Source organism: Molothrus ater, chromosome 23 (assembly GCF_012460135.2).
Source record: "Molothrus ater isolate BHLD 08-10-18 breed brown headed cowbird chromosome 23, BPBGC_Mater_1.1, whole genome shotgun sequence".
Classification (NCBI taxonomy): domain Eukaryota; kingdom Metazoa; phylum Chordata; class Aves; order Passeriformes; family Icteridae; genus Molothrus; species Molothrus ater.
Genome location: NC_050500.2, coordinates 682,891 through 961,508, shown reverse-complemented (window position 1 = coordinate 961,508; position 278,618 = coordinate 682,891). Strand labels below are relative to the sequence as shown.

Below are 278,618 nucleotides of genomic sequence, written 5' to 3'. Positions count from 1 at the left end.
AAATCTTACTTGCCCCAAATTATGAGACGTTACAGCTCCTTAATGAAACAGCTGAGATATTTTTAACATGGTCAAAAAACCTATTTTATAATCTGACCTTCAGCTCAGAAATAGCTGCACTATATTTTTTTTTTAGTTAAAAAAAAAAAAGACTGCATAAAGCAAACCACCCCTACAGTTTCAGCCTCAATATTTAAAGTTTGGCATCACATAACTAGCTGAAAACACAGGTCTCTCAACAGAGGATATTAAATGACTGCTACTCCCAATTTGCAGCTCTGTCTATAATAATAACAAACTTGAGTGACCAGAGGCTGTTTTGTCATTGCAGTGGAAATCTGTTGTTTAGGAATGGGGAAAAGGATGCACAGGAGTGAGTTTGCTACCGTGGGGCTTCATTTCCCTTTGGTGCTGCCGGTGGCACTGAGCTGGGGAGGGGTTTGCACTGCTCTGAACAGGCAAAGGGAGCTCCAGCAGGGCGAGACTTTGGTGAGGCAGCCTGGGAGGAAACTTGCCTGCTACCTGCCAAATTGATCAGCCTCTGCAAAGGGGTTTAGTGCCAAAGAACTGGAGATGTGGCTGTAAATGACAGAGTAATTTCTGGGATGCTTTAACTCCTCGGTTCTCTGGTGTTCTGTGAGCTGGGAGCCCTGTGTGCTGCTGCTGCAGAGCTGCTGGAGCTGGGCAGGGGCTGGGCTGGGGATCAGCTTCCAGGAAAGCTCTCCAGTCCTGGGCTATCAAGTTCACAGGGCTTTGGGTAAGGCTGCAAACTTCTGCTGTGGAGCAATAAAGAACAGCTGGACAGCAGCTGGGGTTCTTAGAAAATAGAATTACTGTCTTGTGGCTTCTCCAGAAGCAGGCTGCAGAAATGGGGGCAGCAGCTCCTGAGCTGGTGTGGGGCAGGGTAAGAAAGAGGGGCTTTGTTATGGCTCTGGGGCAGGTGAAGGACTCACCTGCTGAACAGGTTCTGGTTCGTGCTCAGCCTGACAGACAGAAACCTCCAGTCCAGTTGAGGAAGTTTAGATTTAAATACTTTGGCCTGTTTGGTGTTAAGCAATGCCGCTTCTGTGCATCCAAACTCCACGCAGGAGCAGCCTTCCCCAGACCCCTGCTCTGTGCTTCTGCTGGCCAGCTGAGCTCTTAAAGAGCTTAGCATCCAAGTACAGCTGAGACACTCCAAGGTGAGAGAGCATTAGAGTAATGCTGCCTCTTAGCAGCTTTTGTTTCTATTGTCTATTGGCCTTCCTCTCCCGACTGTGGCTTTTAAACGACAAAATCCTTGCCCAGGGAATGCCTCTGGGTGTGCAGCTGGGCTGGGCGGTGAACACCGTGCCCTGCTGTGAGGATGGCATGGCTGGCTCCTGCCAGCCCCTCTCTGCTGCTTCCCCAGCACTGCTGGCACTAAAGCAGGGCTGGGTGGCCAGGCAGAGCCCTGGCACAGGGACAGGTGACCCTGCAGCACCCAGTGCAGCTGGAAACCCCCTAAAAACAGGGCAGGGGAAGAGGAGCTGGGGAGGAGGAGAGCTCATCTTCACCCTGCTCTGCTTGAGTCCAACAGAAGTGATCAGTCCAGTCAGCTGTGCCTGCATTCTGCCTCCTGCTCTGAGGAACTGATGCTCTCATCGGCTTGGTCAGCAGATTAAAGATTGAGTGCTGGCATCTTCCCCAGGTGTTCCTGCACTGGGACAAGCTGCCTCCTGGCTCTTCCTCAGTCTCGGACTAGAGGGGAGTGGAAATGGAGGTTATGGGCTAAACATGCTGCTTCTTCCTTGGAAAATGGGGAAACGTGAGGTCCTAGATCAATATTGACTGGTGAAGGATGGCACAGTGAGCCTTTGGGCTGCCAGCAGGCAGTGCTGTGCTGGTTATCAATTTGATCAGTTTGATCAGTTTGATCAGTTTGATCAGTTTGATCAGTTTATCAGTTTCCTGACCACTACTGCAACACAGCAGGGTTGCACTGCATGTCAGAGCTGCCCAGGCCAGGCTGCTGCACTCAGAGCACAAATGCAGCTGGGGACAGTCAGAGGTTTTCTCTGACATCTGACAGCTGAATGGGAAGGCAAAGTTGAGAAGATGTCCCTCTGCTCTTATCTCTCTGTCCTGTTAAGATTGGACTCTCTGATAAAGCCTGAAGCCAAAACCCTTCCCTGTATTCTCCTAGAGCAAAGTGAAATGCACCAAAATGCATGAGCATGTTTCTATAAATGGACTGTGGTGCAGCAGGGAATTGGTGCAGAGTTTGGGATGGTGCGCGGTGTGCGCTGCATCCCTGGCACCCTGCACACAGCCCTGGGGCTGCCAGGCTCTGCACTGGTGCCCTCCTCACCCTCCTGCAGCACAGGAGCTCTGGGGTTTTGTGGGCTCCGTGGCCTTGGAATGCTTCGTTAAATCAGGGTTTGCTGAGCCTTGGCAGAGATGGGGGAAATTGCAGTGAAATGTTTCTGCCTTTCAGGGGAGTCTCTCCTTGCTGCTGCTTTCAGCACACACCCAGGTGGGGTGGGCTGGGAATTCCTGCTGGGAATGCTCACTCTGCCATGCAGGAGCTGCAGCAGTGCAGTGCTGGCAGCAGGGCTCAAGGAACCACAAACACAATGCTGAGTACCAGCTTTGTCTCTCTCTGGGGTGCTGTAAAACCAGGATTATCAAGCATGTTACCTTAAGCAACAAGTATAGAGAAGTAAAAACCAAACCAGAGCTCTGCAGAGGGGGATGAGGGCAGTGCTGGGGGCAGATGTGAATCTCCATCTCTCCAGAGAGAAAGGGAGATTTCTCCATTTCTTCTCCAAAGAGGCAAAGAAGGGGCATCCTGTGCTTTGGGTTGTGCAGCTGAGGGGTGCAGGTGATCCACTCGAAAAACTAATCTCCAAATGGAAAAGCAATGACAGAGAAAGGGGAGAAAAAGGCTCCAGGGCAGCACCAGGACTCTCTCAGATGCAGATAATCAGCAGATCTGAAAACTTGATCTGAAAGCTTTCAAGGGGGGGTAGCAAAAGGCAGTAATGAATTGAGGTTGACCCTGAGGTACTCTTGGTGCTTTGCTGTGATGCATTGGAGTGTGTAGGTGAAAAACTAGCGCGTTTCAAAATTATCCCTTTGCAACTGTTGGTTCCAGAGCCAGCACGCTGCAGAGCTCTCGCCCAAATATTTAAAATGCTCTGTGCCCCTGGAAATGTCCTTCAATAACCTTGAGCTTAAAGTGCTTTCCCCTGCCTCAGTCCCACAGAAGACCAGAAGAGGAGAACCAGGAATCCCTGTGCTTGGTAATTGCAGGATGTAAAGTCAAATGTCTTCTTCTCTGGACACCTCCATGGATCAGAGAATGGGCTGGTGCCTGTTGTCCCTGTGCTCTGCCATGGAAATGGGCTGAGTCCCCCACGGAATGCAGGGTCTGCACAGCATCATTGGCTGCAGCCTTGCAGGGCCTGAAGCAATGGAATAGCTGGGGATGAACTGCGCATTTTGTCAAACCAGTAAGGGGCAGGAATTAAATTACACAGGGCAGAAAGCTTTTCTAGGCCTGAGCTGGTTTAAAACAAGGTAGTTTAGCTGAAGTTAGTGACAGGTCTTTGGATGAGGTGTTGCACTGTTCTCTATCAGGAAAAGAAATGTCAAATGCTTGGGGGATGTGTGAGCTTTTTGTTTGGGGTGTTTGTTTTATTTTTTTTCAAATTTATTATTTATACTTGCAGCTTCTGTCTGAATTCTTGATGTGGCTGAGACCTTTTAACAATGCCACGGAGGACAAGATTTGCCCTGTTCATTCTGTCACCCCCTGTCCTCCCTGGCACAGTTAAAGAACGCATTCCCTGCATCTCACACCAGAGAACACTGCTGGCTCCTCCAGCCTGCTCCCCACACTGAGACCAGCTCACGGGGGAGCAGGGTGCACTTCAGAGGCTTCTGCAGATGCCTGGGTTGCTTTTTGTTTTTGCTCTTGGAACAGCAGCGTGGCCAGGTGAGAAAAGCCGGCAGTGATGGAAGCTCTGAGTCCCCACCTCGCTGGGAAACCCGGCTGCACAGGAGCCGCGTTCCAGACCCGATCCTATAGGATCAGGCTTCTTGCAGTGTCAGGGATTTAAGACTTTTTAACTCCCCCTCCCCCGTTTTTCCTCCCCGGCTGTGTGAGCAGCTCCGGGCTCTCCCGGCATCACTCCAGTGCCAGCTGAAGCCCGTCTGACTCCGCTCCTGCCAGCTCTGCCTCCTCCCGCAGGAGCCGCCGCAACTTTTGCTGCTCCACACAGCGCTGCGTCCTCGGCAGAGCAGAGCTCCTCCGAGAGGATCTGGGGTAAGAAGAGACTCCTTGGGAGGGAGAGGAGCTTTCCGAGCCCGGTTTAATGGAAGCTCTTTCCTTTGCATGCTCTTTTAGGAAGGGAGGTATTTTAAAGACGCTGCGGTCCTTCCTCCTGCTGGGCTTTTATGATTGATAAAAGCTTAAAAAGTGCAACTTCTGCTGTGTGCTTGCTAATTAAACTTCATTCAGCTCGTTTCCTTTCTGCATTTTAAATTCTCCTTGGGACCGGTATGAGGGAAACTGAATCAGTGGAGGCTTTTTTTTTTTTCTGCTTTTTTTTAAAACAAGCCAACAAAACCAAATTAGAAAATAATAATAATAAAAACACCGGTCAGAAGCGAAGCCGGCGGAAGGACTAGCGAGGAGCTGTGTTTGTGCCTGCTGGCTGGCAGGCAGGTGGATTTTCCTGGTGCAGTTGTGCTGCAGTCCGAGCCCCGCGCCGGCTGCGGAGCTTTGCGGGAGCGCAGCGGGACCGCGCTGCCGCTGCTGCAGCGCCCGGGCACGGCAACTGCCCGCACTGCCCCCGAGTGGCACTGTCCCCTGTGTCCCCCGAGTGGCACTGCTCCCCCCGAGTGGCACTGTACCCCCGGGTGGCACTGTCCCCTGTGTCCCCCGAGTGGCACTGCCCCCGAGTGTCCCTGCCCCCCGTGTCCCCGCTGCCCCCCGTGTCCCCGCTGCCCCCCGAGTGTCCCTGCCCCCCGTGTCCCCGCTGTCCCCAGGGCAATGCGGCGCTGCCTCTTTAAGGTGCGGAGGTGCCCGGGCTCCGCTCCTCCGGGGCATCCGCAGAGCAGCATCCTCGGCCAGGGATTCCCTCCCGAGCCTCCTCCCGCGCTCGGCGCTTTGCAGCCCGGAATGGTTCCTTCCCTTTTACCCCGCATTTCCGAGCCACGGCTTTAAAATGTGTCTGGAAGCGTCCAGGCTGGGAGCTGAGCTCCGGCAGCCTCCTCCCAAAATCGCGTGTCCTTGTACCTGCGGAGCCGAGCTCGGGAAGTGCGCTGGTGAATCCCAGAGCAGCGGCTCATGACCTCCGGGCGCTGCTGCCTTCCTACAGTCGTCCCAAGTCGAATTTGCATGGGGATGTGTCAGCACAGCCTCCTACTGCAGAAGTTTAACTTGCATTTTCTGGAGGCATGTGCAGCCTGATTTATTAATGGCGCAAGGACTGGCTGGTTAATTTTAACTATAAAGTAAAAAAAAAAAAAAAAATCACTTTGACATAAATATCTGCTAGCAACTTGCATTTTCCTAGTGTAAAAATATCTATTAATTGAAATGTAGCTTCTTAGCAATTCCAGAGTCTTGGGGACTGTATGGGGCAAGGGGGGAAAAATGCAGTTTGAGCAATTATCAATTCTGTTGCAATAGCAGAGAAGTCAGCTGTGCTGAAATCCCTGCAGGTCTGGGTTTGATATTCCGTGTCTGGGGGAGGCTGCTCAGCAGTCAGTGCTCACAGCACATCCCGAGTCAGAGCCTGGCTGCAGCCTGCAGCTGATGCTGATGGCATTAGCAGCATCTAAAATGACCAAATATTTGACTTCCCCGTGCCAGTGATGTCTCCTGACACCAGGAAGGGTGTTCTGGTCCCCGCTGAGGCTGAGGCAATTACTGGTGTCTGCCACTCTGTTTGAGAGTAGTAGTGCATGTTTACACTGATTAGATCTGTAATTGGGGTGGGCTTTTATCCTGTGCTTGCACAAGGACTAAGAAAAGTCCCTGGGATCTGTAGGAAAGGTGAGTGCTATCCCCAGCACAGAGAGCTGGCTCTGGAGTGTGATCTCTCAAGGTCACAGAGCCAGCTGATGGCAGAGACAAGCCCTGGGCACCCTCAGCTGCTCCTTTACATTCACCAAAACTTTCAGATCCTCCTTCAGAGATGTCTCTGGCCCCTAGTCATGGGGGCACAAGGGGAGTCAGATGTAAGGCCAAAAGCCAGAATTTTGTGTGATTTAATGCAGACTTCATGCAGCACACTCACACCCTGCTACTTCTGTTCCTTACATCATCATCTTAATGAGCAAGGAGGCTCAAGCTCATTCGTACAGTGCTTATGCATTAGTTTGTGGCATTCATGGAGAACTCTCTAATTGTTAGAACAGGAGCAAAGTAAAAGTAACTGAGCTAAGAGCAGGCTTGGTGTAAATCACCGAGGGGCAATGAACACCAGGGTGCTCCTGCATCTGGGTGTGTGGAAAGGTTCTCAGCATAAATCAATATCAGTCTCTGCCTTAGGGAAAAATCACACAACTGCTGTAGAACTGAACAGAACAGACTCCCCAGAGGTGGTACAAGTGGGGCAAGCTGCTGATTCCCTGGGTTCTGCTCTCCAGAAGTGGGCACACAGCCTCTCATGTCTCCCCACAAACCTGGTGATGGCAGAGGGAAAATAAGAATGATTGTAGAGGGTGAGACTGAGACAAATCAGAGAACTGAGGGTTTCAGCTGTATTGAAATGCCTCTGGCCTGTTACAGGGTGATGTGTGACTGGTGCCCTGCTGCTGGAGGGAGGTTCATGGCACAGACCCCTTCAGTGCTGAGCTGTGGCAGGGAGAGTCCCAAAATACAAAACAACACCAGAGTGCAAAGGGAGGGAGGGTTCACTTCCTGCCGTTTCTCCTCTTACAGACTCTGCTGCTCCAGCAGTTCTTGCTTTGCACATCTGGGAAGGCGCCCTCAGAATTCCTAATAGGAATTCACAGCCCCTCCAGTGCCACCTGAAACTCCTGTGCTGTGCCTACAGCAGCCCAGAGAGATCCCAGGCAGTGTGAGCACATCCCCAGGCAGGTTCTGGGCATCCTGAGTGCCTCTGACACCTCCAGAGAGATCCCAGGCAGTGTGAGCACATCCCCAGGCAGGTTCTGGGCATCCTGAGTGCCTCTGACACCTCCAGAGAGATCCCAGGCAGGTTCTGAGCATCCTGAGCGCCTCTGACACCTCCAGAGAGATCCCAGGCAGTGTGAGCACACCCCAGGCAGGTTCTGAGCATCCTGAGTGCAGATTCAGTGCCTCTGACACCTCACTGTGCTGTGCCTGATGAAAGGCCATATTTCAGCTGAATTCTTCCTCCAATGCCAGACTGATCTGGGAAGCAGGGATCCTTTCCTGGCTGCCATAGTGAATTTTAGAGTGAGTTTTAGCATTTTGGGCTGCCTGGGGTATTTGCTCCTGCTGGAGTCTTTTCCTTTAATGAAAGTGTCCTGAGAAAGTAGTAGCTTTATAAAATGTGAGGAGTTTATTCCTGGGGCTGATGAGCTTGCACAGACAGATGCCATCTGAAACCCTCTGGTGACAGCAGCACTGCTGCCAGAGCCTCAGACAGCTCTGCTCCACCACATGTTTAAGGATGGCACTTAAATTGTGCTTTGCTTGGTGCTACTTGACTTTGGAGCTCTGTTTCCAGGGGCTGGTGCAGAAATGTTTCTGGAGGACTGGGTCAAGTGGCAGCATGCATTTTTGGAGAAGGTCATGGGTCCTGTGCCCCACTGCAAAGGGCAGAGAGCCATGAAATATCTGGGGTATTTGAGCTCTGTGGTGCTGCTCAGGCTCTGAGCTGGGCTGCAGGGATGGAGCTCCTTTCCAGGCTCATTTTGCTCCTTATTCCCTCCCTTAATTTACGACAGACTCTGTGGGTATTGAGCAGCACTGCAGCAAACCCACGTGCTCCAAGTTTCTTTCTTCCAGGAGCTCTGCTCTTATCAGGAGTGAGAAACACAGGAGTGCTGTGAGGAAGGGTCTGCTCTGCAAAGTGGGATTTCAAAATTGCTGCTGGACCCCGGTGCAGGGTCACTCTGCTCCTGTGAGGGATTGGGAAGATGCTCTTTTCCTTCCTTTTCAATGGAAATCTCACTTTCCTGCAGACCTGGAACCCTCAGGCTGGGGCAAGGAGAGGGGCTGCTTCTTGCAAAACCTCTGCAGGTTCTTCCAGCTGGCTTTTCCCTGCAGAACTGGAGTGATCAGGAGTGCAGGGGTGGGCAGCTCCTTGGCTCAGTGCTGTGATGCACCAAGGTATTGAAAACCCTCCCCAGCTGCTGAAAATTGCTTTCTGCCCATCCCTGTCTGACACGCGAACACAAGAATTCCCATGTGCTGGGAATCCTAATGCTTCCTTCTCCCACCTCTGTGCCTGGGTATAAATGTCCTTAGGATGTAATTTTTCCAGCTCAGCCTTCAGAATTTCTAATTATGCTGGGGGAGCTGAGCTGCAGTGGGGCTGCCATCCGTGGGGCTGCCCTTGTGCCTCTCCCTGCTGCCCAGGCAGCTGAGCTTTGGAGGAGGGACAGTCCCTGCTGCTGAGGGAGGCACAGCTACAATTTGGCAAACCTCAAAGAGTTTTCATTTGCCTCAATATTCTGCAGTAAATAACTTTGCACATTTGTAAACAGAGGGCAAACTCACCACGTTTTAAGAGCTTTCTTGGGGTGAATTGGAAGTCCTCTGCTCTTGTCTGACAGAACAAAATTCAGTGAGGGATGTGCTTGTCGAAGATGCCTTTCACTTGGCTTAGCAGCAGAAATTGTGTTGAATTCCTGTGGAAACAAAATAAGGTCCCTGCCCTAGAAAACTCACAGACAAGAGCTTATTCAAGAAAAGAGTGGAAATGGCCTTGGACTGTCTGCTGACCTTGAGCTGTTGGTGAGATTTTTGGAGGATTGTGACTGAGCATCACTCATGAGCCCTTTGCCAGTCGTGTCCTTCAGGCAGGCCTGGCTGGTTGGTACCATTCGATTAAAGATGGGAAGCGATGGGAGAGGCACTGTGCGCTCTGAAGGTCACTGGGCAGGGCAGGGAGGAGGCTGTGGCTGAGGTCAGGAGCTGAGTCTGGAGCCCCCAGGCCCTGGAATGCTCCCCCACAGCCCCACGTCCCAGGGGACACGCGAGTGCCTTCCCTCAGCAGTGAGCAGCTGCTCCTGGCAGCGCTCCCTGTGCCAATGCAGTGCCACAGCAGAGCAGGTGACTCCCCTGTGTGCCCTGCAGGGTCTGCAGAGGCGTTGGACACCCAGGAGCAGCCCTGAGCTGCTCAAGGCCAGCAGGGGCCTCAAGGAAAGGCCCAGGGCAGGAGAAAGTGGGCACAGGAGGCTGGGGAGCAGCCTGGACTGGAGGTGTGTGAGGAGCCACACCTGGGGCTGGGCACCAGGAGATGTCCTGGGGAGTGCTTGGGGCACAGGCAGGGTGGCACAGGGCAGGTGGCACAGGGCAGGTGGCACAGGGAGGGTGGCACACCCCCAGGCCAGGTTCTGGGCATCCTGAGTGCAGAGACTCAGTGCCCCTGACACCTCACTGTGCTGTGCCTGATGAAAGGCCATGTTTCAGCTGAATTCTTCCTCCAATGCCAGTCTCTGCTCTGGAAAGCAGGGATCCTTTCCTGGCTGCCATAGTGAATTTTAGAGTGAGTTCTAGCATTTTGGGAAGGGTGGCAGTGCCAGAGTGGCACAGGGAGGGTGGCACAGGGAGGGTGGCACAGGGAGGTGGCACAGGGAAGTGGCACAGGGAAGTGGCACAGGGAGGTGGCACAGGGAGGGTGGCACAGGGAGGTGACACAGGGAGGGTGGCACAGGGAGGGTGGCACAGGGAGGGGTGGCAGTGCCAGAGTGGCACAGGGAGGTGGCACAGGGAGGGTGGCACAGGGGGGTGGCACAGGGAGGGGTGGCAGTGCCAGAGTGGCACAGGGAGGGTGGCACTGCCAGAGTGGCACAGGGAAGTGGCACAGGGGGGTGGCACAGGGAAGTGGCACAGGGAGGGTGGCACTGCCAGAGTGGCACAGGGAGGGTGGCACAGGGAAGTGGCACAGGGAAGTGGCGCAGGGAGGTGGCACAGGGAGGGTGGCACAGGGAGGGTGGCACAGGGAAGTGGCACAGGGAAGTGGCACAGGGAGGTGGCACAGGGAGGGTGGCACAGGGAGGGTGGCACAGGGAAGTGGCACAGGGAGGGTGGCACTGCCAGAGTGGTACAGAGAGGTGGCACAGGGAGGGTGGCACAGGGAAGTGGCACAGGGAGGGGTGGCAGTGCCAGAGTGGCACAGGGAGGGTGGCACTGCCAGAGTGGTACAGAGAGGTGACACAGGGAGGGTGGCACAGGGAGGTGGCACAGGGAGGGTGGCACAGGGAGGGTGACACAGGGAGGGTGGCACTGCCAGAGTGGTACAGAGAGGTGGCACAGGGAGGGTGGCACAGGGAAGTGGCACAGGGAGGGTGGCACAGGGAGGGTGGCACAGGGAAGTGGCACAGGGAGGTGGCACAGGGAGGGTGGCAGTGCCAGAGTGGCACAGGGAAGTGGCACAGGGAGGTGGCACAGGGGGCAGAGCCCGGGCTGCCCCTGGAGCTCCGAGCAGGCTGGTGCAAACCGGAGCTGCTCCTCCTCGGAGGCTCGGTGCTGCCCGGCCCTGCCTCGGGGCTCGGTGTCCGCTTACCGAGCATCAGTGTCCGGTTACCGAGCATCATCAGCTGTGCCCGGGACAGGGCAGAGCAGGAGCACTCGCTGGTTTGCTGGCACGCCAGCCGCTCTGCGATGCACTGCAGCAGAGCCCTTCTGAAACCTCCTCAGCAAAAAGGACATTGCAGGGGAGGGAGGGGGACCATGCACGCCCAGGACGCAGAGATGCTGCTGCTGCTGCTGCTGCTGCTGCTGCAGGGCTGTGGCAGCCAAGGCTGGCCCGGGCTGCCTCCCTGCAGCCATTTACTGATTGAGTTGGCCAAGGCCATTGCCTCGTGCCGTGGGTGGATGCAGTGTCCTTCCCCTGGGTGTCCTTCAGGTGCAGCAGGGACAGGAGCGTGCTGGTGTGTCCCCAGGGCCCAGGGCAGCCATCCAGGGAGCTGCCAGGCCCAGGAGCAGCTCCAGGAGGTGCAGGAGCCCGGGTGAGGAGCCACCACTGCAGCTCTGCTCTGCAGTGGCCTCGGGCAGGCTGCTCCAGCCTGGGGGACGCGAGGGACAATGCAGCACCCCTGGAGCAGCAGGGACGGGGGCAAGGAGGCTGAGGAGAAGGAGAAGCCTGCTGCTGATGCAGTGCAGGGGATCCTTGGCTCGGTGCTGCAGCATGGGCAGGGCACCCTGCCTGTCCTGCAGGGCAAGGCTGAGATTAGGGCTGGTGCAGGCATTTATCTCCTGGGGGCTGGAGCTCTTCCCTTGGAATGGCCCCCAGCTGATTCCCTGTTGGAGCTGACAGCAAAAAGCTCAATTCCCTTCAACTGATCCACCAGAGACCCTCTGCTTCCAGCTCTCAGCCAGAGCTTCCCCAGGTGCCACTGAGGGGACTGTCCCACCTGTCCCCCTGTCACACCCCGGTGCCTGCAGGGCTGGGGTTGGGATGGAGGAGGCCAGGAGATGTCACTGCCAGGACAAGGGGTCCCCTCTGCCTGGCTCCCAGCAGAGGGAAGCAGCAGCTCACCAGCCTGCAGCCCTGAGCTGCACTGAGCTACCCTGAGCTCCTCCTTTGGAACAACCAAACAAACCCCACAGCACCTGCCCAGGTAAAGATCGACTTCTCTTGCCTCTGGACAGTCAAACTTTTAGCAGCAGGGAATTGCCCCCTGTAACTGCACCAGCTGATCCCACCTGCAGGCTCTGCCCTTCACCTCAGGTGCCGTTCTTGGTTCAGTCCCTGCTGGATTCCTGAGAGAGCAAATGCTGAGCCTTGGGCTGTGCCTTTGGACTGGTTAGTGGCATGAGTGAATTGGGAAGGATCTTCCATTGTGCAGGAGGATATGGAGACCCTGCTTTTCTGAGGGAAATGAGTCCAGGCTGGTGGAAATGCTCAGAAAGTGGTGGGAGTGCAGATGGATGAACTTGGTGAACTGTAGCTGGCCCTAACTCAGCCCGAGGGAGCAAACAGAAATGACTTCAGCTTCTTGTGACTCTTTGCTCTTGTGACCTTAGCCCCAAAGTCTCTCTTTGCTCCTTTTGCCTCTTTTTGATCTGAAACTGGGTCTCCAGCTGGCTGCTCTCCATTTTTTCCATCAGCTAATTGGCAGAATCCCCGTGCCAGGCAGGCCCTGCTCCTGTGGCTGAGTGTGACAGTGTGACCTGTGGGTGAGTGTGAGTGTGACAGGGTGACCCTGAGTGTGAGTGTGACAGTGTGACCTGTGGGTGAGTGTGAGTGTGACAGGGTGACCCTGTGGTGAGTGTGACAGTGTCATCCTGAGTGTGAGTGTGACAGGGTGACCCTGAGTGTGAGTGTGACAGTGTCATCCTGAGTGTGAGTGTGACAGGGTGACCCTGAGGGTGTGACACTGTGACCCTGTGGCTGAGTGTGACAGTGTGGCCCTGCAGAGGAGGGACACAGCCCAGCAGGACATCAGCAGCTGTGTGAGGGGAGTCTGTTTGCTACAGGACTCATGTGGCTGCCATGCCCTCAGCAGCATTTCCCCCCTGAGACTACAGGAACAGGTTTTTCCATTGCAGAAAAAAAGCAGAAAATACGTTTAAGTCCCTCTGCTTTGGGCTTTTGCAGCCCAGTGGAATTGAGCGTCTCAGTCCCTCAGTGCTCCAATCCTTCCTAACAGGGCAGCAGCAAGATGTGCCAGGTGTTGAGAGGTACCTGCGCCTGCCCACTGAGCCTTCCTGAGGAGCAAACCCCCTCCTCTTGCAGTGGTACATGGCTGAGCAGGACCAGAGCCCCAGGGGGAGGAGGGCACTCACAGGAGTGTGAGCAGCCTGATGTTTCACTGGGAGCCTGGAACATCATCCCTGCTCTGTGCTTGAGCTGGTTCGGGTCCTTGTGCTGACCCTTCTGTTTGCTGCTCCTGCACCAGGGGAAATGTCCACAGGCTCTTCTACCTGCAGCGCTCTGGGAAAGCTTTTGCAGAGATCCTGGGGCTCCCTGATCCTGTCACCCTGCTCTGTTCACACCTGTGCAGCTGCAGGTACGCTGTGCCCGTCTCATAATGCGTGATTTGCCTCTACAAGGCGTGTGTGCAGCCGTGCATGGCTGCAGCAGAGGTGCCAGAGGGATCTGCAGGGCAGCTGAGCAGGGCTGCACCTGCACCTGGGCTCTCCAGCCAGCAGGTTCCTGACAGCTGAGGACTGTCCTGTGCTGCTGCTCCAGTTCCAGCTGTAAATGTCCTCAGTCCCCAGCCCCTGTCCCCTCAATGCTGTCAGCAGAGCAGCAGGAGCCAGCTGCAGGGGAGGCAGTGCCAGGCTCAGGCTCCAGTGGGGTGGATCACTCTGGAGAGTGAACCAGGTGCCTTCCCCTCCCTCCACAGCCTGCACTTCTAACAGCCAGTGCTGGGGGAGAGGAGGAGCCTTTTGGGAGAGGGGCTCCATGGACGGGCAGAGGAAATCCTCCAGAGCCTGTGGGGGGAGTTTGGGGTGTGTGCTCCAGCCCTGGGTCCTGCACCCAGGGTGTTCTGCTGCAGGATGGATGGATGGATGGATGGATGGATGGATGGATGGATGGATGGATGGATGGATGGATCCCAGCTCCCAGCTCCTGGAGCCTCTGAGCGGATTGCACACTTGTGGGTGACATCCCTTTGCCAGGAATCCTCCATTCCTCATGTGGTCTTCCTCAGTGAAACACTGGATTCAGCCCTGGCACCGTGTGTGGCACTTCAGGGTGTCTGAGCTCCCCTGGCCCCGGAGCTGGGGCAGGAATCCCGAGCTGTGACAGGAATCAGGAGCTGGGGCAGGAATCCCGAGCTGTGACAGGAATCAGGAGCTGGGGCAGGAATCCCGGGCTGTGACAGGAATCAGGAGCTGTGACCGGATCCGCTCCCTGTCCATGCTCCGTGCTCCGTGTCCGTGTCCCCGCCGTCCCTGTTGTCCCCACGATCCCCGCAGTCCCCGCAATCCCCGCGGGGCTGGCGCTGCCTCCGGCCGGGCAGGGCTCAGGAAGAGCCTTCCCGGGGCTTGTCCGGGCTTGTCCGGGCCTGAGCCCGCCTCTGGCTCCGTGTGTGCGGCAGCCCCCGAGCCCCGGGACAGCCGCGGCGGAGGAGCCGAGCCCGGCGGAGGAGCCGAGCCCCGGTGCCTGCCCCGAGCCCCGGTAAGCTCCGAGTCCCGGTAAGCTCCGAGTCCCTGACAGTCGTTCGTGTCGGGGTAAAGAATGTCTCCTTCTCCTTTCTCTCCCCTTCATCCTCTGTCGCCTTTTTCTTTCCAGCCCCCCGTGCAGAATTGCAGGCTGAATTTGGGGATGCTGGTCTGGTTTTGGGAACACTGGTCTGGATTTGAGGATGCTGGTCCGGTTTTGGGGATGCTGCTCTGGATTTGGGGATGCTGGTCCAGATTTGGGGATGCTGGTCAGGTTTTGGGGATGCTGGTCCAGTTTTGGGGACACTGGTCTGGATTTGGGGATGCTGGTCCAGATTTGGGGATGCTGGTCCGTTTTTGGGGATGCTGGTCCGGTTTTGGGGATGCTGGTCCCATTTTGGGGATGCTGGTCCAGATTTGGGGATGCTGGTCCCGTTTTGGGGATGCTGGTCCAGATTTGGGGATGCTGGTCCGGTTTTGGGGACACTGCTCTGGATTTGGGGATGCTGGTCCGGTTTTGGGGATGCTGCTCTGGATTTGGGGATGCTGGTCCCGTTTTTGGGGATGCTGGTCCGTTTTTGGGGACCCCAGGAAGCAGCAGCAGCACCCAAAGAGCAGCAGTGTGCTCACACGTGGAGCTGCATAGGCTGGAGGCTCAGGGAGGGATCCCCAGGAGCTGGGCAGGAGCCTGGGGGAGCCCAGGCCCCCGGGTTTGGGTGGAATTGGGCTCTCTGTGGTGCATTGCCATGGCAGGTGTTCACAGGGGGAACATAAAGCTGCATGTTTCCTTCTTCCTGAGGAGCTGGCAGCTGTCCCCTCCCCTGCCACACTTGGCACAAGCTGTCCTGTCCATCCTGTCCCCAGAGCTGCTACCTGGCCCAGTGTGGTGCCTCCAGTCCCCTTTGTGCTGGTAAGGACAAATAACACAGCTCCAGTGCTCACCTGGGGGAGGAAAGCTCTGCTTTGCCTTTCTTCTAACAACAGGCCCACCCATGTTTTATATCTGATATAAAATGCATTCATTTGTAAGCAGCCTGCCTCTCATCTGCACAGTCAGTTTGATAATTTATTTGCTGTGTATATGCCAGGGCATTTTGGAGTTTCCAAAAGCAGTCAGTTTTGTAGGCAAGTCTGTGTTTCCTTGTGTTTTGAGGGTAAACCACCAGTAATCTTCTAGGAACTGGTACAGATCATTTCTTAATTCAAATGGAGAGAAGTTCACAACACATGAGCCATTGTTTTGTTTCCAAAGAGAGACTCAGCTGAAGGGGCTTATACAAGAGTGGGGATCTAATTCAGCTTTCAGGTTTATATATTTCTTTTTGTTTTCATTTGAATACATGGTGGGAGAAGTGACCAGGCATTCAACCTATGCCCAGCCTGCCTGGAGCAGCCTTCCCCCTGCAAAAAGAATCCTGCACCCAGTGGACCAGGGGAGGCTTTGGTGAGAGGAATTAGAGTTTAAAGATTCTATTCTACTGAAAATGGAGTTGGAATATTTTCTGTGGGGCCTTCCTGAAGATGTTCCCTGTGGTGATGTGAGTCTGCTGCTGCTGTACCTCCACAGCTGAGGTGCAGGATTCTCTCCTTGTCTGCAGTATTGCAGTGCACACCTGGGGAGCTGTAAATGCATCTCCCAGGGCTGATAAATGCACCTCCAGGGCTGCTAAATGCATCTCCCAGGTCCTTTCTGTTAGGGAGGTGTAGCCAGGGTCGGGCTGGGGGGAAGGTGTGGGAGCACCTGAGGGTGACAAAGGTGAAATTGGGTGGGTCTGGCCATGGAAGAAAGGAGAGAGGCATGTCCAGGGGGCTCTCCAGAGATCCCTCAGAGCCCTGATGAAGGAGGAGGCTGAGTCTAGCAAGGTAACAAAGGGTCTGTGGCAGTAAAATCTCTGCTGTGGATCAGCCTGGCAGCATCCTCTGTCCCAGCAGACTGATCTGGGGGCCAGGGCAGGAACATCTTGACTTGGATAAACTTGTTTTTCCAGGCCCACCTCGGGTGTAAGCCCCAGATTCCTGTTTGGGCTGACAGGCTGGAGCAGGGATGGGATGCTGAGAGCCCAGCCTGGCTGCTGAGATCATCCTGGCTCCTGAGCCCAGCCTAACCCAGCTCCTGAGCCCTCAGCCTGGCTCCTGAGCCCAGCCTAACCCAGCTCCTGAGAGCCCAGCCTGGCTCCTGAGCCCAGCCTAACCCGGCTCCTGAGCCCTCAGCCTGGCTGCTGAGCCCAGCCTAACCCAGCTCCTGAGCCCTCAGCCTGGCTCCTGAGCCCAGCCTAACCCGGCTGCTGAGCCCAGCCTGGCTGCTGAGCCCAGCCTAACCCAGCTCCTGAGAGCTCAGCCTGGCTGCTGAGCCCAGCCTAACCCGGCTCCTGGGCCCAGCCTGGCTGCTGAGCCCAGCCTAACCCGGCTCCTGAGCCCAGCCTGGCTGCTGAGCCCAGCCTAAGCTGCGCAGTGCTGGGTTAATGAGTCACGGCTCTCCCTGGCTGCAGCAGCCTGGACTCTGCCCAGGCTGTTTGAGCTCCTGAATCAGCAGAATCCCCCAGCCTGCTGTCCTCAGGCTGTCCTGGCTCTGCAGAGCAGGGCTGGCAGCAGCAGGGGCGGCTTTGCTTGCAGGAGCATCCCTGCAGCCGGGCTGGGCTGGGCTGGGCTGGGCTCTGCTCACAGCCCAGGCCTGCAGGGCCGTGCTGTCTGCGCCACAATGAACAGCTCTGGCAATGCACGGCTCTGCTCGGCTGCTGGTGGGGCTGAGAGCTCCTCAAGGACCCTCTCCAGGGCAGTGTGGGCAGCACTGGTGTCTCTGGTGCCTGGCAAGGGAGCACAGAGCAGCTCTGGCAGAACATTCTGGCTCCTGCTCCAACCTTTGGGCTCCGTCTGTTTTATCTGAGCTGGCTGAGATCCAGGGAGGGAGTGGTGTAAAGGGATCATGCACCAAGCCCGTGCACCAAGGTGTGAAACACATTCTGGGTATGTGAAATACATTCTGGGTGGCACAAAGGGGCCCTTGTGGCCCCTGGGCCAGGGCTGCTTTGAAAGCCCTGCAGTCAGAGCTTGGGATGTTGCTGCTGCACATCTCTGATCTCACCCGGGAGAGAAGAGGCTGGAAAAAAGTGAGGAAAGCTCTGTTACTCGTTGTTACTGCAAGGGGTAGAACAGAATTTCCTGGAATGTGGAAAGCAGAGTGTGGAGTTTCTGTTCTCAGCCACCTGTGGCTCAGGGCAAAGGTGTTGCCCCATTTCCCCAGGTGCTTCCCCATTGATTTCCAGCCTGGGAGTGGTGGCAGGGCTGGGAGGAGCCCCAGCCCCAGCAGAGGGTGGAGCTGCCCCGGAGTTCAGGTGCCTGCAGCTCCCGGATCAGCCTGGAGCAGGAGCCTGGCAGCACCTGGGAGCCAGGTGGGCTCACCTGGGCCTGCCCGTGGACCTCAGGGAGCTGGAGCAGCTCCTGGCACTGCCCTGCGGGGCCCTGGTAAATCTCTGTCCTCTCTGGGAGTTTCTGTGGTTGATTAAAGAAAGGGCAAAGGGAGGGGTTAAGCTGCTGTCTCGTATTTGGGGAGCTGTGGGGAGCTTGGAGGAGAAGAAAGCAATGGGAGAAACGCCACAATAGCAGGGCTCGATGGGCATTGCCAGGAGTCACAGCCCAGAGCCGTTTGCTGGGTGATTTGGTGGATATTGCAGGAGAAGGTGGGGTAATAGAGCACTAACCTGAGAGTAAAGTCAGAGCAAACTCCACTTGTTGACAGCAGGAGGAAGGCACAGTGCTGGGAACGAGCTGAAGCAAATGTGCTTGATGAAATGAGGCTTGTGGTGCCACGCATTTCTGCGCTGACAAAGGGAGTGCTGCAGATCTTACCTGGCAGGACCTTTTACCTTTCTTGGAATGCAGAATTTCTGTAACAGGAGAGGTTTGTCCACCTCCCACACCCCCCCAGCTTGTTGTTCTGTGGTGACAGTTTCTTCCTAGGCTAATTCACTGTTACGGGATCCACCAAACTGCTTTTCCTGCTGCCTTGTCACCCCCACAGTGAGGTTTAGCAGGGGCTTCCAGCCACCTTCCCCAGCAGGTGGGGGCAGTTGCTGTGATTTCTGCAGGCTGGGGGCCTCTCTCCAGGTAAAGCACCCCAACAGTCACTGGGAGGTGAAACAGGTCCTGTGTTCTCTTTTCCCTAGAGAGAAAAATCGGCATTTTGGGGCAAATGGAGCCCTTAAATGGAAAATTCAACAAATTGTAAACTTTGAGTGGCACCTCTTTAAATTGTGCTTGTGAATTTATTTGTTTTCTCCTTTCCTAAAACACCAGGGATTCTTATGGGTAGCAAGGAGCAGAGGGGAGCTAAAATAGTTTGAAAAATTAAAAGCAGGGTCATTATCTTGCTGCAAAGTTGTTCCCTAAAACATCTTTCCCTGGCCCTGTCATTTTTAGTGTTTTTTAGTGGCTCACAGGAAACTTTTACAGCTCCCAAAGCAGCAATTCTGCAGCCCTGTCTGTCCCCGGAGGAGGATGAGGGATGAAGCAGGACCTTCCTCTTCTGTACCAGACTGTTTTGCTCTCCTATGGCTGTGCTGGTCCCTGACCTGTACATTGCCTTTGGGATAGTCAGGGTTGTGCTGGTCCTGATGGGAAATGCTGGAGGGATGGTGAGGCCATTGTTTGACCAAGAAGCTCCTTCGGAGCGGGGCAGGACAGGCAGGTGGGTGCTCTTGTCAGGTCCTGATCTTTGAGAATTCTTTGCTTTTCTCCTCAGGGTGAGAGGGTCCCGGCCAAGAAGTGATTTTTGATTACCTGGTGCAGGGTCCTGGGGATGGAGCCCTGGTTGTGCCCTGGTGGGTGTCACTGGGGGGGTTGGATGGGCAGCCACAGCACCTGGTGTGAAAAACCCCAATCGCTTGTTTTGAAAATTTTCAAAGTTTCGTAGTAATAAAATGGCCACCTAAAAATAGTAATACAATTAGAGTAATAATAATTTGGACAATTTGAATTAGGACAATATGAAACAAATACAAAGAGTTACAGACAGTCTGGGTACCTTTTCTGGGCAGCACGAGCCGAAAAAGGACCCCTGTTAACAGAGGATTAACCCTTAAAAGCAACAGCCTGTTGCATATTCATAGACCTCATTAGTGATGCATAAACTCCATTCAAACACAGGATTCTGTCTGGTCATCATCAGCTTCTTCCTTCTAACCCTAACAGTGCCTTTGAGGTGGGAAGAAGTTCGTTTCTTCTGGTAAGAGGGCAATAAATTCTTTTCTCTGAAAGATTCAGGTGTCCTGTGGCTGCTACCTGGTGTGAGTGCCTCATTCCTTCCTTAAAAAAAAAACCCACTAGTTCTTATTTTAACTACAAGAGTTACCTTTTAATTACAAGACTACATTTATTATTAGAATGTTAATACAGCGCTACTAATCGATACATCAAAATACACATGGTAAATATGAGTTTGAAACTGGGTGCACTGGGAGGGGATGGAGGCTGTGGAGCCTGAGGGTCCCGGTGAGGTGTGCCAGGGGCTCCTCCTGAGCAGCACCTTTGCTCTCAGGTGTTGCACAAGAGGCCCTCGGGCAATCCCTCGCTGCTCCTGAGCCCGTGGGGAGAGGGGACGCAGCTCCTTTGTCCTGCAGGCTGTCTTCTCACGTGGTCCTGTGCTTCCAGGAGCTGAGGAATGCTGGATGAGCCCCAGAGCTTGTGCAGCCCAGGCTGCTGACACAGAGGCCCCTGGACAGGTGAGCGTTGGTGCCTCTCTCCTTGGTGTCCCAGTGAATTCTCCTTCTGCCCAGCCTGTGTGCCCGCTGTGCAGTGCACTGGGCACTCCAACACTTTAAACAGGTTTGTATCTTAAACTATTCAGCATTTGGAAATGCTTTCTACTTTATTGTCCCACTGTCTTGCCTGAATGGTGGTGTGGGAGACCTGGGAGCTCGCTGAGATAAATACAGATTACAGACAAGGCAGCTGTGTTTGTCTTGTTAATATTGGTAATTTTTAGAGGCTCTAGCCAAGGGCTGGGGGTAAGGGACAGGACAACTGTTGATTTATGAGTTTCTTCTCCCTTGAAAGCTTTTCCTTCAGTACTGCTGCAGCTGCTCCCCTGACTCTGTGTTTGTCCCCAGACCCTGACCCCGTGTGAGTGAGGAGAGAGGAGGATTCACCCACCTGCCCCAGCTCCCTGGTGCCAGCTGTGAGTGTTTCTTTGGCAGTGTCTTAGCTGGTTGTTGTGAGCAATGGTCAAGGAAGCAATCAGCAAGTATACTGCCCTAGAAGTGCTGCACATTGTTGGGCTTGGGCAGGAGTGCCACGGGATGCCACTGCCACGGAGGAGAGGAGGAGCAGGAAACTGCAGGTTTTGTTCTTTCTTTGTCCTTCCCCAATGCCTCTGGAGGGCTCTGCTGCACCTTTCCTGAGCAGAGCTGTCCCTTTGCTGCACCTTCCCTGTTCAGAGCTCTCCTTTTCCTACCCCTTCCCTGAGCAGAGCTCTCCTTTTCCTGCACCTTTCCCTGAGCAGAGCTCTCCTTTTCCTGCACCTTTTCCTATTCAGAGCTCTCCCTTTGCTGCCCCTTTCCTGAGCAGAGCTGTCCCTTTGCTGCACCTTTGCATGTTCAGAGCTCTCATTTTCCTGCCCCTTTCCCTGAGCAGAGCTCTCCTTTTGCTGCCCCTTTCCCTGTGCAGAGCTCTCCTTTTGCTGCCCTGTCCTTTTTCTGTTCCAAATCCCTTGCATGAAACACCTGGAGTGGTGCATCATGACCTTTCTCCAGCCTTTGGCTCTCATTCTCAGCTTTTCTGTCTCACCTGTGCTGAAACCACACCTGTGGGCAGCCCTGTCCCTTGCACAGGGGCTTGGATTGGCACTAAAAGCCACACCCCAAAATTCCTAACATTTGGCCTATTTTCTAACTGCTGAATAGAAGAGGTGCAATCCATACCTCGCTGTTGTAGATAATGAGAATGTTGGAGAAATATCACTGAAAACTGCACAAAGATCAGTGCAGGGGCACCTCTTTGCATTCTGTATAAAAGCCCTTTCCAGTGCCCCCTCCCAAAGTGCCACCCCTCCCTCCATGCTGGAGGGTCTCATGGTCAGGTCCTAAATGTAACTTTTGCTGTTTGTTGGTGGCGTGCTCTGTCTCATTATGGAATGTACAATATTAATATCTTTATTTTTCTCCGCACAGCCGCAGCATGAAGGAATATCCCATATTAATCCCCTAATTTAAATTTGAAATTAATAACTATCACAGCGCTTGGAGCATCCTTTAATCCATTGATTGCTGCTGGCTTGGTTCCAGCAGTGTCACTAATCACATTCTGCCTGCAAAAAAAAAAAAAAATTCTCCTTGCTGGTGCCTTTTCTTCTGAGGGCTGCTGGCTGGAATCCTTGAGCCACCTCTGCAGCCTGAGACACTTTCTGATGCTGATGGAATTGTTTGGAATGACTGAGCATCTCTGCTTGCTGGGGGGAGTGCTCTGTGTGTGGGGTGCAAACTCTCTGTTCTGGGGTCCCTCTGGGGAAGGGAATGACTCAGTCCCGACCCAGCAGCTTCTCCCAGGGTCCTGTTTGTTCCTCCATCCCCACCCTGGGCCTGCCAACAGCTGCAGGTTTGTGACTCCAGGAGCTGCCTCTTGTGTTGGTCGGGTTAAAGGGCATTTCCAGAGGACTGGGAGTAAATTAAAGTAGCTTTAATTCAACTTTTTTTTTTTTTTCAGTTAGTGTATCCAGAGGATGTGGAATAAACCAAAAGGAGCTGTAATTCCCTCATTTTCAGCTACTGTGATGACATGAGGGTGCCCTGGGTGGCACTGCCCCCAGGTTTTGGTGTGTGTGACACCTCTGGCTCCTGGAGGAGAGCGGGAGCTGTTGGAATTCGGGGTGGATGGAATGGCTGCTCCCCTTTCACTGCCTGCCTGCCTTGCTGCTCCTTTTCCTAGGGACACACACACACAGGGAATGTGTTTCCTTGGGGTTTTTTTACTTCAGTCTTCTGAATCTCCTCGAAGAGAGGCGTCTGGAGATGGTTCTGAAGGCTCTGAGTGATCATCCTGGAGTTTCTGAGCAGCCCCTGGTGTCTCAGCAGTGCTGTATCCAAACCTGTCAGTATCTATCCAAAATGGAAAAGAAGGGGTTAATCAAGCCAAGGATTAGGTCCTTAATCTGTGCAAGAAATGTAGATTTTTTTTTTAATTTTTTTTTTTTGTCACATGCTGGAAAAAGCCCCAAAGGACAAGCATGAGGGTTTTCTCTCTCTCAGGACCTTCTCTGAACAGCTCCCCTGGCTTTCCTTGCAGCCCATGCACTGACCCCGAGCATCAGGTGCTGACTTAGGAAAATGCTCCCATTCTCCTGGAGATGCAGAGCCCAGGTGCTGGTAAAATTCTTGGCTGTTTTTTTTTTGGTTTTTTTTTTCCCTGAATTGTTCCAACTCTGGGGTCAGGTCTGTGTTTCAGGTTTGTTCCCCCCCCTGGCTGGGTCTCACCCAAACCCTGCGTGGGCACAGCTGGGCTGTGCTGAGGGTTGGGGGAAGATGGATTTATGGAGATGGATTTATGGAGATGGATTTATGGAGATGGATTTATAGAAATGGATTTATGGAAAATTCCCTGTGCCAGGGAGGGTTTGCAGGATGGATTCCTCTGAGAAGGGTGGGACCTGTGTGTCTGGGGTGCTCTTGGGCTGAGCCCTGAGGAGCTGGGCAGTGTGGGAAGGAATCGTTCTGGCTCCCTTGGCTGGGACCAGCTGGGGGGTGTTTGAGACACTGGAGGGTTCTGGTTATTGCAGGGCTCAGCTGCTTTTTAACCTTTTTTCCATGGGTTCAGTGGAACTGGGCTGGTGCTGGGGCAGCAATCCCTGGGCCAGCAGTGACCTCTGCTGGGGCTGGGCTGCCTGGGGACGCTGCACGGGGAGCAGACGGTGTTCGTTTGCTCGTTTGTTCGTTTGTTCCTCCCTCTGTGGTGAAGGCTCAGGGAGAGCCCAGGCTCTCCTCCCTGGCCAGCCCTGAGCTGGGCTTTGAGCATTTCAGGGGAGTGAAACAGAGCCAGAGCAGAACCTTCTGCTCGTGTGCCTTTCCCGTGGGGTGTCTCCATCTCTGATCAGTGTCTCACTGCTGTGGCGCCACATCCAGGGCAGCAGCAGGCCTGTGGAGGCTCTGTCTGTGACATGCAGAGCTGCTGTGGGCTCTCAGCTCCTAATTTCACTGAAAAGCCCCCAGGCATATGACCAGGTTCCCACTTAATGGAGATCTCTGCCTCAGCCCAGCTTCCTACCCAGCTGCAAAGGCAAAGTAAAAACTTGTTTTAAAAAAAAATAAATTAAAAGGTTATATCAGTACATTCTGTCTCACAGAGGAGGTAAATTTATGTAGTTACAGCTCACCCAGTGCTTTATAAGATGCAGAGTGCAGCCTGTGTGTCAGAAAGCTCTTTTAGTAGTTGGTGGGGTGAATTCCAGTCATTAAAAAAGATTTTCTGTGTCTTTTCACCAAATACCATGTTGCTTCATCTCCCTATGCTGTAAAAAGCAAATGAAGGTGAAATTCTGAAAGGAGAATTTTCATTGTGTGCATTGCTGTGTGACAAACCACTTCCTTAGATTTTTGTTCCTGAGCTGCAGACAATGCTGCCTTTGAGCTGAGATGTGTCTTTGGGCACTTCCCAGATATTCCTGTTCCCTGGGCAGCTGCAGATTCCTTGGGGCTGGGGGAGGAATTAAAAGGAGGATTTGCTCAGGCAGAGGCAGCTGCTCCCCTGCCCTGCAGAGGGGAGGGGACAGCATCAGGTGCAGGAGTGCCACAGAGATGCTGCTGAGAGAATGGAAGGTGATGGGGATCTTTAGTGAGAATTCTTTGCCTTTTGTCGCTCAGTTTTGAAGCACAAACTCTGAGTGTGGCCTGCTGCTGAGTGGTGACTTCTGTGTGCAAACTTCCCATACTCCTATTTGAGAAAACAGGGAGAGACCCGGCAGAAAATCCTCTGCCTGTCCCATTTCTGATTGTTAAGGAAAGGATCCATTCCTCTGGGTTTTAGTGCAACAATTTATGATGACCTGACAAGCCATTTTTAAAGAATATTTTAGAAAATCTGAATCACAGCCACAAGTCAGTGGAAATGCAAGTTCTGGATTTATCTTGCTTCTCTATCTGGCAAGACTTAATTAAGCTGTGTTGTGGAGCCTCATCCATCACCCAAAATAAAAGCAGCACTCTCCAGGCAGGGTGTTTGCTGATGTGGTTTGTCTGGATGTCTGTGGTAGGTTGGGCTTGTGCTATAAAAGTGGGGAAAAGGGAAACCAGGGAACAAGGAGGAAGCCAAGAATGTGTGAGAGCAACAACTGGGAACGCAGCCCTGACAAAGCTTTGTGGGTTTGGTTTTTTTTGTTTTTTTTTTTGAGGGGTCAGATGGTAGCTAAAGAAAGCCTGCAATAGTGATAAAGTTAAAAAAGTTGTTGGTGTCAGATTGTGTGCAGGGCAAATGCAGCTTCCTTTTTCCATAAAGAACATGCAGGGGGCATCACGCTCCGAAATAAATTCCTAAAAGAGTAAAGGCTGCTTGACTGAAGTTTAACCGAGTGGTAATTGAGGGACGTTGGAAGAAGATCTTGTTTCCGAAGGCAGCAGTTTGTGTACAAGTCAGTGAATAAATCCCGGTGGCTCTGGCTCAGCAGGAGCAGAGCTGAGCGCTGTCCTTGGGGAGGAGGCGTCCGTAGCAAAGGAAGGGGACAGCAGCAGCCCAGGGCTTTGTTCCCTGTGCTCCCCGCGGCCGGGCGGGAGTTTTGATTGAAGGAAAAAAGGAAAAAAAAAAAACCAAAAAAAAAAAGGGTTTTCTGTGCTGCGGGGCGGTGGTGGGTGCGCCCCGTGCGCCCGGCGGGAGCGGCTCCCGGTCCCGGTCCCGGTGGTTGTTCCTATCCCGGTCCTTGTCCCGATCCATGTCCCAGTCCTTGTCCCGCTCCCGTTCTCGGTCCTTGTCCCGATCCATGTCCCGTTCTCGGTCCTTGTTCCGGTCCTTGTCCCGATCCCGATCCCGCTCCCGGTCCCTGCCCCGATCCCTGTCCTGTTCTCGGTCCTTGTCCCAGTCCTTGTCCCGATCCATGTCCCGTTCCCGATTCTTGTTCCGGTCCTTGTCCCGGTCCCGATCCTTGTCCCGATTTCCGTCCCGCTCCCGGTCCCCGTCCCGATCCCTGTCCTGGTCCTGGTCCCGGTCCCGGTCCCTGCGGGGATTCCCTCGGCACCGGAGGGGCCGGGCCGCTCTCACATGACGGCGGGGGCGGGCCGGGCCCCGCCGCTCCCGGGGCTCTCCTGCGGCTGCCGCGCTGCCTTCCCGGCCGGTGCCGGCTCCGGTCACCGCGGACACAGCGCTGCCTTCCCGGCCGGTGCCGGCTCCGGTCACCGCGGACACAGCGCTGCGGCCGGGCCGGGCCGGACACTCCGGCAGAGCGCGCCCGACCCGCGGGGCTGCTGAGCCCCCGCTGTCCCCTCGCTCCGTCCCGCTGTCCCCTTGTGCTCCTTTCGCGGTGCCCTCGCCCCATCCCGCTGTCCCCCCGCTCCTCTCCTCTGTCCCCCGCTGTCCCTCCCTCCATCCCTCTGTCTCCTTGCTCCCTTCGCGGTGCCCTCGCCCCATCCCGCTATCCCCTCGCTCGTCTCCTCTGTCCCCCGCTGTCCCCTCGCTCCTCTCCGCTGTCCCCGCTCTGTCCCCGCTGTCTCCCCGTTCTGTCCCCGCTCTGTCCCCCCGTTCTGTCCCCGTTCTGTCCCCGCTGTCTCCGTTCTGTCCCCGCTGTCTCCCCGTTCTGTCCCCGCTGTCTCCCCGCTCTGTCCCCGCTGTCCCCCCGTTCTGTCCCCGTTCTGTCCCCGCTGTCCCCCCGTTCTGTCCCCGCTCTGTCCCCCCGTTCTGTCCCCGTTCTGTCCCCGCCATGCCGTCCCCGCTGCCGCCCACGCCGGTGCTGCTGGCGGAGCGGGTGCCGGTGCTGCTGTCGTGCGCGCTGTCCTGCGCGGGCTCGGCGCTCCTGCTCTGCTCCCAGGCGCTCTGGCCGGAGCTGCGGACGCGCCCGCGGCAGCTGCTGCTGCACCTGAGCCTGGCCGACCTGCTCTCCGCCCTCTCCTACTTCTACGGCGTGCTAAGGGACTTCCAGGGCACCTCGTGGGACTGCGTCCTGCAGGGAGCCCTGTCCACCTTCGCCAACACCAGCTCCTTCTTCTGGACCATGGCCATCGCCCTCTACCTGTACCTGAGCATCGTCAGGGGCTCCCCCGCGGGCCAGGGCTTGCTCTGGGGCTTCCACGCCGTCAGGTGGGTGCTGTGGGCTGTGCTGGGACCCCCAGGCGCCCCCAGCCTGCGCTGGGTGTCCCTTGAGTTCTCTGCGCTTTCCCTCTCCTCCTCTTCCCCTCAGATTCCTTTTGAACAGGGATTTTGGTGCCTTTAAACTGACCAACCCTGCTTGTTCCCCCTTTCCCTTCCCAAGTGAGCAGTTGGAGACGTGGAAAAGTTGAAGTTTTTTTGTTCAAGGTCACTTAGAAAAATCTCTGGCAAGTTCCAGTGACTGGAAATCCTGGCTTTGCTTTCCCTGCAGTCTGCTCTGATGTTGTGGAAATAATATATAACAAACCTTGTGTCTGTGATACCTGCCCGCTGCTGCCCAAGCTTCTGTGTTTGGGATCTGTTTCCACAGGTCCCCAACTCCCCTGTCAGCCTGGTGTGTGGATCCTCCCCCTCTGCCCAGGCAGGCTGCTGTAATCCCACACTCACAGGAAAATGCTCCTCACAAGTGATGAAACTGCTAGGGAAGCGCTCCGAAGGTTGTTTTGGCATGTTTGATTGAAAGCAAGACAAACCAGTCCACAGTGTGGCTTTATGTCTCAGTTTCTGCTATTTAGGGCGCTGATTTTCCACATCATGTTTAGTAAAAGCTTTCATTATGCAATTGGAGCTTGTGGAATCATGTGCTACGTCCATGCTGAGCAAAACAGTGATCCCTTAGTCCCCTGTGCTGCCAAGCTTCTGCAATAAATTATAAGAGCAGTGATCTGCTTTAAAAGGGAATTAAAAAAAAAAAAAAGCCCTCAGGACAAGTAGAGAATTTTCTTTGGTTTCTTAGTCAAGTATTTGACACCTTTAGTTTCAAACAGCATCGTTTGGCAGATGGTTGCAGCAGAGCTGAGTCCAGGTGAGGATGGGCAGAGAGGCTTTGGGGCTGTGTGAGCCAGGGAGGAGCTCCAGCCCTGGAATTGCTGCTGCTGAGGGGCTGGGGGGCTGCACAGGGCCCTGGGCACCCCAGGCTGCTGCTGGAGCTGGGGGAAGGTGCACTGCAGCAGAATTTCTGTTTTCCCACCTCCAGCAAAGGAGAGTTGCACTCTGAGAGCTGTGGTGAGGACAGGGTGCTGCTAAAGAGCCACGTGTTGCTTAATGGATGTAAAACCCAAGTCTGGCTCCTTCCTGGGCATCCTGGCTCCATCAGGCACATCAAAGAGCTCAGGCAAATCTGGTCTTGTTGTGATTTTCCCATCTGCTAATTGCCTGCGTGGCTTTTGTCTGTGCTTCAGTTTCTCCATCTGGTTCAATGCTCCTCAGCCTTGTCAGCCACCAAGTGTGGAGAGAAACAGAGGCACTGAAACAGTGCTGGCTGCAGTCTGTGCACTGCCTGGAAACTAAAACTCCTGCGAGGGAGATTGCTCTACCCCCGGCACGGAGGGAGAGGTGCTCCGGGGGGGTTTGTTCAGTTTATTTTCAGTTCTTTACAATGAAAATGAAATGCCATCTTCGGTCCTTGCTATTGATCAGCACCATCTGCTCTATTTAAAGGCTGTTGAGCACCTGTGATCAGGTTCTGCTTGGCAAACCCCTCCTGCTCTGTGCAGAGCCAGTGTTTAAAGGTGTTTCTGCTTTATGATGTGTCTGAAAAGCCAGAGAAAACAAGTGGGGACGTGTTCTCTGCCCATCCCCTCGTGACACATCACCCTGCTTTCCTTCCCTGCACTTCGGTAGTTACCCGAGAAATTAAATTCTGGGCCCAGTGCTGGGTGATGGAGCTGACTAAACACATGTTGGAAGGGAGAACCTGGAATTTTCCTGAGGGAAGTCAGGATGTCACCGTGGCTCAAACCCGTCAGGCAGGTTTGTGCCACAGGGATTCCTGTGGGAACACATCCACCAATTCCAGGCTGCAGAGCTGCAGCAGCCTCTGCTTCGGTTCTAAACCTGTTGAGCTCAGATGAGCTTTGAAAACAAGGCTGCAGCCAGCTTTGGGAGCCCTTAGGTAGCTGCAGAATGTGAGTTCTGGCAGTGCCAATGGCCAGGCTGCCTCACTGCTGCTGAATTTCCCAGGGTCGGGTATCACCTGCTGGAAAACATCACCTTTGTTGTGAGAGAAGTTCATCCAAACTTGGGCTGAGGAATGGACCAGGCAGAGCCCACCTTGGGGTTGTTTCCTGCTTGGCTTTTGGTGCCAATGGCTGACAATATTTTGAAGGGTTTTCATTAAATGATCAGGCTGTGCAGATCATTTTAACCATAAATACACTTTAAAAAAATCTATATCATATGCATACTTGTATATTAAAACATATGAAATACATATATATACACACACATTTATAACCATGCATATCTATTCAAGTTATATATTAAAATGTATGTTTTATATATATATATATAAAATATTCATGTATATATAAAATATTCTATTCATGTTATATATTAAAATATATGTTTTATATATATATATAAAAATACACATTTATAACCATGCATATCTATTCATGTTATATATTAAAATATATGTTTTATATATATATATAAATACACATTTATAATCATGCATATCTATTCATGTTATATATTAAAATATATGTTTTATATATATATATATAAATACACATTTATAACCATGCATATCTATTCATGTCCATGGGGTGCCTGGGCTCCTTTCATGCCCTACTCCTCATCTCACTCCTTCCTGGGCTGCCTCCTGCAGGATTGGACTGGGGCAGATTTGGAGTTCTGGTTACAAAGTGTGCTCAGAGCTCCTTCCTGGACCTGCCTGGGATGCCCAGGATTTTTCCCTCCTTGCAAATTCCTGTCCCCAGAAGGAGCTGCCTGCCACAGGATGGCTCCTTGGCTAACCTGTGCAGGCAGGTGACAGCAAATCACCTGCTTGGAGAGCCCCCAGGGGGGAAAAGCAGTGCAGCACAAATCAAAATGTGCTCATTGGGCAATCTGACCCCAGAAAAGCAGGGCAAGCTGAGCTGAACGCTGCTGGATGAGAAGCGTCCTCACCTTGCCTTGTTTTGGTGTGGCTGTGCAAAGATCTGCTGGGTTGGAGGGTTTTTTTATTCATAAACCACCAGGAGCTGTGTTGGAGGAATAAATGCTGCTGTGTCTGCCTTGCAGGTTGGATTTCCAGCCTTTGTACAGGAAGGAGGATTCACCTTCCCTTCCCTCCCAGTGTTTGCATCCAGGTGTGCTGTGGAGAAGCCCAGCTACAGAATTGCTCTTTGGGATTTAGGGGGATATTTCTGCTCTCTGTTATCCCTTTTATTTCAGTGCTCACGCACACCTTGGGTGATGATCTGTCCTGATTCAGTTCCTCCACTCCTAGTTCAGTGAAAGCTCTGACATTTGGGAGCCCTCCTGAATCTGTCACTTTGGAGCTCCTGAGAACAACTGAATCTCCAGTCTCAGTTCTCCTTTCCAGCTGCTGAAATGGAGCTGAACTTCACAGAAACGTCTGATTCCTCCCTAGGTCCTCTCTGATTTCCCTCTCTTGGTAATCCTTTTGCCTGGTGTCAGTGGTAAATGTCCATCTGATCCCAGAGTGCTATTCCAGTGAGGATTAACTTCTGTTCATGCAGCAGTTTTGTTCTTCCTTTCCCCAGTTTTCTCCTGGAGGTTTTTAAGTCCCTTTCTCAGCGGTGAGTTGTTTCCTCCTGTGGCCTCTCTGTGTCTGTGCTCACTGTCCTGCCTTACATCCACACACCATCATTTCACCTGCTTTTATCATCATTCTTTTGCAGTTTCAGCTCACTGTTGAGATCATTATTTGTAAAATCCTGTAAAATTAGTTTCTCCATTCACTTCCTTTTTCTTGCTGCCTTTGTGCCTTTGCACGGTTTCTTTTAGGAAGTGCCATTTCTCTTGAATTCTTTACCTTAGTGCCCAGTCCTTGCAGCAGTGCTGAGGGTGGAATGTCTTTGCATTTGCAGTTGTTTTCTGAGAAATCCCCAGTTTCACCAAAAGGGCTCCTGAACTGTGTGGAAACTTTCGTGGTGGTGGTGACGTTTGGGATGTTTTTAGAAGTCTGCTCTGATAACAGAGTGGGGAGGGCTTCCTGCAGCACCACTGTCCTTAAATAACAGCCCTGGCTTGGAATAGCCTGTTCTGAGCTGAGCCCTGAGACAAAATGTTCCACACGGGCTGCACAGTTGACTCTAAAGTTTTTTACAGCCTTACATTTAGATTTGTTTATTTTGTCAGTAGGTGAATCCAGACATTATTTAAGAGTAGGAAATGGGGTATTTTTGAAATCTAATATCATGGGATTATCTCTGGTGCTACAGTTGGGCTGTGGGGTTCCAGACAATCTGCTCGAGGCAGCTGCTCTTTGCCTACCTGGTCTGGAGTCTGAGTTTTGGGGGCAAGATCCTCTCCATGCTCCCTGCAGCCGCTCCAGGCTGTCAGAGGAGGGCTGTATGAGAGGAAGGCGTCATGGATTTGTTTTCTGTGCACCTGGCAGAGAGGAGGGCAGTGCTGGAAGCCCAGCCTGGGCTGGGGTGGCCCTGGGGTGGCAGGTGCCACACTCAGCTGGATGCAGGGCACTCCTCTGGTGGAATTTCTGTTTGGGCCGGTGGGATTCCTCTGCTCTTCCTCATGGCTTCTTGTGGGCAGCCCAAGCTGCTGAGTGACTTCATTCAAGTGTGTCACCACAGTTATTTTTCTTCTAAATGCTTCCCTGTGTTTGCCTCTGCCATCAAGTGAGAAGCCAAAGTCACAGCTCCAAGTTTTATGGATGTGGCTCCTCTTTGCTTTCTCAGCTTTTTGCTGTTACTCCCAGTACTTTTCCCTGCCTCTTCACCCTTCAGAAATCATATTTTTGCTCCCAATATACTGACTACATCTCCACTTAAAAGCAAAGCAAACAAACACACCACCGACAGAATGAAGTTGTGGATTTCTTTGAGTGCAGAATTTCACTTTGGAATAGGAAGGTGGGACTTGGCTGCTTGTGCTCTGAAAGCTCAGGATCAGCTGGCTGTGTCCTGCAGGAAAATCACATTTTACAGTGCCCTGGCCCTGTGTAATCCCCCCTCCCTGTGTCCAGGGGGGAGTGGGGAAGGGCAGGAGGTGGGGATGGGTCCTGCTGCCCTGGGAGGGCCAGGAGTGCAGCAATCCCTGCCCCTCTGCCCTGGGGCTGGGCTCACACTCCCACAGGCTCCCCAGGAGTGGATTTGGATCATTCCCTGCCCAGGACCTGCTGGCACTTCCCTCTCTGCTGCTGGGCTGGGATAAGCACTGGGATCCTGCCTGGGGGACAGTCCCTGTGTGTTCACAGGGGTCTGAGGGAACAGACGAGGATCTGACTCCATGGTTCAGAAGGCTGATTTATTATTTTAAGATATATATATTATATTAAAACTATACTAAAAGAATAGAAGAAAGGATTTCATCAGAAAGCTGGCTAAGAATAGAAAAAGAAGGAATGATAACAAAGGTTTGTGTCTTGGACAGAGAGTCCGAGACAGCTGGGCTGTGATTGACCATTCATTAGAAACAACCACATGAGCCCAATCCCAGATGCACCTGTTGCATCCCACAGCAGCAGATAACCATTGTTTGCATTTTGTTCCTGAGCCTCTCAGCTCCTCAGGAGAAAGAATCCTAAGGGAAGGGTTTTCCATAGAAGGTGTCTGTGGGACAGAGCCCGGCTCTGCCACCATTTCCTGAGCTGTGGGGGCTCAGCTGGGGAGGTGCCCGGCTCAGCCCCCTCCCTGTGTGTCCCCCCAGCTGGGGTGTCCCCCTGGCCATCACGGTGGCTGCTGTGGCTCTCAGGAAGATCGGCTACGACGCCTCCAACGTCTCCGTGGGCTGGTGCTGGGTCAACCTGGACGCCGAGGATCGGCTGCTGTGGATGCTGCTGGCAGGAAAGCTCTGGGAGATCCTGGCCTATGTCACCCTGCCGGTGCTCTACCTCCTCATCAGGAAGCACATTAGCAGGGCTGTGAGTATTTGCTGGGTGGTTCTGTCCCTCCACACTCTGCACGTCTCGCTCCTTGTTCAGGCAGGAGGGGCCTCACAGCACTGAAATGTCCCTGGGAGCAGCAGTGCCCAGATCCAGCAGCACCATCACACAGGGACTCAGCACGAGCAGAAGGCAAAAGCCCTTTGAAAACGAGCAGGGGTTGTGGGATGCTCATGAGGGAAATGCTACAGTAAGAATTGAAACAGAATGTGAAGGACGAATTCAGCTTTAATCAGTTTTCTGCAGTTCCACTTGTACCAAGGTTGGAATTCTCAATCCCCAGTCCTTTTAGTGTCTCCAGTGATAGTTTGTGTTTGTGAATGTTATTTTGTGCTGCAGCTCAAAGCTGCATTTGGGAGTCCAGGCACTGGATGGCTCTGGGCTCCATACAGGAGACTCCCTGTCCTGGCAGGGTTTGGAATTCAGAGTTCAGTTGTTCTGTTCCTTGAGAACACACAGAATCCATGCATCTAGGGCAGCATTTGCATAGCACACAAATCCAGATCACAGTGGCAGAGGGAGCTGCACCCAGAGATTCTTTTTCTCTCGGCTGGGTTAGGGGAAAAAGCCCCATGTGTGGGTAGGTGTCCTTCTGGAAATTCTGCCTCTGCTTGGGGTGCAGCTGTGGTGGTGGTGGTGGGGATGAGCCCAGCCCTGGTTAGGGCAGGATCCTGCAGATGATTTGGAAGAACGAGGTGATTTTCAGCAGCCCTGAGGGAAGGGAAGGGAAGGGAAGGGAAGGGAAGGGAAGGGAAGGGAAGGGAAGGGAAGGGAAGGGAAGGGAAGGGAAGGGAAGGGAAGGGAAGGGAAGGGAAGGGAAGGGAAGCAGAGCTGGGGGGGTTTGCTGGTGCCTGTCAGCATCACCTGGCGTGCAGCAGGCAGGACACGGTGTCCCAGCCTGGGCACAGATAGCAGCGTGACCTGCTGGAAACCTGACCCGGCTCCTGCCTCTGCCAGGACTGCTGGGCACGCTGCTGTCCCTGAGCAGGGCTGGGGACAGGGCTGGGGACAGGGCTGGACACGCTGCTGTCCCTGAGCAGGGCTGGGGACAGGGCTGGGGACAGGGCTGGACACGCTGCTGTCCCTCCTGTCCCTCTCCAGGGCTGGGGGCAGTGCTGGGCACGCTGCTGTCCCTCCCCAGGGCTGGGGGCAGTGCTGGGGGTGGCTGGCCCCGTTGTCACCTCGGGATCAGAGCAGCACAGGGAGCTGTCCCTGCTTGCCTTCAGCAGCAATGTCACTGTCCCCAAAGGCAGAGAGTGGCTGCTGCTCTTCACTGCAGCCCTGCTCCCCTCCTGAGGGTTCCTTGGCTCTGGGCAGGGGCCCTGGGGCTGTGCCACGTCTGCAGGCTCCTGCTCACCCCTGTCCTGTCCCTGTCCCCGTCCCTGTCCCTGCAGCACGCTGCCCTCTCCGAGTACCGCCCCATCCTGCCCGCAGCCCCTGCCCTGCGGCCCCGCACCAGCGTGGCGGACAAGAAGCTGATCCTCATCCCCCTCATCTTCATCTTCCTCCGCATCTGGAGCACGGTGCGCTTCGTGCTGACCCTGTGCGACTCCCCAGCCGTGCAGAACCCCGTCCTGGTCGTGCTGCACGTGAGTGTTGGCTGGGAATGCATCCCTGGGCCGGGGCAGGGCAGGGCGGGTGCCCCCAGTGTGGCTCCTCTCGGTGGCACCGGGCGTTGCAGGAGCAGCTGCTGCCCCCAGGTGATGCCCGGGCAGCAGCAGCAGCGCTGCAGCAGAGGCAGCAATGCAGCAGGAGCCGCTCCAGCAGCATCTAGTGGCTGCGGAGGAAAGCTGCACTGCCAGGGATGGACAGCGGGAATGTTGGCTTGGCTGTGCTGTCTGTCCTCCAGCAGGGCTCAGCCTGTGCCTGCCCTACACCGGTGCCAGCACACAACAGCCTGTGCTCTGCCTTTGGGTGCTTTTTGGGAAAAAACCCCTCATTTTTCTGAATTGCTTGTCCTCAAAGCCTGCCCTACACCAGCGCCAGCACACAACAGCCTGTGCTCTGCCTTTGGGTAATTTTTGGGGAAAACCCCTCATTTCTCTGAGTCCCTCGTGCCCAGAGGCGGTGGCTGTGCCCCTGTGGCGTGGTGTGAGCTGTTCTCTGGGGCTGCCCTGGTGATTGCTGCGCTGCCCTCGCAGGGGATCGGGAACACCTTCCAAGGAGGAGCCAACTGCATCCTGTTCGTGCTGTGCACCCGGGCAGTGCGGGGCCGCCTGCTGGCCCTGCTCTGCTGCAGCCCCTCTGCAGGGCTGCCCTGGCCTGGCCAGGGCCCCCCCAGCTCCTGGCAGCACCCCCAGACCCACCGGGATGGGGACAAGGACGAGGACCTGGACGTGCCGAAGCCGCTGCTGCCCAGCACCTGAGCTGGCCCTGGCTGCTGCTGATTCCTCCTCCATGGTAATTCCAGTGTGAGCCTTTCCTCCTCCCATGGTAATTCCAGTGTGAGCCTTTCCTCCTCCCATGGTAATTCCAAAGCTTTTCCTCCTCCCATGGTAATTCCAGTGTGAGCCTTTCCTCCTCCCATGGTAATTCCAAAGCTTTTCCTCCTCCCATGGTAATTCCAAAGCTTTTCCTCCTCCCATGGTAATTCCAGAGCTTTTCCTCCTCCCATGGTAATTCCAAAGCTTTTCCTCCTCCCATGGTAATTCCAAAGCTTTTCCTCCTCCCATGGTAATTCCAGAGCTTTTCCTCCTCCCATGGTAATTCCAAAGCTTTTCCTCCTCCCATGGTAATTCCAAAGCTTTTCCTCCTCCCATGGTAATTCCAGAGCTTTTCCTCCTCCCATGGTAATTCCAAAGCTTTTCCTCCTCCCATGGTAATTCCAAAGCTTTTCCTCCTCCCATGGTAATTCCAGTGTGAGCCTTTCCTCCTCCCATGGTAATTCCAGTGTGAGCCTTTCCTCCTCCCATGGTAATTCCAGAGCTTTTCCTCCTCCCATGGTAATTCCAGAGCCTTTCCCCCTCCTGCCCTGCCCGTGCTCCCATGGGAGGGGTGGGAGCAGGGACAGGGCACAGGGAGCAGGGACAAGGGACAGGGAGCAGGGACAGGGCACAGGGACAGGTACAGGGAGCAGTCCCAGGGGGTTCTGCTGCTGCTGCTGCTCTGGGGTTCCTTGTCTGACTCTGCAGCCCCCAAACCCTTTACAGAGCTGCTCAGCTCCCTTCCCCCTGGGCTGCTCCCCGGGTCTGTGGAAGGAGGGTGGAAGGAGGAACGGAGCTGCAGGGAGGATGGAAGGAGGAACGGAGCTGCAGGGCTGTCTGGCCCACAGGAACGGGGCACCAGGCAGAGCTGGAGAGGAGTTGGGGGCTGTTTTTAATGGGAAATGCCACGTGCACACACATTCCATCAGATCAGATGTTTGGTGCCCCCAGTTCTCCCCACAAGGGGATGCCTCTGTGGGCAGAGGTGGCTCCTGCTCTCCCCTGAAGCCTTGGCATTCACTTCATAAATACATCAGTACATTGAAACCCTGATGGGCACAGGCTGTGTAAACACCCCTGAGCCTGTTTGATGGGGCTGCTGGATGGCTCTGCTCCTCAGCCTCCCTGGAGTCTCTGGGAGGCAGATGGAAGCTTCTCATCTGTGCCATAGATGACTCCAAGAGTTGTTTTTTCTCCTTTTAAAAACTTCTGAAAGCTAAATAGCAACCTTGATAGCTCAACCTCCTGCGAGTCCCACAAGGCTTGCAAAGAGGAGATGTGTTTCACTTCTTGCAGAAAGGTAGAAGTGTTTAAATTTTATGAGAACTTAGTATCGTGCTGTGTTCAGTTTTTTTGGAGCCAGCCCTGAAGAGAGAAAGAATTGTCACCAGCTTGGCTTAAGGGAAAACAAAACAGCAGAAAAAACAACACCAAAAAGAATCAAAACAGATTCCATGCCCTCAGTTTGCCTTTTTCCATTACAGAGCTCTGAGAAATGCTTTGGGAGGAATGGGCCAGGGTCACATTTCCAGCTGGGGGGTGTGACTGCCACTGTCCCTGCAGGATGGTGGCAGAGCCCCACAGAGTGACTGTCACTGTCCTGTCACTGTCCCTGGGGTGGTGGCACAGCCCTTCAGTGACTGTCACTGTCCCTGGGGTGACTGTCACTGTTCTGTCCCTGTCCCTGTTCCTGGGGTGGCTCTCACTGTTCTGTCACCGTCCTGTCCCTGTCCCTGCAGGTGCAGGGTGCTGGCACAGCCCTGCAGTGACTGTCACTGTTCTGTCCCTGTCCCTGCAGTGACTGTCCCTGTTCCTGGTGTGGCTGTCACTGTTCTGTCACTGTTCTGTCCCTGTCCCTGCAGTGACTGTCACTGTCCTGTCCCTGTCCCTGCAGTGACTGTCCCTGTTCCTGGTGTGGCTGTCACTGTTCTGTCCCTGTCCCTGGGGTGGCTCTCACTGTTCTGTCCCTGTCCTGTCCCTGTCCCTGCAGGTGCCCTGCAGTGACTGTCACTGTTCTGTCCCTGTTCCTGGGGTGGCTCTCACTGTTCTGTCCCTGTCCTGTCCCTGTCCCTGCAGGTGCAGGGTGCTGGCACAGCCCTGCAGTGACTGTCACTGTCACTGTTCTGTCCCTGTCCTGTCCCTGTCCCTGCAGGTGCCCTGCAGTGACTGTCACTGTTCTGTCCTTGTCCCTGGGGTGGCTCTCACTGTTCTGTCCCTGTCCTGTCCCTGTCCCTGCAGGTGCCGGCTGCTGTGACAGCCCCACAGAGGGAGCTGCAGCCCGGGGAAAGCGGCGCTGGAGAGGCTGAGCCCCGGGCAGGTCCCGGAGCTGCTGGGCTGTGTCGGGATCCCCTGGAACGCGCTGCGCTCCTGTTTGTCTCCCCTCCTTCCCTCCGGGAAGCTGAACCCTTGGTCGGGGTCTGTCGTTTGCTGCCTGCCCAGGCTGATGTGGTGAGTTCTGAGGTGGACAAACCCCAGCCAGGAGGCTCCAGGAGCTGCTGGAAGGACTGTCCTGGGCACGGCCCTCAGTGGAGGTGAGAGCCCCAGCCTGGCTCTGCTCTGCACTCGGACTGGGACAGGACAATGTTCACTTTGTGGTGCTGCTGGATGGTGCCTCTGGACGCTGATCCCTCCTCTCTGGTGTTTAGGGGCTGTCACCATTGGGGTTTTTGGGGTTTTTGGGGCTCTCCCGAGGGAATCAGAGCCCTGCAGGTCCCCAGGGATTGGGGATGTGCCCCAGGCTCCAGCAGGGCAGTGCCTGGCCCGGAGCTCAGCTCCTGGGCTTTGTCTGTGCCTTGGGACTGCTGGATCACACTGGGCAGGGGCTGGGGCTGTGTGTGCCATTTGCAGATAATGTTTTACCTCATTCACAGCTCTTTGCTTGTGTTTTTTTTAAGTATTTTCTCCGAGTTTTACAAAATAAAGGTCAGTTTCTTTACCAGGACACTGCCCAGCGTTGCATTTGTGCAGCACAACCAGGATCTGCTCTGGTTCTGGTTCCAGAGCCCAGCTCTGCTGCTGTTCCCTGCAGAGCCCTCCTGGATCCAGCCCTTTCCTCTTGCTGGGCATCAAATCTCCCTCTCCCTGTTGGACTGGAAGCCATTTGGACAGCTGGTAAAGCAGGGTCTGTGCATGACTTGTTTTCAGGCAGATCATGAATTTCTGAAATCCTTGTTTCGCCTAAGGTTGTAGCTCAGGGGCCCAGGATGTTGAATTATCCCTGCCTGAGCATGCAGTTCCTTCCCAAAATGCAGGTGAGGAGGTGTCACTGGTGGATGTATTCTGTGGGGTGTCTCCTCAGGGTGGGCATTGCAATGAGCACGCTGCAGCAGGGCTGGCTGCCAGCTCCTGCCCAAACATCACATCTTAGAGCCCACCACTGCCCTTCTCCAGCACATTTACTGTCCTGAAAACCAAGTTTGTCCTCTTAATCATTTTTTTTTCCCCCCCAAAGATATCAGAGTTTCATAGGACCCAGCCTCGAGCATGGATCATTAGGTGAGGGTAAATAAATTGTTAGGTGAGGGTAAATAAATCGTTAGGTGAGGGTAAATAAATCCCTGCACACCAGGAGCTGGGTGAGGGCAGGGGAGTCATGCAGTGCAGTGAACATCTCCAGGCACAGAGGCTCTGGGGTGGGGAGCAGATGTGAAACCTTGGGATGTGCTGCAGCTGAGATGGAAAACGTGCTTGTAAATGCCTGTAAAATCAGCTCCTTGCTCGTTCCTGGCCCTGTCCTTGCCAAGTCCAACAGGATCCCAGCTGCTGGAGATGCCACAGCCCTGCAGCTGCCTTGAAAACCCAAGGAGCTGATTTACTGTCCTGTCTCCCTTCACCAACCTCCTCCAGGATCATCCCCGTGCCAATTACAACCACAGAGATGTTGCTGCCACACTCCTGCTGTGTTCAGAAAATATTCCAACTGTTCTGCTGCCATAAGGAAATATTTACTCTGATGAAGGGGTTCTGATGACAAACATATGTGATCTCTTTGATTCCTGCATGTTTCAAGATTGTTTCTTCAAGTTCAGCAACAGAGTTTAAAGACCATGATAGAGAATTCTCCTTCCCTGTATTTACTGAGTATCAGAGCAGCTGCCAAGAGCTCCTAGGGGGTGATGCTGCCTTTGAAGGACTGGAAATTTGCCCTCTTTGCAGTTTCCCCAACTCTGGGGCAGAATTTTCCCTCCTGGCTGAAGATCTGTAAAGGTGAGGACAGCAGGAGCTGCTGAGTGAGCTGTGGGCTGGGACACCGGAGCCTGATCCCCACCAGGACACCTGGGAACAGCAACTTCGGGCTCTTCACTGAAAAGAAATGCAAGCAAAGAGAAAATGCAGCGAGTGTGGGGACGGAACTCGTCCAGACTGAGAGCAGCAGGGCTCTGCCCCTCTCCCTGCCCGGGCACGCTGCTGCCACGAGGAGCAGGGGATGCTGCAGCCAGCCAGGAGCTGTGCAGGGCACGTGGAACCGAGGAGGTGTTGCTCAAGAGATGCCTTTTCTGAGCTGGCCAATAAAAACAGACGGAGCAGTAAAACAGCAGGTTTTGTTCTGGTTTATCCTGCGGCTGGGGATGCCTGTGAACGTTTCTCTGATAAACTCTGGAGTTGTAGTGGATGATTAACCGGGCTCGGGGCTCTGAAGCCGTCCCACAACAGAGGAGAGCCAGCAGCACGGGGGCAGCTCCTGCCTGGAGAGGGAGAGGAGCTGCAGGGCTCTGGAGGACACAGCCACAGGCCCAGCTCTGGGAGGATGAGCCCCGGGGGCTGCGGGGGCGCCTGAGCCAGCTGGGCCCTGCAAGGTAGGACAGGGAGCAGCACTTTGGGGCAGATCTGAGCAGTCTGTCTGCAGGGGCTTGGCGGGGTTCAGCTGCAGTGCCGTGGCTCAGGACAGGCCCCCTGTGCTCCCTGATGCCACAATTGATGGGGAGCACCTCTGGCTGTGCCCCCCCAGCTGCCCAGCAGCTGCAGCTCCATGGACTCTGCTTGTCCATGTGCCTGGATATGGGGGCTCATGGTACCAGCTTTGGGGAAAGTCTGAGCCTGTGCCCCTCTCATTGGCACCACCTCTGTTTGAGGCAGCAGCTGGTGGAAGAACATCTGTCACTGGTGACAGAGCTGGGAGAAAATGGAATTGCAGCCATGGGAGAGTCAGGCAGGGGAAGGGGATGATCAACCACAGCCTTACCCTGGCTGGCAGAGCCTGGCAGTGCTTGGAAGTGTTTGGGAGAGTCACAGGAGGGGTTTCTCTGTGCAGGGCAGTCCTGTGCCCCCTGGGAGAAGCTGTGCTCAGCGTCTGTGATCCACACAGCAGCATGAAAGGAGGGAAGCAGGACAGCTCCGAGGGCACCCGGGGTGCCAGGGGGGTGAGTACGGTGCCTGCCTGCCTCCAGGGACCCACAGGACAGGCCCTGGGCACCCGGGGGGACCTGTGAAGAGAGGAAAGGATCATCTTTTGGGCTGAGAGGTTTGAGCAGTGTTGCACTGAGCGATTGTCTGCAGCTCTCCCACCCCATAACTTCTCAGGGACTTTTCCTCCTGGGGGAATTCCTCCTTCTGTGGGACTTTCCCCTTCTGTGTGTGAGTTTTCTTTCCTATTTTCCAATCAGTTTTAGGCTGCAGGTGCTTCTGGACGGGGCTGCCTTTCCCAGCAGTGTCTGGGGAGCCTTGCACAAAGCCCTGCTGGGGAATGCCAGAGGTTTTCTTGGAAGTGCTGGATGTCAATAATTTACACCAGTGGCTCTGGTGAGCTCCTGGGGTTTGGTTAATGAGAGCAAGGCAGCTGCTTTTCTTCACCAATGAGAGAATGTCAGCAGCCTCCTCCCAGAAAACGGACCTGGAAGCCTGAGCTTCCTTCCAGGCTGAGACAGACTCGGATTTTGATCTCCTGTGACACCTTAAACTCCGCAGGTCCCTGGAGCTGAGCTGCCAGGGATGCTGAGGAACAGAAGGAAGCACCAGCAGCTCTTTGGACAAATGTTCAATTAGGGAAGTGACAGAGAACTCGTGTGGGACCTGGGCTGAGTGCTGGGACAAAAAACCCTCGCAGCCATTAAGGCCATTAAGGCTGGTGAGGGTGGCAGCAAACGAGATTAAAATGAAAAATGCCTTTATTGATGTAGCAGCAGTGAAATGCATTAGTGAGCTATAAAACCCAGCCAAACAAAACCCCAACAGCCCAGCTCTGTCAACACAGCCCGGGGGCTGAACTGCAGCTAAACTGCTGGGAAAAGAGAATTGCTCTGGTTGTTTGTGAGCCTGGGGAATGTGTGCCCACAACGGGGGCTGATCCTGCTCCAGATGGCAATTCCCCCCTCTGTCCCAGTGCAAAGTGCAGCTCCTGTCCCCCTCAGCCAAGCCCTGGGTGCTGCCTGGCTGAGTTCTAATTGGCTTCATTGGCAAGCAGTGAGATCCATAAATAGCTCTATCCCAAAACGCAGGGGAAGAAAAAACGAACAGGAAAGGGATTTGGTCGCTTAATGCAAAAATCACTTCTTTTTAAAGCTTTCCTGTGCCAATATCCTGCGTTATTGCACTGCCCAATTTGCACATTGGAAAGAATAATTGCATACAACCTTTTTCCCTGCAGGGTGGTGTTTTAAGAATGGTAACTTGAAAAAAAAATTAATCATCTAAATGATTCATCAATACCAGCAAAGCAGAGTGAATTGCTCTAATGACTGTGGGCATATCAAGCAGAACAAAATGAGTTGTAATGGAAACAACCCATTGGGCTTTCAGATGCAGCAAAATGAAGGGGAAAACACAGAAAGCAAGACTTTGTGTATTTCTGTGTTTTTACTGAATGTTATTAATGCCTAAGAGCCAGACCCGCTCCCAGGGTGGTGTTGATGGTATTTTTCTCTCCCTCTGCAGAAAATGACACTTCCCCTGGCCCTGGTGGCTCTGATTTCTGCCTTTGGCTCTTCCTTCCAGTATGGCTACAACGTGTCTGTGATCAACTCTCCTGCCCCGGTGAGTGGGGTGAGGGCAGAGCCAGGCAGGGCTGGGGTTATGGCAATTAAATTCATTATTTCTGGGCGTTTCTGGGGGGGCTTGTCCTCTCTCTGTGCCTGGGACACAGCTCTGGGAACCAGGCACATCCCGAAGGGCAGGACAGCCTGCAGGAACACAGGCTCTTCATCCTCCTCCTCCTCCTCCTCCCCAGGCTCCTCCATCCCTCCCTGCATTCATTTCCCAGCCCAGCCATCCCATTTTTGCTCAGGACAGTTGTTTTATGGCCGAGTTTTATGGCAGAGCTTTATGGCTCTGAGCTGTTGTTATCTAACCCTTGCAGCACAGGAATTGTACCCCTGTGCCAAATCTGCTTTGTGCTTCCTTCCAGTACATGCAGGACTTCTACAACAGAACCTACCTGGAGAGGACAGGGGTGCCCATGGACAGGGGCTTCCAGACCCTGCTCTGGTCTCTCACTGTGTCCATGTTCCCTCTGGGTGGCCTCTTTGGGTCACTGCTGGTGTGGCCCATGGTCAATAACTGTGGCAGGTGGGTGAGAGGCCCTGCCCTCCTTTGGGAGCAGATAACATTGAGCTCGTGGGGACTCCACCTTGCCCAGCCCTTCAGCTGCCTGAAATTCCCTCCCACACCTTGGGGCTGAAGCAGGTGGGATGAGGGAGGGCAGCTGGGCCCAGCCCCAAGGGTTGTGTCCCCAGTGGGAAGGGATTTATGGGGTTCTGGTATGGGCTGGGCACTGAGCCACTGGGGAAAGAAAGTCCTGGGGTCTCAGATCAGGCCCAGGTTCTGCTGCTCAGGTTTCCTGAGAAACTTCACTTTGTTCTGGGAGCCTTCATTGCCTGCAGGGAAAATGTGGCAATTGCCATTTCCTCCTTGATCAGTGTTTGGCATGATGATTAATTTGAGTTTTGGACAGAGGGGATCTTTCTGCAACTTAGCAAAGCCCAGCTGAATCTTCTGTTCTGCTGTTCCTTTGCAGAAAGGGCACTTTGCTGATAAACAACCTCTTTTCCATCGCTGCTGCAATCCTCATGGGAACCTCAGAGCTGGCAAAAACCTTTGAAGTAATCATCCTTTCCCGTGTTCTCATGGGAATATTTGCTGGTAAGTGGATGGTAAAGGGAGAGCAATAAATATTTCCTTGGCTGTGTAAAGGTGCTTTATTCTCCCAGCAGGTGCTCTCACAGGTATCACGCTTTGGAATCTGCACGACAAGGCTGTGCTTTAGCCTGGTGCAGAACTACTGAAGATCTTTGGGAGATAATGGCCCTGGGACTGGGACTGAAGCTGCAGGGAGGAGATGTGTGTCTGTAAATGCAGCAATAAACATCTGCTGGGCACTGCAGCTCAAAGCCTGCTGAGGATAATCTGTTTTCCCAGACAACTTGAAGCAGATAGTCTGCTTCTTTCCTTTTTAACATAACCAGAATAATCCATCAAAAGCATTGCCAGATCCAATAATCCAGTCCTGGAACTGACTGTTCTTCCTGCAGCAGAAATGTTAAAAGGGAGAGCAAAGGGCTCAGAGCCACTGGATCTCCTGCAGAGGGAGAGGGAAGCCAAGGATATCTGTGTGTTCCTGCTGTGAGTGGCCGTGTTGGAGCTCAGGAACAGACCAGAACCATGCTGGGTACCCCGAGCTCAGCCAGGGCTATAAGGGTCCTAAGAGCATTTAGGCTCAATTAATTGGCTTTGGGCTGGTGAGACTGGCACACCCCATGGTTTGTTAATGAGCTGGGCTAGCTTGTGAAAACAAATTTCCTGCCTTAGCTGGCCAATTGCTGCATGTACACATCATGTTGCTTTCCTGAGCCAGTTTCTTGTTTTCCATTTTTTGTAACCCAATGGTTTTACCTTGGCTTTTGACTCCCTTAAACCTGGCAGCTGCCCTCAGCACTGGAGCTTGGGATAAATGCTAAGGGTCTTGTTAAATGTGATCCCTCCCTGCAGTTATTTATAACCCAAGCAAATCCAGCCTGGCTGCCCTGGCTTGTCCTTCTCAGGCTGGCCTGGCCTGAACTGGGGCTGCTGTGCCTGGGGAGGACCTGGGAGGATGCAGGGCTGGCACCCCCTGGCACTGGTGGCTCTGGTTTCTGTGCCTTTTAGGCCTTTCAGCTTTCAAATATCAGCCTGGCCACCTTTGGCTCCTGAAGCCCGGGGGCTCTAGAAATGTCAGATAAAGAGTTCCCTGTGGTCATTTGATTCCAGGAGCTTGGGAGCTGCCAGGATTGACAGCACAGGAGCTGGCAGCTCGCTGGGGTCACTGTGGGCAGCCCTAGAATGTTCCTAAAAATAACCTGTGTCCCTGCTGCCCTTATTAGAGCATAAATACCCATTCCAGCAAGCCACCTGCAAGACATCACAGGCCAGCACAGCCTCACCAAGCAGGGAAGTTCTAAAAGCCAACACAAAGTCATTTCCTTCCACTTTCACATCAGCGCGTTTGGATCCTGATTTCTCTTCTTGGTTTAGAGGAAGCAAAAAGTTCCTCTCTTGTATTTGGGGTTAGTTTCCAAACCTGGAGCAGCACAGTTTTTCTTTGTGTGTCTTGTGCTGTTCCTGGCGGAGCCTGCTGGGCAAAGCTGCATTCAGGGGGATGAACACTGAGCACTCAAAGCAAGACACCCCCAAATCATCTGCTGGCTCTGCAGGCAAGGCAGGCTCCAGCTAATCCTGGCAGACTCCAAAAGTGCTTTGCTGCCCAGAGCTGATAACCCAGACACTCAAGGCAGAAGGGTTTGGGTGTGAAGTTTCTGTGCACCCTGTGGTTCATCAGGAATCTCTTTTGTTGCCCATGGGCAATCAGCAGCTTGCTGAAGGCTGAGCTGCACGTCTAACACTGCTCTCTTAACTTCTAGGGCTGGCTTCCAATGTGGTTCCCATGTTCCTTGGAGAAATGTCCCCCAAAAACCTGAGAGGAGCTGTTGGGGTGGTGCCACAGCTCTTCATCACCATCGGCATCCTCGCAGCTCAGATCCTTGGGCTCCACAGCATCCTTGGGAATGCTGAAGGTAAAGCTGTGGCCCAGGGCCTGTCCAGGGCTGCCCAGGGGGAGGATTTCCCTCAGCTGACCCAGTGCTGTGACCTTGCTGCAGGGTGGCCTGTGCTGCTGGGGCTCACTGGGATCCCGTCCCTGCTGCAGCTCCTGACACTGCCCTTCTTCCCCGAGAGCCCCAGGCACCTGCTCATCCAAAAGGGCACCGAGGAGCAGGCACGGCGAGGTACGGCCCCATCCTGCCCCTCCTGCCCCGGCTCTGGCTGTGGGACAGGCTGGCAGCAGCTCGAGGGTGGGAAATTCTCCATGCTGTGCTCCTGAACTCTCAGGACACTGCTCCTTTCCCTGGGGGCGTGGATGCCCCGGTGCCCACCACGGCTGCCCAGGGCCACCCCCTGCTCTGTGCTGCTCTGCAGCAGGAGCAGCTCTGCTGTCCTGGGGCTCCCAGCTCCCTGTGCTCTCCCCACCAGCTCTGCAGAGGCTGAGGGGCCGGCAGGACGTGGATGATGAGATTCAGGAGATGTACCAGGAGAACCTCTCAGAGAAGGAGGAGGGGCAGTTCTCTGTGCTCAGCCTGTTCACCTTCAGGGGCCTCAGGTGGCAGCTCATCTCCATCATCGTCATGATGGCAGGGCAGCAGCTCTCGGGGGTCAACGGGGTGAGTGGGGGAGGCTGGGGGCACAAACAGGGGCTGGAACTCAGAGGGGCTGGGGGCACAAACAGGGGCTGGAACCTCAGAGGGGCTGGAACTCAGAGGGGCTGGGGACACAAACAGGGGCTGGGGACACAAACAGGGGCTGGAACCTCAGAGGGGCTGGGGGCACAAACAGGGGCTGGGGTCACAAACAGGGGCTGGAACTCAGAGGGGCTGGGGCAGTGCTGGCACAGGGCACACACCTGGGGGTGCCCCTTCAGCCAGGACATGCCCAGTGTCACACAGGGCTGGGTCAGGCCTGGCCAGTTCCAAATCCAAGGCGCAGGGTCAGTGCCCTGTTAATGATCCCTGGAGTGTTTCTAGAGCAAAGTGCTTGTGCCCAGATCCCAGCCAGTGTCTCCAGAGTTGGGCAGATTCCATCCTGGCGCTTCTGTGCACCAGTGCCAGGGTTTAAAGCAGCCCAGGGGGGATCCCCATGGGCCATGGAGTAACTGGGCTGTGGTTCTGCTGCAGGTTTTCTACTATGCAGACAGGATCTTCGAGTCAGCAGGGGTGCACAGCAGCAGCATCCAGTATGTCACTGTGTCAATAGGTGCCATCAACGTGGTCATGACTCTGCTGGCTGTAAGTTTGTGCTGGGGCTGTCTGAGCTCTCCCCTGGCCCTGTTTAAATTAGGTTGTGCTGGTGGAATCCTGCAGTCACAGAATGGTTTGGGTTGGAAGGGACCTTAGAGGTCATCTCATCCCACAAACCTTCCGCTAGAGTGTTATTTGCACACTCTGGGAGGTGTTTTCCATGACAGACGCCCTGTGGTGCCCCTTGGACAAAAACATCTGCAGCAATTGCTGAGCCCTTGGTGTCTGCCCCTCTCTCCTCTCCTGGCTCTTCCAGGTTTTCATCGTGGAATCCCTGGGGAGGAGGATCCTTCTCCTGGCTGGCTTCGTGCTGTGCTCTGCCTCCTGTGCACTCCTAACTCTGGCCCTCAACCTCCAGGTATGCATGAAAGGCTCAGCTGGTCCCTCCCATGGTTTCTGGACTTTCCAGGCCATTGGAATATTTTGGGGTTGCTTCCACACCCTGGGAGGAGGGGACAGCATGAAAGTCTCTGTGCTTGCCTGTCTGCCTTAAAGAAAGGCTGTGATGCTGCTTGCCTGGATGCTCCCCAGGATGTTCCCTGTTCCTGCTGCACCAGGGTCCCTGTGGCAGCAAGGGTCAGAGCCAGGCTGTGCCCTCTGTGCCTGATTGTGGCACTGAGGGGTGACACTGCCCTGGAATGCCCTCAGATCTCACTGTGAGCAGTGCTCTGAATGTGCAGGTGAGGTTCAGACACCCCTAACCTGTGCTTCAATCCTCCCAGAGCACTGTGTCCTGGATGTCCTACCTCAGCATAGTCTGTGTCATTGCCTACATCATTGGACATGCCATCGGACCCAGTAAGTGCCCACAGGTGCTGTCTTCATTTTCCAACCAAAACCTTTGTGGAGCTCATCCAGGGAGGCTGAATTTCATCTCTGTATGGCCATGCCCTGTGCAAGCCATTTAGTTGCCCCGTTTTTTCCTTTAAATTGCACTGTGTCCTGGATGTCCTACCTCACCATACCTCAATCCTTGTTTGATTTGCTGATACTTGAAACCACTGTCTGCCACTGAGATGAGCAGTCTAATCAGGAATTCAGGGCGAGGGGGGATTGCCTCTGGGGTTTGCTCAGCTGCAGCTGCCCTGCAGGTCCCATTCCTGCTGTGATGATCACGGAGATGTTCCTGCAGTCGTCCCGGCCCGCGGCGTTCATGGTGGGGGGCTCTGTGCACTGGCTCAGCAACTTCACCGTGGGGCTGCTGTTCCTCTACATGGAGGTAAGAACCCAGCCCAGGGCAGGACTTGGGCCTCTTCACCCCTGTGTTCTTGCAGAGAGGCTTTGAGGAGAGTGAATGCATTTGCTGGTTCCCAAATCCCCTGTGTGGGATGTGTCATGGGCAGGAGACTGATGTTTCTCAGCATTTTCTCATCACACCTGCCTGTTGCACAGGCTTTAAAAGAAAGCAGTTTGATTGCCAGGTCTCATCCTGAGCTCAGGAGCTTGGAAAAGATGGCAAATTCCCCATTTTCCACTGCAGGATGTGCCTTGAAGGGACAATTTTAGGTTCTGCAGTCTGGATGTCCAGTTAAAGAGCCCCCAGCAGCAGTGACCATAAACTGCTGCAGTCCCTGACTTTACCCTGGGCAGAGGCAGCTGCTGAGTTCTGTTTGAGTTACAGAGCAGGCTCTCAGCCTCCTTTCCCAGAAGTTTCCAATGAAGCCCTGGTGCTGGTTTGAGAAGCCAGAATCTAAAACGTCCCCAGCTTTGAGTGGTTCAGGTTAAAACACGAGCACCTCACCGTGGCAGCATTTCCACAGGCAGGGCAGGTGCAGCAGGGCCTGAGCAGGTATTCCCAGCTGGAATGTTCCCTGAGCCCTGCTCTCTCCTCTCACTGCCCTAGGCTGGGCTGGGGCCCTACAGCTTCCTCATCTTCTGTGCCATCTGCGTCGCCACCGTGCTTTACATCTTCTTCATCGTTCCTGAGACCAAGAATAAAACCTTCATGGAAATCAACAGGATCATGGCCAAGAGGAACAGAGTGGAGGTTCAGGAAAGCAAAGAGCTTAGAGACTCCTACCCCCTGAGCAGGCAGGAAGAGAAGAAATCGCTCTCCAGCAGTGAGATGTGACCCAGCTGTGTTTGGCCTGACAGGATCTGTTCAGCAGGAAAACAAATCCAGGGATTCCTCCTTTGATGCTGATCTGACAATCACAGAACTGTTAAGGCTGGAAAAGACGTTTAACGTCAAATCCAACTGCAAACCTAATGCTGCCAAGTCCTCCTGTTGTTCCAAGCAAAGGAAATGTCCTCAGCCAGCTCAGCCTGTGAGCAAGGAGCTGATGAGTGTCCCTGGTGTGCTGGTGGCACATGCAGGGGACACGAGCCAGCCCTTGGGCTGGGTGTGGGGCAGTCGTGTGCAAGGAGTGTGCAAGCTCCTCTGAGGAACTGTCACTTGTGTGTTTGAGGGTCCAGCAAGGGAAATTCAATTCCATTTGGTATGTCAGTGTGCTGCCCTCTGTTTTGACAAAAGCAGAATTGTTGAGCAGCTTGGCATGGATCTTGTGTAGTAGATGGAGAATCCTTCACGTGATTTACTTTAACCTTAGCAAATCAGTTTCTATCTACAATATACCTGTGCTCAAGTTTGTGATATACGAGTGTTGAAAAAGGAGCTGTTTCTATGCTCTGTCCCTACATCCACTACAGAAAAGAAGGCAAAGTTGTGCCACAGGCCAAGGCACAGGGATTGCACAGGACCTGTCCTAGGAGCTGCCACATCTGCTCTCCTGTGGGACACAACTGCAAGGGAAGGGGTGGTGAGTTGGTGGTGACAAACAGAAGGAGAGACAAGCAGGGAGGATGGTGAGAAACTGAGACTGGGCGAGGGATGGGAGAGAAATTTTATTTGAGAAAGCAGCTCCTTTGACCAGAGAGCAGCTCTTTGGCATGAAAAAAATCTGTGTATGGGGATCTAAATTAACCCCCTGGAGAGATGCAACAACCCAGGGTGCTGGACTGTGCCAGATTCTGCAGTTCATTGCTTTTATCTCACAGATGGAGGTTTTGTTCTCTTGGAAAAACACCCTGGAGCCCCAGGAGGTGCATAGTGAGCCTACAAAGCAGGAGGAGAAGCAAGCAAACCACCTCAGTTTTTCTGAGTTTTCCCAACCAACAGCTGGGACTCTCTGGATGCCTCGAGCCAGGGCTGTGCTCACTGGCAGCTGGTGTCAGGCTGCAGAAGCACCCCCCCGAGGAGGGCCATGGGCGTTTGTCCCCAGGCTATGACGTCCCCCGTGGGCTGCCCCGCTTTGCACAGCGCCAGCGCCCGAACCTCCGTGGCACTGAGCACTCTGCTCCACAGGTTCACCTGGCTCATCCAGCCCGCAAACCCGTTGGAGAACGTGCCCAGCAGAGTGTCCCTGGCCTTGCCAAGGAGCAGCGTGCCCCCAGCCCGGCTCACGTAGCCCTTCTGGACGCTCCTGGCTCTGCCAGCTGCCCCGTTGAGCCAGAGCGTGGCCGTTCCCTCTGGGGACGCCCAGCTCACGCAGTGGTGCAGCCAGCCCTGGGCCCCGTGCTGCAGGGGGAAGCTGAGGAAGTGCCCTCCGAGCCAGAGCCCCAGCTCTGAGCCCACGGTCACCTGCAGCTCGTGCTCGCTCTCCCCAGTGGAGTAGGACAGGATGGTCTGGCTGCCCAGGGGCTGGGCTCTGCTCCAGAAGCACAGCGTGAAGGCTTGCAGGGACACGGCACGGAGGGGATGCACCTCCACAAAGCTCTCAATGTTTTCCACAGGGAAGTAGAAAGCTGGAAAGGTGCTGGATTCTGTACCTGAAATAACCCAAAAGCCAGCAGTTACATTTCCTGTAAACAAGCCCAAATTCTGGAGGATGGCACCCACAGAGCTGGTAGGGCTGTGCAGTCTGAGTTCCCAGTTATGCCGTGGGTTGTGCCAGCAGGGAAGGGCTTTGGAATGATGAAAAGCTGAGCTGAGCTCCCCTATACAAATGTTTGGGCAAATCATGGTTTTCCCTCCTTCCTCCTCTTTCTCATGTTGTATAAAATAGAGGTGATGGTTATTTATCCTGGGGGAACTGAGCTGAGCATTTTTACTGTTTGTAAGAATGTGCTGCCATGGGGCAGGAGAGAGCTGCAGCTGCTGTGGGAGTAGCTGGCTTAGGGCTGGCCTTGATGATGGTGAAGGATTTCCATCAGTAGGCCCAGATATGGCACAGAATTCTACCTGTGTGTGCCAGTCCCAAACCTGTCAATGGTTTGGGCCACCAAGCTCAGCAGGGCTCTTCATCCTCAGAAGGTGAGCTGGACTCAACCTGGGTTTCTTACCTGTGTGGCTCAGTCCATTCAGCAACTCTCTCTTCATGTCCTGGAGCTGCATCTGGATTTGGTCCAGCCTGAGGGTGAATTCCTCTGGATCACACTGTGCTGGAGCAATCAGACAGCTGAACTTACAGAGGGCTGGCACCTGCACAAGCTACATTTTCTAACTGGAGCAAAAGCTGTGCTTCAAACTGCAGCTCCTCTCCTCGGTGTGGCTGCTCTGCCAGAGCTGTTCCCACACCCTCCACGCACCAGACACACCTGAGCTGAGGGTCCTGACGTGGTGCCAGGTGGCACCAGCTGCCCTGGAGGTGTGACACTCAAAGGGCAGGGCTGGCACACACCTTACACAAGGGGAGGCACAGGGACACTGCCCGCCCAGACAGGGGATTCCAGCCCGTCCACCCACAGGGACTGGCAGTGCCACACCCTCCCCAGGGCCGTGTGTCCCCCCCGTGTCCCCTGGCCCTACCCTGGCCCCGCTGGGCTCGGAAGGAGGCCTCCACCACGTGGCCCCGCAGCGGCTGCGCGTGCCGGTAATCGTTGCGCAGGGTGCGGTTGTGCCAGTCCAGCAGGGTGTTCTCCAGGAGCTGCACCTGCCACGGGGACGGGGACAGGGCACGGGGACAGGGCATGTCACCCAGGGCACAGTGGCATGGGGACATCCCTCAGGGCATGGGGACATCACTCAGGGACAGGGCACGGGGACAGGGCATGTCACCCAGGGCACAGTGGCATGGGGACATCACTCAGGGCATGGGGACATGACATGGGGCACAAGGACAACAGCTGTGCCCAGAGCTGCAGTGCAGAATGGGACAGGGACATCACACAGGGCATGGGGACATCACACAGGGCACAGGGACAGCAGCTGTGCCCAGCTGTGCCCAGACCTGCGGTGCAGAATGGGACAGGGACATGACAGAAGGCACAGGGACAGCAGCTGTGCACACCCTGCCGCTGGGGATTGCCCTGGGGATCAGACAGGAATCTCAGGGTCTCTTGCTGAGCAGCAGCTGGGGAAGGAACAGGACTGAGGGCCCTTATCAGCTAATTCATGATAAGGGCTGGGGGAGTTCTGAGCTCCTGCCTGATGATAGCAGGGATGGAGATCTTGCTGCTATTCTGTACTTTTCTCACAAGTGCCCTCCAGCCTTCCCCTGCCAAAAAGAGTGTTTCTTTTTCAAAGAGAGCACACTGTGATCCCCCACTACTGTGATCTCAATTTTATCTTTTTCTTCTCCTGGAAGAAAATGTTTCTGATGCTTCTTTATTATTTATTAACTTTAAAGCATTATTTTCAGTGTGAGTCTAGACACAGAAAAACCCTGAAATACCTTCTAAAACCTGCCAATTATTCTGTAATTGTTTTAATGTTATGAATGGCTCTTTTTTGGTGGGGTTTTTTTGGCTTGGTTTTTTTCAGGGGGACTCTCTTGCAGTAGTTTTTGCCTTGTTAATTCTCACTGGTCTGTTCCTTTTTTATAGTGCTTCAGGGTGGCTGAGCTTAGCTGAGCAGGGAGTTTTGCTATCAGTCACCAGACCTTGGCCCTGCTGCCATGCACGATGCCAGGCACCTGTAACTCCAGGAACCCACCCCAAATCCCTGTGGCAGAGGTGCCCTAAGAGCTCTCTGCTCCCCGGAGGGCAGAAAGGGAACACTCAGAGGGAGGAGGAGCTGGTGAGGGGCAGCACTGACCTGAGTGTGGGACAGCACAATGGGGGAGTGGAAGATGCTCCAGATGACGCTCTCGGAGCACGGGGGGGTGGTCAGGGAGCCCTGGTACCTGTAGAAGTGGGAGAGGTTTTCTGGCAGCATGGCTTGGATGTCCAGGGAGCTGAGAGTTGTGGACTGACCTCCAAAGGAAGCAGAGATGGTATCAGCAGTTAATGGGGAAGGGCTCTTGGAGCTGGGGCTGGCAAACCCCTCTGCCCAGAGCACTGGCCCATCAGGCCTTGGGTGGAACGGGGAGGAGATGGAGAGGCACGAGAGGCCCTTTCTGGGTCTGTGCTCTGTCAGTCAGACATGTCTGGGTCCTGGGCAGTGCTCTCAGTGCTCTGCCAGTGCCTGGGGTGCTCCAGGAGGCATCAGGGGCTGTGCAGGCTGCAGGAAGCTGACATTTGGTGCTGCACAGACCTCCAGGAGTGCATTTATTGCAGCCCTGAGCACCCTCCCCACAGCCCTGGGCTGGAGCTGTGCAGGGCTGAGGATGCTCTGCCAGCACAGCAGCAGGAAAGGGTCAGTTCCCAGAGGCAGAGTGTACACACAGGCTGGAGCATACCAGGGACAGAGGAAGGCACTGCCAGGTCTTACCTGCAAACCTGATCCTTGCCAGTTTGGAAATGAATTCGCTGTAGTAGGTGTTCTCAAAGTGCCCATCCTAAACACAGCACAGACACTTGATCAAAAGGTGTGACCTGCCTGTCCTTCTCACTGCTGGGCACTTGGGGGGAGACAAAGAGAGCAAACACCACCACAGGTCTGCTGATGGGCTGGACAATGGTCAGGTTTGTACAGCTTGGGCAGAACAGTGAACAGCATTCTTTTTTACTACTTTAAAATCCACACTGAATCAGGTGTTCCCACTGGCAAAGCACAGAAAGGCTTGGAGGCACAGCAGGGAAACCCCACCTCATATTCTTATATATACATATATATATATATATATATACAATACTACTTATGGGGCAGTTTTCTGGGGCTCCCAAGGGCTATTGGCTGGTGTTGTGTGAAGCCCAGATGGCACAGGGGAAGCAGCACAGCCCCTAAAGAGGTGCCAGACCCCATCTCCTGGGACAGCTGTACAAACCTCGTGTCTGAGGGAGGTTTTAGCCCAGCCTGTACCTACCGTGTACAGGAAGGCCAGCACAGCCAGCCCCTGGGGCTTGTCCTTGGCTTCTTCAAAGCTGGAGTAGTTGGCAGAGTTGTAGTGGACAATGTGCAGCTGCCAGGAAAGAGATGGGGTCATTCAGAAGAAGTGATGAGTGGCTCCTGCGTGTTTGGAGGGACAGTCACCACCCCAGTTTGTGCTGTTTGTGTCTCACAGCAGGCCAAAGGCACCTCTGGATTAACAGGTTTGTGCTGACAGTGGGGGAACACCTCTGAAGGACATGAGTGCTCCTGCCATGGCTTTTCTTGGAGTTTTCTGTGCCAGCACCATCAGACTCAGCCCTCCCATTGCCCTGTTTTCTGCTTTCCCCTTTCCCTCCCTGCAGGCTGTGTGGGGTGCATCCATCCCCCCCATTGCCCTGCTTTCCTCTGCAGGCTCTCTGGGGTGCAGCCCCCCTTTCCCAGTGAGCCCCAGAGCCCTGAGCCCCACGAACCTCAGCGAAGTAGCGCATGCCATCGATGGTGTGCTCCGAGCCACTGCTCTCCAGGTCCAGCCCTCCCCAGTGCAGGTGCATCTGGACAGCTGTGTACACACCTGGGAGCCCTCTGGAGATGTTCATGGTGGGTGGCAAATCGATCTGAACTGAAGAATGACAGGGTTGGAGGCAGCAGGGGGGGCAGCCTTGCCATCCCTGTGGTGGCACCTCCTGGAAGGAGCAGGCACCGTCACCGCCCCGGTGTGGGAGGGAAAACAGTGACATTTAAAACTTTGTGTGCTTAAAACCTTTCCTGGGCTCAGGCTGGTGCAGGCACAAGCAGGACTGGGCATCCCCAGCTGTGCCTGCAGACCCTTTCTCCCCCAGGCATTAATGAAAGCTTCAATGCTCAGCTCACCCCGCTCAGCACATCTGGCACAGGTCTGTTAACCACTTCCTTTCCAAGGCAGAAAAGGGGAATAGGAATCAGCTCAGGCAGTGGCCTCATGTGTTATCACAATTCCCAGTGAGGCCCAGCCATTCTGGGAATGCCCTGCAGGTTTGAAAAGGCTGTGTCATTGCTGAAGGATTTGTGGAGACAAACCTCTTTTCTTCTCCTTGCCAAGGAGAAGTCACAAACCCTTTGTCTTCCTGCTAATTCCCTGCCAGAAATCATAGATTATGTTAATATATCTAGGAGTGGAAGTGGAGAATTGCCTTGTCTAAATGAAAGCCCCCAGCATGTTATAAAAACTAGCAACTATCCTTGCAAAATGCAGCACAACATATTATTAATTAGTCATAGTTTGGGTTTCTGAGGAGTTTCTTTTGTTTGTGAACTGTTTATAGACAGACAAGACGAAAGCATGTTTCCTTTTAATATCCCAAAGGCTCTAGAGTGGGAGGGATAACATAATCTACCTTTTTCATAAGTTCCCTGCTGACTGCTTCCATAATGAAGGTTATTTACTTCAAGCACCTCACCAGGGTTTCCACTTTCTACAAAACACAGCCAGGGAATTGTGCTGTGAGTTTGTAACAAGCTTAAGGCTCCTCTAAGATATTCCAGGCAAATATTTGCTAAAAGCACAAGGTAGGGAGCAGCCTGGTTTGCTTCTGCTTTTCTCCCACGTGGAGCGTGAGTGGGGAGTGTGAGTGGGGAGTGTGAGTGTGAGTGTGAGTGTGAGTGTGAGTGTGAGTGTGAGTGTGAGTGCTCTGCCCTGGCTCTGCCAGGCGGTGGAGAATCAGCTGGGCTGAGCAGGGTGAGTGCAGCTGAGCCTGCCCCAGCACTGCTGCTCTGCAGCTTGGCCTCTGGCCATGCCTGCCTGCAGGGACAGCAGCACAGCCACCCCTGCCTGCCCAGCACAGCCATCCCTGCCTGCCCAGCACAGCCATCACTGCCTGCCCAGCACAGCCACCCCTGCCTGCAGGGACAGCAGCACAGCCACCCCTGCCTGCCCAGCACAGCCACCCCTGCCTGCCCAGCACATCCACCCCTGCCTGCCCAGCACAGCCATCCCTGCCTGCCCAGCACAGTCATCCCTGCCTGCCCAGCACAGCCATCCCTGCCTGCCCAGCACAGCCATCACTGCCTGCCCAGCACAGCCACCCCTGCCTGCAGGGACAGCAGCACAGCCACCCCTGCCTGCCCAGCACAGCCACCCCTGCCTGCCCAGCACATCCACCCCTGCCTGCCCAGCACAGCCATCCCTGCTTGTCCAGCACAGCCATCCCTGCTTGTCCAGCACAGCCATCCCTGCTTGTCCAGCACAGCCAACCCTGCCTGCCCAGCTCTGTCCATCCCTGCCTGAGCACAGCCATCCCTGCCTGCCCAGCACAGCCATCCCTGCCTGCCCAGCAGAGCCATCTCTGCCTGCCCAGCACAGCCATCCCTGCCTGCCCAGCTCTGGCCATCCCTGCTTGTCCAGCACAGCCATCCCTGCCTGCTTGCAGGGACAGCAGCACAGCCACCCCTGCCTGCCCAGCACAGCCACCCCTGCCTGCCCAGCCCTGGCCCTGGAGGCTGAGGTAATGGGGGCACTCAGGAGCTCCCAGTTAAATCTGCTCCTGGAGGAGGATGCACACATGGATGACATTTCAATTTTGCTTGTCCAGCTGGAGGACTGACCCTCTTTAAAACAAAAAGAAGGTGGAAATGCAAAAGGTTTTGTTAGCCCCAGGCTGTCTGTGGGAGCACTCACACCACAGCAAACAGGCATTTTCAGGTGGGATTCAGCCTGGTGCTAGCACACCTACAGAAAAAATGAACCTGGTTTCCTGGGTGAGACATTTGGGGTTTGGCTCTGAGAGCCTGTAAGGAGAGTCCTGCTGATAAATCCCTCTCCTGCCCCTTTCAGATCTGCTGAGTGCTTTCCCTGAGAGATTCTGCTGCCCTGTCCCATCTCACTGAAGCCAGTAGAAAAGCCCAGCCTGACTCACAGGAGCTGTGAATAGCACAGTTCGTTTGTCTTTGTGCTTTAGGAAACTGCCCCGCATCAGAAAAGCATTGTTGGGAAGTTAACAAAAGAACGGACAAATACACACATGCAGTCAAAAAAGCTAAACCTGCAAGAATTAATGTCTAGGCAGGCAGGGCAGTAGTGCTGACAGAGAGCTCCGGGCTGAACGCTGAGTTGGTGTGGCCACACAAAAGGAGTTTCAGTTTTCAGGGACACAATCACAGCAGCCTTCCTCTGCTGGCACTTTGTCCCTCAGCACTCCCCTGCCTGCCCTCACACCGGGTTTCTCTCTCTTTGTTGCAGGCAGGAAGAAAGAGCTGCTGTGCAGGACTCAGGAGCTGACAGCTTTATGTTCCCATCACCTTCCAAGCACTCATCCTCTCTGCCCTGCAGCCATTAGAAAATTCTCTCATTGCTCATCTGTAGTCCAAAGGCGTTATCCCAACAGCACCAGCTGATGAATTATTTAGGCAATGAATTACAGATTGCAGCAGGGGGATCTGGGATCTCCTAAATTATAAGCATTGCCCTGAAACTGGGTAGCCAAAGGCTGGGTTTTTAGCATGTGCTGTGCTTCAGTTTCCTTTCCTGAGCCCCAAAATACCAATCCTCTGGTGAGGGAGGGATCCTCCTCTGTCTTGTACTTAGGGTGACCTACATCCAACCAAACCTGGGATGCAAAGGTTCCATTCCTGTCACTTCTGATTCATGCCCAGGCCAAAGGATGCATTTTTCTGAATGCAGAAGAGTCGGTGGGCCCCAAATACCACTCACTGCTGCACACCTGTTGTCTTGCAGCACAGTAAAGGACAGGATCAATCTGGAATTCTCCAGCTGCATTTTATTCCCTTTTCATGTCCAACAGAGAAAATACCTTGCAGAAACCTATCTGCCTTTTATTTGCCTGATTTATTTATGTATTTCTGGAGAGCTTTCCTGCCTGACTGAGGAAAGCAGCAAACCTAAGGGAGCAGAATGAAGTGAGATGGCAAAGTAAGGTGAGTTCAAAACAAGGGCATCGTCTGGGAATGCATTTCCAAGCTGAAACAAAAGATCCGTTCCTGCAGCGCCCCAGCCTTACCAGAGTGGCCATTGTTGGTCATCCTGAGCTGCCCCTGCAGGGGCTCCTCGTAGCCACCGAGCTCCAGCTGCAGCAGGGGGTTGTACCTCACCTTCCTCCTCTGGATGTCAATGGGGGACTGCTGCTTGCCAGCACAGTCTGGGTAGTGCTGTGCCCAGTGCTCCTCATCCAGCTCTCCTTCTCCTGCAGGGGAGGAAGGCAGGTGACAGGGATGTGACAGGGATGTGCTGTCAGCAGCCGGAGCGCTCATCTGCCAGCAGGAAATGCCAAGCTAATTATTGGAACAGCCATTACAGGTTGCTTTGCCTTCCCCAGAGTGAAAATGCACATTATTGTGTCTGCAGGACGGCTGTGCTGCAAAGTAAGAAACCTGCATTGCAGCAGAGGCTCGGTGATGGCTGGGGGCTGAACCCACACCAAAGGAGGAGCAGCGTTCACATGGAAATGGGGATTTAAATGGGCCCCAGCTGCCAGAGGTGTGGAACTGGCTTCTTAACCAGTGCGAGTGAATAGGATCAGAGCAATAGGCAGGAAGGCTCAGCTTGGGATCAGGAACTGACAGCAATTAGCTATTTTTAACTGGGGAGAGAGCAATTGCAATATTGCAACTCTTCAACAATATCCTTTGTTTTAACTTAGCCCCCTGATCATAAAAGGATTAACACTTACTTCAGTGAGCTCTGCAAACAAACCCCTGACTCAAATGAAATTTAGATAAAATTTCATCAGAAAAATTATAAGTACCTAAATAAGTACTTAGTGCTCTGTACTGCCCGGGATATGACAATAAAACAAGAAGCAGGCAGTATTTAAAGCTTTTCCTTGCAGGATCATCCAAAGGGCAGCTTTTCTTCTAACACATTCTAAAGATTTCCCCCATTGTTTGAACCTGGTTGTGCTGCCAACCCCGACAATGTGTCCTAACCACACAAAGGAGTAAAAGGAGGTGACATTGAGGAGAATCACTTTCAAGACACGGAGGCATCACTGAAGTGGAATAAATTAGCTGCTCTGTGATCTCTCACTAGGGGACAGCCAGCAAGGGAAGGGAGCCTGTTGAGCAGCAGCAGCTCCAAAGCAGCCCCGTTTTTACCTTTGTACGTCCAGGACACCTCGTGGCAGTGGCTGAGGGGCACCAGGAGCAGGGGGAGCAGGAGTGCTGCCATCAGCATGTCTGTGTTGTACCTGCAGCACAGCCGAGGGAAGGACTGGTTAAAAACCCCTCAGAAACCCCAAATGCTGGTTTTTCTCCAGGCCTGGCCTTTCCAGCACCCCTCCTGCCCTTCTCCTCACCCCCCCAGCAGGATAATGGCTTTGGCCAGTCAGCTCTGCTGGCCTTTGGCTGAGCTGTCCCCACAGAGGGGACAGGTCCCCCGATGGCCAGAGCTGATGGCCCCGGGTCTGTCTGACCCCTGCACAGCTTTTCCTGTCCATTCATTGCTGATGAATGGGTTGAAAAGCTTCTCGCTGCAAGTACGGGCACAACAGAGCTTTGTAAGCAGAAACAGCCAGCCCAGACCTCAGAGCTGCTCCCCTTTACAGAGCAAGGACCAAGGCACAAGGCATTCACTGGATTTCAAAAGTGCACAGCATTCACAATCCTGCCAGAAATCAAAACTGCAGACACTTAGCCCCTCTGAAAATTAGAGACTGGGTTTAAAAGCACTCCACAGCCCTGAGCCTTAGCATTCAAAGCATTTTGCTTTCAACACCTTCCCTCATCACTGGAAATCTAGTTTTGAATGGGAGAGATTTGAAACCTTTGAAAAATTCAGAGCTCTCAAAAACTACTTAGAGTTGAAAGGTGCAGGAGACTGCAACCCTGATGGCTTTTCAAAAAACATGCAGGAATTCAAATAAAAACTAGCAGGTGACAGGTGTCTAAATGCTTTTGTGGACTCCTCTGTCTCTTCAGACACTTGATTCCCTCAAAAATGTGTCCCAAGCAAACACTTGTGTATGGTCCAGTAAAAGTCATTTGGCAGAACAGGGAACAGACCATGGATTCTCTCTCTGCCTTTTTGTGTCCTGTCACCAGGCAAATGCCATTCCCTTTGAAAATCCTCCTCCCTCAGGAATGACACACTGCTGGCAGCCCTTTCTTCCCAGCCGTGGTCTCCAGCTCCTAAACCCGTGGTTTCAAAACAAAAGGGGAGCAGAAATCTCCCCAGGAGTGGAATTTTTACCTTCTATGGAAAAGAACTAGAGATTCCAACAAAAGCAGCATAGCTGGGCTGTTGGTTTTAGGTGACAGGCAGCAATATTAAACACGAGGCAAGAAAACTCAGATCAGTGAAATCTCAGCACTGTTCCCAGCGTCCCTGCCACTTGTGATAAAATTGGCAATTATTTTCAGGAACGAGGTGATTTTCAGCCACTCAGCAAGGTGGCAGCAGATGAGGTGAGTCTGGGGGTGAGGGTCAGGCTGAGCTGCACAGAGGCAAGACCCAGTGTGGCAGTTTGAGGCAGTTTGGGGCAGTCTGGGTGGCAGTTTGAGGCAGTTTGGGTGGCAGTTTGGGTGGCAGTTTGAGGCAGTTTGGGGCAGTTTGGGTGGCAGTTTGGGGCAGTTTGAGGCAGTTTGGGTGGCAATTTGAGGCAGTTTGGGGCAGTTTGGGTGGCAGTTTGGGGCAGTTTGAGGCAGTTTGGGTGGCAGTTTGGGTGGCAGTTTGGGCAGGACAGGCCCCAGGATTCTGCAGCCCAGGTAGTCTTGCTCATTCTGTGATTCTATGAATAATACCAGCAATTCACCAGTAAGAGGCACAGGTGAGCCACAGGTGCCATGGGAACTCAGGTTTCTGTGCTGAAGAAGATACAGGTATTTGACTCAAAATCTTACTCTTTGCAAGTGAATTGTTGATGTAAAATGGCCTTTCCTGGGTTGCTGGTTTGTGCAGTGCATATTTAATCTTTGGGAACTGCTGTAATATTGAGCTGATTAACCAAATGTGTTTTTTCCCTCTCTCCTCTGAAGAAGTCATTTATTCTGACGGTTGCACTGAACTGTGTAAGGACCAAACCAAGCAAACCTGCCCTGCAATGCACTTCTTAATCCTTGTGTATCCACTTGTGTAAATAGGCTTTGAAATTAGCTGAAGGCGAAATTTTGGGGGTTTATACCTCTCTGCACTTCAGGATTCCACACAGCAGCTCAGGAGGGTGTGAAGAAGAGTCAGGCACAGGGGGTCACCTCTGCACTGGAGAGCTGCACTGGAATTCATTTTTAATGGAACTTTTGCAACATTTGTGACATTTCACTTGACATCAGCAGGGGCTGTGGGTGCTCAGCACACCCAAAACCCACATCTGTGTTAGGTCAAATTCTTGCTTCAAGGTCCCTTCTAACCCAAACCATTCTGTGATTCTATGAAGACAGAGCAATCCATGGAAAGGATTTACTAAGGGCACAAAGCATGAATTTCTTTTGGGGTTAGGACAGAACAATAATTTCAATTAAGTTCTTTAAATGTATTTGGATATTGAGCTTCTAACTAGGAGCTGAATGTTATGGAAGTCCTCCTGTGTAAGTACTGCCCACATCAACCAATGGTTACTGGTTCTTGGGGCTTTTTTACTGTATGTGGTATTAAACCTGGCTGGCCTGAGGCTTGTCTTGGTCAGCTCTTTTGCTACCTGGATGTAATTTCTGGAGAATAATTTTCTCCAGAATAATTTTCGGGAGAGAAGAATGGCCATAGTGCCTGGGCACAGCAGCACTGTGCCTGAGGTGAGCTGGGGGTTTACAGGTGGAGACTGGAGCAGGGCTCATCTCTGCCCCGAGATTCAGCCGGTGAGAAAATCTGATGTTGTGTGTGTCAGCCATGAATATTCTTGGCATGATTTCTTCCCAGCAGCGGGGAAGTTTCACACAGACCTCGGCCTTCCCCCTCCTGCCTCCACTGCAGTAGGAAATAAGCCTTTTATCCCACATCGTTGGCTTCCATGCTCTTCGCTTTTATCTCTACAGTTTCCCCTGACTCTTTGCCATCTTTCAAATCCTGCTTCTCCCAGGCTATTCTCTCTGTCCTCGCTGGCCTAAAGCTCAGCTCAAGTCTGACATTCTGAGAATTGGTGGCCACATTAAAACCTTGATGTGGCATTGAAGTGGCTGCCTCAAACCTCAGTGCTCCTTTGACCCAGAACTTGAAAGGGTTAACTCCTCTGCCTCTGAATCAGCAGGAATTCCATCAGGGCTTGCAGGAAGAGCTGCATCACTCCCCAGCCCAGCAAACATTTGACCAGGAACAGGCTGTTTGAAATGAGATGGACAGAGTGCCTTCAATCAGGCCATTCAGGTTTTTCTGAGTGAGTCTAAAACCTCTTCAAACAGAGCTCTCTCTGCTGAGGTTGTGCTGGATGAGTGAAGGCATCCAGAGCCTGCACAAGCTTTATGAAAGGCAAAGATCAGCCAGTGCTGGCAGGCCCAGACCCACGAGGAAAGCTGACAATAGCTGTGCGGATTGAAACACGAGATTCTTTTATTCAACAATTCCTGTAATGTTTCTACTTCTTATTTCCAAAACTGGCCCTCTTTTCTTTGATATTTTGCCCAGGCCCCTTTTTTTTTGTTCCCTTTTTGCCCCTGGTTTTCAAGTACACACAGAGATCACAGAGGCAGAAGAGCGCTGGAATTCATTTCTCCAGTTCACACAATCCCTTTAGACTTCCTTCATCTTATACAATATTTTGATGTATTTGACTAAATTTAATCATAGAATCAGAATGGTTTGGTTTGGAAGGGACCTTAAAGAATATCTAGTCCAACCCTCTGCCATGGGCAGGGACACCTTCTTCCCTTCTTCTGATATAAATTCAGACACCTTTATGATTCTGCTGAAGCTTTGTGGAAGAAATGGGCTTTGAGGCAGTCAGAGACAGACACCAGAGATCTACACCAGTGCTCCTAAAGGCAGGATTTGCCCATTTGAAAGCAGAGAGGTTTCCTCTGCGAATTCCATTTCACGGTCTAACAGATCTCAGCATTAGCTACCTGCACTTCATTGTCAACCTAAATTTTCTTTTGCTCAGTTTCAGCCAATTACTCTTAGTTATAGCTGTAACCCTTGGATTATCTTAAAATAGTTTTTCCTTTTTAATGTTCACATCACTTCTGGGGTGGTTATCACCTCGCTGCACCATGGGCAGGAGCAGCCTTTCACTGCCATTTCCCCAAGGTGGAGAAAAGGACAATGAGATGCTATAAAAAGGAGAGAACATGGTCAAATAATCCCTCTTCATTTTCATTTCCAGGAAATGTCATTACAGCCCTTGTAATGTCTCTTTAGGGCTGCTCTACAGACTTTGCTGAAAGGGGATTTCACGTTCTGGATCTCTGCTTGAGATTTTGGAAGAAAGCAAAGCGTGAAGGCAGGATTAGGAAGGGGGAGGCCAGACTTGCCACTGCATTGTGTGTGAGGGGCACTGCAAAGTGTGAGTGTGGGGATGGAAGGAGCTGTGTGAGAGAGAGCCTTGGAGAAAGGTTTCCATCATGCCAGGGCTCTGTGCTGTGCACTGACACAGAGAAGGAATGACTGGGTGACAAGGCAGCCTGGCAGCATGTGCCAAGTCCTGTTCATGGTGGAATTAGTGCTTTGTAGGTATCTGCACTGCTCCCCTAAAAGTGTTCAGTTTGCTCCTCATGTCCCAGGGTTATGGCAGGCAGGGGAAGCACAACTGCTGCTCCATCTCTCTGAAAATGGACATTAGCAGTGCACAAACAAAGGAGAAGACCCCAAGGCCCTTAGCAAGCAAACAAACCCGGTGCACAGAACAAGTAAGGGCTCTGGAAAGCGCTGCTGCTCACTGCTGGGTAAGCACTTTTCCTTTCTGCATTGTGTGTTGAGCAGCTGTGACATCCAGTGGCCAAACACAATACGGTTGGGTCTGGTACAGACCTCTTCATACGGGGTAACAATAACAGAGCCCTTCCACGGCACTTTTCGTCTTCAAAAAGCTGCACAAGCACGAATCCATTAACCCCTGCACAGCTCCCGGGGCAGAGCAATGCAGCCATCCCAGAAGCAGCCACGGGAGGGGACAGCACTCTCCAAAGGCATGGCAATCAGCTCTCCAGGCACGTGGAGAACCTGCTGCAGGACCTTCAGCCCCAAGGCAAGGAGCTGAGAGATAAGGGATCAGAAAGGTGCAGCTCACCCAGCACCCGATGACGAGGCCACACCTGAGGGATGGGTTGTGCTTGTTTTCCCAAGAGCAAAAAAGTCCATGGAAAAAGAGAGGAAAAGATGGGGAAAGCTGAGAGATCCCAGCAGGACCAGAGCTGCTTTGGAAGAGATCCTTTGTCAGAGGCCTGGCCTGAGGAAAAAGCTTCAGCAGAGAACTTCTGAAAACATCAGAGGACATTGCTGATAGATGTGGAAGGTAGGGAAGGCAGCACAGATGTGGATTTGGATTAAGAAATGCAGCGGTGGAATGGAAGAAAGGCGACTACACGGAGATGCCACCTAAAACTTCATCAGTGCCCAGTGTTTGCTTGCTCAGGCCTGCAGTGGTTTTGTCTGCAGGCAAGGTCACTGCAGGGACCTTCAGAAGGAGCAAAGTGCCCACAGTCCCCCTCTCCCAGCAGCTCATCACCACTGCTCTCTGAGTGTAAGAGTGATGATGGGAGCTGAGAGTGTTTCCCATGAGAATGAGGTTGATTTTTAAGGCAGGAAGACAACATGAAGGAAATTTAAATCCTACTGTCTGTGTTGTACCTGTTCTGTGGCAAGAGGATCCTGCTTGATAACTCTTATGCTTTACATAACTATTTTGCACCCATTAAGGAAACAAATTAGTTGGTTTTGGACTACTCTTTTTTTTCCAGGTTATCATTCAAAAAACCCCAATCTTAAACTCCAAAAATCAATTCCTAGCTTTCTTTCCCCTTTATAGTGGAATATATTTCAAAGAGAGGGGGAAGGCCCTGCTCAGCAAGGAGCCTCAGACACCCTGAGAGAGGCAGTGCAGGACTTGCACTCTGGCCTCCACAGAGAGGATTACTGCATGGTTTCAGCATGGTTTCAGCATGGTTTCAGCATGGTTTCAGCAAGCAGCTGTGGCCTTTGGATCCACTACTCCTGGCAATTAATGTCCAGCTGGTTCTTTCAGTCTCCCTGCAAATCACCATATCAGATCATCAGCTCCTGGGCAATGTTCTGTTGGTATCAGCACGCTGATTCATGCGTTGGTTCCCTTCCAAATGGCCATTCCCCGTGCCCTGAGAATGGATGTGGCACTTGTAAATGTAGGTTAGCATTTCCAGTAGTAAAGAATATCCTGCCTGGTCCTGAGTTCTCCCACAGTCCTGGAGTACTCAGGGAGGCTGATGATGGAGCCACACTGCACAGACCCACACTAACCAGCATGGACTAACCAGCCCTTCCCCACAGTCCTGGAGAAGACAGCATAATGAAGACTGGAAGTTAAGAGCATTAAGCAAGCTGGAAGTGGTGGGAGTTAAGAGCATTAAGAAAGCCATGAGGTCTGTCACCTCCAGCCATTTCACTATTCATGTGCCTAAAGGTGCCTCACTGCAGGGTGAAGCTGGGACACAAAGGCACGGCAGAAAATGGGATGAAAAGTGAGGGAGAAGGATGTAAAGTCAGAGGAGGCTCTGAATGCCTGGAAGAAAACATCTTGAACAGTCATTCCACAATGTAATAGGTACCCAGAAAGAACATTAGTCAGACTCTGCCATTACCTTTTCAATGAACGTTCCTTAAAAACACCAGGCTCTGCAGGGTCGATGAAGAGCAGAGATCTGAGTGACAGAGTGCTCACGTCTGCATCCAGTGGCTTCCCTCTGGAGATCCCAGCTGGACTGGAGTGAGGTGCAAAGCTCCCTGAGATGCAGAGCTGCCCTCCCCAAGGAACCTGCTCAGAACACAGGCAGGCTGGCACTGGCTGCAGTGGAAGGAGCAGGGGAGGGAGGTGCCCACGCAGCCACCCAGGCACATCTTCAGGTGTTCTGGGAGGCACTGGGGGGAAAGAGAAGTCCCAGAGCGTGCAGGAAGTGCTTTCAAGGTGCTCAGAAAGCTCACGCCCTGGAATGTGCCCTGCACTGCTGATGGTTATTAGCACTTGAATGCATCGCAAACAAGTCCTGATCTGTGGTGGTTCTGCTCTGCCTTGGCACCCTCAGCTGCCTGGAGCAGCGATTTCACTCTCTGCAGAGCTCACAGGGCTCCTGTCCGACTGCTCTGAACAGGGCAGGGAAAGGCTGCCCTGGCTGGCTTCTCTGCTCATCAGCCTGTTGCAAGCCACCAAAAAATGAACTTTTATCACGCTTCCAATTTTACCTGCAAAGCACAAGGAATGTGAGGCCTCGCAGTGGAGGGATTTTGCTCCTGAGGGTCCTTCTCCATTTCTGGCTGGTGGATGGGTGCCTGTGAGCCAGGTCTGTGCCGTGGCTTTTCTCCTCTGCTGTGTTAGTGTTCCTGCTGGGAACACTGGCTTTATGTATCCCCAAACACTCTGTACTGAAACTCTCTGTCCCCAGCGTCCACCCCATTAACCATACAGGCCCCTTCCAAACTGTGAACTATTTTAAGGGTGAACTGAGTATTTGATAAACTGGTAACAAGCTTGGATTCCTAAAGAAACTTACGCTTCCTAGAAACCTCACAGCCTTGGGGATGCTCTTTAAAGCAAGACAAAAAAAGAAAAATCAGGCAGGATACACGACTGAACAGCAGCACTTTTAATACTAGCTCTGAGTTTAATTTTAACATGCATGCCACAGTGCGAGTTTAAATCTGCTGATCCAGGAAAAAATTATACCAACACCTGAACAGTGCCAGGCTTGTGCTCATGGATGCCTGAGCACTGCTGCCTGCAACCCCAGGGTCCTATGTGTGCCTCCTGGGGGTCCTGCTGGGATGGGGAATGCAGGCTCCAGCCCAGGAAATCTGCTTTGTGCTGCCTCTGTGCCCACAAAGGAAAAGAGGGTGAGGCAGGGGACAAGTCCTAAACCCCTCCTGAGGAGTTCTGAGGGAGAGCTCAGTGCTCCAGGCAGGGGGGTTTGCTTTAAACCCCACCTCTGTCCCCCACCAGGCCAATTATGACCTTTCAGAAAACGTTTTGTCCCCAAAGAGCACCCTGCTGTACATCAGCCTTTGCTGGCTACTACAGTGTTTAATTTCCCTCAGCCTCAGGCTTTCTTGTGCTCCATTTTCTTTAGCTCATTATGAGACTCGACACCTCTGTGTGATTTTCCTGCATGGCAATAAAGGCACAGATAGTGAAGCATCTCTAATCCAGCAGTTAAAATGCAGCATAAAAATGCAGCTTTAGGATTTCCAGCATCTGGAATGTGTTTTTACAGGGAATGTGTCCTCACACCAGGAAGGGTGAGGCTGCAGGACAAGCCAGTGCTGCCAAGGGGTACAATAGTGCTATAAGGGGTACAATGTGCAGTTTTGGGGGGGGGGGGGGCTGGCACTCCAAAAAATTATCTACCAGTTTAATTCCAAGGGCTTTAATTCCAAGGGCTTTTCCTGCCCAATGGTGCCTTATCTCAGCTGGGGAGGACCCAGCAGCATTCCGCCCTGACTGGTGGCTGTGCAGCCACAGGGATGTGCAGGGAAGGCACAAACCCCTCACACAGCGGGCACAGGGGACACAGGGCACTGCCACAAACCAGCCTGGCTGGCACAGGGCTTGTCCCTCCGCTGTCCCAGCCGGGGTCACAGCGGGTCTGAGGGCACTTGCAATGCCTGGGGAAGCTCAGTCCAGCTGACTTCCTTTGCTCTTTATTAGACTTTAAGCTTGTCCCGAGGGGATGTTCTCAGGAAGGAAAGAAAAATGTGCCCAGAAGGTACATCAGGCACAGGCTGGCAGGGCAGGGCGAGGCAGGGCTGAGGAGCACAAACTTCACTGATCTGTGAGCAATAAAAACTTCACTGATCTGTGAGCAATAAAACGGCTTTGTTGGGGCAGTCAGGGTGAACTGGGCACTGTCACATCCTCACGGATGGAACACAGAATGGTTTGGCTTGCTGGGACCTGAAAGCTCAACCCATCCCAGTCCTGCCGTGGGCAGGGATACGTTCCACTATCGCAGAACACTGGGCAAAGTTTGTGTTCCTGCTGGCACACTGCTGTGGGGTGTCACAGTCACCATCAGGGCTCCTTCTCCCCCATGCCCCAGGAAATGTGATGGTTATTCACTTCAAAATCAGAGTGAGTATTTATTACGTTTGTAATTAGCCTTTCCCTGGAACTATTACGAACACACACAACCGTTCCAGCCTTCCTCTTTCCAGGTTTACTCGTTATTCCCACACCCTCTCAGTCTCCCTGGGACGACCCAGGCCCAGCCCTGCCATCTCTCCTCAGCAGGGAGATGCTCCAGCCCCAACTTTGTGGCCTCCATCGGACCCTCTCCAGTAGCTCCTTGCCTTTCTTGCACTGAAGAGCTCAGAACTGGGCACAATTGTGGGGCAAGGCTGAGGGAATTAGGATTGTTCTGCCTGGAGAGAAGCTCTGGGCAGCCTCCTCACAGCCTTCAATGCCTGAGGGGGACTCAGAGGAGAGGTGGGGAGGGACTGCCTACAAGGCGAGTAGTGACAGCACAAGGGGAATGGGTTCAACCTGACAAGAGGGCAGGTTTAGATTGGATATTAGGAACAAATTCCCTGTGAGGGTGCTGAGGCTCTGGCACAGGGCACTCTGGATGGAGGATAACTCTGAAAGCGTGCAGGGCCAGGATGGAGGGGGCTTGGAGCAAGCTGGGGCAGTGGCAGATGTGGCTGCCCACGGCAGGGTTTCGAACCCGGCTGATGCCCAGCGTCCAGTGTCCATCCCCAGCCCGGCCGCCCCTCACGCCACGCCTGCCCCTCACGGCTCCCCCCGCGCCCCGCTCCACATGGTCCCGCCCGCTCCCCCCGCCCGCATGCGCCGCGCCGGCCCCGCCCCCTCGCACGGGGATTTTCCACGAGGCCCCGGCCCGGCCGCACGTAGCGCACGCACGCGAGCCCGCCGCTGGCGCGAGGCGGCCGCAGCCAATCGGAACGCGGCCGGGGACGGCGCTGGCCAATGGGCGCGGCCGGGGGGCGGACCCTGTGCGCGAGGGCGGCTATAGGCGGGCGGGCGCGGAGCCGTTGGGTCTCAGTCAGAGCCGGGGCGGCGACAGCGGAGCGCTTGCGGAGCGGGACTGCCGGCACAGCGGTGAGTGCGGCGGCCGCAGCGCCCCGCGGGCCCGGAGGCCGCGCCTCCCTTCTCCGGGTAGAGGCCGCGGAGCCCCGGTCGTCCCCTTGGCGAAGGGCCGGGCCGAGGCTCGGTGGTCCCCGGGGTGTGCAGGCCGCTGTGTTCCCGCAGCAGTGGTGGGGAAGGGAGGGCCTGAACCCCGGCAGTGTGCGGGGGTGAGGGTTAAAAAGTGGGGATGTGGTGGGTCAGGGCGGGGGCAGAATCGAGGGGATGTGGTGGGTCAAGGCATCCTCAAACGCAGAATTTAACCTTTTTCTTTTAATCATTAACAGTCGCTCTCGGATTGCGTGTGGTGATTTGGACCTTCCTCTCTTTAGTGGATGTCCTTCAGCTTCCCATCTCAAATATTTAACGTTTGCTAGCAATGCGTCTGTGCCTGAGGTCTCTTAGTGGGTATTTAGGTGCCGGTTATCCCAAGGCGGCGCTGGTGGGGAGATGGATGTGCAGGTGTGGATAAGGAGCTGCTGTTATAACCATCTTGCCTCGTGTAGGGCTGCCAGAGAGGATCCTGGGCTCTCTCCTGCTCCGTTACTCGCCTGCTGAGTCACAGGGTAGGGCCATGGCTCGCCGAGCCTGGCAGGAAGTACTGAAGTTTGTCATGCAAACCCACGGGAGATGAGCCAACGCAGTTTCAGGCCTCCATCTTACTAAACACAGAGAGAGAAAGTGGTTGAACGTGTCTGTGATTTGCTCCCTGCCAGGCATCCTTTAGAACCCGTTGGATCATGTTGTAGAGGTGCATTAATACCCCATGGAGTGCAGAGGAGCAGCGATGGAATGTGCCCATTTGTCCAGTTTCTAGGAGTGCTTTGGCAGGGGAATTAATACGTTGGGATCTGATAGAGTGCACTGAAAGGTCTCGGCTTTTTTCAGAGCACTGGTGGTATGAGAGTTAGGGTCATGAGGACCTTTAAGTGTCAGGAGAGGCTTCCACTGATAAATGTGGCAGGCCTGTAATAGGACACTCACTAGGGCAGTTATTTCTATGGCTAAACTTTAGTGTTGCTTTTTAAGTCTCCATTCAGATGCTTGCAGTGCTCAGCCTTAACCCGATATTGATTTTAGAGAAGTGTGGCTGCAAGATAGCTCACAAGGACAGGGTTTGGTGGTAGGGTTGGCTATAAAAAAAAAATCTTTTGATTTAATTGAAATAATTTTCAGTTGGAGTAATCTCCAGTTGAGAGTACTACATTACTACATTCCCTGTGCAGGGTCAGGTGAGGAATAAGTGGTGATTTCTTAGACTTGAGCTGGTAGTGAGGAAGCTCCTCAGAGCTGGCAGGGGTTGTAACTTACCCTTGGAGTAGGCCAGGCAAGCTGGAGTATGTGGCTTCCCCTGAAGGGAGACAGTGACCTTGTCAGCAGATTATGCTGCAAAAAAAGGTTTAAGGCAGTGTGCTCGTTAAATACCACCGGGGTGTTTGTGTGCTTGGAGAGGACAAAGGTCTGGGCAGGCAGTGCTCCTGTGACCTCTCTGCCTGCAGTCAGCATTTCTGTGGTTGAACCTGGGCACACAGGGGCTGACCCTTGTGCTCTAGGTGAGCTCACTGATTCCATTGAGGCAGAATACATCGTGGTGAGCTAAACAGCATCAGTTTTACCCTGTAGCTCAAAGGGAGAGTTGTTTCTTGAGCACAGGAGTGGGGAGTTTGCAAAAGGAGCATCAAGGATTTCTGGGGAGATGCAGTGCTGTGAAATGCCTCTTTCTGCAGAGAAGGGAGGGACTTGTGGTCCTTTGTCAAGGAAGCTCGAGTCATGTCTGACCTGGCAGACATTTCCAGTGGAAGTTCTTGCAGCGTGTGTTCCTGAAGGTCAACAAGCAGCTGCAGCACTGCACTGAGGGGTCCTGGGAACTGGCTGTGCTTTTAAAGAATGAGCCACCTCAAGTTGTGTGGCAAAGCCAAGGTTCTGAAAATGAAAGTAAGGTTTAGCAGGTGCCAGCCTGATAAACTCTGAAAGCTCTTTTTGGATAAGTGGGCATTCTTCCTGTTAGCCATTGCTCAGTGCATCTGCAGAGAGCTGAGTGTTGGTGTGGGTGGGACTGATAAGCAGAGCCTTGCAGGGATTTATTTCTAGCTTGTGTGTTCCCTGATTGAAGCTAGGTAGTGGCAGCATGAAGGTCAGCTTGAAGAAGCTGTCTTGGTTCATATTTTAGTCCTATCGTGTGTCAGTGTGGGGGTCTGACTGAAATCTTAGACAGCGTGCAGGGGCAGGACAGCTGAAGGGACACGGGGGGAGCAAAGGCTGCCTGTGCCTCTGACCTGGGGAGGGCAGAGTTGGCTCTGGGGGAGGAACCAGAGCGTGCAGCCACCCCCTCACAGACTGGGAACCAGCAGCACCATTGCTAAGGTCATGTTTTTCTAACTTTGCAGTAACTGTGGAAGGATTCATGACCATTTCTGTAAACAGGGTTGCCACCCACATTGGCTTGCCAAAAAACTGGCTTCCAGATAGTTCTGCTTCTGAGGCTGAGCTTTCTTCTGTGCAGATGGGCTGGGTTTGGTGCCAGTCAATGGCTTACAGGCATGTGTATGACTTGATTTTTAAAATGTAGCTGGGCTTACATAAGAATTCCCTTATTGCAGTTTTCTGAAGTGGATAAATGTGAGAAGGGAGAAAGGAAGTATTTAAAAGACATGGGAGATTTTTATTCCTTTTAAGATGGAAAGTTAAGAGGAAAAACTATTCCTGTAAATGCTCAACAGGGTGTAACTATTAATGCAAGTTTTTAATGAGAGCTGTGGCTGCTTCTCTTTCGTCATTGGTTCCGTTTTGCTCTGAGCAGCTGCTGTGCATACTAAGAGCACTCTGTGCATGCTGAGAGCTGTTGCACTCGGGTCTCTTATCAAAAAGAACTCTTAACTGATAGCAGAGAGTTGCTGTTTTGGGAGCTTTTCGCTGCTCTGACACGATGAGGTGAAGTTCCTTTAGATTTGTCATCTGCTCCTGCTGCTGTCTAGGGTCTGATGATATTGCAGTTTGAGTCATTTGCAATTATCAAGAGATTGTCCCTTGCACATAAGGAAGTGATTTTTTTTTTTAATAATAAAAGTCATAGGACACTGGAAGAGCTTGCCCAGAGAAGCTGTGGCTGCCCTATCCCTGAGAATGTTCCAGGCCAGGCTGGATGAGGCTCCTCCAGCAACCTGGTCTGGTGGGAAGTGTCCCTGCTCCTGCAGGGCGTGGGATGGATTAAGCTTTATTAAGCTTCCAACCCAAACCATTCAGTGAGTAATTGTAAGCTCCTTTTTTCAGGTACTAAAGATGTCTATCACCAAGATCCACGCCCGTGAAATCTTTGACTCCCGTGGCAATCCCACTGTTGAGGTAGACCTCTACACCAACAAAGGTGAGTCCTCAGCTGCAGGTGTTCATCCCTGGCTTAGAGCTGATAGAACTCGAGCAGGCAGAAGTGTACAGCCAGTTCTGTTCTAGCAGTGGAACTGTGCTGAATTCTTCCTCCACACATAAAACTTGTAGGGACTTGCAGAAAAAGCCTCTGCCTCATTCTGTTGGATGAGTTTGCTGAGCTCGAGTTCCTGGCCTGGGCAGTGCAGGGTTTTTTGGCAGGTGCTGCTTCTTACAGCCTAAACTGTGGGAGAGCTGTTCCAAACCTGCCCTCCTTCCCTTGCCCCAGTATAGACTGGGACAGCACCCGGAAACTGTTCTTGAGCAGCTGCTAATGGCCCTGGTTGTCAGTGCTCCCCACACTCTGGATGAGTACACTTGAGGCTTAGTTCTCAATTTGTCTGCAGTGCCTTTCTGTAATGACACAGTCTTGTGCTGCACAGTTGAATTTTGGGTAATGGTTTCTCCTCTGCCCAAGTACTCGGGCATGATTGAAGAACATGCCTAATTGGGCTTTCACATGTAACATCTTATATTTTTAATTATTGTAGGACTTTCCCTTGGTTTGTTAGCTGTTCATCCCACATCTGATAGGATCTGACAAAAGCATTGTGCAAGCTCATACCAATGTGGTTTGGTGGAATGAGCAAACACAATGGCTGTAATACACTGACTAAAGAGCTGATCTTTCTGCCTCAAAAGATTAATGCAGTCATTTAATGAGACTGCCCCCACTAAGCTCTTTGATTTAGTGGGATAAGGGAGAGGCTGGAGGCTGAAGTTGGCATCTTGAACCCCAGGCAGAGCAGGCTCCAGTGCGCAGATTGGCTCCAAGTTCAGCATCCTTGGCCGAAGGAATGGGCTGGCTGGGTGGCTCTGCTGTTGCCAGAAGAGCTCAGAACTCCTGTTAACAAAATAGGTCTCCGAATTTAAGAGCTTGTTTTGCCTGAGCTCAAAAGCAGATCCAGTGAATGAAGCAAGCCTTTTTGGAAGGGGAATGGATGCCTTCCTTAACTCTTGAAATGCCAGTGCAAGAGGAGGAGTCAGTTTGCTGTTGGTCAGTGAGCGTGAGGGAGATGCTGATAAATTGTGATGCTGTAAATGAGCAGAAAGCCCTTGTGGGAGCGCTGTGTATGTGAGCAGAGGTGTGCTTTGGAGACTCCCTCTGCAGCTGCAGGGCTGGGATGCTGTCTGGCTGGGGGATGTTTGGTGGGGGAGTGTGCTGAGGTGTTTTTTCCTGTTGTGAACAGGTCTGTTCAGAGCTGCTGTTCCCAGCGGTGCCTCAACCGGAATCTACGAGGCTCTGGAGCTCCGTGACAATGACAAAACACGCTACATGGGCAAAGGTACAGCTGGGGCTGGGCACCCAGAGTGCCCTGGGACAGGCACTGGCACTGCTGGGCTCCTGTCCCACTGGCTGTCCTGCACAGGGTCTGGCAGCTCGGCAGGACAGACAGGGAGTGACAGCAGCTCCTGGCAGGCGTGGGCTGAGCTGGGCAGAGGCCAAGCAGAGGGGGCAGGGTTGCTTTCCTGGGCATGACCTGCAGGGTGACAGCCTCCAGCTGCCTCGTGCTGCAGGGCAGGGCACCTGCATGGGGCTGGGCACACCCAGCCAGGTGAAAATGTCCCTGGTACAGGGTGTCCAGGTGTACTTTGTTACCCTGCTCCTCTTGTGCTGTGTGTTGGTGTGTGGCAGAGTGCTTTACCAGCGTGGTAAGGGCATCTGAACTGCCAGCTCCAAAAGCCTCAGTCATCCTGCACTTAGTCACAAGGGCTTTTCATAGACCACATTTTCCCAGTGCCCTTAAATCTGTCAGCTCTGAGACTGCAGACTCCTTACATCTCCCAGCATGTTGAATCCTGAACCTGAGGTTTTATGCCAGCTCTGTCCATTGAATGTGCAGCTCTGCTGACTTGCCAGTCAGGTGAAAAGAAGCTGAAATATCTTCTGCCTATTAAGAAAGAACAATTAAAGTGGATAGCTGAATTGAACTTGGAGAGCCTTGTCTTAGAAGATTCATGGCTGTTAATACCTTAACAGAGAATAAATGCCTGGATGACTGAATGCCCCCAAAACCTGAGGCTCTAATGCTGTTTACCCAGGGCACCTTTCTTGCAAAGAATAAATGTATATTTACCTCACTGTGCTAAATGTGTGTGTGCTTAGGCCTGTTAAGTCTGATCCTATGGGCAGTTCTTAATGGCATTTAATTAGACTGTGGTTAACAGGCTGTAGCTGAAGGGCTTTGTCAGCTGGGAAATAACACGAGTTATGAAAAAATAATTATCAAATGGGAAGAGTTGCAGATAGCTGCTAGGCCTTTTGTAATAGAAGTCTGCAGACTTAGACCATTTGGAAAAGCAATTAATATTGTTTAGGATGCTGTCAAATAGCATTTATCTTTCTGAAGCTTAGGCTTTTGGAAGTCTTTAAACACTGCACAGTAAATAAGGTGATGTTCTAGCAGTGTTACAAAATAGTGTCAGGTAGTGAAGTGCCTGAGCTGCTGCCTGTGTAACTGCTGGGGAAACCTTTTCCTTCCCCTTACTCTCCTGGATTCTGTGATTTGGTAGGAGAGCCCATCCTAAGACCTTCCCTAAGTGCTGTTGTTCAGGCCCTTGAGGTTTGTGCTGGCAGAGTTACAGAGACCTGGGTGTGGAGCCCAAGCAGAGCCTTGCAGCTTCCTCTGCTCTTTGAGCCCTTTGTCTCTGGTCCAGTGCTCAGTGCCAGGCTCCTGCTGCCTCTTGGTGTCCTCTGCTGCATTCCTGTGGGTTGGCTCAGAGTCTTCACCTGTGCCTTGACTCGGGTGTCTGTTTGGCTTCTGTCAGGTGTCTCCAGAGCTGTTAAATATGTTAACGAGTTCCTGGCCACGGCACTGTGCACACAGGTAATGGATGTGCTCCCAGTGCAGCCCTGGCACACTGGGATGAGTCTCTCCAGTGCATGGCCTGGCAGACTAACTGGCATTCCTGGACCAGTCCTAGCCAATGCCTCCTTCATGTGCCTCCCAGTCCAGCCAGGGGCCTCTGTGTTCACACCTGGCCATGAGCTCAGCTTGGACTGGGGCTGGGGCAGCATGAGGTGGTTTTCCTGGATGTTCCTGAGATCCCCTACTAATCCCTGCATAACCTGTGTGTTGACCAGTGTCTGATTTGCTTGTTCCTTCCAGGTGTCTCAAAAGCTGTTGAGCACGTCAATAAAACGATTGCACCTGCACTGATTAGCAAGGTAGGAGCAATCTGTCTTCTCTTAACATCTCCTACAGCCAGGCAGTGTCCAAACCATCCTCTGGTGGGGTGGCACCTGGGGGTGTCAGCCTGTGTGTTGGGGTGCATGTGAACAAACTGACCACAGCAATGGTTTTACTTAATTTACTTAATGAGTGCACATCTAACACGTAATGGAACCTTCTCCAGCAGCCAGCCTGGTGTTGTGGTGTGCAGAAACACTTCAGCCCTGGGAGCTGCAGGGGTGCAGCTGGGCTATAAGCTGATTCATGCTTCAGAGAGTGCCTGAATGATGAGGAGGGGCCAGGTTTTATCCAAGCAGGGTAATTGGAAGGGAATCTGAGAGGATCTAGAAAAGTCTGCTTGAATGAGATTCCTTTGTGCTTTGTGGGCACCAAGCCCGGCCTACAAAGGCTGGTGCAGAACTAAGTGCTAGTTCTAGGTAAAGTGATGGCACATCAGCTCAGCTATCAGCCTGGGCTGCTGCTGTGTGATAGTGGCAGGAATTGGCCAGGTCAGCTCTTGGCAGCTGCCCTTGGCAAGTGTTGGTGCCTCCAGGGCTGTCAGTGCCATGGTGGGCAGGTGAGGGTTTGTGGGCCTGTGCTTGGTGTCAAACAACTGTTTGGTTGCTTCCCTCTGCAGAATGTGAACGTTGTGGAACAAGAGAAGATTGACAAGCTGATGCTGGAAATGGATGGGACAGAGAACAAATGTGAGTGGGCTTTGTGTTGCACTGAGGGGGGGGAAGATAAAGATGGGTCAACAGAATTCTGTTTACCAGAACCAACAGCCAGTGTGTGGCCATGTGCTGTGCACTGCTGTAATTCAAACCATGGGCTGGTATTGCTGAGTCTCCTTCTAAAGACACTGCTCTAATCAATTTCTTCCCGTTTCAGCCAAATTTGGTGCTAATGCCATCCTGGGTGTGTCCCTGGCCGTGTGCAAAGCTGGCGCTGCTGAGAAGGGTGTTCCCCTGTACCGCCACATCGCCGACCTCGCTGGCAATCCAGAGGTCATTCTCCCGGTTCCTGTAAGTCCCTGGGTGGGGCAGCCTTGCTCTGCCTTTAGCCTGGTGCTCCTGGACCCAAGAGAACGAGCAGTGGGGTGTAAGGGCTGCTACCCTGTTCCAACCTGGCTTCTCCTGCTTCCTCCAAGGCTTTCAACGTGATCAACGGGGGCTCCCACGCTGGCAACAAGCTGGCCATGCAGGAGTTCATGATCCTGCCCGTGGGGGCTGACAGCTTCAAGGACGCCATGCGTGTCGGGGCTGAGGTCTACCACAACCTCAAGAACGTCATCAAGGAGAAGTATGGCAAGGATGCCACCAACGTGGGGGATGAGGGTGGCTTTGCCCCCAACATCCTGGAAAACAAAGAAGGTGAGAAGGAGCCAAGTGTGGGAGGAGATGTAACTGATAGCCTGCCCAATATAATGACAGGCAGGATCAATAGGATCAAAGGTGTAGAACTTCCTGCTTTGTCTGTACTCTGTTTCTTACCCTGGCAGACATCCTAAGATGCTCCACTGATGTGGTCAGGTATTCCCTTGGATATCAGTTTGTGCAGTTGGACAGGATGGTTTTTACTTCAGTGCCTCGTTGCTCTCATTCCTGTAGCAGCTTAAGGGAACCTTGTTCCCCTCCAGTTGAAAAGTGGTGTGGGAACTTGTGTGCACTGCAGGTGTTGGAGAAGTCAACATTCAGATATCAGTGGAGTTGTTTTTCTGCAGCCAGAGAGGGAAAAGAGTTTGTGCCCTGCCTGGCTGTGTGTGGGAGGGCACAAAGACTGGGAAGCTGAGGCAGTTGCTGCTTCCATGGCCAAACAGTTCTGTTCAGGAACCTGTGGGAAGCAAAATATCTGCTCCTGCAAACACTGCACCAGAGGAGCTGCTTTCTGTGCCTCTCCAGAAGTGGAGCTGCTCACAAGGCAGTAGGACACGAGCTCAGATCAGTTGATTTTTGCTTTACAGTTGGTTGTGTTATTGTGGAGGGGAATGGTGACCTGCTCTGCCTTTTTTGAAGCTCCTGAGACAGCACCAGCAGTTGTGCCATTTCTGAGTCCCAGTGTCACATGCAGCTCTGCTGGGTCTGTGCCCTTGCAGACATCAGTGAAGATGACCTTGAATGACAATTACATTCCAAGGAATTTTTGTTGCTGGCTGCAGCTGCTTTTGCAGTTTGTGCTACATTAGCATCTTACAAAACACAACCAAACTCACTCAAAAAGAACCCAAACAAAAAAAAAAGACCCAACAACAAAAGAAAACACTTGGTCTAAGCTTCCTGCTGCAAACAGAGCCCAGCTGCTCCTCTGCAACTCGGGGTCATTGGGACTCTGCCAACAGTAGCACAGTGGGCAGCATCTACAGACTCCTCCTGCGTGGTTCTGTCCCCTCCTGTGCAGGTAAAGGTGCACGTGGAGAGCAGGTGGATGCCCAGGGGGGTCTCCTGTGCAGAGCAAGGAGGCTCTGTCTCCCTGCTGCCACGGTTTGGATGCTCAGCACTTGCATGGTCAACACCTGCTCTGGAGCTAAAAGGGATTAGAGTGCAGGCACTGCTTCCTGCCCACATGCATGAAGTTGAAAGAGGATGTGGAATCATCTAGTATTAAGCTTTCTGGGCTGACATGTAGTCCTGCCTGAAGAGATTAGGAATCCCATAATGGTGTCTCAAGGGTATTACAAGCTAAAAGCAGTATTAAAGTAATATCTTGTTCCAGTCAGTTCAGGAGTGGGAGAATTTAAGAACCCTTTCCTCTGGGCTTTCTGAAGGGCTGAGGGGGATGGTTTGCCCTGTGGGTGTGCTGCTGTTGGGCAGGGGGAGCTGTGGGCTTGGGATCCTGCAGGCCCTCAGCAGCTGCTTTGTGTGTGTTGCAGCTCTGGAGCTGCTCAAGACAGCCATTGCCAAGGCTGGCTACACTGACAAGGTGGTCATTGGCATGGACGTGGCTGCCTCAGAGTTCTACCGGGATGGCAAATACGACCTGGACTTCAAATCCCCCGATGACCCCAGCAGATACATCACTCCTGACCAGCTGGCTGACCTCTACAAGGGCTTTGTCAAGAACTACCCTGGTGAGTTGCTCATCAGTGGGAGCACAGTGGAGTGGTGAATCAGGGTTGATTGCTGAAGGAGGGAGTTGCTGTGCAGCCCCTCTTACAGGAGAGACCGAGAGCTCCTGCCTTGCTCAGCCTCTTGGGGTCTCAGGAGTGTTCTGGGAAGTGGGTAGCACGTGTCTGCAGCACTTTGGTGCCACTCATCCAAACTGGACCTTTGTGCTGGCATTGTCCTGAAGCTGCTGTGTCCCTCTGCAGTGGTGTCCATTGAAGACCCCTTTGACCAGGATGACTGGGGTGCCTGGAAGAAGTTCACTGGCAGCGTCAACATCCAGGTGGTTGGTGATGATCTGACTGTGACCAACCCAAAGAGAATTGCCAAGGCTGTGGAGGAGAAGGCCTGCAACTGCCTCCTCCTCAAGGTCAACCAGATTGGCTCCGTGACAGAGTCCCTGCAGGCGTGAGTTCTGCCCTCTGGGCCGGGCCAGGGTGGGGCTGGCTTTACCTGGGGGACATGGAGGTCCAGGGCAGAGCCCTGTGCTGCCCCTGCTTGGCACAGGGCATGCTCTGAGCTGCTTCTCTTGGTCTCTTGCAGCTGCAAGCTGGCCCAGTCCAATGGCTGGGGTGTGATGGTGAGCCACCGCTCTGGAGAGACAGAAGACACCTTCATTGCTGACCTGGTAGTGGGTCTCTGCACTGGCCAGGTTGGTGTCTGCAGCTGCTGCACTCTGGCTCTTTGCTTGATGGGATAATTTGGGGGTGAAGCCAAAGCCATGGTGCACTGCACTGCCTCAGGGGTGCAGGTTTGCTGTGTCTGTTTGCAGGGAGCTGATTTGTTAATGGACTGTGACAAGGGAACACCTTATCTTTTGCAAACTCACCTTTAATCAGCAATGTCAAAGGTCTTGGCTCCAGTGGCTGTACTGGGCTTTCCTGGTCCTGCAGCTGATAGCAAATGCACAAGCTCTACTGCTCCCAAGACCTGTTGTGTTTGCTTGGGCAGACACTGAGCCTGATGCCCAAGCAGAGCTTGTGATGATGCTCATGACCCTGAGCAAGTTTTGTGTTGGCACTCAGAGTTCTTCACTAACTTGGTGATTTCCCTCAGATCAAAACCGGTGCCCCGTGCCGATCCGAGCGTCTGGCCAAGTACAACCAGCTGCTGAGGTGAGCCTGGGCTGGGGAAGGGCCCTCCTTGTGCCTTGTGCCAGGGCTCTGCCCCTCACAAACACCTGCAGCACGTGGCAGAGCAGGGGCTGGGTGGGTGAGGTCCAGAACAGATCACACCAAGCATCCTGTGCTGCTGGACTGAGACTTTGTCCTCTGCACGGGGCACTTCTCTTGGCAAGCATCTCAGGCATTTGGGTTGAGTTGTGTCAGGTGTGTGGCACTGTGCAGGGGCTTGGTGGGAGCTGCCTGGTAGGGTCTCCAGGGCCAGGTGGGTCAGGAGTTTCAGTGCCACATGGGTTGGGTGTTTCAGGACCAGGTGGGTCGGGTGTTTCAGTGCCACATGGATTGGGTGTTTCAGGGCCAGGTGGGCCCGGTGGATTGGGTGTTTCAGGACCAGGTGGGCCGAGTGTTCAGTGTGAGGCCTGTGCTAGTGCTGGGGTTCTCTGCTGCCTGCTGACACCCAGTGCTCTCTGTCCTTCACCAGAATTGAGGAGGAGCTCGGCAGCAAGGCTCGCTTTGCTGGGAGGAACTTCAGGAACCCTCGTGTCAACTAAGTGTGGAAGAGTCCCCTCTGTTCTGGTTCAGCACTAGATATTGACTTAGATCACAATTACCTGTACTAGAAAGATAAGGGCAGCTGAAGGAGAAGACCAGTCTGCAGGTCCTCTTATCCTCTAGATGATCCCTTCACCCAGTGTTTTCACCAACTCTGGTCTGTTAATTGTAATGCTCTGCTGCTTCTATAGAACAGTCCCTGGGGGTGTTCTGTGTATTTAACACCCTCGGGGGTCATGACATTGTGATTCTGGGCATAAACACTTTAGTTCCCTTCTCTGTCTCATCTTCAACGTTTGGAGCCGTGTGATTTGCAGTGCAGCAAGAGGTACCTGCAGACAGAGACAGTAGTGTTTTTACATGTGATAAATAAAAGCATCAAACAACCCAAAAATGTGTGTGGCTTGGAAGTATTTGGAGGAGTCTGGGGAGCAGGGATTTCCACCTTTGCATCGTGGACTCATGGAATGGTTTATGGTGAGAGGGACCTTGAGGCTCAGCTTGCCCTTTTTGCTGAGGTTTGGCAAAAGTTTTTGGGGTGTTTGTCCCCACAGTGGTTCTGTTACTGTATGGGCACTGTCACAGGGAGCAGAGTTGTGACCTTAGTCCATTCCCAGACAGGAAAAAACAAATTATTACACAACTGAGCGAGAGGATGTCTGAGCCAGTTCTTGCTGCTTTTTTCCCGTAGTTGCAGATGAGTAGGAAAATCATTAATTTCCGATTCCGTTAATGACGCCTGCGGTGCCCGGTGCTGCCCCCCGGTGGGCGCGCCAGGCCTTGCACCGCACTCGCACAAACCAATTCTTGTCTTGAACGTTTCAAATCCTCCCCCTGGGGCTGGCGCTGCAGGGCCTGTGTCAGCTGCTACCTTAAAGAATATTCTCAGTTCTGGAGTGGCAATAACAGGGAAACGACCTTCCCTGGGCTCCTGGCACCTGGGCTTCCTTAGAGGTTTATCTCCCTTGTCAGGCTGCTCTTAAGAAGAGCTTTGCTATAAATACCAAATTTACCAGCCCCAGCTCAGCACCGGGCCAGGGCCTCCTCTCCCACATTTGTCCTTTCCCCAGGCCTTGCTCTGAGCTGGTTGCACTCTGTGGCAAATTTGAAGCCCACTGCACTTTTCACACTTAGCTGATCTCTGAATTGGACCTGTTAAATGAATAAACCAGCTAATTACACACAAATCCTATCAAGGGATTTTTCTTCTCTCAAAGAGGCAGCTTCTAATAGCTGCAGAATGGTTTAGGAAGCTTTTTAGCAGAGCTGTGTTCAGGAGCATGAGTAAGGCTGCTCCTCACCTGGCACTTCAGTAAGTGAAGCCAAATGCTCAACCCCTTACCTGGGCCTCGATTTCCACCTGGTCCTTTTCTTCTAATAAGCATCAGAAAGCAGAAGGAGCTGGAAAATCAGGTCAGTGGTTGCCGTAACTCGAGCAAAGCCCGAAGGGCAGTGAGGCTGTGATGAAATGAGGGACATGAGCAGGGCCTGGCACCGGGGCTGCTGTGCTTGTGTGCAGCCACATCATTGTGGGGAGAGCCAGGCTGGAATCCTGCTCTGCTCAGAGCAAGAGCTCAGTCCCAGCTCTGACAAAACCCCTTCCATTAACACTGCAAGTGAATTCATTATCGTTCCCACCTTGTCAGAGCAAGGCGGAGAGAACACTCACAGGTCAATTACCAGGTGCGTGGTGCCTGAAAATAACCAGGCAATGGCAGGGTTGGAACATTGCTGGGGCTGTACAGCCCCAAGCTGGAGTCAGCTGCCATTGAACCGTGTGTTCTCCTGCTCTGTGAATCAATCCTGCCGTGTCAGGTGCTGTGCTCACCTGTCCCATCAAACCCCTCACAGAAACCTTTCAAGTTCAATCTCTGAGAGTATTTGGGCCAGATCAGCAAGGTGCTTCCAGCTGCAGTGGATTCAGGCTCTCCCTAATGAGGCTGCAGCGTTGAAAGGAGTCCATGCAAAGGAAGAAAAGAGCCCCGAGAGGGGAAGTGCTGGAACGTGGGGCTGGGGGTTGGAGATAAGGATTTTAAACATGTTAGAGAAAAGTGAATGATTGGGAACGCTGTGTGTGTTTGGAGTGAGGGGAATCAGTGAATAGGGAACAAGATTTGATTGCTGAAAATCAAGACCTAAACCTGCAGAGCTGGAGAGGGGGAGCTGTGTCTGCTCCTTAATCAGGGCTCAGCTCCTGCTGCACAGCTCCTCACCTTTCCCTGCTGTCCCCACGGAGTTGGACTCGAAAGGCTGTGCTTTATAACAGAGAGCAAATGTGGCACAGCCAGTGGCTTTATTACTGCAATAATTTGCAGGGATGGCACTCCTTGGAGCAGAGGAGGCATCAGCTTAGCAAACACGAGCTGGGAGGCTGCTCTGAGAGTAGCAGCCAGGCTTAAAAGCAGAGCTGTGGTGACTGATGGGCAGAGGGGAGAGGCAGGAGGTGCTCTGGGAGCTGTTCAGGAGCAGGATTTATAATGGAGTGATGCAAAGAAGTGCAGTGGGAAAGCTCTCCCATTACCCCTGGCTGTGTGTAGGGGTGTGGAGGGATAGAATGTAAGAAAATAAAGATAGTGCAGAAGGCAGTCTCACACCTGAGGAGCTGCAGCTGTACTAATCACCAAAGATTAGGAACAGGCCTGCCCTTAATAGGCCACAGCTGTGTCCAGTAAGAAGAAGAGTGCTACAAAAGAGTGGGGTAGCTGGGTGAGAAGAGAGAGTTGGGGTTTGTTGGCTGTGCTGTGAAGAACAAAAAGGAGTCAGTGCTGTGAGGAGATGCCCATGAGAAATCCCTGAGAAGGTATGGGAGGTTTACAATAAGATGACAAAATAGGGGTGCCTTTTCTGCCTTGTAGCCCAGCCTGCTCTTAGCACTGACTTCCTCATGTTGGTTTCTAGGCCTGGTCCAGGCCCTGTCCCAGTGAGTTTGCTCTGGACAGGAAGGAATGTTGCCATCCCTCAGTGATCTTGAGAAAGCTGATGATTCAGCACTTGGCTTTCCTGCCAGACATGAGCCCCTGGTGCGAGTGAGGACATCGCTCCTGACCTTCCCTCAGCAGCTGGGGCTGGGGCTGGGCTCTGCCAGGACACCCAGGCTGGCTGTGCCACTGGGCCGGGGCTCGGAGCCAGCCCTGCCTGCCCCCAGCAGCACCGAGAGAGCTGTGCCAGGCTCCAGCTCGGGCCAGCGCTCCCCTGGCGAGCTTTGATTGCTGCTCGTTTGTGGGCAGGGTGAAATGATTTCCCTGCAGATAGGAGCTGTGGGTGGGTGTGAGAATGCAGGAGCCTCCTCTGAGCAGTGGGAATGGGGCCTCTCCCTGCAGCTGCTCCTGGGTCACCGGGCTGGAGCTGGGGCTGGGGCTGGAGCTGGAGCTGGGGCTGGCCCTTTCTGCAGGGAGAGGGACCCAGGTGCCATCAGATCTGGGGCACTTTGCGTGCACTTTGTGCTCCATGGACAGACACCCTCAGAGACTGGGAGTGCAGGTGTGGAGAAGCAGAACAAGGAGAAGAAATAAAGCCAAAGCAGCTGCAGACTTCGGTTCTGCTAGGAAAGCCTGGAGGTAAAAAGAAAAGGAGGAAAAAAACCCCACAAAAAACAACAAGGAAGAGAACTGAGGAATGGAGGAAGAAAGGGGTTGAATAAGAACTCAGATGATAAAATGACAGATACAAAATAAACTATGAGGAAGAAAATAATCACAATGCCCACATGATTTCCTTGTGCCACACTGGAAGCGTGTGGTGAAATCTCAGGCCTGAAGCTTGAGGCACAGCTCAGTCTGGAACCACACAGGTTTAATCATCCAGGTGCCAGTTACAGGCTTCAGTTACAGCAGACAGGAGGAATGCAGGCTAATTCTGCAAAAGAAACCCCTTGGACAGGGGCCAGGCGAGCTGACACCGTGCTGACAGCAGTGTCTGCAGGAAGGAGCATCCGGGGCCAGCCCCGGGTCAGTGTCCCCCTGCTGATGGGGCTGGCAGCAGCCACGGGGGACTGGGGGTGCCTGTGAGGGGCACAGGGTGTGGGGATCCCTTGGAAAAGGAGCCAGGGAAGCGCCTGGGCTGGAGCAGCCCCAGAGCAGGGCACCTGCTCCCAAAGGGCAGAGCTCAGCTCTGAGCCCGTCCCCAGCCCCCAGGCAGGTCTGTGGTGCTGAACAAACCCTGATGTGCCCACCTTGCCCAGCTGCTCGGGGTGAAGGGTGTTAGGAACGAGGCTCTGCAGTGGAGAGAGGCCCGTGGGGAGCTGCAGGTGCGAGCCCTGCTCAGCCCCAGCCACGCGCCCAGGCCTGGGCTCTGCTGGGCCATTTCCCTGCTGCTCACCTGTCTCACCTGTCCCCAGGCACGGGTGACACTTCCCAGGGCGCTGGGGAGGATTCCTCAGTCGGTTTTGTACAGTGATTTGAAGATAGCAAGTGCTGAGGGGAAAAAGGAGACGGTGCTTGAAATGGAAATGTTCCCATTGCTGCGGCTCTGTTTTCTCTCCCTTCAGAAAAGTCCATTCAGAGGTGCCATCAAAGGCAGCAGTGCTGCAACAGCAGGGAAAGAGCAGCTACAAGGGGGAGGTGGGAGCCAGGCACTTCCTCCTGGAGGAGCAATTTGCAGAGGGAAGGATAAAAATGTAAATCTGAAATCAATCCACCTCTCCCTTGAATGCTCTGGTGATTTATATCAGCTCAAAGCCAAGCGGGTCACTTAGGACAAGAAGCTGGAAATGCATTTGCTGCTCCCTGCACTGGAGGAGTGCATGCAGTGCTGCATTTGCAGGGGCACGCAGGAGGTGCCCAGCTGAGGAGCCAGTCCCACCTCGGCAGGAGAGGGCAGCTGAGCAGTGTCGGACAAACCTTTGAACAGGCAGGGAGCAGCAGCCCAGCCCTGGCAGCAGCCCCTGCTTTGGGCTCCTTTGCCTCCCCTGGATGTCACATTTGGCTGCTCTGACATCTGCTGCTATGGCGAGGGCTCAGTCGATAATTGATGATGAGCAATCAATTGATATGAACGGTAGGGAATGTGGAAAGGAGCCAGCTCTGTGCTGTGCTTGTGGCTGACAGTGAATTCCCTTTAGCAGAGCCCAGGAGTTTGGAAGTATTGAAAATACCCTCTTTGAGCTGTGTGAGATCCCTCTGGATCTGCACAAGGACCTTGTCCTTGTCCCTGTGCATGGCCTGGTGGAGAACTGCTTTGCTGCTGGAAAGGAGATGGAAAAGCTTCGAGGTCTGGGGTGTGTGGCCAAGGAGCTGGGGGTGAAGGAGCCCCTGGGGCTGTGTGAGTGAATGGGCACGAGCTCAGTGTCCAGTGGCTGCTCAGACACCAGCCTGGGAGGCTTGAAGGTGAAAAGGTACCAAAAACCACACCAGAACCTGCCCCCAAATCCTCCTGTGCTTGGATCCCTTTTCCATCTCCCTGCTTCAAAGGGCTGCTGCCAGTTTGTGATGTTGGTACAATCGAGCTCTGGTTGGGGCTGAAGGCAAGTGAGTGCTATTTAATTTGTTTAGCAGGTTTTATCTGGTATGTAAATCCAGAATGGGCTCCTGTGCCTGTCCCTGGGTGTAAGCAGGATCCAGGGCTGAGCATCAAGGGGTGATGCAATTAATCCCACTGCTGAGGAAAGACTCATTAGTCATTTGCAGCTTCAGCCCCGCTGCCTTTCAAGGTGCACAAATCTCTTGTTAGACACGTTTCATGTTCTGCAGATGCCATTTTGTCCCCTCTCCACATGCACTGGAACATGCCCAAGTTTACAGAAATGAGAGGAGCGATTGTTAGGGCTGAAATTTTTTTGTTCCCTTTCAATGGGATTTTTTTCCCTTTGCACGGTGCACATCCTGGGCTTTGATAAATGAGTCTCACCAGACACTGTGGTAAGCCAACCTCTGCTAATATTCATTATGCAGAACCCACTAGGAAATGGTCTGAGTCAGGGAAATTGAAAACCTTTAAAAGATAAAAAGGTTTTAAATTTTTTTTTAATTTAATGAGGAAACTAATTTATAACATTTTACATTTCCGGGATTTAAAATATTCAAAATATGAAACCCAGAAATGTTGTGGTTGTATGTGCTGTGTGTCAGAACCCTGAGAATGGTCACGCAGGAAATGGAGCTTTGCCCCCCAAATTCCTGAGCTGTTTGGGAGGTGTGCAGGGACAGTTTGGTGGTGCTCAGGGTGGGGTTAATGGTTGGACTGGGTGATGTCAGAGCCTTTTCCACCTCAGTGGTTTTGTGGCCCATGCTTCAAAACTTGCTGGCAAAACAGAAGGACTGAGCCAACACGGAGACTTTGAGGTGGCAGGAAATGCGTGAGGAGGTGGCTGAGGATGTTCAAGGATGTGCAGGGAGCAGCTGATCCCACGGGCTCCTGACCTCGGTCCCAGCCCTGGCAGTGCCCAGAGCTTCTCCTTGCCCAAAGGGACACCAGGGTGGCTGTGCCATGGTCACCTGCCAGCCCAGAGCTCCTCCCTGTCCAGAAGGACACCAGGGTGGCTGTGCCATGGTCACCAGCCAGTCCAGAGCTTCTCCCTGTCCCAGAGGGACACCAGGGTGGCTGTGCCATGGTCACCAGCCAGTCCAGAGCTTCTCCCTGTCCCAGAGGGACACCAGGGTGGCTGTGCCATGGTCACCAGCCAGTCCAGAGCTTCTCCCTGCCCAAAGGGACACCAGGGTGGCTGTGCCATGGTCACCTGCAGCCCAGAGCTCCTCCCTGTCCAAAGGGACACCAGGGTGGCTGTGCCATGGTCACCTGCAGCCCAGAGCTTCTCCCTGTCCAAAGGGACACCAGGGTGGCTGTGCCATGGTCACCTGCAGCCCAGAGCTCCTCCCTGCCCAAAGGACACCAGGGTGGCTGTGCCATGGTCACCTGCAGCCCAGAGCTTCTCCCTGTCCCAAAGGGACACCAGGGTGGCTGTGCCATGGTCACCTGCCAGCCCAGAGCTCCTCCCTGCCCAAAGGACACCAGGGTGGCTGTGCCATGGTCACCTGCAGCCCAGAGCTTCTCCCTGCCCAAAGGACACCAGGGTGGCTGTGCCATGGTCACCTGCAGCCCACCCAGAGCTTCTCCCTGTCCCAGAGGGACACCAGGGTGGCTGTGCCATGGTCACCTGCCCACCCAGAGCTTCTCCCTGTCCAAAGGGACACCAGGGTGGCTGTGCCATGGTCACCTGCCAGCCCAGCCTGTCCTGCTGAGAACTTGTTCCTCCAGCCTCAGAGAAGTTGCATCAGCTCAGGGAAGGGCACTGGGCCTTTTCAGGGCTCTGCTCAGCCCCTGGCACTTGCTGCTCCCTCCAGTGGGTGTGAATATGCCCAGACTGATTTGAATCTCATTTCCATGACTTCTGCTTTCACTGCAAGCCATACAGCCACTTCTGGGCAGAGATCTCTGTGTCCAGGAGGAGTTCACACATATCCAGAGCACTGCCCTCCAAGTGGGATGAGCCTTCCAAAAATTCCCTGGTAACATCTGTGGAAATGAGGTTTTAAATTCCTGAGATTTCTACAGTAAACAAAACAAAGCAGAAAACCCCCCAAAGCAAACAGTTTTCAGCTAAAGGGCTGGTATTCAGCTATGACAAAGGGAAAGAAAGAATATAATCCTTTTTTGTGAGTGGAGTTAGGTCATCTGTAAAAGCCTCTCAGAATATTATCTCCCGAGCTAATCGCTGTATTGACATTTGCCTGTTTCATTAGAGCTGAGTTTTTACTGCATTGCTGAGGTTACAACCTGACTCATCTGTCATGGTCAAGGACTGGTTTGTAATTTCATGACTGGAGAATTAAAAACCAAAAACCCCCTCCATTATTTTAACCAGTTGGGCTGAGATGGTGTTCACAAATTTCTCAGTATTGATGTGGTTTGACTTCATAGTTTCTAGTTAGATTTTTTCCTCGTAGATTTTTGTTTCAATCAGTTGGCAAAATGTCAGTTATTTTAAAAAGAGCCATATTAAAACAGATTTGTAAAGAGGAATTAAAAAAGTTAAATACACCACATACACTGCCATATGAATGCCAAATAAAATAGGTGCAAGGGTTGGCAAAGGGAGAAAGAACCCCCCAGTGGAATTTTGCCACTGTTTGGTTTTGTGCCCCTGCAATGAAGGAGATGGAATGGTAACAGGTGAAACGTGGTGTGATTTTTCCGTGACGACAGCAACACCACCGCCACAGTAACAGGAATAATTTGAGGCTCTGCTGTTTCCTTCCTCAGTGGCTCTGGGGTGCCCAGAAGAGCTGAACCCTGTGACTGAGGGCCCCAAAGGCCAAAGCCCGGGGAGGGTGTGGGAGATGGGGACCCAAGCAGGGGCAGGGAGCCAGGAGAGCTCCAGAGCCAGAACACTCAGCAGAAACTCTGCTGCTCAGATCCTCACAAACATCCCGGGGTAAGGAGAGGAATGTGAGGATTAACATTCTGTGTGGGTACCCCTGTGGCACGCTGGAATTTCGGTGTCTCTGTGGATTTGGCCAATTAGGCTTTCTCTGTGTCAGCAGCTCCCACCTCCTGGGAGTGCTGCGAGACAGAGGCACCGAACACCCAGAGAGTCCCACTCTGCCCTGCCAGGCTCCCCCAGGGACAGTCTGCATGAACATCAGACATTTCACACCCAGAACACAGAATGTGCCCACTCCTCCCACCAGTGACCTCTCTGCACGTGGGTGTGAGCCACAGAGATCCCAGTGCCCACCCAGAGGAACAAAGGTCTCCCTCAGCACCATCTGGGGGCTCCTTCATCCTCCTTGTGTTGACTGAACCCCGTGGCTTTAGCTGGGAGAAGATTATGGGACAAGCTCTGTGGCTTTGTTTATTATTGTCCACAGGGAGAGCTGCATCTCTGCCAAAGGGAAAAAAAAAAAAAGACAACCCAAAAAAAGCAGCAGCTTCAAGTGCTATTCCTGCAGCAATCCCCTGGCTATGAACCAAACTCATAATTGGATCACTTGGTGGTGGTGTGAGGATGTGGCTTTGCCTGCTAGGACTGGCCAGGGATAATGCTGGGGGGTGCAGATGTGTATTACACAACAGAATCCCAGAATCCCAGACTGGCTTGGGGTGGAAAGGACCTCAAAGCTCACCCAGTGCCAGCCCTGCCATGGCAGGGACACCTCCCACTGTCCCAGGCTGGCCTTGGGCACTGCCAGGGATCCACAGCTGCTCTGGGCACCAGTGCCAGGCCTGCCCACCCTCCCAGGGAACAATTCCTGCCCAAAATCCCACCAGCTCTGCCCTGTGTCCCTCCAGCCCTTGGAAATCCTCTCTCTCCATCTTCCCTGCAGTTCCTTCAGGTCCTGCAAGGCCACAATGAGGTCACCCCGGAGCTTCTCTTTTCCAGGGTGAACAACCCCAATTCTCTCGGCCTTTCCTTGTGCCCCATCCCTCTAATCAGGGTGGTGGCCTGCTCTGCACTAGGATACACACATTATCCATATATTTGTGAGGCTGTCCCCCCCCAGGAGTGCTTGGGTTTGTTTAACAACAAAATCTGGCATCAGAATGTTGTGAGTAAACATTTCTAATCCTTGTGTGGCCACTCCCTCAGCAGGGCAGAGGAGAGGAAAGGGGAAGAGACAGGGGGAGAGGCTGCTGTGGAGAATTTCCCCATCACAGAGAGAGAGAGAGACTGGGAAAAGCTGAAGGCAAACCTGCCACCGTGGCAATTCATGGAGATTTTAATGCAGACATCCAGAGGCCAAGGAACATGAAATTGTAATTAGTGCAGAAAATAGGAGAGATGGAATCAGGCTCCATCAAGGATAGCCGAAGTGCAGCTCCGAGATGGCTGTGGCAGCCACTGAGCTGATGTGCATTTCCAGACCCTTATCTAAATGAGTTATTAGAACACAATCTGCTCTGTGTCTCACCCTCTGGTGCTAATGCCCCCGAAGTTATGCTGGGGATAAATTTGTCCTGTGTGTGCAGGGCAGAGAACTGAATTCCTCTGATGTGCCGAGCTCAGATCTCCTTGTGTGTTCCCTTCTCTTCAGTGAAAACAGTTCCCACTTCCCCCTGCTGAAGGCAATAACAGCCTCAAACTTATCTCTGCAGCACCACTGGAATCGACCACGGAGACAGTTTACAGAGACAGCAAACAGTTGGGGTTACACGGGTGTAATTGAGGGCAAAATCTGCCCTGACATATCCGAGTGCCTTTTCAGAAGCAAGATATAATTCCACATGAAAATGCTCAGATGCCCGGGAAGAATGTGACTTTCTTTACAGCCATGTGATTTATTTTGCTGGCCTGTGGAGGAGAGGTGAGGTTAATGTTAAATAACAAGTTTGCTCTATTTTCAGCTCCGGTACCTTCGTGTTATCTTGTCTAAATATGTGATAGCTTGGAGATGAAGAAGCTTAAAAAATCTCCTAAGTGACCAAGTGTTTTATTAATTGCTACTCGGTAATTTGGAATTCTGCTGTTGTGTCAACTTCCTCGCTGCACAGAGCAGCAAGAAGCAGCATCAGCTGTTTATCCAGCAAAGCACTTATGCATAATCTGAACGTTCAGTGCAGGGCCAGCAACAGCAGCTTAATGTGACTGATCCAGAGTGTGAACCTTGGAGGGCTGATGGGCCGGAGCTTCTGACAGAGCCACACAATTCTGCACCTCGCCTCCCACTGAAGACACTTCACACACATTTACTCCTAAGGCTGATGACTGTTCACTAATTCATGAGAACGAGCCAGCTCGGGGCAAACAGGCATGTCAGGCACGTCCAGGACAGAGGTACTGAGCACAGCAGGGCTGCTCAGCCTGGGGCAATGGGGTCACCCTCAAGGGCTGGCCATCCCTGAGTGTCCCAGGCCACCCTTGGGCATTGGGGCCACCCTCACTGGGCTGGCTGTCCCTCAGAGTGTCCTGGGCCAGCCTTGGGCACTGGGGTCACCCTCATTGGCTTGACCATAGCTCAGAGTGTCCCAGGCCAGCCCAGGACAGGGGAAGCTGTGGGATGGATGGTTGTAAGATCCATTGATGACTGTTCACTAATTCATGTCCCTCCAAGCCAAACCATGCAGCGGCTCTGTCCATTCCCCCTGCAGCGGCTCTGTCCATTCCCACTCCAGCCTCTGTCCATTCCCACTCCAGCCTCTGTCCATTCCCACTCCAGCCTCTGTCCATTCCCACTCCAGCCTCTGTCCATTCCCCCTGCAGCCTCTGTCCATTCCCCCTGCAGCCTCTGTCCATTCCCCTGCAGCCTCTGTCCATTCCCACTCCAGCCTCTGTCCATTCCCACTCCAGCCTCTGTCCATTCCCCTCCAGCCTCTGTCCATTCCCCCTCCAGCCTCTGTCCATTCCCACTCCAGCCTCTGTCCATTTCCACTCCACCGGAGGGCTCAGGTCGGACCTCTGAAGGTCTGGGCTGTCGGGCCGGACCTTTGGACACTCAGGATTCCCTCACGTTAAGGGCGGTCGGACACTGGCAGGGGCTGCCCAGCGGGGTTTGAGCCCCCATGGCCGGAGGTGCCCAGGGAACCATGGAGGGGGCACTCAGCGCCCTGGGTGAGGAGGACACGGTGGCCACGGGCCGTGAGCTGTACTCGATGTCCCACAGCTCTTTTCTAACCTCACCGATATCGCGATTCCACAGCCGGCAGCCGGGCTGGGAGCGGCGGGGGACAAAGACACCTCCAACCATCTCCGTGGCGCTCGGGACAGCGATCATGGAACCGGCCCGCAGAACCGGGGGGAGGGAAGGAGGACGGGGAAGGAAGAAGCAGAAGAAGGGGCCAAGCCGCCCGCCCCTCCCTCTCCCTCACAGCCGCCTTTGTGCCCGGCGCCGCCCCCGCCTCCCCTCGCGTTTAAATGCCCTCCATCCCGCGCCGCCATTGGCCGGCGGGTCACGCGGCGCGGCGCGGCGGCCAATGGCGCGCGGCGATACTGGCGGGGCGCGCGGCCGGCGGCGTTGCTGGGTGCCCGCGGTGCGTGCGTGCGCGAGGGCCGGGGCGGGCGGGGGCAGCGCGGGACCGGCGGCCGCTCCTCCTCCTCCTCCTCCTCCTCCTCCTCCTCCTCCGTCCCCTCCTTGTTCCCCGGGAAGATGCCCCTGGGCTGCCGCTGCTGAGGCACCGCACCGCGCGGGGTCCCCGCCGCTCGCTCCCCCCCGCGCCGCCGCCGCCGCCGCTTTGTCCCGGCAGCGCCCCGGAGCCGCCGCGGATGGTGTAGAGCCCGCCGAGGTGGGTGGGCCGCGGTGGCGGGAGAGGCCGCGGGGAGGGAGGAAGGGAGGGAGGGGGCGAGCCCCGCCGGGGCCGCGGGGATGCTCCGGCAGCAGCGGGAGTTGTGCTGCCGGGGCTGGGCTGCGCGGTCCGCGGTTATTTGTTTGCTTCGGCCGCGGCTCTTGGTTTGTTTCTTTATTTTGCTGCTGGTCTGTCGCGTCTGCCTGATGCTCCGTAGGGATAATGTGCTCAGGGAAAGGCTTAACTTGTTAGCCATCCAAATAAAGGGGGTGTACGACTTATATGTGATTTAAATGCGCGCACACGGGTGAACGGCTCGGCTGTTCAAAAGGCTCACTTGCTTTCATGTGTGTAGGTATGGAATCCTGAAATGAAGATTTTATGCAAATTGATTTAATCATAACATTTTCGGTAGCATAGGAAGGGGTGGGGTTTTCTCTTTCTTCTTTTTTTTTTTCCCTCTTTCGTTTGTTTTGTTTTGTTCCCATTTCTCTTTCTAAAGCGTGAAAAGAAGATGCCCAGAATCAGGAAAGTAGTAGGAGGTAGACAACATTGGAGGTTTCATTGCTGAAACTGACTGCTCAAGAAATTGCTAGGAAGAAAACAATATGATTCATTGTTGAGGTGTCTCTGCCCTTAGATTTATTTTTACAGGCTGCTTGCAGTTATTTTGGTTTGCTGAGTTCTTATGCTGAGTTTTTCCTCGAAGCAGCAGCGTTCTTGGAGATGAGGAGCTCAGAGGGTTTTTATGCAGTCAGCAGGCTGCTGTCTGATGGCTGTTTACTCCTGGCTTACATTGGCCAATTATTGAAATCAAAGGTGTTATTTCACCCGTGCAGCTGAATTGAGGAGCCTCACGCGGTGGTTCACCCTGTTAGAATTCAGAAAAAATGCTTTCTCAGAACAGATCTGAACTGACAATTCAGGTACTAAAATGTGGGGTTTAACCAGATAAAAATGAGCACTGTGTCAAAAGAAGTAGTTCTTGGTCGTGAAAGGCGCATGTCAAATTTTTGAATAATGTGCAACGTACAACATATTTTTTGTTGTTGTTCTGGTATTGCCAGGCAAACATTTTGGGGTTTTCTTGGTTTTCTTTTTTTTTTTTTTTTTTTTTTTTCCCTTTTGATACCCAGCTCCCTTAGAACTGAGCAATCCATGGTGGTTAAGAGGCGTGGAACCGTTTCTACGATAATAAAAGCACTCGTGCTAAAGCCGTCTCCTCCCGGTTTTCGTGCTGGAGCTGGCCCCAGGGCTGCCGGCGGGGGCTGCTGTCCGTGCCCGGCGTGCCCAGGGCCGGCTTTGGCTGCTGAGGGGGGGCAGAGCAGGAGGCGGCTGCACACAATGCCCGGGCTGCGAGCTCATTGTTCTTGTGCGCCCGCCGCCGCCGGGGCTCCGCTGCTGCACGGCGCCGTGCTCCGGAGCGGGAGCACGGAGCGCAGCCCCGGCGGCGTTCCTGCCCTTCCCTGCCTGCCCAGGACGGCCTTGCGTGCCCGGGAGCGGGAGAAGGGGGCACCGGAGCCCGCGTGTGCGCTGCGCTGCGCGGGGCGGATGGAGCGGGAGCACGCGAGGTGAGGCTGGGAAGTGCAGTGCACTCCATTGAACTTTGCTTCCTCTCCTTTTCCTCTCCTTTTCCTCTCCCTCGTTCCCTGAACACCCCCCCGTGCCTGGCAGCTCCTCGCAGCCCCTGCTCCTTTGGGCTCGCTCCGTGTGCGGGTGAAACTGCTGCCAGGGGAGGGCAGGTCACAGAAAAGCCCGGGGATGACAAAAGCAAGAGGAAGTGCAGAGCTTGACTCTGGTGTACACACGGTTTCCCTTCCTGGTGGTTGTTTCAGGCTTTTGTTTTGCCAGCAGTGTGTGTGGAAAGGCCCAGAGCAGCTGTGGGATTGAGGGGTGTCTGGAGCTGGGGCCACCCCTGGGGTCAGTGAGTGCAGCCCCTTCCTCTTTGCAGGGCTGGGGATGGAAAGGAGAAACTGCTGCACAAAGCCTGGAGATTTGGGGTGGTGAGGTCTGGTAAAATCTCAGCTGGCTAGCTGGTGAGGCTGAGGTGTGCAGAAGGGAGTGCAAAATAACGTGGTTGTTGAGCAAAAGTTGCCAGTGCTGGATCCTTTGGAAAACAGGAAACAGTGACTGTCATGGTTTAATCATGAGCTCTCCGAGTTTTGGTTTTGACTCTTTAGCTGACTTCAGTGTGTAATTGGGGCAAATGACTTAATTTTCCTCACCTGAATGAAATGTGGTGGTTGCCTCTGGCTTGAGGACACTTTTTGGGTATTTGTCTCCCACTCCCAGCTTTGGTGTGGCCGGAGACTGTGGCTATTGTCTGCATGAATGCTGTGAGGTCAGGGAGGTGCAGGGAAGCACTTGTGCTGCCTCTCTGTGCCTCTGGGGTTCCTGTGCCCTGTGAATTTGTACTCTGCAGGGACTGGGATGGGTAACTCTGCCCCTGGACAAAGCTCCTGTGCAAAACAGGGAGCATTTCCTGGGCAGAAAAGGTGAGTGGGACCAGGACAGACAGCGCTGCCCTCGCCAGTCATCCCTGTGGCTCAGCAGGCAGTGATTTCTGTGCATCCAGGGTTTGTTTTACCTTGCTGGGGGTTGTTAGCAAGCAGTGCTTTCTGTGCATCCAGGGGTTTGTTTTACCTTGGTGGGGGCTGTTTGCCTGCAGAGTCCTTCCTGTGGAGTTGTGGGTGCAGATTCAGGGCTGCCACAGCAAAGTGAGTAAGTGACAGCATTCATGGGTTTGAGGAGATGTGTGTGTGTGATTTTTGAAGCTGTGAACTTACAAAGCTGTGCCGGGGAAGGTCAGGGTGGATTTCAGGGAAAGGTTTTTCTCCCAGAGGATGCTGGGCACTGCCCAAGGAATGGGCACGGCCCCGAGGCTGCCAGGGATGCCCAGGGTGGGATTTTGGGCTGTCTGGGCAGGGCTGAGAGCTGGACTCTGATCCCCATGGGCCCCTTCCAGCTCAGGAGATTCTGTGATCCTGTAATTGTTAACACCGGTTGCAGCTTAGGTGAGAAAAAGGGCATTTTGATGTTGTGGTTTAATAGCCGACTTTTTAAAATAACACTCAATCTGTAAATTTATTCTCACAGCTCCAAAATGCATCTTTCTGTGGAAGCCACGCCGGGTGGCTGTGTCAGCCATAAAGAACTTCTTTCACTTTTGGGACAGGAGGGGCCCCAGGTGTGCCGGGCACAGGGACTCCAGGGTGTGTTAGTGGAGGGGTAATGGCCCTGCAGAAGGTGCCGTGCCCTCCCAGCAGCAGGGCTGTTCACAGCCTGCATTGCCCGAGGGGCTCTGACTTGGTGCGAGCTCTGCGAGGGACCCTGTGAGCCCCAGTGCCAGGTTACACTCTGCTCCTGCTGTGTGAACAGTGCCCGGATTGTGCTTCATTTCTAGTCGGCAAAATGATGACAATTGGAAAACAATTAGTTATTATGTGATCCTGAAATGAGATGAGGGAGCAAGGACATAAATTAAAAAGGGGTGGCTGGGGTTGGAGTTAACCATTAAAAAACCCAAACAAACTCAAAACAACCAACTCTAAGTTTCTAATGAACTGGTATTTGGGGTTTTTTTTAAGTGGCATCCTGGCTAGACTAACTATTTTTAATGTTCAGCTATTTTTCACTCTGGTTTTACTATATGTTACAGTTGTCTCAGTTGCATGAAGTCTAAACAAATCATCCTGCTTCACTTAAAGGGATGCATGCTCTCTGATTTTAGCTCAGAGCTTAAATTTAAATCAATAGGTTGAAAATGCAGCGTATTTTTAAGTGAAACCTATCTTTGAACCATAACAGAACAAACCCCCTATTGATTGGAAACCTGTTTATTCAATGTGCTTCTTTTTAAAGCTGCCTGAAATGAAGTTTGCAGGTTCCTGCTGAGGAGTTGGTTGGGCCAGGGGTGTGGGGAGGTGCGTGAGGCTGGGGCACTGAGGAACCCCACTTTTGGGGATGGCTTTTCCAGCAAGCTGCTGGGAGAAAACCCCTGCCCTCCTTGGAGTGACAGAGGTGTGGGGAGCAGATCCACAAGGCAGCTTTGTGCTCTGCCTGTGGCTTTGCCAGCACAGGCTTTGCTCGTGTTGGTGGCTGTGCCCAAGTGCTCCTTTCAGAGAGGCTGATGGGGGAACAAAGGAGCAAACAAGATATGAATGCTGCACTGGCTCCTTGTGCCTTCAGCCCGCGGGGCAAGGGCTGCCTGGAAGGGACTGAAAAGCACAAGCAGATCGAAATATTGGCCTGGCTGTGCCTGCCTCAATAGGTGTTGTGTGCTTGGCTTCGCGTTTGTTTTTTAATGCAAATGTTTGTTAGTTCACTGAGCGCCCGGAATCGTAGACTGACCTGGAGAAAAGTGAAACGAGCCAGGATACAAACATCACATTTCCCTCTGTGCCCAGCGGGGGGAATGGTCACCGGTTTGTGTTTGGGGTTTTTTCCTTTGGAATTCTTAGAAACGTGTGTTTGGAATGCACTGTGTGGAGGTGCTGGTGTTTCCCTGGGTTCCAGACAGAAAGGGTTCTATTTGCATTTGGCATCTTAATTATGTTAGAAGTGCAGTTCTGAAAATGTGGATCACTTTGGGGATCACATAAATTCCATCGGTGAAAAAGCAAGTTTTGATGATTGAGTTAGTGAAAAATGGGCTATTCTCTGACTGTGTAGGTTGTCTTTTGTTCTTCCTACAGAACACAAATGAGAGGCCAGTTCACATTATAAGATTCAGGATAAGTGGAAGAAAATGAGTGCTCGTTAATTTTGAGGTCTTAGTTAATCTATGTGTTTAATCTACTTGTCTGTAATAAAAAAAAGTTACCGTGGTATTATTAATCCCTGACTGAGAGTCAATTTTGGCCTGTTTCAGATATGTAACAGGATTTCTCTTTTATGGTGATGGGTGTTTGTCATCTTTTCTGGTACAGGCAGTGAGGGCTGGAGTGTAAATTTATTTTCCTGATCAGCAGGACTAATGAAGGTTCTGTTTTAGTGTTTCTGCCGAGGTGACCGGAGCTGATAAGTCCTGAAGTTTGCTCCCTCCATCCCCGTTGCCAGTGAAATCGAAATCCTCTTTTTTCCTCTGTCCTTCCTAGCAGTTGAGTGGGCAATAACATGGCTGTGCCTACGGGCTCCTGGCTGCCAAGCAAAACCCCAAATGCTGCTTTCTGTCTGGCCATGCCTTACTGGGGATGTAATTAATTAGACAGTTTTTTCCTATCCATCTGCTGGCTTGCACAAAACTTTCAGGAATGTTGGTTATTGCTGAGATGACTGTCGTGGCAGGCTGGTTGGAAATTCATTATGCACTACAAGTTACTGGCATGAAATAAGAGAAGGAGGGAATTGGGGAGGGGGGAAGGGGGAACTGAGGTGAATTAGGGAAGTTTGTTTTCTCTGAGGAAAGGGGATAAAGAAAGAGAAAGGAAGTTGTCATCCAGTGCTAATAAATATTTCTGTCTGGGTGATGAGCAGTGGCTCCTTTATGTTGGTCCTTTTCATGTGGCCAACTGGTTTGGGCTGGAAGCAGACAAATTATTGGGCACTGGGCCCATCTTCCTGCAGATTTTCCTTCTTATTTTTTTAGAGCTCTTTAGAAGTACTGTAGTGTAGCTGGTCTGGGAGCAGGCATCTCCTACAACTGTTGGTAAAATACACAGGGGAAACTTCCTTGTCATGTAGTAAAAATGAGTAAAACCAGTAAGGAGCAGAATTTCTTAGCGGCGAGAAGTCACTGTTTAAACTTTTGGGAAGCCCAGCTTTGGTTTGGTTTGCTGTGAAGCTGTGTGTGTGCGTGTTTGTAGCATTTTCCCCACATGCAGCAGGGGGAGGGTGCCAGTTCTCCTGCCCTGAACCACAGGTGACTTCCAGCAGCCCTTCTGTGTCTGTGCTTTAGGAAATGGCTCTGACTCCTGGCATCTCAGCCCTGCACTCAGCAGCCTTTGAGCACTGCCTGTTCCATAACCACCCGTGGACTGCACAAACTGACACATGCTCTCATTTGAGCTCACGTCTTTAAAATTTTAACAAAAACGAAGCCAGAGAGGCCTTTTCTCTGTTGCTGCTGAGGTCACAGTGGTCTGAAGGGAGCTGGTAGGGCTGCCCCATGTTCGAAACCTGAGCACCTGCAGTAATTATGTGGTTGCATTGCAAAGTAAAGCAGGATGATCCAGACTTGAGTGTTTTGGTGTGGTGAAATAGAGAATTAAACCAGAATATTATGGTTTCTGTACTGTTTTGGCAACCAGTTTATTCTCTGGTCCGAAGAAAATGGCAAATTCAGTTAATAATTAACTATGCATTATAGGGTGTTAGGGGATCAGCAGCTTTGTGCTAAATATCAAAGCTATTAAATATATGTGTTTAAGGATTATGAATCTTCTTAAACAAGTGCATATATGGCAGTAGTCTGCTGATGCCAGCATCCACAAGGGACTGGAATATGTTTACATGAAAAGTGTCATGAATATGAAAGGAGAAAGTGCTGTAGATCATGGAATTCTGGTGCTTTAAGGGTTGTATTTCCCTGAGAAATACCCAGTAAAAAACCAATGGTGTCAGACAATTGGGACCTTCAGAGGGGCTTTGAATGAAGAAGGAGCACAGGTTCATCAGAGCACTTGCTCCCTGCTTTAAGTGAAGGAAACACAATTTACCAGTGGCTGTGTCCCCTTTGGTGCCTGGTACTGCCGTGCCAGGGGTGCAGCCTGGCCAAGAAGGAATGCAGTGTCTCCATTAAAGATCCTCTAATGAGGTCGGTGCAGGAGACTTAAACACTTAATCCTCATTTCTACAAACTGGGAGTGAGATGCAGGAAATCTAATTTATGTCTCTAAGGTCATTCATTTTCATGAAACTTAATAGACCTGGCTCTGACTGCTCCTTAAACCACTGAATTATGTTACTTGCCTTCCAACATGAACCCTTCAGATGAGAACCTTTACTCCATGATTCAACAAACCTATTTACCTGGACACTTAAAGATCGCTGTGTGTCAAATGCCCAGCTAGCAACTCCCCAGGAAATAACTGGCTTTTCCCCTTGATGTGCCCCTCCTGTCTGTGGTTGATCAAGGAAACCAGTAAGGATCCAGGTCTGTTCTGCTCTGCTGGAACTGTCCTGGCTGCTGTTGGAATGCTTGATCAGAGTTCTGAGCTATTGGAGGGCAGTAGGTGAAAAGGCAGTGGTGCACACAGTCTGGTAATCTGAAGGTTGATTTTTAATTGTATTAATTCACGGGGAGGTTCTGGATTTCTCAGTTCCTGTATCTCACTTGTCCTTTAGCAGGTCACTAGAAATGTATGTGACTTGTAACATGTTTATTTTGTTCCTCTGCTTAGGTGTTTTTCATGCTTCTGCCCATTTCCCCGCTGTAGACTTTGAGATTCTCCCTGTTCTGCTTTTTGGTGATTAATGTGAGTGTTTGAGGATGTTTCTTTTCCCCTGAGTCTCAGTCCCTGTGACAGCTCACCTTCCAGGGCTGGCTTTGTTAAGCAGCCTGTAAACAGCATATCTGCTCATTCTCCTGCCTGGAAAAAGTCATTTGATTCTTATTTCCTGCTTGTCTTCATGCTGAATAGCCTCAGTCCTTCCTTGTTGGGTTTTATTGTGTAAGTGCTTCTCTTTGGAGCGTGAGCAGCGCTGGTTCTCTGGGTGCTCGCTGCTCTCTGCAGCCCTGCCTCAATTAACGGGCTCTTCCCTGCGCTAATTAGTCAGCAAATAACTCCTTCCACGGCTTTTGTCCCAAAGTACGGGTTGGCAAGATGTGGAATGTAATTACTTTTGTGTGTGTTTAGTCAAGGCTTCCGAGTCCCCAGAAGTTCTGTCCGCGCTTTCCTCGCTGTCCTGTCCTGGGGAACATCTGGGGAACATCTGGGCTGTTCCTGAGAGGGGCTGGGAGGGATTCCTGGAGAATCCCTGCTCCAGGAGTTCTGTGTGAACCTGAGCATGTGTGCTGTGGTAGATCCCCAGGTTATTGCTCTTAGGTAATATCTTTCATTCCTGGAGGTGATAAAGGGTCGGGGTACAAGCAGGCAACAAGAGAGACTGGGGAGATTCCAGGCTGTGAATTCCTGACAAGAATTTAGATGTTGGTGCCACAACATTTGGCTTGTGCTCCAGACACATAAAAAAGTGGCCAAACCCATTGCATGACCTTGAGCCAAGTAACTCCCTGCAGTTGTGTTCCTCTGCTTACAGGAGGGGTGTGAGGGTGCTTTGTTATCAGGGAGCTTTATAGCTGTTGAGCAATAAGAAAGTGCCAATTTGCTGTGTCTGTTTACTCTGCTAATCTCAAAATGTGTTTAACTTAGTTAAACACCGTGTTTCCTTTTCTCAGTGATTGTAAACCAGGTGGTTAATGAATAAAGAATTTATATATAAATATATGCATATAATGGTATATTTACATCAAAACATCACTGAGCTCAGTTCCATGTCACTGCAGATCACCACGTTCTCAATGTACCTTTGAGTTTAAGGCATTTGCTTTTCTTTTACTTAAAGGCTTAATTCTGATGGCAACTGTATGTTGCATCTTTGCATTTGTTATTTAGTGTCCCAATGTATCTATTTGGAATTACTTGTCCATAGCAAAGTAGTTTAGGGTTTTGCCGCACCAGCAGCTGTAGAGAATATCTAATTCCTTGGTATTGAATGGAAATTATTCTTATTGTTTTTTAAATGCCTCTTCTGTTAGATGCCAGATTTGAGTTATAATCATTTTTCTTTTCCTTGAAAGTTTTAGAACAAATTTCTGGTTTGCTGCTTTCCGTGGTTTTCAGAACTTTTATGTCTTGCTGTGGATCGAGTTTGCCTTTAAGATAAGCTTTGTAGGGATAATCTTGCCCTTGGTTTAGGTATTTGTGCATTCAGTGGAGCAGAAGGATGAGGCAGGACAGCTCTGGTGCTGAGTCCTGCCCTTGGTGTCCCTCCTGTTCCTGAGGGGCTCCTGCAGGGAGCCCTTCCCAACCCACACTGGAAATGCTCCTGAGGAACCTTCTCTGCCTCCTCAAACTGCAGCGCTTGGGATTTCGCTCTCAGGTGCACAAAGGTGAAGTTCTGAATGTTGAATGAGCCTGCCAGGATGGAAGGAGGTGGAGTCACCCCACCGGAGGCTGAGGAAAAGCCAGGGGGATATTTCCTATGTACATGTTTGGTTTTAATAAAAATATGTTCTGCAGAATCCAGTTCAGTAGGAACATAATTTGCACCTCATTTAAATAAGGTTTTTCAATCAGTCTGTGGTCCAGTGGGTGTATGAAGAATCAAATCTGTGTTCTCTCTTCCCCGGGGAGAGGAAGGGCGGGCTCCGGGGAGGAAAATGAGGCAGAAGAGATTAATACTTGCAGTGCAGGAAACACTGATCCCTCTGTGATCTAAAGTTTCTGTTTGAAGTCCAACCAGGTCTATTCTCTGTGTGCCTGGATGTGTTCTTGAGCTGCTGTGGCCTTTCTGTCTGGGCTGTGATTAGAGAAGTGGTTGTGGCTGTAGTGGGCTGGTGTCACAAGTAAAACCAAAATAGTCCTTAAACTCTACAATAAAACTCAAACAATTATCAGGGAGCATGGCTGGGGCAGGAGGGTTTCCTTCTCTTGTGAGTGTACTTGGGCATGTGCGTGAGTTTGCCTCATTTCTTGAATGTGACTTATTGAGTTTCATTGCATTCATTTTCCACGTTATGTTGACACAGACACCAGACTTAAAAGGTACCTTAAAAGTACCTCTTGGCAGCAGCAAAGCCCTTGTCTTCAGCGCTCAGGCAAATGCCTCAAAAACACTTGCAGTTTTGAGAGGAGTGGATTTTTGCGTGGGCAGAACCTATTTGAGCAGCATCCTTAAGCATCCCTGGGAGATTGCTGCCTGCTTAGCTCCTTGATGTTCCCAGTTCTCAGGGTCATCAGTTCCTACTTGCAGAAATAGGGCTTCAGGGGCCAGCCATCCGTGGCAGGCTTTGGCTCCTGCAGCTGTGGGGAGATGTTTCTGCAGTTTCAGGAGGCTGCAGATGTTAAGTGTTTGTCAGGAGGAGCTGGAGCGTGCCACGTGCCTGATGTGCCTGCTCTGGTGACTTGATTAGCTCTGGATTTGGGCTGCAGATAAATCGGCTGTCAGCGAGGGCTGCCAGTGTTGTCTCTATAGCACAGCACAATTTTTAGGTGTTTTGGTTTGTTTTGAAAGCCACTGGTATCAAAACAAACCTTGAGTGCTCTGGGGACCGAGCGCTGCCTGAACTGGGAGCTCTCACATTTGTGAGAAACTGAGATGAGGGGAGGGAGCACTGGAGCCTGGCATTTGGGGGTTCCCTGGGTAGGGAAACGCGTCCAATCCTTTCAGAGGAGGGAGCTGCTCAATGCTGTCAGAGTGCAGCCTCTCCAGGGCTTGCACATGCGGAATCCTGAGCCCCAGCGCCCTGCAGGAGCTGGGAATGCACGGGAATTGTGTTTGGATGCTGCCATCAGTGCAGTGTGCTCCTGAGAGGACAAAGCCTTTGTGTAGTCTGGCTTTTTGATGATCCCGAGCTTGAGAAAACCCACGTTTCTCTGTAGTGGTAACTCATTCAGCTGTGTCTAAAATCTGATTCTCTCTTGTAGGAGGCAAAAATATTTGCTATGCCTTTGGTTCTCAGTGAAGTGTCAGAGCTGAAACACGTTTAAAGGAATCTCTGTTAGATCACAAGGTTTAATTTTGCTTGCTTGTGCACTTTTTTCTCCAGCATGGGATTTCTTGCTATTTTCTTGGTGTGAAAAAGAGCCCTTAGAGTACCTTTCACCATGGCACAGCCCCATCCAAAAGGAAAACAGAAAAAAAAAAGTGGAAAACAGAAGGGTTTGGAGAATGTGCTTCTCAAAAAGAATGTGACAGCTCACCTACACATCACTTCATTCTGTGTGTGTCAGGAGAGTTCATCAGAGATGGATTTGCTCGTCTGTGTTAAAGAGAATTCCTTCTGTGACTGAGCAACTGCAAAGCTCAGAGTTACACAGCTGGAGGTTGAGGTGAGAAAGTGGTTCAGGTTTGGGCCACAGGTAGGTGCCACTCCAGTGTTTGTGTGGCAGTTTGGTTGTTGGAGTGGGAGTTGGATTTCATTATTCCCAGAGCAGGGAGGAGCTGGGCACATCCTTGAGCACTGACTGGCCCTGGAGTGGCCACTTTGGCCTGCCTGGGCTGGCTGGTGCTTGCCACACGTTTCAGGCAAGCAGAAAAAGCTTTCTGGAGGCTCCCAGGCAGCTGGAAACATTCCTGCCTGGGTTTAGGAGAAGGGGAAAGAGCTGCGCAGATGATTATTAGGGGAGCTTGGGAGTGCAAATTGTATTTATTGGAAAGAAGCCAGCTCTTAAAAAGAACTGTAAAGACCCGTGCTCTGATCAGCTTTTGAATGTGGAAAGAGCTCCCCGGTCTGAATTACAGGGCTCTGGTTAAATGATTACATGAGGTATGTTTAAAAATAGCAAATGTCTTTTATGTCCAGTCAAATAAGGTTCTTGGCAGTCAAATGAAATCTATGTTGACTTCCATCTGACAGCCAAGTGACTCAAATTCTGTGTTTCCTAAAGGAAAATGGCTTTTTTATTTTTAGTTTCCGATTAATTCCATTGTAGCCTGGAACAATAAATAATCTTGTACTGGATTTTCTTTATAAAAGTAGGATCCATAACTCTGCAAGCAAGCTTTAGTTCAGCTGTTTGAAACAGGGGGGGTTTGAATGCTGTGCTAAGGCAAGTTAGAATTTGTGAGGGCTCTTTTTTCAGTGGGAAATGGTCTGTTGAATGCTTCTCTAGCATGTTCCTGTGCACTTCAGCTTGCCAGATTAACAGAGCCATTAGTAATAGCCACTCCTGCTCCTTCAGCCTGAAAGAGTTGGTAAGCATGGAGCTATATGTAGTTTGTATTTTTAATTAAACTTGTACTGGGATTATCTTGTATTACCAGCTACCTTCTAGAAGATTATGTTCATAAAAGGTTCATGAGTTGTTAAGTGGAAGAGATTAAAGTGATTGTTGGCGTGTTAGTAGAATTATTTGTTGCCTACGCAGCATTTGTTCATAGCTTTAATTTGCCAGTAATGGAAGACAAGTAAAATGCAAGCATCTGACTTTTAAAATCTACACTAGCTGACAAAACCAGGCCGTATTTCAGAGTGATTGCCTTTTGTATTATTATTCTTTTAATGTGATGTTTGCTTGCTCAGAAATATCGAGTGCAAGAATATTGTTTTCAGTGTTTTCGGCGCTCTTACATTCTGGTGATGCTCTTAATAGTGTGACCAGAAATGTATTTTATTAAAAAATGGAAAACCACTTAAAGCGTGGAGGGGATAAAGGAGCACAAAGAACTGATGAGCAGATGCTGGAGGAGATGGTTTCTATTATAGTGGACTTGTAAATCCTCGCTGTGTTGGTCATTTAATCAATACAGGAGAGGTGTTGGAGGGATCCTGTGCTTAGGGAGATAATGTCTTTAAACGCAGTGCTTAGGATGATTTCATGCATGCAGACCTGTTTAGAATGAGCTGTGGGATAGGTGGGGCAGCATGAAGAATACAGCGGGTGTCTGTGCTGTTATCAAACCCCATTAGCGAGTTGTGGCTGCTGAAAGGGTCCCTTTGTGGGGCTGGGGTCCCTCCGGGGCAGGGGGTGCCTGGCCCCCCTGGGCCATGAACGGTGCCTGTGTGCTGCAGCCACAATGCAGGCACAGTGGGAATAAACATCTGCTGCTTTAATAATGGATGCCAGGCGGCCCGGGCAGCTCCAGGCTGCACTTGGTGTGTTTTACACCCAGCGAGTTCAAACAAACAGGGCAAACTTAGACTGTGCCATTCTGCTGGGGAAACGGGAGCTGTTCCTGGGGGATGGTCTGTGGGATGAGTTTCTGTGTGCAGGTAGAGTAAACCCAGTTCCCAGTGCCTCCAGTGGTGCTGCAGGGATGTGGTGCATGTTCTGCTCTGGATGTGGTGTATAAAAAGATATTTTCCCCTCTCCTTTTGACAAGCAGCTGCCTTGCAGTTGTTTGTGTCTGTGTGGCTGGTGCCCCTTGGCAGGGCTGTGCCAGAGCTGCAGTCCTGGCTCTGCCCAGCCTGGCACCCAGCTCTCCAGCGTGGGGATGCTCGAGATGATTAAGAATTCTGATGGTAATTGCTCTTTGCTTGCCAAAAATGTGTTCTGTTAACAATATGTCCAATTTCACTGCCTGTGCCCAGGGTGAGGCTGCTCTGTGCTGGCACTGCCAGCGTGTGCCTGCCTGGTGTTAGGGGCCGTGTCCAGGGTCTGGGTTTAACTGGAAAGTCACACAGCACTGACCACCATCCCCAGGCTGCTCTCTGGAACTGGGAAGCCACAACTCCTGTCTGGAGCTACCTGCAAACCCAGATTTTCATGGCCAGGCTGGTGAGAAGTGCATTGCTGTGTTCTCAAACCCAGCTCCTTGGATTCCCAGTGCTCCTCCAGCCAGGCAGGATATTCAGGGAGCATCCAGTGTACAGGCCAGTCACCACATGGTGGCAATTTTCTCAGGAAAGGAATCTGTGTGCATAGAAAGCCTGAACTTCCCGTGCTCAAACAGGAAGAATGCGAGTGTGCTTTAAGTTAGGATGTGAACTACATTGATGGCTCTGTTTTGCAGATGTGGTGAGTTTGAGAAGGTCCACAGATCACAGGAGACTAGAGGGAAATTACCATGAGCTCTGCCCTTGAATTTAGTATTTCGTGCATGTCTAGCTGGTAAAATGCTAAATGCAATTTTTTCAATTATAAAGGCTTAGCAAGGCTTAGAGATGATTTTCTGAGATTCTGAAATATGTACTATTTAATACATAATGCAAAAGGAAAAGCTGGTTTCTTAATGTAAGAACATGAAAATGGAACCAGCTGCAATGTTATGCCACCCTGATGCAGCTTTGATGCTCCACTTTTAGCAGTGGATTAAATATTGATACCTCTTTCTGCCCCCTCACCTCCCAGTACACTTAAAGCTTTTGCAGTTGTTTTCAAGTGTTTAGAGAAGAGCTGGTCAAGTTTCTGTAGTTTTCCCCACTAGATTTTTGTGAAGTATTAAGGGTTTATGTTTGTAGTTTAGGGGGAGGAATGTATGAGCGATTCTCTTCCATAAATACAGGGGTCTGTTGGTGAGCAGCAGAGCTGCAGGACTTTGTGAGCTCCAGGTTTGTGTGGGCAAGGAGGAGCATGATGTCCCTTGGCTGCAGCAAGATCAGACCCCAGATCGAGTGAACAGTATATGAAATTAAACTATAAAATGGAAAATAAATGTGTGATTATATCCCAAATGAAAGACAGATGTGAGGAACCCAGGGATTACAGGGCTGGTATGAAAACCATGCAAGAATCTGATGCTTGTTTGAACTGCATATTAGCTCTCAATGTGAGTTATATCCCTCTGAAACTGCTCAGGATGCCGGGGAAAAGTCCCTGTGCTGCCAGGGATTAGGAACGTGGGGAGGTTAAGAGGAGATTTGTAAGGCTGTTGGAATATTCAGCTTGCAGTGGAAACTCTGAGTTCAGCTGGACAAGGAGCAGGGTTACACCAGGGCCAGTTCTCACCGTGTCACTGGTGCCTCTGAGGCCCCTGGGCTGAGCTCAGTCCATCCCCAAACATCTCAGCATCCATGAGCTAACTTGTGTTTCTGACACAGATTCACTGAAGGAGCTTTCCCTGCTCTCAGAGGAGCAGGAATTTCCCCACAGTTAATAGAATCATCTCAGTGAGCTCACGGTGGCTGCAGCATTAAAGCTGGAGTTGGATCAGGATCACTGAAAATGTTTCTAGGTCCTACTGTAAGCTCTGTAAAATACACTTGGTGTGCTAAATTCTGATATCTTTATTTAGTCCTTACTCTGGTGGAAGTGAAGCCAGTGGCAGATGTTGCAGGACTGGTCCATACTGACCCAAATATCAGCAAGCTAAATTTATTCTTTTTATCAATTTCTGTACATTGCATTGCCTTGTCTTTTTTTCTATGCTGGAAATGGAAATTGTGACTTCCCTTGCAGGATCACATCATTGACATTCCAGGGAGGGAACACAGTCGATATTCCCTGGTCCTAATAAAATGTGGCAGCTTTGCAGTGACAGCCCAGGATCAGCCTGCAGACTCTCACATTTACAGCCCTGCCGGAAATTCTGACCTTGTTTTCCTGGAGAGCCGTGAGCAGGGCTGTGATGCTGTGGGTGATTCCTGTAGGACAGGTGGTTCCTCTCCTCCTGGCTCCACACTCCTGGCTGTTCCTGCTGGAGCAGTGGGGAGCGCTCAGTGCAGGAGTTTGGGTGTTCCCCACAGGCTGGCTGCTTCTTTGCATTGCCTCTCCCGTGTGCTGGGGTGTGTGAGGTAGATTTATCTGTGCCCAGCTCTGCTGGGATGGAGAGGGGTGGTGCTGTGAGAAACCACTGCTCCAGAGCTGCTCTGGGGGACGGGCAAGGCAATAAAAGTGCAGCTCCACGGCAGAATGCTCTGTTCTGAAAAGCAGCATGAGGAGAGAACAGTCATATTCTGTGACAGCAGAATCAATAGGGCCTCTGTGGAAACAAATGAGAGTTTTATCTCTCCAGGCTATTGTTGAGGGCAGACTGAGGCAAATGTCTAATGGGTTCATGCTTTTGAAATCATTCTGTAACTGTAAGGGAGAGGAACACGCTTTTAAAAATGGAGTGAGCAATTATGAAAAGGAGGTTAGTCTGCACTCCTGGAAATGGTGTTTAGTCGGGGCTGGGTGTTGGGTGTTTGAAGCAGCACTGGGCAGGAGCAGTCACAGCTGCCCAGAGTGGCTCTGTGTGTTTGTTCACCCCCGTGTGGGTGGGTTGGAGTGAAACCTGGATTCTGTGCTCAGGAGAACCTGTGAGGAGAGGCAGAGCCCCTGGTTTCTTTCCAGGGAATACCCCTGCCATTCTAACCTCAGAGAAATGGGGTGGTTGGGCAGCATCCCTGTCACCCTGGAGTGCTGGCATTGAGCTTGTCCCCCAGGATGGCTCTGAGGGGTGTGGGACTCTCAGGGTGCTGTTCTGCAGAGGTGCCCGTAAATGTTTGGGAACAGGAATGGGAACAGGGATTACTCACAGGAACGCTGTGGTCCATGGGAGCAGGGAGGAATGGGCTGTTCTGAGCCTTTCCTGCTGCAAAGCAGAGGAACAAATGATTTGAGAACACAACATTGACGTGCACAAAGTGTTACCATAAGCTGCACTGGGGTATTGGGAAGCTGTGATGCTTCTGCCAGCTCGTGAAGTTCTTGGGTTGTGGGGTTTTGGATAGAAAACCGGGAATGTGGGGATGCTCTGTGTTTGTTTTTGATGAAATAACTCCATAATGGGGTGTTTTGGCCGGGCACACAGCTCCCTTTAACTTGGGAAGGAAGAGTGAGAAATTCCAGCTGGGATTTCTTGTTTATACAACACATGTGCTGGGGCTCTTGCCTCCTTCCTACATGTGTGTGTGTGTGTATATATATATATATAGATATATATAGATATATACACACACACATATATAGCTGTGGTGCTGATTATGCAAACAAGGAGAGATGAGCACTCACTGGATTGCCAGGGTTGTTTGAGCTTCAGCAATTTATTCAAACTTAGTAATTTCATGTGAGATGGGAGATGTTTGCTTTGGCTGCTCGCCAAGTTTGAAACTTACTTGTTTTGTTTTTAAAACACTTGGAGTGCCAAAAGCCTTTGTTACATCCTCACTTCTGTTACTGGAGTGGGAACCAGGAAAGAAAAATGCCTTTTTTTTTTTTTTTTTAATGAAAGAATAGCCTGAGTTTCAGAAATACTAAGCTGAAGTGATTTTTTTTCTCCCCCTTTTACCTTGTCAAATTAACATGATTGCATGTTTCACTTTTTATGCTAAGGAGTTTCTGATCTTCAAAGACAATTTTCAAAAAGACATGCTGGTTCAGCCAAGGAGACTAATATTTTAGAAGGAATATTACCAGTAATAAAAAGACAGAGTTATGATAGTTTGCATTAATTTTAATAACTTTTTGTGCAGCTCTCGAGTCGAGATGTGAGAAATTAAAGGGAGGCAGTTCTGGCTTGGCCTGCAGTGCGTTTGTTCCTGCATTGTCTCGCTCAGACATGGAAAAGGCTGCAGGGAGCCTGGGGGGGCTCCTGGGGGGTCACTTCAGGATCCCTGGGCAGCAGTGGCACCATCCTGTGTCCCCCTGGGCAGCTCTGCCCTTCAGATGGGACAGCACAAAAATTCTCTTGGACTTGAGGAGCAGCTGGGTTAGCAGAGGGTGGAACAGTAATGTGCTGTGTGCTGCCTGAATTGTGTGCTAGTAATTAGCTGTGCAAGTCGATTCCTTTAAAACAATGGGGTCAAAAACACCAGTTCAATATCCACACAGTGTGTGTTTTCCAAAGAGATGTAAAATCAGAAACACTTTAAACGTGGGGTGTAAGTAGAATATCTAATGAGTTCCTGTGAAATGTCAAATCCCATTTATCATGGTAACCATCAATAATGCACCAGATGTTTTGACTGCATTTGGTTTTGTATTAAATTAAACATAGGCAGGGGTGCCTGAAGTTCATCATTAATGCTGCCAAGGCTGCTGCTGTGACAGCCACTCTGTGTTCTGGGGCTTTGGTGCTGCTGGTGGCTCTGGGTGTGACTTGTGTGTTTGGGGGTGCCTTGCTTGGAGTAAAGAATGGCTCTGAAATTGGTTCTCTTCATTCAGCTGAGCTCATACTCAAGTTTAAACTGCTTTGAAACGATTTTTTTTTTCTTCCATCCTGTCAATCAGGTCTTACATTATTAGTTTAGTGAGTAATTACATTCACTGTTTGCATTTTCCTCGCTGAGATGGAGGCAAGGTTCTAAATGGTAATAATTAGATATAATACCTGTGTTGTGAGGTAAGCAGGAAACTTCAGATGCCTGGGATGTTGCAGTTAATGGCACCTGTGTCTGGGACGCAGCCCCTGGGGTTTGTGAGCAGGGAGGGAGGGAGGCACTCGCTGATTCTGCTGCTCAGAGCTGGCCCCAGCCCTGCCCTGGCTGCTGGGGGGACAAGGACGTCTGTCCTGCCTCTGAGCCACGCGTGGCAGCACAGGGGAGTGAGGATGGCAAACCTTGGAGAGCCAGCATCCCCTCCCTCTGTCCCTAGAAAATCAGCTACATCACTGAAACAAGACTTGAAAAGCGTGCTCTGAAGCCAGAATAAACACCCTGAAATTTTTATCATAATGTTGCTTTTAAAAGTCCTAAATGTCCTCTATTTAAAATGAAATTCTTTTGTATTAACCTGCTTTCATATGCTAGCTTTCACCAGACTGCAGAATTGCCTGATTTGACTTTCTAATGGAACTGTAATGAATCTTCTGGGAAATGGAGCGATTGAGTGCATACACTGTGCAACTCCATTGTGAGACACCCTGTTAGATCCGCTGGATTCCTGATTTTATTTTTTCTGAGGGGTGGGGTGTCCCTGTCAGGTATTCAAATCGGAACCAAATGCATTCTCCAGGGGACTTGGGGAGCTCAGGCACTCCAGTGGGGAGCATTGCCTTGATTAAATCTGTTTGCAGCATCACACACACAAATAGGCTGGGTGATGGTGGCACAGTTAGATTAAATTCAAAGGCATGCATTTGGAGAGAAAAGAATAAAGATGAAATTTATTGGCAGATACCCATGTAGCTCCTTTGAATACCTACAGGACAGATTATTTTTAAAAATGTATCAAAGTGCACACAAAACTCTGCATAGGGAGTGTGTTTTTGTGTTAAAATGCTGCCTTATTCTGCAGCTGTACTTGCACAGTGTCTGCCTTGTGAACAAAACGAGCCTTTGAAGAATATTGCATATATGATATGTGAAAGGGAGGGGAGAACCCGAGGATCCAGTGCTCAGCTTGGCACCCAACAGCCATTCCTTTCATACTTTGATTTCAGGGCCAAAATGCCCATTTTTTTGCACTCTTTGCAGCCTGCTCCAGGGAAGGCCATACCCAATTCTCTCGTGTCTTGCTTGTCTTGATGCCTTTTAAAGTGGTATATGTAGTCCTGGGGTTTTTAGTTTCTGTGTCTTTGGGCTTTCAGTTTCTTTTTGCCATTTCTCCATAGATTTTTCCAAGTTTACAAAAACACTGGGAGTACCATTCAGCTTAGATCTGGTCCTTCAAAAGGCCATCCTTGAGACAAAAACTGTCCAGCCCTTCACACCTGGGGCTTGTTGGCTCTTTCAGGTGTGTGGAAATCCCATTTCCAGAGCAGTGCTGGGTGGAATCTCCTGCACATCTCTGTGGTGGCTTTGGGAATGGGGCCAGGATACAGCCTAGAGCAGGGAGGACAGCAAATATTGGCAGCTGGAACTTAAGGCAGCAAAATAATAGAAGAAAATTATCTGTAAGTGCCAACTTCCAGCTCGGTGGCTGATACAGCTTCTCCTGGGAGGTCAGGGCTGCTTAAAGGGGGATTTCCCCACTGCATATTCACCTGATAAGGGCTGATCTGTTCATTCAGAGCAGCTCTGTGCAGTGCCCTTTTCCTGAAAGTAATGGAAATTGCTGTGAATAAAACTAGACACAGTTTATATATCTGTGGGGAAAAAAATCAATATTTTCTTTGGGATCTGATGTTGAGTCCACTTAAATCTGTTTAACTTCAAAATGCAGGTAGTATATTGTAAGATGAAGACAGATAAGTGGAAAGCAGGTTCTCAAGCCTTGGAGAATGTTAAAAATTCTATATTTTTCCTGCAGATAACCTTTTTCTTCTGTCAGCTGAGTTGGGCAATTGAAATAAAGGCTGGAGGTGCACAGAAAAGATGTTCTGTGGGCTTATCTCCAAATTGTGTCAGCGTTTTCTGCTCCCCCCCCCCCTCTCCCCTGCCTGGTTTCCTTCCACATCAAATGCAATTCCTTAAATCCACTGTAGTAGGTGGGTTCACGTGTGTGTGAGAGGAGGTGTGGGCACGCCAGCCTTTGGTCAGGGTGCTGGGGACAGGACTGGGGACCCAGCAGAGCAGGGGCTGCCACCCCGTGTCCCTCCCCATGTCCTGGGTGGCCAGCGTCCCTGGCGTGTGGCTGCCGTTCCCTGCCAGCTGTTGCCATTTTGCATTCTGTTTTTGTAATCAGCCTCTCTAAAATGGCTTTATTGTTGGCTGATCAGGTGTATCCTGCCATAAATAAAACATTGGCAGTAATTGGCTGTGACAGCTCCGCCGCCGCCGCCCCGAGCCCCGGCCCCTCTCCCCGGGGTAATTGGCTTTGACGGGTTCTGGTAGCTGCAATAACACTGATCCATGAGCCTGTGTGAGCTGCATAATGCCTCGAGGATTTTGTACCCATCAATATGTCCTCAGCTTGAATCATTTTTTTCATACTTTTTCCGTGGCAGTTTATTAAAAGGAATGCTTGCTGCATTTACTGTGTGTTTGGTATCTACACAGCCTCAGCTGTCATGGCAGATGAAAACACCATCCTGCAATTCCAAACGCTCCCGTGTGCCTGCTGCTGATACAAAGAAAACCCCCCTGCCATTGCCCAGAGACACTTGCAGCTCGAGTCTCTCCTTTCTGTAGGTACATTGATGCTTTGGAATGATCCCTGATAATAAAACACGATAATCTGTTGGCAAGAGCACAACTGCTTTTGTTTGCAAAACTTAATAAGCTGTGAGACAAACACAGAAATATGCAAAGGCAGAGCTCTACGTGCTAAGTGAGGCCTGACAGTTTCGGTTCTAACCACAGCTGAAGGCGTGCTGACTTGTTTGCTACCTTGGGTAATAACTCAGATTTCTTTTGTGGTGTCTGGTGGAAAAAAAAAAAAATCAAAATCTTGTATTTGCTGCTATTGGATGACACTTGATCTTATTAGGGCATTCTGAGAAATGTAAATGGCAGCAAATCCAACTCGGTTGGATCCTAATCAGCTGCAGCACCAAAGTTATTGGGTTCTTAACCAGAATTGGCACACAGAGCTGAAATTCATTAAAAGTAGTTCTTAAAGTGGGATTAGTTTTTCTCGGTTACAATTACTGCTGGCTCATCACGGAGAGCAGAATTTCTGTGGGTGAAGTGTGCCCAGAGCAATTCACTATCTCAACAGGAGTCGTGACTCTTTGGGAAGGAAGTTTGTATAAATATCCCTGGAAACTTTGCTCCCTGACAAGCTTAGGGCTCTCTCCTAGGGAATAATTTCCAAAGGATTCCAGGAATGCTTCAGGAGCCACTCCAGAGCAGAGCATGTCTGCAGTGGCTGAGAGGAAGGTATTACTGCTCCTGAGGAAGGTATTACTGCTCCTGAGGAAGGTATTACTGCTCCTGAAGAAGATGTTTATTTTTTTAAAATGTGCTGATTCTGACATGGGTTATGGGTTTGCAGTCGTGCAGTACCACAGTGCTGATGGCTCTTGTGGGGAAATAGCAGATAACTCCTAGTTGGATGATCTGCATCTTTATTTTTAGAAACAAAGCCCTTCCCAGAGAAACAAACCCTCTGCTTTCGTTATGTCATTGTGGGGACGTCTGGCAAAGTTTTAGCTCCTTGTTTCATGGACTCAGCTGTGTCTTGGTACTGGAAATAAAAGTTGTCTGTTTAATTGTGTGCTGCAGAGAGGAGGTTGCTGATCAGTGCCTGTTCTCTTCGGGTTCCAGCTTTCTGAGACAACAAAAAATGTTTTCTACTCAGCTCATACTTTGTTTTCATAATTGTTTGTGTCTTGAACCTTCAGGCAAAACCCTGAAGCAAAGTGTTCCTCACTCTGTGTTCCTTCCACTGGTGTTTTGGAGGAAAAGGTACTGAAATGTCATTCTTTCCACCAGATGAGCTCACAGTGCAAATAAAATTTCAGAATGGGATTTCCTTTATTTTTGGTAGATTATCTCCCCTGAAAATTACAGTAATCACTTGGGTGCAAGCTTTTCTGAGGCAGAAAAAAAAATCCAGTTTCAGGAGCTCACTTCTGCATTCAGAAATGTACCTAGAAACCAGAATGTGGCAGGGTAGTGATGGAATCCCTTGTCAGCTTGTGTGCACTGTGAGCACTCGTTCTGTCCCTCTGGCCACTGCAGAGCATCTGCTGTGTTCCAGGTAAACCTGAATTTGAGAGCACAAGGATATTTCCAACCATTCAGCCTCTTCTGTACTCTGGCATTTTTATCCACCCCATCCCAGGAACCAAAACCAGGGAACATCAGTTTGTCAAATATACCCAGCTAAGTCTTAGGAATTAAAAATAGCAAAATGCAATTAAAGGCTAATTGATGAATGTAATTAGATGTAGATTTGACCAAAACTAGGTTCTGCAGCATTAGCAATTTAATTACAAAATGCCTTGTGATTGTAAAACTAGCAAGAAATACTTTGCTGGTAGCTGTAGCTGCTCTTTCACATCCTGTTTTTCACAAAATCAGCTTTAGGAGCCATCGGATGAGCAAGTGAAATATGTGAATTTGCATCAGAGTGAATCTTGCTCTGGAAACTTAAGCACAGAAATTGCTCACACAATTTAAACTTCAGGAAGGTGTGGCTTTGGTCTCCTCCTCTCACCAGGGCAGCAGTGGCAGTCCCAGGACTCGGCTCAGGAGCTGACCCTGCCCAGGTAATTTTTTAAAAGCTGTTTCTAAGCTCATCTTTATTGGCTTAACTAAACCCCTTGGCTTGGAACTTGGATTTCAGCATTGGTGTGGCTGAAGACCTTTGTACATGGGAGGAGGAGGAGGATGGTGTGCGGTGGGTGCAGAGCAGTCCCTGCCCTGTGCTGGTTGGGGGTTTGATTGGTTTTGTTTATTGCCAGTATTTTGGAAAGGCCTCGTGAAGCCCCTGTGGGCTTTCAGAAGCTGCCAAAAGTGGCTTTTTGGAGCAGCCTGTGCTTGGTGTGTGCTGTGCTGCTGCCCTGGCCTGGGGCAGCTGGGACACAGGAGGGGACAGCAGCCAGAGCTGTCCAGGTGCTCCCAGCTGGCACAGGACACCGAGGGGAGATGCTGCTCTGGCATTGTAATGGGAATAGTGTCAGCAAAGGGCACAGTCCTGCTGAGCCCCTGGGAAAGCCCCACAATCTCGTTAGCAGCCTCTGTGCGCCCCAAAGAGGATTACCCTGGTCCATAGGGCATCTTCTCACTGCTTCCAAAGGAGATTGATTTATTTGTCAGGTGTGGGAATGACAAAACACAAAACTTGAGTGAACTTATTCTCTTAATAAAATGTACATTTCATGTAACACTTGAGATGTGCTCTTCTAAATAACCTCATAATGATCTACAAGCTTGCCTTGCCTTAAGAAGATTAAGGAATTAATGTCAAATTACAGACACAACTGCAAATAGTACTTGCTGTGTTCAGTGTGCAGGAGGGGTAGACACTTGATAAACATGAAAGATATTTTTAAATTTTTTTGTTTTCTTCGCGGAAGAATCCCAGGTGTTAGGATAATTTACTGCTGTGAGTGTGTGAGGGGAGGAGATGCCCTGGCCAGTGGCGCTGTTGTGTTCCGAGAGGTTTGGCTGAGGATCCAGGCAGAGCTGCTCAGCAGCTGAAGGTGTCAGCTCAGCCCTGCATCAGGCAGCTCCTGTGTGTGTCAGCACAGGCCGTGGGATCACGGCCCCACAGTCAGTGCTCGTGCGTGCGGGGCGAGTTTTGAGTGAGACAATGACAAAAATGCCTAAGAAGATTGTCTGTGTTACATAATGCTAATGGAATTATGGCTGGATAAACACATTAATATAAGGGAGGGAGGAAATGCCCAGACTTTAGCTGTGGGAGGCATAAATGTTGCTGCTGAAAGCCATGGCATAATTTCTGGAAATGGTTTTAAGTTCGGTGTAGCTGGTTAAAAATAACATGTAATAAGTTTTCCGAGCTGTAAATGGCTTACCTTAATCTTTCTATTTTGGTCAAGTGAAAGGGAAATGAGGTCTGAAGAATTGCTCTTTAGCAAAAGATGTGAGAGGCACCGAGATTGCTGCTCTGTCAGTGGAATTGCAGGTAATTTTTGTTAGGTGCACGTTCAGAATCACAGCAGGGTGGTTACAGAGAATGGGTTCTGCTAGAGCAGGGGCTGCACATTGATCCTTTTGGGGAAGAGTCTGTACTGAGGTTTGGAGCTGTCGGAGGCTCTGTGTTTGCCTTTCAATAGATGAGGTTTTAGCTACTGTTCTTAATTCTTGCTGATGTTCTAAGGTAAAGAAACTTGTGAGGAGGCTTCAGCTTAAAACTTCACATTGCTTCTTGCACTGAGTGTTGTAGAACTGCAGATTCTGTGAGCAGGAAGGCTGGGAGATACCTTGGCTGGCTGTGACACTTAATTTGGCCTTAAAAGCTGTGATTCTCCTGCAGCAAGTATCTCTGAGGAAGGCAGTGTGTGGTGGAAGTGTGCTGTATCCTTTTTGTACATCAGTCTTTCCGCCTGTTTGTGTTGCCAAGAATTTTTCTGACCTTTTCCAAATCTCTGTTTTCCTGGCAGTGACTTTGTGTTGAAGAGACAAATTATTTTCTTCTGCCTCTTTGGCTTTATGTTGAACTTGTTTAAATATTAAATCATTTTCTTTGAACTCCTCATTTTCCCTGTGATTTACTTTAAAGGAATGGCTGTTTGGAGGTAGCCCTGAGCTCTCACAGCCCTCAGAGCTCTGAGTCCAGAGGAGATCCTCAGGAGATGTCTCTGAGTCCCCTCGGATGAGGGATGAGTGTCCTCACAATTCTCCTCATCAGATGAGAAGGATAATTGTAGATTTTCTGAAGCACAGGACAGGTTCAGGTCTGAGGGGTGAGCTGACCTTGTGTGTTCCCCTGCCTTCTCGTGGCCCTGGGTGAGGATGAGGGTGGTGGGATGAAGGAACAACATTGCCCCTTGTTTCAGGATTGCCTGCACAGCTCCCTGGGAGCTGCTGGGCTTGTGTAACTTGTTCTGTGTCAGCTCTTGGAGTCTGCCTGATTTGGGGGATACAACCAAAAAGACATCATTACATTCTGCACTCTGGTTGTTCTGTGGTCCTTCTCCTCCTAAGGGCTCGGATTTGGAAGAAATGAATGCCTAATAATTGAATTGATTAATAGTTCCTGATTAGAGGCTCTCTGCACAGCTCCTCCTGTCACTGTTATCTTTTAGATGTACCTGCTTGAAGCAAAAAGTTTACAGTCAGTGAGTGACAACTTAATGACACATTTGCAGTTACCCTCATTTGAGGCTGCAATGGGTCTTTTGGTCATAGTTTGATAACTAAGTGCATGTTAATTAACAGAAATCCTATGCCTTCTTTCACTTGCAAATGATAATTAAAACCTCCAGTTCAAGGATGGCTCCTGCAATCCATACTCTGCCTGATATAAAAAACCTGGGAAACAGAAAAGCTCCTTTATTCACTTCAGGGAAAGGTGCATGGGAAGTCTTGGGAAACAAAGCTGAGTCTTTATTCGGGGTGAGGTGGTGGATTCTCCTCCAGCTGAGAAACAGTGCCTTATTTCTAATGGCTTAGCACTTTGATCAGAGGTGGTGTCTAATTTTGTTACCAGCACACGGATGGGACTTCAGGGAGAGCAGAGATGAATGTACCCCGGGTGTAAATGTAGAAAATGCATTTATTCCCTGAAGCATGCAGAGGGCTGCTGAGTTTCCCCATGAGCAAAGGTAAAATATTGCTGATTTCAGAGCTCTGCAGGGAGCAGGGCTGGGCTGGCTGCGAGGGGACCCCGGTGGTGTCAGGGATGAGGAGTTGGCTCTAGAGGGTGCTCTGAACCAAGGCAGCGTCTCCTTCCCCTCTTGAACAGCCACTGGTGACGTTTTGCTGAAGGAAAACAATAAAAATGGCTCTGCCTCCCTCCTGCCCTCCTCCCCGAGCACATGGGCTCACACTTTATTGGAAACCTGAATATTACTTTGGCCTGGAGAGTTTTTCTGCAAGATGCTGCTTAATTATTTAGCTCTAGGGGGATTCCTGCACTGTGAGCTCCAACATCCTTCGTGTGTTCTCGTGCTGATTTAAATAATTTGGATGTTTAAGTATCTTTGGAGGTCTTTAGAGAGCATAAATAAAAGGATGAATGGTTCAGACTTGATGGCATTTTCTCCATTTCTTGGACAGGAGCTGAATCACTGCATTTTTGCCTCAATATATTAATAGAGAAAGAAGCAGTGTCTTGACCTGCTGTGATTTTTAATATCCCTTTCTAGCAGCCAGTAATAACTGGTAGTAAAACATGTAATAACAGACAAATTCCACAGTGAGGTTTCACACAGGGATTTTTTTTTTTTGCTGTTGGCTGTGTCTGTGTGACACTTTCATCTTTTCCTTTCATTTTCCAGCCCTGTGACCCTGCCCCAGACGTCCTTGGGAGGGAATTTCCTGGGCTCTGTAAAGCCTCCAGGTGCTGATGGTGCTCAGGGCTGCCTCCAGCACAGGCTGACGCCCAGGTCTCTAATTTAGCTTGAGTTTTAATTGATTTTTTCCCTGCAAGCATGGCCATTGTTTCCTTGATGCCAAGAAAAAGTTTAAAGCTGGAGTTTTTGGCCAGGGAATATTTACATCTGCAAGTGTCACGTCTGTGCAGATCTCTTGTCTCTGTGCTGGTTTTTGGCTGTTGCTGTTCTTTCCTAGCTTAAAAAAGCCTTGAGTGCCAGCAGTGGCCATTGTGGCACATTAAAAACTGGGGACTGTGGTTGTTTGGGCTCCCCTTTTCTGTTCCACTGATGGGTTCTTTGTGTTTTTCCTCTGCAAGAACGTAACTGTTTCCCCTGAATATGCAGCTGGGTAATAGAAATCTCGTAATTTTTACCTCTGACTTGAGTGGTTATGAGGACAGTAATTGTTTCAGCCTGATGGAGATTAAAACTTGTCTCCCATGTCAGTTATTAAATGTGGAAATAGCTGCAGGGTGTGGAATAAAATATTTGATTTACAGTGCAACCCTGTGAAAGGCTGTAACACAAGAACTGTATGGATTTGTTTGGTATAAAAGCTTCATTTGAGAGGAGAAGCAGCAGCCTCTGACCATTTCTGGTTGTGATTTCTATTTTAGTAGGTGGGAGCCCGGCGTGGTGATTTGTGTGGTGGGATGATGGTAATTCTGAGCTGGAAGATGAGTTGTCTGTAATTCTGAGCCTCTCAGCGCTCCAGCTTCGTATCAGCAGAGTTAACTGGGGCTGAGCTGTCTGTAATTCATGGAGTTTTCCTGTTCCTGAGTTAAAGGTTAAAGTTATTACAAGCGTGTGTGTGAGCTGCTGCTGGCATTGCACAGTGCTCTGGATGCTTGCACATTATTGCTGTGGACATATTTTTCTACTTAACGTGGTGAGCAGTTGTTTAATTGGAAAAGCTGTTACTTCTCTTGATCCTGAGCATAGTAAAAATCAATGTCTTCTCTGCAGTCTGAACTAATAGGAATCAAACTCATTGAAGGATGAAAATGGTTTAATCAACAGAGAGATGTCTTAAAGGTTATTTAAAAAACAAAAGCAACCACCAAGCCCACAAACAAACCACAGAGCCCAGCCCAGGTCTGGAACTAATGAGGAAAACACAGTGCTTGCCACCTTCAGCTGGACTGGCAAGGGAAGGGAGGAGAGTTTCCATCTGCCCTGGATGGAGGGATGTTCTTGGGAGCCATTTGATTTCAAAGGCTTTTCTTTTAAACACCTCTTGTCTGTATCTTCAGCCTTCGTGTGAACTGACAAAAATGAGGTCTAATGATGGGTTTCTTTGTAGTGGGAGCCATGAAAGGGACTTTGTCTTTTCATTCCAAGAACTGAATCTAAGGCCATTGTCAGCCTTGTTCTTGACCTCATTTGTCCAGCGAGCTCTGCTTATTTCAGATACATTTCAAATTCATTTTCCTGGCTGGCTCCTGGTACCCCAGAGGGGGAGATGGCCTTGGGAAGGGAGTAGAGAGGAGTGACAGCTGCATGTTTGCCTGCACGTGAAGTTACACAGCTGCATGTGAAGATACACAGCCGCATGTTTACCTGCATGTGAAGTTACACTGCTGCATGCTTACCTGCATGTGAAGTTACACTGCTGCATGTTTACCTGCATGTGAAGTTACACAGACGTGTGCTGCAGCAGAGAAGTGATTTCAGAGTTTCCTCCTGGAACTTACTTGATGGCTGAAGGTAATAAAGAGTGAAATGGATAACCTGGCATGTGTTCTGTGACTGCTCAGTGCTGATTCTGTGAAACTGGAACAAAGTGTAACCTTTAAATGGTGTTTTTACCTCTTGATGTGCCACACCAGCACGTTCAGATCCTAAAAAGCAAAGCAGCAGATCTCATTTCAGGAGGAAGTTGCCTGCCAAGCTTTACTACAGGTCTTAGGAATGGATTGTTAACAAGCTCATGATGTGACATGTATACTTCTTTCTGATAAAACATTAGCATGGAAATCGAGCAGTTCCTGTCATTCACCTCTCCAAACCCTGACAGGGAGAGCTCAGAAAGGGAGGGAGCAGCACTCAGAACGGGAAGGTGCTCGTGGTTTGCTCTGGGAATCACAAGCTGGGATCTGCCTGAGCCCCCCTTTCTGGGTTCCTGAGCCTCTCTGAGCCCCCCTCGGGGTTCCTGATCCTCCCTCTGGATTCTTGTGCCACTCTGGTGGGTCCCTGTGCCCTTTCCATGCTGGCTCAGTTGTTTCCTGGTCCATGGCTCAGTCCATGGGGGCACTGGCAGCCGGGCACACTCCGGGGTTTCCTGGGATGTGCTTTGTGGATTTCTGTGCTTTGTGGATTTCTGTGCTTTGTGGATTTCTGTGCTTTGTGGATTTCTGTGCTTTGTGGACTCTCCCCAGTGCTCTCAGTGGGGCTACCAGCAGCACTGAAATTGCATTTCCAGTTGCATTTCCAGTTGCGATGTCCTGGTGCCTCCCTGCAGCCCGGGCGCAGCTCGGGCCCCTCTTGTTCAAAGGGTTTGCAGTGCCTGCTGCCTCTAAGCTGGTTGTTGTTGGGTGGGGAATTGTCTCACATCCTCTGGAACTCCCGCGTTCCTCTGCTCCAGGAGGGTTTGTTTTTCCTGTGGGGCTCATGCAGGATTCCTTAAGGAGTGTTTGTTTTCTGGAGTGGCCCTGTGTGAGCGTTTCAGGGCTGGGTTTGCAGTCTGCAGGAGGGGATTTCTTCCCAGCTGTAGTGCCTGGGACGTGGATTGCACTGGGGGAATGGCACTCAGGGATTTCACAGCTTCCTGCAAGGACTTCCAGGGAAATTCCACAGAATCCTCTCACACATCCTCACTGCGAGGATGCCTTGGATTATTTGGTTGCCTCATGCTGGTGGGGGTTATGTATTTGAAGTTTTTGCTGTTTTATCTCCATATCACAAGAAGCTAAATAGAACACCTGGGATGCCTTTTGTGTTGAATTCTTTCATAGGCCACTGAAGGAACCGTGTAAAGGAAGAACTGATGTGTTGCAGGTTTAGCCTTCCTAAAAATACTGAATTTAAGCATTCTGTAGTAGCTGAGGTACACATGAAACCAACATAAACGGAGTTAAGACCATTGTGTGTTTTACTTGGGAATTTGAAGGACGTTCAGAGTCAGAACACAGCCATGAGAATGGGATTCTTAAGCCTTCAGAGTGATTCTGTTGTTTTGTGTGGGATACTGACATAAAACGTGCATTGTGTTGACAGGCAGCACAGAGCTGATTTCTGCTGAGATATACAGCAGGATCCTTTGCTTCTGAGAGTGTTTGCTGAGTTGGTGTAAGCCCTGCTTAGCTGTTGCCACCTCCTCATCTCCAGCGTGAGCAACATTGTGAAACTCATTTTGAAAAGCTTTTTTGGCTGTTAATTGGTTGATAGCAGCTATCAAAAATCTGCTGCTTCCTTTCAGTTGACTCAAAGTTCCTGTGTAGGTGGTTGCAGACTGAGTGCTGTGTGAAACACAGCCCTGCACCAGTAAATCCCTGTCTGCTGGAGAAAAAAACAAATCAAAACGAGTCCAGCAAACTGCTAAAATAATAATGCTTCCTGTGGGAGTGGAGCTGGCTTGTCTGCTTACTCTTGGAAGCTGTGGAGGGAAGAGAAGAGGGATAAAATGAGAATTATTCCATGACTGGGGGGTTCTGGGAGGTGTGGAGGAGCAGTGCTGGGTTAGTGCCCTGTGCTGTGACTTTGGGAGGTGAAGAGTTCCTTCCTCCTGGGACTGAATGGGACCTGAGTGCTTTCAGGCTGTTGATATTGTCTCAAGATTACACTGGAAACTTCCTGTTTTGAGAGCTTATCTCCCTGTCTGGAGGGAGAGGTTACTCTAGGTACGGTCACATCCTGTGGTTGTTGTCACTTGTAAAGAAAAAAAAACAAAAAAAAATCTTTTGAATTTTCAGAGGCCTTTGAATGTGTGAGTGATTACTGCTCCAAAAACCGAGCTGCAGCCTCAGTTCCCATCCCCTGTGTGATCTCAATAAAAGGCTGCAAATCCATTGCAAATGTTCCATCTCTGTTCGTTCCATTGCTGTGTGGAGGAAATCCCCTGGTGGAGGATCAGTCTGGCTCTGGAAGGAAGATTGCAGAGGAAGCATTTGGGAGTCATTTCCTTCAGTGAGTACGAGCTCGCTTTATGCTGCCACAGTTTAAACATTCCACAGGCTCTTGATGGAGGTAGCAAGTTTTCCATTCCCAGAGTTACTCTTAGTCTAAACTGGAGGGAAGAGCAGGCAAACTCCCATTGTTTTACAGCTGCTTTGATAGGGCTGGGAAAGATGCATGTGCTTAGTTCTTCCTTCCCTCCTTTGGCTTCACCCCTCCCACACACATTTAACTATTGAGAATTTTGTTTTGTTTGCTTTTTTATATTCATCTGAGAACAAAGAGCTTCTTGTTTGTTTTAATCCATTTGTTACATTTTCAAGTATGTAAATTTTTCCTTTTAAATTACTTTTTTGGACAAATATTTGGATTTTTTTTTTTTTTTTGTTCTATGTAAGATAATACATTCTAAAAGGACTTGTGTGCATTCCTTTGTGTTAAATTCAAGAAGCTGCTGAACAGGTTGGTGTCTTGCCCTAAGTACCACAAAATCTGGCAGACACACTGCATTTTGTTTTAATATTCTTGGCTTACAGTTTACCATTCTGTAATCTGGAATTTCCCAGGGCAGGGATTTTTTTACAGAACACTTTTGAATTTAAGTGTTGGTCCCTACAGAGAAGAGGAAACAAACCAGATGAGAAGTACCAGAACAAAAAAAAAAAGGGGTTTTTTCCCCATTCTGTCTTCCCAGAAAAAGCATCCTGTACTTCTAGCTGAATTTTACCCTTTTTGAGGTGCAGTTATCTGAGATCACTGCCCTAGAACTGGGTTTTAACCCTGCTGTGTCCCCTCCTCTGCCTCGGGTTGCTTCTGCTTGGCCACGGGGGCTGCAATCAGGGGTTCCTGTCCTGGCAGAGTTCAGAAGGGTCTGGGCTCAGGGTTTTAGGATGATTTGGGGTTTCTGTCCTGGCAGAATGGGGTGTTCAGGGGGGTTTGGGGTCAGGGTTTTAGGATGATTTGGGGTCAGGGGTTCCTGTCCTGGCAGAATTGGGTGCTCAGGGTGCAGAGCAGGCAGCAGGGGCTGGGCTGGCACTGCTGGCAGCATTCATTTCATTGTATGGGCACCTGGAGTCAACTCTGACAGGGCTGGGCTCTTTCTTGTTGGGCTGTGGTTGGTTGGTTGGTTGGGCTTTTTCTGGTATTTTTGGTTTGTTTGTTTTCCCCGACACTTCCTAAGCCAGGCCTTCCTGTAAAACCCTGCTTTTCTCACTGTCATCATGTGAATTGCCTGGTGTTCACAGCTCCCTGGGGGAGCCGCTGTTGCTGTTTGATGCCTGCTGTGGCAGAAAGGCAGCGAGCAGCCAGGATGCTGCGTGTGCTCACACAGCCCAGGGCTTTCTCCCAGCACACCCAGAGTGCAGGGAGGCACCCCTGCCATCCTGCCCTGCTCTCGGGGATGCTCTGCCTGTGCCAGGGGCACTTTGGGGCTGTGTCCCAGCTCCCAGGCTCGGGGGCAGGCAGTCCCAGGCAGCTTTTCCCTCCTCACAAGCAGCAGCAGTGGGCACGGGTGTTGGCATTGAGCTGGGTTCATTTCTGTAGCAGCCTTTGGTTTGTGCCCGTGTGCTCAGCTGGGCTCTGTCAGGGGTGGCCACTGGGCAGTTGGTGGCAGTTGCTGGTGGCAGTTACAGGAGGGCTTTGCCTGCAATCCTGGGGCCAGGGGTCGTTAAGAAGAGGCTGAAGTTGCTCAGATGTTCTGTGCCTGGGAGGGCTCTGTGAGCCCAGAGTGCTGCTCTGCTGCTGGAGTTTAACAGGACCTGGGAGGACTTAGAGCTTGGCCAGAGGTCACTGGAACGTCCTGAGCACCAGGTGAGTACAGGGAGGGAGCCTCAGTCCCTGAGCCATAAAATGTGTGACGACAGTGCTGGTAATTCTGTTTAACAGGGGAAACCTCACCCCAGCCCAACAAAACCTAACCCAGCAAACAAAAACAAACCTCTGAAGGGCCATGGTCTGTAAAAGGTGCAGGTTCCTTTTGGGGATTGGAGAGAGCCAAGGAGATGGCTCATGCCAATGCCAGCAGTTTGACTGGAAATGGCATTAACCCTTGGCACGCTGGTTTGTGAGAGGTGCTCTGTGTGTCACTGTGGTGCAGTGGAAGGGGCTGTGGCTGTTCAGCTGTGAGCTGAGTTTACAGCTGAATTTAAAGCAGTTTGCAGCAGAGTTTACAGCAGTTCACAGCCTCCCTGGGCTGGGAGTGCAGCACCAAATGGCCTTTGGGTTGTGCTGGGGCAGGAGCAGCAGTGCCCTGGCTCTGCTCCTCTCGCAGGCTGTGTTCAGCAGTGTGGAGCAGCAGCCTGCTGTAACTGTGGAGCAGGGGCTGCTTGGTGCTGTGGCTGCCACAGCTCAGAGCAGGTTTCCTGTGGGTGTCACAGATCTGCAAGTGCAGGCACGGCTCCTGCTGCGAGCGGATTTGAAGCCGTGTGTGTGTAGACAGCAGTAAGTGTCTTGTCAGGAGCTGGGGATCAGTTCCTCTTGCTGTTGGTGCCAAGAAAACTGCATTATTTACAGGAACAGAGCCTCACCTCTCACCTGACCAAAGGTTTTGTGTCTAGATAGAGCCAGGTGCTTTGATGTCCAAGTGCAAACAATCAGAAATGGGTTACAGACACTCAGTGCTGCTGTGGGAGCAGAGGGAGGTGACCTTTCCTGCTGGCAGCCCAGCCTGCCATTCCTCTCCCCTGCTGAGAGATCTCCAGGTGACCCCTGGAATTCTCCAGCTCACTTGCAGTTTAAGCTGCCTCTGTGTCAGGTTTTGTTTTACTGGAGGTACCGTGGGGGTTTTGGCTGGGGTTACACCCCTGGCCCAGACTGGGAAACTTGTGGTGAGCACTGTGACTGATGACACACAAGGAAACGCTGTTGGGACAACATTAACCTGTAAGTTTGTTCTCCATGAACCCCCTCCCTTCCTCTTCCCCCTGGCCAAGGCCAGATCCGAGGGGAGAGCTTGATTTAGTGGAGCTCTGAAGGCAGTGTTGAGTCTCCTTTTAAAAATAGGTCCCGCTTAGCAGGGGGTTAGCGCTGGACAGGGAGGTTGTGTTGGATTGGCTTTTAGGAAGCACTTGTATTGGTGTCTCCATGTGCTCTCAGAAGGAGTTTAAGGCTCCTTTGTGTTCATTCAGTCTGTGTGAGCCACTGGTGCTCTGAACCTGACTGTGGGTGAGCTGCTCCAAGTGCTTGTGGCACCTCTTTGTCATCAGCGTCTCTTGGAAAAAAAACAACTTAATGGACCCGTTTAATCTGTATAATCTCATTAAGGCTGTTCAGGGCTAGTTTGTGCTCCAAGTGTTTGCATACCTGGGAGAGCAGGAATGGCTCCTTTGGGGTGGTTTTTCCAGGGGTGGAATGTTTGTGTGTGCTCCATGGCTCATTCTGTCAGAAGTGGGGAATGCTGCTGATTGATGGGTCTTGTGTCTTGGAGAGATTACATCTTTATTTAATATTCCTCCAATTTGTGCGTCTGTGTTTAATATTCTTCCAATCGGGTCGGAGTGGTGCGAAGTTATGAATTATTCGCGTTTGTTATGAGTCGTGTGTCTCGAAAGCAGCACATTTTCCAGCCCTTTGAAGATACACTGTCTGTCACTTCTCAGTGCTCAATCTTTCATGAGCTGAAGTGCGTGGGTACAGGATACAAAGTGTTAGAGCGTTCGGGGAAGCGCTGAAAGCCGAAGCTGTGAGTTTAACAGGTGCTTCCCAGATTTTAGCTGCCACAGGAGAAGGTGTGCAGGGCTGGATGTGCGCTCGCCTTTGAGCGGTGTCAGGAGTTACTGACAGCAAGTCAAAGCCTTATTTCTTCAGATTTCCAGCTTCTGTTGTTTATTGTCACGACCTTAATGTTTCTTCAGCTAGGTGTTCTATTTAATTATGATGTTTATAGTAAATATCAGCTCCCTTGGCTGTGTGCTCAGGCCTGTAGCATGCGGAGTGCTTTGCTTGTAACTGCATCCCTTGTCTCAGTTCATTATCTGTTAATGGTACTCGACATGACAGGCTTGTTTTGATAAATGGAGCCTGCCAAGAAAGCTGGGATGGATTTTGCAGGCGGTGGAGTCGAGCTTTGTTTCATTGTGCAACACCAGAGGACTGATGCACGCTGGACCAAACACCACAGAGTGCACTCAGAGCTCTCTGGGCACTGGTTCCAACCCTGCCCATCCACCCAAGGTCTCCTCTTGCCAGAGTGTTTTCCTGACCTATGTGTGGAAGCAGATTTTTGCCTGGTCTTGATGGGCTTTGTGAATGTGTAACTCAAATTTCCCCCCCTTTTTCAGATATCCAGCTTTCAGAAGGGATACAAAAAGAAATGCTGTTGTAAGTTTATAATGCTGTGGCTAGCAAAGGTGTTTTTCATGGCCAGGAAAAGATCTTTTCTAGTCCATTTTCAAAAGACCAGATCAAAAGTCCCTATTGCAAAATGGAGCTCGAGGCTGTACTCTGTGCATGTTTTTTATTTTAGTCTCTGAAATGGGGGCAGATCTCCATATCTCCTAGGAAAGCCAATTAGTGAAAGTTGAGTTGTCTCTGATGTCGGTGATTGAGTGCTGTGGCTGTTTTGCTCACTCAAGGATCTCCAGAATGCTGTATACAAACAGATGGGACTCGAGATGATTTCTCTGCCATCTCCCACACTGCTGAATTGGGAAGTTGGTTTGTGTTGGATTTGCAAGACAGTGTCTGAGATTCAAGACGAGTCTCCAGTTCTGTTGCTGTGCTCAGACTGCCAGCTCTGTGCTCTGCACTGTTTGGACAACTTTCATCCTAACGGGATACAAAGAAATCCATGCATTTTGAAATTATTATTATTATTATTATTATCTGAATGCCTTTCCCCAATATATACTGACTTTAGGGATTTGTGATCCCAGCTGCCTGAGTCACCTGCCCCAGAGGGATAAGGTATTTCTGAACAACAACCATCAAACAGGGTATTTTTCAAGTGATGAAACCTGGCCTGAATTAACTTCCTGCTGGAAAGCTCTTTTGGAAGTCATTAGGAACAAAGCTGATTTAAATACACTCTGGAGCAGTGAGTTCCCTTCTGCGTGTGCCAGGTGTTGGGCCAGGTTTGATGAGGAGATGGAGGAGTGAGGCCGAAGGCGCTGTGGTCGCTTTGTGCTGACTGGAGCACCGAGTTCCAGCTCTGGCAGGTTTGGGGCTATCACACAAAGTGTGTTTTGCACCAGATCTGGCCAAAGCAGGCTCCAGTTGAGGAGATGCTGTGCCATGAATATTGCAGGAGTGCAGCTCGTGCTGCACCGCCTCAATTTGTATTGATCACAGCAGCCCTGCGACGCTGGAATTAATCAGCTTTTAGGCAGCTATTTCTAGAAAGTACAGGATAAATTTCAAACTTAGATCTTTGTCTGCTGAAGGACTCCTAGGCTCTAGTATGAAAATGGTGGAAATGGGTATGGATAAATAGCAGGAAGATACACAACTACAAATAATTAGCAGCCTCTGGAAAGATGAAGTTGGCAGGCAGTACTTGAGGGTGTTGCTCTAATTAACCGGGTCTGTGAACCTTAATGATTATCATTTTTTCCCTATTTTTTTAAACTTGGCTTTGTAAAACTAGCTCAGAGGTGGTGTAGTCCCACATTTATTTTATAGGTAAAATATTACTGTACAGCTAGGAAATGGATTTGCTCGGCAGGGATAAAGTGTATGTTGCCCCAAGGTAATGGATTACACAGATGACTTGTTTTGCATGTTATTCTGCAAGGGAAATAGCAGGGCTTTGCTCGAAAATTAAGGTGGTACTAACAACTGAAAGGTCATGGTTGTGGTGTAGAGGAACAACACAAGAGATTGGGAGATGAGTTACAGGTTTGTATGGAGATGCACAGTAAGACAAATACTCCTTCTTTATAAAAAATCCAATTAAAAGCAGATGAATTTCTGCTCCTAATGGGGGGAAGGAAGGCGTTGCAGGGAAGATTTTGAACAAAATGGCTCACTAATTGAAGGCAGGGCAGCCAAATCCCTGTGCAGAGTGTGTCAGAGCGTGGCCCTGGCCAGGATGGCTCCCTGGCTGTGCCCAGTGTGCATTTCCCACCCTGGCCGTGCCCCCTGTGCATTTCCCACCCTGGCTGTGCCCAGTGTGCATTTCCCACCCTGGCCGTGCCCAATGTGCATTTCCCACCCTGAACAGCCCCAGGTGCATTTCCCACCCTGAACTGCCCCATGTGCATTTCCCACCCTGAATTGCCCCATGTGCATTCCCCACCCTGAATTGCCCCATGTGCATTCCCCACCCTGGCCTTGCCCCATGTGCATTCCCCACCCTGAACTGCCCCATGTGCATTTCCCACCCTGAACTGCCCCATGTGCATTTCCCACCCTGAACAGCCCCATGTGCATTCCCCACCCTGAATTGCCCCCTCTGCATTTCCCACCCTGGCCATGCCCCAGGTGCATTTCCCACCCTGGCCGTGCCCCAGGTGCATTTCCCACCCTGAACTGCCCCCTGTGCATTTCCCACCCTGGCCATGCCCCATGTGCATTTCCCACCCTGAACTGCCCCCTGTGCATTTCCCCCCGAGCTGCCCGGCCCGGGCGATGCTCCCCGCTCCGCTCTCTCTCCGATCGCGCTGTTCCAGCGCTGCCATCAATCACGGGGCTCCCGGTTCCGGCGGGAGGCGGAGCGGGGCCGGCCGGGAGCCGGTGCCGAGCCGGTGCCGAGCCCGCCGGAGCAGCGGGGCCGGCCGGGGGCCCGGGACGCTCCGCTGGGCTCCGGCCGCAGCTGCTCGGCGGCGGAGGGGCCTCCTTTTGTTCAGCAGCTGCGCTGCCGGCCCCGCTTCCTCCGTGCCTGCCCTTCCCGGAGCCCTCCTCCTCCTCCTCCTCCTGCTGCTGCTGCCGCCGCTCCTCCCGCCGGGCTCCGCCGCCGGAGCGGGGCCGGGCTCGGGCTCGGGGCTCGGGGCTCGGCCGCAGCCGGAGCGCGGTGAGTGCCCCCCGTGCCCCCCGTGCCCCCCGAGCCCATGGGCCGCGGGACTCGGTGCCTTGCAGTTCTGTTCCCGGCAGGAGAATTAAGGCTGCTCTGCAAGTTGATTAATTGTTACCTGACTAACGATATAGCTGCCTGGATGGAGGAAAGGCTTGGCTTAATTCTCTTTTCCGCTTTGGGTTGCTCCAGTTTTTTGGCTTTTTTTTTTTTTTTTTTTTCCCCAGAAAAAGTTGGATCGACTTGGTATTGGTAGGTGAGGCGTGCGTAGGTTGTTATTGGCCTGGGAAGTTCAGAACGCTCTAAAGGCTGCAGGGTTGTTGGTTTTGTTTGGTTTGGTTTTTTTTTTCTTTTTCCATAACAAATGCTTTACCTCCCTGTTCTAAGTATAAACAGTTGGGGTAACCGGACTGCTGTGTTTAATTCTGCTTTTTAAAAGCGAATGAGATGAGGAGATAAGGATTGCATTTTCCTTATCCTGGAAGAAAGTACTTTTTCATTACGCTCGGTACAATGGAATGCCTTTGAAGCACTAATTGGGACAGTGTGTGGTGTAACTCTTTAAACGACGTTTAATGGTGTTTTAAGATAGTGACAGGAGACCTGCTCGGCCACTTTGTTTCCTGAGGAAGAAACCAGCTCTGCTTTGTTTTGCAGTTGGATTTAAGCTCGTCTGGGTCCATGTGGCTTTGCCCTGCGTGGGGCATTGTGTGCCTGGACGGCTCCTCCAGCCATATGGGGCTGCTTTAATTGTCGGGGAGTGGAAATGGCGCTTGACAAGGCCACTTAATTCCTTTCTTTGTTGGTTTAAACTTAACATGACTGCCGGGCATGAAGCAGAAGGCAGTGGCGATCGCAGCCCGGCGAGTGCAGTTTCAGATGCTGCACAGATTTGTTTTTTCTGGGAGCCCGGTTCGGATCCGCCGGGTTCCAGCCCCACAGACAGCGCTGTTCCATGCAAAGCCCTTAATCTGCAGGCAATTAGTTCCAGACGTGCAGCCCAGCCCGCATTTGCTCAGTTTTTGTTCTTGCAGGCGTTGCTGAATCCCTGTGCCCAGTGACCGTCGGCAGACAGACTGACAGCAAGCTGCGAACGGTGCAGGAGCAGCATTTCCAAGCTTCTATTTGTTTTTTTCCAACGCTGTAATTTGGTAGTGTTTAAACTATTTTCTAAAGATCTGTGGGAGCAGTGAAAGGTGGTTTTCAGTCCCGAGCACTTGAGCGCTCATTGTGCTCTGGCAGGCTGGGTGCTTGGCAGGCACTTCTGGAAATGTTATTTGATCTGGCAGCGCGATAGAATTCACTTGGATTACACAATTTTTTTTCACCCCCCGGTCGCTGTTTGAAAGTGATGCATCAGCGAGTGTTGTTCGAGAGCGTATTTTAAGACCCGAACTGCGTGTATTGGCTTTAAACAGGATTCCAGAGAGAGGCAGCTCAGAATTTGTCTTGTTTTGTGGTTAGGATTTATGAATTGAGGCGAGGGCTGACGTAATCTATCCGACCACTTCCTTTGTGTGTGTTTTAGAGTTGATAGTGCTTTGTTTTGCTTAAAATAGCCAGGACTGCTTCTTGAATACTTTTCTATCTCCTTTCTGCTGTGGCCTTCAGTGTAAGCAGACAACTTGTTCCAGTTGTGTGCGATTGTGTCCCTTTGAGGAAATGGTGCCTCCCTTTTGTCACTAAGGTTCAGTGAATTGCTTGTATGCTAAGTAGATGAGATTTTAATTTTAATTAACATAATGATGTGTACAGCTGTTGTGTCAGAACTGTCTTTGCAGTTGTCCTACAGGTTGTGGAGAATCCCGTGATGTGCCCCTCAAACCCTCTTTTGCTCACTTTTGTTCGGATGAAGGTGACAAAGATGGGGCTTTGTCTCCTGATGAGTGGTTAACAGCTCCCTGCCAGAGCCTGGGTTTGATTTTTGTGTGTGGGGAAGGAAATAAGCTGTTTATCACTGACCTAATCCTAAACCTCCTTGTCTTTCTTCATGCTACCTATTGTTCTGCTTCAGAGCAGGCAGAAGTCACCTCTGCATTTCTTACTATTTAATTCTTTAATGGCTCTACAGCTTTAAAGAGCTGGCTCTGAGTGTTAGGTCAGTGTGCACATGTTAATTGTTAATTGTTCTGGGACTTGAGGAGATGTCGGGGGGTTCTGCTGATCTGGTGTGTGTTGCATTGGAAGGCACACACTGTTTAGTTTTAAAACGCTGCAGATCAGCAGTTTGTAACTTGTTGATATATGTGGCTACCAGGATATTTCTGAGAGCCGGTGGCTGGTGAGAAAAGCAGCTGTGAATGAAGGCCGGGGGCAGAAATAGGTGCAGATCACTTTGATTGGGTTTTGTGAGCTCTAATGTTCTGGCCAAGATACCTATTCCCGCTCTAAAGTAACTTCTCTTTTCGCTTGAACCTTGTGTAGTTGAAGTGCCAGACTCAGTAAATGACACATGAGAACACTGAGTAGTTCTGGTTTGTGTTTTAAAGGTGAATAAAATGAGAAGTGGTTTCTAAAGCAGGTAGTCCTGACCAGCAGGCGCCCTGATGCTCTGCCGGGTGGATATAAACATCCAGGAGCCTTACCTGGAGCGACCAGCAGCCCCTGACAGCAGATTAATGTGCAAATCTCTATCAATGTGTGTAAAATCGTGTCAGGAGGGGCACGGGGGGAGCAGGGCTGTGCCAGCAGAGCTGGATAATCCAAATTCGTGACACCTGGACCTCGCTTAGCCTTGCTCCTTGTTTGGCTGCTGCTCCAGATCGTCAGAACACAGCACAAATTTCTCTGTACTACAGGTTGGAAAAGCCTTTAATGATGTATCACTCCCAGATAAATAAAGAGGACCCATGAAATGCACACTATCAGAACAACTCCATGAAAAATAATGTCAGGCACCTTGGAATGAATCAGAGGGAAACCTGGTTTGTCATACTTCAGCTTTCTTAGCAGAAGTGAAACTCTTCTAAAAGAGTGGACAAAAATAGTATTTATTCCAAAGTTTGCCTGGGGTAGTGGTTTGAGTTCTGACCTTTGGATACAAAGTGAGAACAAATAGTGTTGAAAAATGTAAATGATTAAAACAAGCTGGCCTTCCCTAGGAAACATTTGTGTCAAGTTTATCCAAGAAAAGGGCTTGGTAATTGGATTAATGTTTTACTAGTGGAATAGATAGTGTTTGATTGTGATGTGTAGGTTCTCTCATAGTGTGTTGTTTTGTTGTTTTTTTTTTTTTTTGTGTAATTGGTGTGTTTGGAATTCAGGCACTTTCTGATGTTAGCAGAAGTACAGAAGAAGTGGAGGCTGTAAATTCAGCATTAACGATGTAGCTGTGCTCTTCTCTGGGGAAGGAATGGCAAATTTTGAAAGGAAACTTGGTTTAATTAGTCTTCTGTGAATGGATATCACTTTCATTTTTGTAAGATGACAATACAGTGTGAAATAACAAATCTGGAATGTGGTAGTACTGGGACCTAAAAGTTTAGATACTTGCAGGTTTTTCATCCCTTATTTCCCCCCTTTTTTTTAAAGTGAGCTGACTGTAAAAAGCTGTGATTAGGTAAACCTTTTACTGAAAGCAACCAGTTTTGGTGTGGATAATTGCTGCGTCTGTAACACCAATTTTGTACATGAAATACATTTTGTCTTAAATGCTGATTTGAATTTTCTTGAGACTAGCAAGAAAAATTGCCTTGGTTTTGGCAGTGTTTCCTTGGTGGATTTGCTTATTTGTAGAGATCAGAATTACTCGTTCTTTTGAAATAAAACTGAAATTTTGCTAATAGGCAGTAAGTGTTCCAGCAGCATCTGCAGTTCTGTCCTTGCTGTGGAAAGTTCTCTGCATTTCTGGTCCTGCCCGCAGCAGGTTTTAAAGCCAGGCACAAATTGAACCTGTGGTTTTCGCTGTTGAGAAGTTTCCTGGCTTTGCTCAGTGCCTGATGAGCGCAGTGAGATCAGTGTGGGGATGACTGAGCCATAACATGAGTCAATACAATTCGAGCACTTAAGGCTGGGGACTTTTTTCCCTGAGTTTGACATAGTAACAGATCCCTACAGAATTTATTCTTCCAAGCAGTCAAAACACTCTGTATTTGCTCCTTTTCCTATTGAAATCTAACAAAGAAGCCAAAAATCAGATTTCCATTTCCTGGTAATAAAGCTATTCCTTCGAGATTAGAGCTGGGGATGGATTTTTATGTATATGGCAGTTCCTGCTTCGTAATTGAATGTTCTTTGGTGTCTTGTGTGCTGATGTGTGAGAGTATCTGAGACAGAGCCGATTTTCCCTGTGTGTTTAATATCAGACTTAAACTGGAGCCCCAGCCCGGGCTTGTAGTTAAAGCTGGTATTAAAGAGTTAAGAGCAGCCCGGGGTTATCAGGCTGTTGGGAAAGCAATTGCCCTTTCCCAGTGCAGTAAAGCGATTGTGAGCGGAGTGTGGAGATGGGCCGGGCTGTTTGCACGTCCCGGTGCCTCTGGAGCAGGCACTGCATCGTCCCCTTGGTGCTGAGCTCATCCTTTGCGCGTTCAGAGCCCAGGGAGTGCTCTGGGTTAAACTGAAGGGATGGAGGAGCTGCAGGGCTTTCACAGCATCCTCCCTCGGCGTTTCTGTGCTCTGACAGAAGCTAAAGCGGCGTTTGGAAAAAACCACTCCTGATGCTCAGTTTGTAACCCAGATAGCAAGTGACCAATGCCCCTGTGAAGTTTTTAAGATAAAAATAAAGTTTTAGTCTTTAGTGCAAAAAAAAAAAAATGAGATGTGTGGTTTGAATTACTGTAGTTTGTGACTGTAATAATGTAAAAATAAATAGAGCTGTGATTTTAAATCAAACTAGGCCTGATTTACCCTGGGGTTGGAGTTGCACTGGAATTCAGGAGGGTTGGGACCCCGTGTGTCAGGTCAGGTTTGTCTCTGGTGCCTCTATTTGCCCTATGTACAAAATGTACAACCTCCGTGGGCTGGTAAAAGCTGCTCCTGTGCATTATTAGGGCATGGAGTCAGCAGCATAAATGGGAATGCAGCTAAGCATGCACATGCTGAACTTTAGACTGGGCCTTTTTTACCAAACACTGCTGGAAAATGTTCTGTTCTGGCACAAAACCTGATTGGATCCATGTTTGTGGCTGGGCTCTTCTCAGGGCTTGCTGTGGCATCTGAGGTGCCAAAGGTAAATATAAAAAATATAAAAAATATAAAAATATAACCCTTGTTCTGATCCCTCATGGGGGACTCCACAGTGGTTTAGGATTTCAGGAGGTGACAGAGCCCTGACAGGGAAATTGTTCAGTGCACATCCCAGTCTGAGTGCAGAGAGTTGCTGGGGATGGATTACAAGTGCTGTGTGTCAGGTTAATAAAATTCAGGGCTTTTTCTGCTCTGTGGAGCCTCCCTGGGATGGGTGTGGATCTGCTCTCATGGGGCAGCCCTTCCATGGAAGTTAAAATGTTCTACCTGTTCTTTTTGGGTACATAAACAAGTGCTTCAGCCCTGGAGAGATCAGGAGTAAAATAAATAATAAAAACTTCCTCGTGGTTATCCTATGGAGAGGGTTGAAATTTCCCTGCCTCTTCCAGCCTAAACGGTGCTTATGACAATTTCAGTTTATTTCTGTTTTGAAGCATGATGTGTGAGGAAGATAGTGGTTATGTTAGGGGATTTTTTTTTTGGTCTAGATTTATATGGGGATTTTTTCTTAGAGCTCTTGCTGTGGTTTTTGCTTTGTTTGGGGTTTTTGCTTTGATGTGTTGTTTTCTGGAGGTTTTGATTTGGTGGGTTATTTTTTTGTCCCCTCTCCAAAAAGATTGTTATGGGAGGGTTTTGTTAAAACTGAGCAGCAAGTGTGGAGTTATCCCTGTCTGGGATAATACAGAAATAATACACACAGCACTAGTGGGAAAGAATGGAAAAGTTTCTCACTTTTGGCTCTTGGGCTGAGAGCTTGAGAAATACCCTTCTAAAAGTTTCTCTTTTCTTGGTCTTATCCATACCATTAGATACTAAAATGCTCTACATTACTTCTTATTTCATGTTTTGAATAAAAACCAGTAGATAACTCTGTGAACAGTTTTGAAATGTCACTTCCAGCCAAGTTCATTCTGATTCAAAGGCCAGCTCAGCATATGTGAGGAGCAGTCAGCAAGTAATAAATGTGAGCAGAGCCGTGTGTGTTATCTCAGGGGAGAGGCTGGAGGAGGCAGGAGCAAACTGCCTTAATCCCTCAAGTGCTGCCTGCATTTAATTAGCTCCCAGTTGCTTGGGCAACTGGCACCCAGTGAATTTTGCTGTAGTGTTTTGGAAGTAGCTCTGGGGTGAGGTTTGTGTTTCAGAACCCACTGCCTGCCAGGACATCCTCACTGCTGTTCTTCAGCTGCTCCTGCTCACGTGCAGGGATGGGAACTTCACAGGCAGGAGCCTTCAAAGCTGAGCTTTTACAGGGGAAAAAAAAAACCACTTCAGTGCATCACATCCCTAATAAATCATGTAATTTGTTTTGCTGTCTTTGGCTGCTGAGGGATCACAGGTTTTCATTTGGAAGAACAAGGAGATATGGTAACCCCAGTTTGTTATTGTGGGAATAAAAGAAGGTCTTGAAAGGCTTTCCTTGGTCAGAGGTGGATCAAACACTGCTCTGAACAGTTCATGGTGCTCTGCTCAGTCTGGTGTCTCCTCCACTACAGGCTGCAGGTTGCTTTAGTAAACATTTCATGTTGTTTCAGAGCTGTTAGTGGTGTCTAACCTTAAAGCTTCACCTTGAAAATACAGTCAGGAGTTTCATATGGCTTCATTTCAGGAAAACAGCCTCCATTTGGAGGGTGTTTTCAGTAGGAGACATGGCTTCTGTGATCTTCATTTGCATGTCATGGAGTATTAGTGTGTCATTATGAGAACTGGGAAGGTTTTCTTTTTTTTTTTTTTTTTTTTTTTCCAATTTTATTTATATTTATTATGTGTGCAAGACCACAAACCCAAACTGCTGCCCGAGGACCTGTGCCATGTCCTGGTTTCACTGGTGCCAAGTGATGGGGTGTGGTGGTACCACAGCATGAACAAGGCCACCCATTTCCCGTGTAGCTTAGTGCTTATTTGCATTGGTTATTCTGTGCTTAATGGCTTAAGCTCTTACTCGGCAGCCTTGTTCTCTCAGCAGCTTACAAGATCAGCCCCAAATGCAGGATCCAGCTCGTGCTGCCCCAGCAGCTCCTGCCTGAGCCACCCTGCAGTTCAGAGCCCTGCCAGCAGAAATAATATTAATGTCTGAAGCGTGACCACAGCCAGAAGTTATTTCATGCAGTGTTAAAGTATTTCCTCTTGGTGTAGATTAGAAGCAGATTAATCACTCAGAGCATTTCTTAATATTTTTTTTTCCCCTCTTCTCATGGAAGATGGGGCCAGTGGTGAAGGCCCTTGCAGTGGGTAGCTGGGCACTGATGGGGTCACTGCTGTAGCAGAGGTGTTGCTGTTTGAACATAATTTTATAGAGTTGAAACACCCAATCTGTGAGAGCTGACAGCTGGCCCTTTTTTAAAAAATACTCTTAATACTTAATATGAAAAAATAGTGCTTAAAATGTGCTCAGGAAGTCGTCTGGTTGTAGCCCAGGAGCAATGATGTGGCTGCAAAGAAGGTGAATTTGTCAGTTGTCTTTGAAACCATGTTCTGTTTTTTTAGAAGGAACCTTTGTGACTTCCAGAAAAGCAAACCAGACTGAAGGGGAAAAGGCTGTGAAAGTCAGTGCAGTGAGCAGCCACTGGGGGCCCTGGGGCACTGGAAATTGGGGCTGGTGGGGCTGGGCAGCGTGGGCTCCTTTGGGAAGCTCACCTCGGGCAGAGGGATGTGTGAGAGACTCTGAGATGCACTTCTGGGGTGAAAATATGTTGGAAGTCAAAGGCTGACATTGACAGCTTTGGTTTCTCTCACTTAAGGTCATGCAGGAGCTCATATGATCCCTGGAAACACAGACCCTCTTTGCAAATACCTTTTAACACGTGTTTGGAGCCCTTCAGCGGGAGCCTGGGGGGATCAGGAGCTCTTGGCTGGGACTGCTGCTGGCCAACTGCTTTTTCAGGGGGACTCCTTTGTCTGACAAGTTTGTGCTTACTCCTCCTCCTTGCACAGGACAGTGTCTGTTTGCTTTTCAAATCGTTTTCCTGCTGCCTCATGGCAGAACCTGCTCGTGCAGCAGAGATTACAGATCAGAGGTCAGCCTTGCCCCAGCCAGGTTTTACTGCTTTAAATACTGGATATTTCTGTGTCTGAGGTTTTACTGCTTTAAATTCTGGGTGTTTCTGTGTTTGAGGATTTACTGCTCTAAATGCTGGGTATTTGTGTTTTCTGTGCGTGCAGGAAAGGAAGCCAGGTGTAATTGAATCCATCTCAGTTGTTAAGGCTCTGAGCTGATGAGGAACAGGCTGCAGCCAGGCTCTAATGTGAGACAGGGCTCAGGCCTGCATTTCACACATGAATAAGCACACTTAATCTCCTGATTAGAGCAGCCAGGCTCTGCCCTGGGCTGGGCAGCAGCTCTGACGTCTGCTCTGTCATTAACCAAAATAAGCTGCTCCTTGGAGAAATGAGACCAATGGCTGAAATTAAAGGCAGCTTCTCCAGACAGAAATATCATCTGTCTTCATGCTTATGCATCAAGTGTTTTAAAACCGTGGGCAAGAAAAAGCGTCCTCTTAATATCTCTTGCTCATCCTGATAACCTTGTGCCATCCTCTGCCCTTTGGCTGGGAGCAGGATTGCTCTGTTTCCTCTGGCAGGGAATTTTATGGAGCATTTCAGTGGCACAGCTTTAGTCTTACAGATAGGCTCTAAATCTCAGGATGCTGCTTTCTTTAGAGAGAAATTGCTTTAATTATAGGCACGTTTCCCTGGGAGTGTCTGGCCAGGCAGCTCGTGGTGGAGCCCACCCTGCAGTTACTCTTCCCTTTTGAGAAGCTCAGATGCACAAGTGTGTCTGCAGTTAAATAAAACAGCTCGTGTGGCTGAAGAGCAGAGGTTTTGCCTTTCCTGCTCAAAGGGGTTTTCCAAAAATAACCTGATCTAGTTCTCTTTGGGGTGATTTAAATAACTATAGTTTGAAGCTTTCTGGAGGATGAAAGGATTGCGGGGGGACAGCTGAGTGTTCAGCCATTTAAAAATGAAACATCCAGTGGAGAAAAGCTCAGCTAAAAACATGCGGGGAGGGACAGTTTGGTAGATATTTGTAGACATGTTCCAGAGATGGAGGCACCAAAATAAAATTTAGAATGGAAACTGGAATGAGTTGAGAGTTGGAGATGAGTCGCACTTGCAAAGCAGCAATGGGCTGGCTCTATAAACACACACGAGTGAGTGTGGTCAGTATCGTGCAGAATTCACTTTTGCCTTAAAATAAGTGACCTGCAGGCAGCAAAGGGTGATATCCTGGTGGCTTCAGTAACCAGGCATGCCATAAAACCAGGGCTGTTCTAAGAGGGACACGTGGTTCTGTTCCATGGAGGGATTCTCTCCTGTTACCATTGGCTTGGCTGTTACTGTGTGCCAGGAATTTCTCTTTATGCTTTGATTTCTTTGTTGGTATTTCCCAGATCTGAATTTACAGCACTTTGGAGTGTTTTTATTTCACCTATTTTAGTAACAATACTGCAGACTTCTCTTTTTTTGCCACAGACTTGCCTGTCAGGAAATCCATCTGCATGCTTTTTCAGGGTTTACCCTTGTTGCTTCTCAAAGTCTGTCTATCTGTTCAAAATAATCTGCTGTGTACAACAAGTTTTTGTTCGACTTTTTTCCCCCCCTGTTTTAAATGTTAAGCAACCTCATAATGCAGATGTTTTCATGGTTCCAAATGACTTCAGGTTCCCCAGAGAATTGTTTTTGTTTTAACAGCAGCTTCTGCAGGTCCTATGGGTCTGTTCTCCCCTAACAGGGGAGTTATCCTGCAGTATGGGAGGGAGTTATCCCGCATTATCTGGTCATTTTTTAAAGTTCTGGTTTTTAATGGTGTGATGGGATGGCTGCTCCACAACACTCAGCCCTGTGTTGTGGTAATCACTTCCATTAAGGCTGAATGACTTCAGAGCAGGGTAAATACACTGCTCATATTTATTGTCTGTTTGCTGCCATGTGTTGTGAGCGCAGAGGCCATTAGAGCAGCTCTGGAATGACAGGAGGAGCTCGGAGCAGCCCCTTCAGGGCACGGATCAGTGCAGTGGGCTGGGAGTGAGGGCTGTGCCGCCCTCCTGCCCCTGCAGCTGGGCTCTCTCTGCTCCTGGGTCACCCCAAAGCCCCCTTGGGGAGTGGGCTGGAGCTGGGAAGGGTTTGGGGTGCTCTGTGTGTGTCACAGCCAGGTGACACCTGAGCAGCAGCCCCGGCCCTGTCCCTGTCCCAGTGAGTGTGCAGGCAGCCCTGCTGCTCCTGCCCTCCTCACCAGGCACTAATGGCACAGAAAGCCTGGCCAATTGATCTGCTCGTTTTGGCAGCGCAGAAACTTTCTAAGGCTGCATTGATTTTATGTTGCTGCTCTTCAGCCAGTGTGGAGAGAGAATGTGGCTTATTTGGGATGGCATTCCTTTCATGGCAGCCGGTGTGTGAAACTGTCTGAAGGCAGGTGGTGGCACTTTGCTGTTGTGGATGTGGTGCAGAAAGTGCCCATCCATTTCTGGAGGAGGCAGGAGCTGATCTGTTCACTCCAACCCTCACTCCCAGCCCTTCAGCCTGCTCTGTGCTCAGGGCTGACTCCTGCAGAATTTCACTCCCAGTCCTCACTGAATTCCTGACCTCTCACAAATAGAAAGTTGTTCTGCTTGTCCTCCCTATGCCCATTAGAATAACACAAAGGGAGATGTTAATTTGCTGTCTTGGGTCCTTAAAAATCCTCAGGATTGCCTGGTATTCCCTGGCAGTTTCCTCTTGAGAGGGTGGCTGCAGACACAGCAATAGCCTGGCCCTGTTCTCTCCTAAGTGCTGGGGCGTTTGTGCAGTGGGAAATCTTGCTTTGCCTGTTCCTTTGAGCTGTGCAGCATCAGGGTTGTGTTGAGTAGAGAGCCTGAGGATCCTCTTTGAGGTGTCAGCCTGCCTGTCTGGAGTGTCCCTGGCGTGTCCCACAGGCCCTGGTGATGCCACCATGCCCAGCCAGGGCTGTGGCAGCGTGGCTGGAATGTGCAGGGGAGCTGAGCCCTGGCTCAGAAATGTGAGCTCTGCTGTTTGCTGTGCTCGGGTCAGGCTGGGTGAACAGCAGAGGGGCAGGGGAGGTCAGTGCCTGGCGTGGGAAACACCTGGGGCTGAGTGCCTGCAGTGGCAGTGACCTCCCAGCCCTGAGGGGCTGGTGGAGCAGGGCTGCCCCTGGCCCTGCCCTGGGGATGGTGGGCACACAGCACGAGGGAGCAAGCACCCTTCAATTCATGCACTGCCAGGGCTCACAGGGCTGGGGAATGGAAAATGGAACTCACCCTGACCAGTGCTGCCACAGCCTGCCAGGGCTGGGTTTGTGTTATGAACTCCAAACAGGAGATAAGGGAGACACCTGATAAGAGGCACATCAATCACTGGAGAGACTCCTAAGGGCTTTTTAAGACTTGAAGCAAATCTTTTTTCCCAGGAGGGTCCCAGACTTGTCCCATTCCAGAATAGGCAGTGGGACCCCTTCAGCACCCACTGGGCACCAGTAGGATTGGCACAGAGGAGGAAAATGAACATTTTTACTGACTGGGGCATTCATGCTATGGGGAAAATGCTGTGTGTGTGTCTGTGTACTGCTGGCAGGGAGAGATCCGTGTTCTGGCTCTCTGTGTGGTGGCTGGTTGGAAAGTTCTGTAGGTAAACCCAGCAGGATCTGGATTTTCCAAGTTGGGGTGAGTGTCTTTAGTACAATCTCACCCCAACGGTGAAAAATTGTCCAAGAACCGTGGGGTAAAACTCTTACTGTACTCCCTCTTCCTTTTTTCTTACTTTTGCCCCCTTTTCCCTGCACTCCTCTGCTGGTGTCTGAGCTTGCCCTCAGCCTGCCCTGCTGGGTGTGCTGCTGGCAGATGATGATGGACCCTGGGTGGGGAATATTCTGAGGGATGTCCCACATGAGCTCCTCATGCACTTGGTCCCTCTGAGTATCTGCAGCTCCCATTTGCCATGGCGAGCAGGAGATAGGGGAGGAATGTGGAGAAAGTTGATAACAGATGTTCCCAGTCTCGCCTGAGAGCTGGAGGTTAAAGGTGTGTGGCTGCCCCGCAGCTAATGAGCTTTAGCAGGGTGGAAATTCCCAAATTCCCCTGCTCTGAGCTGGGTGTGAGGGCCTGAGCTCCTGGATTCCTGGAGTTCAGCTCTGCTTCCATTCTAATTTGTGTCATTTTTCACAAATGATCTCAGGGCTTTTCTTAAAGGAGTTCTTAAAACCTTATAAATATATGGGGAAACCTTTATGGGCTGTTTTCTCTGTTTCCTTTTTGTTTTTTTTTTTTTTTTTTTGGGTTTTAATCCCTTGCACTTAAACTGAGTTAAAATTCTCCCTTGACATCAAAATTAGAAAAGCTCTGTGGCAGGAACTCTAGCAGTGGCAGCACATAGTTCCTTTAATCTGGCATTTGCTGAAAACAGTGCCTTTTTATCTGGCAATATGAGACTAAAGGCTTACAGAAGAATGGTCCTGTTGTGTTTATTAAGACTGGAAACACATGACCAAACAAATCCTGTTAAAAGATTTATCTGTCTAGCTTAAATAAGAAAAAAGAGCTCTTCTCCATATTTTTAGCTGCCCTGCATTCTGAGATGCCTTCCTGTTACAGTCCCATAGCATTTCTGGTGGAGTTGCTTTCACGTTGTCTTTAAAACCTGACTCTTTAATTCTGGTTAAGAGGTTTAAGTGCTTAACGTGCAGAGTGGTGCTATATGTGCCTTTGGCTCTGGCAGGGGTTTCCAGGTGTGTGACCTGCTGTGGAGCAGGTCACTTGTGGGGCCAGCAATGTCCTCCTCTCCAGGCTGGGACTGGAGTGTGACAAGGGTTTTGTGGCTGTAAAAAAAGTTGAAACTTTAATTGGAACTAGATTGAAAATGCTGGGGGGTGGGTGTGGGGAAATGAACCAGGTGAATATGGGGTAATGATCAGTTGAAAATAATGATTATGAACTGCTGCACTTGAGGTTATTAGATGAAGTTAAAGGTTAAATCGTGCCTGCTGGATTTCTCCAAAATCCTGGTGGGAAATTCTTGCTTCCTCATCACTGGAAACCTGAGCATTTCAACAGGAATATCAACATCTGAATATGATGGGATGTGGTCAGTATCTGCATTTTGTGCTCCAAAGCAGAGAACAGGAGACTTTCGTGAGTAACTCTGCAAACACATTTTTGGCTCGTGTTTGATCTCTAAACAATTCAGGATAAAAAAGACCTTGCAAGTCTGACAGCAGAGTGGGTGGAGATAAAGAAAGTTATCCCAGAGTGCATTTAATAAACTTATTGAAATGGCCAGATCCTGAGGCTCCAGTTAGAAAACAACACCAAAAAGGTCTTGGGGTGTGATTGCAGTGAAATTATCATCTTTCCTCAGGTTTTTCAACTTGCATTGAGCAAATAAAGGACAGGGGCTGTTCTCCCTCTTCTTTGTATGGCACACTGAGCTGTTGTGATGTGATGGTTCCCTTTGAGCTTCCATGGCTTGTTCCTGGGATGGGTTCCCCGTGGAGCAGAGTGAATTACCCAAGGCAGTGATTGCCCTGCAGCCCCTGGTGCTGTGCCCAGGCTGGGCTGGGGCGAGGGAGAGGAGCAGCTGCTTGGAGAACCAGCAGCTGCCAGGGAAAATGCCCAGAAACCCAAGGGCCAGAGCTTGGCCAGCCCCACTGCAGATTTTAGTGCTGCCCTAATCCCAAACCCAGCATCCATGTGATTGCTGCCCAGGGGTGTGTGAGCCCAGGCTACTGCAGGGAGCAGAGAAAGCTCCCAGTGCTTCTGTGGTTTCTGTCATGGTGCTTTGGGCTCCTTTGTCCATTCCTCATTGCACAGAGAGTGGCACAAATTCTCATTCCTATTGCACACAGAGTGGCACAAGTGCTCATTCCTATTGCACAGAGAGTGGCACAAGTGCTCATTCCTATTGCACAGAGAGTGGCACAAGTGCTCATTCCTATTGCACAGAGAGTGGCACAAATGCTCATTCCTATTGCACAGAGAGTGGCACAAATGCTCATTCCTCGTTGCACAGAGAGTGGCACAAGTGCTCATTCCTATTGCACACAGAGTGGCACAAATGCTCATTCCTCATTGCACAGAGAGTGGCACAAGTTCTCATTCCTCATTGCACAGAGAGTGGCACAAATGCTCATTCCTCGTTGCACAGAGAGTGGCACAAATGCTCATTCCTATTGCACAGAGAGTGGCACAAATGCTCATTCCTATTGCACAGAGAGTGGCACAAGTGCTCATTCCTATTGCACAGAGAGTGGCACAAGTGCTCATTCCTATTGCACAGAGAGTGGCACAAGTGCTCATTCCTTGTTGCACAGAGAGTGGCACAAGTGCTCATTCCTATTGCACACAGAGTGGCACAAGTTCTCATTCCTTGTTGCACAGAGAGTGGCACAAATGCTCATTCCTCATTGCACAGAGAGTGGCACAAGTGCTCATTCCTCATTGCACAGAGAGTGGCACAAATGCTCATTCCTATTGCACAGAGAGTGGCACAAATGCTCATTCCTATTGCACAGAGAGTGGCACAAGTGCTCATTCCTCGTTGCACAGAGAGTGGCACAAATGCTCATTCCTCATTGCACAGAGAGTGGCACAAGTTCTCATTCCTCATTGCACAGAGAGTGGCACAAGTGCTCAGCCCACTCAGCAGCTGGAATGGTGAGTGGTGTTGAGTCAGCAGAGGAGTTTTCCTAGGGCTCACGTTTTGGTAAAGAGTGATCAGGCAGCTTCCTGTTCTGTGGTGGGTGAAGAAGGAATGTGTGAGATGTGGATTTTTCCTGGTACAGCTCACTCTGAAAGTTCTGGAGCGCTTTATTCCTAGACAAAAGTAGTCAGTGCTTCATGGTGATGTTAGTTTAATCCTGCCAAATCTTTTGAAGTTGAGTATTTGGAGTGAAATCGACTTGGAAATGTGATATATTTATGTAGGAAAGCAGTGGCTGTGAAAATTATTTTTTATGGGATCCCTGAAATGGGAGCTAGGAGGAAAGTGGCCATTGGAGTGGAAATTTCACAGCTGAACAGGCTGAGCAAAGTGTGGCACACACTGCCTCTTGCACAGCCTTCCAGTAAATGAAATAATCTGAACGTGGTGTTTGTTTATTCAGCGTTACTCCTCTGTGCAGAACTGTGTTGTGCAAAGCAAATAAACCCAGGAAAAAGGATGCCCATAGTAATTGTAATGAAAGCGCTGCAGGCTGGTGGGGAGTGCTTCACCCAGCAGGCTCCCGGGGTTTGCTGTGCTGGCAGCCTCAGGACAGGCCCCTCTGCTGCAAACTGCTGCACTTGGCATTTGCTTTCTAATGAAAGTTTAGCAAGGAGCAGCCTGCTCTGGAATTGGGGCTTTCTCAGAGCTGTTTGCACAGCTCTGGCTCCTTGAGACTTACACAATACCAGGTGGAGCTCAGAGTGTTTCAGATGCAGGTAAAATAGGGATGCATTATCTGTCAGCTACTAATCAACTTTTTTATTTGTCCTTAAGACAGGAACTTTAAAATCATTTTTCCTTCACGTTTAGAGGTGTGGGGTGGTTGGCACCTTCTTAGCTCTTCATCCTGAGGCTTCAAGGAGAAGCCCTGGAGCTGGCCAGGTTTTAAACTTGCTCCTTCTGTCATTTACTACCCATCCTCAATAATGAAATGGTGACTGATGGGGATTTTTTAAACTGGAGGTGATTTAAAGGGGAAAAAAATGGTCATTTTGCACTTGCCAGTCCAAGGAAGGTGCTTGTGCTGCAGCTGTGCCCCAAGAGGGGCGTGATCCTTTCACTGAGGTGATCTTTGTATGAGCAGCAATAGGAAAAACCCCAAGCTTTGCTGCTGGGGAATTCCCTCCCCTCTGGAACTGGAGGAGTTTTGTCCCTGAATCCCTGCAGGCTCTCAGCATTCCCTGGCAGGCTCTCTGAGGTGTTCTCCCCTGCCATCAGTTCCATCACATGCCCTGGGAGCTGTCAGAGCTGCTGGGGGCACAGCAAACAGCATCATGTCCTACCTGCCTTCATTTCCTCCCCTGCCTTCATTTCCTCCCCTGCCTTCATTTCCTCACATGCCTTCATTTCCTCCCCTGCCTTCATTTCCTTCCTGAGGCCAGGCACAGCCTCACAGCAGCAGCCATTTGTCTCTTCTGTTTGTCCCTCTCTTCTGTTTGTCCCTCTCTTCTGTTTGTCCCTCTCTTCTGTTTGTCTCCTCTGCTGCTCCCTCTGCTCCAGGAGCAGCAGGGTCAGGAACACTGAGGGCTGAGATCTCTGTAGGACTGAAGGAATTTCCAGTGCACGGGATCAGGGACTCCTCAGCTGACTTCTCAAAAATCAAACCAGCCTTTTCCCCTCTCTGATGTGGTTTCAAAAGCCTAATGCATGAGCAATCAATGTTCTCAGGTCCCTGCCTTTCAGACATCCTACACCATGGGCTCATTCTGAGTTGCACCATGTAGTAGCTTCCTGGAAACTGAGGAACTGGATGTGGGCAGATTCAGCATTATTGGTGAATTAAGGGAAAAAAAAAGATAATTTACCTTTTGTGAGTTGAATGCCTCCTTTTTGAAATATCCTCCTTTCATGAAAGGTCCTGTTTTCATATATGGAAAAGCAGATTTTGTTAGTGCTGTTGTAACTACTGTGGTTTGGTTCGATTTCAATTAATTAATTCCTGTAATCTGTGGATTACAGGTTAGCTCTATTTTTGGCAAAGCAGGATAGGGGCAGGACTTGCTAACAGATTGCCCTGGACGTGGCAGATGGCATCCCTTACCCTGTACCAGCTTTGTAGGGCATGGCTTGTGAGTGGTGCTGAGATGTGAAACAACACTGCCATTTGCTCAACTCCCTCATTTGCTTCCAGAGGAGAGCTGGGGACTCTTCCTCTTTGCACTTGTCCTCTCTTCAATGTTTGATGGGGTTTGTTTTTGGCACTGGCATGCTCCCTGTTAGCTCCAGCTGTAAAGTGGTACCTGTTCTCAGTGGGCACTGCCCATCCCAGAAGTTATGATGTGTTTTCAGCCAGCTGAAGAATTTTTTTAAGGAATTGAGGGATCTTTTTTGAGGATGGAGCAGGCTTCAAACATTTCACAGAAATGGTAACTTCAGTGTCTGGAAGTCTTCAAAAGGCCTCTTTGTATTTTACCGCTTGTGCTTTCCACACCGAATTGCTTTAGGATGTGGGGTTTTGTTCGGTTTTAATTTTTATCTTAAGGAATTGAAGGAATTTGGAATACTAACATGGGCTTTTTCCCTCTTTTCTCTCCCCTCACCTCCTCAAGAACCTTTTTAAAACGCCGGGGTTGCTGGAGTGGTTGAATTTTTCCTGGCTTTGCGTGAGAAATTCAGAAGACTGAAGCCCAGGCTCACTGTCTACCTTTCACGGAGGCCCAGCCGTGAGAGGACAGAAGAAGGCACGTGGCGAATCATGACGGCGGACAAGGAGAAGGACAAAGAGAAGGAGAAGGACAGGGACAGGGACCGGGAGCGGGACAAGGAGCGCGACAAGCGGGACAAGGCGCGCGAGAGCGAGAGCTCGCGGCCCCGGCGCAGCTGCACCCTGGAGGGAGGCGCCAAGAACTACGCCGAGAGCGAGCACAGCGAGGACGAGGACAACGACAACAACAGTGCCACCACCGAGGAGTCGGCCAAGAAGAGCAAGAAGAAACCCCCCAAGAAGAAGTCGCGCTACGAGAGAACCGACAACGGCGAGATCACGTCCTTCATCACCGAGGATGACGTGGTGTACAGGCCTGGAGGTAAGGGGCAGCCTGAAGTGACATCAGGCTTCAATGGCATCATCCTAAAGCGACATTGTCCTAAAGTGACATCATGCTTAAATGACATCATTTTCAAATTACACCGGTCTCATTTGGTGCTGGCTCTGGTGGCCCAGGGCTGCTCAGTGTGCTCCTGGGAGCTGGAGTTATCCCTGTCCAGGGGACTCAGTGTGCTTATCCCTGTCCAGGGCTGCTCAGTGTGCTCCTGGGAGCTGGAGTTATCCCTGTCCAGAGGACTCAGTGTGCTCCTGGGAGCTGGAGTTACTCCAGTCCTGGGGAGCTCAGTGTGCTTATCCCTGTCCAGGGCTGCTCAGTGTGCTCCTGGGAGTTTGGAATTACCCCATCCTGGGGGCCTCAATGTGCTCCTGGGAGTTTGGAATTACCCCTTTTCTGGTGGCTCAATGTGCTCCTGGGAGTTTGGAATTACCCCATCCTGGTGGGCTCAGTGTGCTCCTGGGAGCTGGAATCACCCCTGTCCTGGGTGCTGCTCCTAGGGGCTGGAATCACCCCTGTCCTGGGGAGGCTGCAGCCTTGCCCTTGCAGACACATGTGGGTGTGCAGGGAAAGCTCCTGGCTGCATCAGCACGTGCTGAGTGCCATCCTCCTCCTCCCACAGGAGCCCTGGGCACTCTGGTTTGCTCTTAGCTGGACCAGTGTTAGTCAGAACAGCTTCTCTCTGAAATGCCTCAGCTTCAGTTTCAGCTGATTTCATCCATCACTGCAAAGGAGCTGCTTTTGCCACGGTGTCAGGAATATTTGTTTTCCAGCAGGGGCAGCTGGGAGCCTGCGGAAGCGTCAGCTTTGGTGGCAATATTATTTTCAGTGTCAGAGGAAGAAAAATAATTCAGAATCTGTTGAGAACAGCTGTTGTGTGGGCCCAGGAGTACAATGTGATACACTGGCTTTATTGCAAAAAGGTTTTGCTTAAAATGAAGATGGGAAATCAGTTTGTGGTGTCAATTTTATTCTGTAGGAGGATGGAGCAGTGGCTGTGGCTGATCCAGGAAAGAGCAAGGAGAGCCAGACTGTTGGTGATAGTGGGGATATTTTGTAGCTGTTCTGTAACTTAAACCCCTGCTTATGAAATTTTACATTTTGTTAATAGTAATCAGCATAAGAGATGTACTCTGGCATTGAAGCTTTTCTGTTGTGTTGGCTCTTTGTGCTGTTGGAAAACTTGTCTTGGAAACTGCTGAGAATGAAGAGAACAAACATGAGCTCAGCCCTGGAGGGACCTGAGCATGGCTGGGACCTGAACTGAATATAACCATTTTTAAATTAGATTTTAAAGGGAATTTCTTGTCTGGAGTGAGATCTTGACTCCACATCCCTGTGCTGGAGCTGTTCTAAACCAATGTGAGCATCCATTGCAGAAGGAGCTCTTCCAGCTCCTTGCATACAGGGAGATGTATTTGTGGTTAAGGGTGAAAATTACAGAAATTCTAAGAGGGATTAGAGAGTTTAAATTAATGAGACACAGCAAGGATTAGAGAGATGAAAATTAAAGGTGTGTGCAGAAGGGATAGCCATCTCCAGCTTCCATCTTCTGGGCTTTAAGGAGGGGAAATCCTTTCCAATCATTTGATTCTTTCTCTTAAGTGCTCTCATCTGACGTGGATGAAAGTTCAAGGTCTGCATTTCTTGGTTAAAATCTCATTCTGTGTTTACCCCATTGCTGTAGAGTACTTAATCCAGCACTTAATTCTGCTTTTTTTTCCTGTGCTGAGCTCAGCAGCTGTATGGGAGTAATAGCAAATAAACTGTAAATAAACAGATAATCAAGATCATTGAATTTTTTTCTAGGGAAAGGTTTCACTGTATTGTTACCATGTAAATACTGCTCTTATTAATTTGCATAGATATAATGAATGCTGCACAGCTTTAAATAATGTATTAAAAAGAATTGAGTAGGGCTTAGACAACACTATGCAATTAATCTTCTCTACTTTGCTGGAAATCACACAGGCCTAGCCTAAAAGCTTGTTGGCCCAGTTCCCCATCTGTCCTCTCAGTTTCCACACCCTCCCTCCCATTTCCTTCCAAATCTGCTCTCTGGGGTTTTCCTTCTTCTTTCCCTTGCAGTTCTCACCTTGCTGTTGTCACTTTGCCTGTTGGAGTAGCATTAATTTCTGTTGCACAGTGTGTATTCGAATTTGCTTTAGGCTTCCTTAGCCCAGGGAGATGGCAATGAAAGAGAGTTGTGCTAAAACTGAGAGGTTTTTTTTTTCCTCCTCTTGGATTTCACTTAGATCATTTAATGCTGATTTTCCTTCCATTTCCCATGCAGACTGATCCCTTCTATGTCCCTGGCTTCTGCCAAAATCCACCTCAGGAAGGGCTGTGATTGAATTAAGGCCACAGGATCGGTGCTGAGGATATTGTGGTGCTGTGGTGGCACCTGGAGTGCTGGGTTGAATCTGCCTTGGTTTGGCAGAGCAGGTGACTGTCACCTGCAGCTGGGGACAGCATTGCTTGCTCTGCCTTGCAGAGCCATTTAAAAGGATCAGCAGGAATTCAAGGATTTGTGGGGCTCTGTTTCTGCAGGGACATCCGTGGCTGCACAAGCAGCAGGAGCTGAGGCAGGGGAAAGCAGCAAACCCTGGGGCTGGGCTCTGCTCATCAGTGGCACAGCTGATCTTCCTCCCCTGGACACGTCTGTGTGCTGGGCTCTGCTCTCTGTCTGACCAGCAGGGGCACGGGAGGGGGCACTAGCAGGGAAATGGGAAATGCTGATGGTTTTTTTGTTGAGGGTACACAAATAAAGCCCATCCCCATGCTGATGAGGCACTGTGTGGGTCACGCTTTAGGGCAGTTAAGGAGCCCCACTCGGTGTTTGTGGTGGGCTTGGGAGCAGCAGAGCTCTCTCCGAGCTCTCTTGGTGTGCTTGGGGCTGTTCAGAATAAATCAACGAGGTCCTGCAGTCCTGTGGTGCAGTTTGGGTGCTGTTTGTCCTTGTGTCCCCCACACTGGGAGAGGTGGGATTTCACAAGGGCATTTGTGAGACATCACTGAGGAGCACTGGGACAAGTCTGGCAAAGTTTCCTGTGGCCCTAAAAGGGCAGGAAAAGCCTGTTAGGAGCGGCACACGTGCAGCAAAGCTTATCTGTGCTGGAGGAGGAGTTTCAGACTAACTGGTTATTGAATGAATTTCTTTTATCGGCCTGGATTCTTGTTCCCACCCCTCCTCCCTTTTCATGTGTTTAATTGAAAAAACAACTCCAAGGCAGGAGGAGCCCCTGGCAGGAGGTGGGGCTGAGCAGCCACGGGGTCTTTGCTGGCAGTGTGGCATTTCTGGGGACACAACTTGGTGTAAAAAGGTGTTTGCATTGTACAGATCTGATAATGAAGCATGTGTGGTGCACCTTACAAGGAGAACTGTGCAGTGTTGTGGACATGCTTGAAAAGTGCAGGAAAATAATTGGTGTGGGAAATGATGTAGCTGGGGGCCTGAGCTGCAGAACAGTTGCTTTTATGAAATTGGGAACTGCAGAGTACAATTAGCTGTCATTAATTTTGTTGAATAGAAATATGTTCCATTTATTGTACAATCAGGAGCCAGGCTTGAATGAGTTTAAATAGATGAAATCTAAATTATACTGACAGTCCATTAAACAGCAGCAAAACCCCTTAAAGAAAATGGATTCACTATGATACCGGTTTATAATAAAATCATTTGCCAAATAAGAACTACAGTCCAGGCGCTGGGAATACTCCTGTGAGCTTCAAATGAACACAGTAAATTGGTTGAGCCATTTATTGCAGAGAGGGCTCCAGCTCCTGTTCCCTGACAAGGAGCCAGCAGTGCTGCCTGAAATCTGCTCAGCAGGAAGTGCCCCTGAAAGATCAGCCTGGCAATTTGTGTGTTGTGAGGCACGTGGGGAGGAGAGGCTGGCACAGCCCCTGCCTGTGAGGGGGGATGAGCATCTCCTGCCTGTGAGTGGGGATGAGCATCTCCTGCCTGTGAGTGGGGACAGACAGCCCCTGCCTGTGAGTGGGGATGAGCATCTCCTGCCTGTGAGTGGGGATGAGCATCTCCTGCCTGTGAGTGGGGATGAGCATCTCCTGCCTGTGATGGGGACAGACAGCCCCTGCCTGTGATGGGGACAGACATCTCCTGCCTGTGATGGGGACAGACATCTCCTGCCTGTGATGGGGACAGACAGCCCCTGCCTGTGAGTGGGGACAGACAGCCCCTGCCTGTGAGTGGGGACAGACAGCCCCTGCCTGTGAGTGGGGACAGACAGCCCCTGCCTGTGAGTGGGGACAGACAGCCCCTGCCTGTGAGTGGGGACAGACAGCCCCTGCCTGTGATGGGGACAGACAGCCCCTGCCTGTGAGTGGGGACAGACAGCCCCTGCCTGTGATGGGGACAGACAGCCCCTGCCTGTGATGGGGACAGACAGCCCCTGCCTGTGATGGGGACAGACAGCCCCTGCCTGTGATGGGGGACAGACAGCCCCTGCCTGTGATGGGGACAGACAGCCCCTGCCTGTGATGGGGACAGACAGCCCCTGCCTGTGATGGGGGACAGACAGCCCCTGCCTGTGATGGGGGACAGACAGCCCCTGCCTGTGATGGGGACAGACAGCCCCTGCCTGTGATGGGGGACAGACAGCCCCTGCCTGTGATGGGGACAGACATCTCCTGCCTGTGATGGGGACAGACAGCCCCTGCCTGTGATGGGGACAGACAGCCCCTGCCTGTGAGTGGGGACAGACAGCCCCTGCCTGTGAGTGGGGACAGACAGCCCCTGCCTGTGATGGGGACAGACAGCCTCTCCCTGTGATGGGGACAGACAGCCCCTGCCTGTGCGTGGGGACAGACAGCCCCTGCCTGTGATGGGGGACAGACAGCCCCTGCCTGTGAGTGGGGACAGACAGCCCCTGCCTGTGAGTGGGGACAGACAGCCCCTGCCTGTGAGTGGGGATGAGCATCTCCTGCCTGTGAGTGGGGATGAGCATCTCCTGCCTGTGAGTGGGGACAGACAGCCTCTCCCTGTGAGTGGGGACAGACAGCTCCTGCCTGTGAGTGGGGATGCACAGCCCCTGCCTGTGAGTGGGGACAGACATCTCCTACCTGTGAGTGGGGACAGACAGCCCCTGCCTGTGATGGGGACAGACAGCCCCTGCCTGTGGGTGCCCAGCCCCTGCCTGTCCCTGGGGATGCTGCTGGAGCCCCAGCCTGTGTTTGGCACTGCCACCCCCCTGGCTGCCCTGTGGGTTTGTCACTGAGCCCCTTCCCAATGCATTGCTGCTGCTGCTGCTGCAGGTTTGTCTCCATCCAGTGCTGACCTTTGTGTGCAAGGGTTTGGCTCTTCTCCTGAGCCTGGGGTGCAGGCAAGTTCACATTTCAGCCTTTAAACCCACTGAGTGCTGTAAATGTTGATTCTGATCCTTTGGGAGGTACCTCTTGCTCATTAATGATCTGTGACTGCTGGCACCCTGCTCCTGATCCCATTTAACTGTTCTGGGGGGGCTGGCATTTAACCCTAGTCACATTTACCTGTTCTGGGGGTGCTGAGGGGGGCTGGCATTTAACCTGGAGCACCCAGGAGGGTCCTGGGCCTCCCACTGGCTCTGTCTCAGAGCAGTTTCTGCAGAAGGGGCCAGGTCAGGGACTGGCACAGGGCTCTGGGGCCACTGAGCCTTTTCATTTCAGGCACCAGGATGGAGGAATGTAAATATGCCTTAATTCAGGAGTGTAAATGTCCTTCCCCTGCTGCTCCCACAGCCTGATTTCAGGGTTTATCCATGTCTGTACACACGTGCAGAGTGAGCTGTGGCTGTAAATATTCCTTATTTCAGGAGTGTAAATGTCCTTCCCCTGCTGGTCCCACAGCCTGATTTCGGGGTTTATCCATGTCTGTACACACGTGCAGAGTGAGCTGTGGCTGGTGAGGCCTGATGGGGAGGGATTGTGGATAATTCCTTGACAAAGGCTTTCCAGGAATATCCTCCCTGTGGAAGCGTGTGCTGTGCACAGAGCCCGTGGCTTTGTTCCTTGGATGATGGAAGTGTTGACTCATTAGGTGAAACATGAAAGGATTTAATTGTGAGGATGGCTGCTACAAAAACTGCAGCGTTTAGGCTGCTAAAGGTTCAGAAAATGGGGCTGGTTGGGGTGGTTTTCCAAGAGAATTTTTACATCCGTGCATTGAAGCTCTAATTTAAAAGCAGCTTTTAGTGTGGGAATATTAATGTAACCCTTCAGAAGTAGGGCACATCTGGTGAGGATCACAAGCCCAAAGGCAGAATGACTCTGTGCCATGTGTCAGGGAAATGCTTCATCTCCAGTGGGACGTTTGACACGAGATAGGGAAGTGAGCAATGCACTCCTGGCTCAGGCTGGCAGGGAATGCAGGGGCTCTGCAGGGCACTCAGCATTTCCTTACTCTGTTCTGCAAAGCTTATGGAAAACCTTTTTATTTTTATTTTTATTTTTATTTTTATTTTTATTTTTATTTTTATTTTTATTTTTATTTTTATTTTTATTTTTATTTTTATTTTTATTTTTATTTTTATTTTTATTATTTTTATTTTTGTTAATTTCCTTGCAGAGCACTTGCTGGTTTGTCATTGCTAAACTCAGTGGTTGAACACATCAGATGTTGAACTTGTCCGAGTTTTGGGTGGCTGATGTGAGTGCCTCTGTAAATATTCTCCTTTTCTGGGGGGGCATCTTCCGAGTTCCTGCCATCCCCAGCATTGCTGTGCACCTGGATAAACTTGTTTTTCTTATCTGCCTGGCCCCTGGTGCTTTGGAGCCTTGTAAGTGGATGTCATCGTTGTTTTGGGCTTGGCAGGCAGCCAGCAGTGCCTCCCTCAGTGCAACCCAGAGTGAGATTTTATCCACAGGAGATGCCACAGCCCCTCACTCTGTGCCAGCCATTTCACAGGGATGCTGGGCTGCTGGCTCTGCCTGATCAGCCTCTGGAAAATGAGGCTTGCACAGCCCACATACCAAGGGGAAAAAATAAAATAAAGATCTTGCAAGTTGTGGTGCTCTGTGTGTGTGTGTGTGGGATCTCACTCACTCCTGGAGGAGCAGAACGTGCATGGATGGTCCAGCTGGTCCTGAGCAGGGACTGCAGCCTTGGCCAGGAAATCTGGGATAACCAGGGCTGTGGGAATGCTGGGATGTGGAGGAATTGCTGGATTAATTCCTGATCACCAGGAAATCTGGGATAACCAGGGCTGTGGGAATGCTGGGCTGTGCTGGAATTGCTGGAGCTCCCAAATGAGCTGGATTTGAAATGTGTCTTATAAAACTCGGAGATTTTGGAGGTTTTCTGTGGAAATCCGGAAAAGGCCATGGAAAATCCCTCCCAGGACAGCGGTGTTTGTTGTCCCTGCTGTGTTTTGAGCAGCAGCTCCTTATCTGTGTGTCACAGGGGTCACCAGGACGTTCCCTTCAATATTTGCTCGGCTTTGGGGCTGGCATCTCTCTGTTTAGCAAGCTGTGTGTGAGCCTGCTGAGCTCCAAGGTCAGGATCATTAATCAGGCACTTCTCTCCCATCCGTGCTGTGTTTTCATTCCGAGGGCACTGCTTTTGTTGTAGTTATTGCCAAGACTGTTTTGAACACAACAGACCTTATGTTACAGCAGCCTTGGAGAGCGCAGTTGTCAAAAGCAAACAAAAATAATTACTGTGTTTCTGTCTTGTCAAATGTAACTCGAGAAAGCGCAGGCCTTCCCTGAGGTAAATCTAATTTAAGTTTGCTGTGTTTCATCTGTGATTGGTTGCCTTGGTTTTCTTCACAATTAGAAGAGAAAATATGTTAGTGCTCGGTTCTTGATGGTGAGCTGACCACGAACAATCTGATTACTTTCCTCTCTTATTTTGGTCTGGTTCACAGGCTGTGACCTGGTCATTGTTATTAACTCAATCCAGAGTGGTCTTTAAATTCCTTTCTTTTTGTTTTCCTAGCAAAATGTCTATTCAAATCAAAGTTAATTTTTATGCAGTTAATTCCCTTATTTATCATCATAAATAGTTTCTATTTTTAGATCACACTCAGAATAAATTACACAATATGCAAATCAATGGTGGTTCTTTCAAAGTTTAAGCTGTATTTGAATTTATCCTGTTGTTATGCTCTTTCTTGGAGGCACAGAAGTTAATGCCCATTATTGTAAAATCTTGTGTTTTTAAAGATTGCGTTTATATCGAAAGCCGCCGGCCGAACACGCCCTATTTCATCTGCAGCATTCAAGACTTCAAACTGGTAAGGAACATTTTCACCTCTCCTCCTTTCCCCTGCCCCAGGCTCCAGGGGGGATGTTTCTTAGCCTGGATCCCTTCCTGCAGCTCCTCTGAGTGAAGCTTTACCTGTGAGCCAGGAGCTGGTTCTGGTTAAACCCCAGCTCTGTCTTTGGGGCAGCCTCAGGAGCTCAGGCTGAGATCCCTGGCGTGTTCAGCTCAACAGAAACCTGAGCTTTGAGTTGTGTTGTGGGGAACTTGGGGCTCAGGAAGTTCAGTTTGGCTGTGCCTTGTCCAGCACAGCTCTGGGATGAGGCAGAGCCCTGGCAGCCTGTGCTGGCCACGGGCAGGGGGACACCCACCAGGACGGCCACTTCAATGGGGAGAAGCAGAAAATAACACTGAAGGACTGTTAGCACTTCATTCTCTGGGAGTGAGAGTCAGGGAGCTGAGCAGGAACAATCAGAGCAGGGTTTGGAGGTTCATTCTGCCCCCCTGTCCCCCCTGGCTGCAGCAGGAGCTGCTCACAGCCAGGGCACAGGGTTGGCACCTGGCAGAGTTCTGTGAGCAGGGGATTTGAGCACCTCTGGGAGTTTGTTTCTGCTGCTCCTTATTGCTGTATTGAGTCCTGAGCAGGTAATAAACTCCCCTTGTAAATGTATTGTCCACAGCCATAGATCACCCAGGCTGCTGCTATCAGAATAAACCTTCCTTCTTTCCTCCCAAGCTTTTCCAATCATTCTGTGAGAAGCACAGAGATGTTCCTCAGTGCTGCTGTCCCTGCTGGTGCTTGGCACCTGTGGGTTTGTTCCCTCTTTGCTCCCCCTGGGTTTGCAGTGCCCCCGGGCCCCTCCTGCCCATCAGCAGGGTCTGCTTTGGGTCTGCCTGGGTTCCAGTTCCTGTGGGTGCTGCTGGGCTGCAGGAATTGCTCAGGAGATGAACAAAAGCTGCAGCCCCTGGGGCTGGGCCACTCATTTCAGCTCAGGGAATTGCAGCTTTAGTACCTCTGGATGGGTTTGAAGTGGTTTCTCTTCACTTGTGTTTCCAGCACACAAAGGACTTGGCACCAGGGCTGCTGGCAGTTCTGCATAATTTTTGACATGGAAACGGTGTCTCTGTTCTATGTTTACTTTTGCCTGCTCAGAGTTCTCGAATTTCTCTGTTAATTTAATTTTTCTTACTGACATAATGCATAAAAGGAACTTGTATAAATGACAAAACCAAAACCCTCTTGATGCTGATTATACCAGCAGAACTAAATCCCCAGTGTGTGTGTGGCTGTTGATTTTCCTGTTGGGGAAAGGGAGGATGAGCAGTGGAAAGGACACTTGATTTCTCTTCTAGTGTGAGATACCAACAGGAAAACAGCCTTGTTTTGCCTTCAGCTAAATATGTCAAGTGAAGCAGGAAAGTTAAAGTCAACAGCTTTGAAATGTCGCCCACTAATTAAATACGTTATGTGTTGGTTGTCACAAAATAAAAGTTTTTGGCTGAATGTGTGAGCCTTACCTTATGCTTCCCCTGGTTCTAGGTGCAGTCTGGGGGCAGGAGTTGATGGGGGTGTTTTACTGATAAAAACAGGAACGTCAAGTTATATTTAATAAAATGAGAGGGAGTTAGAGATGAGCCACTGAAAAGCAGGATGTCCTTGCTGGACCAGGATCACTGCGGTGGTTTGGGTTTTGTTTGGAATTTTGCAGAACTTTGAGCAGTTCTCTGGGAATCCAGTGGTTTATTTTTGCCCTCCAGCACTTAAATGTGAGTGTTGGCTGGTTCCAGTGCAGCTTCCTTTTCCTCTCCTCACAGGAGGATGGGGTGGCAGGGCAGGTGAGGTGGTGTCATATCCATAAATGCTTTTCTTTGTTGGCTTCGCTTCACAGTTTGAATTATTGAGCTAAAAACATTTTAAGAGTGAAATTGCTGTTGTCTCTCAGAAGAGAATGAGATAGTTGTCTGTATTTAAAAAAAAGGCAGTGGATGATTTTTTTCTCTACTGATTGGGTTATTCTGTGCTGTCTGTGTCCCAGAACATTTTATTAATCTCTTTTTGGTGCTAGTTCATTTTCTTTGGATTAATGCTATCCTCTTTCAGGATTCAAGACCAGATTATTCTTGAGGACTTTGATTAGGAGCAAGCTGTGGTGAGGCAGGATTCAATCTGAGTTTGCTCTCTTGCCTTACATGTTTTTATTGGTTATCAGCTCCCCCTTCATTGCTCATATTCAATATTTGCTCTCCCTCCTCTCGGGGCAGCTGAGCCAGTGCTTGGGTTCAAGTGGTCTCCTGGAAATCTGGATTATGCAAGGTCAAGATTGGCTTTAAAGCAACTTTTTTCACCTTGTTTTTCCCTTGGGGAGCACTTCTTTCAGCCTGTCCTATCCAGCTTACGATGTCAGTTACTTTAAAAATGTTGTTTTTAAAAAAAGGAAAGAGCACAATGTGATTGGGAAGCTGGAAGGTGGAGAAAGCCTGTGAAGGGGCAGAGAAATGTGGCTTTAATACTTTCCTGGCATTGCCTGCTGAGCAGCTTTAAGGAGGAAAATGTTGTTTTCAGGATGGTGAAAGTGGGATCCTTAACTTGGGATTCAGGCTTTGCTTGCTCTGGGTGTTTTTGTTCCAGAACAATCTTACAGCTTGGGGTTTAAATTACACAGGCAAATCAATAAAATGGAAGCAGTAAATGCTCTGCTGCATTAAAAAAACATAAGTTTCTCTGATTATTTTTTTCTGTGGAAAGCGTTCAGGTTGTTTACATCAGGAATTGTCTCCTGGATGTCAATCTGCTCTTTTCCCTTCATTCTGCAGCAGCACCAGGGCGTTTTTAACAGTGCAGTTGTTCCCACAGCAGGCTGCTGCTGTCAGAAATCCCCATTTCCTATTCATCAGCAAGTTAGGGAAGCATGCTTCTCCTTCATTTTCATTTGGCACAAGTCAAACACGTTCAAAATCCACAGGCTTGACCAAGTATTCCTTAAATGCTCTGTGGTGCTCCAAAAGCCTGCTCAAAGCCCAGGCAGCAGAGCGGGGCTGGCTGAGCCCTGTGTGAGCTGGGAATTGGCTGCAGCTCTGGGGAGAGGGGGTCCAGTGCTGCTCCCCCTCCCCTCCGAGTTCATTTTCCCCAAATTGATCCCATCTCCACTCACTCCATGTCCTTCAGCCTGGCTGCGGCCGCTGGTCCTGCTCCTGTGGGCTCTGAGCTCTGCTGGGGATTCATCAAACCTGGCCCAAGAAGGGCACCTGGAATTCCTGGGGGAAATGGCAAAGGGTCTGCTCAGCCAGCCCTGTGTGCCCTTCGCACCCCGCACCTTCTGCCCCCCAAAAGGAAGCAAGTCCTTCTGTCAAAAAATAACTTTGAATCGGACAGTGCTGTGTGTTCAAAGTGGAAATTCTCACTGAATTTCCTTTCAGATCAGGCCATTGGAAAAAAAACTGATTTGTATTTTCTTCAGGCTGAGGGTATGGCTTCAGAGCTAAAGGGGTTTTTTTTTAATCAAATAGTAGTATTTAATGTGTTTCTTTTGTAGTTTACAGTGATTGTAATACAAAGGATTATAAACAGTGAAATTTCCTTTTATCTCTTTGTTTGTGGTTTACCAGTCCTAAAATTCTGTCCATTCTCTTTATCTTAATTAAAATGTTGATTGTGATTACTTCTGGCTGATGAAAACACACAATTAAAACTCAGCCGAGTGACTTGTGTGAGAAAATCCAATAAATGTGCAGAAATTCAGTTCCTGTGTGCACCCAGTGGGTTAAGGGACATTTTATAACCCCACACCCAGCTATGGAAATTAAACCTGATGAAGGGAGGGCTCTGACAGGCGGTGATGGAAAATCCAACAGGAATCTCCCTGTGAGCCCTTCAGGATCTCAGCAAAGCTCTCTGTGCCCAGAGCTCAGCCAGGGGAAGTGTCCCAAGCTCTGGGTGTCCCTGGTGAAGCTGCCTCAGAGTGGCTGTGAGCAAAGAAACCCTGCAGTGTTGGTTGCAGGATTGTTTTATCCCCATCAAAGTGTCTTCCTCACCTGAATAGCCAGCTGTTGGCTTTAAATATATGATGCAACAGCAGTAATTACATTTCAGATATGAATATATTAATTATGTAGTGCCTGTAAACCCATGCGGATCCAGCTTTGATTAAGGCTCAATTTAAATATCAAAAGTAGTGCAGAGCCATGTCTGTGGGAAAAAAACGGGCTTTATCTGCTGCAGAGATCAGAGTGGGAGAAGTTCACTGAATTTTGGTGTTTGGGAGAGGGGCAGGAGCACAAGGTGGGATTGCCTGAGAGCTGAGCTGGGCCACGGAGGCTCTGCTGGTTTGGGAATGTCCTGGAGCGGCTCAGGTGAGCTCTGTGCTGCTTTGGGAAGGGTTCTGGAGCTCAGGTGAGCTCTGTGCTGCTTTGGGAATGTCCTGGAGCAGCTCAGATGAGCTCTGCTGGCACCAGCAGCTCCAGCTCCGCCAGGAGGGGAAGGGGACTGAGGCACAGGAGCACTGGCACTCTCGCCCAAGGGGCTGATGTGCATTTTCCCTGGGACAGCAGGTGCAGGTGAAGGCAGAGGTGGAGAAGGAGGCAGCAGGGCACGGGGTGAGCGAGGAGTGCCAGAGCAGAGGCAGCTGCTGAAGGCTCTGTGGGAGCTGAGAGCAGCTCGTTGCTGCAATTACACTCATTTATTTCTGCATTCCTCCAAACACAGCAGAGCTGCAGACCTGCCCTCCCATCCTGCCGTTCAGACCTTTCCTGGTGCGAATTTCCAGCTTGGATAAATGAGTCCAAATTGCCTTTTTAAGGTTTTCCTGTGTTCCAGAGGGACCCAGAACACCACCAGCAGATGGATTTCAGCAGCCTGTTTGTGCTTTCTGCATCCTGCCTTAATTTGATGTCACATTTAAAATGCTAATGGCCACACTCTGAATGGGAGCATCAGAGGGAAACTTTACACCGGGAAAACGCTGAATTTGCCACACAAAAGGAAACGTTATTAATTGTGATGCAGTTGCCCTTTGTGCCTGTGTGTTTACTTGATTGAAGCATCTTGACTGTGGAGCTTTCTCCTTGAAGCCTGATTTGAATGGAGTGTACAGCTGGATTGCCCCAGGGCCTTGTAACAATTTATAGTCTGCATGGAAAGGCAGAAGTGCATAAAAAGACAGTTGTGAAATGCTGCTAGTGCCCTGTAATAGAAAATCTGGCTGTGATGACCTTGGCTGCCTGGGCCCCTGGGATGGCTTTGCTCCCATCCCAAGGATTATAAAATGGAAAGGATTGCGCCTCACCTGGAATAAAGGAGGGGGAAAATCACAAGAAATTTGGGTTTTTTCCAAATTATGCAGTTCATGCTTCTTCTCCTTTGCATTCCTCCTGCATATGGCCTTGCATTTTAGCAAACATGTTAAATTTACATCTGTTATTCTCTGCACTGTTACAGGAGCTGGGGTTTTTGCATGCAAATATCTGGGTGAGGTTTCTGTAGCCACAAGCATTTATGTATTTAAAAGCCTCATTCTGTTTGCAGATGAATTGATGTTCTGTTCCTGAACTGCAGCTGAATTAATTTGTGGCAAATTTTTCCTGGCCAGTTCCGAGGCAGCGTGACCTTTCCTTTTTGGTGTGGAAAAAATGCTGATTAATACAGATTTTTTTTTTTTTCCTGCTCCTCCACATCCATCGCTCTTTCTAGGGCCAAAAAAAGGCAAAAAAGGATTTTCTGCTTCCTCCAGATCACTGCTAAACCTTTCCAAGGCGAGGCTGGACGGAGCTTGGAGCAGCTCACAGTGTCATGAAGGGCCAGAGCAGCCTTGCTAACGGGAGCCAGACAAATGAGGCCTTTGAAGGGACACTGAATAATTTAAAATCAAAAATTTAGCCTGCAAATGAGATTGGCTTTTATGTGTAATGTGCAGCAGATGGGAGCGCTGCTGTGGCTGCAGTGGGGCAGGGCAGGGGGGAGATGAGGATGGGAACATGGGCGCAGGCTCTGGAGGCAGGGATGGAGAGGCAGAGGTGACACTTTGAGGATGGCAGGGCAGGGGCTGCTCAGTGATTAAATCCTCTGATGCTGTCACTGAGCCGTGAGGCTGCAGATAACATTCTCTGCCTGAGCTGAAAACAAGAATCAATACAAACTCCTTGACAGGGGCTAAATTATTAAATAGAGCCTTCCTTACAATGTTTCATTATCTGGGATTTACCTCAGCTGGTGATTTGTCAGCAGCACAGGGAGATTTGCTGGGTGTTTTGTATTAAAATCATTCCAGATGCATATGAATCCATTTTGATAATTCCCCTCCTTTTTACAATGCCTCTCTGTGTATTTTTTTTTTTTTTTTGGTTGCTATTACCCAGATGCCACTTTGAATTCTCACACAGATCCTAAGCTGTGCTGCACAGTGAGGTTTGGGCTTGTCACATCTGTGTAAAAATAAATCCTTTTTGTATGGCAGGCTGTTCTCTAAGTGCTGCTTTCAGGCTGTTAAATTAGCAGGGGATTTGCAGTGTCTCTCAGGTGAGCCTCAGAGCTGAGGCACGAGGCTGCTCTGTGGATTTATGGGCACTGGAGTTTCACTGGACTCGGCTGAAATATAGAGCAACATTCTTTTATTCTGCTGTACATCCTGGGGAGGAAGCAGGAGCAGGAACCATCCATTCTAAGCTGCTAACCCAGCATATTTTGCATTCCCAGGGTGCTCAGGGCTGTGTGGAGATGCTGTGTTCAGACCTGGCTCAGATGTGTCATTTCATCAGTGCCATTATTTTGTCAATTAACCAATGTTTAACATTTTTGTGGGGTTTTGGGTTTTCTGAGTAGCCTTGACAGGGTAATGCACCAGTGCAAGTGAATGAATTCCTCCAGAGCTGCAGAGTTGTGTCACAATTACACCATGGTCCTTTGGAGAGGCAGTGTTCATGTTTGGGGGTGTAAAGCAGATGGCAGCATTGTTCACAGTGAGGATTAACAGCTGGAACTTAAGGCTCTATGTGTATTTTGGAGAGCTCAAATCCAGCTCTGCCTCCTTTCCTCCCATATGGCCTGGATCTCTGCAATCCAGCCCTTACAATTTAGGGGCTACATTAAAAAACCCCCAAACAAATACACAAAGCACCAAAACAAACAAAAAACCCCCACAGAATCATCCACAGGGGGTTGTTTTGATTTTTTTTTCCTTTTTAATGTGATTGCCCTGTTTGTTTTTGCCCCACTTGGCATGCAGCAGTTGGAATTCTCATGGCTGGCTTGTTGGCACAGGAGCACTGGAGGATTATTGCCCCAGGAAAGGCTCCTGGGCTGTTTCCCTGGGCTGATATTTATAATTTCATGAAGCCCTTTGTCATGGCAGCGTGTCTTCACCACCTTTAGCTTTCTATTTTACCTTTCTCCTGCCTCGTTTCCTCCCCCTTAGCCAAGGTAAACCTGTTTCCTACACCTGTGCTGAGATAATTGAGTGCTAAATAAATCATTGTGTGCCAGCTGGAAAATACCCAGAAAAAAAAATGTTATCTCTGGCTTTTAGGGGGAAAAAAAAAGTATCAAATCGTACATTAGCTGGGTTTTATGTAGCAAGAGAAAATGGAGTTAGGATAAATGTAGCCATGTCCTCTGGTGTTGAATAGTGGGAGCATCTGTCATGTTTAATAATGCTTCTGACCTTTAGGATTATTGAAGTCGAAATTTTCTCTCTGGTCATTTGGGGCTACTTGAGCACTGTCAGATTTCTTGTGGCTCTGCTCAGCCTCCAAAGGCACATTGTTATGCTTGGTGAGCTGCTGAGGATAATTCATTAAAGGAATTTGTTTTCCTGCTTTCCAGAGGGTTTCCTTGAGGGATGTGAAATGTCACTGAATTCCAGAGAGTGTCCCAGCCCCGGGGATGTGCTTGGGATTGCTCTGTGGGGTGGAGGTGATGCTTTTAGTGCTGCTGTGGAATAAAGGCACAGCCTGAGAGGGACAGAGGAGCACGGAGGGAAAAGGTGTGGATGCTCTCTGAACACCTCTTCTGGGCCTGAGGGGCAGGAAAGGCAGAATTTCCCTTTTTTGAGTACCTGTTCTGTGCCTGAGTGTCAAGAGAGGCAAAATCTCCTTTTTTGAGTACCTGTTCTGTATCTCAGTGGCAGGAAAAGCAAAATCTCCCTTTTTTGAGTACCTGTTCTGTGCCTGAGGGGCAGGAAAGGCAGAATCTCCCTTTTTTGAGTACCTGAGTGGCAGGAAAAGCAAAATCTCCCTTTTACTGAGCAGGGACTGATGGAGCCCCTTAGGAAAACCCTTCAAGTCAGCTCCACCTTGTGCCTGACAGAGCTTCAGATGCTCTCAGGCTGGGTTTTGTCCCCTGGTGTCAGCTCTGGGGACCAGTCCCTGCCTGGCACTCACAGCCAGGGATGTGATGGATCTGCATTTTTGACACTGCAATCACTGAACACCAATCCATGGAGAATTTGGACTTGTAGTTTTGATTAAAATGATTGATTTTTAAAGCAGCCTCAGTTCGTTTTGGGCCATTAGAGGGTATTTGAAAGGAAAATAACTCTTTAATTAAATTAGTAGTGTGTAAGCATCCTGCTCTGCTTTCTAAGCAGAACTTCTGGGGCTTTTTAAATCATATTCCCTTCAGTTGGTTGTTGGCACATTTTAAGGTTAAAAGCGATGCAAAATTATTAAGACCAACAATCCCGTGCTGAGCAACTCTTAAACTTCAAATCAAGTTTTTCCTTTGGGAAAACACCCAAGTTGTGTTGTTGTGTAAAGCAATTCTTGTCCCCCCACCTGGATGTGATATATTAACGTACCCCACGGAAGGAATGCTGTGTAAACAGCAAAGTGCTTCCCTTTTATTTGTAAAACATCCTTTTCAGACTACAAACACGTCTAAAAGGTTCAGTTTATGGAGAGAATCACATAAGTAAGATAAAAGAATGTGTATGTTTCAGTGCTGTGCAATAGAAGGAGATAATTTATGCTCTGTATCTGCGATTAGTGACCCGAGGCTGTTGAACTTCCTCTTTATGGATTGGGAAAATGCTGTGACAGTTTTCAAGGGAATTGCTCTCTTTGAGTTTAAAGAGATGAAAATGGGTCTGCTAACAAGGACCAGCTTCAGCGGGTGCTTTCATATTCCTCGTGTTTAAAAAAAAAAAAAAGGGAGGCAAGAAAAGCAAAGGCAATAAAAGGCAATTGGGTGCTTTGATATGTGTGACCCCAGAGGCTGCAGGCAGCAGCAGCAGCTGGGGATGGCAGCCAGGGCTGCAGGAGCTGTCCTGGGGAGATTTGTGCAGTGCCTGTGGCTGGGAGGAGGCAGAAGGGTGTTCTGAGGAGGGGAGCCGCCGTTTGGTGCCCGTTTTCCTGCTCTCAGGGGTTGTGGTGTTTCCCATATTGATATTCCCAAACCCGGGAATTCCCTCTGCCCGTGCTGGGCTCTTGATCCAGGGTGGTGAGCACCAGCCTGGGCCGGGATTTAGAGCTGCCCTCCCTCAGCTGGGGCAAATTTGGGAGGAAATACCTGAAAAGTGCCTCCTGATTCAGGTGTGGCTTTGCTGCACCCTCAGAACACGATCTCTGGGAGGTTTGAGCTGCTTTGGGCCTTTCAGCTGCAAAATTCCATTTACTGTGGTGAAATATCATCAGCAATCTCTGATCTGGAGGTGATTAAACCAAGGGGCTGTTTGTTACTAAAGACTGGGCCAGGAAAACAAACAGCTGGGAGCACATCTGGAGCATGGCTGCGTTTGCAGCAGGCACAGTAAATATTGAAATTGGAGCTAATGCTGCCTCCTATTGCAGATGAATTTCTCATGTGCTCCTTGGGAAGCACTTGTGGGACGAGTGCTGCAGTTTACACCAGTTCAAGTGCTGGGAAATGCCTTTGGATTTGTCAGTGTTGCTGGTGCCAGTGCATGAATGTTTGATTTCACTTTTCCAAGGTACTCGGGGAGCTCCGGGGCTTTTTGGGGCAGGTTCCCAGGGAGATGGCACAGGCAGAACTGCAGACAACTGCACAGGCAGCTGAAATGTGGGCCTCAGTATTGATCCAAAGGCCTCTCCCCCTAACTTGTGTGTCAAACAGAGCTCCTCATTTGATTACACAATCTCTAACACTCCCATTTCCCCAAAGACAGGCAGCTTGCACAACCAAGTCCATGGAAGTGTTAAAACCTTCCTGGGAAGATTCTCTTGGGTGAAAGGAAGCTGATGTAGATCATGAGCTCTCTCTAAACCATCAAACCAAGTTTTATACAAATTCCCTGAATGCCTTCTGGTCATTTTGTGTTTTGGAAGGGTCCCTGCACTTCTGGTAGCTCAGAGAATCCTCCTGTTTGCAGTGGGTCTGGAGGGAACGGGCTGTGCTGATTCCCTTGGGGCGAATCCTTGTGCCCAGGCCAGGGGAGAGGCATCAGCCCTCATCATCATCATCATCATCATCATCATCCTCAGGAGGCTTCTGGAGTCAGAGCCTTTTGAGTCTGGCACTGGTGGGTTCCATCCAGTGCCTGCAGTAATAGAGGAAATTAATTTGAGTTCTGCACGAGGACTGAGTGCTTTCTGCTGCTTGGGCTCTGAGCTTTCTGCTGCTGGACCTGGCAGTGAATTAACACCTTGACTTCTTTAATAGAAGTTATTAGTGGCTTCATTTGTTGGAGTTGTAATGCTGTGCTGATTATATGGCCCAAGACAAACGATTAACTTTGGAATTGTGCATTAGCTTGGCTGTTCACTGCAATTCAAAGCAGAGTGCACATGGTGGCCATGGGATGTGCTAGAGGTTTAAAAACCACATTTCTCTATTTCAGAACTGCTTTCCTTGTGCCCCATCCCAGTTGTCTGTATGTTCACACTTCCAGCACCCAAGAAAAGTTGGTTTTTTTTTCTTTTGTATCTCTCTCCCAGCTTTTCCTTAGAGATTTTTTTTCTCTTTCAGCAGGTAAATGCATCCCGTTTATTCTCAGTGTAGTTATTTCTGATTTTAGTGTTTTCAATATCTGGCTATTTTCAGCTGAATGGAGAGCATCTTTGCAATCTTTCTGTTCAGATTAGATTGCAGCCTGTGGAGCTGCTTTGGGGTATGTTGATTTAGTCCTGATTTACATACAAACACAAAGAAAAACTCTAAAGCCCGGTGTTGCTAATTCAGCTCTTGACACCAGGGCAGGCAGCACCAATCTGTGTTAGAAATTCCCTGTGTGCTGAGATACAGCCCTGTCTCTGCACATTGACATTTTTAAGATTGCTGCTTTGTTTCCTTGATGAGCTCTCTGGGTGTTAATTGTGGGCACGGTTTTGGTGGGGCTGTGTCTGGCCCTGTTTGCCCGCCCTGCTGAATTCTGTGTGAAAGAAAAGCTGATTTTGCTCTGGTCCCAGCCACCAGCTGGTCAGTGGCACACATGCTAGAGGCAAACATTTCAGTGAGTGACCATTTACCAGTGAATGACATCCTCTGGGGAGCCGCACAAGGAAACATTCACTTCCCAGGCATTCATTTCCCAGCACACTTTGTTTCCTCCCAGGAGCAGCGTTTGCTTTTGTGGTGAAGCAGCCAAGTCTCAGGCTCTGGCTGCTCAGTTTATTTTCTTTCCTTTACTTTTTGTAATTTCCAACCCCAGCCTGTTGGCAAAGTGCTTGGGTTTTTCCTGTTGTAAATTCCCTGCCCATGAGGTGATATTTTATCAGGCAGTGACTGTTCAAACTCGGGGCTGGGTTTGCAGAGCAAACTCCTGCTTGTTTTATCCTCCAGCTCTTGGTGTGTCTTTGTTCAAAGGTAAACCCCTCGGTGAGATGGTAAAGAAAATGTGGCCTCTTGATATTTAAAAGGTGAGAAATCTATTTAAACTGTGGATGATGGCTTTGAATAGCCCCACTGCTGAGTGCTGCTTGTTTTAATAGAAGTGATAAATACTGTGGCTGGTGCTGCTCTGCAATTAGATCTGAGCTATGTGCTATAAATGACATTTAATGGCAAATGTCAGGCGGGGCCCGAGTGCTATCTTCATTTCAGTGTTGCACTTCTTTGGCACAACGCTAAAAAAACCTTAATGGAATTTAATTAGCAGAGCATCCATTCAGTGCTCAGTGAAAGGCATTTGTGATCCCATGAGGTGGTGCTGGCTGCTGGCTCCTGGTGCTGAGCTGGGCAGGGGATGCTCAGGAGGGTCCCTGGCACTTCTGGCTCAGCGGCTCCCTCAAATCTGCTCCTGGAAAAGGCAAAATCGGTGAAAATCTGTGAGCAGGGTGGGCTGGGAGAGGCAGCCAGCAGGAGCAGGGATGCTGTGGTCAGAGCCAGAGCTGATTTCTCTCTCGGGGTGTTAATTCCAGCCCGTTGATGACTCCGGGGGGTTGGTGCAGTTACAGCAGAGCCGTGGCACCCCCAGGCCTCACTGGATTTGTGATTTTCTGTGAAATTGGTGAGTTTGTTGTGCGGGGGATTTCCCTGCCCAGCTGGGCGCAGGGTGGTCCCTGGGGAGGCACTGATGGAGGGGCAGCAGCTCTGGGGGCTGGCAGCACCTTCACTGCACAATCACCTGGGATTCCACCGAGCGTGACATGTGGGGGGAAATAAACCCTGGATGGGAAAAAGGAAACGGAGCAGAAAGAGACCACAAAGGGATTAAATGAGGTAGTAAGCAATGACCCATAACCCTCATGGAACATCTTATCATAGCTTTATTTTAAGCCAGTCAGTTTTTAAGCATAACTGCTTTTTTTTTTTTTTTTTAACAAGATGAAATTATCTTTTGTCGTTTAGGATCACAGTGAAATTTTAAGGGTATTTTGTACCTAAGTGTATTTCACTTAAATGAGAGCAGGTGACTTGCTGCTTCTCAGCACAGTGAGCAGCTTTGTTTTGGTAAAGCTGGAAAGCTGATGGGATAAACAGTAGAGTTTATTTTAAATACAGACATCTCTCATGGTCATTACCTGAAACGAATCATGTTCTTTGTCTCCTCTAAAACCCTGGATGAGGCTGGCTGTGCTCGAGGTGAGACGTGAGAGTGACACTAAATGAAATCAAGGGCTGACACTTGCTCCACATCAGCCAGCATTTGTAAACCCTGCTGGGTTTGCTGAACTTCCTTAGAGCTGCACTGTGCTTGGAGCACTGGGAGCTCCAGTGCTGCTCCTGCTGGGGTGGCTCTCGCTGCTGGCTTCACCACAACCAGTTCAGTGCATTTCATTTTACTGCATTTCCTGTGAGGTGGGTCTCATTGCTGCATTCACCAGGCTCAGTTCATTGCATTTCCTTTCATTGCATTTCCTTTCATTGCATTTCCTTTCATTGCATTTCCTTTCATTGCATTTCCTTTCATTGCATTTCCTTTCATTGCATTTCCTTTCATTGCATTTCCTGGTGAGGTGGATCTCCCTGCTGCCTTCACCAGAGTCAGTTTGGTGCTGCTCATTGCATTTCTTGTGAGATGGGTCTCAGTGCTGGGCTCCCCAGGCTCAGTTTGGTGCCTTTGGTTGCCTTTCCTGACGGGTCTGTCCTGCTGCAGAGCTGCCACAGCTCTCCTGTCCCAGCAGAACACGCCGTGCTCCCAGGGCTGTGCTGAGCTCAGGGCTGTGCTCTCAGGGCTGTGCTGAGCTCAGGGCTGTGCTGAGCTGTGTTTTTCAGCAAGTCTGGCAGCTCCAGTGCCAAACTCCCACGCTGGGAGACAGCAGATGGCATCTCCTGGGCACTGACTGCAGGGAGGGCGGGCCCCAGTGCTCTGCAGAGCTCCAGCCTGGGCACTGGGGCTGCCTCGCGGGCACAAACAGCCCTGAGATGATGGTGTGCCCTGCTGGAAGAGTGGGTTTGGGCACACTGTGCAGCTTTTAAAGGTGTGCACAGGCTGCTGGTTGGTACTGGGGTGGCTCAGTAGGCTCAGGTGTGTTCTGGGGCTCTGGTGCCCCAAATGACCTGTGTGTGATGTTTGCAGGCAGTGCTGCCTCACATCCTGTAGGTGCAGAGCAAACACTTGTGAGCAGTGTCCCTGAGTGTGCCTCCATCCCCTGGGGCTGGGCCAGCTGCGTCCCTGCAGGTGCTCTGAGAGCCTGGAATTCAGGGCAAGGTGAGTGTGAGGAGCGTTTTATATCTCAGTGTGAGGAATTCAGGGCAAGGTGAGTGTGAGGAGCGTTTTGTATCTCAGTGTGTGTGAGGAATTCAGGGCAAGGTGAGTGTGAGGAGCGTTTTATATCTCAGTGTGTGTGAGGAATTCAGGGCAAGGTGAGTGTGAGGAGTGCTCTCCACCTCAGAGCTCCTCCTACACCAGGCTGAATCCATTCCCAGCATGCTGAGGTGACTCAGTGAATTCCAAAAGGAGTTTTGTTGGTGAATAAAAAGGACACGTGAAAAATTCTTGCTGTAAACAGTCAGCAAAAGTCAGTTGTGAAAAAATCCGATATTGTTTTGTCAATAAATTACACTGTGCCCTGCATAGATCACAGGAATGGGCCTTTGCCCTGCAAACAGCAATATTTGCTCCCCCAGCAGCTCATTCCCAGCTCAGCTCACACTCAGTGCATCCTCTGATCGATTATCACAGCTTTCCCAGGGCTTCTCATTTCCTGCCTCCATCAGTGCCCTCCATCAGCCCCAGTCACACAAACCACAGCCTCTGTGCCAGACCAGCCATCCAGGCACGTTTCCATCAGGAAATCCCTGGAGATGGAGCATTAGATACCAGCAGCAGGTTTAGGGCTGCAGGCTCTGCCTTGGCTGGGGTGAGGGCACAGCCCTGCCCTGGGCAGGGGCACAGAGGGTTAATCTGCATGTGCCCACATCACTGCTTTTATTTCACATTTGTGTTTCTTGCTGAACATTGACAATGCTGCTCTGTTTGCAAGGAGTAATTATGTGTTGCTATGCAGGCATCTGAATTAAATAATCAAGCTGCAAAAATAACATTCATTTGTAGTAATAACCTCTGCATTTCCAGGCTGGGTTTGCTTGGCTTACAAACAGCTGATCAGTTTTCTTAATTAATTAGCAAACAGCCTACAAAAAGATACCCTGAGAACGTTGGATTACACGTGCTGCTGTGGAGAAGGAAGAGAAATAATCCTTGCTGTGTCTCCTTAGCTCCTGATTTCCAGATAGGTTCATTTGTCCCCCCTCTGTGGGGGGGAAAAAACCCAACAAAACAGTGAATTTGAGTGGTGTTTATTGTTCCTTTTCTCTCTTGGACTATTAGCAAATGTCAGAATGGACTGAGTGAGGAGGAGTGAGGTTTCATGTGGCAAACAGGTTGGGAAGGGAGATGTTCTGTTCCTTGTCCTGTTTGTGTCTCTGGGATTGCTGCCAGTCTGTGCCCATCTGGCATCCCCAGCCCTTGGCACGCTGTTGCCAAAGCTGGCTGGGGTTGAACCTGGCTCTAAAGAGGGCAGGGTGTGATTGTTCCTGCCCTCAGAGATTGTTCCCCCTGGGAGGAGCTGCAGGACATCTGTGCTCATGCACACTTGGGCTCTCAGCCCTGATGGAGAACCAGGGAACTCTGTCCTAAACTCTGTTTCCCCAGGGAAAAGAGGCACCTTGGAACTGTCACAAATGCTGTGAAATCAGGACATTCCTGCTTTTTCAAGAGAACTTGCAGCATTATTTTTTCCCCTTCAAGGCAGAGGCTCATTTTAAATAGAAGTTGACCAGATGCCTGTGAACTGAGATGCTTTAATCCATTTACAGATCCCATCTAATTCTTGTTCAATGTCCAAAACTGATTCATGCTGTTTAAAAGGAACGAAACCCAAAATGTCAGCGAGAATAAAACCCCCAAATGAGCACTTTGTGAGCGCTGCAGCAAAAGACAATATTTTCATTAAAGGGGAGAATGTGGTTTTGCAGCACAGGGAATCGTTCTGAGCTGACACAAAGACACTTGAAATTTCAAGCTCTTGCCATGGTTGCACTTTCTGCAAGCCTGGATTTGGCAAGTGACTGTCTGCAGCTTTTCACATGTAAAGGTGTAAAAAAGGAAAATAAAGAAGTCACACTTTTAGGAGGGAGGGGAACACTTCCTTTGTGTGCACATGGTTTGGAAATAAAGAGTCTGCCACAGGAGTGGGTGCCTTGACACCTCTGAGTGCAGCCTGCTTTATAAATGACATGAGTATTTAGGAAGTTGGCTGGCAAAATAGCATGTCTAGGAATTTCTGTGCCATGAGGGATGGAAATGTGAAAAGGGAGACTCTGACAGACGTTTTGTATTTTTAGCAAGATTGAAGCTTCAGGTTAAACCCCACAAAATGCTCTGTGCTGGAGAGTGGGCACAGAAGAGGGGTTGTCAGGGTGCAGCTGTTAAATGAATGGGACCAAAATGACTAATGGTGGTAAAAAAAGGTATTTAGGAAGGAGATGAGCTCATCTTCCCCCCCAAAGAACACCCAGAGAATTTGCAGAGAGATGCTGGGTTGATGTTTCCCATCATTGCTGCGAGCTCCACTGAGGGAATTTATGAACTCTTAGCAAGAGGGTAACAGATTATTTACTTGGACTTTTTAGTCTCCAGAATTCAGAGAGACTGCCCATAAAAGCTGTGGTGCACAGAGCATTATTTCAGCAGAACAGCTGAGCCTGCAGCCCCAATTTCTGAGCAGCAGGCAGCAGAAATCAGAGCCTCTCACTCACTGTCCCTTTGATTTTTTCCCGTTGGCTCTGATTGCAGCTGTGGTGTTTGAAAGGCTCCAGCCCGGGATGCTCAGAGGCTCTGGGGATGGGAATGGTGGAGGTGGCTCAGCCCTGGGATGCTCAGAGGCTCTGGGGATGGGGATGGGGATGGTGGAGGTGGCTCAGCCCTGGGATGCTCAGAGGCTCTGGGGATGGGAATGGTGGAGGTGACTCAGCCCTGGGATGCTCAGAGGCTCTGGGGATGGGAATGGTGGATGTGGCTCAGCCCGGGATGCTCAGAGGCTCTGGAGATGGGGATGGTGGAGGTGGCTCAGCCCTGGGATGCTCAGAGGCTTTGGGATGTGGATGTGGCTCAGCCCTGGGATGCTCAGAGGCTCTGGGGATGGGGATGGTGGAGGTGGCTCAGCCCTGGGATGCTCAGAGGCTTTGGGATGTGGATGTGGCTCAGCCCTGGGATGCTCAGAGGCTCTGGGGATGGGGATGGTGGAGGTGGCTCAGCCCTGGGATGCTCAGAGGCTCTGGGGATGGGGATGGTGGAGGTGGCTCAGCCCTGGGATGCTCAGAGGCTCTGGGGATGGGAATGGTGGAAGTGGCTCGGTCCCAGCTTTCCTGGCACAATGCTGCCACTGGCAGTGGCCTGCCGGTATTACACAGCTCTGCTCAGGAAATGCCTTTCCCGGGAAGGTTTGGCTGTTGTTTATTCAGCAGAAAAGCTCTGACACCAGGCTGCTGCTGCTGCTGCTGCAGGGGAGCCAGCAGAACCTGCCCACAGCCCAGTGACCTGCGAGGGAGACCCAGATGGGTTTAGGAGCTCAGGAGCAGTCTTAGACCAGCCTAGGGGATTGCAGCCCAGAGGAAAACAAGGCTGCAGTTGCCTCATGCCAGAAGAATGTTCCCTTCCCTTCAGGCCTTTGTTGTTCTCTGTTTTGGAGCAGCAGGGAGAATTGCAGACCAGGGGGTTCGGAGATGAACTGAGCAGAGTCTGGAGTGACTCGATCTCAAAGTTCTCTTTAAGTGGTGTTTATGCTTCAGGTTCCTTCTAAGAAGGAACAAATTGGTGGCTGGAGCCTCAGTGAAAAAAGAGCATTTGGGGAAGGCAGTTTTGTGTAAATTTTGCTGTGAGGTTGATGAGCAGTCAGAGCCTGTAATTATTGTGATTGAAGTGCAGTATCCTATTCTTTTGTGTAATAAAGAACATCTATGATTATGTCTGGATCCATCTGTCCTTGGGGGAAAAAAACTATTATCTCTTGGTTCCCACTGCTCAGAATGGTTGCACTGAATGGTGTTACTGTGGATATTCTCTTTTGCATGTTTGGCCATAAATACTTCTTATTTGTGGAAATCAGCAGCCTGCATGAGGCCAAAAATTGCAATCCTTTTCTGATCCCTGCCTCTTCCCTTGGGTTAATTAACATGAGCGAGTAGATTGGGGTTTGCTGGTCAGATGCAGAGACACAACTGATGCAGGAGGCTCTCCCTGCCTTTGTCTGGGCTGGAAATCAATCTGTCACCAGCACAGGCTGCAGAAATGCTTTCCTCCCTCTGGGTCTGACCTGGGGGGTTTCCTGCTGAGGGCTGTGGGGCTGTGGCTGATTTCCCTCTCAGTAACACCCCGGGGTTGTTTTTCAGAGCAAGAGGGACCATCTGCTGATGAACGTGAAGTGGTACTACCGCCAGTCCGAGGTGCCCGACTCGGTGTACCAGCACCTGGTGCAGGACAGGCACAACGAGAACGGTGAGTGGGGCCAGCCTGGCCTGATCCCGGCTTTAACAGGGCCAGCCTGGCCTGATCCTGGCTTTACAGGGCCAGCCTGGCCTGATCCCAGCTTTAACAGGGCCAGCCTGGCCTGATCCCGGCTTTACAGGGCCAGACTGTCCTGATCCCGGCTTTACAGGGCCAGCCTGGCCTGATCCTGGCTTTAACAGGGCCAGCCTGGCCTGATCCCGGCTTTAACAGGGCCAGCCTGGCCTGATCCCGGCTTTAACAGGGCCAGCCTGGCCTGATCCCGGCTTTACAGGGCCAGACTGTCCTGATCCCGGCTTTACAGGGCCGGCCTGGCCTGATCCTGGCTTTAACAGGGCCAGCCTGGCCCGATCCCAGCTTTAACAGGGCCAGCCTGGCCTGATCCCGGCTTTACAGGGCCAGACTGTCCTGATCCCGGCTTTACAGGGCCAGCCTGTCCCAGTCCCAGCTTTAACAGGGCCGGCCTGTCCCAGTCCCAGCTTTAACAGGGCCAGCCTGTCCCAGTCCCAGCTTTAACAGGGCCAGCCTGGCCTGTCCCAGTCCCAGCTTTAACAGGGCCAGCCTGGCCTGATCCTGGCTTTAACAGGGCCAGCCTGGCCTGTCCCAGTCCCAGCTTTAACAGGGCCAGCCTGGCCTGTCCCAGTCCCAGCTTTAACAGGGCCAGCCTGTCCCAGTCCCAGCTTTAACAGGGCCAGCCTGCCCTGCCTTGCCCTGTCCCAGTCCCCCACACCTCTGCACAGGGGTGCGGAACCAGGACATGGTGTTAAACAAGGCCTGGTGGTTCCTTACCTGCCTGCTGTCACTGCTGTGTGTCCTGTTCCTGTAATCAGGGCCATTCCAGGTGTGCTGGAGGTGCTGGGCTGCACTATTAATAATAATTAACAACAACAGCAACAACATTAATAATAGCATGACAAAATTGTTATCATTATTATGAGTATGATGATGATTATTACTCTTATCTCCTTAAAGGAGAATAGAAAAGCAAGATCACCCTGGATCCTTGGTAGGCCTCTGGCCACTGTGCTGATGATGAACTGAGCACCAAATTATCTGCAGAAATTGGGGATCTCCTCTGGTTTTTGTGGCTCTGCCATGAACAGCGCCTTGAGAACTCTGTCTCTCAGTCGTGCTCCCTTGCAGTGAATATTCACTGTGATTAATATTGCAGTGAGGGATGGAACTGAAGCACTTGGAGCTGAGTTTCCCCTTTTCTCTTTGCAAAAACAAGTGTGATCTTGGCTTGCATAGAAGCAGAAGGAACTTTAGTACATATCCCAGTGTCATTTATCTCCTGCCTCCAGGGAAGACATAACATTTGCTTCTGTTCTTACCAGGAAATTTCCTTGAGGCAACTGTTAAAAATTCTGAAGATACTCCAAGGTGAACCGTGCTGATAAAAGTTGATGATTGAAATGTGAAATGCAGCAACTTTCTGGTGCCTGACAGAACAAAGTTGAGCACACGCTCCCCTTATAAAGGACATCCTGTGTGTGCTTTTAGCAAGAGCTCCACAAATCTAACATTTCTGTTACTAATTTATTTGAAGCTTCTAACAATGAGATTACAGGCACAGTGTCAAAGAGTATTTTTGATAGCATGGCTGCTTTTAATGCAGTCTCCTGTGTGTGGAGAAGTATTTTTGTGTCTTCCTCAAAGGTATTAGAAAGAAGTCATGGAAAAAGTTGTCTTCCAGTTCTTTTGTTAACACTCAGAATTTTCTGTGTTTGAACAGGAATGTCAATATTTACCTCAAAGCCAGAGCACAATGCAGTTACCACTGTCAGGATTTTGTTGAAGATTTGACATTAAATATGCACAGGAGCCCACACCTTATCCTGGAAACCAAACAGATTCATTTCCTTGGTTCCTCCCACCCGGGAGTGAGTGCTCCCAGTGGTCAGGATGGGTCCCAGTGCCCTTAGAAGGTTTTTCCCTTCAGAAGTGCTGGGAGAATTGATGGATGAGAATAGAAGTGATGTTCTTCCACATAATTCCTGCAGCCCACACGAGCAGTGTTTGTCACCTCAGAGTGCATGGGGCTGTGCCCTGCTGGCCCAGCTGCTGTGTCAGGGCTGTGCTGCTGTTTGTCTCTGCAGACTCAGGACGGGAGCTGGTGATCACAGACCCCGTGATCAAAAACCGGGAGCTCTTCATCTCCGACTACGTGGACACGTACCACGCTGCTGCCCTGAGGTGGGGACACCTGGGGGTGGCCGGGGACACCTGGGCATGGGGGACAGCCTGGGGTCAGCCTGGGGACAGCCTCGGTCTGTGGGGACGGGCTGGGGACAGCCTGGGGACAGCCTGGGTCTGTGGGGACGGGCTGGGGACACTTTGGGACAGCCTGAGGACAGTCTGGGCACAGCCTGGGGCTGGGGAACAGCCTGGGGACACTCTGGGTCTGCGGGGATGGGCTGGGGACACCTGGGGACAGCCTGAGGACAGTCTGGGTCTGCGGGGATGGGCTGGGGACATGTGGGGACAGCCTGGGGTCAGCACAGGGCTGGGGACAGCCTGGGGCTGGGGAACAGCCTGGGGACAGCCTGGGGGATGCCCTGGGGTGGGACAGACGCGTCAGGGGCTCTGTGGGGACAGCCAGGGGGGGACAGAGGTTGCTGGGGTCACTGCCCCAGCCCAGCTGTGTCCCCTCCCTGCAGTGCTGTGTGCCCTGGTGCAGCAGGGAGCTGCAGCCCTGCAAGGCTGCTCTCCATGCCAGGCGCTCGGTGGTGCCCAGCAGGAGCTGTTTGCCATCCCTGGCAGCCCAGGGCCTGGCTGGTTCCTGCAGCAGCACTGGCAGCCCTGCAGGCTCCTCTCTGTGCCAGGCAGTCAGTCAGGAGCTGTTTGCCACCCCTGCCAGCCCAGGGCATGCAGCACTGCCCTTCCCTCCGAGCCCCTCGTGCAGCACTGGCTCTCTGCTAGGCTGCATTAAAGGCTTGTTCTGGGTGCTGTCCCTGCTCACAGCTCAGCCCAGGCTGAGGGAGATCCCTGGTGTGTGCCCTCACTCTGCCCTGCCACCCTCCAGGCTTCTGGAGCTGCCCAGGCTGGGGGGACGCCCTCCCTTGAGATGTGCTCAGGCCCCAGCAGCCAGGCATTATTTGTCAGCTGATTTTCAGCATGCCAAACATGCATGGATATTGTCAAGATGCAAATTGAATAATCTCCCTGATAATGGAGCTCAGATGGTGTTTCACCACAGCCATCTGGAGACATTTTTTGTTCAGAGTCACTTTGCTGAAGCCACTTACTTCAAGACAAACTGGCTTCTGTTCTGGTGGGGGAAAGCCTTTGATTTACATATTAAACCTTTCTTATAAACTCAGAGCATTGCAGGGTGTGCTGGGAGCCCCTGGGACTCCCAGTGTTACACCAGGAGCCAGGCTGGAAACCTGGAGATCAAGCACACAAACTCAGCTCTGTGGCTGCAGTTTCCCTGGGACTGCTCTCACTCCCCTGCCACATCCTCTCAGTTCTTTTTCCCTTAAAAGAAAAGATAGGAACAGAAAGATAAAAATGGAATTTCCGTGTGTGCCAAACAAACTTGGGAAATAACCTGGGAGTGCAGAGGATGAGCAGAAGGATAATTGCACATGGTGTTCCTGCAGAGAGCGTGGGGGAGGCACAGTGTGTCGTGATGCATGAAAGGTTAACATGAGATTCTAATTTATTATAATGCCAGATTATTTCTCTGCCCTCTGCAAACAAATGGCTCTGGACACACAGTGGATTGATGACAAACTGGGGAATAAAAACCAGAGCTTGTAACCAGCAATATTCTGCTCTAAACAGTGGAAAAATTTAACCAGAGGGTAGCTGTAGATCTCTGTGGAGGTGTGCAACAAACATGATGTGCTTTTTACCTGGTGAGATGCAGAACTCCTGGTCTGGAGTGCTGGGAACAGGAGGTGCTGCTGCCATCCACAGAGACAACGCAGCTTAGCTGCAACATGCCAATTAGCTGCCAGGTGAATTATTGAAAGGAAGCCAAACCTCTTTCCCTAAAATACTTTTAAAATGTGAAATATCAAAAGAAACCCCCCCTGCTCTTTTTCAGTCTCTCTAAGTGACCAAACTTGGAAAGCAGTGTCAGCCTGCAGGGAGGAAATGAGTGTGAGAGAGCAAGGCTGGCACTCAGGGTGTGCTGGGGCCTCTCAGACCTTGGACAGGGGAATTTTGGAGGCTGTGACTGTGCCTGTAACAGCTCTGCACGTTGGAGACTGTCAGCATTGCATTTGGAGCTGTTGTTGGGCTGAGGGTATTTGGGCTCCTCAGGACTGTGCTGGCTGGAGGAGAATTAATGAGAGTTTGGGAGGAGAATTAATGAGAGTTTGCAGAGCAGCATCTGAGCCACTGTGACTGCATCTCCTTCCCTTGGCACCGTGGGAAGAGCCCACACTTCTGTTAAAGCACTTTTGTTAAAGGATTTTTGTATTTATGGTGCTTTGGACATTTATGAGAGCAGGGATGCCTGTGGCTTCTCCCCAGATTGCAGTGGCACTTAATTCAAGTAGCTGTTACTCAAGCTAGAATTCTAATGCCATTTTCTCCTCTTTCTTCCTTGCAGAGGGAAGTGCAACATCTCCCATTTCTCTGACATATTTGCTGCTAGAGAGTTCAAGGCACGAGTGGATTCATTTTTCTACATCCTGGGCTATAATCCAGAGACAAGGTAAGTGAAAATGGCTTTTAAACTCCACTTCACCACTGACCTGAGCTGGTGTTCACTCAAAGGTTGGGCTCGATGATCCTGGACGTCTTTCCCAACCTTAATTCTATGAAAATCACTCAGGGGAAGAAAGGTTCACATCCAGCTGGCAGGAGGCTGGGCTGGAAGGGATGCAAGGGACAAGCTGCAGATTTCTGAGTGTGTGTTTATACAGGAGAAAAATAAGAGCAGGAAATAAAATTATGCAGGGAGTCCTGATATCCAGGTGCATCTCTGGGTAAATAATGTGCTGCTTCTCAACAGCTTCTTGGAAACATGGAAGTTTTTCAAAACTTGCAGACTTCAGCAGGAATTCTTGGCTGTACACTCCTGAAAATACTTTAAAAAATCATTTGCATATTCTAGTCAGCAAAGTTGAAATTTAGACACTTCTAAGAAAACAAATTGAAAGTTTTAATGTGTGGAAATTGCTGCTTTCATGTGTAAATAATTGTCCAGGGTCCCTATCAGGAGTTCCTGGTTTATGCCTTGCTGGCCTAGAACCAAGAGAGGCACAGGAAGGATTTTTTTGGGATCAGTTCATATTTGAGGAAGGTGTGTCCATGCTCTTCAGTCTGCCTGGGGTTTGTTCAGCCAGCCTTGGGCAGCTCTGGTGGCAAAGCTCAGTCCAGGCTGTGGCTTGGTTATTTCCTGCATTTATGGGATTTTCTAGCACAGAAAATGCCCCACAGGTGCCAGCCTTGAGCACTTTGCTGTGCAGGGGGGTATTTCCATGGGTGAGAGATGAAGAATTTGGCTCAGGTCTGTGCCCACTGAAGGGAATTGTTCGCTGAACACAATCAGCTGTGCACCTTGATTTCCAGAGATATCCTGGAGAAAAGTCTCATTTGAACTGGGGGTTAGATAAGCATGTAAATAATAAAGATTTGACTCGTTTTTGGTGCATTTACTGTGTCTAAAGCAGATCTGGATCTTTGTGCTCCAGGGCATTGCCAGCCACTGGGTGCCTGCAGTTAGGAGGAGCTCCCTGAGTGCTGTTTATGATGAAATTGCCTATTAATGAGGCTTCCTTGCCTCACTCTGAGCTGTCCCAGGCTGTCTTGGTGGGCTGGACTGCTGAAACTCCCTCCCTCAGGCACTTCCCTGTCTCTGGGAATTCATGGTGCTGAGCCCTAGGGATATCCCAAATCCAAACACCCAAAATACTCTAAAATGCTTCTGGAACATCACTGGTGTCTTCTTCTGAGTGGTCCACGAGGCAAGACCTGGGGAGGTTTTCATGGGTGGGGTTTTCCTGGTTGAAGTTTTCACTGGGGAGGTTTTCATGGATGAGGTTTTACTTGGTAAGGGTTTCATGATGAGGTTTTCATGGATGAGGTTTTCATGGATGAGGTTTTACTTGGTAAGGGTTTCATGATGAGGTTTTCATGATGAGGTTTTAATTGCTAAGGGTTTCATGATGAGGTTTTCATGGTGCCCCTCTCTGGTGTTCAGCACCCTCCCTGACCCCTGTGCTTGTCACTGTGCTTCAGTTTGGGGTTGGAGTGTCGGTGTTGGTGCCTAAGGGATGATTTCTCCTGTGAAATAGCATTTTTGGCGCTGTCTGTGTGGTTTTAAACCCACTTTCTGGGTAGAGGCACCTGTTAATTCTTCCAGGTGTTAGAGGATGACTGAGCCTGAAAGGATCAATGAAAGGGCAGAGCAGAGCACTTAGCGATCAGCTCATTACTCCAATTAGCCAGCTCTGCAAGGTCGCTTTTTCTTCCTTTGGTTGCAGCCAGGTTTCTTTTTCTAAGTCAGGCCTGTATTTTGTGCTGGAGCGGGGGAGGTTCAGCGAGAGGAGCCGCAGGGACATTGGTTGGTGATTTTTGAGCTGTGTTTTGGTGCTCGTGGCTGGCTGTGAGTTTCTGCTGCCGCATTTCCTCTGCTGTGGGAAGTGAAAGTGATTGGGGCACGTTTCAGGGCAGGCTCTGGGGGTTTGTCCGTTCCATCTTCCCCTTGCTCTGCTTTCCTAAAGAGGTGTTTTGGTTCCATGGAGGGTGAGAAACGCCCCTGGTTGTGTGAAATTGAGGTAAGAAAGGCTCTGAAGGCTGCAGTGAGCCCTGCTGGGGCAATGTGGGGTGGGACCCCAACAATCCCGAGCTGGGCACTCTGTGTGCAAGGGAATTTCTGCCTGAGACATCGTGGGCTCACCATGGGAGGCTCAGAAACTTCTGCAGCACTCTCAGATGCAGCTCAGCATGTTTGGGATCTATTCTAGCATGTTTATATGTTTGCAAAGAAGCTATTTTTGTGTGTTTGTAGCTGCAAAATAATTGAAGAAAACCCAGACTGCAGAAACATCCCCAGCACTGGGGGGGATGTGTAGGATGAGGCCCTTTTGTTGTTGGAGGACGCAGAGCTCCAGGAAAGGTTGTTTTGTCCTTTCTGTGCCCTTTGAAACTTGCGAAACACAAGGAAATTGTGTATTTAGCTCTGCTACAATGAACATTCCTCACTGGATTGTTACAAGAAAATGAGGGATCCTTCTGGGGCCTGATCTGTTTTGCTTACTGTGTCTTTCAAAATACAATATTTGGGGAACTTTTTATCCTTCTTTAGCCTCATGGTAGGTGGAGGCATCTCAGAAACTGGAAACCAGAGGGATGTGTCCCAATTAAAGCCGTGTGTGCTGGAGGGGACATTGCCTTCATGTAAATGGGTACCTAAGAGCATGTTTGGAATCACCCAATAAATAGAAGGGTCAGAGATGCAGGCTGAATATTCCTTAAATGGGAGAATACTGTGTGCCTCGCAGATCCTGGCTGAATTTATCAGTGGATCCCTGGCTCTATTCCTGGATCCCCTCTGCATTTATTGGCAGATCCCCACTGTACCAGCGGATCCTGGCTGTATTTATCAGAGGATCCCCACTGTATCAGCAGATCCTGGCTGTATTTATTGGCACATCCCCAGCTATATTTATTTACAGATCCCCACTGTATTTATTCACGGATCTCCAGCTGTATTATTTCGCGGATCCCTGGCTGTATTTCTCAGCAGATCCCCAGCTGTTTTTACAGATCCCCGCTGTATTTATTCACGGATCCCCGGCTGTTTTTGTGGATCCCCACTGTATTTATTTACAGATCCCGGCTGTTTTCATGGGTGGATCCTGGCTGTATTTCCAGATCCCTGCTGTATTTACCAGCGGATCCCTGGCTGTATTTGTGGATCCCCTCTGTATTTGTGGATCCCCACTGTATTTATTCACGGATCCCTTCTGTATTTATTGACGGATCCCGGCTGTATTTCTCAGCCGATCCCCGGCTGTATTTATTGACGGATCCCGGCTGTATTTATCAGCCGATCCCGGCTGTATTTCCAGATCCCGGCTGTATTTATCAGCCGATCCCCGGCTGTATTTCCAGATCCCGGCTGTATTTATCAGCCGATCCCCGGCTGTATTTGCAGATCCCCGCAGTATTTATTGAGGGATCCCGGGCTGTATTTGCAGATCCCCGCAGTATTTATTGAGGGATCCCCGCTGTATGTACGGACCCCGCCGTATTCGCTGCCGGAGCGGCGGCGGCGCGCGGAGCCGTTCCGGAGGGAGGAGGAGGAAGGAGGGAGGAGGAAGGAGGGAGGAGGATGAGGGAGGGTCACAGCACATGCTCAGTGCCGCCGGTCCGAGGGCGAAGTTTGTGCGTTCTGCGTGCGGGCTTAGGTCACAGCACAAGCTCAGTGCAGGCTCGGCAGCTCGGGCAGCCCGCATGTGCCTCCATTTTGAGCTGCGAGAGGGCAAAAGGCGCAGCTCGGGCCGGGAGCGGCGGGCTCAGCGATCCTCCCCGGCCCCGGGCGCCTGGCACAGCCATGGACGATCCCCTCGGGCCCTGCAGGTAGGCAGCGGCAGCCCGGGCACTGCCGCTGGTCCCCGCGGGGCTGGGGCATCGCCCCGGGGCTCCTGCCGGCCCTGCCAGCCCTGCCAGCGCGGCAGCGGGCACTGCCGGGGGCACGGCGGGCACCGGCGGGGCTGGGGGCTGCAGGGCAGCCGTGGGCACGCAGCCGTGGGCACGCAGCGCCCTGCAGCTCAGGGATGCTGTGACAGGAGGGGGATGCAGCAGGATGGGGCTCCTGGATGGGTGGTACCTGCTGATGGAGGGCACTGAGCCTGGCACTGAGCCTGGCACAGACCAGGTGTGAGGAGCAGCGGCTGCTGTGGCTGTGCTGGCCTGTCCTGCCCGTGCAGGTGGCACTGGTGCATCTGAGTGGCAGCAGCTGTGCAGGGCAGCATCACTGCCCTGTGCAGGACAGCAGCTCAGGGCAGCTGTGCAGGAGAGCATCACTGCCCCGTGCATGTCACCAGCTGTGCATGTCACCAGCTGTGCATGTCAGCAGTGCAGGGCAGCAGCTCAGGGCAGCTGTGCAGCACTGCGAGGCTCAGCAGGCACAGGGTCAGGCTGCTGGGATGAAGGGCAGGGCTCTGGTCCCTGTGGGACAGCCAGCAGTGTCCCTCTGGATGGAAATGGGGGTGAGGGGACCTGGGGGCTGTGCTTGGCTCACGCCTGTGTGTGTGTGCGTGTGTGCTCTCATTGCCAGGGTCTGTCCCTGTGTCTGTCCCCCCTGTCCTGCAGAGCTGGGCTCACTCAGGGCCTTGTTCTGGAGCTGGGCAGGCTGTGGGTGGGAAGGGGACAGGACTGTGAGTGCTGCTCACGGTGACACTTGGAGCAGGGGGTGGCCCTTAGCCCTGCACACACTGTCACTCACCTGGCAGGGCTGGGCTGGCAGGGGCTGCTCGCCTGGGCATGGAGGGACACACAGGGGAGCAGCTTCAGACTAACAGAGCAGAGATTGGGATGAGAAGAGAGGAAGAAATTCTCCCCTGTGAGGGTGGGCAGGCCTGGCACTGGTGCCCAGAGCAGCTGTGGATCCCTGGCAGTGCCCAAGGCCAGGCTGGACAGGGCTGAGAGCAGCCTGGGACAGTGGGAGGTGTCCCTGCCATGGCAGGGGTGGCACTGGGTGGGCTTTAAGGTCCCTTCCAACACAAACCAGCCTGAGATTCTTGTCAGAAGCTGAGGAATGAGTGATGGATAAACCTGCAGAATTCTGCCCATGTCAGTGCCATGTCCATGTCTGTGTCCTGCCCCAAGTGTCATTCCTGTAACCATCTCCTTTTATACCTGCAGAGCATAAAAAAATCAAGGACACCTCTTTGATGTGGATCACTTTGGCCATTGGCTGAACAAAGTCCTGCCAATGATGACAGAGCTCAGCCTGGCAGGATCTCCTCATGGTTAGAGAGGAGTCTCCATAGGCCTGAGCTTTGGACACATTCCTACTAAAGGAGCTCCCTGAGAGTGTGCAGGCATCCCCCAGTGCTCTGCAGGAATACAGGGAGGTGGCAGCTTGTGTCCTTAGCGCTGGTTTTAAATGTTCCCTTCTGGACAGAAGAGAAGGGCTTGGGCAGCCAGGTCATCAGCAAGCAGCTCCTCAGGTTTGTGTGAATTGGGTTTAAAAAACAAAACCAAACAGCAAAACCAGGAACCCAACAGGGAAAGCCCCCAGAGCCCCAGCCCTGGGTGGCAGTGGGGCCAGGCTGGTGCTGCAGGAGCTGCAGAGGCTCTGAGCTGCCCTGGGCAGTGCAGCTGGGCTCTGCAGCCATTCCCTTCTTCCCCTGGGACAGCTTTGTCCTGGCTGCGTGCCCAGCAGGTGCTCCCAGCTCAGGCACTGCTGCTGGGTGGTCTGGTGAGTTAGTGCCACTCCAAACAGCTGTTAGAAATTGCTGATATATCATGGGAAGTGCTTGAATATTGGCCTTTGCATGAGGAATAGTCTCTTCCCTTTGTTCTGCCTTCATTTCAGCTTTTTTTTTTGCAGGCATAAATCAGCAGGATTACCTCTTTCCCCTTCCTTCCAATTCTTCAGGATGTAATTTGTTTTAATTAGAGCTTGTTTCCAGGTGCATGGTGGAACTAGGGATACCTCCCAGCTCCTTTCATGCCTCCCATTCTTCATGCTTATCACCTGTGACACCTGTGAGCTGCTGCCTGTGCCCCGGGTGCTGCAGGTTTGTGTTCTCAGGCAGGTTCAGAGCCCAGGGCTTGAGCACTGCCCCTGATCTGATGGAGCTCCATGGAGAAGGCCCCGCTGGCCTGCACAGGAGCTGGGGCTGTGCTGCTGCTGGGAGGCTCAGGCTGGTTCAGCAGTGGATATTTGGCAATATGGGGAGTGCAGAGGCACGGCCTGGCTGCTTTAGGAACTGTACAGGACCAACAGTTGAGCAGCACCAGTCCATGCTGAACTCATTCACACATCACTCCCCTGTGCCAGTGCTGCTGGTAAACAACACTCTGGTTCTGTTCAAATCAGTGTGAGCAGATAAAAACCTTTGCATTGTGCAGTGGTTCCCAGTAATTCATTTATTTGAACTTTTTGATCAAAATGCAGAAAGGAGTCTGCCTTATCTGGAGGTGAGCAGGTGTCAGAGAGGTGCCCATGGCACCTGCCAGGCAAACATTCCCCTCCCAGGTAATTCCTGTGTGAGCAGAACATTTCCTTCCTTTGGCTGAACCTGGCTGGATTTCTGTCACCTCCATCCACCTTTGGGTAGGGCACAGCACTGAGGACTCTCTATAGGCTTTTTTCCCCTTCCTCCTCTATAAACACGATGAAAGAACAACTTGATGCAGAGAAGGCTTTTCCTGTGTGTCTCTCTGTGCAAGTGCTTCCTGCTGCAGGCAGCCCAGGGCGCAGAGCAGCCCCCAGTCCCTGCCCTGCAGCAGGAGCAGGCTGGGGCTCGCTCTGCCGCGCAGCAGCTGGGGCACGTCTGCTGCTCATGGCTGCTCTGGGGAGCAGGCACTCACAACCTGCCCTGGGAAGCTCTTCTGCTGGAGTACAGGCTGGATTTGTCACCCACGAGGCAAAATTGCTTCTGCTTTTTTTTTTTTTCCTTCTTTTTTTTTTTAAATTATTGCAACACACGGTTACAACAGGTTTTAAATGAAGTTTAAGCATATAAGGGGCAAGGGTATTTTCTGAGCATTTGGATACTATTCCTGTGAAATGAAATTTAAAATCTTGCTTTAAAGGTGAAGGTTTAGGACACAGGTGAATTCAGGGACTTGTTTCTCTTGTTTCTCTGATTTAACTCAGGTTTGAGGCAGTGGTGGGGTTTTTTGGTTCAAGGTTGTGCAGCCTGAATGTGTTTGTCCCTGTTGTATTTTGGAGTGTGCAGTGTTTGAACATGACATAAGATAATTTGGGGTTAAAATGACAGATCCCCTTGGCTCAGTCTCCTGCCTCCCAGCAGTGACCATAAACAGATGCTCTTGGCTGCAGTGCCAGCCACTCTCAGCCCTGATAAACTGCTTTTTAATCTGCTCAAGTTGGAGCGGAGTCATTTTGTTCTCCCCCGTTTTGTCCCTCCAAGATGGAACAAAATGATCCTTGCCAGATGTTTTTAGCGCTGCCTCTGAAAAGCAGGAGTCCTTTCTTTCATCTTGGGTATTGGACTCTTCGAATTAAAGGATTCTTTTTTTAAGAAAAAGACTTTTCCTGGGACTTCCTTGGGAGTTTCTATGAATTTTGCAGAAATCACAAGTATCTAGGAGTTGCTTTGCTGTGTCCCACTCTCAGTGGATGTAACTGATTGTCTGGCCATTAATAGTGGCTGGTTGGTCAGTGCCCAGTGTGGGACTGCAGTTTGTAATTATTCTATAACACACGTGTCTAACTTGGGCCTGCTTTACTCAGTAAAGCCACTGGTGTTGGTACCAGGCTTCACACAGAATCCCAGATCTCCTGAGACTCATTGTTCAGCCTTTCCTCTTTTCATCTTTGGCTACATAGAAATAGTGACCTTTTCAGCTGGTTTTGGACACCTCCTTAGCCTTTGAGAGGAGGTTTGTGGCTGAGTGGAGTGGCTGGTTTAAAAACCTTCTTCTGTTGAAGCATCCCTGTAATTTCATTTGGGATCACCTCAGTCTGCAGAATCAGGGAGGGATGCCCAGGGTGGTTCTGTGGGTGGCACAGAATGCTGTCCTGTGTGTGATGTGGGGTTCTGGTTTTGCTTTGGGGTTTGTTTGGGTGGTTTTTAACCTGAATGACAGCACTGAGTTATCTGTGGGGCTGGAGCTGTTCCTGGATGGCTCCAGAGGATGGCAGAGAGCACTGAGGGCAGGGTGGCCACAGCAGCACCAATAAACCCAGGCAGCTGCAGAGGGTGAAAAATGTGCATTTCCTGCAGGCAGGTCTGCTGCTGAGCCCTGGCAGTGGAAAGGGGAAGGTGAAAGGAGCAGCAGCACTGCTGAGACCCCACCTTGGAGGTGATCCCTGGCCCTGCCTGGCACTGGCACCAGGGACAGGGCTGTGCCCAAGCCCCCAGGGCCCTCGTGCCATGGCCCCAGGCTGGGGAGAGCCCTGCTGTCAGCCCCCAGCCCTGCCTCCTGCCCAGCTCTGGGCGTTCTGGAGCAGAGTCCTGAGCCCAGCTGCTCCCCAGAGCTGTTCTGCTGTGCTTGGGGCACCTCTGGTGGCCTTGTCCCTGTCCTTGGTGGCACTGTGTGCATGGACAGGGCTGCCAGCTGTGCCAGCCTTGGGGAGCTGCTCAGTGGTGGGGACAAGGCAGGTGGCAAACTGAGGGTGAAGCTGATTTCTGTGTTGAAATTGTGCAGGCTCTGCTGTGCCAGCCTTGGGTGAGTGGTGGGGACAACAAGGCAGGTGGCAAACTGAGGGTGAAGGTGGTTTCTGTGTTGAAATTGTGCAGGCTCTGCTGTGCCAGCCTTGGGTGAGTGGTGAGTGGTGGGGACAGGAGGGCAGGTGACAGGGAATGAATGCAGCTCATTTCTGTGCTGGGAATTGTGCAGGCTCTGCTGTGCCAGCTTCCTGCCTTTCTCATTGCCAGGCTGGGAGAGCAGAGCTGTGCCCCAGGCTGGGCCCTCCCTGCTCTGCCCTGTCTCAGTGCCCTGCAGGCTGCCCTGCTGGCTCAGGAGGGGCAGACAGGGGGAGCTGGCCCCGCTCCCTGCCCTGCTGGGGCTCTGGGCACTGCCCTGGCCCAGGATGTGCTGCTTGCCCTGCTCCCCTCCTGCCTCTTTGATATTCCAGCTCTGGCTCCCAGCTCCTTTCTGACCAGCCCCTGTTTACTTTGCAGAACACAACGTTGCCATGGCAACAGGTTACTTTTCAAAGGGAACATCTTGTCATTATATTTAATCCACTGCAGCTGAGGAGGACTGAAATATTAAGTTGTTGTTGCTATGGATACTGCTTTGTTACAGCAGTTTCTTTTGTGTCACATTTCATATCCAGCGTTGGCTCCTTTTTTCCCTTTCCCATGGAATAAACAAGGGTGCCATTCCATTCTCGCTGTAATTGCCCTCACCAATATGATTTAGCTTCAAATCTGCGCTGCATTTTAGTTTCCATAGCAAGAATTTTCCTCTCCATTTGAAAGCCAGGGCTGGGGCTGTGGAAGCAGCAGGAATCACAGATTCCTGTGTCCTTGAGCAGCCAGGGGCTCTGTGTGTGCCCTGTTAACATCAGGGGGGAAATGGAGCAGCTGAGCCCAGCCCTCCCCTCCTGGGCAGGGGAAGGAGCCCCTCGAGCTGGGGATGCTCCCAGGCAGTGGGGATTGCTGGTGGAAGGACACACAGAAATGTTTCTGTCCGTGCTGCATGGGGAGCGGCTGGGGAGCCCCACTGGGGTCCCACAGAGGCAGCTGGGGGCAGAAGTCCCATCCCAAACTTTGATTTTAACTTTGCAATTACAGGATGCTCCAGGCTTGGTTCTTAAAGGTCTGTTTGTCATAATGAGTGTGGTGCAGCTGAAGACATTGGGATCTGGGGCATGTTTGGTTCCTCCTGTCAGGGTGGGCACAAGCCCTGCACAGGAACACTGAGAGCAGGGATGTGTGCATGGCCTCAAAATGAATTCTGGGAGGCAAGGAAGAGCATCAGCATTTTCTGTTGCCAGCTTCCCCTTTGCTGCTCACAGGGAAGGATTCTGACACCTTGTAGGAACCTGGTATTTAATGTATGACTTTGTAAATAGAAAATTGATTTCCTAGTTCAGTCATTTCCTTGCATAGCCTGAAAACAAGAAAACAGTGTCAGGTTGTCTTGCACAAATATGCATTGGGGGAAGACATTTTGACGTGTTCTGGTTGTTTCCTGGGGGCTTTTGGCTCATGTTTGGAGTGGATTTGTTTCCTGGAGGGTGGCACTGCCCCATAGGTGGAAGGGTCACCTGCCCAGGTTGCTCAGCACACCTGAGCACATCCCCTCCTGTTCTCTCAATGCTGTTTAATTTCTGCTCCTGCTCCATTTGTATCAGGAATGCAATGACATAAAAGAGCATCATCCTGAATTTCATTAATTGCAATTCTTTCTCATTGCTGTTTGTTTTGTACCTTAGGAGGCTAAACAGTACCCAAGGTGAAATCAGAGTGGGACCCAGCCACCAGGTAAGGGCTTTGTTTGTGTTCAGTGTCCAGGGATGCTCTGGCCTCTGGATGTGTGCAGTTGTTTGAATTGCTGTGCTCAGACATGGGCAGGGGTTTTAGATCATCTTTAGGTGACTCACTTGAGTGAGTTCTTCAGCCTTGCTCAGCTCACTTACTGAGCTTTCTCTGTGTCACATGTTGATATGTTCATGATTTTCTGCAGCTGGGTTAATTCCTGAGTAAGATTGAGGGAATGTGAGTAACTTCTGGAAGTTCAAGAAGGGCTTTAAGTCATTGGGATTGTGAAAACAGAAATTGAGGGAGCTGCTGAGCGTGTTCACACACTGGGAAGCAGAATAAGGTTAAGACTCTAGATGTTCCTGGTATGTTAATTCTAATTTGAGAGAAATCCTTCATAAGCATTGGAAATAATCTGTTCTTAAAGAGCATTAGCATACAGCTTGTTCTGGTTCATAGGGCCAGATCTGTCCCTGGCAGCTGGGGCCTCTCCTTTTCCTGAGGAATTGACTTTGTAGTGTCCAAGTGCTGGAGTTTGCATCCAAGTGATGAATATTCATTCAGACCCTCTTAAAAATCCTGTTTGAGAACTAGTGAAAGTAAATATTTATGGAACCTGATGTCACATTCTTGAGGATGTTTTGCCTTCAGAGGAAAAAAGTCCTTGGCAATTAAACCTGTAGTGTTCTTTTCAGTAGTCATAACAAGAGTACTGTAAATGATACCTTCAAAACAACTTTCATCTCAAATTGTCATCCAATATTTTGGCAGGCATTAGTCACCCTGCTCTGAGGTGTAATTACCACGTGCATTTATGGATGGGGAGGAAGAAGGTCCATGGATTTAGAATCCTGTTAGTTCTTGCTTGAGACTTCCATTGCTCCCTGCCTCATCCTTGGCTCTGACCAACCATCACTGGCACCCTCAGTGGGCAGCAGAAGGCAGAGCCTGAGCTCCCTGCAGGGGCTGTGCTGCCTCTGGAGCCCTCCTTGTGCCCCAGCCGTGCCCAGGGCAGGCTCAGAGCAGCTGGGCTGGGGCATCCTCAGAGCTCTGATCCCCACACTCCTGCCCGTGTGCCCACAGCCAGGGGACACGGCAGGAGCCACACGTGTGTGCCATGCGTGTGTTCTGTGGGACTGCAGGGGTCTGAGAACTCACCTCCCTCCTCTGAGTGTGCCCCTGGGCCAGCCAGGGAGGTTTGGGGTGCTCCTGGGACAGCCAGGGAGGTTTGGGATGCTCCAGATGACAGCCAGGGAGGTTTGGGGTGCTCCAGATGACAGCCAGGGAGGTTTGGGGTGCTCCTGGGACAGCCAGGGAGGTTTGGGGTGCCCTTGGGACAGCCAGGGAGGTTTGGGGTGCTCCAGATGACAGCCAGGGAGGTTTGGGATGCTCCAGATCACAGCCAGGGAGGTTTGGGGTGCCCTTGGGACAGCCAGGGAGGTTTGGGGTGCTCCAGATGACAGCCAGGGAGGTTTGGGGTGCTCCTGGGACAGCCAGGGAGGTTTGGGGTGCCCTTGGGACAGCCAGGGAGGTTTGGGGTGCTCCAGATCACAGCCAGGGAGGTTTGGGGTGCTCCAGATGACAGCCAGGGAGGTTTGGGGTGCTCCAGATCACAGCCAGGGAGGTTTGGGGTGCTCCTGGGACAGCCAGGGAGGTTTGGGGTGCTCCTGGGACAGCCAGGGAGGTTTGGGGTGCTCCAGATGACAGCCAGGGAGGTTTGGGGTGCTCCAGATGACAGCCAGGGAGGTTTGGGGTGCTCCTGGGACAGCCAGGGAGGTTTGGGGTGCCCTTGGGACAGCCAGGGAGGTTTGGGGTGCTCCAGATGACAGCCAGGGAGGTTTGGGATGCTCCAGATCACAGCCAGGGAGGTTTGGGGTGCCCTTGGGACAGCCAGGGAGGTTTGGGGTGCTCCAGATGACAGCCAGGGAGGTTTGGGGTGCTCCTGGGACAGCCAGGGAGGTTTGGGGTGCCCTTGGGACAGCCAGGGAGGTTTGGGGTGCTCCAGATCACAGCCAGGGAGGTTTGGGATGCTCCAGATGACAGACAGGGAGGTTTGGGGTGCCCTTGGGACAGCCAGGGAGGTTTGGGGTGCTCCAGATCACAGCCAGGGAGGTTTGGGGTGCTCCTGGGACAGCCAGGGAGGTTTGGGGTGCTCCTGGGACAGCCAGGGAGGTTTGGGGTGCTCCAGATCACAGCCAGGGAGGTTTGGGGTGCTCCTGGGACAGCCAGGGAGGTTTGGGGTGCTCCAGATCACAGCCAGGGAGGTTTGGGGTGCTCCAGATCACAGCCAGGGAGGTTTGGGGTGCTCCAGATCACAGCCAGGGAGGTTTGGGGTGCCCAGGCCTGGGGGAGGCACTCGGTGCTCTGGGGACAGGTGGCCACAGGTCACAGCTTGGTTATCCTGGGGATCTCCTGCAGCCCCAGTGGTGCTGTGAGGAGGAGGAGGAGGAGGAAGCTGCTCCTGGGGTGTCATTGAACATTCCAAGGGTACAGGGGGCTGAGCCTGGGCTGGTGCAGCCCCTGCTTGCTGCAGCGGCTCTCACAGAAATCCCAGGGCTGCCTTAGCCCCAGCCAGAAGGGAACTTCAATGCCATACCCATTTTCCCAGGCAAGAAGTAAAATAAAGTACAGATTAAAGAGCAGAACATGAAAGACATCTGAACCTGTGACTTGTAATTACTGGTTATGTATAAATGTTGCCTCTCAAATACGTTTGGCGTTGTGAGCATAGGAGGTAATTATAGGGCTTAAAAGCTGTTTCTGAAGAGGCTCTCAGCTATCTCATCTCGGAGCAGGAGATGACTAAAGATGCTAATTGGGTCTCTGGATAGAGTGTAATACTTATTTAGAGGCAGTGTTCATTTTGCTGAGCTATCTCCCTTTCAGGAAATGTCTTTGTTTCCCTTCAGAGTCCCAGTGATTTACCCAGCATTTAATTTTAAACTTGGTGTCAGATCTGTGGGGTTCCTTGCTGGTTTCAAATGGGACCCATCTGGTAGCTGCCTTCTTGCCTTGCTCCATGTGTGTTCTGGGAGGGTTTCAGGCAGCAGCTGGATCAGCATCCCTGTGCTAATGCAGCTGCTGTGTCTGGGGGACTTGTCCAGCAGCTCTGCAGCTCCAAACCAGGGCTGAGCAGTGCCAAGTGCTTTCCTTCGCCTCTCTGCTGCTGCTGCTGTGTCCAGAAGGGCTCCTCTGGCAGGGGGCTGAGGTGCTGTTAGCCCAGAGTTAGCAGCAGGAAAGTCCCTGCCCCTCTGAGGAAGCAGTGCTGGATGGAGGGGATGGCTTGGGCTCCATGCCTCAGCATCCTCCGAGTTCTGAAACTTGGAACCAATCCTTCAGCAGCTGTTGGAGCACCTTCCCCCTGCCAGCTGCCAGCACTGCAGACAATTCCAGGGGCTGAGAGTGCTCCTGAGCCAGGAACAGCTGCTCTGTGTGTGTGTGTGCGCCCTATGTGTGGATGTGTGCCATGTGTGTGCCATGCATGTGCCACGTGTGTTCCCTGTTTGCAGGCCAAGCTCCCGGAGCTGCAGCCCAGTGCCATGTGTGTGTATGTGTCCCATGCATGTCCCATGTGTGTGCCATGTGTGTTCCCTGTTTGCAGGCCAAGCTCCCGGAGCTGCAGCCCAGTGCCATGTGTGTGTACGTGTCCCATGTGTGTCCCATGTGTGTGCCATGCATGTGCCATATGTGTTCCCTGTTTGCAGGCCAAGCTCCCCGAGCTGCAGCCCAGTGCCATGTGTGTGTATGTGTCCCATGTGTGTCCCATGTGTGTGCCATGCATGTGCCATATGTGTTCCCTGTTTGCAGGCCAAGCTCCCCGAGCTGCAGCCCAGTACCATGTGTGTGTACGTGTGCCATGTGTGTGCCATGTGTGTGTATGTGTCCCATGCGTGTCCCATGTGTGTGCCACGTGTGTTCCCTGTTTGCAGGCCAAGCTCCCGGAGCTGCAGCCCAGTGCCATGTGTGTGTATGTGTCCCATGCGTGTCCCATGTGTGTGCCACGTGTGTTCCCTGTTTGCAGGCCAAGCTCCCGGAGCTGCAGCCCAGTGCCGTGTGCGTGTGTGTCCCATGCATGTCCCATGTGTGTGCCACGTGTGTTCCCTGTTTGCAGGCCAAGCTCCCGGAGCTGCAGCCCAGTGCCATGTGTGTATGTGTCCCATGCGTGTCCCATGCATGTCCCATGTGTGTGCCACGTGTGTTCCCTGTTTGCAGGCCAAGCTCCCGGAGCTGCAGCCCAGTGCCATGTGTGTGTATGTGTCCCATGCATGTCCCATGTGTGTGCCACGTGTGTTCCCTGTTTGCAGGCCAAGCTCCCGGAGCTGCAGCCGTTCCCGTCCCCAGACGGGGACACGGTGACCCAGCACGAGGAGCTGGTGTGGATGCCAGGAGTCAATGACTGTGACCTGCTGATGTACCTGAGGGCAGCCAGGTGAGCTCTGCCCCTTCCTGCTGTGCTCCGGGCTGGCCAGGGGGGCCTGCAGCCCCTCCTTCCCTGGGGATGTGTGTGTGTGCCGGGGGCATCAGCTGAGACCTTGGGTTTGAGAGAGCCCAGCAAGAGAACCAGCAGGAACTCTGAGGTTTGGGCCAGCACAGCATCTCCCATCCTCTGTGGCTCTGGAGATGCAGAGCACGGGCAGCAGGGTGGGGTGGGATGGGTGGGTGTGAGGGAGGAGCTGCTCTGGGTGCAGCAGCAGAGCATCCCTGCACGGAGTCAGTGCCCTGGGAGCTCAGTTTGCACCTCAGCTCTTCCCTGGTGGGTGCAGCAAGCCACTGGTGGGCCTCACAGAAATCCAGAGGCTCAGTGAGTTACTTGTAGCTTGCAGGAGTTCAGAGGCTGGCGAATGTGCAGTTTCAGTCAGTTTTCTGACATATTAAAACCAAGATGACAGCACAAAGTTTGCTGTCTGCTGAGACTGTTCTGTCTGCAGGTTTCAGCTTCTGTAATCCTGCTCAGGCTCTGCTGCTTTGGCAGTGCAGACTTGTGGCTGATGAAAGCAAATGAGATTGGATTGTAATGCTGGATTTGCTCTGTGTGCTGGGGTGACTCAGCTTTGCAGCTCTGTGCTGCCTTATTTGATGCACAGTGGCACAAGGCCCTAAAATCCATGGTTTGGGGTGTGAGCCCAGTGTGTGTGTGGGGCCCTGTGCACCTCAAAATGCACAATTGAGGGTGTGAGCCCAGTGTGTGTGGGGCCCTGTGCACCTCAAAATCCACAGTTTGGGGTGTGAGCCCAGTGTGCCTGTGTGTGGCCCTGTGCACCTCAAAATCCACAATTGAGGGTGTGAGCCCAGTGTGTGTGTAGGGCACTGTGCACCTCAAAATGCACAATTGAGGGTGTGATCCCAGTGTGTGTGGGGCCCTGTGCACCTCAAAATCCAGGATTTGGGGTGTGAGCCCAGTGTGTGTAGGGCCCTGTGCACCTCAAAATGCAGGATTTGGGGTGTGAGCCCAGTGTGTGTAGGGCCCTGTGCACCTCAAAATCCAGGATTTGGGGTGTGAGCCCAGTGTGTGTAGGGCCCTGTGGACCTCAAAATCCACAGTTTGGGGTGTGAGCCCAGTGCCTGTGTGTGGCCCTGTGCACCTCAAAATCCACAATTGAGGGTGTGAGCCCAGTGTGTGTGTGGGGCACTGTGCACCTCAAAATGCAGGATTTGGGGTGTGAGCCCAGTGTGTGTGGGGCCCTGTGCACCTCAAAATGCAGGATGTGGGGTGTGAGCCCAGTGTGTGTGGGCCCTGTGGGTGCCCCCAGCCCAGCTGAGCAGTGTCCCCTGTGCCCTGGCTTTGCAGGAGCATGGCAGCCTTTGCAGGGATGTGTGATGGGGGCTCCACAGAGGATGGATGCGTGGCTGCCTCGCGGGACGACACCACCCTGAACGCGCTGAACACGGTGAGTGCCCTGGGGGACACAGCCCTCCTGCCCCTCCTGGGCCCCCACAGCAGGCAGGGAGGGCACCCAGGCTTCAGCCAGGCTTTGGGGGCACGTTTCTTGGTGGGAACTTGTCTCAAATGCCCGGTGGTTTTTGGAGCTCTGGGCTGCAGAAGTTCAGCGATGAGCTCGTGGCTGGTGCCTCGAGGGTGACCCCAGTGGGTGTTTTTGGGAGGCTGCTCAGCTCAGGGCCACCAGCTGGAGCTGGGACTGGCTCAGCTGCCCCTGAGCTGGCTCTTGGGGCCTAGGCTGGGTTTTAGCTGCAGTTGAGATGCCTGCATTCTGCTCCCTGTGCTCCTTTCCCTGGCACGGAGGCCCCTGTGCCTCACCCCTCTGCACTTGGCTGAGCTCTTCCCTGGCTCCCTTCTCAGAGACTCACATTTCTGTTGAGGTCAATAATCATTAAAGAGCTTTTGGAATTGGAATTTCTTTGCCCTTATCTAGAATAATAGCCTAATGCAGAAAATTCATTTAACTTCACTGCTTCTCTATCTACTTTAATTACTCCCTTTAATCGCTTGGCAGCCCCAGGATCTGCAGTTGCACTTGTGGAGTTCTTGCTTCTGAAATGAGATTAGTCCCAAAATATTTTGGTTTTGTTCTTCTGGTTCTTTTCTCTTTGTGTTTCTATTGCATGTCTATTTTAGGAAATGCTTTAAATGCTTTCCTTGTCCACTTTGAATTTTTCTAGAAAAGAGTTTCCTTATAAATAATAGTTCTGCCAGGGATATTTTAAGAAACTTTGACTTATTTCTGAGACCCTGCTTTTTTGACTTGACACAGTTTAGATAGCTCACCTGTTGTCCTGACAAAATGGCACATCTTTTGTCTTTCAGTTCACCACCAATTTAAAAGAGATCAGATTTATCTGATAAATGATTTGTGAGCCTCTTAACCTGCACTAAGTTGTGTCTTTGTTTAGAAATTACCATATGCAACCCAGAAGATGAATGTAAAAGAAAATGGTGTGCTATGATTTCTTATTATGGAAATCCAATAAACTTCAGGGCAGCACTTCACATAAATCAGTCTTGACAAGCTCCTTTGCTGCTGTTTTATTTATGTAATAACAGGTGCTGTAAGCCCCCAGAATGATTTATTGTTAATTATGCCAGATAGAAATGAAGATCATGGAAGGCACAATGCAACACACAGACATCACATACATGCATTTATGTCTCAGCTCACTGCAAGGCTTGTTCACTCAGCATTCCAGGTGAGCTCCAGCTCCTGGTCCTGTTTGGCTGTTGCTGCCACATTTGTCTCTGTAACCCTTAGGAGGGAAATTGAGTTTTCCTTTGGGGTTTGCTGCCCTCCTGACGGTGCCCCTGTGGGACTGGGAGGGCTGGGGTGGCACACAGCAGCTCCTGCAAGTCTTTCCCATCATAATGGTGAGGAAATGATCCCAGAAAGCTCCTCCTGCCCTGGGGGAAGGTGGTGCCAGGTCTGGGAATGCAGGGAAGGAGGGAACAAGGTGCATATGGAGCACAGACCTTGCTGTGCTGGGGAGGCAGAGCTGGGGGAGGTTTGGGAGTGGTTCCTTCCCTCCTCTTTGCCCTCCAGACTCTGATTTAGCCCCAGATGTGGTTTAAGATCCTTTCTGTGTCCACAGCAGTGCAGAGGCAGGAACTCATGACCTCTTTCCTCCTTCTGACCTGTGCCTGCTGCTCAGGGGTCCTGCAGTGCTGCTCCCAGGCCAAGCAGGGATCCCTTCCCTGCTTTGTGCTCAGATTGGACAGAGCTGCAGAGGCAGAATTCATTCCCAGGGGTCAGCCTTGCCTGGTGTTGTGTGGAACCCCAAAGCCTGGAGCAGACCCTGGGGCGGGCAGGCTGCAGGCTCAGTGTGGAGCTCAGAATCTCTGGGGTTTGGTTCATGTTTCTGCTGGGGAAATCACAGCCAGCCACTCCTATTTATCCTCAGCAGATGAAAAAATAGCACCATTAAGCTCATGTAGTGGCACATGGAGGAGAGCCCAAACAATGATATGCTAATATTGTGTAAATCTCTCTTTACTAATAGTGTTGTTGTGCCTTCTCATGGCTCTGCTGCATGGGAACGTGTCATTATGAGTGACAAACATGACAGGCTAATCTCAGTGCAAGGAAATTCACTTCTAACTAAGATGTCACCCAGACAAATTACTCCCTGTTTTAACTTGCCCTTAGACCAGATTTTCTTGTTCATTAACTACAGACGAGGTTGAAAGCATAAAAAAAAAATATTTAAATATATGTTAGCATTTCTCCTTGTGACTGGTTTTGCTGGTGGGTGATGTTAATGAGCAGCTGCTCTCCTGGTTCACACAGGCAGGGCCAGGCTCCCTGCCCAGGCCTGTCCCAGTGCAGGAGACAATTCTGCCTTGGAGCTTCCATTCATCCTCATCCTCACTCTTACAGGCAGGTCAGAGAGGGCCCAACCCCACTGCTGTGATTGCTGATAGAATTCTGGGAGAATATGCAAAATACTGCTGGTTTTGAAGGTGTTTTTAAAGTGCTGTGGTGAGTTTTGCAGGTAATTGGCATTTCTTGCCCTGGCCCTGCCTGCAGTGCCCCACAGCTGTTCTGCAGCTGCATTTGGGCTGTTTGGCACAACAAAGTGGCTGCATCACAAGCATCAGCTTTGGAATCTTGAGCAGCAGCTCTTTAGGTGCCTAAAATAGATTAGAGCTGGGGGAAAGAGATGGAAGTTGGGTTTTTTTTGTTTGATTTTGTCTGATACCCAAATTACACCCTAAAGGGCACTTGGGGCTCCTGTCTTGCTGGGCTTTAGAAATGATAACAATTAAAAGGAGCATATTCCATTTTCACAGTGGGGCAAGATGATGCCCATAGCTGTACAGAACATCCACAGCCCACTGAAGTTTGTCAGCTCTGCTACTGAAAGAAGTGGCCTGACTTAGATTTTGTATTAGATCAGGTGTTGGGTTGGAGTTAGCACAGCCAAAGATGGGGCTGCTCACTAATGCCCATCCTGCTCCTCATTTTCCTTCTCCCTCACCTGGGGGTGTGGGCCAGGTCACCCTCCCATGGCAGAGCCAGGAACTGGGGAACTCTGGAGTTCAGGGCTGTCCCAGCAGTGCTGGGTGTGCTGCAGCCCCATTAAAGTGGCTCTGGCTGAACAATCCCCGCTGCTCCAAGGCCCAGCCCAGGCTGGGACTCTGCTTCTGAGGCAGTTCAGTCAAACTCCCATGAGATTGCAGCAATTTTTCCTTGGAGGAAAAGGCTCTGGGATCTCAGTGCTCCTAATGGAGTGCAATTATTTAATGCTGAGCCCTGGATGCAGCCTGCCTGAGCTGGGCTTTTCAAGGCACAGCATAATGGCTGTAATTGCCAGAGGAAGCCTTGCTGGAGCAGGAGCTGCCAGATGCAATGGCACTCTGCTCTAAAAAGGTCACAGGAAAGGGACATTTAAATTAAGTTATAAATTACAATTGAAGAACAATATTTTGATGAGCAAGCCCAGAGATGTCAGAGCTGCAAGATGTAATTCATGGGTTCATTACAGACTGGAGGTGCCTGACAGCTGAGCCATGCCAAAGGAGAATTTATGTGCAGCATCACCCAGACAGCCGTGGCAGCTCTGCTCAGAGGCTGCAGTGGGAACTGGAACCTTGTGGGAATGTGCAGCCTTGATGTGAAATCCCTTCCCTGGCTCTCTGTAGAGCGATGTAAAGGAGCCTATTGGCCACGTGCACATCCACAGTTGTGCTTTAATCCTGCCCTGTGGTGCAGAAGTTGCTGTGTTTTCTGTTTCAAGGTACATTTCTGGTGGCTCCCTTTGTTGCAGTTGTTCACAGATCAAATCTCGCTGTGGTGCCAAATTTGGATGCAGAGTTAATGCTAAAAATGGAGATTCTCTGGCTGGCTGGACAATGATGCAGTGTTTATAGAAATACCTGCAGAAGTTCAAGCAGAAGTTAATGAAAGCAGAGGCAGTCATCATTAGCTGTTATTTATACTCTGGATCTTGCCAATAAAGTGCTCAGCAACACTAAATGGCTGAAAGTAGAGAGCAGAGAAGGAGCCAGACTGGAACATGTAAATTTAACTCCAGCACTTAGAGAAAATATTTTTCCTTTCTGCTGCATTATTCTACTCCTGGCATTTATAAAACATTTTTTTTTCCACTCCCACCTGCTAAAATTGACATTTTTCAGGAGACTCTCAGCTTGTATCATGTTTTCACAGGGGTCTTCTCTGCCCCATGGCCCTTCTCATGTCTGTGCTGATGGGGTCTGGGGTTGTTATTAATGAATTACTTGCTCAGACGTTCACCCCATATACTCTGTGGCTGGTCTGGGGCAGCCTTGCTGGCCTGTATCCTTCTCTTTTTCTGGAGTAGCTGCCTGTCAGCCCAGGCTGTTCTTTCTGGGCTCGTCTGGTTTATTTTCCTTGCAGATTGAGCTGCTTGGGCACTGGGGCTGCCAGGGAAAAGCACGTGTTGTCCTTGAGGCAGAACAAAGATGCCCTCCAAGCCACAAAGAGCTCTGGCATTGCTGCTGCTGGGGAGGGAGCAGAGAGGGGAGGGAGGCAGGGGCCCCATTCTCCTCAGCACTGTCACAGCTCCTGAGTGAAAAATCCTCTAGGTAGTGGCATGCACAGAGGAGAGGCATTTGCAAGGTGAGCTGGCAAAACAAACAGTGCTTTTTTCTTTGAGATGGATTTGTTCCCAGTGCTGGAGTGCAAACAGGGAGGAAAATTAATGTGTGCCCAGCAGAAAGGGCAACATCTTATTTTCATGCTTGTAAGTAGGCATTGCATTCCATGGGAGCCTTAGAACTATTTTGTTTTAAGTTTGTTGGGTTTTTTTTTTTAATTTTTTAATTTTTTTTTCTCCTGCTGACGACAGGGGACTGGAGCCAAGCTGTGTGAAGTGTCACCCCTCTTGTAGTAATTTTTATTTTGTCGTGGCTGACATCACACTGAGCCCTGTGAGTGGGAGGGAGCAGTGGGACTTTGGGGTGAGCATTACCTGGGGCAGGTGGAGGAAGGAGGGGGATCCCTGCTTGGTTTGGTGCTGCTGCTTCCCCTCAGAAGCCTCAGTTCCCCCTCAGGTTGTTTACACTCACCTCATACATCAACAGGAACAATAATTAGGCGCAGAACATCTCATGTGGGCTCCCTGAAGTGGTTTTTTTTCCCCTCCAATATCAGATCCCTGCTAATTCCTTTGGATGATCTATTTGTCTTCTTTCTTTTCAGCTCCATGAAAGCAACTATGATGCTGGGAAAGCCCTGCAGCGCCTGGTGAAGAAACCTGTGCCAAAGCTGATTGAGAAGTGTTGGACTGAAGATGAAGTGGTAGGAAATGATTTATCTCCTCCAGCCTTTATGGTTCACCTTCCTGCTCTTGCTTTTTTATGTTGTTTTTTTTTGTTGTTTTTTTTTCCCCTTTCCTAAAGAGGTTTTCTCTATGAGCAGGAAGAGGGTGGGTGTGTAAATAAAAATACACATGCATGGGGTATAAATGAAAAAACCTGATCCAGTGCATGACAGAATCAATTACTCGTGGAAAAGTGGCAGGAGAAAAGTTTGGTTGATTTTTTTTTTTTTTTTTTTTGCCTTGAGTGGGTCAATTTTGAAGCTGGTTAATTGGTGAAGTGTTTAAAGAAGTAAACAAAAATAAAAATGCGATCTTGTTAAGCTACTAATAAAGCTGGCATTGGTGTTAGGAAATAGAACTGATTAATGGAGGAAACTCTCACGTTCTCTTAGTGGCTTTAATTATTCAGGCAGTGGCTGGAGAGGTTTTTTTGAGCTGTAGCTTCTCTGCAAGGCTCTCAGGGAGTTCCTGCAGTGTGTGCTCTGCTCTCTCCTCATTCCAACCTTCCTGGAGAGGCTGGGCCAGCCCAGAGCCCTGTTTGGGGCTGGCTCCAGCCCAGCAAAGACCCTTTGTGGCTGCCTGGGGATGGAGGGAGGATGGCAGGGCCTGGGGCTCGCTCCCTGCCCAGTTCTGCTCTGCTCCCACCCCAGAAGGGAGCTCTGTGTGGGACTGGCCCTGCTGGCCCCAGCCTCGCCCAGCCTGGGCTGAGATGGCTCCAGCCTGTGCTCTCTGCACACACCAGGCCTCCATTGTGCCAGCCCCTCTCTTTTTCTCCCTCTGTAGCTTTTTCTCCTTTTTTTCCATCAGCTGCCCTGAGCTGTGAGCGCTGGAGCTGCTGCACTCAGGGCTTTGGGTGATCCACCCACGTTAAACGAGAGAGGATTGAGCCTTACCAATGGAAAAAACCAAAGTTTATTGAAAAGTGAAGCATTACTGCAGGAGTGCAGCCTGTGAGCACAGAGTAATGATCACTGACTCCATAAATCATTGTCAGCCCCAGCTCATTTTATCATATTTGTTCTTGTTCTGCTCCATCCAAGTTTCCAGAAACATTTGGCCGCCCTCCAGGCTGGGCAGAGCCAAAGATCAAGCTGTGCTCTTATTTATAGACAGCAGAGCTCCACCTGCACAGCCTCACAGCCTCCTGCTCCCTGCAGCTCCAGCCCAAAGCAGCTCTGCTGCATTTTGGGGCGTTTGGGAGCATTTGGGAGCCTTGCAGGAGAGGTTTCCCTATTGCAGCCCTGGGAAACAGAGAGGACTCTGACCCACAGGGAGCTAAAGCTGCAGAGGAATTCTGCAGGGAAGTGCTGGTCACAAAACACTGAGGTGTCAAAGCTCATCTGGCCCAGACAGTGGAACTGTGGTGGCAGCATTAACTCTGTGTGTGCCTTCATCTCAGGGGGCAGGGATGTGCTGGGGATAATCCCAGAGAGTTCTGAGGGAAATGCAGAGCCAGGTCCAGCCCCTGTCCTTATTTGGGCTGGACTTGTAATAAATCTCTCCTGTCAGCCCAGCAGATGTGGCTTATTTAAATTTAAATACTGAGATTTAAGTTTGCAGTTGGATGAATAAGCAGATCCCACACCTGATACAGAGCTTTGGTCAGTTAACCTGAATAATAATGATAATAATGATAATAATAATGCCAGCACATTTAGAACTTTTTGTGGGCTCTCAGCTGGCCAAAGCCTTTGTTTTCCATGAGAGCAGCTCTGCTGCCTGTGTCCAAACTGGGAGGCAGGAGCTGCTTGGCAGTGTCAGACCTGACTGAAACAAAGGATGGGAGTTGTGTTATTTTTCCTGCTGCTGATGTGGTTGCAGATGTTTAGATGGAATTAAACAGAGGATAAAATTGGCCTCTGATTGAGTTACATGGGGGCTGTGTAAATATGAGGGCTGGGCTTTGTTGTTTCCCTCTGAACCTGTGGCTGTTTTTAAAGCTCTTTTTGTCCCAGAATGTAAATGCAGGGGCCCAGGGTGAGAGCCAGCCTTGCCCACAGCCCGTGAGAGTGGCCAGGGCAGCTCCAGCTCTGCTGTTTCCTGTTTTGAGGGCTCCTTCCCCCCCTGGCAGCATCCATTTCCAGCAGAGCTTCGATGGGCAGGGCTTGGTGTCTCTGGCAATGCTCAAGAATTCCCTCCTGTGGGCAGGGTGCAGCAATTGTCACATTTCATGCCTGGCTGAGACCTCCTGAGCACACACAACCCCGGCAGCATCTCCTGGTGCCCAGGGGCTGCAGTGCCACGGGCAGCAGGATGAGGAGGGCAGCAAAGCTGTCCTGGTTTGTGCCTCCTGCAGGTTTAAATCTCCTCTCAGAGCCAGCCCAGGGGCTCAGGGCAGTGAGTTCTGCTCTGCAGCTCGTGGTGTCCCCTGGAAATGCCCCTGCCAGTCTTTGGCAGGTGTGGGATGGAGTGGGGCTGCTCTGCTCCTCCCCACTGGGCAATCAATCCCTGCTGGCTGCTGTCGAGGGGGTTTGGAGCCTGAGCTGGGTCTGGCAGTGCCTCTGCTCCTCCCCTGCCTGCCCTGGTGGTGGAGTTGAGGTCCCAAACCTGGAGCTGGGCTCAGGTTAAATGAACACCCCCATTCCATTCCCTGCTGTGCTTCCAGTGGGAACATCTCCCAAGATAAGCTGTCCTTAAAAAATTACCATGAAAAACCCTGGGAGCAAATCTTCCCTGCAGAATGGCTTTTGTACCTCAGTGGTGTCAGTGCAGTTCTGAGCCTGCTCCAGGTGCAGAAGGGAGCTCCCATGTGGGATCAGTAACCTGCAAAAGGGTGTGTGGGATCAGTAACCTGTCAAAGGGTGTGTGGATCAATAACCTGTCAAAGGGTGTGTGGGATCAGTAACCTGCAAAAGGGTGTGTGGGATCAGTAACCTGTCAAAGGGTGTGTGGGATCAGTAACCTGTCAAAGGGTGTGTGGGATCAATAACCTGTCAAAGGGTGTGTGGGATCAGTAACCTACCAAAGGGTGTGTGGATCAATGACCTGTCAAAGGGTGTGTGGATCAATAACCTGTCAAAGGGTGTGTGGGATCAGTAACCTGTCAAAGGGTGTGTGGGATCAGTAACCTGCAAAAGGGTGTGTGGGATCAGTAACCTGTCAAAGGGTGTGTGGGATCAGTAACCTGTCAAAGGGTGTGTGGATCAATAACCTGTCAAAGGGTGTGTGGGATCAGTAACCTGTCAAAGGGTGTGTGGGATCAGTAACCTGTCAAAGGGTGTGTGGGATCAATAACCTGTCAAAGGGTGTGTGGGATCAGTAACCTGTGTTATTGTGTGTGGGATCAATAACCTGCAAAAGGGTGTGTGGGATCAATGACCTGTCAAAGGGTGTGTGGGATCAATGACCTGTCAAAGGGTGTGTGGGATCAATAACCTGTCAAAGGGTGTGTGGGATCAGTAACCTACCAAAGGGTGTGTGGGATCAATAACCTGTCAAAGGGTGTGTGGGATCAGTAACCTACCAAAGGGTGTGTGGATCAATAACCTGTCAAAGGGTGTGTGGGATCAATGACCTGTCAAAGGGTGTGTGGGATCAATAACCTGTCAAAGGGTGTGTGGGATCAGTAACCTACCAAAGGGTGTGTGGATCAATAACCTGTCAAAGGGTGTGTGGGATCAGTAACCTGTCAAAGGGTGTGTGGGATCAATAACCTGTCAAAGGGTGTGTGGGATCAATAACCTGTCAAAGGGTGTGTGGGATCAATGACCTGTCAAAGGGTGTGTGGGATCAATAACCTGTCAAAGGGTGTGTGGATCAATGACCTGTCAAAGGGTGTGTGGGATCAATGGCCTGTGTTATTGTGTGTGGATCAATAACCTGTCAAAGGGTGTGTGGGATCAATGACCTGTCAAAGGGTGTGATGGACCCAGGGTACATACAGTGAGCATCTGTGGTTTGGGGGCCCTGCTGGGAAGGTTTCTGTTCGGGAGTGCTCCGTGTGTGAGGTGTGAAGGAGGGAGCTGGCTCTGGCTGCTGCTCACCCCACAGCCCAGGTCCAGCTCACGCTTCTGTCTCTCCATTCAGAATGTGCTTTTTGCTCTCTTTAGCAAAAGTTCTGATGGAATCAATAGGGCTTTCAGCAGAGAGAAATCCGAATCAGAACTGCAGGAACCTGCAGTTTATTAGGTTTTTAATTAAACATGATGAACACATTTTAAATACCACAAAGGCCTGGGGCTGAGCTGCATCTAATGGAAACAGATGAAGTCACCCGTCCACACTTGGGTAGTTATTAATTCTGTTTATTTATGCATGCTTGCTGCAGGCAGAGCTTGCTGCTGCTCTGCTGCAGTTTATTGCACAGGGATGCTCTCCTGCATGGAGCTGTGCTCCTCATTAGCATTTCGGTGTTATTATGAAGACCTGGTGAGGTTTAATTGCAGCACCTTTGGAACTCGGGGCTGTGCCTTCCCGAGCTGAAGGAGGCCTGGCTGAAGCAGAGCTTGAGCTTCCTTTGCTGGGCAGCTCCTCCCTTCTGCTCTACGCTTTGCTCCATCCACGTTAAATTCTCCAGAGGAAGCTGCCGAGTGTTCTTAGGAAGGTTCTGTGTGCACCCCTGTGCAGAGCTGGCCGTGCCACCCCTGACATCCCTGGTATCTGCCTTTTATCTTGAAATATTCTGCCTTTTAAATATTTTACGTGGCTCTTGATGTTGAGTAGTTGAGGTAAACAGCCTCCATTCAAACAAGCTCCCCCATTTATGTGCAGGGCTGGTTAATCCTGGCTGCTGCTAAATCCTAATTGGCCGTGTACATCGATTTACAAGTTCATAAATTTTCAAATATCCACACCTGGCTTCAGCTTAAACTCGTTTATCATAAAGCACAAGTGGAGATGCTTCTGCCAGAAAGGACAAGATACAGCAAACTCCTTTCCTAATATGTTTGCAAGTGTTTGTAATCCAGTGTGGCAGGTCAAGGAATTACTTATGCAAAACCCACAGACTTATTTGCTTGGCTTCTTTGCCTGGAATCGTCCTCAAAGGTCTCATCCACCCTTTTTGGAGCGTGTGCTGATGAAAACACTGTTCTCATGTTCTCCTTTGAAACCAGGGCTCTTCAGAGCTGCTTACTGGGGCAAAAGTACCATGGATTTTATTTACTGTTTATGTGGCAGCTACAGAAATTCAGAGCCAGATTGAAACAGGGCCTCTGGAGTGGAGGAGTGGAAAGAAATCACAAAAGGGTATTGGAAAAGCTGAGCACATTGCAGGGCTGACTCCTGGAGTGGGCTTGGAAGGTTGACACCAGTGGCTGCTCAGTGCCATTGCTCTACCCACAAAAACAAACAGAGTCCCACCAAATGAACATTGGCTGGGATTTAGTGATGCAGCCACGTCTGTGATAATCAGGAACAACTGAAACTTAGCTGAGCACTGAGATAAAAAACCACCAGACTCAGATTGCTGTGGCCTTGTAGGAGCTGTGTTTGAAGAATAAATCAGATTTTAGTTTAAGCACGTGTGGGAAGGTCTTGTCTGTGTCTCATTCTAAGAGCTCAGAGTGGAAAAGAACCATCAGCCCTCGCAGTCAAAAGTGACCAGTGAAGGATGAAATTATTCTGCTTGGGGGGAAAAGTTGTTATTTAAAGGTTGCATAAAATTATAGTTACTGAGTAGCTGGCAGGTTTACAAAATGCTGAGGTGCAGTACGGCTGGAAAATACAAGGTGTAGTACAGCTGAAAAAGGGGAATTTGGTTTAAACACAGGTTCCTAGATGAAAGATAACAATCTTTTGTTTGTGATTAACTTGCATCAGTCTTTGATCCAAGCCCTTGTTGAGAGGGATCAATACTGCACATACAGCACCGAGTTTATTGTCAAGTCCTTTTGGAAATAAGGCAGTGAATTAAAAATCAATTATACGTGCAGAAAAGTTTGTGTAGGGCAATCAATTCTGTCCTTTTAGTTTGCCAAAAGATTCCATTGTTTAACCAGCTGTGAAAAGGAATGAATTTTAAAGGCCTCCAGCAAATGAGGGAGCCCAAAGGGGCGGGAGGAGAGATTAAAAAAAATTATTTCAGGATTTCATGTTCAGCAAAGGCTCTTGAGGGATAAATCCATAAATCCTGTCAGTGACCTTGGCTGCAGAGTGGGTGATTTCAGTGCTTTCCCTGATGTTGATCTTTGCCCAGCTGCCAGAGCAGTTGCTGTTTCCTTCACAATATCATTTTGGGGTTTGCTGAGCTGTGTGTGCTCCTTGATCTGCCATCTCCCTGCCCTCATGTGGAACATTTTTATCTGTTGAGCATTTACCACGCTGCTGATCCCAAAATCACCAGCCCAGCCCCTTGGCCTGGCCAGGAGCTGTGTCTGGGTGGGATGGGGGGAGAAACTCCAAATTCCAGCTCCAGCACAGCCCAAACCATCCTGGGTTCCTCCAGGAGCTGCTCTGGTGTGTTCCAGAGCAGGGTTGGGTTTGCACTCAGGAGTTCCTGGTGTGTTCCAGAGCAGGGTTTGCACTCAGGAGTTCCTGGTGTGTTCCAGAGCAGGGTTTGCACTCAGGGTTTGCTCTCAGGAGTTCCTGGTGTGTTTTTCAGAGCAGGGTTTGCACTCAGGGTTTGCTCTCAGGAGTTCCTGGTGTGTTTTTCAGAGCAGGGTTTGCACTCAGGGTTTGCTCTCAGGAGTTCCTGGTGTGTTTTTCAGAGCAGGGTTTGCACTCAGGGTTTGCTCTCAGGAGTTCCTGGTGTGTTCCAGAGCAGGGTTTGCACTCAGGGTTTGCACTCAGGAGTTCCTGGTGTGTGTTTCAGAGCAGGGTTTGCACTCAGGGTTTGCTCTCAGGAGTTCCTGGTGTGTTCCAGAGCAGGGTTTGCACTCAGGGTTTGCTCTCAGGAGTTCCTGGTGTGTTTTTCAGAGCAGGGTTTGCTCTCAGGAGTTCCTGGTGTGTTCCAGAGCAGGGTTTGCACTCAGGGTTTGCACTCAGGAGTTCCTGGTGTGTTTTTCAGAGCAGGGTTTGCACTCAGGGTTTGCTCTCAGGAGTTCCTGGTGTGTTTTTCAGAGCAGGGTTTGCACTCCCAGCCCCTGAGCTCCCTGTTGCCAAGGGGAGGGATGTGCTGCCTGCAGGATTAATAAACACCACAGAGGTTGGTTGTCAGAATTTTCCAGCTCATTTTCAAGGGCATCTCAAAATGGAGTTCCCTGGCACTTCCTGGCACTCTCCATCATCCCCGGGTGTGCATTTCCAGACGGGAGCCACTGCTGGGGGCTGTGGGGGCTGCCTTTGTCCTCCCTCAGGGCACGGGCATGGTTTGATAAACAGAGAGAGCCCAAGGAGCTGTTGTTGCTCAGCCCAGGGTCAGTTTGGTGTCCGTGTGTCTGTCCCAGCCCAAGAGCAGAGCCCTGGGCTGGGCTCAGAGCCTTGTCCTGGGCACAGAACAGCCCCACACTCCTGCCTGGGCCCAGCTCCTGCCTGCTGCTCCCTGACCTTTTATCCTTTTTATTTTAGCAGATTTTATCTGCTCAGGGATAGATCCGGAGTCTGGGTTATATTTACCCTCCTGCTGTATCCTGTGCTGCTCCAGAAGGAAACTGAGTCATGGCATTCTGAGGAGCAGCTGGGGAGTGCAGGGATCAGCACAAGTGGGATTTTCTGAGCTCAGTGCCTCTGGCATGGCTGGAGAAGCGAGGGAGGGGCAGTAACTCACCTCTGGTGCTTGTGGTGAAAGTGCAATTGAAAGAGAGGAATAAATAACAAAGTGCTTTGGTATTTTTCTGGGTTTAGTGTGTGATAGAAATCTGCAGCTTCTTTCCAAGTGATTTTGGCTTAGTCCAAGTTGATATAGGTAAAAGCATCTCCTTTTCAACTGCTTATGTTGGAATTACACTTTATTAAACTCACAGAGCCCAGAAATGGATTAGTTGACGTGGCAAATGTCTGTTTTATTTTGGAGGAGTTGTTTGCTGTCTGAATGGCAATTTGCTGTTCCTAACAAGATTGCTTTACAAACACAAGAACCCCAACCCCTAAAACAAAGTGAGTGCAGACAGATGACAGCGTTGTCTGCTTCTTGACAAGATGATTTTGGATTTTTGAATTTTTTTCCCTGCTCGTTTGGGTCTCTGTCTGAGTCTTGACTTTGATTCTTTGTTTGAACACCGAGGCTGACAGCCCCAGGCCCCCAAACTTCCTGAATGTCACTGGATTCTCTGTGTTCTGCCCAACAGCTTAGCTGGGAATTATTTACTCTGGCCCGGTGGCCATTGCAGCAGCAAATGACAAAATGCTCTTCAAATGGGTGTAGTGACATAATTCCTATTGAAGAAATGTTGATTACTGTCACAATGTGGATGCTCTGTGTGCTTTAGTGCTCAGGGCTTATCTTTCTTGCACAACATAAGCAGTATGAATGCCAAAATACACCTCATTTGCAAGTGCTGTTTGCATGATAAATTTTATTTTTCTAATCTCCCCTATCAACAGAACCAATTTTTTTTTAATCTTTCCGATGACATAAAAATGCATTTTAATGAAGCAAATTACCAAGCTTTGTCTCCTCAGCGCACGAGCGGGGCGGCCACGTTCAATTAGGCTGAGAAATGATCATTTGTTCCATTGCAGGCTGTAACAGAGCCCCTGCTCAGCCACCATCCATCACCAGTTGCTCAGCTTCGTGTTCCTTAAATCACTTGCCATCCTGTCAGGGCTGGGAATCCTCCACGGGAGCCATTATTTAATTTAAGTTTGTAAAGGTGTCACTTGTTTGATAATAGGCTGCTTCTGTAGTGGATGAATAGGGACTAAATATTCATCACTTTGTGCGTGCATCCCAGATCCCTAATGCGTTGCAAGGGTGGCAGTGCCAGCAGAGCTGATGGCGCTGGGGCCATGGCAGGGATTTGGCAGCAGGGAGGACCCAGGGGAAGCTCCACAGTGGCAAAGGCAGAGGGAGGTGGGCACTGAGGGGCTCCCCGGGCACTGCCCCAGGCTCAGGGAGGGACTGTCCTGGGCAGGGGGAGAGTTGGACCAGTGCTCCTGTGGGGATTCCAGCTCGGGATGGTCCAGGGCTCTGTGAGTTCTGCTGGAGCTGCAGAGCCTTCCTTTGTGAGCCCAACCAGAGGGGCTCCCTGTGGGCTGCAAGGAAACTCAGATTTGGGGTGGAAATGGCCCTGGGAGGGGTTTGGGGTCCATCCCTGGCCATGGAGAAGCTTCACCCTGAGCTGTGGCTGGCCCAGAGCAGCTCCTGGAGCCCCCAGCTCCTCTCTGCTCACGGGGAGCTGCCCTGTGCCATCCCCGTGCCATCCCTGTGCCGTCCCTGTGCCTGTTGCTGTCCCCATGCTGTCCCCCTGCCCTGTGCCATCCCCGTGCCGTCCCTGTGCTGTGCCCTGTGCTGTCCCCCTGCCTTGTGCTGTCCCTGTGCCGTCCCTGTGCCTGTTGCTGTCCCCATGCTGTCCCCCTGCCCTGTGCCATCCCTGTCCCTGTGCTGTCCCCCTGCCCTGTGCTGTCCCTGTGCTGGCTCACAGGTGTTGATCTCTCTGTTAATCAGGGTGCAATTGGGGCAAACAGAAAGGCTCCTTGTTTAGACAGAATTGATTTTTTAAAATTTATTTTATTTTTATTTTATTTTATTTTATTTTATTTTATTTTATTTTATTTTATTTTATTTTATTTTATTTTATTTTATTTTATTTTATTTTATTTTATTTTATTTTATTTTATTTTATTTTATTTTATTCTATTCTATTTTATTTTATTTTATTTTATTTTATTTTATTTTATTTTATTTTATTTTATTTTATTTTATTTTTCTGCTGTTTTGTTTTCTCTTTCCCATTGGGCTTCCCCCAGACACAGGCTGCAGTTAAAATCCTGCTGCTCTGCCCAGAGTTGTTTCTGTACTTTGTGCCTCGTGGTTGTGACTGTTTTGTGGTGAGGGTTTGTGGTTGTGTTTCAGCTTTCACAGAGCCTGCCCTGCTCCCCCCGAGCCTGTTCCACCCTGGGTTTCCCCAGCCTTTTGTTCTTGTGGCCCTGCTGGCCCAGCCCTCTGGCTGCATCCCTCAGATTTATATGGCTTTTAGGCCGTGGGGAGATTGATCAGCCAGGCCTTATGCATTTAGAGGAGCTGATAAATGGCCCAGCAGCACATTCCCCTCCACTGCTCTGGAATAACTTCAGCCCTCAAATCAAACATCCCATTTGCCACAAATTGGGGAAGGCAAAGAGGGCACCTCTGCTTTATTAGGGTGCATATTTCATTTATCTGTTATGGGAGGTATTGTCCAGTTCTACGTGTCTGGGGAGGCAATTCCACAGCCTCAGCCCCCCTCCCCCTGCCCCTCCACAATATCCACCTTCAAGGTTTCCTTTGCAGCCTTCACCTTTGTTACAGCTGCATTTCATTTTCAAATCTTTAATCATTTCCTCTCTTATTTGTGGTTCCTTTTTCCCTACTGGCCCCATTCTCCCCCTCACTGAGGATGTGTCCCTCAGCCTGGGATTTGATTTTGCCATCCCCAGAATTTCATTCACGGAGCTTTGCATGCTCGGGTGTCCCCTCACTCCACTGCAGCCGGTGGCAGGCTTGCTCTGAGAGGAATTTAGGGAGTTTCCAGAGGTTGCCTGGTGTCATTTTGGCAAGGGTCAAAACCTGGAATTTGTATCTGAGCGCCTGAATTCCACCCTGGGCATGGCTGCAGTCACAGCCCCTCTGTTAATGATTTACCTGGGAGGGCACTCCAGAAATACCTGCCTCTGAGAGGGATAATCCCATTTTGTCTCATTATTCTTGGATTTGTTCATTGCTCCAAAGTCTGGGGGCTCTTGAAGTGCTTTTATTTGTTTCCTTCTGCCATTTGCATAAAAGTCCCTGTTTGAGTGCAGAAACTGTCTCCAGAATAATTGACAATAATGGTTGAAGTCCCAAGGGAACAACATTTCTGTAGTAGGGAACTTCACTGGAAATGCTGTGTGAGCCTTGAAGGATGACACAAGATATTTCAGGTAGTCCTTGAAAAGGAACATGTCCAGCTCCTTCTGTTCACTTGCTCTTTGGTTTTGAGCTACAAGAAGGCTTTTTGTATACCAGCATTTTAACAGCAGCTTAAGATAACAACCAGAAATGAATCTCATTGTTGAAAAGGCAATCTGAAGTATAATCAAAAGCTTTCTGTTGTCTCTTGTCAGCAGCACATTGTTTTGCTTTTCTGGGTCACAAATGTGCCAGACCTTTGTCCTGTTTAACTCTTGAAAGGCGCCTTTAAAAAATCATTTATGTAAAAAACACACTCAAATCATTTCAGCTCTGTTAGCAGCACCGAGGAGCTGTCGATTGCAGGAGACAGAGGATGTTGGATAAACACAAAGCTCTTTTTGGGCAGGCCCAGGACTTGTTGCTGCCTTTGGAGGATCCTCCTGCCCTCAGCCCTCTGTGCCTTGGTTTGGAAAGGGGCAGAGAAGAGGAAACTGCAAACTGAGCAGCCTTAAACAAGAGGGGGTTCATGTCTGCCTCCCCTTCATCCCCTGCTGAAACGTGGCACCGTTAGTGAGGTCACCAGGGCTGAAATGCCTGGAATGATGCAGGAGCTGTTCTTCCCACAGTGGGGGCTGGTTTTACCCAACAGCCCTTCCAGAGCTGCAGGAAAGGAAAGCCAGGTTTCATTTCTCCTGCTGCTGATGCTGCTTTAATGCCCAGGGCAGGGTTTGATCTGAGCATCAGCTGCTGCAGCTCTGCCTGGGCTGGGCTGGCTCAGGTTTCTGATTTTATCTCCTTTAGGGGATCACATTGCTGCTGCCACTGTCTGTGGGTGATCTGTGGGATCTCTGTGGGATCTCTGGGTGATCTGTGGGATCTCTGTAGGATCCATGGGTGATCTGTGGGATCTCTGTGGGATCTCTGTCTCCCACAGCTCAGCAGCATTCAGGAATGGAGCAAGGAGCAGGTGTTGCTCACAGGAGCCTTTGGAGCTTTGGGTTTTACAGCCGTGCCTGAGGAGGGTGGGGAGGGACCAGTCTGGTGGTGCAGCCCCTTGGCTGTTTGTCAGCAGCTCCCCTCCATCTGTCTGTCCATCCCTGCATCCATCCCTGCGTCCCTCAGTCCATCCCTGCATCCATCCATCCATCCATCCATCCATCCATCCATCCGTCCGTCCATCCGTCCGTCCATCCATCCCTGCGTCCATCCCTGCATCCATCCCTGCATCCCTCCTGCTCAGGTTGCCTGGCAACCTGGCCTGGTGCCTCCCAGCACTGGGGATGATTTATTGGGGATGATTTATGGTGGGGCTTTTAACAGGAGGGGCCTGGGGCTGAGGGCTTGGGAGCATTTGATCCCAGAGCTGATAATCAGGGTGCAATTAGGGCAAACAGAAAGGCTCCTCGTTTAGACAGAATTGATTTTTTAAAATTTATTTATTTTATTTTATTTTTCTGCTGTTTTGTTTTCTCTTTCCCATCGGGCCTCCCCCAGATGCAGGTACAGCACAGAGTGGGAATCAAAGCTTTGCCTGGTGCTTGGGGTGAACCTGTAATCTTTCTCTTTGTAAAAATAGCTCTGGTTAAAATCCTGATGGGAAAATACAGCTGGGGTCAGCACAAAAGGTTAGCAACACCCTGACAGCTCCAGGCCCAGGCTGAAGGAAGAGCTGAATTCTCCTGCAGCTCTGGAAATGTCTGAGAGCTGTTGTGTCACCTTCAATATCGTGTTGCCTTTCATGCAGACTCTTGCATTGATCCCTGGCATTAAACAGAGCAGGGGAAGAGGAGGTTTGTGAACTGGCATTTGGGGATGGCTCGTGCTGTGGTCACCAGGACACATCCCCTTCAGTGAGGTACCGGGAGGAACCTGGGGCAGCCTTTGGGCTGAGCACCTCATTCAGCCCCTGCTGGCTGCAGCCCTTGCCCAGCCTGGCTGTGGGGAGGGCTGGGCATTTCTGTGTGCCTGAGAGGCAAAGGGGAGAAAAAGGATGATGAATCCACCCTGACCTCCTGAATGGCAATATAAATACTTTATTGAAAATCCTAAATAAAAGTGTTTGTAACCAGTAATCCTGCTCTGCATGCAATCTCATTTAGCCAACTGGGTATGCAAATGTGCTATTAATGTGTTTGCATCCAGTATAAATACACAAATCTAATCTGTTTATATGTGTCATTTACACACAGCTGTGCTCACGCTCACTTAATACCAATATTTCCAGCCAGCCAGAGGTACCATGGGAGCTCCATTGTTCCCAACAAAAGCAGCTCCGTGGAAGGGGGGTCATTATCATCCAGGATCTCTTGGCATTCCCTCGAGGGAGCTGTTACTGGCTCGGCTGCGGCTGCTGTGGGGACTCAGCCCGGGCTGGGAGGTGCCTCTCCCGCAGAGCCTTGGGTTCAATCCCCCGCACTGTGGGGCCAGGCTCTCCTTGTTCGGGGTAATTTTTCAGGAAGACAAAGCGATGCAGTCGGGAGGGAGAGAGCAAATTGTCGGGCACCTCGAAGGCTTTCAGCTGATGTATTCCTTGTCAGTTTGTTTAGAGAGGACACTTGATCTCCCGGGCAGATGGCCTGGGGAGTGCAGGGTTTGTGTGGGTGACCAGGGCTGCACTCTGCACAGGGCTTTGAATTTCCAGGGGGAGCATCCCTGCCTTGTCATACAGACTGGGATCTCATGAACACCACCAAAACATTTTGGTTTTCTGTGTCTTTGCGTGAGAGAACCGGGTGAAAACGTGATTTTCCTTTCAAGTATCTCTAAATGTGCTGCATGCTGAACAGAAGTTTTGCAGCTTGTGAAGATCAAAAAGTAAAGATGCTTTCATGTATTTACTGTTTATCTGTGTTAATGGAAACCTCATAAATTTTCCTGCCATATTTATTATAAAACTTTAAAATGCATATTAAATATGGAAGGTAGTGACAACTTCCATTGGCATCTGCCTGGAAAGCCTGGCCTTTCCAGACATGCACTGAACTTATTGCTTTCATAACAGCAAAATCTCCCATTTTATTTGCTTAGAATTAAGGAAAAGGTTGAGAGAAGAACTCACTGTTCTTGGACATAGTCTAAAGAGGTGATTTGATTTTGTTTTTTATTAGAAAGATTGAGAAATAAAATCCTCATTTCCTGGATTGAGAAAGATCAGAAGAGGCCCTGTGTGTAAATGTTTCGCATTACACAATGCTCTTCACTCATTAACCAGGTGGGAATCATAGGGAGGGAATGAAGCAGCACGTGGAATTTCTTAGAGAAAGCAGTGAGCTCTGAACTGGATTGCAGCCCCACGTCAGAAGGGACACGTTAACAGCAGTGATGAATCTGCAGGTTCATCGGAGTTGTGCTGCCTCTCTGAAGGTTTCAGGTGGAAATCTTCAGGTGGGAGTTGACTGAGCAGGTTGGTGGTTGTTTTTGCAGTGGATGTTACTGGTGCACCCTTTCAGCAGCGGCTTCATTTGGAGTTTTTGGAGTGGAGGAGCACACGGGGTGCAGGGTTTGCAGCAGGCAGCTCCTCCTGCCAGGCTGTGATCTGGGCACGATGGAAACGCAGGAGCTCAGGCTGGCACTGCCAGCCCCGTGCCAAACGTGCCAGCTGAGCTCTGTCAGGCACAGAATGGGTCTGTGGGTCCTGCCAGGAGGGATGAAACAGGGCACCTGCAGGGCTCTGTGGATCATTCAGGAGGGATGAAGCAGGGCACCTGCAGGGCTCTGTGGATCCTGCCAGGAGGGATGAAACAGGGCACCTGCAGGGCTCTGTGGGTCCTGTCAGGAGGGATGAAACAGGGCACCTGCAGGGCTCTGTGGGTCCTGTCAGGAGGGATGAAACAGGGCACCTGCAGGGCTCTGTGGATCGTTCAGGAGGGATGAAACAGGGCACCTGCAGGGCTCTGTGGATCCTGCCAGGAGGGATGAAACAGGGCACCTGCAGGGCTCTGTGGATCCTGCCAGGAGGGATGAAACAGGGCACCTGCAGGGCTCTGTGGATCTCTCAGGAGGTTTGTTCCTCAGGGTGAAGCAGGACATGCAGGGCTCTGTGGCTCTCTCAGGAGGTTTGTTCCTCAGGATGAAACAGGGGACCTGCAGGGCTCTGTGGCTCTCTCAGGAGGTTTGTTCCTCAGGATGAAACAGGGGACCTGCAGGGCTCTGTGGATCTCTCAGGAGGTTTGTTCCTCAGGGTGAAGCAGGACCTGCAGGGCTCTGTGGCTCTCTCAGGAGGTTTGTTCCTCAGGGTGACACAGGGGACCTGCAGGGCTCTGTGGATCCTGTCAGGAGGTTTGTTCCTCAGGATGAAGCAGGACCTGCATGACTCTGTGGTTTGTTCCTCAGGGTGACACAGGGCACCTGCCAGCAGCAGCAGGCAGACATTAACACGCTTGTTCCTTGTTCTGCCCTGGTTATTTATAGCTCCTGTGACACGCAGGATGCTGCAGCCTCTGATGCATTTCATCAAATTATCAAATGGCAGGAGGAGGCCTCGTGCTGGGGCTGGTCAATAGCCATGGAAACCACCCCATAAAACTGAGCTGTGTCTGTCAGCACCGGCTGCCCCACAGGCCCTGGGATTTCCTAAAGCTGCTTCATTACCCACAGCACTTCTTTAATTGTGGCACAGTTTGTCTTCAGTGAGTGGCACAAACAATAATGCTGACAGAATCCTGTCATAAGCAATCTTTTAAAGTTAAACAGAAGTGCTGAAATTGAAATGTTTGTCCTAAAAATCCAAATTATGTACTTGTAAAAATGAAACCATTGTGCTCCAGAGCCACTTCCACTTCTTACCCAAACTCATCCATGGGCCTGAGCCTCAGCCCTGTGTTTGAGGCTATTTTAGCTTGGCAGCTGTCGCTCTCAGATGCCTCCTGTGAGCAGTGCAGCATCTCCTGCAGCACTGGTGCAAGTCATCTGTGCAGGGGAGAGCAAATTCAATCAGTGTCAGGCACTCTGCTTTGTGAGACACCAGGGAGCAACAGGTCACCTCTGATTTGGTGTGCAGCTATTCTGTTCTGTTGTGTTTAAAGCCATTTTGAGGTCTGTGTTGGGTGTGACTTGGAGAAAAGTCCTGTTCTTGCTGCAGGGAGAATGGGCCATGCTGCCTGAATTAATGGACGTCTAGAATAGGAAGGAAAATCTGAAAATGGTTTTTTAAAAAATATTATTAAGCTCTAGAATTTCTGTCTGAGTTTCTGAAATGATTTTTGGTGTGCTTTGTTGTTATTTGTATATTAAGAAGTGCCTCTCTCTTGCCTTTCCAAGAGGCACAAAGCTCCTTTAGAGTTGGGTGTCTCTCAGTGCCCAGGGATAGGTCTGTACATCCATAAAGTGACAGCAGAATTGGCCAGAAGGATTGACTTCATTCCTACTTGCAAATTTGGAGCAGCATTCAAGGTCCCTCCAATTGTGTTATTCTGATGGGCTCCGTGCTAGGCTTGCATTTCCAGCAGGAACTTCTGGCATCCCATGGGGTCAAAGGAAAACAGTTTGTCACAGGTTTTATTAATAGAGTTGAATCACAACACAACCCAAATATAACATAGTTTGGTTAAAAGGAATCTTAAAAAATAAATTAAATGGTTGCCCAAGAATTCAAGTGCACCATAGTAAGTCTTGGGCAAAATAAGGAACAGGAATTGGGTGTTCTCATTTTATGCAGTGCCTGCCTTTCCATGTTTCCCCATTTAGCTGTTGAATTCCTGCAGACAGGGATTGCTCTGCTCTCTGGGATGCTGGGAGTGGTGCTGGGCTGTGTTTGTCACTGCTGCTGCCACCTTCTCCTGCCCAGAGCACCCGCCAGAGCTTTGTGGTGCCAGGGGAGGGATCCACCCCCCCAGCCCAGCATTAATGACAAAAATGAGAGTGTGAGTGCATGAGGGAGCAGCTGTGGGCACTCAGCATCCTGCTCTGCAGGTACCTGGTGGCTTCTGCCTGTGTCTGGGGGCAGACAGTAAAACCTCCCATGTTCGGGAGCTCAGGCACCCCTCGAACGCTGCACTCCGGGGTGCTGTGTGGGCTGTGGGGATGGAGCAGGTGGGTATGAGTAAATCTCACACTGTAATCTCCAAGCCTTTACAAGCGCTGGTTAATTCCCGTCTCCGTGGCCCCGGGCACGTTCCTGGCGAACTCTGCAGTCTTGCTGGTTCTGAGGGTCAGGGTTAGGTGAGGATAGATCCCTGTGCGAGCAAACCTGCAGGATCCTGGAGGCTCCAGACAGGCTCTTCCTGCATCCAGGGCTGTGCTGGGAGCTGGGAGCTCTGTTTGAGCAGAGAATTCACCTTTTTGGGAGTCCTCATGCCCTTCGTGGAAGCCTCTGATCCCTGCCCACCTCCTTCCAGCAGATGTTTGCAAAAAGATGTGATCCAAAATACATTAAGCCAACTTGAGGCTCGTTTCTCTCTCAGGGATTTTAAAATCTCATCTCCCTCCCTTCCCTGGAATAGTAGGGCCTACGTACTCAGCATCCATTATCTTTTTTGCAGACAGGATTTGTTATTTGCTCGTTGTTTATAGCCGTACACAGTGTTTATAGCAAAGGAAAAGGCCTTTTATTTTTTTGCTTGTTTCTTTTTAGGGAATTAGGAATTGTCATTTCCCTCATTTCCCTCCTTTCCCTGGAATAGTAGGGCCCACATACTCACCATCCCCTATCGGTTTTGCAGGCAGAAATTTCCTATTTGCTTGTTGTTTAAACCTGCATACGGTGTTGATAGGAAAGGAAAAAGCCTTTTTATTTCGCTGTGCACAGGGAAGGAAGAAGTCCTTCTCTAGAATAGAGAGAGGCACTTTGTTCAGCCTTACATCGCTGCTGGCTCCTGTGGGGATGTGCCGGGAGAGGCCGCGGGCAGGGCTGGAGCCCCGGGCCGCGGCTGGAGCGGGGAAGGGGCCGGGAGAGGACGAGGACGAGCGGGAGGGAGAGAGGACGAGCAGGAGCGAGCAGGGAGCGGTGCCGCGGCCGCTCGGCGCTGGCGGCTGCCGGGCCCGGGGCCGGGCGGCCGGGGCTGCCGGGGGCGGTGTCGGGGCCGAGCCCGGCGGGCGGAGGAGGCGGCGGCGGTGCCGGGGCCGGGCCCGGGCCCGCGGCTGAGGGGGGCCGGCGATCCAGGCCGCCTTTTGCGGCGCGCCCCGCGGAGCCGCCCGCCCAGCCCCGCCGCCATCACACGCTGGGCGCCGCCGCCTCCGCCCGGCCCTGCGCGGCTGCTCCGGGGCTCGGCTCCGCTCCGCGCCCGGCCCCGCTGCCCGGCCCCGGCCCGAGCGAGCCCCGCCGAGGAACGCGGGGGCTGCGAGCCTTTAACCCCTGCGGCACCTGCCCCGAGCCCTGCGCCGCGCTCTGCCCGCGCTGCCCGGCCCCGGCTCCGGCAGCGGCCGCGGCCCCGAGCGGCTCCGAGCGGCCCCGGCTCCGGCGGAGCTCCGAGCGCTGAACTTGCCGGCGGAAGGAGGGGATGCGGCTGGGGATTTTCGGTGTCTTTCCCGAGCCCTTTCCCCCGTTCGCAGCCCTGTAGGTGCGTTCGCTTCCCCGGGCTCCCGGCGCCGATTCACCGCCGCCGTTTGGGGGATTTTTTTCAATTTTTTTTTTTAACATTTTTTTTTTTGCTGCTGCTGCTGCTGACACGCTGTTTTTGTTATCTTTTATCGCAGAAACGGTTTATTAAGGGGTTGAGGCAGTACGGCAAGAACTTCTTCAGAATCCGAAAGGAGTTGCTTCCCAATAAGGAGACCGTAAGTACATTTGGACTTTATGTAATTCGCTTTTTCTCTCGCTGCTTCGCTGTTTGATCTTGCGAAACTCTTTCCTTTTTACCCCGAATTCTCCTCAGATAAACGGAAGAGAAATCCTCAGCCAGCCAAGGCAGCTGCTGGTTTTTAGTGCAGTTTTTAGGTCTTGGGCTGTGAAAGATGTTACATAAAATAATCGTCATGGCTGGACGGAGCCACTGAGCCTGGCTGAAGTGTATTTATGGAGAGCGAATCTAATTTTAAATTCTGACATTACGACGGGGTAATACATTTTGTGTCACCCGGTGGGGCTCGAGTGGCAGCGGGTAAATAAAGAAAACCTAAACCAAAGCAGCATCTGATGGGATCGGGGTCTGCCGTGACCCGCACCGCGCTCTGCTTAACCCTTCCCGTGCCTGGCCCCGCCGTGCCCCGGTGTTCTCGGGGTTATGTAACCCTGTCCCTGCACCCCAAACCCTGCACAGGACATTGCGATGCCTTGGGAAGCCGCGGTCCCTTTGCCGTTTGCCCCAGAAGAGCCTCGGGCTGTGTCCTGCAGGTGTCCTCGAGCCTTCGGGAGAGTGCTTTCGTTTTTGTTCTGGGTTTAGCGGGGAGGCAGCTCCGTGCAAATGGAGCTGGACTGGTTTCTAGCAGCGTGTCAGGGATTTGAAGCGTCACAGAGCGCTCAGACTTGTGTAGGTGTGCAGGCTGGATGTGCGCTGGGGAAGAGCGTGGCTGTAATGATATTTAAAAAGCTCTCAGTTTCTGTGGGATGGTTCCATTCTCCTCCCCGAGGTTCCTGTGAGACAGTGCTGTGATAACACAAATCTCGGGGTGGTAAATAGTAACACTGTGTGAGTTAGAAAGGAAGGGGAGGATGAGACAATTACGAGTTCACTCATCCTGCTGAGAAAGGAAGCTCAGATTGCTGCTCAGGTCTTGGTGGACTCGAGGATCCTGTTGGATTGTGAGGTGTGCAGGTCTGGAAAGGTGACAGCTGGGAGGGAATGCTGGAATAGGATGGATCTTATCAGCATCTAGCAAACCTACACGTACCGTGCCTTTCCTCTTTGCTCCAGAATATCTCCTAGAATGGGTCTAGAACAAATCAATGCTTGCTTCTAGAAATGGATTCTGCTGGTTGGTAAAGTTGCTGAGGGGCAAAAAGTCCTCTTCAGAGCTTACAGGAGCTCTGAAGTATATTGTGTCTTTGTGTCTTTATAAATTGAAATTTATATTTTAAATATGAAATGTGGGTTTGTTATTGGTTTTTTTTTTTTGTGATGGAGAAAAACATTTTGCAGGGGGGAGGAAAAAAAAAAAAGCCCTGAAAAATGGAGAGTTTGGGCAGGTGCCTGCCCCTGTTTGTGCTGCTTAACTTCTCACATTGGAGCTTGGATATCGGCCTTGGGGTTTCTGTAAAAGTTTTGCAAGTGGTGTTAAACCTCACAGAAGCTCTCATTTTTCAAGTGTTATGTTTTTGTTTCATTAGCTCTAATTTTTTACTGCAGAGGAGACTAAATACGAAGTCTGAGCTGTGGGAAGTATCATGTTGATGGCTTTGGGCTCAGGGGTTTTTTTAGCCCCTGTGGTAACTGATCTACAAATAACCTTTGACCTACCACGGGTTGTTTATAATCTCTGCTTCCTATTTTTGCCCACAGGCCTCACTTCTGCTTCTTTAATTCCCAATCTTCTCCAGCCAAAATTTACAGCCTTTCTGCTGTAGGAAGAGATTGCAGCATAAAGGCTGCAGTAAATATTTGACTGTACAGTTTTGCTCCTGTTCCTTAAAGTGGAATAATGAGTAACGTAAATGACAAGGCTTTGGGATTAATCTGTCTGCATTTTTTCATCACCAGAATAATTTCAGATACTTTGCCTGCCATTTTTCTGTTGCAGTGTGAAGTAACCCTGTAGCAATTCCAGAAACACCAGAAAAAGGCTCTATTCTCATGTTCAGCCTCCATATTAATATGAGTGAAACCCTAAATAGTTGTCAAATGGATACTAATGGATAATTAATAACTAATAAAACTGTAAAAAGTTGTTATATGGATACTAAAGCAACTTCCAGGTGCTTAAAGATGTGTCAGGGCCATTCTTGCAGTGACTTGCCCCTGTGGCTCTTGGACATTTGGTTTATTCAGAGTTTTCCTTCTCTCACTGAGGGTTTGGGGAGGGGACCCAAGGGGTTTTGCCTCAGCAATCCCCACTGAAAGTTAAATCTCCTTATTACCATGATTTCTGTAAAATGTGTCCTTTCCTAGAACCTTCCCTGGGGAAAATTCTCCCCAATGTCACCCTGGACCTGGAGCATGGAAACAGTGGGAGGAAAGGAAATACAACAGAAACAGGGAATTCTTGTAGAGAGCAGGCCTGATCCATGTTATTTCATGTTAAACCAAGCTGAGGCTGCTGTGCAGGAAACCAGGATGTGAACATGAGGTTGTATTTCTTGTCTGCTTTGGGAAGGTGTAACGTGGCCATGGTGAGATGAGAATCAGGCCATGCTGAGCTTGCACAAGTGTGCTAAGGAATGTCCCATTTCACTTGTGCCTTGGCTTTTTCCCCTCCACAGTTGGTGTGCAATATCTTTTGAGAAAACCCTGTATTCATCAGTGTGTGTCTTAACTAGTTTAACATAGTTTTTCAACAATTTTTTAATTATCTCTTCTAAATGATAATCCTCAAGGAAAAAAAGCTTTATGAAAGAGAATGTTTATTCCATATCAAAGGTGTGTTTGTCTGGGTCTCCACTCGGCTGGTTTATTTCACATTTCCAGTTGATTTCCGTGTTTCTGTCCAGGAGGGGTTCCCAGGGGAGTGAATGACTGCAATGGATCGAGGCAGGTGCTGCTTTAACGTAGGATCAGTGCTAACCTGGAGGAAAAGTGCCTCCGTGTACCTGAGCCATGAGATTTTAAATGAAACTCCTGAGACTTCCTTGGGTTTCCACTGACCTGTCTGAAAGGCCCCTTCTCCTCTATTTCCATGCAGCTTTTTCCCTTTTGTCTTCCCCTGGGTGGTTTCCCCTTGGCTGCAGGGATGAACTGCCCTGTTCCCCTTTGGTTCCTGCTTAGCTGCACTTCTGGTTGCTCTTCATGGGAAGGAGTGAATTTGGGAGGCTTTTCAGTGGCATGAACAGTTTCAATAATTACTTTCATTTAAATTCCCATGTTGTGAGAATGAAAGGTGCACAGCTGGCAACAGTTTCCTTAACTGTCTGCTTTGGCTTTAAACGTGGTTTTATTCCCCTCCCATCCACCCATTTTGGGATAATTTGCTAAAACTTGGTGATAATACAGGATTTTCTGAGTATTTAACATTCTGCTCTGAATTCTTTAGATGATTACACTGAGCTACTTGAATTGGAGAGTTTTAGAAGCACCAGCATTGTGATAGGCCTGAGATAAAGGTACTTAAATGCCTCCAAGGTTGGGGATTGCCTTCCTGTGTTCCTGGGAACAGCTTAACTCTGTTGGCTTGGTGCAGGAGGTAAATGCAAGCAGGGAATGGAGCAGGAGGGTGCCAGCTCCTGGTGTCACCTTGCTGGGACCCAGGGCTGGCTCCTGCTGCCCAGCCTGTCCTTAGCTCAGGCTGCCCTTGCAGTTTGGCTGAGCTGTCCCAGCAGGATCAGGATGGTTCTCCTGGGGCTCCTGCAGCCTGCTCTGGGCAGGGGAGTTGTCTGAGCAGCGCCCCAGAAGTGGGGATGTGTGTGACTGTCCCTTCCTAGGGGCAGCAGGGGTGTCCTGTTACCCTGCCCCGCTGCCACGGCCTTGGCTGCAGCTGAATGGGGATTCTGGAGCCACCTGGTGCCTCCTGGGGATGGTTCTGAGCACTCTGGGCTCTCCTGAGAGCAGGGGTGACAGCTCTGGGGAGGTCCTGGGGGTTCCATCCCCCAGAAGTGGGGGTGTGTGTGACTGTCCCTTTCCATGGCCACACTGCCACGGCCTTGGCTGCAGCCTAATGGAGATTCTGGAGCCACTTTGTCCCTCCTGGGGATGGGCCTGAGCACTCTGGGCTCTCCTGAGAGCAGGGGTGACAGCTCTGGAGAGGTTCTGGGGCTCTGCAGAGGCTCCATCCCCCAGAAGTGGGGATGTGTGTGACTGTCCCTTCCCTAGGTGCAGCCCTGCCACGCTGCCATGGCCTTGGCTGCAGCCTAATGGAGATTCTGGAGCCACCTGGTGCCTCCTGGGGATGTCCTGAGCACTCTGGTCCCCCCTGGGAGCAGGGGTGACAGCTCTGGGGAGGTCCTGGGGCTCTGCAGAGGCTCCATCCCCCAGAAGTGGGGGTGTGTGTGACTGTCCCTTTCCATGGCCACGCTGCCACGGCCTTGGCTGCAGCTGAATGGGGATTCTGGAGCCACTTTGTCCCTCCTGGGGATGTCCTGAGCACTCTTTGCCCTCCTGAGAGCAGGGGTGACAGCTCTGGGGACGTTCTGGGGCTCTGCAGAGGCTCCATCCCCCAGAAGTGGGGATGTGTGTGACTGTCCCTTCCCTAGGGGCAGCCCTGCCACGGCCTTGGCTGCAGCTGAATGGGGATTCTGGAGCCACCTGGTGCCTCCTGGGGATGTCCTGAGCACTCTGGGCCCCCCTGGGAGCAGGGGTGACAGCTCTGGGGAGGTCCTGGGGCTCTGCAGAGGCTCCTGTGCTGCCCAGGGGCAGTTCCTGGCACAGGGCTCTGGGCAAGGTCCCCGTGCCCCTCTCTGCTCCTCGCTGGCCCTGCAGGGAGCCCAGGGCAGGACAGTGGCTCTTTGTGCAGGCACACAGACTCCAGGCTAATTTTGGGTTGAATTTCCCTGCTGAGCACATAGGTATCTGTGGTGTGTGTGATTCTGGGTTTGGCTGCTGAGCAAGAGATGACAGAGTGCAATCCAAAGATCTTGCCTCTGGGTGGATGCTCCTTTATTTAGCTCTGAAGCACAGTGTAAACAGGAGTTATGAATATTGGCTGTTTCCTGACACTGAAATACCTGCAGTGTGCTGTATTTATGCACAGAAGAGCTAAATATGCATCATTTCTTTAGGAAAAACGGTCTCTCTTCTGATAGTAAAATCTTCCTCTTCAAATTAAATGCTGCTGGGACTTACCTCAGAGACTAAATAAGCTGTGCTCTGTTAGTGTTAGGAGGCAGAATGAGTGCAGTGTGAGCTTTCAGCATAAACTTCTGTTTAATTTTAGATTGGGGTTTAGATAAACAATTTTATTCTTGCCTCATTAATGCTTAATCTCGTGTTACATAATACACAATATTGGCTTCCTGAGTAGCACTTAAATATAGTGCAAACATGGAGTAGCTGAAAGGTCAGTGCAGTTGCCATATGTGCAGGCTGGCAAGGTGTCTGTCCCCTCCCCATGGCACTCCTGATGGCAGCCAGCAGCCCCAGGAATATTTGTGCAAGGCTCTCCTGAGCATCTGAAAGGTAGAGCTGCTCCCTCGACACAATTGTTCAAATAGCAGAGTGCCTTTGATCAAAGCAGGGGGATAATTAGATGAATATCTCTTGGTCTGTTGCTATAAAGTGATTACTTAGCCCTGCATTGGCTTTTTAATATTTGCATTTAGTGGTGAGCCTTGTTTGTAGCAGGAGCCGTGGCGTGGGCTTTATCCCTGCCTGCTCTCCCCAAGGAAATCTGCTTTATTTGAGGCCATATTCCCCCAATGATGGAATATTAATACACTGCAGTCAAGGCACATTATTTCCTGCTTGTCTTTGCTGTTCAGAGAGGGACAAGCTGTGGAAGCCTTTTCTGTTTGAGAGCTGAACCTTTTTCTTTAATAACTTGTTCTAGCCTGGATGCAGTCAGAGCTGAAATTTTCCATTAGAGTTTGAAGCGACTGCCAACATAAACAGCCACTGCTTCTTTTCATTTCATCTGCTCTCTGCTGCTGCTGCTGCTGCTTCCAGAGCGTGGCCACTGCAGGCACAGGGCTCTGCTCTGTTCACTCAGGGGCTCGTGGCTTCACCTTCCCCAGATTATTTCAGATGAGAGCCTGAGACTTCTCTCTGTGTCACAGCAAAAATCCTCCTGGGCTTCAGTCCAGGTAGCAAAAGGGGCAGAGGCAGCAGCTGCTTTTCCTGTGTAAGTGAAACCACCGAGTCATTTGCATAACAAACTCTTCTGGAGGGAGCCTGCTGCCTTTTTTATTTTTTTATTTTTTTATTTTCCTGTTTTTGTGAGCAGTCCCAGCTGAGGGAGGAGGAGGAGCTCTGGGTTGGTGTTTGGCTCCAGGTGAGGCAGGGTGCTGAGCCAGGCCCTTGGTGCTGCTCACAGGAATGCAATGACCTGCTGAGCTCAGATGGAGACATTCCTGAACTGGAGTGGCTCTGAGCTGAAGGCTGTTTGCAGAGGGATGCTCAGTGTGTGTGTTCCCTGTGCTCTGCTTTGTTTTCAGAAGTTTTAACTGTTAAACCTATTGCAAATGTCATAACTTTATTGGATGGAGGTTTGGAAAGGCCTTTAAAGAGACGTAAAGGTTTCACTCACACCCAGCATGGTGTCTGTCTTCATCTCTGAAGGGATTGCAGGTGTTCAGGTGAGCTCAGCTCCTGGCAGGCAGAACTCCCAGCTCCTGGAGGTGCTCACACACCTGTGTTCCCTTAGTCCAGTTCCCTGAGAGTATCCTGAGTGTATCCTGTATTCCCAATCCTGTGAATCCCCATCTCCTGGAGGTGCTCACACACCTGTGTTCCTTTATTTCAGTTCCCTGAGTGTATCCTGCATTCCCAATCCTGTGAATCCCCAGCTCCTGGAGGTGCTCACACACCTGTGTTCCTTTATTTCCGTTCCCTGAGTGTATCCTGAGTGTATCCTGCATTCCCAATCCTGTGAATCCCCAGCTCCTGGAGGTGCTCACACACCTGTGTTCCTTTATTTCAGTTCCCTGAGTGTATCCTGCATTCCCAATCCTGTGAATCCCCAGCTCCTGGAGGTGCTCACACACCTGTGTTCCCTTAGTCCAGTTCCCTGAGTGTATCCTGCATTCCCAATCCTGTGAATCCCCAGCTCCTGGAGGTGCCCATACAGGTGTGTTCCTTTATTTCAGTTCCCTGAGTGTATCCTGAGTGTATCCTGCATTCCCAATCCTGTGAATCCCCAGCTCCTGGAGGTGCTCACACACCTGTGTTCCTTTATCTCAGTTCCCTGAGTGTATCCTGCATTCCCAGTCCTGTGAATCCCCAGCTCCTGGAGGTGCTCACACACCTGTGTTCCCTTAGTCCAGTTCCCTGAGTGTATCCTGCATTCCCAATCCTGTGAATCCCCAGCTCCTGGAGGTGCCCATACAGGTGTGTTCCTTTATTTCAGTTCCCTGAGTGTATCCTGAGTGTATCCTGCATTCCCAGTCCTGTGAATCCCCAGCTCCTGGAGGTTCCCATACAGGTGTGTTCCTTTATTTCAGTTCCCTGAGTGTATCCTGCATTCCCAGTCCTGTGAATCCCCAGCTCCTGGAGGTGCTCACACACCTGTGTTCCTTTATCTCAGTTCCCTGAGTGTATCCTGCATTCCCAATCCTGTGAATCCCCAGCTCCTGGAGGTGCCCATACAGGTGTGTTCCTTTATTTCAGTTCCCTGAGTGTATCCTGCATTCCCAGTCCTGTGAATCCCCAGCTCCTGGAGGTGCTCACACACCTGTGTTCCTTTATCTCAGTTCCCTGAGTGAGTGAGTTCCCATCTCCTGGAGCTGCATCCTGCCCAGCTCTCAGCAGCCCTTTCCCCTGGCCTGTGCCACGTGTGTGCTCATTGATTAATCATTGATTAAGGACTGGCTCCAGCTTCCAAAGACCAAAATACCCTTTCCCAAACCTGCCTGTCTCAATTCCAGCTGAAGCAGACAAAACCAAAGAAAGGAAGTACCTAAAATGTGCTTTGTTTTTATTGTTTTTGTTTTAAATCTCTTAAGCGTTCTCCTAAGACAATAAGAGGATTAATTTTCAATTGTATCGTTTTACTTTTGTATGCCAAAGGTAATTTACAGCGTCATCAGCTCAAAAAATGAGCTGCTTATTTGACTTTCTTCCTAAGAAACCCTCATAGATGGAGAGCATTAAAGCAGAAGGTGTGTTCACTGTGCCAGCTGGACTCTAGAATTGACTTTAGCATGGGCAATAAATCAGCTCTGCACTCCAGTGGCTTTTTTTTATTATTTTACATTACAAGATTGGATCTCATTGTTTATTTTTCTCTGAAGGTTTAGAGGTAGGTAGGAGTAAAATATTGTTGCAAGTAAAAGAGGGCCATTAGGCAATTGCATTGAGCTCTGTCAGGGAGCCAGGAAGGACAATTTCTGCTTTGTAGGGAAAAGTCTGTAGTCAGAGATACAAGCCAAGATTATTTGGGTAATTGATACAATATTGTCTGAGCCTTCCTCAGCAACTGAGAGAACACAATGCTGCTCCTCAGAGTTCTGTTCCACTGCATTTTCCTTACTTTCTGTTTATAATTCACCATCCTAAGGAATTTCAGTTTGTTTATTTTGCTATTGTGAATTCTCTTTTGCATCTGTGCTGAAGGGTATGTGTGACTCTGGTTAAAATGCTTTCGTTCATCAACAGCTGTATATTTATTTATTCTGTATTTTCTTTCCCTGTGAGAAAAACCAGCAGCTTTTTTTTTTTCTTGCCTGGCAGTTGTCAGATTGTATCAAATACTCAGACATCAACCCCGAGGTCCTGTGAATTGCAGGTACATAAAATAGGTGTCTGGAAAAGGATTTGTGCAGTTTATTTTCATGGTTGAGTGTCCCAGCCTGGTAAGACTTTTCCATCAAAGCCTTGGTGGTGTTTGCTCCCCATCCAGTCACTGACTGAAGATGAGCTTTAAAGCTGGAAAATGGCTTTCAGAAAGGCAGAAATGAAGCAGTGCTGATGGTGGGACATCCTGTCCCAGAGCAGTGCTAATGTTTTAAAATGCAGGTAACTCCTGGAGGAAATGCATCTGTATAATCCTGCCTGGGGGCTGGCTTTGGAAAGGGCTCAGGAGGGGACCCTCTGCAGGTGAGGCTGTGTGTGCTGCTCTCCGTGGGTGTTTGCAGCGTGTGAGACACAGATCACAGAGATCACAGCTCCAAGGGCTGCTGCTGCAGAGTTTGCTCTGAGTTTTGGAGTTGAAGGAGTGAATGAGCAGCAGAGGCTCAGACGGGTGGGGAGCTGTGTCCCAGGGGAGCCAGAGCAGAGTTTGGCTCCTCAAACACCCAGGGAGCTGTGCCTGGCCCTGTGGGCTCACAGCTGGGGCAGAGGGTTGTGCACAGGAAAAACCCTCTGTGGGCACAGAATGAGGTGCAGTGAGTGAGCCTCAGTGCCACAGAGCACAGAACGAGCTTTGTTCTTCCTCAGGAGATCCCTGGGCTCAGGCATCAGCTCCTGCCCCTGATGGCCCTGTAAGAACAGCACCCACTGCCTTCCCCTGGCCCCACAGCAGCCCCAGCACATCAGCCACTCCTAAATATCCTCAAGTGTGCTGCTGGAGCTGGGAGAAAAGACAAGAACAACTCCAGGAGACAGATGCACTCATTTTGTCAGTTTTGTTTCCAGCCAGCTGTAAAAAAGAAGCAGTGCTTGATTACTGGGTTGTTTTTTTGGTTTTTTTCTGCTTGGTTTTTTTTTCATGCCAAGGAAGGCTCCCAGGAATGACAGAGATGGTGGAATAAAGTGAGAATGGGAAGCTGGAATAGATAGAGGCTGTGCCATAGAGGAGGTGAAGCAGTTTGTGGGTAGAACTGACTCTGTAAGCAGAAGAAACATTTAACATCACACGTTGAAATCTGCTGCATTTGCTTTTGCTTTGTTTTCCCTTTCCAGTCTGTATCTGAAGGGAGAACGCTGAGGAGTGTGATGGAATTCAGATTGTCAGCACATAAAGATGCTGGTGATTACTTCTAGGTGAGGGTGATGTCGTTTTGGGTGAACTTCTCCTGTTGCTGTTCTGCAGGGTGCCAGGAGGGCTGTAAGTGTCAGCCACAGCCCTGCACACCTGCCCCAGGCTGGATTTATGGGCACGTGGGATGTGAGGGGCTCCTTTCCCTGCCAGAAGGTGCATTAATGTCTCCTGTGTGTGGAGCAGCTGTGAAATGCTCAGGCTTTGGGTTTCCTACTCCTGCTCGTGAGGAATGAGGATCCTGCAGGGCTGGGATCCCCCGTTTGTGGTGTTTGGAGGGGCTGCATCCTGCAGGACAGAATTCCAGCCTTCCCTCCCTTCCTGCTTCAGGCTGCCTAGGAGGGTGCAGGGGATGCCTCAGCACCCCCGAGTGAGCAGAGCAGGCTCCACAGAGAACCTCCTGCTTCTTGCATCTCTTTTTTGAAATCCCAGCACGGTGGCAGGGGTGTTTCCTTCTGATTCAGACCCTCCAAGGTTAAGTTTGTGCATTGCCCTTTTCCTTGCACGCTCGGTGAGCTGGGGAGCTGTAAGTGAAGGAGCTGCTCTCAGGGTAATTGCTGTATTTGAGAGCTTGGGGCTTTAACAAACAGAGTGTTACAGGAACGATGACAAAACCCCAGCTGCTGACGTCCTGGTGGTTGGGAAATCTTCCTGACTCTGGTCACCTGGGATGAGCAGCACTGGCAGGGAGGATTGTTGGTTGTACACTACCAGGCTCCTGTGCAGCGAGGAGAAGGTGCTGCTCAGAGCTTTTATTGCCATGGTGAAAGGGTTTGATCTTGGCTGGGAGAGCTGGGCTGATCCTTCCCCACCCCCAGACACTTTGTGGGCTCCCTTTTCCCCTGCAGTGCCCCTGACACAAACAGTGATTTTGTAGGATGCCTCAGACCCTTCAAAGGGAGGAGAGCACATTCCAGGTTGTAAACCAGCTCTTGCTCCTGCAATCTGAGAACTCCTCCCTGGTGCTCAACCCAGGGCCTGCTCTGTGCCTCTTGTGTAAAGCACCAGGACATCCCACAGGAACTCTTGATTTATTTTGCTAGCTCTGCCCTTCTCTGTGGTTCACAAACCTCTAATGGGCTGTGAAGCTCCAAGATTTCTGAGTTGAACAGTAGAAGTTTTAAGAACCTCCTCTACTACATGAAAGACTTAACACTTTCCACATGCTGGGTTTTTGGATCATGAAAAGCTGATCTCCTACAAATAGTTTGTAAAGCTGAGGCATCCTGGGCCAGGGCTGCTTAATGCTCTTGTGAAATTGGGGGGAAGGAAAAAAATGTAATGAAAACTCTGGGCTTTGGGCCAGCAAGGAAGATCTGATACAGTGAACGTGTTTCTGCTGCCCTTTGTTACTGTTGAGTTTGATTAGCTTTGTTTCTGGCAAGTTTAATTACAGTTCTCTTTTATTTTTATGGCTGAGGAGGGGATCTTTGCCAAAGCCCAAGTCTTTCATTACCTCAGCTGCAATGAGAGGGAACTGGAGAAGTAAATCATGCCACCTCCCCAACAAACAAGCCAAAGTAAAACCAAAAGAAGCCCCACTAAGCTATAAACGCAGCCCTTTTCTCTCTCCCTGCCCTGTTCCTGCAGTCTGCTGCTTCCCATCTGTTATTTTCCCTTTCCGAAGTCGCTTTTAGGGTTGAGGGTGAGTTTGCTTTGTGCTGTAAGTTGTGTTCTGCCTGCTCACCTGTGGTGGTTGTGCCTCCCTGGAGCTTGGCTGGCTCCTCTGCAGCCCTGTGCCACAGACAGAGTTCCTCCATGGGTTCCTGCGCTGCACTGCAGGAACACAGCTGGAAAATGGAGCTGGGAGAGCAGAATGGACAGAAACGGGAGGGCTTGGTTTGGGCCCTGGGTTAGCTCTGCAGAACCTTCCCCATCGAGCTGTGATGGCACATATGCTCCATAGACCTTGCACAGCCTGGGCTCTAAAGGAAAAACTCCTTTCCCTGATCCCAGTGCTGAGGGAGCTCCAGGCTGTGGGCAGCTCTGGGCTGTGTGACTGGACCTTCACCTTGCTGTGGAGAAGTGACAGGGACAAAGGCCTCCCTCCCTCAGTGCTCTGCTAAAGTTGTATTGATTTAACAATTCCACCTCGTGTTCTTACTCTGTGCCATTTGATGGGAGAGGTTTTTTTTCTTCTTGTTGCCTGGCTTTAGAAAAACATTGCTTTTAGAGCTTCTGAAAAGAAATTGTCTGCTCACTGTGGGCATAAAACTGCCCTTCCTATCTGCCACCTATTTATTTTATATTAAGGTTCATAATGGTTTTGGTTCAGACAAATCTCTGTGTCTTAAATTTGTAAGACTTCAAAAATGATGCAGATGATTTTCAGCTAAAGGATGAAGAGGAGGGAAGTCTGGATTTGAGTAACCAGAGAGTTGTAGCCCAGCACTGCCCAGGAGATATTTGGAAGTCCTGCATTAGGCTCTGAGAAGGTTTTATTTAATAGGAACGTGGCTGCTGTAGAGAAGCGGGGACATTGTGAGCTGCTGGTTGTGGTTGGGCTGAGCCCACCTGCCCCTCTCTGGCTGCTTTTCCATGGAGCTCATGAGCAGAGCTGCTGAGAGAGATCCGGGGGCTGCTCCTGTGTCAGTGCCAGTCCCCTGTGGCTCCTTCATGGCCCTCCTCCCCTGTTTACAGCCCTGAGTCACAGCAGCTCTGCCCTGCTGGCACTTACAGATTGCAACTGCACGAGTTTTCGTGGCTGCAGCAATTAAGGAGCATGAACAGATGCTGTGAATCACCTCGGAATTGCTGGCTTAGCTCTTTGTGCCAGCGCTAAGGTTTCACGTTTCTTGGAGCTGCTGAAGTTCTGCTTTGACCTTTTCAGGGGAACTTAAATAGCAAAAGTATGAGAAACGTTTAAAAGTGAGTCTGGCATTATGTTTGGCTGCTTTAGTTGTCATCTCTGAGCTGAAATTGTGGGTGGAATCCTGCAGGCTGTGGATAAACAGCATTTCTGGGGCACTGCTCAGTCTGGGTTTGCCATTCCATAAAGGTCACGTCAAAGTGAGGGGAAAACCCCAAAACAAATCAGCAACAACGACACAAAACCCCAACCCAAACTCGCACTAGCAGGGACTTCATATTTTAGGAATTAGAAGTTCTGATTTTTCAGATATTTCTGCTTCAGTCTCTCCCCAGCCACTGCAAGAGCTTAGCTGTTCTAATTCAGTTATGTGTGATACTCACAGACCTTTTTCCACTTTTAATGTGGTTTTGAAAACTTGAATTTTTGTGGGTGCTGTGGGAACTTCTGCCTGTTTGAGCTCTGGTTGTTGGGTGTTTGCCTGCTCAAGGTGACTGCTGTGACTGACTGTGAGGAAATAATTTGTATTAGTTGCAGGTTTGTTGGGGCTTTTGTTTGCTTTTTATTTGCAAGGGGTGTTTCTCTGCATTTGCAAAACATCTCCTGCGCTTTTTTAAATGTTATAGTACTTGTCTAGCTTCAGCATACCCATTTCACTGGAGTGTGAGGGTTTGCAGTGCTGCCCTCCTCAGCTCCATCGGGATTTACACAGGAGCTGCTCCCTGATTTTCTCTCCAGTGTTGTACGTGGGGGGGTTCAGGCTCCTGGGTTATTCTGCTCCCCCAAGCTCCTCTTTTCTCCTGGGGTGCTGCTCAGCTCTGCCATCACTGATGCTCCAGAGCTGCACAATTCCTCCTCCCTGCCCAGTCCCAGGCCTGCCTGCACGGGCTGGGGAAGGCCTGGAGTTCCCAGGATCCGTGGGAGGGAATTGCACACGCTGCAAATGAAACCCTCCGGGAATCCTCCCGTGCCTGGGCTGCTTGGCAGGTGATTGTGGAGCCGCTTGGGTGTTTGTGTATGAAAGGTCCACGGGGCATTTTAAAGAGGTGGCAGTGCTGCTGTGAGAAATAACACTGGAAAAATTCCACTCAGATTCCAGGGGTTTAGTGCATCTTCTCCAATGTTTTCCTTTTTAGTTTTATCATAGGTCCTTTTGCATGAAAACATGGCTCTTGATTTGCAGCTTTTGTTTCATTTCCCCCCAAAGATGGCACTTTTTGCCCTGTTTGCTGGGCAGCAGTTGCTGACAGCAGTGTCAGCAGCACAGGGAATCCTGGTTACCCTCACATCCTGTGGGAATGGGCTGAATTCCAGACTGATTTCACATCTGAGGCCTGAGCAATAGAACTAATTAGAAAAATTGCCTGTTTACCTTACAAACAACACCTGCAAGGATGGACCAAAACCAGATTGTGTGTCTTAGCAGTGTTAGTGTGCTGAGTTTAATGAGGGGGAAAGCAGGAGAGGTGGAATTACTTGTGGAATGATACATGAGACACTCACAACTTCCCCTGTGCTTACATGTGGGCAGATCAAGCACAGTAAAGTGGGTTTTTTAAGGAGAAAATAGCTCTTGTGGTGTGTCTTTCACGTGGCACAGGGTTTCCTTCCCAGAGCCGTGGAATGTCTCCCATCCCTGTTGCTGCAGACCTGGGCCGTGCTTGTGGCAGCTGCTGCCTGGATGTGTTTGTCATTGAACAGAACTGGCGTCTTGGGGCCGGGTTTTTGGCTGAGGCTGTGAAATGTGGGGTTCGTGGAGGGCAGAGCCAGCTTGGGAGGAGCTTTGGGAGGAGCAGGGCGGGTGGGGACAGGCAGGAGGGTTTGTCCCGGTGTCCCCGCTGCTCCTCAGGCTGGGTGTGGAGGGGCAGCCAGACAAAGCCTTCCAGCGGTTCAGGTGTTCTGTGTGCAGCAAATGCTCCTCGTGCCCTGCCTGTGCCTGTGCTGAGCTTGGCCACGAGCCCGAGCACCGTGTCAAGCACTGCTCTTGTTTCACAAATGGAAATCTTCCTCAGCCAGAAGGGAAAATCAGAATGTGTCCATCCCCCCCCCCAAATCCACTTTTATCACTCGGTTTCCGTGCATGCACATCAGCACCCCGAGCTTCCATGTCAGGCTTTTTTCCAGCACTCAGCTGTGCCTCTGGGTCACTGCATCTTTCTGAAGAATTTATTTAGGGTGTGATATTTTGCTGTAGTCAGTGAAATCCAGAATGAAATGAGACTTTGTAACAGATGAAAGCTGCTGTGCTTTGTCTGGAACCACAGGATGGTTGGCTTGTTTGCGGGGGAAGCAAACCTGTTCCAGAAAAACAAAGTTTAAAGAGAAGAATGCAGTGGGGAATTGTGGCTATCAGGGATGAAGCAGAGCAGGATGTTTCTGTGTGCAGTTTTGTTTGCAGACAGTGCAGGGCTTGGGGATTAGTATTGCAGCACTTGGAGAAGCTCTGGGGCTGCAGCTTATCAGGTAACAACACTTTGTCCTTCCAAGAGCCACACCGGTGGAACATCAGCAGGCTCCCGGGGGACGAGGCCAGCAGCTGTTGGTGTAACATGCTGGGGTGAAGTTCCCCCTTCTGGGGGCTTCCCTCCTGGTTTCTGACCCCTCAGAGCTGTAACTGCACTGATCCCTCCTGCCAGGCTGGGCAGGAGGCAGGGCTGTCACCGCCTGCCCCAGAGTGGCCGTCCCTGTCCCCAGGGCTGCTGGCACGGCCTGGCTGCCACAGGGGAGGATCCCTGGGTTCCTGCACGGGGCAGAGCCTGCAGTGCTTGGCTGAGGGATGGGCAGGGGCTCTGGGCTGAGCTGCAGTCACTGTCCCTGTCCCCAGGGCTGGGCTGAGCTGCAGCCCCTGTCCCTCTGTCCCTGTCCCTGTCCCCAGGGCTGGGCTGAGCTGCAGCCCCTGTCCCTGTCCCCAGCTCTGGGCTGAGCTGCAGTTCCTGCCCCACTGTCCCTGTCCCCAGCTCTGGGCTGGGCTGCAGTCCCTGTCCCTCTGTCCCTGTCCCCAGCTCTGGGCTGAGCTGCAGTTCCTGTCCCTGTCCCCAGGGCTGGGCTGGGCTGCAGTCACTGTCCCTGTCCCTGTCCCCAGGGCTGGGCTGAGCTGCAGTCACTGTCCCTGTCCCTGTCCCCAGCTCTGGGCTGGGCTGCAGTCCCTGTCCCTCTGTCCCTGTCCCTGTCCCCAGGGCTGGGCTGGGCGGCAGTCACTGTCCCTGTCCCCAGCTCTGGGCTGGGCTGCAGTCCCTGTCCCTCTGTCCCTGTCCCTGTCCCCAGCTCTGGGCTGAGCTGCAGTTCCTGTCCCTGTCCCCAGGGCTGGGCTGAGCTGCAGTCACTGTCCCTGTCCCTGTCCCTGTCCCCAGCTCTGGGCTTGGGCTGCAGTTCCTGCCCCACTGTCCCTGTCCCCAGCTCTGGGCTGAGCTGCAGTTCCATTTGCAGCACCTCAGGAGTCAGAGCCCTGAGCCATGCCCCACACTCCTGCTGCCCTTTTGCTCTACCCTGATTGCGGGGATCAAATTCTGAGGGATTCTGATCTCAGATTAATGTTTGCTGGAGACACCAGGGTGGAACAGGACTGGAAAGAATTGGTAATTCTTTCACTTCTGAGCTCACTGTATAGGTATTATAGTGAGCTACAATGAATTGCTCTTCCTAATGCTGCTTTACAACTCTTAGCTTTGTCTTCTAGTTACATTTTGCTTGCTAAGGATTTTTCCTGACAGAAAGAATTTGAGACTGGAGGGAAGCAACAATAAGTGAGGGATAAGCAGCTTACGTGGCAGTTCTTTGTGGTTTGGGGGTGGGGGGTTGCTTGATGTCCTGCTTCAATATTCCTCTTTTCTTACATTGCTCTGATAAACAGGAAAACACTGAAATACCCCTCAACCTTCCACACTTAATCTAGAAAATCTACTGCTTTAGGGAGCTGTTCTTGGAGAGCAGTAAAAGGAAAACAGCTGTTCAGGGAGCAGATCTGAGAGAACAGAGTCTGTTTAAAATCAGGCTTTAATGACAGGGACTGTGCTGAGAGTTGTGTTTGCCGTGTCCATAACTCAGGGCAGGAGCCATCCTCCCTCTCCCTCTGTGCCATGGTGGCTTTGCAGTGATAAGCTCCTGGTTCCTCTGAGCTCACTTGATGCTTTCCAGGTGTCAGGGGATGGGATTCTTCCTCCATCTGGCCTGCTCAGATGTTGGACATCCTGTGCTTGTGATTTTTATCAAGAGGTCACATTGTGTCTGTCTTCAGCATGGAATCGGAGGGGCTGATAGTTTACATGCTGAAATAACCAGGTGTGAGGACTTTCCAAATTGTTGTTTCCAGGAGATTAAATCTTCCCATTCCTCATTAGCAGTGGGGATAATTTCACCGAGTTTGTCTCGTGTGTGTAATGATCAGTATCCTCTGATTGCTGCTGTGTTTGCAATAAACCCTCAAACCCCAGCAGCTCCCCCCGGGTCAGGGGCTGGGACAGGAGGCAGCTGTGTCAGGGAGGGGAGTGTGCACGTTTGACAGGCCAGGCTTTGTGTGATTCGGCACAGATGTGTTTGGAAAACCTAAAACATCTGGAGTGGGGAGGTGTGGAATGCAGGTCAGTGCTCAGACACATCAGGGGTTCAGGCAGTGCTGCTGCTGGCACAGCTGCACTGCTGGGGGACCTTCAGCTCTGATTGCTGTATTTAAATAAAAGCACTTGCAGAACGGGACATTTGGGAAACAAGTGGCTGATTCTTCCTCACCTCTCAGCTCTCTCCTTGCCCTATTGAAAATGGAAGATTTCAGATTCTGTATTTTTTGTTTATTTCAGTGGGTTTGTTTCCTTGGTTTTGTGGTATGTTATCTTCTCAGAGTCCAGCACCTGGTAATACAGAACTGCCAATATACTGGATTCTGACCTCACCTGGCGAGGCCAGGAGCTTCCTACAAGGCAGCAAACAGAAGCAGCAGCTCCAGTGGACAAGCAGGAGGTCCTTGGTGGCCCAAAAATGCTGCAGGATTTAATGTGGCAGTTCCAGAGAGGCTGCAGCAGCCTGGGGACCGGAGCATTGCCCACACAGGGACCAGTGGGTGACTTACACTGGGGCTTGGCAGGTGACTGGGAGCTGCTGTGTGCAGTGCCAGAGGCTGCCCAGGTGAGGAGCAGGGAGGGCCAGGAGGGACATGGCCCCTGGAAATGCTCTCCTCCCATCAGCAGGACATATCCACCTCACCTGGGGGATCCCTTGAGCTGGGGTGTGGGGTTATTGTATTGTCCCTCCAGGGACACTGAGCTGCAGTCGGTGTTTGCCCTCAGCCCTGCAGCCAGGGCTGCTCTGGTGACTGTCTTCATCCCAAGTGACACTTGTGGCAAGGGGTTGGTTCAAACACCAACTGGAATTATTGCTGTGAAGTACTCACCCAGCAGCAAAAAAACCTCACGGTTACAGCTCAGGAAAGGTTTTGGTAATTATAGTTTGATTCTATTTGTAAAACTGGCATGAGGAAATAATGAAAATGTTTTTGAGGTAGTAAAACTTTCTTAATCATTACAAGCCTAATTTCAGTTGTTGGGAAACAAATAAGCATCTGTACACCTTCCTGAGATGCAGGGGGATTAAGTTCCCTGCTGAATAGCAGAATTAAATTTTTAATACTTTGTTTGGACAGGAATTATGAAAGTAGACAATGCTCTGTCCTTGTGTTCGGAGTGTCCCTTTCTCATGCACATGCACAAATTGGCCTTTCACTTAAATTAATTAAAGCTGACATGCAAGCCACAACAGCAGGCGGCCTGGGTGGCAGCTGAAATGACCAAAATCTGTCGATCTTTGTTTATTGGCTTGAGTAGTGGTGGTGGTGGATGTGGTTCTGTAAAACCCAGGGAGCAGAGGAGCTGTTCCCATTTCCTGGCAGCCATTCCACGCTGCCAGCACTAAACCAGCTCTTTCTTAACAGCCCTTTCCGAGGCTCAGAAATGGATTTTCCTCCCAGCCACTGTCATTCAATTATCACCTCAGGAAATGCACAGATGTAACTGATGATCCCTTTCAAGCATCCTGCGGTTTCCCACTCCTCCCATCCTTCATTTCCCTGCCTGCTCCAGTCATTAGCTGCAGCATTCCCATGTATATTTTATGGGTGACCCTGACGGCTGTCGCTTTGAGGATGTGCAGGGATAATAAGATTGTGCATGTAATGAAGGGCAGATAAATAGGGAAATGTTTACAGGGTGGAGCGCGGTGGTTGGAAGTGCTTTATGGCTCCGTGGCTCTGTGACACCCCCAGGAACCAGGCTCCCCTGGGTTTGGAGTGGAAATGGGATCAGTCCTGGGCTCTGGAAAGGTGGCCGGCAGCAGGGAAATGGGGTTTGTTCCTCAGCCTGAGCTCCAGCCATGCCCAATCAAGAAACTTAATTATGGAGCTGGTGCAAAGAGAGAGTGCAGTGAAAGGGATAATTGGCACCTCCATTGAGCAGATCCTGTTCTGGGCATTGTGCTGCTAAATTCTCATTGTCGGCCTCAGTATTGATGGGGAGGTGGGAGTGCAGTGGGAGAGGCACAGTCCAGTGCAGACAATGCCCCGAGAGCTTTCCTCAGTAACTGCCATCAATTTATCCCGGTGTTTATCCCAGTCCCTCTCAGATCTGGAGAGCTGGTCCTGAGCGAGGGCTGGCAGGGAGAGGCTGCCTGTGCATCCCTGGGCTGGGGAGTGCAACAGGAGCTCAGGAACAAGCACCTGGTGCCACCTTCCAGGGGCATTTCAGCTCTGCTCCTCATTCCCTGGCCCTGCGTGTGTGCTCGGGGCTGAGAACATCCCAGCAGGGCTGCAGGGTTGGGCAGGGGCTGGGACGTGTGTGCAGCACCAGAGCTAAAGTTAAATTATTGCAGATAAAAGTGGTGGAGAATAACCACTTTTATAACCTGGGATTTATAACCCCAGGAATGACAATAATGCAAGTTGCAAAGGGAAAGCTGAGTAGAAAATAAATACAAAAATTATAAATATATAAATAAAATTTATAAACAAAATTTGTGTATATATATATATACACATATATATAAAATTTAAATAAATAAAAATGATAAAAGTAAAATATATATACAAAATGCAAAATAAAATACATTTATACATATTATATATAATTATATATATTATATATAATTTTATATATATTATATAAATTATATAAATTATATAATATTATATATAATTATATATAATATTATATATTATTATATATGATATGTTCTATATTATTTTATAATTTATATATAAATATATTATTTATATATAAGTATATATTTGTAATAAACAATAAACACAGTAGAAAATCAACAGATGTGTATAAGGCTGAGGTCCTGAGCTGTCCCTGTTTTGATAACCCCGTGGTGGCTCCAGCCCCAGGGCTGCCCCTGGGATGTTCCTGGTGACCCTGGCAGGGCTGCACAGGCCTGGGAGCCACCACTGCTAAGGACAGGCTCTGATAATTAATAATGGATGCAGCCAACAGTGTGTGAGTTCCTGTGGGGATTGGGAACTCTGTTGATTAACAAAGAGGAGTCTCTGGAGGAAGAAGCCTTAATTACAAAAGCTTTCTTCCCGTTCTGGCCTGATGCAGAGAGGGGTGGCAGCTTTTAACTGGGGCTCAGCCTTAAAACAATGCCCCAGTGTGCTCTGCATTTGTTTGGCAGAACTGCTGAAGCTGGTACTTAAATCCCTAAAAATGGAGGGGAAAAAAGAGTTGTTTGCATAGCCAGGGTAAGTTCCATAAAATGTTAATTATCTTATTTGCTGCCAGTTTGTGCAACCTTAATTACAAGCACTGGAAGAGATGAGCGAATGAACTGCATGGAGATGGCGAGTTCAGTGTGGCACACAGAGAGGTTACTGGTGGTTTTTGGGGACAATTTCAATTTCTCTGGTTTGCCAAAGCCACGCAGGCAGGAGTGAAGCAGGGATTCCAGCTGTCAGAAGGAGCAGCTCGTGCTGAGGGCACAAGGAGATGTTGAGCCCTCAGCCAGACCTTTCCAAGGATGGGGAGCCCTGTCCAGCAGGCCTGGGCTGGAATTCTGAGGGAGTTTCAGGGGCTCTCAGTGCTGGAGCTGCTCCCAGAGCTGGAGGTCAGTCAGCACAATTGTCCTTCCCACTCAGGATTGATCTCGGCCAATTTATAAATCTTCTGTCTCTTTGTTTCCCCACACCATAAAACTTCAAAAGGACGTGCTGGGGCTTCATTTGTAAAACTTCATTGACTTTGTCATCAAGTGAAGATGCTGCACAGTGCTGGAGTGTTGCTGTGCTGCTGCAGATAATGTTTGTTTTGAAGGAGAGATTATTTACATCCAGCTCATGTTCTCCTTTCCTTTTTCCCCCTGACTCTGCAGCCCTGCACTAACGCTCTCCTCTGACAGTGATTCCTCCAATAGTGATTCCATTCCTCCAATAGTGATTTCATTCCTCTGACAGTGATTCCATTCCTCCAATAGTGATTTCATTCCTCCAATAGTGATGTCATTCCTCTGACAGTGATTTCATTCCTCTGACAGTGATGTCATTCTTCTAACAGTGATGTCATTCCTCTGACAGTGATTCCATTCCTCTAACAGTGATTCCATTCCTCTGACAGTGATGTGATTCCTCTGACAGTGATGTCATTCCTCTGACAGTGATTCCATTCCTCTAACAGTGATTCCATTCCTCTAACAGTGATGTCATTCCTCTGACAGTGATTCCATTCCTCTGACAGTGATGTCATTCCTCTGACAGTGATTCCATTCCTCTGACAGTGATTTCATTCTTCTAACAGTGATTCCATTCCTCTAACAGTGATTTCATTCCTCTGGCAGTGATTCCATTCCTCTGACAGTGATTTCATTCCTCTGACAGTGATGTCATTCCTCTGACAGTGATTCCATTCCTCTGACAGTGATTTCATTCCTCTGACAGTGATGTCATTCCTCTGACAGTGATTTCATTCCTCTAACAGTGATTCCATTCCTCTGACAGTGATTCCATTCCTCTAACAATGATTCCATTCCTCTAACAGTGATTTCATTCCTCTGACAGTGATTCCATTCCTCTGGCAGTGTTTCCATCACTCACCCATTTTGTGGCACAATCAGTAGGAGCTCAGAAGGGCAGACACGTTCTGCTGGGGCAGTTACAGAAGTGTCACCTGTTTGGGTGTTTAGGTGACGTGCACAGTGAGATTATTCTGGTCTCTTCACTGCTTGAGGAACTTGGGGGTGAAATCCTGAGGTCCCAAGCTTATTTTGGCACTCTGAGGAGTTCTCTGAGGACCTGTGGCAGCCCTTCAGACAGAGCCCTCATTTGTGGGAGTGAGGAGCTCCCTCTTCCCCTGGTGAGTGAGGGCTGAGCAGGGTACCAGCACTCATTTAGCAGAAACAATTAGGAAGCATAAAGCTCTGTCTGACTGCAGGATTTTTCCACAACAAAATGAAACCCAGAAGATGCAGATGGAGCCTCGGCTGGGTTCCCAGGAAATGCTGTGGCTGTTCCTGTGCTGGGAGTAAATTGGAGAGCATAAAACCCAAGGAGTCAGCCTGGGTTTGTTACACACCTGTCTCCTCTTTGGGTTGCCACTTGCTCAGCCTGTTTGCCAGGAGTTTCCCCTGCAATAATGAACGCAGGGAGTTGAACCTCTCTGTGTGCAGGGCAGGGGGGCAGTGGGGGGCAGCCAATCTCCCAAAGCTGGGGTGCAGTTCCCAGCAGGGGCCATGGAGCCAGGGCTGTGCTGCGTCCAGGAGATGACAAATGGCCAGAGCAAGGTAAAGTGGCTGTACTTGTACTTCTGAAACCTGCCAGAGAGCCCAGACCTGCTGGGGATTCCTCAGAGAGCATCCCACGACTTTTAATGGGGTTTTTTGTAGGGTTAAGTAAAATATTGCTTGATTTTTAAAAGCCTCTCTTAAAACCTCAGTGATGTGTTGGAATATGCAGGATTCCTGTGCACCCAAGGTGGATATTAATCAGTGCTACTGAACAAGCTGCTGAGACTTAGTGCTTAATTAGAGCATGTGCAAAGCTATTTGTCATGGCTGGCAGAGGCATGGAGCAAGCCTCTCACTGCAGAAATGGCCAAGCGCAGCTCCTGGGGCTCTCACAGCTGCTCCTCTCACCCTGCAGCTTGTTCAGGAGTTCACCTTTTCTCTCTCTGGGTGTGGATTCACCAGAAGAAGCAGCCACGGAGTCACCAAGGCTGGAAAAGCCCTCCAGGATCATGGAGTCCAAGCTTGAACCCAGCCCTGCCGTGGTCCCCAGGTGCCACCTGCACCTGTTTGGGTGGTGGTTCCCCCCTGCCCTGGCTGTGGGATGGCAGGGATGGGTATTTGCAGTGCAGGGCAATGCCCTGGGTTGGTTGTGACCCTGCCCAGGCTCCGTGTGCTCCACTGATCACTGCCATGACCCAGACCCGTGTTCTGCTCCTGCCCTGGAGCAGATGCTGGGAGCAGCCTGTGCCAGGGGATCGGGGGAAGCGCTGGGGACTGTTCTTACTGCAGGACTGTATAGGAGTATTGGCTAAATTGAGTTGACTTAATAAAATCTTGAAGCATTCCAGAAAGATTGTGAATTCATTAAGGCCACAGCTGGGCAGTCTGTTCCCTTTGCTCTGCCCTGGCTCTTTCAGCCACTCAGGAGTGCTGTCATTTACCTTTTCTCTTTCATTACTGCAAAGCTATTCCCCTCCTCCATGATTTTTTTTTTTTTTCCCCCTGTCAGAGCTTGGCTCAGGGGAAATTAAACAGCAATTATTGTGTTTGCTCACTGTGTTATACCCTAACAGATACTCGCAGGGAAGTTGGTGTGTGTGTGATTGGCTTGCACAGGAGCTGTCAGAGCCCTCCTGTCCAGGGGTGCACACCCAGCCCTAACCCTTTGTGTGCCAGGCAGGACTGAGCAAATAGCTCAGGCTGTGGCTTTTACATTTGGAAATTGCTGGTCAGAAATGCAAAACCAGGGCTTGCTGAGGCACAGGGGCTGCTCTGGTGGGGGTGACGTGCTGGGGGAAGGAGGGAGCTGGCACAACACCCAGGTGAGAGTGACAGGAGTGGGACAGGCAGGGGAGAGGTGGCCCCTGGCAAGGACAATCCCTGCTGGGGCAGGTGAGGGCTGGGAGCACTCCAGGTGTCAGCTCAGACCTGCAGAGAAACCTCCCTGCTGGAGGGCTCTGAGCCACATCTTCCCGTGCAGAAATAATCTGCAGAGCACAGCTGAAAGAGGATGGAGTGTGACTTTTTTATATGCACCTACTCGGAGGGGTGAGATGGCCTTGGCAGGAGCAGGCAGGAGTCGTGAGCTCTGCCTGCATTTCAGAGCTGCTGAAAGCTGAACTGGTGTTTTTAGTGAGGAACATAATCCCCTCTGCCTTGTGAAACTTGGGAATGTAGGTGTTGTCAGGGAAATGTGCCGTTAAAAGCCTGAATAATGCTTCTCATTTTGCTTTCTGTGTGCTGGGGACAGTTAATCAGATGTTAACATGGAAACACGGAGCTGTGTGTGCAGGAAAGGAGAGGTGCTGGTGGATGGAGGGAAGGGAGGCTGCAGGACCAGGAGGGGAGCCCTGAACCCTGGAAGGGAGAGGAATCTGCTCCCCACAGCACTGGGAAAGAGAAAGCTGGGCCTTGGAGATGGTTTGGGAGGGCATTGGCAGCATCTTCAGGGATGTGGCACATCCAGGCACCCTAGAGGTTTCACCCTCCTAATTAAGGGGGTGGCTCAAGATGCTCTGCCTTGGTTCTGCTGTGCTGCAGCCGTGGCCAGCCAGGCCATTGCTCTGCTGTGCCTTTGCTGTGCTGCAGCCATGGCCAGCCAGGCCATTGCTCTGCTGTGCCTTTGCTGTGCTGTGCTGCAGCCGTGGCCAGCCTGCCCAGAGCACCCACAGGACAAGGACACTGTGTTTGCAGGCTGGCACGACAGGCTGGCCCTGCTCGTGGCCTGGGAGCCACAAAAAGATCTTTGGAGCAGCTGCCCAGCGCTCCCAGGCTGGCACAGCTCAGGGATGTGGGATGTGCTGACTTGGAGCCCTTGTGGTGAGCTGAGGTGAGATCACTGGGAACAAAATGATCATTACAGGCCATTCATGTCAGAGCGTTCATGGCTCTGTGTTTGCTTGCAAGCAAAACCAGCAGCTAATTTGCAAGGCAGCCTTTTGTCCCAGGGCCTTTGATCAATGCTGGCCTGTGTTAATGTTTCAGGAGGCTATTGATTTCTGCAGCAGCTTTTGTTCCTGAATTTATGTGCCCTGGCTTTCAGCAGCACGCACTGTGCATGTTTGATTAAAGCTCATTTGACTTCTTGCAGTGAGGCTGGAAGCTGTTTTTGCTCCCTGTTTGGGGAACCAGAGCTTGCCTGACTCAGCCCTTTGTGCTCCAGCCTGTGCCACCCATGCAGGCAGCAGAATGGGGGCGATGCTGCCAGGCTGGACCCTCAGCAGTCAATCCATGGGCACACAATGGCAGCAGGATGGGGGTGTTGCTGCCAGGCTGGACCCTCAGCAGTCAATGCACACAGTGGCAGCAGGATGGGGGTGATGCTGCCAGGCTGATGCAGCCCTGGGCACACAGTGGCAGCAGGATGGGGGCGATGCTGCCAGGCTGAGCCCCAGCAGTCAATCCCTGGGCACACAGTGGTGTCCTGGGCAGCAGGATGGGGGCGATGCTGCCAGGCTGAGCCCCAGCAGTCAATCCATGGGCACACAATGGCAGCAGGATGGGCAGCAGGATGGGGGTGATGCTGCCAGGCTGGACCCTCAGCAGTCAATCCCTGGGCACACAGTGGTGTCCTGGGCAGCAGGATGGGGGCGATGCTGCCAGGCTGAGCCCCCAGCAGTTCATCCCTGGGCACACAATGGCAGCAGGATGGGGGTGTTGCTGCCAGGCTGGACCCTCAGCAGTCAATCCATGGGCACACAGTGGCAGCAGGATGGGGATGATGCTGCCAGGCTGAGCCCCCAGCAGTTCATCCCTGGGCACACAATGGCAGCAGGATGGGCAGCAGGATGGGGGTGATGCTGCCAGGCTGGACCCTCAGCAGTCAATCCATGGGCACACAGTGGTGTCCTGGGCAGCCAGGTGGCCCCGGGGATCCTGCAGGGAGTTCTTTCAGTGGGTACCTGTGTAACCCTGCATTCTGTGTGTGCTCCCCCTCTGACCGCTCCCTTGCTCCCCGAGCCCTTTGCTGAGTGCTGCATTGTGCAGTGTGAGCAGGACCTGCAGGTACAGAGCATTCTTTAGTCCTTTCATCTGTGCATTGTAGCTGGGGTAAAACTGGTTGTTGAATAAATAGACTTTGACTTCATCTTTATCCCTGTGCAGTTGTGACTGCACTTCTGAGCCAGTCTCAGGGGGAAAAAGCATTATGGTCATGAGGCTGGCATTTTCTATAAATATCCACAGTTTCTTTTTTAAACTTTGGTTTATGATCTGCATGTATAAGTTGTTACACTTCCCTCGGGACCTGATGGCTTTGCAATGTGTAAATGGAGCTCTAATAGGTTCCCATTCCCTATTTTATGATGGGAGGACAACAGATTGGCTCCCACTCTGCTGTTGCCATGTGTCAGAGGACACATTAATTCACTGACATAAAGACATGGGATTTACTGACTTGCTCCTTGGTGCTGACACCTCAGATTTGATACAAATGAATTTATAGGTAAAAAACGACTGGTTTCATTTGCAGGAGACTTTGAGGCTGTGCAGAGCATTGCAAAAGCCTCCCTGCAGAGCCCAGCCTGGCTCCTGGCACAGGCACAGCCCGAGTGGACAAACAGCTGGCCTGGCTGGACTTTGAGCCACTTAATGGGCTCAGGGAAATGGCATTTCTAAAGCAAACACGTGCAGGGGCAGAGCAGGGTGCTGGGCTCAGAGCTGCTGTTCTGCCCGGTTTGCCAGGAGCTCAACACCAGGCAGCTTCAGATCCTCTGCAGGAAACATATTTTTAATATTTTTAGTAGGGCTTTAGTCCTTCAGAATCAAGAATTGTAGGTAACGTTTTTCCCACTTGCTCCTCCTCCCCAGCCATCACTCTGAATATTGGTTATTTTAATATATGATACACAGACATAGTTCCATGGTGAGGATCAGCAGCATCATCCCAGTCTGTGGCAGCACAGATTAAAAATGATCTCTTCTGCCTGTTGCCAGAATGTGGTCGTGTTCTTTCTTCTGGGGTTTCTATTTTTAAATTAGGCACTGGTAAAATTCTTAAGTGTCTTAAATGTCAGCAGTTAATGTCTAGAACAACATCCTCCCTTTGTCTTGGGAGTGTTTCAGTGGTGCAGGTATTGCTTGTGGCTGTAATTGCTCGTTTGGGGCCCTGGGGAGGGTTTGCATTCAGGCAGGGTCGTTATTGGAGTTAACTCCTGCTCTGCCCGGAGCAGGGGCTGCAGGATTTCCCCACGGAGGCAGCAGGCTGAGGTTATTTGATCACATAAAACACGGTTCAAAGAAACCCTTTTTGTGGGCAGTTCAGGTATGTTTGTTCTGATGTTGATTTTTTCAAGGGGCTGGTTAGAACTTCTCCGTTTTTCTCTTGCAACTTGAAAGCAACAACACCTTTTACCTTAGAGGCAGACAAGTCGCCAGGAAATGATGGGGTTTCAAAGTAAGAGAAAAGAGATTAAAACCACATGCTGTTCTTTGGTTCAGCCTTGCAAACCCAGGTTTGAATGGCAGCTGCTGCACTTCCTGAATGTAAGCCAGATTCATTATGCTGTGAAATTATCACTCATTTCTCTAGGTGTGCTCTTTTAACTGCTTAATTAATTTAGATGTGGGTATATATATTCAAATTAAAACACGATTTAGTGTGGTGGGGTTGTGTTACGGTTACAGACTTGTTGTTGAGCATGTTTGTACTCAAACTTTGAGCTCCTTGCACAGAATGTTGAACAATGGCTGAAAAAATGGCAGAGTGTGTTTGGGCTGAGCCTTGTTCTGTCTGTGGACAGCAGGTTTGGGGTGGCTGTTGTCAGGTTTGGGGTGGCTGTTGTCGGGTTTGGGATGGCTGTTGTCAGGTTTGGGGTGATTGTCTGGTTTGGGGTGGCTGTTGTCGGGTTTGGGGTGGCTGTTGTCAGGTTTGGGGTGGCCGTTGTCAGGTTTGGGGTGGCTGTTGTCAGGTTTGGGGTGATTGTCTGGTTTGGGGTGGCTGTTGTCAGGTTTGGGGTGGCTGTTGTCAGGTTTGGGGTGCCAGGGGATGCTGACAGTGACACAAGGGCACCCTCTTCTGAGGCATCCAGGTGCAGGCTGGCTCCTGGTGCTTCCCAGCCTCTTTCCTTTCCTAGGGGTGGAGTGAAAAAGCATTTATTTACTCATTTTCCTCCTCTGCAAAAGCAGGCAAAAAGCAATGAGGGTTTTTTGTACCTATTACCCGAACAGTTCTTTTTTTGTGGCTGAAATGCCTCGTGGTTCTCCTGGAGAAATCCCTGCGAGCCCGGGGAGGCAGGGAGCTGGCAGCCAGGTGTGCAGGTCCCCTGACCCCGTGTGTTTGTGCTTGCAGGGGGAGCTGATCACCTTCTATTACTACTGGAAGAAGACCCCCGAGGCCGCGAGCTCGCGCGCGCACCGGCGGCACCGGCGCCAGGCCGTGTTCCGCAGGATCAAAACCCGCACGGCCTCCACGCCCGTCAACACCCCCTCCAGGCCCCCCTCCAGCGAGTTCTGTGAGTGCAGCCCCCGCTGGGCACTGCTCTGGGCAGGGAGCAGCCGGGGAACGGTGCCACAAATCCCAGGGGACAGCGGGGAAATGGAGCCGGGGCAGCCGCCCTCCCTGCTCCTCCTGCACCTTGCTGCTGGAAGGTGCCTTTGATCAGCCAGGCCTCAAACATGAAAGCATCCTGTGAGGATGGAAATGCTGCCCTGGGGTTGGGTTTCCCCGCTCTTTTTCTTGGTGCTGTGTTGTATTTTCTCCAGGCTTGTTACAGTAGTGGGGATTGGAGAGCGCAGAAGGAGGGAAGTGCTCCCTGCCTTTGGAAGGAAGCCCCTTCCATCCTTCTGGGTGACCCCTACCCTCTGTGGAGCTCAGGCTGTGCTGCAGCCAGCACTGTCTCGGGCAGGCTTGGAGGAGCAGTGGCCTGGCCTGGAACAGAAGTGTCCAACCCAAAGCAATCCCCAGAGCAGTGCCTGCTGCCTTGCACAGGGTCCCTGCAGGGACAGAAACCTTTGTCCCTTTGGGAAGGGTTTGTTACCCTGGGAGGTTTAAAGCTTTCTAAACCCACAGAGAGAAAAGGGGCTGTGGAAGGCAGATTGGCAGATGTAAAAATGAACGTGGGCAGGTGGAGGATGTGGTGAGCAGGCTGGACACAGAATTCTATCCTGGTCAGGAGTGAGGAGGGAGCAGGAAAGGGCTGGGAGCTTTTTCCTGCTGAACTGGTGGCATTTACTGGGATTTACAACCTCTGTGTGCACAAGGAGTGAGGATCTGGACTGCACAGCTCAATCCCAGATGCTCGGCATGGGAGAGCTTGTGGCTGGGAGGACCCATCCCTACAGATCTGACTGCAGCATGAGAATCTGAATTCATCTGGCAAAAGAGAGCGAGTGCTAGCCTGGGGTCAGCTCTGCAGTCAGGGTCTGAGCACCTGCAAGTATTAATGTAGGAATCAGGGCAGTGGTAGCTATTAAATGTAACCCTGTGTTAATTTGAAGGGTAATGAGTTGCTGACAAATGCTGATGGCAAGTCCTGGAGAATCTGTAAGGTTTAATCCATACACTGTAACCTGCATGTACAAAACATCCTCTTGGAGCCTTTAGAAAAACACTGTTCCTGTATCAAGGACTTCTCTTCTAATTAAAGATTAGAACAGAAGAAGCCTGAGGGCTTCCTGCTTGTGCCAAATTATAGCCCTGTTATGTTGTGAATTTATAGTGGTGGGACTAGAAAAATGCAGTGCTCTCAAAAGGGAAATATTTACTCCTGAGGTGTTTAGAAGGTAAGATACAGCTTTTGTGATGTCTGCATATTTTAAGTGGTTTAGATGCTGCTTTTGAGCTCACAGATGTGTAATCAGCTTATTTGCCACAAAGGAAAGGGACCCTTTGCACATTCTCCTCTTCTTCAGAACATGACATTTTTGCAATTTGAGTTTGCCATAGGTTAAAACTTTGAGTCCTGCATTAAGGACAGGAAAGCTGGTGTTAGTTATTCTTTAGTGCCTCTCATCCAAAAGGATCTGAACATGTTTTTCAAACAGGTCCATGGTATGTAAGCATTGATTCCTCCACCCACAAACACCTCTACTGCTGGGTAACAAAATAAAAACCCAAAAAGCCACTACAGGACCTGTTCATGGAATCTTGTAGGTTTTAAATATAGAATATTTTATTTCAAATTTGACCAGATTCTAGCGATAAATGCCTTTTTTCTTGAAAATTGGGGGTTTGGAACACAGCCTCTTGAACTCCCCATGGATGGTATTTGAATGACAACTTACCTGGAAATGTAGCACGTGCTGAATCAGAGGTTCCAGGAGTTGTATCCCTTGGCACATTCCTGGGATCCTCTTTAACCTGCAGCATGATGAGATCTGGCTTTGCTCAGTGTGAAAAATCAGAAATAATCAGAAATAATGGCCATGCAAGGCAGGGTGGGCGTGGGGAGTCACGATCTATTCCACTTCATGCTTATTTTAGCCAAGTAGGAGGAAACAGAAAATCCTGCTGAGTGTTTATTTTCCATTTTCCTCTCTCTCCCACCCTCAGTGGACCTGAGCTCGGCCAGTGAAGATGACTTTGACAGCGAGGACAGCGAGCAGGAGCTGAAGGGCTACGCCTGCCGCCACTGCTTCACCACCAGTATGTGCCAGTGCCACTGCTGCTGCTGGGGCTGCCCTCAGCCAGCAGGAGCAGCTCCTGAGCTGGTACAGCTGTTCTCAGCAGCCTGGGGGTCAATCAGCTGAAATATGCAGCGTTCCTAACAGAGTTAATCAGGCTTTGCCATTGCAAATTAATACTGCGGTGACAAAGGAGAAGCCTGAGGTAGACATTCAGACAGGAATAAATCTGCATAATCCATAATCTAAGTAATCAATTTGTGACATAATGAGTCAGTGTTGGGCTGTGGCTGTCACACACAAAACTTCCTGGTGCTGCACCAAATCTCCTGTGCATCAGCAGACCTGTGGCTGCTCCCAAAGGTTGCTCGATGCTGGGGCGTTTGCAGCTGAAAGTGGAAGCCCCAGAATGGGGAAGGAAATCAGAGGTTCAGAGCTCACTTCTCTTGCAGAAACCACAGCTTTGAAGAACAACAGCTGCTTGTTAACTCCCAGGTAGAGCAGATAAGGTTTCTTTCTGTGCCTCAAAGCTGTAGTTTCTTAAGCAAGCAGCCATAGTTTGTGAAAATTGAATATTGAGGATGTGCGCTGGGACAGGACAAACCTTTCCAGAAACATATCCAGCTCTGTTACCCATAGAGAAGCAGCTGTACTTTTGTAGCTGTACTTTTTTAGCAATTGCCTGTGTTTGTGCTGGGCTGGGTGCTCTGTGAGGTGCTGAGCTGTTGCTTTCCCTGCCCCAAGCCTCCAAGGACTGGCACCACGGGGGCCGGGAGAACATCCTGCTGTGCACGGACTGCCGCATCCACTTCAAGAAGTACGGGGAGCTGCCGCCCATCGAGAAGCCCGTGGACCCCCCGCCCTTTATGTTCAAGCCTGTGAAGGAGGAAGATGATGGCCTCAGTGGGAAGCATAGCATGAGGACACGGCGCAGTCGAGGCTCGGTGCGTTTCACCCTCTTCACTGCAGGGCTAAAAGGAGCCAGAGCCCTGAACTGATTTGCCATGGGCTGTGCTGCTCCTGCTGCCGGTGTGTGCCAGGGGGAGCTTTGCTGAGGCTGAGCTGTCTCTGGAAAAGGGGGATGGAATGTCCCTGCAAGCTGTGTTATTTCTGTCATGACTGGCAGCGGGCTGTCGCCATAAGGGGGCATTGACAGTGCACTGCAGATCCTGTGCTAGTACATGTCCTCCTTCCAGCTGCATCCTGTCAGAGGTGTGCCCCTGGGAGGAGTTAAAAAAGTTAGATGGTGTTCATGTGGTGTCCTCATGTTACTGGAGTTAAAGCCTCTTCCCTCCAGGGAGCTCTGCTTTGCCTCTGTGGTTGGTGCGCTCTGAGTTGTGACTCAGGTGGGGCACCAGGAGCCTTCCTGGGAGCAGCTCTGGGTGATTTATCTTGGAGTTGGGTTTAGCTGAGGGAAAGCAGCAGATAGATTTCTTTTCTTGCCCTCCCCTCTCTTTCTGAAGAGGATGATGTGACCATTGGCTCTAAATACCTTGTGAGGCTCCACTCGTGGGGAGTGTTGGCTTTCATAGCCAGTCCTCCAAAAAACTGCTAAACTGGCAGGGAGGCAGCATTAATTATTGAAATGTACTCTCCTGCTCCCTTGCTGATAGAGTAGATAGTCAGATAGAGCTTTGTGCTTTCTAAAGCATAGGAGGAGCACGCTGGAACTGGGGGTTTGGACCTTGGCCTTGACTGCCAGCAGATGGAGCATTTTTCATGCAACATGGGGGTTCTCTCCTGCCTCAGGCACCCTCGTGTGTGTGCTGTGTATGGGAACAGAACATCTTCCTAAATGCCATTTCTAACTGACACTGCTGATTAAATAATCAGCACTTAATGCTTGTGAGTAGACAGATTAAGGATTCGCCTCCTTTTACACTGGAGTCCGGCTGGGCTTTGAAGGACGAAGCGCAGGAACGCTGCAGGTTTTGCTGCCAGGGCTGTGCTCCCCGTGGCCCTGCCGGGGCAGAGCACCCTGAGCAGCCTCTCAGTGCTGAGCTGACCGGGCTCTTGTCCCCAGATGTCGACGCTACGCAGTGGCAGGAAGAAGCAGGCAGCCAGCCCCGATGGCCGCGCCTCGCCCATCGCCGAGGACGTGCGCTCCAGCGGCCGCAACTCGCCCAGCGCCGCCAGCACCTCCAGCAACGACAGCAAGGCTGAGTCCGTCAAGAAATCCACCAAGGTAACCCCACACCTGCGCTCTCCCAAACAGGAGGGGCCTCTTGGGCAGGTAACCCCACAGCTGGGCTGCCTCGGGCAGGTAACCCTTCCCCTGGGCTGCACACCTGAGGTCTCTCGGGCAGGTAACCCTTCCCCTGGGCTCTCACACAGGTAACCCTTCCCCTGGGCTCTCACACAGGTAACCCTTCCCCTGGGCTCTCACACCTGAGGCCTCTTGGGCAGGTAACCCTTTCCCTGGGCGCTCACACCTGAGGCCTCTCAGGCAGGTAACCCTTCCCCTGAGCTGCACACCTGAGGTCTCTCAGGCAGGTAACCCTTCCCCTGGGCTCTCCTGGGCAGGTAACCCTTCCCCTGGGCTCTCACACAGGTAACCCTTCCCCTGGGCTCTCACACCTGAGGTCTCTCGGGCAGGTAACTCTTTCCCTGGGCTCCCTCAGGCAGGTAACCCTTCCCCTGGGCTGCACACCTGAGGTCTCTCGGGCAGGTAACTCTTCCCCTGGGCTCTCACACAGGTAACCCTTCCCCTGGGCTGCACACCTGAGGCCTCTCAGGCAGGTAACCCTTCCCCTGGGCTCTCCTGGGCAGGTATCCCTTCCCCTGGCCTCTCAGGCAGGTAACCCTTCCCCTGGGCTGCACACCTGAGGCCTCTCAGGCAGGTAACCCTTCCCCTGGGCTGCACACCTGAGGCCTCTCAGGCAGGTAACCCTTTCCCTGGGCTCCCTCAGGCAGGTAACTCCTTCCCCTGGGCTCTCCCAGCCAGGGCTGCACACCTGAGCCCCCTTAGGCAGGTACAGGAGGCTGAGGAATCTCTCCATGACCCAAAACCCCTGTGAGTGTGGATAAGGCAGAGTGTGGGGCAGCCTGGAGCTGACCAGGGAGGGATGGGAGTGATCCAACCTCTCCTGTAGCTCCACATCCCCTCGCTGCTCTCACAGTAAAGTAATCCCTCCACTTCAGATGCAAATGCAAGCATTAAGCTCAGGGGAGTAATGCAGATCAGAAATGCTGAATTTAAGACTAGTAGACAGTTTTGGGGATTTTTTGTAAGCAGTACTTAATCTTTGTTTACAAAGGAGTATGAACATTCAGTAATTGAGTCTGCTTCTGCTACTGTTTTCTGGAGGTGTATTTGCTTGATTGTTCAGAGCAAGCTGACAGTTGAGTCTGTTCAAATGAATTGAGAGCCTTTCCAAGAGAGTTCTAAAGAAACAAAGCCACATGAAGCTGAAGGCTTACCATTAAGCAGTGTGAATTGAGAAGTAGCAAGTTAAAAATAAATATTACACAGATTAAAAAAAGTCAAAATGAACATGGAGTAAGTTTTCACATTATAAAACTGAAAACTTGGCAGAATTTAAAGTTAGGTAATTATGTGATGCACAGAGCTTTTCCAGGCCATGGGAGAAGGTAGTAATCTCAGAATAGCTATTCACTGTTGGCCCTGTATTTGAGGGGTTCTAAAAATATTCCTCTCAAAATATCAAGAGTAGAGCAAGACTTTTCATGTAGCAGAAGGAGGTTTATCCTGTTTCCTGCAGAAATTCTGGCTCTGTCTTGCACCAGTTAAAAACTGGTGTTGGTCTGTGTTGGAAGGGTGACCTGGGTCTGCTGTGAGTTCCTGATGGACTTGGTCCTGCCCAGCTCTCTTTAAAATATCCCTTCATATGAGGAATGCTTTGTGCACTTTGCCTTTTTCCTGCTAGTTTGATGTGCATTGGAGTGCTCTTAAATACTGACTGTGCCAACTCCTGAGTTCTGCTGCTCCCTGATTTGTGTTAATAGGGTGGCACTGGCCTACACTTACTTTTGCATTTACAGCACTGGTAAGTGTTGTGCTCTGTTTCCTTTGTGGCAGAAGATAAAGGAAGAGGTATCTTCTCCTCTCAAGAACTCCAAGAGGCAGCGGGAAAAGGCAGCATCTGACACGGAAGAACCTGACAGGTCCAATGCCAAAAAATCCAAAACTCAAGTGAGTCCCACAGAGGAGTATTTCCTCTTAGGAGAATGCTTTGAGATGGGGAGGAGTGCAAATCTGGTAACAAACCAAAAACATTAAATCAATTTAAGCCACAGCAAATTGTAACTTAATCTGTGGCTGGAAAGCGACCAATGTTATAATGTGTTCCTCCTGCTGGAAACAGTGGAGTGATATGGGGTAAGTCCAGAAGTTGGGTTTTTAATTTGTTTTAATATTGAAATCAGACATATAGGACTGCCCTGGATTGTTCTCCACTCCTTTCCTCCATTTTTTGTAAATTTAAATTTGGGGGTTTGTCTTTTCTGACAAGTTAGAAGACCACCACTGGAGTTGTGACAAATCTTTTCCATTGCTGGTCACTCATAGTTTTTGCTATGTTTAGCAGGACCCCTCCTGAATTTCAGTTTGTTCCTATTGCCCCTGGGCACTGTGGGAGGGTCCTGGTTCTGCTGTCTTTGCACTTCCCTTGGGCGTTTGTGTTCCTGTGCTGGTTTGGGCGCTGTGAGGTTCAAAGGGCGCCTGTGTCTGCACAGTGTGACAGACGCCGTCCTGTGGCACCCCTGGAGCGTCCCGGTGTGTGTGTCCCGGGCTCAGCGGTCGCTGCTGCCTCTCCCCACAGGAGATCAGCAGGCCCAACTCCCCCTCGGAGGGAGAGGGCGAGGGCGAGAGCTCCGACAGCCGCAGCGTCAACGACGAGGGGAGCAGCGACCCCAAGGACATCGACCAGGACAACCGCAGCACGTCCCCCAGCATCCCCAGCCCCCAGGACAACGAGAGCGACTCGGACTCCTCTGCTCAGCAGCAAGTGCTGCAGGCGCAGCCCCAGGCGCTGCAGGCCGCGGGCGGCTCTGCCCAGGCTGCAGCAGCTCCCACGCCGCCGGTGCCAGCCCCGCTGCCGGCGCCGCCGCCCGCGTCCAGCGCCGCCCCGGCGCCCGCGCAGCCGTCACCGCCCGCGGCCCAGCCCTCGGGCCAGCCCCAGCCCTCTGCTCCCCCTGCTCCCCACTCGCACATCCAGCAGGCCCCCGCGCTGCACCCGCAGAGGATCCCGTCACCCCACCCTCCCCTGCAGCCCCTGAGCGCGTCCCAGAGCCAGCCCGCGCCTGCCCCGGCGCAGCCCCCGCTGCACGGCCAGCCCCAGCCTGCCCCGCACGGCCTGCAGGCGCAGCCGCTGCTGCCCCACGGCCCCGGGCCTGCCCAGCCCTTCTCCCTGCCCGCCCAGCCCGCTCAGTCTCAGGTGCCCCTCCAGACACAGGCCCCGTCCCACTCGCACTCGGGGCTGCAGGCGGCGCAGCCCGTGCTGCCCGGCACGGCCTCGCTGCAGCCGGCGCAGCCTCCCCGTGAGCAGCCTCTGCCGCCCGCCCCCATGGCCATGCCTCACATCAAACCTCCCCCCACCACCCCCATCCCACAGCTGCCCACTGCCCCGGCCCACAAGCACCCTCCCCATCTCTCGGGGCCGTCTCCGTTCTCCATGAACTCCAACTTGCCCCCGCCGCCCGCCCTGAAGCCGCTGAGCTCGCTGTCCACTCACCACCCTCCGTCGGCGCACCCTCCTCCCCTGCAGCTGATGCCTCAGAGCCAACCTCTGCAGTCCTCTCAGGCCCAGCCTCCCGTCCTGACCCAGAGCCAGAGCCTTCCCCCTCCTGCCAGCCACCCCCCCTCCGGACTCCACCAGGTTTCCTCACAGCCCCCCTTCTCTCAGCACCCCTTTGTGCCCGGGGGCCCCCCTTCCATCACGCCTCCGTCGTGCCCCTCCACCTCCACGCCGCCCACCGTGCCTGGCATCCCTCTGCAGACCCCCATCTCCACGTCAGCAGCTTCTAGTGGGACAGTGCCCGTGGTGACAGCCTGCACGCTGCCACCCATCCAGATCAAGGAGGAGGTCCCCGATGAGGCTGAGGAGCCGGAGAGCCCTCCACCTCCTCCCCGGAGCCCATCCCCAGAGCCCACGGTGGTGGACATCCCCAGCCACGCCAGCCAGTCAGCCAGGTATGGGGCTTTCATCAGTGCTCTGCTTTCCCTGCTTTACCCTCCACTCTCTGTGTGTATAAAACCAGTACGGTACAGGTAATTTTCTCCTGGCTTTCTGGCAAGCTGGTAGTGTTTGGTCTAAGTGTAGAATGATATTTTTTAGTTTGGACATACAGCTCTCAAGTCGCATGCTCTTGCACCTTTCCCAGGGCTGAGCTCTTCTCTCTTGTGTTCCTTTCAGGTTCTATAAGCACCTGGACCGTGGCTACAATTCATGCTCCAGGGCAGACCTGTACTTCATGCCTCTGGCAGGATCCAAACTGGCCAAGAAGAGAGAAGAGGCCATCGAAAAGGCCAAAAGGGAAGCGGAGCAGAAAGCCAGGGAAGAGAGGGAAAGAGAAAAAGAAAAAGAGAAGGAAAGAGAGCGGGAGCGGGAGCGTGAGAGAGAAGCGGAAAGAGCTGCGGTAGGTGCAGCTCTGGCTCAGAGCTGGGTGAGGGAATTGATGGCTGGGTCTGACCTGGGTGATGGCTGCAGGGTGCAGATCCCCAGGAGCACTTCAACCCTGTCAGGGGTCTCTGAGCATGGAGCTGTGTGTATGGACCGAAATCCAGCCTGCTCTGAGCGCCTCTGACCTGCCTGGGACTGTCTCCTTCTTAAAGGAAAGGGAGAGTTTCTGCCCCAGGTCTGGTTCTGTGGGAAGCCAGAGCAGCTGGGCAGAACGAGGCCAATTGTTGGCATTGGCCTTGCAGCAGGAGAGCACTGTGCAAACACAGTGAATGCCCTGTGTCCCGTGCAGGCACACGAGTGCTCTCTCCTGGAAGAGGGGCTGGCGGTGGAGGGGAGGTGTGTGTTTGTGTGCGTGTGGCTGAGTGCTCCACGGCAGCTGTGCTGACCTGAGGCTGTTTCCCCGCTGTGTGCAGCAGAAGGTGTCCAGCTCCTCCCACGAGGGCCGTCTGGGCGAGTCGCAGCTCAGCGGGCCGGCCCACATGAGGCCTTCCTTCGAGCCGCCGCCGACCACCATCGCGGCCGTGCCCCCGTACATCGGGCCGGACACGCCGGCGCTGCGGACGCTCAGCGAGTACGCGCGGCCCCACGTCATGTCCCCGACCAACCGCAACCACCCCTTCTTCGTGCCCCTGAACCCCACGGACCCGCTGCTGGCCTACCACATGCCCGGCCTGTACAACGTGGACCCCGGCATCCGCGAGCGGGAGCTGCGCGAGCGCGAGATCCGCGAGCGCGAGATCCGCGAGCGGGAGCTGCGCGAGAGGATGAAGCCCGGCTTCGAGGTGAAGCCCCCGGAGCTGGACGCGCTGCACCCGGCCACCAACCCCATGGAGCACTTCGCCAGGCACGGGGCGCTGACCATCCCGCCCGCGGCGGGGCCACACCCCTTCGCCTCCTTCCACCCGGGCCTGAACCCGCTGGAGAGGGAGAGACTGGCGCTGGCGGGGCCGCAGCTGCGGCCGGAGATGAGCTACCCGGACAGGCTGGCGGCCGAGCGCATCCACGCCGAGCGCATGGCCTCGCTCACCAACGACCCCCTGGCGCGGCTGCAGATGTTCAACGTCACCCCCCACCACCACCAGCACTCGCACATACACTCGCATCTACACCTACACCAGCAGGACCCCCTACACCAAGGTGAGCCCTGGCAGCTGGGCACTGCCCTGGGGAGCGGCTCAGAACGAGCCCAGTGTGACCCTGGAGCTCAAATAGCAAAATCCCTGAGCCTCAGGAGCTGGGCACTGCCCTGGGGAGCGGCTCAGAACGAGCCCAGTCTGACCCTGGAACTCAAATAGCAAAATCCCTGAGCCTCAGGAGCTGGGCACTTCCCCAGGGAACAGCTCAGAATGGGCCCAGTCTGACCCTGGAGCTCAAATAGCAAAATCCCTGAGCCCCAGGAGCTGGGCACTGCCCTGGGGAGTGGCTCAGAATGGGCCCAGTCTGACCCTGGAACTCAAATAGGAAAATCCCTGAGCCCCAGGAGCTGGGCACTGCCCTGGGGAACAGCTCAGAATGAGCCTAGTGTGACCCTGGAACTCAAATAGCAAAATCCCTGAGCCCCAGGAGCTGGGCACTGCCCTGGGGAGCAGCTCAGAATGGGCCCAGTCTGAGCCTGGAACTCAAATAGCAAAATCCCTGAGCCCCAGGAGCTGGGCACTGCCCTGGGGAGTGGCTCAGAATGAGCCCAGTCTGACCCTGGAACTCTGAGCAGCTCAGAACGAGCCCAGTGTGACCCTGGAACTCAAATAGCAAAATCCCTGAGCCCCAGGAGCTGGGCACTGCCCTGGGGAACAGCTCAGAATGGGCCCAGTCTGAGCCTGGAACTCAAATAGCAAAATCCCTGAGCCCCAGGAGCTGGGCACTGCCCTGGGGAGTGGCTCAGAATGAGCCCAGTCTGACCCTGGAACTCTGAGCAGCTCAGAACGAGCCCAGTGTGACCCTGGAACTCAAATAGCAAAATCCCTGAGCACCAGGAGCTGGGCACTGCCCTGGGGAGCAGCTCAGAACAAGCCCAGTCTGACCCTGGAGCTCAAACACCAAAATCCCCATCGTCATGTCTGTGCTGTGGTCCTGTGCTGTGGAAGGTTGTGGTAACTAAAATGCAGTTACTTTTTGTAGGGTGATGGTAACACCACAGTGATCTTCCTTCAGACTCTCACTGTGAAAGGTTTGCTGGTTTGTTGTGGGTTGGTTTTTTTATGTACTGCTGTCCTAGAGCAGCACCTTGCAGTTGGAATAATTAATAGTCTCAGAAATGGATCTGTGCCTTGCCCATTTCTGTAGCAAGATACGTGGTTACTACTCCAGGGGTCTGGAGCCCTGGAGATGAGGCACTCAGCAGGAATTTTCACATTTTCTGGTGACAGACTGGAGAGGACATGGCAGGCCAGGCACCAGGTGCTGCAGCTGCCAAGTGAGGGGAGGGGAAAGTCAGAGTAAAATGCAGGTTCTGGTGTCTGGCTGCCAGTGCAGTGTTTGTGCAAGCAGATGTAGAATTCTTTGCCCTGGAGCATTAAATGTCCATTAAATGTGCTGGGATGCCCACTGTTGGAGTTAGAGGGAATGTGAGTGCTGCTGCAGAAGCCAGGTTGTACCACAAGGAAAGCTGCAGGGTGGTGTGAGGCTCCTGAGGGCTGGGGGGCTGCAGGTAGGAGATGGCAGTGCTGGGTACCAGCATTCCTGAAGCTGCTGAGGCTCACTGCAGAAATCCCAGATGGGCTCAGGTGCAGCCTGTTTGCAAAGCCCCTGGCAGCATAGGAAATCTGCCCCAGGCCGTGTGTGTGCAAGGATTCTGCTGCCAGGTGAGGCAGTCACTGAGCGCCTCTGTGCAGGTGAGTCTGGGTGCTCCCCAGGTGCTTGTTCTGGACAAAACCACGGCTTGTGCATTGTCCCTCCCAGTGCAGAGAGAGGCTGCTGCAGACACAGCCAAGCCAAGGCTCTGTGTGTGTGTTGGAGCCAAATTGGCCTTTGTGCTCTGCCAGGTTCAAGCACAGTGAGGGGCTCTTGGTTCTTGCCCCAGGTGGCTCCAGTGGTGCTCAAGGCTTTACAGCCCCCGTGTCTCCTCAGAGTGGGGATGAACAGAGGGTAGAATGACCCCACACTTGTGCTGTGCACCAGCTGAGGGGATGGTTCTGCCTCTGTGTTCCTTTCCCCTGTGGAAACGCTTTCTCTCCTTCTCTCTCAGGCTCAGCAGGACCTGTCCATCCCCTGGTGGATCCTTTAGCAGCTGGACCCCACCTGGCACGTTTTCCCTACCCACCTGGGACCATCCCCAACCCATTGCTAGGGCAGCCACCTCACGAGCATGAAATGCTCCGGCATCCAGTCTTTGGTGAGAGCCATTTTTGGTCCTTTGCAGGGCTGGGCTTTGATCTGCGGTGTTATCTTTGATCGTGGGGTTCAACATTTCCCAGTGGGGGGAGTCAGGCTGCGACTTTGGGTGCTTGTGGTGGCTCTTTGGGGCGAACAAGAAGCAAAGCAGCGTGTGAAAGCGGTGCCTGTCCCCCTAGGTACCCCCTACCCTCGGGACCTGCCTGGGGCCATCCCCCCTCCCATGTCAGCAGCCCACCAGCTGCAGGCCATGCACGCGCAGTCGGCAGAGCTGCAGAGGCTGGCGATGGAGCAGCAGTGGCTGCACGGCCACCCCCACATGCACGGCGGGCACCTACCCAGTCAGGAAGATTATTACAGGTGAGCCTGCAAGGAGGGCTTTGGGCACCTGGGCATCCCATGGGATTTCTCCCCATTCCTTCCTTTTGCCTGGGAGTTTTCTCCTCTCTTGCTGTGTGCTGAGCCCTGGTGTCTGAGCTGTGCTCAGGCCTGCTTGGGGCAGGTGGGAAGTGAAATCCAGATTTCTGGCACAGCATGAGAGTAGTTGAGTGTGTGTCCTACTGCAGCATCCCCAGAGATGTCCCACCTGCACAGCTGGCACTGGTGACCGTGCCCACCTGTGGGGTTCCCTGTGCCAGGGCACTGCCCAGGGTGCTGCTCTGTGGAATTTGCAGGCAACCCCAGCAAGGGAAGAGATGAGAAGAATCTTGACTCCATGTTTCAGAAGACTGATTTATTATTTTGTGATATATTAAAAAAAAATGATCTATTAAAACTTTACTAAAAGAATAGGAGAAAAGGATTTCATCAGAAGGCTAGCAAGGAAGGGAAGGAATGATAATAAAATCTTGTGTCTGCTCACAGCCTCAACACTGGTGGCTGTCATTGGTCATCAAGTCAAAACAATTTCACATGCTGGGTAAACAATTCTCCAAATCACATTCCAAAGCAGCAAAACATGGAGAAGCTGAAGCTTCTCAGGAGAAAAGATCCTAACGAAAGGATTTTTCATAAAATACGTGACAGTGCTCAGAGCTCAAAACCTGCAGCCTCTGCTCCCTGCAGGGGTGACAGGGGGGCAGAGCAGTCTCCTGTGTCTCACACCTCTGTGTTGTGCTAAAATGAGTTTTCTTTCTCTTGCAGTCGACTGAAAAAAGAAGGCGACAAACAGTTGTAATAAATTATTTATTTGTAACGCTGGCTATGGAAACCCCAGTCCTTGGGAAGGAGTGGAACATTTTTACATACAAGAAGAGCTACAAAAGGAAAAGAATATCTTATAAAGATTTCTTTATATATTTAAAACAGAAGCAACCACCCAACAAGTAGAGACTTATCAGCATAGTGTTCATTTGTAGAGAAGATTTCTCAAGACTGGTGTGGGTCTCCCTGCATGAAAACGTATTCAGAAGCCTCTTGGAAATACAGGACTGTGTGGAACATTCAGAGAACTTCCTGCAATCTTGGTTTTTTTTTTTTTTTTTTTTCTTTTCTTTTCTTACTAGTTTGTTTTCAGTAGGTGCTAGAATCAGGTTCACAACACAAGTCACTGTGCGTGAAGGGACACTCAATGCATCTATAGGTAACTAAAAAAAAAAAACAAGGATTGCAAGTAGGTGACGTAACAAGCTCTGAATCCAAGTGCTATAATAATAAAAAAATCTACTTTTATTTTAATACATTGTAGGAAATCTTCATAATTTTAAAAGAGAGCTCAGTTCTGCAGCATGGCTTTTTAAGTCTGTAAATAACTTTTTTTGGGTAGAGGGGAGAAACAAAACAAAACAAACTCCAGAAACGTTTATCTTGATTTTCAGTAACATTACAAATTGTGAATTCCTACCTGGTATTGACAGAATACAGAGTTGATTTTTTAATAAAATATATATATATAATTATCCCTTTAATTAAAGGGAATGATGGGTATCAATAATTTCAAATGGGTAAAAGCTTGACATTTGGTTTGATATCAACAATAAGCATTAAAGGGATTTGCAGGGATAATGTTGCAAATGACTGTTTCTGTTCTTGGCTTTTTGGTTGGTTTGGTTGTTTGGGGGTTTTTGTTGGTGTTCCATCTCTCTGTTCTGCAGCTGGTTTCGTTGAGTTGGGTTTCTCAGCAGCTCAGATGTCCCTTGGACCCCGCTGGCCCTTTTGGTGCCACCTTCAACGGTTCATTTTCACTTCATTTTCCTCTGAGGTTTGAAACTTAACCTAGCTCCATTGGGTTTGACTTTAGGCAGAAGGTTCAGAGAAAGAATCTGTTGTAAAAATCTCTTTTTGGAGCCGTCCATGGCTCAGACCAGTGCAGCCACGGTGGTGTATGCAGTGCATACCTGGGCAGGACGTGCTTCTCCTGCCTCCTGCTGCACGAGTTCCTAAGGGAAGTGGACTTGGCAGCTTGGTTTTCATTAGGTTGTGTTGCAAAGACCAGTCTGTTTTTCTCTTTGACTGTTTGGGTTTGGGTTTTATATAAGCAGAAACTGCTTAAGTGCCCCCGGTGCAGTGTCCCTGGGGAGCCGAGTGCTCTGGGACAGTGGCACTGCCCCCAGCCCCACAGTCCTGCAGGGCAGCTCCTCTTGGTGCTTCCCACCAGGCTGGGGAGAGGAGAGGAGCACACGGTGAGCATTAAAGGAGACACCTCTCCTTGTCAGGCAGATTTTTGAAGTTTTTTTTCCCCAGTTTTTCTTGCTGGAGCAGAGGGTGATGCGACCAATGGACATCTGAACCTGCTGCTCGTTTTTTTCTGCTGGTGCACAGCTGCCCCCATCCTCTCTCTCCACTCACGAGTGCTCTCTGCTGTGTAGCCTGTCCAGTGTGATGGTTGTGTCCTAGGACTGTCCTGAGCCCCTCTGGTGAAGTTGTAGTTACTCAGCTGCAGGCCCAGTGCTCACCCACCTCTGCTGCTCAGCCCGCAGGAACGACGCTCCGGCCCTCTAAGGCAAGGGTGGAGGGGAGAGCCGGGGATTTTCCTGCTGGAATTCCCTCTTTGCTGTGCCCCAGTGCTGAGGGGGTGATCAGTGCTGCTGTGTTGGCTCTGGCTGCAGTGTTGGGAGGGATGGGCTGTGTCCACCAGCTCAGGCCAGAGCGGAGGGAGGGAGGGAGGGAGGGGAGTCCTTGGCCTGGCGCTGGGCAGTGCTGGGGTGAAAAGGGCTCCTCGAGGAGCTGGGATTATTTCTGCTCAGGGCTGAGCAGCCACGAGGATGGGCCTGCTCAGCAGAGAGTGCCTCACTTTTGGTTTTAGTGCTTTAAAGGTCTCATCAGGCACAGTTCAGTTCAGTTTCTCCCCTCCTTTTGTTTTACTGTGTGGAACTGGGGAGTTTGGGAGAGTTTGGCCACTTCAGCCATTTCTTCTGTCCCTTCTCCTGCTGTTTTTTAGCCATAGTTCTTCAGGAAAAGCTAATTCCCTCCAGTGGTCCTCTCTGTGTTCCTTATTTCTCAGCTGAAGTTGCTGTCTGTTCTAAAGCTGTTCATTGATTTTATTTTTTTTTTCTCCCAGAAGAGCATTCTAATAATTTTATGGGAGCTTTTTTGTTCACGTGATTCACAATTAAGCACTGAAATTGCTCAGTTTTAGCCAGTGATTAACTACAACTTTACCTGCAGTGGCTTCTGAAGCCATCTCGGTGTTCGATGCCCTGTTAAAAAAAACAACCCAGACCTTTTGATTTCCTTTCAAGAAATCTCTCTTTATTTTTCCTCTGTTCCAAAAGTTTATTTTAAGATTTTGCTTTAGTGTTTTTGAACCGTCTCTCTTGTTCTATGTCGTCATGGTTGAGCTTGTTTCACTGCACCGTTGAGCAGAGTGTACATTCTGACTGCTACATTTATATATATCTTGAAGCTTAATGTATATATGAGTAGTTTGCCATGGGATAACACAGTGTAAACAGAGTAGAAACCCAGAAATCGTGACTTCTGTGTTCTCTCCATTTGAGTATTTTGTAATTTTTTTGAAATATTTGTGGACATAAATAAAACCAAGCTACACTACAGCAGCCAGGTTTTGCCTGCAAGTGAAATGTGTCTCGTGATTGTTGTTGGTGGGAGAGGAGCTGCTCTCACCTGGGGTGATGTGGGTGCTGCCCTGGCCACTTTGCTTCAAACCTGTCCCTTTTTGGCTCTGTTTATTCCCTCTTTGAGATAATTTTGGTTTTAATGCACAGTACACAAACACCAGCATCATGTCCGGTTCCACTTCTGCATCCTCGAGTCCCATTGCTGCCCTGCTGCGCAGTTTCCAGTGCAATACCCTGGGGATACCCCAGCAGCTGCATTTTTGGGAATTGCTTTTCCTGGGAGAAGAAACTGGAGACAGATTTTTCCTCATTTGTGCCAGTGTCGAGCACAGCTGAGCCTGAGCTGGCCAGAGCTGCCCTCCACAGGGGAAATGGCAGAGAGGGAGGTGCACAGTAACTCCCTGAAAAGCTGAAATTTGCCTTCAGTTCCATCAATTGTGGTTCCCCCGGGGGCTGCCCGTGTGACAGGTGAGGATCAGCACAGTCACTCCGTGTTCCCTCCCTGAAAAGCTGAAATCTGCCTTCAGTTCCATGAATTCCTGGTTCCCCCAGGGGCTGCGGTGTGACAGGTGAGGATCAGCACCTGCAGATGCCAGGGGAGCCCTGGGCTGGCACAGGGAGCTTTGCAGAGCAGTGTTGGGAGGGAGGGAGGGAGGTGGGGAGGTTCCTCCCTGCTCTGGGGTTTATCGGGGATATCAGAACCCTCTGGAATCTGGGCCCCAGGGCAGGGTGATGGTGGCTCTGAGCACACAGAGCTGTGAGCTGTGAGCTGGAGAGGGCTCCACGGCAAAGGGCATCAGAGGCCGCTCTCTTTATACCCCTGGCATTTTATGAGGGGAAGGTCAGCTCTTGTCTGCTGGGAATAGCTTCTGAAAGTGCTTTTCCCGAGCCTCTGCCATTTATTTTGACATTTCTTTTTTTAATTCCTTGTGCTCCGTGTAGAACTTGAGGGGGCTCAGGCTGCCCTGTCCTGCTGAACAGGTCCTGAGCTTCCAGGTGTAAAATGATGAATTCCACGGGGACAGGGCTGGGGAGGACTTTTACCCCTGCATATAAATTGAACAGGTGCAGGTGTTAAATTGTGGTTCTGTGTTAATGGGGTTGTGCTGTGGCAGGGTGAGAGCTGGAACCATCAGCTGTGTGCCTTTGTCACCTGCACCTTGGCAGAGCTCCTGTGAGGCTCCAACAGCACAGGTGGGATTGGATAAAACACATAAAATACCCCTGGGGGGGGGGTTTCCTTCCTCTGAGTTGTTCTAGTGTCATCCAGCTGTCGCTTTTATCCTTCTCTCCAGTTCACTCCTTCACAGCTTCATGCTCTTTATGGACTGGCAAATAATGAAATGGGCATCAGCAGCAGTGTTTTAAGTGAAATGGGCATCAGCAGCAGCGGTTTGGATGAAAGGGACATCAGCAGCAGGGTTTTGGATGAAATGGAGTCAGCAGCAGTGTTGGAAATGCAATGGGCATCAGCAGCAGTGTTTTGGATTAAATGGGCATCAGCAGCAGTGTTGGAAATGCAATGGGCATCAGCAGCAGGGTTTTGGATTAAATGGGCATCAGCAGCAGTGTTTTGGGTGAAATGGAGTCAGCAGCAGTGTTTTAAGTGAAATGGGCATCAGCTGCAGGGTTTTGGATGAAATGGAGTCAGCAGCAGTGTTTGAGGCAGTGCCAGGGCACCCTCAGGGGTAGAGGAGCACTCTGTGGTGTCACCACTCTGCTTTCACATTCCTTTGCTGCAGATTGTGATTCCAGACTACAACATGCAGAGCATTGCAGAAACAAATTCTCCCTTTCCCCTCTATGTTATTTAAAGCCAGGCTCCTTGGCTTCGCTGATTTCTTCTGGAGAGTTTCGGGGCCAGAAAGTGCTGGGAGGTGTTGTGACAGAAATGCCTTCATCTAAATGTAAATGCTGCTGCCCTGCCTCGGGCTGCCTTTGAGAGGCTTTTTCTGTAGCAAGCGGCTCCAAAGGAATGGCCCCAATCAATTTATTGGTGTCAATAAAAGCTCTTTTTTATACGTTCATTTGAAATGTATTCTGGGCTGCTGGGACCGTGTTTGTTTTTGAGCAGGTGTGCCAGATGGAGCAGAGATAAAGGAGGAGGAGGAACCTGCGGGTCTGGCTGGGAGGAGCCACAGTTTGGGGTTTTGAGGGGGACACAAGGAAGGTGCCGCAACAGTGGGGCACAGGGAAATAGGAGACAACTCCTGGTGCTCCCCCAGAGCCTGGGACAGCCTCAGGCTGGGTTGGGTGCAGTGAAGGAGCTCAGCACAAGGTCCCTGACACAAACAGATTTTCTGAGTCACCCCAGTGCAGAAACGTCTGGACAAAGTCGGCTTGACATTCTCTGACCCCACCCTGAAAAGGGAAAGCAGGTAAGAGGGGCCACACCAAACTCCAAAACCAACTTTTTTTAAAGAGTTCTTTCAAAAGAGCTGTGGACAAATGGATTTCCACTATTGATGCAACAGAGAAGGAAGAGAACTTAGTAAAGGCTTTGAGAGCTTTGAATCCTCACGGCTCCGGGGTTTGTAACTGCAGTGCCACAGTTTCAGTGTGGCTCGGGTTATTTACACCCTCTGCTCTGTCCCGTGCTTCTGTGCTGTGCAGCTGGAGCAGGGGATGCTGCTCCCCTGCCCCTGCCCTGCTCCCTGCCCTGAGGGACCCATCAGGAGCAGCAGCTCCGTGTGTCCGGCTGGATTTACCTGGATTTACCTGGATTTACCTGGAGAGCAGCAATCACAGCATCCCCTGCAGGTGGGAGCTGTGGCCGGAGCTGCTTTTACCTGGATTTACCTGGATTTACCTGGAATGAGGAGAGCAGCGCTCTCAGCATCCCCTGCAGGTGGGAGCTGTGGCCGGAGCTGCTTTTCCCTGGGCTGCTGTCCCCGGGTGCCACGGCAGGATTTGCCACGGGATGGCAGCAGATCCTCGGGAATCGGGAATTCAGGAATTCCAGCCCGGAGCGTCTGTGCCGTGCTGGGGAAAGCAGAGACCTCCACAGACAGAGAAATTCGGGGCGAGCCCAGTGGGATCAGGGGGCATTTCCCAGCTGATTCCTGCTCTTCCCCTCCTGGGCGGGCACCTTTGGCTCTGCCTGGTTGTACGGAGTGGTGCCAGTTCTGTTTCACTGTGCTTGTCCCACGCCAGGGGCTGGCAGAGAGAGCCTCCTTTGGCCCCCTTTGGCCCCCTTTGGCCCCCTTTGGCCTCCTTTGGCCCCCATGTGTCCCCCCAGCCAGGTTGTTGTCCCAGAGCCCCTCCATGCGCAGCTTCTTCTGGTTAAATTTCATTTCTTGCCTTCTTGCTGTGTCCATGCACAAAAACACCCAGGAAATGCCTCCTTCGAGTTGCCCCCCTTGCACTGACAGGGGTGGCCAAGCTGTTCTTGCCTTTTTTAATGGCTGAGGAACGGCTGCTGTTAATTCCCTGTGGTGCCTGAGCTCCCCGGGTGAGGTGCAGCTCTCGGCTCACCTGGCTGAGCTCTCTGCACTGTAAATACTTTTCTCAGGATGAAATTCCCTTCTGCTCTTCCCGATGTCCCTGCTCCAATGGCAATATCGATTTCTTATATGCAGTGAAGAGGATTTACTGCTGATTTTCTGGAGACGTTTCCTTGGACTCCACTCCATCATTCTTGCTCCCAGAGCTGCCCTTCCATTTAACTTCTCCTGCAAGGCCCCCAGCCCCTTCTGCACTCACAGCTTCCCCTCATCTCCACTTTGGCTCAAAGGCACAGAAAAGAGAACCAGCCATGAATTCCCTGAGAAGGAAACCCAAAGCCTGGGATTGCAGCTGGGTGAACTTCTTGCCAGTTTCAAAGGGAGGGAGAAAACTTTGGGATCAACCCCAGAGACGAAAATCTGGGTTTGGAGAGGGACCAGAGGAACAATTCCCCCAGGTCTCTTCCTTTGTATTGCTTTTTCTGTGTCACTATCCAGGCTTGGCCAGGCTCTTGCCACCCTGTGCTCCCAGGGAAATGCAGGAATTGTTCTGCTGGTCCCTGGACTGGTGAGTAACATCCACCTGCAGCATTCTGTGGGCTCTGGGCAGTCCACAGGGACAGGGATGGTGCTGGGGCTGGCAGAGCCCATCCCTGCCCTGCCTGGCCCCTGCAGACTCAGCCATGCAGTGACACCCAGCTCCCTGCCAGGTGAGGCTGCAATAAATGAAACGTCAGCCAGGGCAGGTGGGCGAGCCCAGGGATGCACCCAGGGCTGTGCAGAAAGGGTTTTTAGGAAGAAAGGCCCCGGTGAAGGCAAGGCTGTCAAACATGCCCACAATCATCCATTTGCTGCCTGCCTGCTGGAATGCTGGGATTATGCAGGGCTGGGCTGGTGGGAAATCAATCCCAGCACAGGACTGAGCCTCTCCTCTCCCATGGCAAGGAAGGATCTCAGCACATGGTGGGGAGGGACGTGAGGAGCTTCCCTAAGTGCCTCGTGCTCCAGCATCCCTGCCATCCATTACAGGAGCCCTAAAGGCGCTGCTGGAGCTGCTGATGGCTCAGAGCACTGCAGGATTCTGTGGGGAGCTTTATCTGCCCCTGCTGGCCCTGCCTCTCTCAGTGCCCCAGCTCCTCCACGCAGCCCTGGCAGTGCTCTGAGGTCTGCACAGCCCTGGCTCCTTGCACAGCCCTGGCAGTGCTCTGAGGTCTGCACAGCCCTGGTTTTTCCCTCTGCACAGCCCTGGTTCCTTGCACAGCCCTGGCAGTGCTCTGAGGTCTGCACAGCCCTGGTTCCTTGCACAGCCCTGGCAGTGCTCTGAGGTCTGCACAGCCCTGGTTTTTCCCTCTGCACAGCCCTGGCTCCTTGCACAGCCCCTGTTCCTCTGCCCAGGTCCCAGCCCTGTGTGCAGGTGACAAATGACAACAGAAACATTGGTGTGGGCACAGCCAGTCCAAGGTTTGTGTGTGTCTGTGCTCACAGCTGTGAACACAGGGAGGAGAGATCAGAAACTCCCCCAGTGAGCAAGAGGGGACGGACAGATGGACAGACAGACAGACAGGGAGGGTGTGATGGGCAGGGCAGGGCTCAGGGAAGCTTTTCCAGGGCAAAGAGAACAGAATCCACCAGCCCTGGGGCAGTGCACAGCAGCTCTGAGGAAATGGGACAGAGCTTCAGCCTCACCTCTGGCTGAGCTCAGCATAATGAGGCCACAGCCAGGCCGGGCTCATTAGCCATGCTGCTGCCCAATTAGGCTGGGAGCTAATTGCTCATTAATGAGAGCATACCTGCTGAGGCAGCTGGGCTTCCCTGGCACCGGCTGGGGAACAGCACAGAGGATTGAAGGCAGGGAAATGGAAATCTGGGAACAGCAGAGAGAAATGAAGGCAGGGAAATGGAAATCTGGGAACAGCAGAGAGAAATGAAGGCAGGGAAATGGAAATCTGGGAACAGCAGATTGCTGTGCCAGCAGCTGGGATTACCATAGCAGCTGGAATCACTGTGCCACAGCTGGAATTGCTGGAGCAGAAGGGACAGGGTGCCCCAGCCCTGGCACCAGTGAGCCAGGAAGGAGCTCAGCACTGGGAGCATCCCCTCCCTGGGCTCTCTGGAGGCTTGGCAGGAAAACAGATCTGGAAATACCCTGGCTGCAGCCCCTTTTGGGAGCAGGAGGGCTGTGTTTGGGAGGGCTGTGTTTGGGAAGGCTGGGAGCAGGAGGGCTGTGTTGTTTGGGAGGGCTGTGTTGTTTGGGAGGGCTGTGTTTGGGAGTTTGGGAGGGCTGTGTTTGGGAGGGCTGTGTTGTTTGGGAGGGCTGTGTTTGGGGATGTGCAGGAGGCCGGGCAGGCTGGTGGCACCCGCCGGTGACCCCAGGGCCGTGTGTCCCCGCAGGAATCCCGGCTGCTGCGGCTGGGGGAGCCTGGCAGGCGCCACAGCGGGGCCGGGCTGTGAAACCCGAGCCGGTGTCCCCTGTGTGCGGCATCCCCAGCGCAGGGAGCCCCGCACGAACCCTGGCAGCTGCTGGGCGGGCCGGGGACCTCGCTCCTGAGCCGGGACATCGAGCCGGGCTCGGCAGCCCCGGCCTCTGACAAACATCGGGTGCTCCCAGGATGGTGACTGCGGCTGCTGCTGGCCGGGCTGCGGCCAGACCCGGCTCAGCCTGACCCCGCTCCATGCTGGGATCAGCCAGACCCGGCCCAGCCTGACCCCGCTCCATGCTGGGATCCTCAGCCAGACCCGGCCCAGCCTGACCCCGCTCCATGCTGGGATCAGCCAGACCCGGCCCAGCCTGACCCTGCTCCATGCTGGGATCAGCCAGACCCAGCTCAGCCTGACCCTGCTCCATGCTGGGATCAGCCAGACCCGGCTCAGCCTGACCCCGCTCCATGCTGGGATCCTCCCTTTCCTGCTGCGTTCCATGGCTGGAAATCCACGGATCCTGCCCTTTCTGCTGGCTTCCACCCCTCTCTGCTGTGTCTCATGGCTGGGAATGCACCGATCCCTGCTCCGTGCTGGGATCCTCAGCCAGACCCGGCTCAGCCCTGATCCCACCCTCTGCTCTCCCTTCCCTCCTGGCACATCCTGTGTTTCATGGCTGGAAATCCACTCATCCCTGCTCCGTGCCGGGTTCCTCCCTTTCCGGCTGTGTCTCATGGCTGGGAATGCACTGATCCCTGCTCCAGGCTGGGCTCAGCTCCTGCTCTGTGCTGGGTAAATAATAAATAATAATAAAATAAAGAATAAATTTGTGGCACAGCTCCCGTGGATGGCCAGACTGGCTCTGAGCCTGCAGCAAGGGGTGGTTCCAAACCAAATCCGGGGAAAGGGGAGCAGCCTTCCAAAATATGGAACACCTCATAAAGCTGGGGAGGTGGGAACAGGCTGAGCAGCCCCAGCCATGGCTCAGACCCTCAGGATGTGCAGTACATAAAGCCCAGGGAGCCAGCTCAGGATGCCAACTAATGAGCTTTTTAATTAGCTGCAATTGCAGGCAAGGTTTAAAACCCAAAGAAGTAAGTAAATTAAAGATTTAAAGGACTGAACGGAATCGATGAGGGGTCAGCACTTAAAATATTAAAATGCCAAAGCAGTTGGCTTTAAGGGAAGTTTGCAGTGCTGCAGGAGGCTTTGGGCTTCTGGTCCAGAGCCCTGTGGTGGAACCTGGCACCTGCAGAGATCCATAAATCACCTGCATGGGCAGCTCTGCAGCCTCTGCAGCCCTGCAGGTGTTCTGGCCCAGCCTGCAGCCTGCAGGGTGCTCTCTGCAGCTCCTCTGGGCAGGATTTTGTCACCCTGCAGCCCTGCCCTGCTCTGGGGGCAGGATTTTGGCAGCCCTGGCTGTGCTGGCAGTGCCAGAGCAGGACGTGTTTGGGGTACCCAGGGCAAAGGGGGCATTGCTGGCTCCAAAGTGCCCCTGTGTCACCTCAGAGCCACCAGGATGTCCCTTCCCCTGCGGGGCTGATGCTGCTGGCTGCCCTCAGGGCTGCTGGACAAGCTCAGTCCCACCAGCCCCAGGATTTGGGCAAGGCCAGGCTGGCCCTGGCTCCTTCCCTGAGCACCAAGAATGACCTGCTGGTGTTTGGGAGGGGAAGGGAAGGTGTCTGTGATCACCAGGCTTTGTCAAACCTTCTGCGTGAGGATCCCAAACAGCCTCTCCATCAGCTAAATCGGCTGGTTTGGCTTAGCTGGCACTTGCAGCAGGATCAATCCTCCTGTCCTGGGGAGCCTGGGGCAGCTGAGAGCAGCAGAGCTCTGGGTGCTCCTGTCCTGCCCCAGAGGCAGAACGAGGTCGGTGCTGTGTGGAATGGACACGTTTTGCTCTGGTTTTCTCAGCTGTGGTTTATATTTGCCATCTCCCCCTTTCCTGCATTCCCACCCTTGAGCCTGCCCTGAGGAGAAGCAGCCCCTGGCCCAGCTCTGGGTCCAGCTTTGGGCTTGATAAACCCGTGGGGACTCAGAATCTGAACCCAGACTCTGGCAAACTCCTTCTTTTCCTTCTCGTTTCCTTTTCTCTCAGTGACACACTAATTCAAAGTGCTCCAGCCTGGCTGTGTGACCCACGTTGTGCACAGGGGTTGTTCAGATGAAGATTTACTGTGTAAAATCAGGGGAGGAGAGCAACCAGAGGGTGGGAGGCAAGGCAGAGCCCAGCCCCCAGTGGCCTTGAAAGCAATCTGCCCGTGAGTGCTGTCCCCAGCTGATGGATTTGCTGTCACCTCTGCTGGCACGGGGAGACAGATCTGTGCTGGGATGGAGGCAGAGCCAGCAGCCATCCATCACTGCAGGACAGACAGACAGCAGGACAGACAGCAGGACAGACAGCAGGACAGGCACGGGGGGGCAGCAGACCTGGCAAAACAACATCCCCAGCCTGGCAAAACATCCCCAGCCTGGCAAAACAACATCCCCAGCCTGGCAAAACATCCCCAGCCTGGCAAAACATCCCCAGGCTGCCTCCTGTCAGGGCTGGGCTGGGGGAATGGGATCGTGCAGGCACACACTGGCCTGGGGTTGCTGTGAGGATGGAGGGGTTTGGGCACCTCCTGCCCAGATGCAGGGGTTGGGGCACCCCTGTGATGGGGTAAACCCAGCACAGGAGGCTCAGGGCACAAAGTGGGAGTGGGAGGAGAGGCTCCTCTGTGGCTTCAGGGAGCACAGACCCCGGGCGGGTGCAGGGTCAGAAATCCAGGTTACCTTGGGTGATCCTGGCTGATCCAGGCGGGTGTGCAGCTCTGTCTGTGATGGGAGGGTGGCAAACACTGCAGCTCCTCCCCTGCCTTGTGGGGCTTTCCCTGGTGAAATCGCTGCCCCTTCCAGGTCCCCACTGTGTCCTGCTGCGCTTTCCCCACTCCTTTGTCACGTGCAATAAACAGCAATGGGGTCTGGAGTGAGGATTTTGCTTCTGGAGAAAATCCAGATACTTCTCTGTGTGGCTGATAAATGAGAGAATAGGCCAGAAATGTGGAATATTCCTGCATGCTGAACAATCCCCTAAAGCCAAAAGCCGGCAGGCACTTCCTTCATTCCAGTGTTCTTCTAAATGCTGCCCAGCATGTTTCTCAGCCCTTTGTAACCTAAAGAACTGGGGAAGTCTGGCCCAAAAAAGTCTCAGTGTAGAGCATTTATTTCTAAGCTATTTTATTCCTTAACTTATTTCTAAACTACTCTTACAAAGAGCTAAGAGGGGAAAAAAAAAAAAACAGAGTTAAAGGAGCACAGGATGCTGCTGGGAACGGAATTAGCATGCACAGAGCCTGGGCTGCTCCAGCTTTGCTGCTCCCAGGCCTCAGACCCTGCATCTGCTTTTTCCTTTCCAGCAGGCTGATGTGCTGTGACACTGCTCCCCTCTGGGAGGCTGTGACAGGCACTGTCGATATTTCCTTCTGAGAACCCCCAAAGTGGGGCTGTTCAGCTCCAAATGCTGCAGCTCCACCTGCACAGAGGGTTCCCAGCCCAGCCCCTGCATTTCCTGCATCCCTGGAGCTCATTTTTTTTTTGGTGGTTGTATTTTCCTCCTGCTCCTCAGGAAAACCAAAAGAGCGCAGGAATGTGAGCATTCCCTGTCATTTCTGGCAGCTGCTGGGCTGGGCTGGGCTGATGTCTGAGCCTGGCTGCGGTGCTGGAAGGGCTCCAATACGCAGGAGTCAGGCCCCCAAAAGCTGGAGCTGGCAGCAGAGTCAGGAAGTGCAGACGCTCGGGGGAGCGCTCCCTTCGCCGTGTTGGGGCTGTGGTGCTGTTCCTCCCCTGCACTCTGACATTCCAACAGTTCTGCTCTCAAATCTTCCTCCAGTGCCAAAGGCCGGGGTCTCTCCTTGAGAGTGAGGAAGGTGCAGGTCTCAGCCACAAGCACTGGCTCCAGGAGTGCAGGCTTGGAGAAACCCCCTGAATATCCAAAGCTTTGGCTCTAAATCACCAGTGCTGACAGCAGCTGAGGTGTGCTTTCCCTCTGGGAAGGTGGAACTCACACCATTCTTCTCCATCTGGACAACTCTGCCCATTGAAGGAAAATGAGGATGCAAAGGAGACATCCCAGCCCTCCCTGGGGGCTCTGCTCCTGTCAGCACTGCTTCCTTGGCTGTTGGAATTTTGGAATATATATATTTATATATATATATAATATATAAAAAACATAATATATATAAATGTATATTATATATTATAATATATATTACTATATATATTATGATATATAATATAGAATATATTTATATAATATACATTAAAATATTATATAAAATATAATGTATAAATATATAATAATACATTATTATATATAATATACTATATATATAGTATATAGATATATATTATATAATATATATTATATATATTGTTATATATATTTTTATATCCAATATATATTCCAATTATATATGTATTAAATATATATTATTGGAATATTCCTTGGGATTCACTGGGCTCCCGTGACCCCAGACAGGTGAGCCAGCCCCAAGCACAGCCCCCAGCAGCCTCACTCATTTTCCTTGGCTGTGCAAGGGTTGTGCCCCTTGAATCAATCCTGCATCAGCCCAGTGTTTTCTCCCACAATTGTAATTTCAGCTGAACGGGAGCAGGGAACCCCCTGCGCTGCACCAGACACGAGCAGGAGCACGAACCCTGCAGGTTCCTCTCTGGCAGGAGCAGCCAAGAGAGTGCCTGCTGGAGAGGGAGCCCCGGCAGGGTGATCAGCTAATTACCGGAGCAGGTTAATGACCCTGGCTGGCCGCGGAGGCTCCGGGAGCCCCGGGGCTGCGCAGCTCCTGTGGGGCTGCCTGGGACGTTTCTGTTCTGACGGGCTCTGCCGCCCCCCTTGGTGCGCCAGCACCTCAGGGACGCTGCATTAATTGACCTCCATTGCCATTTCACGGCTCTTTAATGATCTCCTGGTCACGGCTGGGGCGCTGAGGCACAGAGCAATGGGGTCAGTGCCAGGGTCACCCTCCGGGAGGGTCCAGCAGTGCCCGGCAATGGGGCCGGGCTGGGAGCCCAGGCTGAGCCTCAGCGCCTTCTCTGGGCTCTGAGGGATGTTCAGCTCCCCCCAGCTCGGGTTCATCCAGAGCCTTTTGGACAAGCCCTGGCTGTGGCACCACAGCTCTGCTCAAATGCAGGGATGAGATTGGAGGTGAAGTTTCAGCCCCGAGCTCGTCCCCAGGCAGGACAGAAAATAGAACCCAGTGAGGTCTCTGGGCTTTTCCCCAGCCTGGAGATGCTCTGTTGGCCACAATGTCATTTCTGATTTTGTTTGTGCTGCTCTCCTGTGTCATTAACCCCTTGTCTCCCCGGCTGCACCCAGCTCTGCCCTGCAGCCCCCGTGGCTGCTGGGGAACTGCTCTGCCTCTCTGAGCTGCCACCCCCAATGCGTGGATGCTGCTCCTCTCTCCAGGCTCTCCCCCATCCTTCCCCTGTTGTTATTTACATTTTAATGTAAATAACATCAACATTATTGCAAGTAACATTAATGTAAATAACGGCCATCTTTCATCTTTGCTGGCTCTCCTCTCCCACAGCACCCCAGTCTCTGCCATCCCTGCCCCTGCTCACACCAAATATTCCCCCTTGCTGTCCCAGCCTGCTTTTATTATTTTATTTATTATTTTATTATTTAAATTTTATTATTATATAATTTTAACTGTTTTGTGGCTCTCCTCTCCCACAGGACCCAAGTCTCTGCCATCCCTGCCCCTGCTCACACCAAATATTCCTCAAAGTGCACAAAGGCAGCCCAGGTGCCCTGAGCCAGGCTGAGCCCTGTTGGTGCCATGGGGACACAAAGGGGACACAGGGTGACAGTGGCTGCCCTCTGCGCCCCCTGTCCTGCATCCCCTCAAACCCTCAGCTCCCCCTGCCTTATCACCTGGTCATGCTTGCTAAAACCAACAGCCTCACTGAGCCTTTCAGCATCTCAGGTGCTGGGAGCAGGAACCCATTCATGAACTTCAGGGGGGAAAAAACAAAAACCCAAATGGAAACTCAGCCTTGCCCTACCCCACCCCATAACCCCCCCAGTAAACACAGCCAGGAAAAACCAAAACCCAAATGGAAACTCGGCCTTGCCCTACCCCACCCCATAACCCCCCCAGTAAGCACAGCCAGGGTGTCTGGGGTGTCTGCTCACCCCACAGCACACAGGGCGCTGCTCTGCCTCTCAGGGCTGGCTAAAAACAGCCAAGAGAGCCCAGAGGAAGCAGGTGATGGTGCAGAGCAGGGCCAGGCGGGGCTCAGGGCTGCAGGGACGGGGTTTCCCTGAGCAGGGAAACGCTGAGACAGACAGAGAGCAGAGAGCACCCGTGTGTGGGCGGCAGCTGGGGTTACCCAGCCTGGCTGAGCCCTCCCCGGGGGCAAGAGGCAACGTCTGTGACTGAAACTGAGAGTGTTGAGGGCAGGGCAGGACTCCCCAGCAGCAGCAGCAGGTGCAAAACACCTCCCTGGGCTCCTTCCTGCTGTGCCTCACTGCCCTGGGAGCTTCAGAGATCTTACAGACAGATGTGCCATAGATATCTTATATTATAGATATCTTATAGATACCTTACAGATAGATAAATTATAGATATCTTATAGATATACCATAGATATCTTACAGATAGATAGACTATAGATATCTTACAAATATATTATAGATACCTTACAGATATACCATAGATATGTTACAGATAAATATACTATAGATATCTTATAGATATACCATAGATATCTTACAGATATATTATAGATATCTTACAGATATACCATAGATATCTTATAGATATACCATAGATATCTTACAGATAAATATACTATAGATATCTTACAGATGGATATCTTACAGATGGATATACCATAGATATCTTACAGATATACTGTAGATATCTTACAGATAGATATACCATAGATATCTTACAGATAAATATACTATAGATATCTTATAGATATACCATAGATATCTTACATATATACCATAGATATCTTACAGATATATTATAGATATCTTACAGATATACCATAGATATCTTATAGATATACCATAGATATCTTAAAGATAGATATACCATAGATATCTTACAGATAAATATACTATAGATATCTTACAGATGGATATCTTACAGATGGATATACCATAGATATCTTACAGATAGATATACCATAGATATCTTACAGATATACTGTAGATATCTTACAGATAGATATACCATAGATATCTTACAGATTAGCTCTGCTAAACCTGAGCTAAACCTCAGCTCCTGAGCTAAACCTGAGCTCTGCTGAAGCTGAGCTGGGGGCTGAGGCAGGGGGGCTCGTTCTGAGGGTGTGCTCTGCCTGTTCCATCCCTCCTTTCCACCTGCCAGGGGTGTTCCATGCACAAAGCTCCTTCCGTGGCCAGGGAGGCTGGGCTGAAGCCTGAGGAATTCCAGCTGCAACCCTTCCCAGCATCCAGCAAGGGGAGCTGAGCAGCTTTTCCCTTCCCTGTGCATCCCAGGTGAGGGGGAGCTGCTCTGCCAGCTCCAGGGCTGATCCTGCATCCTCTGCTGGGCTGGCCGGGGATCAGAGCCCGGCCTGATGTGCACAACAGCCACAGCTCCACAGCCACACCTCGGCCTTCTGCTTCCTGGGACTCTGGGATCTCTGCAGAAATTACAATTTTAATGACTTGGACAGTGCTGGGGTGGCAGAGCTCCCCTTTCCCTGGTCCCTCTGAAAGGTGAGGAGCACCAGGATGTGATGAGCATGTGAAGGGCTCAGGGTGCACACAGAGCTCCAGGGACAGACAGACAATGACCCCAGTGCCCCCAGCAGGGCTGGGGATGCACACAGGGCTCCAAGGACAGACAGACAATGAACCCAGTGCCCCCAGCAGGGCTCAGGGTGCACGCAGACAATGACCCCAGTGCCCCCAGCAGGGCTCAGGGTGCACACAGAGCTCCAGGGACAGACAGACAATGCCCCCAGTGCCCCTGGCAGGGCTGGGGATGCACAGAGCTCCAGGGACAGACAGACAATGACCCCAGTGCCCCTGGCAGGGCTCAGGATGCACACAGAGCTCCAAGGACAGACAGACAACGACCCCAGTGCCCCTGGCAGGGCTCAGGGTGCACACAGAGCTCCAGGGACAGACAGACAATGACCCCCAGTGCCCCTGGCAGGGCTCAGGGTGCACACAGAGCTCCAGGGACAGACAGACAATGCCCCCAGTGCCCCCAGCAGGGCTCAGGGTGCACACAGAGCTCCAAGGACAGACAGACAATGACCCCAGTGCCCCTGGCAGGGCTCAGGATGCACACAGAGCTCCAGGGACAGACAGACAATGAACCCAGGTCCCCCAGCAGGGCTCAGGGTGCACACAGAGCTCTAAGGACAGACAGACAATGAACCCAGGTCCCCCAGCAGGGCTCAGGATGCACACAGAGCTCTAAGGACAGACAGACAATGACCCCCAGTGCCCCTGGCAGGGCTCAGGGTGCACACAGAGCTCCAGGGACAGACAGACAATGCCCCCCAAGCCCCCAGCAGGGCTCAGGGTGCACACAGGGCTCCAAGGACAGACAGACAATGAACCCAGTGCCCCTGGCAGGGCTCAGGGTGCACGCAGACAATGACCCCAGTGCCCCTGGCAGGGCTCAGGGTGCACACAGAGCTCCAGGGACAGACAGACAATGCCCCCCAAGCCCCCCAGGTCCCCCAGCAGGGCAGGGCAGGGCTGGTGGCAGCAGCTCTGCTGTCCCTGGGCCCCCCTGCCCATCACTGCCCTTCCCACCACACACCCTGAGCACCAGGGCAGCCTGCAGAGAATTCCATTTGTTCATTCATTCATTCATGCCAAAGCCCCAGGGCAATGCCCCAAACTGGGGGGACTTGCTCCTCCCCTTCCTTTCCCTGCCTTCACGCTTTGATTTAAAATATAATATTTTTTTTTAAAAAGAGGTTTTCCTGCCTCCCAGCTGCACTGTGGAGGCCTTTGCTGGCCAAGCCCTGTGGCTGTGGTGCTGGGAGTGCACATGTGGGCAGAGAGGGGACAGAGCTGCTGCCATAAGGATTTTTCTTCCCTCTCCTTGCCAACATAATCAAAATAACTCACTTGCACCTAATAAAATAAAATCAGAATCCAAAAGCCTTCCTTCCCTCCAGCAGTCTGTCTGGATCCCATTCCTTGAAGCTGGGCTGAGAGTGCTGGGGGGGCTTTATTTTGGTTTTGTTGTTAACTTCTCCAGAATGAAAAACACCAGCAGTGGGTCAGGAGGTGCAGCTCATTCCTGACACAGATGGAAGCTGAGTGTTCCTAAAGCTGCTCCTTTATGGGGCCACAGTTGATCCCAGTGTTTTTCCTTTCCTTGCTCCTTTTCTCTCCTTTCTCTCTGTTTAATTTGGTTTCTGCTTGCTGAGGGCAGGTGGGGTTTATCCCCTCCTTCTCTCTCTAAATACGTGGAATAGTGTGTGCTTAAATACATGGAATAACGTGTGCTTAAATACATAAAGTGTGCTT

The 278,618-nt window shown here is 51.0% G+C and overlaps 5 protein-coding genes across 8 annotated transcripts; 4 read left to right on the top strand and 1 right to left on the bottom strand.

Moving 5' to 3' along the window:
* Positions 1–26,135: 26,135 nt before the first annotated feature.
* GPR157 (G protein-coupled receptor 157) lies at positions 26,136–37,817 on the top strand. The gene is made up of 5 exons (XM_036396375.2): positions 26,136–26,512; positions 32,219–32,432; positions 33,848–34,042; positions 34,595–34,853; positions 37,115–37,817. Exons 1-4 carry the CDS (start codon positions 26,136–26,138, stop codon positions 34,817–34,819), a joined length of 1,011 nt encoding a protein of 336 aa, XP_036252268.1. The 3' UTR covers positions 34,820–34,853; positions 37,115–37,817.
* On the top strand, positions 37,125–48,975 carry LOC118695004 (solute carrier family 2, facilitated glucose transporter member 5-like). Its single transcript, XM_036396374.2, has 14 exons — positions 37,125–37,407; positions 37,816–39,672; positions 40,128–40,236; positions 41,747–41,845; positions 42,216–42,376; positions 42,825–42,949; positions 44,704–44,856; positions 44,941–45,066; positions 45,311–45,498; positions 46,009–46,119; positions 46,388–46,489; positions 46,854–46,929; positions 47,223–47,350; positions 47,975–48,975. Exons 2-14 carry the CDS (start codon positions 39,488–39,490, stop codon positions 48,200–48,202), a joined length of 1,791 nt encoding a protein of 596 aa, XP_036252267.2. The 5' UTR covers positions 37,125–37,407; positions 37,816–39,487; the 3' UTR covers positions 48,203–48,975.
* Positions 48,976–49,255: 280 nt separating this feature from the next.
* On the bottom strand, positions 49,256–57,337 carry CA6 (carbonic anhydrase 6). The gene is made up of 8 exons (XM_036396376.2): positions 57,253–57,337; positions 53,731–53,879; positions 53,256–53,351; positions 52,721–52,787; positions 52,106–52,263; positions 50,879–51,002; positions 50,413–50,511; positions 49,256–49,899 (listed from the first exon to the last, which is right to left on the bottom strand). The coding sequence occupies exons 1-8, from the start codon at positions 57,272–57,274 to the stop codon at positions 49,286–49,288; spliced, it is 1,329 nt and encodes a 442-aa protein (XP_036252269.1). The 5' UTR covers positions 57,275–57,337; the 3' UTR covers positions 49,256–49,285.
* Positions 57,338–68,296: 10,959 nt separating this feature from the next.
* Positions 68,297–80,203, top strand: ENO1 (enolase 1). Its single transcript, XM_036396151.1, has 12 exons — positions 68,297–68,415; positions 71,710–71,803; positions 73,053–73,148; positions 74,973–75,031; positions 75,673–75,742; positions 75,927–76,060; positions 76,186–76,408; positions 77,905–78,102; positions 78,343–78,544; positions 78,680–78,788; positions 79,193–79,251; positions 79,739–80,203. Exons 2-12 carry the CDS (start codon positions 71,719–71,721, stop codon positions 79,806–79,808), a joined length of 1,305 nt encoding a protein of 434 aa, XP_036252044.1. The 5' UTR covers positions 68,297–68,415; positions 71,710–71,718; the 3' UTR covers positions 79,809–80,203.
* Positions 80,204–146,831: 66,628 nt separating this feature from the next.
* On the top strand, positions 146,832–263,198 carry RERE (arginine-glutamic acid dipeptide repeats). 4 transcript variants are annotated; one of them, XM_054517131.1, is made up of 21 exons: positions 146,832–147,273; positions 155,449–155,519; positions 173,706–173,811; positions 175,920–176,016; positions 178,385–178,489; positions 188,873–188,921; positions 193,223–193,347; positions 194,707–194,806; positions 200,048–200,146; positions 218,710–218,790; positions 246,960–247,122; positions 249,162–249,254; positions 249,977–250,176; positions 251,256–251,417; positions 253,275–253,385; positions 254,014–255,383; positions 255,607–255,829; positions 256,287–257,010; positions 259,058–259,204; positions 259,383–259,563; positions 260,347–263,198. In XM_054517131.1, exons 1-21 carry the CDS (start codon positions 146,943–146,945, stop codon positions 260,378–260,380), a joined length of 4,572 nt encoding a protein of 1,523 aa, XP_054373106.1. In that variant the 5' UTR covers positions 146,832–146,942; the 3' UTR covers positions 260,381–263,198. The 4 variants fall into 4 exon arrangements, with proteins under 4 accessions (XP_054373106.1, XP_036252017.1, XP_036252016.1 ...); XM_036396124.2 differs by having other exon boundaries at positions 253,272–253,385; positions 256,290–257,010; XM_036396123.2 differs by having other exon boundaries at positions 253,272–253,385.
* Positions 263,199–278,618: the final 15,420 nt, after the last annotated feature.

Coding starts and splice junctions, on each gene's coding strand:
- GPR157 (XM_036396375.2), top strand. CDS start 26,136: ATGCCGTCCCCGCTGCCGCCCACGCCGGTGCTGCTGGCGGAGCGGGTG. Junction 26,513..32,218: donor TGGGGCTTCCACGCCGTCAG/GTGGGTGCTGTG, acceptor GTGTCCCCCCAG/CTGGGGTGTCCCCCTGGCCA. Junction 32,433..33,847: donor GGAAGCACATTAGCAGGGCT/GTGAGTATTTGC, acceptor CTGTCCCTGCAG/CACGCTGCCCTCTCCGAGTA.
- LOC118695004 (XM_036396374.2), top strand. CDS start 39,488: ATGATTAACCGGGCTCGGGGCTCTGAAGCCGTCCCACAACAGAGGAGA. Junction 42,950..44,703: donor TCTCATGGGAATATTTGCTG/GTAAGTGGATGG, acceptor CTTAACTTCTAG/GGCTGGCTTCCAATGTGGTT. Junction 47,351..47,974: donor TGCTGTTCCTCTACATGGAG/GTAAGAACCCAG, acceptor TCACTGCCCTAG/GCTGGGCTGGGGCCCTACAG.
- CA6 (XM_036396376.2), bottom strand. CDS start 57,274: ATGACCAACAATGGCCACTCTG. Junction 52,788..53,255: donor TGCTGGCCTTCCTGTACACG/GTAGGTACAGGC, acceptor TGCTGTGTTTAG/GATGGGCACTTTGAGAACAC. Junction 51,003..52,105: donor TTGTGCTGTCCCACACTCAG/GTCAGTGCTGCC, acceptor TCCCCGTGGCAG/GTGCAGCTCCTGGAGAACAC.
- ENO1 (XM_036396151.1), top strand. CDS start 71,719: ATGTCTATCACCAAGATCCACGCCCGTGAAATCTTTGACTCCCGTGGC. Junction 76,061..76,185: donor AGGTCATTCTCCCGGTTCCT/GTAAGTCCCTGG, acceptor GCTTCCTCCAAG/GCTTTCAACGTGATCAACGG. Junction 79,252..79,738: donor AAGTACAACCAGCTGCTGAG/GTGAGCCTGGGC, acceptor GTCCTTCACCAG/AATTGAGGAGGAGCTCGGCA.
- RERE (XM_036396123.2), top strand. CDS start 146,943: ATGACGGCGGACAAGGAGAAGGACAAAGAGAAGGAGAAGGACAGGGAC. Junction 173,812..175,919: donor GGACAGGCACAACGAGAACG/GTGAGTGGGGCC, acceptor TTGTCTCTGCAG/ACTCAGGACGGGAGCTGGTG. Junction 218,791..246,959: donor TGCTTCCCAATAAGGAGACC/GTAAGTACATTT, acceptor TTGTGCTTGCAG/GGGGAGCTGATCACCTTCTA.